The 244,047-nt window shown below is 50.2% G+C and overlaps 2 protein-coding genes and 2 pseudogenes across 3 annotated transcripts in view; 3 read left to right on the top strand and 1 right to left on the bottom strand.

The window, feature by feature from the left end:
- Positions 1-12,245: 12,245 nt before the first annotated feature.
- On the top strand, positions 12,246-188,326 carry LOC142471297 (class I histocompatibility antigen, F10 alpha chain-like). Of its 2 annotated transcripts, none has more exons than XM_075578131.1 (8): positions 12,246-12,371; positions 42,603-42,866; positions 45,266-45,544; positions 101,597-101,869; positions 172,055-172,162; positions 179,003-179,032; positions 179,216-179,300; positions 186,110-188,326. In XM_075578131.1, the coding sequence occupies exons 1-7, from the start codon at positions 12,317-12,319 to the stop codon at positions 179,263-179,265; spliced, it is 1,059 nt and encodes a 352-aa protein (XP_075434246.1). In that variant the 5' UTR covers positions 12,246-12,316; the 3' UTR covers positions 179,266-179,300; positions 186,110-188,326. The 2 variants fall into 2 exon arrangements, with proteins under 2 accessions (XP_075434246.1, XP_075434245.1); XM_075578130.1 differs by having other exon boundaries at positions 179,216-179,304.
- Positions 188,327-199,251: 10,925 nt separating this feature from the next.
- On the top strand, positions 199,252-207,735 carry LOC142471457 (uncharacterized; annotated as a pseudogene).
- Positions 207,736-210,369: 2,634 nt separating this feature from the next.
- On the bottom strand, positions 210,370-240,416 carry LOC142471202 (uncharacterized; annotated as a pseudogene).
- Positions 240,417-243,657: 3,241 nt separating this feature from the next.
- Positions 243,658-244,047, top strand: part of LOC142471288 (uncharacterized) — a 34,942-nt gene continuing 34,552 nt past the window's right edge. Inside the window, exon 1 of the mRNA XM_075578120.1 lies at positions 243,658-243,687. The gene's annotated coding sequence lies outside the window, so the exon portion shown is untranslated. The remainder of the gene's footprint in view (positions 243,688-244,047) is intronic.

Below are 244,047 nucleotides of genomic sequence, written 5' to 3'. Positions count from 1 at the left end.
GTATCGCGCTATTCACTTGACAGGATAACATGCGGTATCGCGCTAATCACTGACAAGGATAACATGGCGTATCGCGCTAATCACTGACAGGGATACATGGCGGTTATCGCGCTAATCACTGACAGGAATACATGGCGGTATCGCGGGCGTACGAGCTAATCACTGACAGGATAACATGGCGGTATCGCGCTAATCACTGACAAGGATAACATGGCGGGTATCGCGCTAATCACTGACAAGGATATCATGGCGGTATCGCGCTAATCACTGACAGGGATAACATGGCGGTATCGCCGCAGTATCGCGCTAATCACTGACAGGGATAACATGGCGGTATCGCGCTAATCACTGACAGGGATAACATGGCGGTATCGCGCTAATCACTGACAGGGATAACATGGCGGTATCGCGCTAATCACTGACAGGATAACATGGCGGTATCGCGCTAATCACTGACAGGGATAACATGGCGGTATCACGCTAATACACTGACAGGGATAACATGGCGGTATCGCGCTAATCACTGACGAGGATAACATGGCGGTATCGCGCTAATCACTGACAGGATAACATGGCAGTATCGCGCTAATCACTGACAAGGATAACATGGCGGTATCGCGCTAATCACTGACAGGGATAACATGGCGGTATCGCGCTAATCACTGACAGGGATAACATGGCGGTATCGCGCTAATCACTGACAGGATAACATGGCGGTATCGCGCTAATCACTGACAGGGATAACATGGCGGTATCGCGCTAATCACTGACAGGGATAACATGGCGGTATCGCGCTAATCACTGACAGGGATAACATGGCGGTATCGCGCTAGATCACTGACAGGGATAACATGGCGGTATCGCGCAGTATCGAGCTAATCACTGACAGGGATAACATGTGTCGGTATCTTCGCTAATCACTGACAGGATAACATGGCGGTATCGCGCTAAGCGCTAATCACTGACAGGGATAACATGGCGGTATCGCGCTAATCACTGACAGGGATATACATGGCGGTACTGCGCAGGTCGCGCTAATCACTGACAGGGATAAGGCGGTATGGCGCAGTATCGCGCTAATCACTGACAGGGATAACATGGCGGTATCACGCTAATCACTGACAGGGATAACATGGCGGTATCGCGCTAATCACTGACAGGGATAACATGGCGGTATCACGCAGTATCGCGCTAATCACTGACAGGGATAACATGGCGGTATCGCGCAGTATCGCGCTAATCACTGACAGGGATAACATGGCGGTATCGCGCTAATCACTGACAGGGATAACAGGGCAGGTATCGCGCTAATACACTAGACAGGGATAACATGGCGGTATCGCGCTAATCACTGACAGGGATAACATGGCGGTATCGCGCAGTAGCGCTAATCACTGACAGGGATAACATGGCGGATATCGCGCTAATCACTGACAGGGATAACATGGCGGTATCGCGCAGTATCGCTCTAATCACTGACAGGGATAACATGGCGGTATCGCGCTAATCACTGACAGGGATAACATCGGCAGGTATCGCGCTAATCACTGACAGGGATAACATGGCGGTATCGCCAGCCTAATCACTGACAGGGATAACATGGCGGTATCGCGCTAATCACTGACAGGATAACATGGCGGTATCGCGCTAATCACTGACAGGGATAACATGGCGGTATCGCGCTAATCACTGACAGGGATAACATGGCGGTATCGCGCAGTATCGCGCTAATCACTGACAGGGATACATGGCGGTATCGCGCAGTATCGCGCTAATCACTGACAGGGATAACATGGCGGTATCGCGCTAATCACTGACAGGGATAACATGGCGGTATCGCGCTAATCACTGACAGGGATAACATGGCGGTATCGCGCAGTATCGCGCTAATCACTGACAGGGATAACATGGCGGTATCGCGCAGTATCGCGCTAATCACTGACAGGGATAACATGGCGGTATCCGCAGGCTAATCACTGACAGGGATAACATGGCGGTATCGCGCTAATCACTGACAGGGATAACATGGCGGTATCGCGCTAATCACTGACAGGGATAACATGGCGGTATCGCGCTAATCACTGACAGGGATAACATGGCGGTATCGCGCTAATCACTGACAGGGATAAACATGCGTATCGCGCTAATCACTGACAGGGATAACATGGCGGTATCGCGCTAATCACTGACAGGGATAACATGGCGGTATCGCGCTAATCACTGACAGGGATAACATGGCGGTATCGCGCTAATCACTGACAGGGATAACATGGCGGTATCGCGCTAATCACTGACAGGGATAACATGGCGGTATCGCGCTAATCACTGACAGGGATAACATGGCGGTATCGCGCTAATCACTGACAGGGATAACATGGCGGTATCGCGCTAATCACTGACAGGGATAACATGGCGGTATCGCGCTAATCACTGACAGGATAACATGGGTCGAGTATCGCGCTAATCACTGACAGGGATAACATGGCGGTATCGCGCTAATCACTGACAGGGATAACATGGCGCCGTATCGCGCTAATCACTGACAGGGATAACATGGCGGTATCGCGCTAATCACTGACAGGGATAACATGGCGGTATCGCGCTAATCACTGACAGGGATAACATGGTCGGGTATCGCGCTAATCACTGACAGGGATAACATGGCGTATCGCGCTAAATCACTGACAGGGATACATGGCGGTATCGCGCTAATCACTGACAGGGATAACATGGCGGTATCGCGCTAATCACTGACAAGGATAACATGGCGGTATCGCGCTAATCACTGACAGGGATAACATGGCGGTATCGCGCTAGATCACTGACAGGGATACATGGCGGTATCGCGCTAATCACTGACAGGATAACATGGCGGTATCGCGCTAATCACTGACAGGGATAACATGGCGGTATCGCGCTAATCACTGACAGGAGTAACATGGCGGTATCGCGCTAATCACTGACAGGGATAACATGGCAGTATCGCGCTAATCACTGACAGGATAACATGGCGGTATCGCGCTAATCACTGACATGGATACATGGCGGTATCGCGCCAATCACTGACAGGGATTAACATGGCGGTATCGCGCTAATCACTGACAGGGATAACATGGCGGTATCGCGCTAATCACTGACAGGGATAACATGGCGGTATCGCGCTAATCACTGACAGGGATAACATGGCGGTATCGCGCTAATCACTGACAGGGATAACATGGCGGTATCGCGCTAATCACTGACAGGGATAACATGGCGGTATCGCGCTAATAACTGACAGGGATAACATGGCGGTATCGCGCTGATCACTGACAGGGATAACATGGCGGTATCGCGCAGTATCGCGCTAATCACTGACAGGGATAACATGGCGGTATCGCGCTAATCACTGACAGGGATAACATGGCGGTATCGCGCAGTATCGCGCTAATCACTGACAGGGATAACATGGCGGTATCGCGCTAATCACTGACAGGGATAACATGGCGGTATCGCGCAGTGTCGCGCTAATCACTGACAGGGATAACATGGCGGTATCACGCAAGTATCGCGCTAATCACTGACAGGGATAACATGGCGGTATCGCGCAGTGTCGCGCTAATCACTGACAGGGATAACATGGCGGTATCGCGCAGTATCGCGCTAATCACTGACAGGGATAACATGGCGGTATCACGCTAATCACTGACAGGGATAACATGGCGGTATCGCGCTAATCACTGACAGGGATAACATGGCGGTATCACGCAGTATCGCGCTAATCACTGACAGGGATAACATGGCGGTATCGCGCTAATCACTGACAGGGATAACATGGCGGTATCGCGCAGTATCGCGCTAATCACTGACAGGGATAACATGGCGGTATCACGCTAATCACTGACAGGGATAACATGGCGGTATCGCGCAGTCTGACAGGGATAACATGGCGGTATCGCGCAGTATTGCGCTAATCACTGACAGGGATAACATGGCGGTATCGCGCTAATCACTGACAGGGATAACATGGCAGTATCGCGCTAATCACTGACAGGGATAACATGGCGGTATCGCGCTAATCACTGACAGGGATAACATGGCGGTATCGCGCTAATCACTGACAGGGATAACATGGCAGTATCGCGCTAATCACTGACAGGGATAACATGGCGGTATCGCGCTAATCACTGACAGGGATAACATGGCGGTATCGCGCTAATCACTGACAGGGATAACATGGCGGTATCACGCAGTATCACGCTAATCACTGACAGGGATAACATGGCGGTATCACGCAGTATCACGCTAATCACTGACAGGGATAACATGGCGGTATCACGCAGTATCACGCTAATCACTGACAGGGATAACATGGCGGTATCGCGCTAATCACTGACAGGGATAACATGGCGATATCGCGCTAATCACTGACAGGGATAACATGGCGGTATCGCGCTAATCACTGACAGGGATAACATGGCGGTATCGCGCTAATCACTGACAGGGATAACATGGCGGTATCGCGCTAATCACTGACAGGGATAACATGGCGATATCGCGCTAATCACTGACAGGGATAACATGGCGGTATCGCGCTAATCACTGACAGGGATAACATGGCGGTATCGCGCTAATCACTGACAGGGATAACATGGCGGTATCGCGCTAATCACTGACAGGGATAACATGGCAGTATCGCACTAATCACTGACAGGGATAACATGGCGGTATCGCGCTAATCACTGACAGGGATAACATGGCGGTATCGCGCTAATCACTGACAGGGATAACATGGCGGTATCGCGCAGTATCGCGCTAATCACTGACAGGGATAACATGGCGGTATCGCGCTAATCACTGACAGGGATAACATGGCGGTATCGCGCTAATCACTGACAGGGATAACATGGCGGTATCGCGCTAATCACTGACAGGGATAACATGGCGGTATCGCGCAGTATCGCGCTAATCACTGACAGGGATAACATGGCGGTATCGCGCAGTATCGCGCTAATCACTGACAGGGATAACATGGCGGTATCGCACTAATCACTGACAGGGATAACATGGCGGTATCGCGCAGTATCGCGCTAATCACTGACAGGGATAACATGGCGGTATCGCGCTAATCACTGACAGGGATAACATGGCGGTATCGCGCTAATCACTGACAGGGATAACATGGCGGTATCGCGCTAATCACTGACAGGGATAACATGGCAGTATCGCGCTAATCACTGACAGGGATAACATGGCGGTATCTCGCTAATCACTGACAGGGATAACATGGCGGTATCTCGCTAATCACTGACAGGGATAACATGGCGGTATCTCGCTAATCACTGACAGGGATAACATGGCGGTATCTCGCTAATCACTGACAGGGATAACATGGCGGTATCGCGCTAATCACTGACAGGGATAACATGGCGGTATCTCGCTAATCACTGACAGGGATAACATGGCGGTATCGCGCAGTATCGCACTAATCACTGACAGGGATAACATGGCGGTATCGCGCTAATCACTGACAGGGATAACATGGCGGTATCGCGCTAATCACTGACAGGGATAACATGGCGGTATCGCACTAATCACTGACAGGGATAACATGGCGGTATCGCGCAGTATCGCACTAATCACTGACAGGGATAACATGGCGGTATCGCGCTAATCACTGACAGGGATAACATGGCGGTATCGCGCTAATCACTGACAGGGATAACATGGCGGTATCGCACTAATCACTGACAGGGATAACATGGCGGTATCGCGCTAATCACTGACAGGGATAACATGGCGGTATCGCGCAGTATCGCGCTAATCACTGACAGGGATAACATGGCGGTATCGCACTAATCACTGACAGGGATAACATGGCGGTATCGCGCTAATCACTGACAGGGATAACATGGCGGTATCGCGCAGTATCGCACTAATCACTGACAGGGATAACATGGCGGTATTGCGCAGTATCGCGCTAATCACTGACAGGGATAACATGGCGGTATCGCGCTAATCACTGACAGGGATAACATGGCGGTATCGCGCTAATCACTGACAGGGATAACATGGCAGTATCGCACTAATCACTGACAGGGATAACATGGCGGTATCGCACTAATCACTGACAGGGATAACATGGCGGTATCGCGCTAATCACTGACAGGGATAACATGGCGGTATCGCGCTAATCACTGGCAGGGATAACATGGCGGTATCGCGCAGTATCGCGCTAATCACTGACAGGGATAACATGGCGGTATCGCGCAGTATCGCGCTAATCACTGACAGGGATAACATGGCGGTATCGCGCAGTATCGCGCTAATCACTGACAGGGATAACATGGCGGTATCGCGCTAATCACTGACAGGGATAACATGGCGGTATCGCGCTAATCACTGACAGGGATAACATGGCGGTATCGCGCTAATCACTGGCAGGGATAACATGGCGGTATCGCGCAGTATCGCGCTAATCACTGACAGGGATAACATGGCGGTATCGCGCAGTATCGCGCTAATCACTGACAGGGATAACATGGCGGTATCGCGCAGTATCGCGCTAATCACTGACAGGGATAACATGGCGGTATCGCGCAGTATCGCGCTAATCACTGACAGGGATAACATGGCGGTATCGCGCTAATCACTGACAGGGATAACATGGCGGTATCGCGCTAATCACTGACAGGGATAACATGGCGGTATCGCGCAGTATCGCGCTAATCACTGACAGGGATAACATGGCGGTATCGCGCAGTATCGCGCTAATCACTGACAGGGATAACATGGCGGTATCGCGCTAATCACTGACAGGGATAACATGGCGGTATCGCACTAATCACTGACAGGGATAACATGGCGGTATCGCGCTAATCACTGACAGGGATAACATGGCGGTATCGCGCAGTACCGCGCTAATCACTGACAGGGATAACATGGCGGTATCACGCTAATCACTGACAGGGATAACATGGCGGTATCGCGCAGTATCGCGCTAATCACTGACAGGGATAACATGGCGGTATCGCGCTAATCACTGACAGGGATAACATGGCGGTATCGCGCAGTATCGCGCTAATCATTGACAGGGATAACATGGCTGTATCGCGCTAATCACTGACAGGGATAACATGGCGGTATCGCGCTAATCATTGACAGGGATAACATGGCGGTATCGCGCTAATCACTGACAGGGATAACATGGCGGTATCGCGCTAATCACTGACAGGGATAACATGGCGGTATCGCGCAGTATCGCGCTAATCACTGACAGGGATAACATGGCGGTATCGCGCAGTATCGCGCTAATCACTGACAGGGATAACATGGCGGTATCGCGCTAATCACTGACAGGGATAACATGGCGGTATCGCGCTAATCACTGACAGGGATAACATGGCGGTATCGCGCTAATCACTGACAGGGATAACATGGCGGTATCGCGCTAATCACTGACAGGGATAACATGGCGGTATCGCGCTAATCACTGACAGGGATAACATGGCGATATCGCGCAGTATCGCGCTAATCACTGACAGGGATAACATGGCGGTATCGCGCTAATCACTGACAGGGATAACATGGCGGTATCGCGCAGTATCACGCTAATCACTGACAGGGATAACATGGCGGTATCGCGCTAATCACTGACAGGGATAACATGGCGGTATCGCACAGTATCGCGCTAATCACTGACAGGGATAACATGGCGGTATCGCGCTAATCACTGACAGGGATAACATGGCGGTATCGCACAGTATCGCGCTAATCACTGACAGGGATAACATGGCGGTATCGCGCTAATCACTGACAGGGATAACATGGCGGTATCGCACAGTATCGCACTAATCACTGACAGGGATAACATGGCGGTATCGCGCTAATCACTGACAGGGATAACATGGCGGTATCGCACAGTATCGCGCTAATCACTGACAGGGATAACATGGCGGTATCGCGCTAATCATTGACAGGGATAACATGGCGGTATCGCGCTAATCACTGACAGGGATAACATGGCGGTATCGCGCTAATCACTGACAGGGATAACATGGCGGTATCGCGCTAATCATTGACAGGGATAACATGGCGGTATCGCGCTAATCACTGACGGATAACATGGCGGTATCGCGCTAATCACTGACAGGGATAACATGGCGGTATCGCGCTAATCATTGACAGGGATAACATGGCGGTATCGCGCTAATCACTGACAGGGATAACATGGCGGTATCGCGCTAATCACTGACAGGGATAACATGGCGGTATCGCGCTAATCACTGACAGGGATAACATGGCGGTATCGCGCTAATCATTGACAGGGATAACATGGCGGTATCGCGCTAATCACTGACAGGGATAACATGGCGGTATCGCGCTAATCACTGACAGGGATAACATGGCGGTATCGCGCTAATCACTGACAGGGATAACCGGCGCAGGAGGAGAACAAGGCGCCGCGTGGGAAGATTATTTAGGAAGTGATACAATTCCTGTATCAGTAGCTGGCTGGGAGATATCCTCCGTGACAGTGAATCTGCTGGAAACAGAGGACAAGCACTAGCAGGGACTGGGGGTAAAGGGACGATCTCCCCAGATTGTGTATCCGAGAGGAACCCCAGAGGGTCCCCGCGTCCTTCCGTCAGCTGCACCGCGCGGAAAGACGCTGCTCGGGGACCATGTGTGGCCGGGTAACACTGGAGACTGTCTCCTGCCTTTCCCCCACCCTGCCACAGACTCGTAGATTTAACGCTGCACACTGCAATGTGTGGGTCTCCAATTCAGGCAGGAGAGTGTCAGTCTCAGCCGCAGGTGTAACAGAATAACCGGCTTCCACTCAATACAACCGGCAGGTGTTAAGGTGTCCCCACTCCTTCCTCCTCACTCCACACTCCTCACACAGGCGGCTATTGGACACAGTGACGTGAACCAACGCGTTTCGTCAGCTGTTTGCACCGACTTCATCAAGGCTCTGTGTCCTATGGAAATGGCCATAAACATGTATAGACCTAATTTAAACCTGATTGGGCATTGTGGAGGGATTGTGATAATAACCATTGCACCTGAAATGGATATTATTAGCACGTGTTCAAAACAGAGATGGAACCATGAAACTTATTTAAAATAAAAATGAAATAACTGAACCATCAATAATAAATTGATATAAAATCCAACATTAAATATAACAAAAACTATATATATATATATATATATATATATATATATATATATATATATATATATATATATCAGTATATATTATTAGTAAATATTTGGACAAATTAAATATATAGCAAATACATAAAAAATATAAATGAACAAATATATATATAAATCCAATATTGTTTGACACCCAGTGGTCTAAATGATAATTTGGACACGAATACCATTTTTTCCTTTAAGGTTTGCCTGTCGGCATCTCTTTTTTGATTGAGATGGGGGGGGGGTGATGAGCTGCAGGAGATTGTGATGGGGGGGGGGGGGTGATGAGCTGCAGGAGATTGTGACGGGGGTGTGGGGGTGTGATGAGCTGCAGGAGATTGTGATGGGGGTGTGGGGGTGTGATGAGCTGCAGGAGATTGTGATGGGGGTGTGGGGGTGTGATGAGCTGCAGGAGATTGTGATGGGGGGGGGGGGGGTGATGAGCTGCAGGAGATTGTGACGGGGGGGGGGGTGATGAGCTGCAGGAGATTGTGATGGGGGTGTGGGGGTGTGATGAGCTGCAGGAGATTGTGATGGGGGTGTGGGGGTGTGATGAGCTGCAGGAGATTGTGATGGGGGGGGGGGGGTGATGAGCTGCAGGAGATTGTGACGGGGGGGGGGGGTGATGAGCTGCAGGAGATTGTGACGGGGGGGGGGTGATGAGCTGCAGGAGATTGTGATGGGGGGGGGGTTGATGAGCTGCAGGAGATTGTGATGGGGGGGGGGGGGGGTGATGAGCTGCAGGAGATTGTGACAGGGGGGGGGGGGTGATGAGCTGCAGGAGATTGTGATGGGGGGGGTGGGGCGTGGTAAGGGTTTTGCAGGGGCGTGGTCATGACCTCACGCGGCTGGTTCGCCCTCATTGGCTGAAACACCAGGGGGCGTGGCCAGCCCCTCCCGTCGCAAGTTGTAAATACAATTTTGTTGTGTTTGCAGAAACTCGGCGTAGAGCGCGGCCGCCGAACGCGCGCCCAGGTACGCAGCGCCCAGCCCCGGCGAGAGGCGGGTCTAGTCTGCGCAGCGCACGCCATAGTGTGCTCTGCAGCGGTTACTGGGGACCCGGCCTAATAACTGTATGTTGTGTGACATCCGGAGGGAATTCTTTCTAGGATTTTCATTGGTTAGATTTTGGAGGAACATGATTGGTGCACTGAACTTCCCTGTGATTGGACGGCTGTGTCGTGTGACGTGACAGTCGCTGCTTGAAAACAAATTTGCCCGTCTCCTGCACGGTCTCCAGCTTTGCAGCAGCGAGGGGGGGGGAGACAGCGGGAGGGGGAGACAGCGGGAGGGGGAGACAGCGGGAGGGGGAGACAGCGGGAGGGGGGGACAGCGGGAGGGGGGGACAGCGGGAGGGGGGGACAGCGGGAGGGGGGGGACAGCGGGAGGGAGACAGCGGGAGGGAGACAGCGGGAGGGAGACAGCGGGAGGGAGACAGCGGGAGGGGGAGGGAGACAGCGGGAGGGAGACAGCGAGCGGGGGGGGAGGGAGACAGCGAGCGGGGGGGGGAGGGAGACAGCGGGAGGGAGACAGCGAGCGGGGGGGGGAGGGAGACAGCGGGAGGGAGACAGCGGGAGGGAGACAGCGAGCGGGGGGGGGGAGGGAGACAGCGGGAGGGAGACAGCGGGAGGGAGACAGCGAGCGGGGGGGGGAGGGAGACAGCGGGGGGGAGACAGCGAGCGGGGGGGGGAGGGAGACAGCGGGAGGGAGACAGCGGGGGGGAGACAGCGGGGGGGAGACAGCGAGCAGGGGGGGAAGAGATGGCAGAGGGGGACAGGTGAATTTGGTATAAGCAGTTTCCATGTCTGTATAAGGCCACGGTCCCCGTGCCTCGGCGTGCGCTGTGCGTACAAGCAGCGCCCCCTTGGGGCGGGGCCCAGTAAGCCCCTCCGCGCGGAAGGTACAGCCGCGCTCTGCTGCAAGTGTTTCTAATACAAAAAAATTGTATTTGCAAAGGAGGCGTGGCCACGCCCTGCCGGTGATTCAGCCAATGAGGGCGAACCAGCCGCGTAAGGTCATGGCCACGCCCCTGAAAACCCCCCACACCAAGCCCCCTCCCGTCGTAATCTTTGCCGCTCTCCAAAGACCGCAGATCGCTGTGTCCGCGCCGCCTCCCGCCGGGCGCGCGTGCTGCAGTGCACTCTGGGACTGCGGCCTAAGGCTTGTATTTTGCGCCGCTTGGTGTCGCTACAGGAGCCACCACAGGGGATTTCTGGTATAGTCACAGCCTTAGGCTGCGGCCACGCTGCCGCTGAGCGCGCTCATGCTGAGAGCGGTGACATCACCAGCATGAGCGCTCGCTGTCCGGCAGGAGCGGGGGGCGTGGCTATGAAGGCGTGGAGGCGTGTCATTGGCTAGATGGGGTCTGTGTGTGTGGGTGTGACAGCAGGGTCTATGGCAGGGGAGAAGTATATGGAGCGATGCTCTGCAGGATTTCTGGCAGGGGAGGGGTTAATGCAGCGACGCACGGCAGGGTTTCTGGCAGGGGAGGGGTTAATGGAGCGATGGTCTGAAAGGTCTCTGGCAGGGGAGGGGTTAATGGAGCGATGGTCTGAAGGGTCTCTGGCAGGGGAGCGGTTAATGGAGCGATGGTCTGAAGGGTCTCTGGCAGGGGAGCGGTTAATGGAGCGATGGTCTGAAGGGTCTCTGGCAGGGGAGGGGTTAATGCAGCAATGCTCTGCAGGGTCTCTAGCAGGGGAGGGATTAATGGAGCGATGCTCTGTAGGTCTCTGGCAGGGGAGGGGTTAATGCAGCGATGCTCTGCAGTTCCCTCGTTGGTCACCAGGTGTCACTGTTACTCAGTTCCCCTCTGCACAGTCGCTGTGAGATAGTCTCTACCCAGCAACCAGTGACGTCACCGCTCTCCCATTTATCTAATAGGCTGTCTGAGCACCACGGTTTCTTCCCACCACGCAGCTTATCGGAAATCGAAACATTTCTACTCTGCCGGGAAAGGGGGGGGGGGGGAGAGAGGGACAGATAATATCTGCCTGGTAACTGCTGACCCAATTGGGGTGGATTTTCTCATTGGATAGAGGGTGCCGCGCCATCCAATCAGCAGAGAGTAATTCTCCCCTATATATAAGGCTCGGGACACCCTGCGTGTCACAGTGCACCATATACCAGCACAATGCTGTGTCCCCTCCTCCTGCTCCTCACCCTGGGGGTGTCCGGGGGCTATTCTGGTGAGTATATACAGGGGTCACTGACCTGTACTGTGTATATAGAGTGTAAGCTCTGCGGGACAGTAACTCTCTCACACTGATTACATTGTTATATATAGAAGTAGTGTGAGTGTATATATAGAGTGTAAGCTCTGCAGGACAGTAACTCTCACACTGATTACATTGTTATATATAGAAGTAGTGTGAGTGTATATATAGAGTGTAAGCTCTGCGGGACAGTAACTCTCACACTGATTACACTGTTATATATAGGAGTAGTGTGAGTGTGTGTATATAGTGTGATATACACAGAGAACACGTCGCTACCCCAGACACACGTACATGGAAAATGAACAGCCTGGTGCAAGGGAGAGAACACAATATAGAACACACAAATAATCAACTAGGATTATATATAGCTCCCTAATATTGCACTCACGGTTGGTGACACAATAGGTACAATGTCACACCGTAGGAGGCCACAAAATAACCTAATCCCAAAATAGGGTAACCGCCAAAGATCACATTCAAAAGAAAATAATAAATGCTTTAATCATATATAGTAAAAACGACGAAACACAATAAAAATGTACCTGAGTGCATGGATAAAATCCCCAAATGTGTGGAGTCACGGAACAGAGACTTGAACAAGTGCTGTTCAGAAAAACCAGCTGTAAATCTGAAAAAGCTGTGTTTAGCTGCAAACAAACATATAAGGCTGTAGACCAGTATGCCAAGATTGGGGTAATGTTGAGTAGGTATGAAAGAACCACAATGTGTTCACATATAACCTTTGGAGCAATCTCCTACAACTAGTACAGCAGCTGTTAGTGCCCCTCGAGTAATCTGGAGCTGGACGTGATGCGTACACGTATATCCTACTTAGCAGTCTCCTGCATCTATTGTAGCCGCAGCCGGAGCCACGTAAGTAGTCTGGAGCCCCCCGCACAATATACACGTCTAAACCGATCAAAAACTCCTGCGTCTAAGTGCAGCAGCAGCTGGAGCTCCGTGAGTGCTCTGGAGCTTGCCTGTGTGCGTATATCATACAACCTGATCCGCAGTCTCCTGCGTCTGAGTATAGCAGCAGCTGGAGCCCCGTGAGGAGTATAGGGCTTGCCGTGTCTCCTTCCACAAGCCGCGTGTACGTCAACGTAATGACGTCACGCGTTCCCCGACGTACGTTTCACGCGTCAACCGCGCGCTTTCTCAAGGGGGAGGAGTGTTTAAGCATCGTACAATCAGACCTTATAAACCTCCCTGGAGGGGAGGGGAGGGGCGGCTGACGTATGTCAGTGAACCATTAAAGGGACATACTAGGGAACAAATAAACCCTAACAGAAACATAAATGAATCAACCGGGGGAGGGTGAGGGAGGGGGGAAAAGGCTATAGACAAAGGTGAGCCAAACCACCATATGATGAAAAAATGACATAGAAGGCATATATGTAGTGAGTCACTTTATACTGTAAAAGGCAGGTAAACAGAAAATGACACACATCAGGTAGCAAAAAAGCCTCAAATGTAAATGGGTGATGTAGGACTGTGCTATGCTGACGAAGCCGCCTAAAAAGTCAAAACGACTCCTAAGCTGGTATTAATAAATCCTATATACCTGGATCCCTCTAGCCCGATCAAAGGAATGAGGAGAAAGGAAACCCCTCATTCAAACCTGCTGGTGCCAGTGTGTTCAAACGGTATATCCAGCGGCATTCGCGTTGGCGCAGTTTTTTATCCCAGTCGCCCTTGCGTGGGCCCCAGGGTACATGGGCTATACCGATGAAACTGAGGTGGGAGGAGTCCCCCTGATGTGTGTCATTTATATTTCTCGCTACTGGTGTATCCAGTTTATTTCTGACCGACCCGAGGTGTTCCAGAATGCGCACCTTAAAGGCTCTATGTGTTTCGCCAACATACTGTATACCACAGGCGCATTGGATCAAATAGATCACCCCTGTGGTGAGACAGTTAATAAAGTCCCTGATGGTAAAGGTATGAAGTGATGTGGAGTCGGCGAAGGTTTTTGTAACTTTAACCGAAGGGCAGGCCTTACAACGACCAGCTGTATACGTACCATTTGGTTTGTTGCCCAGCCATGTACGTAAAGGTTTGTTCTGGAAGTGACTTTTAACCAGGCAGTCGCGCAAATTACGCGCTCTGCGACTAACCATATTAGGTGTGGGTTGCAGAATGTTCGCCAGGTCCGCATCTTGAAGTAAAATATGCCAATATCTGGTCAGGACCTGGCGAATGGACTGCCAGTGGTTGCAATAGGTGCCAATAAAGCGTATAGTCTGGGTCTTATCGTCGTTGTCTCCTAAATTGTCAATTAGAAGACCTGGTCAAGGTGTATTCAGAGATCTGTTGAAAGCCTTTTTAACAGTTGTTTTAGAATATCCTCTATCAAGAAAGCGTTGCGTGAGATCTTTAGCCTGTATCTTAAATTCAGACAAAGTGGTGCCGTTCCGCTTAAGGCGTAAGAACTGCCCTGTACAGTAGGGATATTGTTGTCTTGGGTGGTGGCTGTCCGATACAAGAAGACTGTTGGTTGCCGTCGGTTTACGATATATTGTGGTCTCTAATTTACCATTCTCCTGTTTAGAGATTGTGATATCGAGAAAGTTGACACTTGTATGTTGTACTTCAAAGGTGAGTCTCAGATTATGTACATTATCATTGAGCTTATTTATAAATTCAACCAAAAGTTCCTTAGTGCCATTCCCTAGTAGGAGCACATCATCGATGTACCGTGACCAAAGATCGATGTGGTCAGTGTATAAGGAGAATTCCTCCATGAACACCACGGTTTCTTCCCACCAGCCCAGATAGAGATTGGCATAGGTGGGAGCACACGTGGTGCCCATAGCGGTACCTTGAACTTGATGATAGATCTATATGTATATATAGAGTGTAAGCTCTGTGGGACAGTAACTCTCTCACACTGATTACATTGTTATATATAGAAGTAGTGTGAGTATACAGTATATAGAGTGTAAGCTCTGCGGGACAGTAACTCTGCATGTGGTAAGGATGAGGAGCTTGCCCAGAAAGTATTTGAAGGCGAGCCAGGAAAGGTGAACTTTGCGCCCAGACTCAAGTGATGGACAATCTAGTTCTCTGAGCGTGTCGCAGGGATGTGAGCGCGTTGCAGGGATGCGAGCGCGTCACAGTGATGTGAGTGTGTCGCAGGGATGTGAGCGCGTTGCAGGGATGCGAGCGCGTTGCAGGGATGTGAGTGTGTCGCAGGTATGTGTGCTGTAGTTGCATTGGAGAACAAAGCGACATATTGAATTGTAGAGGGTATCACGTTTGATGAGGTGGGTTTGGGGTGCTGAGCCGTATACTATGTCCCCATAGCCTATAATTGGCATTAGCACCTGCTGTGCGCTGCGCTTTCTGACCAGCAGGCTTAGGGGCTCATTCACTAAACAGTGATAAGCGAATTAATGCGCGATTAATGCCCGCTGTGCTACTCACTAAGCAGGGATAACATGGCGGTATCGCGCTAATCACTAACAGGGATAACATGGCGGTATCGCGCTAATCACTGACAGGGATAACTTCGCAGTATCGCGCTAATCACTGACAGGGATAACATGGCGGTATCGCGCAGTATCGCGCTAATCACTGACAGGGATAACATGGCGGTATCGCGCTAATCACTGACAGGGATAACTTCGCAGTATCGCGCTAATCACTGACAGGGATAACATGGCGGTATCGCGCTAATCACTGACGGATAACATGGCGGTATCGCGCTAATCACTGACGGATAACATGGCGGTATCGCGCTAATCACTGACAGGGATAACATGGCGGTATCGCGCTAATCACTGACAGGGATAACATGGCGGTATCGCACTAATCACTGACAGGGATAACATGGCGGTATCGCGCTAATCACTGACAGGGATAACATGGCGGTATCGCGCTAATCACTGACAGGGATAACATGGCGGTATCGCGCAGTATCGCGCTAATCACTGACAGGGATAACATGGCGGTATCACGCTAATCACTGACAGGGATAACATGGCGGTATCGCGCTAATCACTGACAGGGATAACATGGCGGTATCGCGCTAATCACTGACAGGGATAACATGGCGGTATCGCGCTAATCACTGACAGGGATAACATGGCGGTATCGCGCTAATCACTGACAGGGATAACATGGCGGTATAGCGCTAATCACTGACAGGGATAACATGGCGGTATCGCGCAGTATCCGCTAATCACCGACAGGGATAACATGGCGGTATCGCGCAGTATCGCGCTAATCACTGACAGGGATAACATGGCGGTATCGCGCTAATCACTGACAGGGATAACATGGCGGTATCGCGCAGTATCCGCTAATCACCGACAGGGATAACATGGCGGTATCGCACTAATCACTGACAGGGATAACATGGCGGTATCGCGCAGTATCGCGCTAATCACTGACAGGGATAACATGGCGGTATCGCGCTAATCACTGACAGGGATAACATGGCGGTATCGCGCTAATCACTGACAGGGATAACATGGCGGTATCGCGCTAATCACTGACAGGGATAACATGGCGGTATCGCGCAGTATCGTGCTAATCACTGACAGGGATAACATGGCGGTATCGCGCTAATCACTGACAGGGATAACATGGCGGTATCGCGCAGTATCGCGCTAATCACTGACAGGGATAACATGGCGGTATCGCGCAGTATCACGCTAATCACTGACAGGGATAACATGGCGGTATCGCGCAGTATCACGCTAATCACTGACAGGGATAACATGGCGGTATCGCGCAGTATCACGCTAATCACTGACAGGGATAACATGGCGGTATCGCGCAGTATCGCGCTAATCACTGACAGGGATAACATGGCGGTATCGCGCAGTATCGCGCTAATCACTGACAGGGATAACATGGCGGTATCGCGCAGTATCGCGCTAATCACTGACAGGGATAACATGGCAGTATCGCGCTAATCACTGACAGGGATAACATGGCGGTATCGCGCTAATCACTGACAGGGATAACATGGCGGTATCGCGCAGTATCGCGCTAATCACTGACAGGGATAACATGGCGGTATCGCGCAGTATCGCGCTAATCACTGACAGGGATAACATGGCGGTATCGCGCAGTATCGCGCTAATCACTGACAGGGATAACATGGCGGTATCGCGCTAATCACTGACAGGGATAACATGGCGGTATCGCGCTAATCACTGACAGGGATAACATGGCGGTATCGCGCTAATCACTGACGGGGATAACATGGCGGTATCGCGCAGTATCGCGCTAATCACTGACAGGGATAACATGGCGGTATCGCGCTAATCACTGACAGGGATAACATGGCGGTATCGCGCTAATCACTGACAGGGATAACATGGCGGTATCGCACTAATCACTGACAGGGATAACATGGCGGTATCACGCAGTATCGCGCTAATCACTGACAGGGATAACATGGCGGTATCGCGCTAATCACTGACAGGGATAACATGGCGGTATCACGCAGTATCGCGCTAATCACTGACAGGGATAACATGGCGGTATCGCGCTAATCACTGACAGGGATAACATGGCGGTATCGCGCTAATCACTGACAGGGATAACATGGCGGTATCGCGCTAATCACTGACAGGGATAACATGGCGGTATCACGCAGTATCGCGCTAATCACTGACAGGGATAACATGGCGGTATCGCGCTAATCACTGACAGGGATAACATGGCGGTATCGCGCAGTATCGCGCTAATCACTGACAGGGATAACATGGCGGTATCGCGCAGTATCGCGCTAATCACTGACAGGGATAACATGGCGGTATCGCGCTAATCACTGACAGGGATAACATGGCGGTATCGCGCTAATCACTGACAGGGATAACATGGCGGTATCGCGCAGTATCCGCTAATCACCGACAGGGATAACATGGCGGTATCGCGCAGTATCGCGCTAATCACTGACAGGGATAACATGGCGGTATCGCGCTAATCACTGAAAGGGATAACATGGCGGTATCGCGCTAATCACTGACAGGGATAACATGGCGGTATCGCACTAATCACTGACAGGGATAACATGGCGGTATCGCGCTAATCACTGACAGGGATAACATGGCGGTATCGCGCTAATCACTGACAGGGATAACATGGCGGTATCGCGCAGTATCGCGCTAATCACTGACAGGGATAACATGGCGGTATCGCGCTAATCACTGACAGGGATAACATGGCGGTATCGCACAGTATCGCGCTAATCACTGACAGGGATAACATGGCGGTATCGCGCAGTATCCGCTAATCACCGACAGGGATAACATGGCGGTATCGCGCAGTATCGCGCTAATCACTGACAGGGATAACATGGCGGTATCACGCTAATCACTGACAGGGATAACATGGCGGTATCGCGCAGTATCGCGCTAATCACTGACAGGGATAACATGGCGGTATCGCGCAGTATCGCGCTAATCACTGACAGGGATAACATGGCGGCATCGCGCAGTATCGCGCTAATCACTGACAGGGATAACATAGCGGTATCGCGCTAATCACTGACAGGGATAACATGGCGGCATCGCGCAGTATCGCGCTAATCACTGACAGGGATAACATGGCGGTATCGCGCTAATCACTGACAGGGATAACATGGCGGTATCGCGCAGTATCGCGCTAATCACTGACAGGGATAACATGGCGGTATCGCGCAGTATCGCGCTAATCACTGACAGGGATAACATGGCGGTATCGCGCTAATCACTGACAGGGATAACATGGCGGTATCGCGCTAATCACTGACAGGGATAACATGGCGGTATCGCGCAGTATCGCGCTAATCACTGACAGGGATAACATGGCGGTATCGCGCTAATCACTGACAGGGATAACATGGCGGTATCGCGCAGTATCGCGCTAATGACTGACAGGGATAACATGGCGGTATCGCGCTAATCACTGACAGGGATAACATGGCGGTATCGCGCTAATCACTGACAGGGATAACATGGCGGTATCGCGCAGTATCGCGCTAATCACTGACAGGGATAACATGGCGGTATCGCGCAGTATCGCGCTAATCACTGACAGGGATAACATGGCGGTATCGCGCTAATCACTGACAGGGATAACATGGCGGTATCGCGCTAATCACTGACAGGGATAACATGGCGGTATCGCGCTAATCACTGACAGGGATAACATGGCGGTATCGCGCTAATCACTGACAGGGATAACATGGCGGTATTGCGCAGTATCGCGCTAATCACTGACAGGGATAACATGGCGGTATCACGCTAATCACTGACAGGGATAACATGGCGGTATCGCGCAGTATCGCGCTAATCACTGACAGGGATAACATGGCGGTATCGCGCTAATCACTGACAGGGATAACATGGCGGTATCGCGCAGTATCGCGCTAATCACTGACAGGGATAACATGGCGGTATCGCGCTAATCACTGACAGGGATAACATGGCGGTATCGCGCTAATCACTGACAGGGATAACATGGCGGTATCGCGCTAATCACTGACAGGGATAACATGGCGGTATCGCGCTAATCACTGACAGGGATAACATGGCGGTATCGCGCAGTATCGCGCTAATCACTGACAGGGATAACATGGCGGTATCGCGCTAATCACTGACAGGGATAACATGGCGGTATCGCGCAGTATCGCGCTAATCACTGACAGGGATAACATGGCGGTATCGCGCTAATCACTGACAGGGATAACATGGCGGTATCGCGCTAATCACTGACAGGGATAACATGGCGGTATCGCGCTAATCACTGACAGGGATAACATGGCGGTATCGCGCTAATCACTGACAGGGATAACATGGCGGTATCGCGCTAATCACTGACAGGGATAACATGGCGATATCACGCAGTATCGCGCTAATCACTGACAGGGATAACATGGCGGTATCGCGCAGTATCGCACTAATCACTGACAGGGATAACATGGCGGTATCGCGCTAATCACTGACAGGGATAACATGGCGGTATCGCGCTAATCACTGACAGGGATAACATGGCGGTATCGCGCAGTATCGCGCTAATCACTGACAGGGATAACATGGCGGTATCGCGCTAATCACTGACAGGGATAACATGGCGGTATCGCGCTAATCACTGACAGGGATAACATGGCGGTATCGCGCTAATCACTGACAGGGATAACATGGCGGTATCGCGCTAATCACTGACAGGGATAACATGGCGGTATCGCGCAGTATCGTGCTAATCACTGACAGGGATAACATGGCGGTATCGCGCAGTATCGCGCTAATCACTGACAGGGATAACATGGCGGTATCGCGCAGTATCGCGCTAATCACTGACAGGGATAACATGGCGGTATCGCGCAGTATCGCGCTAATCACTGACAGGGATAACATGGCGGTATCGCGCTAATCACTGACAGGGATAACATGGCGGTATCGCGCAGTATCGCGCTAATCACTGACAAGGATAACATGGCGGTATCGCGCTAATCACTGACAGGGATAACATGGCGGTATCGCGCTAATCACTGACAGGGATAACATGGCGGCATCGCGCAGTATCGCGCTAATCTCTGACAGGGATAACATGGCGGTATCGCGCTAATCACTGACAGGGATAACATGGCGGTATCGCGCAGTATCGCGCTAATCACTGACAGGGATAACATGGCGGTATCGCGCTAATCACTGACCGGGATAACATGGCGGTATCGCGCTAATCACTGACAGGGATAACATGGCGGCATCGCGCAGTATCGCGCTAATCTCTGACAGGGATAACATGGCGGTATCGCGCTAATCACTGACAGGGATAACATGGCGGTATTGCGCAGTATCGCGCTAATCACTGCCAGGGATAACATGGCGGTATCGCGCAGTATCGCGCTAATCACTGACAGGGATAACATGGCGGTATCGCGCTAATCACTGACAGGGATAACATGGCGGTATCGCGCAGTATCGCGCTAATCACTGACAGGGATAACATGGCGGTATCGCGCTAATCACTGACAGGGATAACATGGCGGTATCGCGCAGTATCGCGCTAATCACTGACATGGATAACATGGCGGTATCACGCAGTATCGCGCTAATCACTGACAGGGATAACATGGCGGTATCGCGCTAATCACTGACAGGGATAACATGGCGGTATCGCGCAGTATCGCGCTAATCACTGACAGGGATAACATGGCGGTATCGCACAGTATCGCGCTAATCACTGACAGGGATAACATGGCGGTATCGCGCAGTATCGCGCTAATCACTGACAGGGATAACATGGCGGTATCGCGCTAATCACTGACAGGGATAACATGGCGGTATCGCGCTAATCACTGACAGGGATAACATGGCGGTATCGCGCTAATCACTGACAGGGATAACATGGCGGTATCGCGCTAATCACTGACAGGGATAACATGGCGGTATCGCGCTAATCACTGACAGGGATAACATGGCGGTATCGCGCTAATCACTGACAGGGATAACATGGCGGTATCGCGCAGTATCGCGCTAATCACTGACAGGGATAACATGGCGGTATCGCGCTAATCACTGACAGGGATAACATGGCGGTATTGCGCAGTATCGCGCTAATCACTGACAGGGATAACATGGCGGTATCGCGCAGTATCGCGCTAATCACTGACAGTGATAACATGGCGGTATCGCGCTAATCACTGACAGGGATAACATGGCGGTATCGCGCTAATCACTGACAGGGATAACATGGCGGTATCGCGCTAATCACTGACAGGGATAACATGGCGGTATCGCGCTAATCACTGACAGGGATAACATGGCGGTATCGCGCAGTATCGCGCTAATCACTGACAGGGATAACATGGCGGTATCGCGCAGTATCGCGCTAATCACTGACAGTGATAACATGGCGGTATCGCGCTAATCACTGACAGGGATAACATGGCGGTATCGCGCTAATCACTGACAGGGATAACATGGCGGTATCGCGCAGTATCGCGCTAATCACTGACAGGGATAACATGGCGGTATCGCGCTAATCACTGACAGGGATAACATGGCGGTATCGCGCTAATCACTGACAGGAATAGCATGGCGGTATCGCGCAGTATCGTGCTAATCACTGACAGGGATAACATGGCGGTATCGCACAGTACCGCGCTAATCACTGACAGGGATAACATGGCGGTATCGCGCTAGTCACTGACAGGGATAACATGGCGGTATCGCGCAGTACCGCGCTAATCACTGACAGGGATAACATGGCGGTATCGCGCTAATCACTGACAGGGATAACATGGCGGTATTGCGCAGTATCGCGCTAATCACTGACAGGGATAACATGGCGGTATCGCGCTAATCACTGACAGGGTTAACATGGCGGTATCGCGCAGTATCGCGCTAATCACTGACAGGGATAACATGGCGGTATCGCGCTAATCACTGACACGGATAACATGGCGGTATCGCGCTAATCACTGACAGGGATAACATGGCGGTATCGCGCTAATCACTGACAGGGATAACATGGCGGTATCGCGCTAATCACTGACAGGGATAACATGGCGGTATCGCGCAGTATCGCGCTAATCACTGACAGGGATAACATGGCGGTATCGCGCTAATCACTGACACGGATAACATGGCGGTATCGCGCTAATGACTGACAGGGATAACATGGCGGTATCGCGCTAATCACTGACAGGGATAACATGGCGGTATCGCGCAGTATCGCGCTAATCACTGACAGGGATAACATGGCGGTATCGCGCAGTATCGCGCTAATCACTGACAGGGATAACATGGCGGTATCGCGCAGTATCGCGCTAATCACTGACAGGGATAACATGGCGGTATCGCGCAGTATCGCGCTAATCACTGACAGGGATAACATGGCGGTATCGCGCTAATCACTGACAGGGATAACATGGCGGTATCGCGCAGTATCGCGCTAATCACTGACAGGGATAACATGGCGGTATCGCGCTAATCACTGACAGGGATAACATGGCGGTATCGCGCAGTATCGCGCTAATCACTGACAGGGATAACATGGCGGTATCGCGCTAATCACTGACAGGGATAACATGGCGGTATCGCGCTAATCACTGACAGGGATAACATGGCGGTATCGCGCTAATCACTGACAGGGATAACATGGCGGTATCGCGCTAATCACTGACAGGGATAACATGGCGGTATCGCGCAGTATCGCGCTAATCACTGACAGGGATAACATGGCGGTATCGCGCAGTATCGCGCTAATCACTGACAGGGATAACATGGCGGTATCGCGCAGTATCGCGCTAATCACTGACAGGGATAACATGGCGGTATCGCGCAGTATCGCGCTAATCACTGACAGGGATAACATGGCGGTATCGCGCTAATCACTGACAGGGATAACATGGCGGTATCACGCAGTATCGCGCTAATCACTGACAGGGTAACATGGCGGTATCGCGCAGTATCGCGCTAATCACTGACAGGGACAACATGGCGGTATCGCGCAGTATCGCGCTAATCACTGACAGGGATAACATGGCGGTATCGCGCTAATCACTGACAGGGATAACATGGCAGTATCGCGCTAATCACTGACAGGGATAACATGGCGGTATCGCGCTAATCACTGACAGGGATAACATGGCGGTATCGCGCAGTATCGCGCAGTATCGCGCTAATCACTGACAGGGATAACATGGCGGTATCGCGCTAATCACTGACAGGGATAACATGGCGGTATCGCGCAGTATCGCGCTAATCACTGACAGGGATAACATGGCGGTATCGCGCAGTATCGCGCTAATCACTGACAGGGATAACATGGCGGTATCGCGCTAATCACTGACAGGGATAACATGGCGGTATCGCGCTAATCACTGACAGGGATAACATGGCGGTATCGCGCTAATCACTGACAGGGATAACATGGCGGTATCGCGCAGTATCGCGCTAATCACTGACAGGAATATAATGGCGGTATCGCGCTAATCACTGACAGGGATAACATGGCGGTATCGCGCAGTATCGCGCTAATCACTGACAGGAATATAATGGCGGTATCGCGCTAATCACTGACAGGGATAACATGGCGGTATCGCGCTAATCACTGACAGGGATAACATGGCGGTATCGCGCAGTATCGCGCTAATCACTGACAGGGATAACATGGCGGTATCGCGCTAATCACTGACAGGGATAACATGGCGGTATCGCGCTAATCACTGACAGGGATAACATGGCGGTATCGCGCTAATCACTGACAGGGATAACATGGCGGTATCGCGCAGTATCGCGCTAATCACTGACAGGAATATAATGGCGGTATCGCGCTAATCACTGACAGGGATAACATGGCGGTATCGCGCAGTATCGCGCTAATCACTGACAGGAATATAATGGCGGTATCGCGCTAATCACTGACAGGGATAACATGGCGGTATCGCGCTAATCACTGACAGGGATAACATGGCGGTATCGCGCTAATCACTGACAGGGATAACATGGCGGTATCACGCTAATCACTGACAGGGATAACATGGCGGTATCGCGCAGTATCGCGCTAATCACTGACAGGAATATAATGGCGGTATCGCGCTAATCACTGACAGGGATAACATGGCGGTATCGCGCTAATGACTGACAGGGATAACATGGCGGTATCGCGCTAATCACTGACAGGGATAACATGGCGGTATCGCGCAGTATCGCGCTAATCACTGACAGGAATATAATGGCGGTATCGCGCTAATCACTGACAGGGATAACATGGCGGTATCGCGCTAATGACTGACAGGGATAACATGGCGGTATCGCGCTAATCACTGACAGGGATAACATGGCGGTATCGCGCAGTATCGCGCTAATCACTGACAGGGATAACATGGCGGTATCGCGCTAATCACTGACAGGGATAACATGGCGGTATCGCGCTAATCACTGACAGGGATAACATGGCGGTATCGCGCTAATCACTGACAGGGATAACATGGCGGTATCGCGCAGTATCGCGCTAATCACTGACAGGAATATAATGGCGGTATCGCGCTAATCACTGACAGGGATAACATGGCGGTATCGCGCAGTATCGCGCTAATCACTGACAGGAATATAATGGCGGTATCGCGCTAATCACTGACAGGGATAACATGGCGGTATCGCGCTAATCACTGACAGGGATAACATGGCGGTATCGCGCTAATCACTGACAGGGATAACATGGCGGTATCACGCTAATCACTGACAGGGATAACATGGCGGTATCGCGCAGTATCGCGCTAATCACTGACAGGAATATAATGGCGGTATCGCGCTAATCACTGACAGGGATAACATGGCGGTATCGCGCTAATGACTGACAGGGATAACATGGCGGTATCGCGCTAATCACTGACAGGGATAACATGGCGGTATCGCGCAGTATCGCGCTAATCACTGACAGGAATATAATGGCGGTATCGCGCTAATCACTGACAGGGATAACATGGCGGTATCGCGCTAATGACTGACAGGGATAACATGGCGGTATCGCGCTAATCACTGACAGGGATAACATGGCGGTATCGCGCAGTATCGCGCTAATCACTGACAGGGATAACATGGCAGTATCGCGCTAATCACTGACAGGGATAACATGGCGGTATCGCGCTAATCACTGACAGGGATAACATGGCGGTATCGCGCTAATCACTGACAGGGATAGCATGGCGGTATCGCGCAGTATCGCGCTAATCACTGACAGGGATAACATGGCGGTATCGCGCAGTATCGCGCTAATCACTGACAGGGATAACATGGCGGTATCGCGCAGTATCGCGCTAATGACTGACAGGGATAACATGGCGGTATCGCGCTAATCACTGACAGGGATAACATGGCGGTATCGCGCAGTATCGCGCTAATCACTGACAGGGATAACATGGCGGTATCGCGCAGTATCGCGCTAATCACTGACAGGGATAACATGGCGGTATCGCGCAGTATCGCGCTAATGACTGACAGGGATAACATGGCGGTATCGCGCTAATCACTGACAGGGATAACATGGCGGTATCGCGCAGTATCGCGCTAATCACTGACAGGGATAACATGGCGGTATCGCGCAGTATCGCGCTAATGACTGACAGGGATAACATGGCGGTATCGCGCTAATCACTGACAGGGATAACATGGCGGTATCGCGCAGTATCGCGCTAATCACTGACAGGGATAACATGGCGGTATCGCGCAGTATCGCACTAATCACTGACAGGGATAACATGGCGGTATCGCGCTAATCACTGACAGGGATAACATGGCGGTATCGCGCTAATCACTGACAGGAATAACATGGCGGTATCGCGCTAATCACTGACAGGGATAACATGGCGGTATCACGCTAATCACTGACAGGAATAACATGGCGGTATCGCGCTAATCACTGACAGGGATAACATGGCGGTATCGCGCAGTATCGCGCTAATCACTGACAGGGATAACATGGCGGTATCACGCTAATCACTGACAGGGATAACATGGCGGTATCGCGCTAATCACTGACAGGGATAACATGGCGGTATCGCGCAGTATCGCGCTAATCACTGACAGGGATAACATGGCGGTATCGCGCTAATCACTGACAGGGATAACATGGCGGTATCGCGCTAATCACTGACAGGGATAACATGGCGGTATCGCGCAGTGTCGCGCTAATCACTGACAGGGATAACATGGCGGTATCGCGCAGTATCGTGCTAATCACTGACAGGGATAACATGGCGGTATCGCGCTAATCACTGACAGGGCTAACATGGCGGTATCGCGCAGTATCGCGCTAATCACTGACAGGGATAACATGGCGGTATCGCGCTAATCACTGACAGGGATAACATGGCGGTATCGCGCAGTGTCGCGCTAATCACTGACAGGGATAACATGGCGGTATCGCGCTAATCACTGACAGGGATAACATGGCGGTATCGCGCTAATCACTGACAGGGATAACATGGCGGTATCGCGCAGTGTCGCGCTAATCACTGACAGGGATAACATGGCGGTATCGCGCAGTGTCGCGCTAATCACTGACAGGGATAACATGGCGGTATCGCGCAGTATCGCGCTAATCACTGACAGGGATAACATGGCGGTATCGCGCAGTATCGCGCTAATCACTGACAGGGATAACATGGCGGTATCGCGCAGTATCGCGCTAATCACTGACAGGGATAACATGGCGGTATCGCGCTAATCACTGACAGGGATAACATGGCGGTATCGCGCTAATCACTGACAGGGATAACATGGCGGTATCGCGCTAATCACTGACAGGGATAACATGGCGGTATCGCGCTAATCACTGACAGGGATAACATGGCGGTATCGCGCAGTATCGCGCTAATCACTGACAGGGATAACATGGCGGTATCGCGCTAATCACTGACAGGGATAACATGGCGGTATCGCGCTAATCACTGACAGGGATAACATGGCGGTATCGTGCAGTATCGCGCTAATCACTGACAGGGATAACATGGCGGTATCGTGCAGTATCGCGCTAATCACTGACAGGGATAACATGGCGGTATCGCGCTAATCACTGACAGGGATAACATGGCGGTATCGCGCTAATCACTGACAGGGATAACATGGCGGTATCGCGCAGTATCGCGCTAATCACTGACAGGGATAACATGGCGGTATCGCGCTAATCACTGACAGGGATAACATGGCGGTATCGTGCAGTATCGCGCTAATCACTGACGGGGATAACATGGCGGTATCGCGCTAATCACTGACGGGGATAACATGGCGGTATCGCGCTAATCACTGACAGGGATAACATGGCGGTATCGCGCTAATCACTGACAGGGATAACATGGCGGTATCGCACAGTATCGCGCTAATCACTGACAGGGATAACATGGCGGTATCGCACAGTATCGCGCTAATCACTGACAGGGATAACATGGCGGCATCGCGCAGTATCGCGCTAATCACTGACAGGGATAACATGGCGGTATCGTGCAGTATCGCGCTAATCACTGACGGGGATAACATGGCGGTATCGCGCTAATCACTGACGGGGATAACATGGCGGTATCGCGCTAATCACTGACAGGGATAACATGGCGGTATCGCGCTAATCACTGACAGGGATAACATGGCGGTATCGCACAGTATCGCGCTAATCACTGACAGGGATAACATGGCGGTATCGCACAGTATCGCGCTAATCACTGACAGGGATAACATGGCGGTATCGCGCAGTATCGCGCTAATCACTGACAGGGATAACATGGCGGTATCGCACAGTATCGCGCTAATCACTGACAGGGATAACATGGCGGTATCGCGCAGTATCGCGCTAATCACTGACAGGGATAACATGGCGGTATCGCGCAGTATCGCGCTAATCACTGACAGGGATAACATGGCGGTATCGCGCAGTATCGCGCTAATCACTGACAGGGATAACATGGCAGTATCGCGCTAATCACTGACGGGGATAACATGGCGGTATCGCGCTAATCACTGACGGGGATAACATGGCGGTATCGCGCAGTATCGCGCTAATCACTGACAGTGATAACATGGCGGTATTGCGCAGTATCGCGCTAATCACTGACAGGGATAACATGGCGGTATCGCGCAGTATCGCGCTAATCACTGACAGGGATAACATGGCGGTATCGCGCTAATCACTGACAGTGATAACATGGCGGTATCGCGCTAATCACTGACAGGGATAACATGGCGGTATTGCGCAGTATCGCGCTAATCACTGACAGGGATAACATGGCGGTATTGCGCAGTATCGCGCTAATCACTGACAGGGATAACATGGCGGTATTGCGCAGTATCGCGCTAATCACTGACAGGGATAACATGGCGGTATCGCGCTAATCACTGACGGGGATAACATGGCGGTATCGCGCTAATCACTGACAGGGATAACATGGCAGTATCGCGCTAATCACTGACAGGGATAACATGGCGGTATCGCGCAGTATCGCGCTAATCACTGACAGGGATAACATGGCGGTATCGCGCTAATCACTGACAGGGATAACATGGCAGTATCGCGCTAATCACTGACAGGGATAACATGGCGGTATCGCGCAGTATCGCGCTAATCACTGACAGGGATAACATGGCGGTATCACGCAGTATCGCGCTAATCACTGACAGGGATAACATGGCGGTATCGCGCAGTATCGCGCTAATCACTGACAGGGATAACATGGCGGTATCGCGCTAATCACTGACAGGGATAACATGGCGGTATCGCGCAGTATCGCGCTAATCACTGACAGGGATAACATGGCGGTATCGCGCTAATCACTGACGGATAACATGGCGGTATCGCGCTAATCACTGACAGGGATAACATGGCGGTATCACGCAGTATCGCACTAATCACTGACAGGGATAACATGGCGGTATCGCGCTAATCACTGACAGGGATAACATGGCGGTATCGCGCAGTATCGCGCTAATCACTGACAGGGATAACATGGCGGTATCGCGCAGTATCGCGCTAATCACTGACAGGGATAACATGGCGGTATCGCGCAGTATCGCACTAATCACTGACAGGGATAACATGGCGGTATCGCGCTAATCACTGACAGGGATAACATTGCGGTATCGCGCTAATCACTGACAGGGATAACATGGCGGTATCGCGCTAATCACTGACAGGGATAACATGGCGGTATCGCGCTAATCACTGACAGGGATAACATGGCGGTATCGCGCTAATCACTGACAGGGATAACATGGCGGTATCGCACAGTATCGCGCTAATCACTGACAGGGATAACATGGCGGTATCGCACAGTATCGCGCTAATCACTAACAGGGATAACATGGCGGTATCGCGCTAATCACTGACAGGGATAACATGGCGGTATCGCGCTAATCACTGACAGGGATAACATGGCGGTATCGCGCTAATCACTGACAGGGATATCATGGCGGTATCGCGCTAATCACTGACAGGGATAACATGGCGGTATCGCGCTAATCACTGACAGGGATAACATGGCGGTATCGCGCTAATCACTGACAGGGATAACATGGCGGTATCGCGCTAATCACTGACAGGGATAACATGGCGGTATCGCACAGTATCGCGCTAATCACTGACAGGGATAACATGGCGGTATCGCACAGTATCGCGCTAATCACTGACAGGGATAACATGGCGGTATCGCGCAGTATCGCGCTAATCACTGACAGGGATAACATGGCGGTATCGCGCAGTATCGCGCTAATCACTGACAGGGATAACATGGCGGTATCGCGCATTATCGCGCTAATCACTGACAGGGATAACATGGCGGTATCGCGCTAATCACAGACAGGGATAACATGGCGGTATCGCGCAGTATCGCGCTAATCACTGACAGGGATAACATGGCGGTATCACGCTAATCATTGACAGGGATAACATGGCGGTATCGCGCAGTATCGCGCTAATCACTGACAGGGATAACATGGCGGTATCGCGCTAATCACTGACAGGGATAACATGGCGGTATCGCGCTAATCACTGACAGGAATAACATGGCGGTATCGCGCAGTATCGCGCTAATCACTGACAGGGATAACATGGCGGTATCGCGCAGTATCGCGCTAATCACTGACAAGGATAACATGGCGGTATCGCGCTAATCACTGGCAGGGATAACATGGCGGTATCGCACAGTATCGCGCTAATCACTGACAGGGATAACATGGCGGTATCGCGCTAATCACTGACAGGGATAACATGGCGGTATCGCGCAGTATCGCGCTAATCACTGACAGGGATAACATGGCGGTATCGCGCAGTATCGCGCTAATCACTGACAGGGATAACATGGCGGTATCGCGCTAATCACTGACAGGGATAACATGGCGGTATCGCGCTAATCACTGACAGGGATAACATGGCGGTATCGCGCTAATCACTGACAGGGATAACATGGCGGTATCGCGCTAATCACTGACAGGGATAACATGGCGGTATCGCGCAGTATCGCGCTAATCACTGACAGGGATAACATGGCGGTATCGCGCTAATCACTGACAGGGATCACATGGCGGTATCGCGCAGTATCGCGCTAATCACTGACAGGGATAACATGGCGGTATCGCGCATTATCGCGCTAATCACTGACAGGGATAACATGGCGGTATCGCGCAGTATCGCGCTAATCACTGACAGGGATAACATGGCGGTATCGCGCTAATCACTGACAGGGATAACATGGCGGTATCGCGCAGTATCGCGCTAATCACTGACAGGGATAACATGGCGGTATCGCGCAGTATCGCGCTAATCACTGACAGGGATAACATGGCGGTATCGCGCTAATCACTGACAGGGATAACATGGCGGTATCGCGCAAATCACTGACAGGGATCACATGGCGGTATCGCGCTAATCACTGACAGGGATAACATGGCGGTATCGCGCTAATCACTGACAGGGATAACATGGCGGTATCGCGCTAATCACTGACAGGGATAACATGGCGGTATCGCGCTAATCACTGACAGGGATAACATGGCGGTATCGCGCAGTATCGCGCTAATCACTGACAGGGATAACATGGCGGTATCGCGCTAATCACTGACAGGGATCACATGGCGGTATCGCGCAGTATCGCGCTAATCACTGACAGGGATAACATGGCGGTATCGCGCATTATCGCGCTAATCACTGACAGGGATAACATGGCGGTATCGCGCAGTATCGCGCTAATCACTGACAGGGATAACATGGCGGTATCGCGCTAATCACTGACAGGGATAACATGGCGGTATCGCGCAGTATCGCGCTAATCACTGACAGGGATAACATGGCGGTATCGCGCAGTATCGCGCTAATCACTGACAGGGATAACATGGCGGTATCGCGCATTATCGCGCTAATCACTGACAGGGATAACATGGCGGTATCGCGCAGTATCGCGCTAATCACTGACAGGGATAACATGGCGGTATCGCACTAATCACTGACAGGGATAACATGGCGGTATCGCGCTAATCACTGACAGGGATAACATGGCGGTATCGCGCTAATCACTGACAGGGATAACATGGCGGTATCGCGCTAATCACTGACAGGGATAACATGGCGGTATCGCGCTAATCACTGACAGGGATAACATGGCGGTATCGCGCAGTATCGCGCTAATCACTGACAGGGATAACATGGCGGTATCGCGCAGTATCGCGCTAATCACTGACAGGGATAACATGGCGGTATCGCTCTAATCACTGACAGGGATAACATGGCGGTATCGCGCAGTATCGCGCTAATCACTGACAGGGATAACATGGCGGTATCGCGCTAATCACTGACAGGGATAACATGGCGGTATCGCGCTAATCACTGACAGGGATAACATGGCGGTATCGCGCAGTATCGCGCTAATCACTGACAGGGATAACATGGCGGTATCGCGCAGTATCGCGCTAATCACTGACAGGGATAACATGGCGGTGTCGCGCTAATCACTGACAGGGTAACATGGCGGTACCGCGCAGTATCGCGCTAATCACTGACAGGGATAACATGGCGGTATCGCGCAGTATCGCGCTAATCACTGACAGGGATAACATGGCGGTATCGCGCAGTATCGCGCTAATCACTGACAGGGATAACATGGCGGCATCGCGCTAATCACTGACAGGGATAACATGGCGGCATCGCGCTAATCACTGACAGGGATAACATGGCGGCATCGCGCTAATCACTGACAGGGATAACATGGCGGCATCGCGCTAATCACTGACAGGGATAACATGGCGGTATCGCGCTAATCACTGACAGGGATAACATGGCGGTATCGCGCAGTATCGCGCTAATCACTGACAGGGATAACATGGCGGTATCGCGCTAATCACTGACAGGGATAACATGGCGGTATCGCGCTAATCACTGACAGGGATAACATGGCGGTATCGCGCTAATCACTGACAGGGATAACATGGCGGTATCGCGCAGTATCGCGCTAATCACTGACAGGGATAACATGGCGGTATCGCGCTAATCACTGACAGGGATAACATGGCGGTATCGCGCAGTATCGCGCTAATCACTGACAGGGATAACATGGCGGTATCGCGCTAATCACTGACAGGGATAACATGGCGGTATTGCGCTAATCACTGACGGATAACATGGCGGTATCGCGCTAATCACTGACAGGGATAACATGGCGGTATCGCGCAGTATCGCGCTAATCACTGACAGGGATAACATGGCGGTATCGCGCTAATCACTGACAGGGATAACATGGCGGTATCGCGCAGTATCGCGCTAATCACTGACAGGGATAACATGGCGGTATCGCGCAGTATCGCGCTAATCACTGACAGGGATAACATGGCGGTATCGCGCTAATCACTGACAGGGATAACATGGCGGTATCGCGCTAATCACTGACAGGGATAACATGGCGGTATCGCGCAGTATCGCGCTAATCACTGACAGGGATAACATGGCGGTATCGCGCTAATCACTGACAGGGATAACATGGCGGTGTCGCGCTAATCACTGACAGGGATAACATGGCGGTATCGCGCTAATCACTGACAGGGATAACATGGCGGTATCGCGCTAATCACTGACAGGGATAACATGGCGGTATCGCGCTAATCACTGACAGGGATAACATGGCGGTATCGCGCAGTATCGCGCTAATCACTGACAGGGATAACATGGCGGTATCGCGCTAATCACTGACAGGGATAACATGGCGGTATCGCGCAGTATCGCGCTAATCACTGACAGGGATAACATGGCGGTATCGCGCTAATCACTGACAGGGATAACATGGCGGTATTGCGCAGTATCGCGCTAATCACTGACAGGGATAACATGGCGGTATCGCGCTAATCACTGACAGGGATAACATGGCGGTATCGCGCTAATCACTGACAGGGATAACATGGCGGTATCGCGCTAATCACTGACAGGGATAACATGGCGGTATCGCGCAGTATCGCGCTAATCACTGACAGGGATAACATGGCGGTATTGCGCTAATCACTGACAGGGATAACATGGCGGTATCGCGCTAATCACTGACAGGGATAACATGGCGGTATCGCGCAGTATCGCGCTAATCACTTACAGGGATAACATGGCGGTATCGCGCAGTATCGCACTAATCACTGACAGGGATAACATGGCGGTATCGTGCAGTATCGCGCTAATCACTGACAGGGATAACATGGCGGTATCGTGCAGTATCGCGCTAATCACTGACAGGGATAACATGGCGGTATCGCGCTAATCACTGACAGGGATAACATGGCGGTATCGCGCAGTATCGCGCTAATCACTGACAGGGATAACATGGCGGTATCGCGCAGTATTGCGCTAATCACTGACAGGGATAACATGGCGGTATCGCGCTAATCACTGACAGGGATAACATGGCGGTATCGCGCTAATCACTGACAGGGATAACATGGCGGTATCGCGCTAATCACTGACAGGGATAACATGGCGGTATCGCGCTAATCACTGACAGGGATAACATGGCGGTATCGCGCTAATCACTGACAGGGATAACATGGCGGTATCGCGCTAATCACTGACAGGGATAACATGGCGGTATCGCGCAGTATCGCGCTAATCACTGACAGGGATAACATGGCGGTATCGCGCAGTATCGCGCTAATCACTGACAGGGATAACATGGCGGTATCGCGCAGTATCGCGCTAATCACTGACAGGGATAACATGGCGGTATCGCGCTAATCACTGACAGGGATAACATGGCGGTATCGCGCTAATCACTGACAGGGATAACATGGCGGTATCGCGCTAATCACTGACAGGGATAACATGGCGGTATCGCACAGTATCGCGCTAATCACTGACAGGGATAACATGGCGGTATCGCGCTAATCACTGACAGGGATAACATGGCGGTATCGCGCAGTATTGCGCTAATCACTGACAGGGATAACATGGCGGTATCGCGCTAATCACTGACAGGGATAACATGGCGGTATCGCGCTAATCACTGACAGGGATAACATGGCGGTATCGCGCAGTATCGCGCTAATCACTGACAGGGATAACATGGCGGTATCGCGCAGTGTCGCGCTAATCACTGACAGGGATAACATGGCGGTATCGCGCAGTATCGCGCTAATCACTGACAGGGATAACATGGCGGTATCGCGCAGTATCGCGCTAATCACTGACAGGGATAACATGGCGGTATCGCGCTAATCACTGACAGGGATAACATGGCGGTATCGCGCAGTATCGCGCTAATCACTGACAGGGATAACATGGCGGTATCGCGCTAATCACTGACAGGGATAACATGGCGGTATCGCGCTAATCACTGACAGGGATAACATGGCGGTATCGCGCTAATCACTGACAGGGATAACATGGCGGTATCGCGCTAATCACTGACAGGGATAACATGGCGGTATCGCGCTAATCACTGACAGGGATAACATGGCGGTATCGCGCTAATCACTGACAGGGATAACATGGCGGTATCGCGCTAATCACTGACAGGGATAACATGGCGGTATCGCGCAGTATCGCGCTAATCACTGACAGGGATAACATGGCGGTATCGCGCAGTATCGCGCTAATCACTGACAGGGATAACATGGCGGTATCGCGCTAATCACTGACAGGGATAACATGGCGGTATCGCGCAGTATCGCGCTAATCACTGACAGGGATAACATGGCGGTATCGCGCAGTATCGCGCTAATCACTGACAGGGATAACATGGCGGTATCGCGCTAATCACTGACAGGGATAACATGGCGGTATCGCGCAGTATCGCGCTAATCACTGACAGGGATAACATGGCGGTATCGCGCTAATCACTGACAGGGATAACATGGCGGTATCGCGCAGTATCGCGCTAATCACTGACAGGGATAACATGGCGGTATCGCGCTAATCACTGACAGGGATAACATGGCGGTATCGCGCTAATCACTGACAGGGATAACATGGCGGTATCGCGCTAATCACTGACAGGGATAACATGGCGGTATCGCGCTAATCAGTGACAGGGATAACATGGCGGTATCGCGCTAATCACTGACAGGGATAACATGGCGGTATCGCGCTAATCACTGACAGGGATAACATGGCGGTATTGCGCAGTATCGCGCTAATCACTGACAGGGATAACATGGCGGTATCGCGCTAATCACTGACAGGGATAACATGGCGGTATCGCGCTAATCACTGACAGGGATAACATGGCGGTATCGCGCTAATCACTGACAGGGATAACATGGCGGTATCGCGCTAATCACTGACAGGGATAACATGGCGGTATCACGCTAATCACTGACAGGGATAACATGTCGGTATCGCGCAGTATCGCGCTAATCACTGACAGGAATAACATGGCGGTATCGCGCTAATCACTGACAGGGATAACATGTCGGTATCGCGCTAATCACTGACAGGGATAACATGGCGGTATCGCGCTAATCACTGACAGGGATAACATGGCGGTATCGCGCTAATCACTGACAGGGATAACATGGCGGTATCGCGCAGTATCGCGCTAATCACTGACAGGGATAACATGGCGGTATCGCACAGTATCGCGCTAATCACTGACAGGGATAACATGGCGGTATCGCGCTAATCACTGACAGGGATAACATGGCGGTATCGCGCAGTATCCCGCTAATCACTGACAGGGATAACATGGCGGTATCGCGCTAATCACTGACAGGGATAACATGGCGGTATTGCGCAGTATCGCGCTAATCACTGACAGGGATAACATGGCGGTATCGCGCTAATCACTGACAGGGATAACATGGCGGTATCGCGCTAATCACTGACAGGGATAACATGGCGGTATCGCGCAGTATCGCGCTAATCACTGACAGGGATAACATGGCGGTATCGCGCTAATCACTGACAGGGATAACATGGCGGTATCGCGCAGTATCGCACTAATCACTGACAGGGATAACATGGCGGTATTGCGCAGTATCGCGCTAATCACTGACAGGGATAACATGGCGGTATCGCGCTAATCACTGACAGGGATAACATGGCGGTATCGCGCTAATCACTGACAGGGATAACATGGCGGTATCGCACTAATCACTGACAGGGATAACATGGCGGTATCGCGCTAATCACTGACAGGGATAACATGGCGGTATCGCGCAGTATCGCGCTAATCACTGACAGGGATAACATGGCGGTATCGCGCTAATCACTGACAGGGATAACATGGCGGTATCGCGCAGTATCGCGCTAATCACTGACAGGGATAACATGGCGGTATCGCGCTAATCACTGACAGGGATAACATGGCGGTATCGCGCAGTATCGTGCTAATCACTGACAGGGATAACATGGCGGTATCGCGCAGTATCACGCTAATCACTGACAGGGATAACATGGCGGTATCGCGCAGTATCGCGCTAATCACTGACAGGGATAACATGGCGGTATCGCGCAGTATCGCGCTAATCACTGACAGGGATAACATGGCGGTATCGCGCAGTATCGTGCTAATCACTGACAGGGATAACATAGCGGTATCGCGCTAATCACTGACAGGGATAACATGGCGGTATCGCGCAGTATCGCGCTAATCACTGACAGGGATAACATGGCGGTATCGCGCAGTATCGCGCTAATCACTGACAGGGATAACATGGCGGTATCGCGCTAATCACTGACAGGGATAACATGGCGGTATCACGCTAATCACTGACAGGGATAACATGGCGGTATCGCGCAAATCACTGACAGGGATAACATGGCGGTATCGCGCTAATCACTGACAGGGATAACATGGCGGTATCGCGCTAATCACTGACAGGGATAACATGGCGGTATCGCGCAGTATCGCGCTAATCACTGACAGGGATAACATGGCGGTATCGCACTAATCACTGACAGGGATAACATGGCGGTATCGCGCTAATCACTGACAGGGATAACATGGCGGTATCGCGCTAATCACTGACAGGGATAACATGGCGGTATCGCGCTAATCACTGACAGGGATAACATGGCGGTATCGCGCTAATCACTGACAGGGATAACATGGCGGTATCGTGCTAATCACTGACAGGGATAACATGGCGGTATCGCACTAATCACTGACAGGGATAACATGGCGGTATCGCGCAGTATCGCGCTAATCACTGACAGGGTAACATGGCGGTATCGCGCAGTATCGCGCTAATCACTGACAGGGATAACATGGCGGCATCGCGCAGTATCGCGCTAATCACTGACAGGGATAACATGGCGGTATCGCGCAGTATCGCGCTAATCACTGACAGGGATAACATGGCGGTATCGCGCTAATCACTGACAGGGATAACATGGCAGTATCGCGCTAATCACTGACAGGGATAACATGGCGGTATCGCGCAGTATCGCGCTAATCACTGACAGGGATAACATGGCGGTATCGCGCTAATCACTGACAGGGATAACATGGCTGTATCGCGCTAATCACTGACAGGGATAACATGGCGGTATCGCGCAGTATCGCGCTAATCACTGACAGGGATAACATGGCGGTATCGCGCTAATCACTGACAGGGATAACATGGCGGTATCGCGCAGTATCGCGCTAATCACTGACAGGGATAACATGGCGGTATCGCGCTAATCACTGACAGGGATAACATGGCGGTATCGCGCAGTATCGCGCTAATCACTGAGAGGGATAACATGGCGGTATCGCGCTAATCACTGAGAAGGATAACATGGCGGTATCGCGCTAATCACTGAGAAGGATAACATGGCGGTATCGCGCTAATCACTGACAGGGATAACATGGTGGTATCGCGCAGTATCGCGCTAATCACTGACAGGGATAACATGGCGGTATCGCGCTAATCACTGACAGGGATAACATGGCGGTATCGCGCAGTATCGCACTAATCACTGACAGGGATAACATGGCGGTATCGCGCTAATCACTGACAGGGATAACATGGCGGTATCGCGCAGTATCGCGCTAATCACTGACAGGGATAACATGGCGGTATCGCGCAGTATCGCGCTAATCACTGACAGGGATAACATGGCGGTATCGCACAGTATCGCGCTAATCACTGACAGGGATAACATGGCGGTATCGCGCAGTATCGCGCTAATCACTGACAGGGATAACATGGCGGTATCGCGCTAATCACTGACAGGGATAACATGGCGGTATCGCACTAATCACTGACAGGGATAACATGGCGGTATCGCGCTAATCACTGACAGGGATAACATGGCGGTATCGCGCAGTATCGCGCTAATCACTGACAGGGATAACATGGCGGTATCGCGCAGTATCGCGCTAATCACTGACAGGGATAACATGGCGGTATCGCGCTAATCACTGACAGGGATAACATGGCGGTATCGCGCTAATCACTGACAGGGATAACATGGCGGTATCGCACTAATCACTGACAGGGATAACATGGCGGTATCGCGCTAATCACTGACAGGGATAACATGGCGGTATCGCGCTAATCACTGACAGGGATAACATGGCGGTATCGCGCTAATCACTGACAGGGATAACATGGCGGTATCGCGCAGTATCGCGCTAATCACTGACAGGGATAACATGGCGGTATCGCGCTAATCACTGACAGGAATAACATGGCGGTATCACGCTAATCACTGACAGGGATAACATGGCGGTATCGCGCAGTATCGCGCTAATCACTGACAGGGATAACATGGCGGTATCGCACTAATCACTGACAGGGATAACATGGCGGTATCGCGCTAATCACTGACAGGGATAACATGGCGGTATCGCGCAGTATCGCGCTAATCACTGACAGGGATAACATGGCGGTATCGCGCTAATCACTGACAGGGATAACATGGCGGTATCGCGCAGTATCGCGCTAATCACTGACAGGGATAACATGGCGGTATCGCGCTAATCACTGACAGGGATAACATGGCGGTATCGCGCTAATCACTGACAGGGATAACATGGCGGTATCGCGCTAATCACTGACAGGGATAACATGGCGGTATCGCACTAATCACTGACAGGGATAACATGGCGGTATCGCGCTAATCACTGACAGGGATAACATGGCGGTATCGCGCTAATCACTGACAGGGATAACATGGCGGTATCGCGCTAATCACTGACAGGGATAACATGGCGGTATCGCGCTAATCACTGACAGGGATAACATGGCGGTATCGCGCAGTATCGCGCTAATCACTGTGTGTGTCACTGTGTGTGTGTCACTGTGTGTGTCACTGTGTGTGTCACTGTGTGTGTGTCACTGTGTGTGTGTGTCACTGTGTGTGTGTCACCGTGTGTGTGTGTCACCGTGTGTGTGTGTCACTCTGTGTGTGTGTGTATTTACCTATATCTGTGTCTCTCAGACAGTCACTCCCTGCGGTATTATTACACTGCGGTCTCAGCTCCTGGCTCCGGGCTGTGTGTGTGTGTCACTGTGTGTGTGTGTATTTACCTATATCTGTGTCCCTCAGACAGTCACTCCCTGCGGTATTATTACACTGCGGTCTCAGCTCCTGGCTCCGGGCTGTGTGTGTGTGTCACTGTGTGTGTGTGTGTGTCACTGTGTGTGTGTGTGTATTTACCATTATCTGTGTCCCTCAGACAGTCACTCCCTGCGGTATTATTACACTGCGGTCTCGGCTCCCGGCTCCGGGCTGTGTGTGTGTGTGTCACTGTGTGTGTGTGTCACTGTGTGTGTGTGTCACTGTGTGTGTGTGTGTCACTGTGTGTGTGTGTGTGTATTTACCTATATCTGTGTCTCTCAGACAGTCACTCCCTGCGGTATTATTACACTGCGGTCTCAGCTCCTGGCTCCGGGCTGCCTCTGTTTTCTGTGTGTGTCTCAGTATGTGTCACTGTGTGTGTGTGTGTCACTGTGTGTGTGTGTGTGTGTGTCACTGTGTGTGTGTCACTGTGTGTGTGTCACTGTGTGTGTGTGTGTGTCACTGTGTGTGTGTGTGTCACTGTGTGTGTGTGTATTTACCTATATCTGTGTCTCTCAGACAGTCACTCCCTGCGGTATTATTACACTGCGGTCTCAGCGCCAGGCTCCGAGCTGCCTCTGTTTTCTGTGTGTGTCTCAGTATGTGTCACTGTGTGTGTGTGTGTCACTGTGTGTGTGTGTGTGTGTGTGTCACTGTGTGTGTGTCACTGTGTGTGTGTCACTGTGTGTGTGTGTGTGTCACTGTGTGTGTGTGTGTCACTGTGTGTGTGTGTGTATTTACCTATATCTGTGTCTCTCAGACAGTCACTCCCTGCGGTATTATTACACTGCGGTCTCAGCTCCTGGCTCCGGGCTGCCTCTGTTTTCTGTGTGTGTCTCAGTATGTGTCACTGTGTGTGTGTGTGTCACTGTGTGTGTGTGTGTGTGTGTCACTGTGTGTGTGTCACTGTGTGTGTGTGTGTGTCACTGTGTGTGTGTGTGTCACTGTGTGTGTGTGTATTTACCTATATCTGTGTCTCTCAGACAGTCACTCCCTGCGGTATTATTACACTGCGGTCTCAGCTCCTGGCTCCGAGCTGCCTCTGTTTTCTGTGTGTGTCTCAGTATGTGTCACTGTGTGTGTGTGTGTCACTGTGTGTGTGTGTGTGTGTGTCACTGTGTGTGTGTCACTGTGTGTGTGTCACTGTGTGTGTGTCACTGTGTGTGTGTGTGTGTCACTGTGTGTGTGTGTGTCACTGTGTGTGTGTGTATTTACCTATATCTGTGTCTCTCAGACAGTCACTCCCTGCGGTATTATTACACTGCGGTCTCAGCTCCTGGCTCCGGGCTGCCTCTGTTTTCTGTGTGTGTCTCAGTATGTGTCACTGTGTGTGTGTGTGTGTCACTGTGTGTGTGTGTGTGTGTGTGTGTCACTGTGTGTGTGTCACTGTGTGTGTGTCACTGTGTGTGTGTGTCACTGTGTGTGTGTGTGTCACTGTGTGTGTCACTGTGTGTGTGTGTGTGTGTGTATTTACCTATATCTGTGTCCCTCAGACAGTCACTCCCTGCGGTATTATTACACTGCGGTCTCAGCTCCTGGCTCCGGGCTGCCTCTGTTTTCTGTGTGTGTCTCAGTATGTGTCACTGTGTGTGTGTGTGTCACTGTGTGTGTGTGTGTGTGTGTCACTGTGTGTGTGTCACTGTGTGTGTGTCACTGTGTGTGTGTGTCACTGTGTGTGTGTGTGTCACTGTGTGTGTGTCACTGTGTGTGTCACTGTGTGTGTGTGTGTGTGTATTTACCTATATCTGTGTCCCTCAGACAGTCACTCCCTGCGGTATTATGACACTGCGGTCTCAGCTCCAGGCTCCGGGCTGCCTCTGTTTACCTCCGTCGGGTACGTGGATGACCGGGAGATTTCTAGATATGACAGTGACAGTCGGCGGGAACGTCCCGTGGCTCCGTGGATGCAGAAGATCGAGGATCCGGATTACTGGGAACGTGCGACACAGAACGGCAAAAGCAATGAGGCTTTATTCAAACACAACGTGCAGATAGCGATGCAGAGATTCAACCAGACAGGAGGTGAGACACTCATTATACTCCCATTACATGCGCTGTTATACACAGGTATATACTGTATATATACATGGGACTGGCCCTTTATGCACAGGCCTGTCCTGTTATACCCACGCATAGCGCTGGCAGTAATAAGAGAGACGTGCTGTGTTATACACAGGTATATACTGTGTATACATGGCACTGGCCCTTTATGCACAGGCCTGTCCTGTTATACCCACGCATAGCGCTGGCAGTAATAAGAGAGAGACGTGCTGTGTTATACACAGGTATATACTGTGTATACATGGGACTGGCCCTTTATACACAGGCCTGTCCTGTTATACCCACGCATAGCGCTGGCAGTAATAAGAGAGACGTGCTGTGTTATACACAGGTATATACTGTGTATACATGGGACTGGCCCTTTATACACAGGCCTGTCCTGTTATACCCACGCATAGCGCTGGCAGTAATAAGAGAGACGTGCTGTGTTATACACAGGTATATACTGTGTATACATGGGACTGGCCCTTTATACACAGGCCTGTCCTGTTATATACGTATAGCGCTGGCAGTAATAAGAGAGACGTGCTGTGTTATACACAGGTATATACTGTGTATACATGGGACTGGCCCTTTATACACAGGCCTGTCCTGTTATACCCACGCATAGCGCTGGCAGTAATAAGAGAGACGCGCTGTGTTATACACAGGTATTGTATATACATGGAACTGACCCTCTATACACAGGCCTGTCCTGTTATACCCACGCATAGCGCTGGCAGTAATAAGAGAGAGACGTGCTGTGTTATACACAGGTATATACTGTATATACATGGGACTGACCCTCTATACACAGGCCTGTCCTGTTATACCACGTATAGCGCTGGCAGTAATAAGAGAGACGTGTTGTGTTATACACAGGTACATATACACATGGGACTGACCCTTTATGCACAGGCCTGCCCTGTTATACCCACGCATAGCGCTGGTAGTAATAAGAGAGATGCGCTGTGTTATACACAGGTATATACTGTGTATACATGGGACTGGCCCTTTATACACAGGCCTGTCCTGTTATACCCACGCATAGCGCTGGCAGTAATAAGAGAGACGTGCTGTGTTATACACAGGTACGTATATACATGGAACTGACCCTCTATACACAGGCCTGTCCTGTTATACCCACGCATAGCGCTGGCAGTAATAAGAGAGAGACGCGCTGTGTTATACACAGGTACTGTATATACATGGGACTGACCCTCTATACACAGGCCTGTCCTGTTATATACGTATAGCGCTGGCAGTAATAAGAGAGAGACGCGCTGTGTTATACACAGGTATTGTATATACATGGGACTGACCCTCTATACACAGGCCTGTCCTGTTATACCACGTATAGCGCTGGCAGTAATAAGAGAGACGTGTTGTGTTATACACAGGTACATATACACATGGGACTGACCCTTTATGCACAGGCCTGCCCTGTTATACCCACGCATAGCGCTGGTAGTAATAAGAGAGATGCGCTGTGTTATACACAGGTATATACTGTGTATACATGGGACTGGCCCTTTATACACAGGCCTGTCCTGTTATACCCACGCATAGCGCTGGCAGTAATAAGAGAGAGACGTGCTGTGTTATACACAGGTATATACTGTGTATACATGGGACTGGCCCTTTATACACAGGCCTGTCCTGTTATACCCACGCATAGCGCTGGCAGTAATAAGAGAGAGACGCGCTGTGTTATACACAGGTATTGTATATACATGGGACTGCCCCTTTATGCACAGGCCTGTCCTGTTATACCCACGCATAGCGCTGGTAGTAATAAGAGAGACGTGCTGTGTTATACACAGGTATATACTGTGTATACATGGGACTGGCCCTTTATACACAGGCCTGTCCTGTTATACCCACGCATAGCGTTGGCAGTAATAAGAGAGAGACGTGCTGTGTTATACACAGGTATATACTGTGTATACATGGGACTGGCCCTTTATACACAGGCCTGTCCTGTTATACCCACGCATAGCGCTGGCAGTAATAAGAGAGAGACGTGCTGTGTTATACACAGGTATTGTATATACATGGGACTGAACCTTTATACACAGGCCTGTCCTGTTATACCCACGCATAGCGCTGGCAGTAATAAGCGAGAGACGCGCTGTGTTATACACAGGTATATATATTCATGGGACTGCCCCTTTATACACAGGCCTGTCCTGTTATACCCACGCATAGCGCTGGCAGTAATAAGCGAGAGACGTGCTGTGTTATACACAGGTATTGTATATACATGGGACTGCCCCTTTATACACAGGCCTGTCCTGTTATACCCACGCATAGCGCTGGCAGTAATAAGCGAGAGACGCGCTGTGTTATACACAGGTATATATACATGTCTGTGTGTGCAGGTATACATATATTGCAGCGGATGGTCGGCTGTGAGCTGCGAGATGACGGCAGCGCCCGCGGGTATTGGCAGCTCGGATATGACGGGAAGGAGTTTCTGAGCCTGGACACAGAGAGATGGACGTACGTGAGCACCGCGCCCGAGGCTCAGATCAGCGCGCAGAGGTGGAACAGCGCGGAGGTTAATGACGCTCAGTATGACAGGAATTACCTGGAGAATATCTGTATCGAGTGGCTGCGGAAACACATCGAGAACGGGAAGGAGGAGCTCGGGAGGAGAGGTGAGACCCGAGTGTATACTCTGCACTGTGCTATACTCTGCACTGTGCTATACCTCCCACTCCCTGCACTGTGCTATACTCTGCACTGTGCTATACCTCCCACTCCCTGCACTGTGCTATACTCTGCACTGTGCTATACCTCCCACTCCCTGCACTGTGCTACACTCTGCACTGTGCTACACTCTGCCCTGTGCTATACCTCCCACTCCCTGCACTGTGCTACACTCTGCACTGTGCTACACTCTGCCCTGTGCTACACTCTGCCCTGTGCTACACTCTGCACTGTGCTACACTCTGCACTGTGCTACACTCTGCCCTGTGCTACACTCTGCACTGTGCTACACTCTGCACTGTGCTACACTCTGCCCTGTGCTACACTCTGCCCCGTGCTACACTCTGCCCCGTGCTACACTCTGCCCCGTGCTACACTCTGCCCTGTGCTATACTCTGCCCCGTGCTACACTCTGCCCCGTGCTACACTCTGCCCTGTGCTATACTCTGCCCTGTGCTATACTCTGCCCTGTGCTACACTCTGCCCTGTGCTATACCTCCCACTATCTGCACTGTGCTATACTCTGCACTGTGCTATACCTCCCACTACCTGCACTGTGCTACACTCTGCCCTGTGCTATACTCTGCCCTGTGCTATACTCTGCACTGTGCTATACCTCCCACTACCTGCACTGTGCTACACTCTGCACTGTACTACACTCTGCCCTGTGCTATACTCTGCCCTGTGCTATACTCTGCCCTGTGCTATACTCTGCACTGTGCTATACCTCCCACTACCTGCACTGTGCTACACTCTGCACTGTGCTACACTCTGCACTGTACTATACTCTGCCCCGTGCTATACTCTGCACTGTGCTATACTCTGCACTGTGCTATACCTCCCACTACCTGCCCTGTGCTACACTCTGCCCTGTGCTACACTCTGCCCTGTGCTACACTCTGCCCTGTGCTATACTCTGCCCTGTGCTATACTCTGCCCTGTGCTACACTCTGCCCTGTGCTACACTCTGCACTGTGCTACACTCTGCCCTGTGCTACACTCTGCCCTGTGCTACACTCTGCCCCGTGCTACACTCTGCCCCGTGCTACACTCTGCCCCGTGCTACACTCTGCCCTGTGCTACACTCTGCACTGTGCTACACTCTGCCCCGTGCTACACTGTGCTACACTCTGCCCCGTGCTACACTCTGCACTGTGCTACACTCTGCCCTGTGCTACACTCTGCCCTGTGCTACACTCTGCCCTGTGCTACACTCTGCCCTGTGCTACACTCTGCCCTGTGCTACACTCTGCCCTGTGCTACACTCTGCCCTGTGCTACACTCTGCCCTGTGCTACACTCTGCCCTGTGCTACACTCTGCCCTGTGCTATACTCTGCCCCGTGCTACACTCTGCCCTGTGCTATACTCTGCCCTGTGCTACACTCTGCACTGTGCTATACCTCCCACTACCTGCACTGTGCTATACTCTGCCCTGTGCTATACTCTGCACTGTGCTGTACTCTGCCCTGTGCTATACTCTGCCTGTGCTATACTCTGCCCTGTGCTATACTCTGCACTGTGCTGTACTCTGCACTGTGCTGTACTCTGCACTGTGCTGTACTCTGCACTGTGCTATACTCTGCACTGTGCTGTACTCTGCACTGTGCTATACTCTGCACTGTGCTATACCTCCCACTACCTGCCCTGTGCTATACTCTGCACTATACTATACCTCCCACTACCTGCCCTGTGCTATACTCTGCACTGTGCTATACTCTGCACTATACCTCCCACTACCTGCCCTGTGCTATACTCTGCACTGTGCTATACCTCCCGCTCCCTGCCCTGTGCTATACTCTGCACTGTGCTATACCTCCCGCTCCCTGCACTGTGCTATACTCTGCACTGTGCTATACCTCCCGCTCCCTGCCCTGTGCTATACTCTGCACTGTGCTATACCTCCCGCTCCCTGCCCTGTGCTACACTCTGCCCTGTGCTATACTCTGCACTGTGCTATACCTCCCACTCCCTGCACTGTGCTACACTCTGCACTGTGCTATACCTCCCACTCCCTTTACTGTGCTACACTCTGCCCTGTGCTATACCTCCCGCTCCCTGCCCTGTGCTACACTCTGCCCTGTGCTACACTCTGCACTGTGCTATACCTCCCACTCCCTGCACTGTGCTACACTCTGCACTGTGCTATACCTCCCACTCCCTGCACTGTGCTATACTCTGCCCTGTGCTATACCTCCCACTCCCTGCACTGTGCTATACTCTGCCCTGTGCTATACCTCCCACTCCCTGCACTGTGCTACACTCTGCACTGTGCTATACCTCCCGCTCCCTGCACTGTGCTATACCTCCCACTCCCTTTACTGTGCTACACTCTGCACTGTGCTATACCTCCCACTCCCTGCACTGTGCTATACTCTGCCCTGTGCTATACCTCCCACTCCCTGCACTGTGCTATACTCTGCCCTGTGGTATACCTCCCACTCCCTGCACTGTGCTATACTCTGCCCTGTGCTATACCTCCACTCCTTGCACTGTGCTATACTCTGCCCTGTGCTATACCTCCCACTCCCTGCACTGTGCTACACTCTGCACTGTGCTATATCTCCCACTCCCTGCCCTGTGCTATACTCTGCCCTGTGCTATACTCTGCCCTGTGCTATACCTCCCGCTCCCTGCCCTGTGCTATACTCTGCCCTGTGCTATACTCTGCCCTGTGCTATACTCTGCCCTGTGCTATACTCTGCCCTGTGCTATACTCTGCACTGTGCTATACCTCCCGCTCCCTGCCCTGTGCTATACTCTGCCCTGTGCTACACTCTGCACTGTGCTATACCTCCCGCTCCCTGCCCTGTGCTATACTCTGCCCTGTGCTACACTCTGCACTGTGCTATACCTCCCGCTCCCTGCCCTGTGCTATACTCTGCCCTGTGCTACACTCTACACTGTGCTATACCTCCCGCTCCCTGCCCTGTGCTATACTCTGCCCTGTGCTATACTCTGCCCTGTGCTATACTCTGCCCTGTGCTATACTCTGCCCTGTGCTATACTCTGCCCTGTGCTATACTCTGCCATGTGCTATACCTCCCGCTCCCTGCCCTGTGCCGTACCCCTCACTCCCTGCCCTGTGCCTCTCACTCCCTGCCCTGTGCCGTACCTCTCACTCCCTGCCCTGTGCCGTACCCCTCGCTCCCTGCCCTGTGCCGTACCCCTCGCTCCCTGCCCTGTGCCGTACCCCTCACTCCCTGCCCTGTGCCGTACCCCTCACTCCCTGCCCTGTGCCGTACCCCTCACTCCCTGCCCTGTGCCGTACCCCTCACTCCCTGCCCTGTGCCGTACCCCTCACTCCCTGCCCTGTGCCGTACCCCTCACTCCCTGCCCTGTGCCGTACCCCTCACTCCCTGCCCTGTGCCGTACCCCTCACTCCCTGCCCTGTGCCGTACCTCTCACTCCCTGCCCTGTGCCGTACCCCTCACTCCCTGCCCTGTGCCGTACCCCTCACTCCCTGCCCTGTGCCGTACCTCTCACTCCCTGCCCTGTGCCTCTCACTCCCTGCCCTGTGCCGTACCTCTCGCTCCCTGCCCTGTGCCGTACCCCTCGCTCCCTGCCCTGTGCCGTACCCCTCGCTCCCTGCCCTGTGCCGTACCCCTCACTCCCTGCCCTGTGCCGTACCCCTCGCTCCCTGCCCTGTGCCGTACCCCTCGCTCCCTGCCCTGTGCCGTACCCCTCGCTCCCTGCCCTGTGCCGTACCCCTCGCTCCCTGCCCTGTGCCGTACCCCTCGCTCCCTGCCCTGTGCCGTACCCCTCACTCCCTGCCCTGTGCCGTACCCCTCACTCCCTGCCCTGTGCCGTACCCCTCACTCCCTGCCCTGTGCCGTACCCCTCACTCCCTGCCCTGTGCCGTACCCCTCACTCCCTGCCCTGTGCCGTACCCCTCACTCCCTGCCCTGTGCCGTACCCCTCACTCCCTGCCCTGTGCCTCTCACTCCCTGCCCTGTGCCGTACCCCTCACTCCCTGCCCTGTACCTCTCACTCCCTGCCCTGTGCCGTACCCCTCACTCCCTGCCCTGTGCCGTACCCCTCACTCCCTGCCCTGTGCCGTACCCCTCACTCCCTGCCCTGTGCCGTACCCCTCACTCCCTGCCCTGTGCCGTACCCCTCACTCCCTGCCCTGTGCCGTACCCCTCACTCCCTGCCCTGTGCCGTACCCCTCACTCCCTGCCCTGTGCCGTACCCCTCACTCCCTGCCCTGTGCCTCTCACTCCCTGCCCTGTGCCGTACCCCTCACTCCCTGCCCTGTGCCGTACCCCTCACTCCCTGCCCTGTACCTCTCACTCCCTGCCCTGTGCCGTACCCCTCACTCCCTGCCCTGTGCCGTACCCCTCACTCCCTGCCCTGTGCCGTACCCCTCGCTCCCTGCCCTGTGCCGTACCTCTCGCTCCCTGCCCTGTGCCGTACCTCTCGCTCCCTGCCCTGTGCCGTACCCCTCGCTCCCTGCCCTGTGCCGTACCCCTCACTCCCTGCCCTGTGCCGTACCTCTCACTCCCTGCCCTGTGCCGTACCCCTCACTCCCTGCCCTGTGCCGTACCCCTCACTCCCTGCCCTGTGCCGTACCTCTCACTCCCTGCCCTGTGCCTCTCACTCCCTGCCCTGTGCCGTACCTCTCACTCCCTGCCCTGTGCCGTACCCCTCACTCCCTGCCCTGTGCCATAGCCCTCACTCCCTGCCCTGTGCCCGTAGCCCTCACTCCCTGCCCTGTGCCCGTACCCCTCACTCCCTGCCCTGTGCCGTACCCCTCACTCCCTGCCCTGTGCCCGTACCCCTCACTCCCTGCCCTGTGCCCATACCCCTCACTCCCTGCCCTGTGCCCGTACCCCTCACTCCCTGCCCTGTGCCGTACCCCTCACTCCCTGCCCTGTGCCGTACCCCTCACTCCCTGCCCTGTGCCGTACCCCTCACTCCCTGCCCTGTGCCCGTACCCCTCACTCCCTGCCCTGTGCCGTACCCCTCACTCCCTGCCCTGTGCCGTACCCCTCACTCCCTGCCCTGTGCCGTACCCCTCACTCCCTGCCCTGTGCCGTACCCCTCACTCCCTGCCCTGTGCCGTACCCCTCACTCCCTGCCTGTGCCGTTCCTCTCACTCCCTGCCCTGTGCCTCTCACTCCCTGCCCTGTGCCGTACCCCTCACTCCCTGCCCTGTGCCTCTCACTCCCTGCCCTGTGCCGTACCTCTCACTCCCTGCCCTGTGCCGTACCCCTCACTCCCTGCCCTGTGCCGTACCCCTCACTCCCTGCCCTGTGCCGTACCCCTCACTCCCTGCCCTGTGCCGTACCCCTCACTCCCTGCCCTGTGCCGTACCCCTCACTCCCTGCCCTGTGCCGTACCTCTCACTCCCTGCCCTGTGCCGTACCTCTCACTCCCTGCCCTGTGCCGTACCCCTCACTCCCTGCCCTGTGCCGTACCTCTCACTCCCTGCCCTGTGCCGTACCTCTCACTCCCTGCCCTGTGCCCCCCTCACTCCCTGCTCTGTGCCTCTCACTCCCTGCCCTGTACCGTACCTCTCACTCCCTGCCCTGTACCGTACCTCTCACTCCCTGCCCTGTGCCGTACCCCTCACTCCCTGCCCTGTGCCGTACCTCTCTCTCCCTGCCCTGTGCCGTACCCCTCACTCCCTGCCCTGTGCCGTACCCCTCACTCCCTGCCCTGTGCCGTACCCCTCACTCCCTGCCGTGTGCCGTACCCCTCACTCCCTGCCCTGTGCCGTACCTCTCACTCCCTGCCCTGTGCCGTACCCCTCACTCCCTGCCCTGTGCCGTACCCCTCACTCCCTGCCGTGTGCCGTACCCCTCACTCCCTGCCCTGTGCCGTACCCCTCACTCCCTGCCCTGTGCCGTACCCCTCACTCCCTGCCCTGTGCCGTACCTCTCACTCCCTGCCCTGTGCCGTACCTCTCACTCCCTGCCCTGTGCCGTACCCCCCACTCCCTGCCCTGTGCCGTACCTCTCACTCCCTGCCCTGTGCCGTACCCCTCACTCCCTGCCCTGTGCCGTACCCCTCACTCCCTGCCCTGTGCCGTACCCCTCACTCCCTGCCCTGTGCCGTACCCCTCACTCCCTGCCCTGTGCCGTACCCCTCACTCCCTGCCCTGTGCCGTACCCCTCACTCCCTGCCCTGTGCCGTACCCCTCACTCCCTGCCCTGTGCCGTACCCCTCACTCCCTGCCCTGTACCCCTCACTCCCTGCCCTGTGCCGTACCCCTCACTCCCTGCCCTGTACCCCTCACTCCCTGCCCTGTGCCGTACCCCTCACTCCCTGCCCTGTGCCTCTCACTCCCTGCCCTGTACCCCTCACTCCCTGCCCTGTGCCGTACCCCTCACTCCCTGCCCTGTGCCGTACCCCTCACTCCCTGCCCTGTGCCGTACCTCTCACTCCCTGCCCTGTGCCGTACCCCTCACTCCCTGCCCTGTGTCGTACCCCTCACTCCCTGCCCTGTGCCGTACCCCGCACTCCCTGCCCTGTGCCGTACCCCTCACTCCCTGCCCTGTACCCCTCACTCCCTGCCCTGTGCCGTACCCCTCACTCCCTGCCCTGTGCCTCTCACTCCCTGCCCTGTACCCCTCACTCCCTGCCCTGTGCCGTACCCCTCACTCCCTGCCCTGTGCCGTACCCCTCACTCCCTGCCCTGTGCCGTACCTCTCACTCCCTGCCCTGTGCCGTACCCCTCACTCCCTGCCCTGTGCCGTACCTCTCGCTCCCTGCCCTGTGCCGTACCTCCTGCTCCCTGCCCTGTGCCGTACCCCTCACTCCCTGCCCTGTGCCGTACCTCTCACTCCCTGCCCTGTGCCGTACCTCTCACTCCCTGCCCTGTGCCGTACCTCTCACTCCCTGCCCTGTGCCGTACCTCTCACTCCCTGCCCTGTGCCGTACCCCTCACTCCCTGCCCTGTGCCGTACCCCTCACTCCCTGCCCTGTGCCGTACCTCTCACTCCCTGCCCTGTGCCTCTCACTCCCTGCCCTGTGCCGTACCTCTCACTCCCTGCCCTGTGCCGTACCCCTCACTCCCTGCCCTGTGCCGTACCCCTCACTCCCTGCCCTGTGCCGTACCCCTCACTCCCTGCCCTGTGCCGTACCCCTCACTCCCTGCCCTGTGCCGTACCCCTCACTCCCTGCCCTGTGCCGTACCCCTCACTCCCTGCCCTGTGCCGTACCCCTCACTCCCTGCCCTGTGCCGTACCCCTCACTCCCTGCCCTGTGCCGTACCCCTCACTCCCTGCCCTGTGCCGTACCCCTCACTCCCTGCCCTGTGCCGTACCCCTCACTCCCTGCCCTGTGCCGTACCCCTCACTCCCTGCCCTGTGCCGTACCCCTCACTCCCTGCCCTGTGCCGTACCCCTCACTCCCTGCCCTGTGCCGTACCCCTCACTCCCTGCCCTGTGCCGTACCCCTCACTCCCTGCCCTGTGCCGTACCCCTCACTCCCTGCCCTGTGCCGTACCCCTCACTCCCTGCCCTGTGCCCCTCACTCCCTGCCCTGTGCCCCTCACTCCCTGCCCTGTGCCCCTCACTCCCTGCCCTGTGCCGTACCCCTCACTCCCTGCCCTGTGCCGTACCCCTCACTCCCTGCCCTGTGCCGTACCCCTCACTCCCTGCCCTGTGCCGTACCCCTCACTCCCTGCCCTGTGCCGTACCCCTCACTCCCTGCCCTGTGCCGCACCCCTCACTCCCTGCCCTGTGCCGCACCCCTCACTCCCTGCCCTGTGCCGTACCCCTCACTCCCTGCCCTGTGCCGTACCCCTCACTCCCTGCCCTGTGCCGTACCTCTCACTCCCTGCCCTGTGCCTCTCACTCCCTGCCCTGTGCCGTACCCCTCACTCCCTGCCCTGTGCCGTACCCCTCCCTGCCCTGTGCCGTACCTCTCACTCCCTGCCCTGTGCCGTACCTCTCACTCCCTGCCCTGTGCCTCTCACTCCCTGCCCTGTGCCGTACCCCTCACTCCCTGCCCTGTACCCCTCACTCCCTGCCCTCTGCCGTACCCCTCACTCCCTGCCCTGTACCCCTCACTCCCTGCCCTGTGCCGTACCCCTCACTCCCTGCCCTGTGCCTCTCACTCCCTGCCCTGTACCCCTCACTCCCTGCCCTGTGCCGTACCCCTCACTCCCTGCCCTGTGCCGTACCCCTCACTCCCTGCCCTGTGCCGTACCTCTCACTCCCTGCCCTGTGCCGTACCCCTCACTCCCTGCCCTGTGTCGTACCCCTCACTCCCTGCCCTGTGCCGTACCCCTCACTCCCTGCCCTGTACCCCTCACTCCCTGCCCTGTGCCGTACCCCTCACTCCCTGCCCTGTGCCTCTCACTCCCTGCCCTGTACGCCTCACTCCCTGCCCTGTGCCGTACCCCTCACTCCCTGCCCTGTGCCGTACCCCTCACTCCCTGCCCTGTGCCGTACCTCTCACTCCCTGCCCTGTGCCGTACCCCTCACTCCCTGCCCTGTGCCGTACCCCTCACTCCCTGCCCTGTGCCGTACCCCTCGCTCCCTGCCCTGTGCCGTACCTCTCGCTCCCTGCCCTGTGCCGTACCTCCTGCTCCCTGCCCTGTGCCGTACCTCTCACTCCCTGCCCTGTGCCGTACCCCTCACTCCCTGCCCTGTGCCGTACCTCTCACTCCCTACCCTGTGCCGTACCCCTCACTCCCTGCCCTGTGCCCCTCACTCCCTGCCCTGTGCCGTACCCCTCACTCCCTGCCCTGTGCCGTACCTCTCACTCCCTGCCCTGTGCCGTACCCCTCACTCCCTGCCCTGTGCCCCTCACTCCCTGCCCTGTGCCGTACCTCTCACTCCCTGCCCTGTGCCGTACCTCTCACTCCCTGCCCTGTGCCGTACCCCTCACTCCCTGCCCTGTGCCGTACCCCTCACTCCCTGCCCTGTGCCGCACCCCTCACTCCCTGCCCTGTGCCTCTCACTCCCTGCCCTGTGCCCCTCACTCCCTGCCCTGTGCCGTACCCCTCACTCCCTGCCCTGTGCCGTACCTCTCACTCCCTGCCCTGTGCCGTACCCCTCACTCCCTGCCCTGTGCCGTACCCCTCACTCCCTGCCCTGTGCCGTACCCCTCACTCCCTGCCCTGTGCCGTACCCCTCACTCCCTGCCCTGTGCCGTACCCCTCACTCCCTGCCCTGTGCCGTACCCCTCACTCCCTGCCCTGTGCCGTACCTCTCACTCCCTGCCCTGTGCCGTACCCCTCACTCCCTGCCCTGTGCCGTTCCCCTCACTCCCTGCCCTGTGCCGTACCTCTCACTCCCTGCCCTGTGCCGTACCTCTCACTCCCTGCCCTGTGCCGTACCCCTCACTCCCTGCCCTGTGCCGTACCCCTCACTCCCTGCCCTGTGCCGTACCCCTCACTCCCTGCCCTGTGCCGTACCTCTCACTCCCTGCCCTGTGCCGTACCCCTCACTCCCTGCCCTGTGCCGTACCCCTCACTCCCTGCCCTGTGCCGTTCCTCTCACTCCCTGCCCTGTGCCGTTCCTCTCACTCCCTGCCCTGTGCCGTACCCCTCACTCCCTGCCCTGTGCCGTACCCCTCACTCCCTGCCCTGTGCCGTACCCCTCACTCCCTGCCCTGTGCCGTACCCCACACTCCCTGCCCTGTGCCGTACCTCTCACTCCCTGCCCTGTGCCGTACCTCTCACTCCCTGCCCTGTGCCGTACCCCTCACTCCCTGCCCTGTGCCGTACCCCTCACTCCCTGCCCTGTGCCGTACCTCTCACTCCCTGCCCTGTGCCGTACCCCTCACTCCCTGCCCTGTGCCGTACCTCTCACTCCCTGCTCTGTGCCGTACCTCTCACTCCCTGCCCTGTGCCGTACCTCTCACTCCCTGCCCTGTGCCGTTCCTCTCACTCCCTGCCCCGTACCCCTCACTCCCTGCCCTGTGCCGTACCCCTCACTCCCTGCCCTGTGCCGTACCTCTCACTCCCTGCCCTGTGCCGTACCCCTCACTCCCTGCCCTGTGCCTCTCACTCCCTGCCCTGTGCCGTACCCCTCACTCCCTGCCCTGTGCCGTACCTCTCACTCCCTGCCCTGTACCCCTCACTCCCTGCCCTGTGCCGTACCCCTCACTCCCTGCCCTGTGCCTCTCACTCCCTGCCCTGTGCCATACCCCTCACTCCCTGCCCTGTGCCGTACCTCTCACTCCCTGCCCTGTGCCGTACCTCTCACTCCCTGCCCTGTGCCGTACCCCTCACTCCCTGCCCTGTGCCGTACCCCTCACTCCCTGCCCTGTGCCGTACCCCTCACTCCCTGTGCCGTACCTCTCACTCCCTGCCCTGTGCCGTACCCCTCACTCCCTGTGCCGTACCTCTCACTCCCTGCCCTGTGCCGTACCTCTCACTCCCTGCCCTGTGCCGTACCCCTCACTCCCTGCCCTGTGCCGTACCTCTCACTCCCTGCCCTGTGCCGTACCTCTCACTCCCTGCCCTGTGCCGTACCCCTCACTCCCTGCCTTGTGCCGTACCCCTCACTCCCTGCCCTGTGCCGTACCCCTCACTCCCTGCCCTGTGCCGTACCCCTCACTCCCTGCCCTGTGCCGTACCCCTCACTCCCTGCCCTGTGCCGTACCCCTCACTCCCTGCCCTGTGCCGTACCTCTCACTCCCTGCCCTGTGCCGTACCTCTCACTCCCTGCCCTGTGCCGTACCCCTCACTCCCTGCCCTGTGCCGTACCTCTCACTCCCTGCCCTGTGCCGTACCTCTCACTCCCTGCCCTGTGCCGTACCCCTCACTCCCTGCCCTGTGCCGTACCCCTCACTCCCTGCCCTGTGCCGTACCCCTCACTCCCTGCCCTGTGCCGTACCCCTCACTCCCTGCCCTGTGCCGTACCCCTCACTCCCTGCCCTGTGCCGTACCTCTCACTCCCTGCCCTGTGCCGTTCCCCTCACTCCCTGCCCTGTGCCGTTCCCCTCACTCCCTGCCCTGTGCCGTACCCCTCACTCCCTGCCCTGTGCCGTACCTCTCACTCCCTGCCCTGTGCCTCTCACTCCCTGCCCTGTGCCGTACCCCTCACTCCCTGCCCTGTGCCGTACCCCTCACTCCCTGCCCTGTGCCGTACCCCTCACTCCCTGCCCTGTGCCGTACCTCTCACTCCCTGCCCTGTGCCTCTCACTCCCTGCCCTGTGCCGTACCTCTCACTCCCTGCCCTGTGCCGTACCTCTCACTCCCTGCCCTGTGCCTCTCACTCCCTGCCCTGTGCCTCTCACTCCCTGCCCTGTGCCTCTCACTCCCTGCCCTGTGCCGTACCCCTCACTCCCTGCCCTGTGCCGTACCCCTCACTCCCTGCCCTGTGCCGTACCTCTCACTCCCTGCCCTGTGCCGTTCCCCTCACTCCCTGCCCTGTGCCGTACCCCTCACTCCCTGCCCCGTACCTCTCACTCCCTGCCCTGTGCCGTTCCTCTCACTCCCTGCCCCGTACCCCTCACTCCCTGCCCTGTGCCTCTCCCTGCCCTGTGCCGTACCCCTCACTCCCTGCCCTGTGCCGTACCTCTCACTCCCTGCCCTGTACCCCTCACTCCCTGCCCTGTGCCGTACCCCTCACTCCCTGCCCTGTGCCGTACCCCTCACTCCCTGCCCTGTGCCGTACCCCTCACTCCCTGCCCTGTGCCGTACCTCTCACTCCCTGCCATGTGCCGTACCTCTCACTCCCTGCCCTGTACCCCTCACTCCCTGTGCCGTACCCCTCACTCCCTGCCCTGTGCCGTACCCCTCACTCCCTGCCCTGTGCCGTACCCCTCACTCCCTGCCCTGTGCCGTACCTCTCACTCCCTGCCCTGTGCCGTACCCCTCACTCCCTGCCCTGTGCCTCTCACTCCCTGCCCTGTGCCGTACCTCTCACTCCCTGCCCTGTGCCGTACCCCTCACTCCCTGCCCTGTGCCTCTCACTCCCTGCCCTGTGCCGTACCTCTCACTCCCTGCCCTGTACCCCTCACTCCCTGCCCTGTGCCGTACCCCTCACTCCCTGCCCTGTGCCGTACCCCTCACTCCCTGCCCTGTGCCGTACCCCTCACTCCCTGCCCTGTGCCGTACCCCTCACTCCCTTCCCTGTGCCGTACCTCTCACTCCCTGCCCTGTGCCGTACCTCTCACTCCCTGCCCTGTGCCGTACCTCTCACTCCCTGCCCTGTGCCGTACCTCTCACTCCCTGCCCTGTGCCGTACCCCTCACTCCCTGCGCCGTACCCCTCACTCCCTGCCCTGTGCCGTACCTCTCACTCCCTGCCCTGTGCCGTACCTCTCACTCCCTGCCCTGTGCCGTACCCCTCACTCCCTGCCCTGTGCCGTACCTCTCACTCCCTGCCCTGTGCCGTACCCCTCACTCCCTGCCCTGTGCCGTACCCCTCACTCCCTGCCCTGTACCTCTCACTCCCTGCCCTGTGCCGTACCTCTCACTCCCTGCCCTGTGCCGTACCCCTCACTCCCTGCCCTGTACCTCTCACTCCCTGCCCTGTGCCGTACCCCTCACTCCCTGCCCTGTACCTCTCACTCCCTGCCCTGTGCCGTACCCCTCACTCCCTGCCCTGTGCCGTACCCCTCACTCCCTGCCCTGTGCCGTACCCCTCACTCCCTGCCCTGTGCCGTACCCCTCACTCCCTGCCCTGTGCCGTACCCCTCACTCCCTGCCCTGTGCCGTACCCCTCACTCCCTGCCCTGTGCCGTACCCCTCACTCCCTGCCCTGTGCCGTACCCCTCACTCCCTGCCCTGTGCCGTACCCCTCACTCCCTGCCCTGTGCCGTACCCCTCACTCCCTGCCCTGTGCCGTACCCCTCACTCCCTGCCCTGTGCCGTACCCCTCACTCCCTGCCCTGTGCCGTACCCCTCACTCCCTGCCCTGTGCCGTACCCCTCACTCCCTGCCCTGTGCCGTACCCCTCACTCCCTGCCCTGTGCCGTACCCCTCACTCCCTGCCCTGTGCCGTACCCCTCACTCCCTGCCCTGTGCCGTACCCCTCACTCCCTGCCCTGTGCCGTACCCCTCACTCCCTGCCCTGTGCCGTACCCCTCACTCCCTGCCCTGTGCCGTACCCCTCACTCCCTGCCCTGTGCCGTACCCCTCACTCCCTGCCCTGTGCCGTACCCCTCACTCCCTGCCCTGTGCCGTACCTCTCACTCCCTGCCCTGTGCCTCTCACTCCCTGCCCTGTGCCCCTCACTCCCTGCCCTGTGCCCCTCACTCCCTGCCCTGTGCCGTACCTCTCACTCCCTGCCCTGTGCCTCTCACTCCCTGCCCTGTGCCGTTCCTCTCACTCCCTGCCCTGTGCCGTACCTCTCACTCCCTGCCCTGTGCCGTACCCCTCACTCCCTGCCCTGTGCCGTACCCCTCACTCCCTGCCCTGTGCCGTACCCCTCACTCCCTGCCCTGTGCCGTACCCCTCACTCCCTGCCCTGTGCCGTACCTCTCACTCCCTGCCCTGTGCCGTACCCCTCACTCCCTGCCCTGTGCCGTACCTCCCACTCCCTGCCCTGTCCCTCTCACTCCCTGCCCTGTGCCGTACCCCTCACTCCCTGCCCTGTGCCGTACCTCTCACTCCCTGCCCTGTACCCCTCACTCCCTGCCCTGTGCCGTACCTCTCACTCCCTGCCCTGTACCCCTCACTCCCTGCCCTGTGCCGTACCCCTCACTCCCTGCCCTGTGCCGTACCCCTCACTCCCTGCCCCGTACCCCTCACTCCCTACCCCGTACCCCTCACTCCCTGCCCTGTGCCCCTCACTCCCTGCCCTGTGCCGTACCCCTCACTCCCTGCCCTGTGCCGTACCCCTCACTCCCTGCCCTGTGCCGTACCCCTCACTCCCTGCCCTGTGCCGTACCCCTCACTCCCTGCCCTGTGCCGTACCCCTCACTCCCTGCCCTGTGCCGTACCCCTCACTCCCTGCCCTGTGCCGTACCCCTCACTCCCTGCCCTGTGCCGTACCCCTCACTCCCTGCCCTGTGCCGTACCCCTCACTCCCTGCCCTGTGCCGTACCCCTCACTCCCTGCCCTGTGCCGTACCCCTCACTCCCTGCCCTGTGCCGTACCCCTCACTCCCTGCCCTGTGCCGTACCCCTCACTCCCTGCCCTGTGCCGTACCCCTCACTCCCTGCCCTGTGCCGTACCCCTCACTCCCTGCCCTGTGCCGTACCCCTCACTCCCTGCCCTGTGCCGTACCCCTCACTCCCTGCCCTGTGCCGTACCCCTCACTCCCTGCCCTGTGCCGTACCCCTCACTCCCTGCCCTGTGCCGTACCCCTCACTCCCTGCCCTGTGCCGTACCCCTCACTCCCTGCCCTGTGCCGTACCCCTCACTCCCTGCCCTGTGCCGTACCCCTCACTCCCTGCCCTGTGCCGTACCTCTCACTCCCTGCCCTGTGCCTCTCACTCCCTGCCCTGTGCCCCTCACTCCCTGCCCTGTGCCCCTCACTCCCTGCCCTGTGCCGTACCTCTCACTCCCTGCCCTGTGCCTCTCACTCCCTGCCCTGTGCCGTTCCTCTCACTCCCTGCCCTGTGCCGTACCTCTCACTCCCTGCCCTGTGCCGTACCTCTCACTCCCTGCCCTGTGCCGTACCCCTCACTCCCTGCCCTGTGCCGTACCCCTCACTCCCTGCCCTGTGCCGTACCCCTCACTCCCTGCCCTGTGCCGTACCCCTCACTCCCTGCCCTGTGCCGTACCTCTCACTCCCTGCCCTGTGCCGTACCCCTCACTCCCTGCCCTGTGCCGTACCTCCCACTCCCTGCCCTGTGCCGTACCCCTCACTCCCTGCCCTGTGCCGTACCTCTCACTCCCTGCCCTGTACCCCTCACTCCCTGCCCTGTGCCGTACCTCTCACTCCCTGCCCTGTACCCCTCACTCCCTGCCCTGTGCCGTACCCCTCACTCCCTGCCCTGTGCCGTACCTCTCACTCCCTGCCCTGTGCCGTACCTCTCACTCCCTGCCCTGTGCCGTACCCCTCACTCCCTGCCCTGTGCCGTACCTCTCACTCCCTGCCCTGTGCCTCTCACTCCCTGCCCTGTGCCCCTCACTCCCTGCCCTGTGCCCCTCACTCCCTGCCCTGTGCCGTACCTCTCACTCCCTGCCCTGTGCCTCTCACTCCCTGCCCTGTGCCGTTCCTCTCACTCCCTGCCCTGTGCCGTACCTCTCACTCCCTGCCCTGTGCCGTACCTCTCACTCCCTGCCCTGTGCCGTACCCCTCACTCCCTGCCCTGTGCCGTACCCCTCACTCCCTGCCCTGTGCCGTACCCCTCACTCCCTGCCCTGTGCCGTACCCCTCACTCCCTGCCCTGTGCCGTACCTCTCACTCCCTGCCCTGTGCCGTACCCCTCACTCCCTGCCCTGTGCCGTACCTCCCACTCCCTGCCCTGTCCCTCTCACTCCCTGCCCTGTGCCGTACCCCTCACTCCCTGCCCTGTGCCGTACCTCTCACTCCCTGCCCTGTACCCCTCACTCCCTGCCCTGTGCCGTACCTCTCACTCCCTGCCCTGTACCCCTCACTCCCTGCCCTGTGCCGTACCCCTCACTCTCTGCCCTGTGCCGTACCTCTCACTCCCTGCCCTGTGCCGTACCTCTCACTCCCTGCCCTGTGCCGTACCCCTCACTCCCTGCCCTGTGCCGTACCCCTCACTCCCTGCCCTGTGCCGTACCTCTCACTCCCTGCCCTGTGCCGTACCTCTCACTCCCTGCCCTGTGCCGTACCCCTCACTCCCTGCCCTGTGCCGTACCCCTCACTCCCTGCCCTGTGCCGTACCTCTCACTCCCTGCCCTGTACCTCTCACTCCCTGCCCTGTGCCGTAACCCTCACTCCCTGCCCTGTGCCGTACCCCTCACTCCCTACCCCGTACCCCTCACTCCCTGCCCTGTGCCCCTCACTCCCTGCCCTGTGCCGTACCCCTCACTCCCTGCCCTGTGCCGTACCCCTCACTCCCTGCCCTGTGCCGTACCCCTCACTCCCTGCCCTGTGCCGTACCCCTCACTCCCTGCCCTGTGCCGTACCCCTCACTCCCTGCCCTGTGCCGTACCCCTCACTCCCTGCCCTGTGCCGTACCTCTCACTCCCTGCCCTGTGCCGTACCCCTCACTCCCTGCCCTGTGCCGTACCCCTCACTCCCTGCCCTGTGCCGTACCCCTCACTCCCTGCCCTGTGCCGTACCTCTCACTCCCTGCCCTGTGCCGTACCCCTCACTCCCTGCCCTGTGCCGTACCCCTCACTCCCTGCCCTGTGCCGTACCCCTCACTCCCTGCCCTGTGCCGTACCCCTCACTCCCTGCCCTGTGCCGTACCCCTCACTCCCTGCCCTGTGCCGTACCTCTCACTCCCTGCCCTGTGCCGTACCCCTCACTCCCTGCCCTGTGCCGTACCCCTCACTCCCTGCCCTGTGCCGTACCCCTCACTCCCTGCCCTGTGCCGTACCTCTCACTCCCTGCCCTGTGCCGTACCCCTCACTCCCTGCCCTGTGCCGTACCCCTCACTCCCTGCCCTGTGCCGTACCTCTCACTCCCTGCCCTGTGCCGTACCTCTCACTCCCTGCCCTCTGCCGTACCCCACACTCCCTGCCCTGTGCCGTACCCCTCACTCCCTGCCCTGTGCCGTACCCCTCACTCCCTGCCCTGTGCCGTACCCCTCACTCCCTGCCCTGTGCCGTACCTCTCACTCCCTGCCCTGTACCCCTCACTCCCTGTGCCGTACCCCTCACTCCCTGCCCTGTGCCGTACCTCTCACTCCCTGCCCTGTGCCGTACCTCTCACTCCCTGCCCTGTGCCGTACCTCTCACTCCCTGCCCTGTGCCGTACCCCTCACTCCCTGCGCCGTACCCCTCACTCCCTGCCCTGTGCCGTACCTCTCACTCCCTGCCCTGTGCCGTACCTCTCACTCCCTGCCCTGTGCCGTACCCCTCACTCCCTGCCCTGTGCCGTACCTCTCACTCCCTGCCCTGTGCCGTACCCCTCACTCCCTGCCCTGTGCCGTACCCCTCACTCCCTGCCCTGTACCTCTCACTCCCTGCCCTGTGCCGTACCTCTCACTCCCTGCCCTGTGCCGTACCCCTCACTCCCTGCCCTGTACCTCTCACTCCCTGCCCTGTGCCGTACCCCTCACTCCCTGCCCTGTACCTCTCACTCCCTGCCCTGTGCCGTACCCCTCACTCCCTGCCCTGTGCCGTACCCCTCACTCCCTGCCCTGTGCCGTACCCCTCACTCCCTGCCCTGTGCCGTACCCCTCACTCCCTGCCCTGTGCCGTACCCCTCACTCCCTGCCCTGTGCCGTACCCCTCACTCCCTGCCCTGTGCCGTACCCCTCACTCCCTGCCCTGTGCCGTACCCCTCACTCCCTGCCCTGTGCCGTACCCCTCACTCCCTGCCCTGTGCCGTACCCCTCACTCCCTGCCCTGTGCCGTACCCCTCACTCCCTGCCCTGTGCCGTACCCCTCACTCCCTGCCCTGTGCCGTACCCCTCACTCCCTGCCCTGTGCCGTACCCCTCACTCCCTGCCCTGTGCCGTACCCCTCACTCCCTGCCCTGTGCCGTACCCCTCACTCCCTGCCCTGTGCCGTACCCCTCACTCCCTGCCCTGTGCCGTACCCCTCACTCCCTGCCCTGTGCCGTACCCCTCACTCCCTGCCCTGTGCCGTACCCCTCACTCCCTGCCCTGTGCCGTACCCCTCACTCCCTGCCCTGTGCCGTACCCCTCACTCCCTGCCCTGTGCCGTACCTCTCACTCCCTGCCCTGTGCCGTACCTCTCACTCCCTGCCCTGTGCCTCTCACTCCCTGCCCTGTGCCCCTCACTCCCTGCCCTGTGCCGTACCTCTCACTCCCTGCCCTGTACCCCTCACTCCCTGCCCTGTGCCGTACCTCTCACTCCCTGCCCTGTGCCTCTCACTCCCTGCCCTGTGCCGTACCTCTCACTCCCTGCCCTGTGCCGTACCTCTCACTCCCTGCCCTGTGCCGTACCCCTCACTCCCTGCCCTGTGCCGTACCCCTCACTCCCTGCCCTGTGCCGTACCCCTCACTCCCTGCCCTGTGCCGTACCCCTCACTCCCTGCCCTGTGCCGTACCTCTCACTCCCTGCCCTGTGCCGTACCTCCCACTCCCTGCCCTGTCCCTCTCACTCCCTGCCCTGTGCCGTACCCCTCACTCCCTGCCCTGTGCCGTACCTCTCACTCCCTGCCCTGTACCCCTCACTCCCTGCCCTGTGCCGTACCTCTCACTCCCTGCCCTGTACCCCTCACTCCCTGCCCTGTGCCGTACCCCTCACTCTCTGCCCTGTGCCGTACCTCTCACTCCCTGCCCTGTGCCGTACCTCTCACTCCCTGCCCTGTGCCGTACCCCTCACTCCCTGCCCTGTGCCGTACCCCTCACTCCCTGCCCTGTGCCGTACCTCTCACTCCCTGCCCTGTGCCGTACCTCTCACTCCCTGCCCTGTGCCGTACCCCTCACTCCCTGCCCTGTGCCGTACCCCTCACTCCCTGCCCTGTGCCGTACCTCTCACTCCCTGCCCTGTACCCCTCACTCCCTGCCCTGTGCCGTACCTCTCACTCCCTGCCCTGTGCCGTACCCCTCACTCCCTGCCCTGTGCCGTACCCCTCACTCCCTGCCCTGTGCCGTACCCCTCACTCCCTGCCCTGTGCCGTACCCCTCACTCCCTGCCCTGTGCCGTACCCCTCACTCCCTGCCCTGTGCCGTACCCCTCACTCCCTGCCCTGTGCCGTACCCCTCACTCCCTGCCCTGTGCCGTACCCCTCACTCCCTGCCCTGTGCCGTACCCCTCACTCCCTGCCCTGTGCCGTACCCCTCACTCCCTGCCCTGTGCCGTACCCCTCACTCCCTGCCCTGTGCCGTACCTCTCACTCCCTGCCCTGTGCCGTACCCCTCACTCCCTGCCCTGTGCCGTACCCCTCACTCCCTGCCCTGTGCCGTACCCCTCACTCCCTGCCCTGTGCCGTACCCCTCACTCCCTGCCCTGTGCCGTACCCCTCACTCCCTGCCCTGTGCCGTACCCCTCACTCCCTGCCCTGTGCCGTACCCCTCACTCCCTGCCCTGTGCCGTACCCCTCACTCCCTGCCCTGTGCCGTACCCCTCACTCCCTGCCCTGTGCCGTACCCCTCACTCCCTGCCCTGTGCCGTACCTCTCACTCCCTGCCCTGTGCCGTACCCCTCACTCCCTGCCCTGTGCCGTACCCCTCACTCCCTGCCCTGTGCCGTACCCCTCACTCCCTGCCCTGTGCCGTACCTCTCACTCCCTGCCCTGTGCCGTACCCCTCACTCCCTGCCCTGTGCCGTACCCCTCACTCCCTGCCCTGTGCCGTACCTCTCACTCCCTGCCCTGTGCCGTACCTCTCACTCCCTGCCCTCTGCCGTACCCCACACTCCCTGCCCTGTGCCGTACCCCTCACTCCCTGCCCTGTGCCGTACCTCTCACTCCCTGCCCTGTACCCCTCACTCCCTGTGCCGTACCCCTCACTCCCTGCCCTGTGCCGTACCTCTCACTCCCTGCCCTGTGCCGTACCTCTCACTCCCTGCCCTGTGCCGTACCTCTCACTCCCTGCCCTGTGCCGTACCTCTCACTCCCTGCCCTGTGCCGTACCTCTCACTCCCTGCCCTGTGCCGTACCCCTCACTCCCTGCCCTGTGCCGTACCCCTCACTCCCTGCCCTGTGCCGTACCCCTCACTCCCTGCCCTGTGCCGTACCCCTCACTCCCTGCCCTGTGCCGTACCCCTCACTCCCTGCCCTGTGCCGTACCTCTCACTCCCTGCCCTGTGCCGTACCTCTCACTCCCGGCCCTGTGCCGTACCCCTCACTCCCGGCCCTGTGCCGTACCCCTCACTCCCTGCCCTGTGCCGTACCCCTCACTCCCTGTCCTGTGCCGTACCTCTCACTCCCTGTCCTGTGCCGTACCCCTCACTCCCTGCCCTGTGCCGTACCTCCCACTCCCTGCCCTGTGCCGTACCCCTCACTCCCTGCCCTGTGCCGTACCTCTCACTCCCTGCCCTGTGCCTCTCACTCCCTGCCCTGTGCCGTACCCCTCACTCCCTGCCCTGTGCCGTACCTCTCACTCCCTGCCCTGTGCCCCCCTCACTCCCTGCCCTGTGCCGTACCCCTCACTCCCTGTCCTGTGCCGTACCTCTCACTCCCTGTCCTGTGCCGTACCCCTCACTCCCTGCCCTGTGCCGTACCTCCCACTCCCTGCCCTGTGCCGTACCCCTCACTCCCTGCCCTGTGCCGTACCTCTCACTCCCTGCCCTGTGCCTCTCACTCCCTGCCCTGTGCCGTACCCCTCACTCCCTGCCCTGTGCCGTACCTCTCACTCCCTGCCCTGTGCCCCCCTCACTCCCTGCCCTGTGCCGTACCCCTCACTCCCTGCCCTGTGCCGTACCCCTCACTCCCTGCCCTGTGCCGTACCCCTCACTCCCTGCCCTGTGCCGTACCCCTTACTCCCTGCCCTGTGCCGTACCTCTCACTCCCTGCCCTGTGCCGTACCCCTCACTCCCTGCCCTGTGCCGTACCTCTCACTCCCTGCCCTGTGCCGTACCTCTCACTCCCTGCCCTGTGCCGTACCCCTCACTCCCTGCCCTGTGCCGTACCTCTCACTCCCTGCCCTGTGCCGTACCCCTCACTCCCTGCCCTGTGCCGTACCTCTCACTCCCTGCCCTGTGCCGTACCCCTCACTCCCTGCCCTGTGCCGTACCTCTCACTCCCTGCCCTGTGCCGTACCCCTCACTCCCTGCCCTGTGCCGTACCCCTCACTCCCTGCCCTGTGCCGTACCCCTCACTCCCTGCCCTGTGCCGTACCCTTCACTCCCTGCCCTGTGCCGTACCCCTCACTCCCTGCCCTGTGCCGTACCTCTCACTCCCTGCCCTGTGCCGTACCCCTCACTCCCTGCCCTGTGCCGTACCTCTCACTCCCTGCCCTGTGCCGTACCCCTCACTCCCTGCCCTGTGCCGTACCCCTCACTCCCTGCCCTGTGCCGTACCCCTCACTCCCTGCCCTGTGCCGTACCCTTCACTCCCTGCCCTGTGCCGTACCCCTCACTCCCTGCCCTGTGCCGTACCCCTCACTCCCTGCCCTGTGCCGTACCTCTCACTCCCTGCCCTGTGCCGTACCCCTCACTCCCTGCCCTGTGCCGTACCCCTCACTCCCTGCCCTGTGCCGTACCTCTCACTCCCTGCCCTGTGCCGTACCCCTCACTCCCTGCCCTGTGCCGTACCTCTCACTCCCTGCCCTGTGCCGTACCCCTCACTCCCTGCCCTGTGCCGTACCTCTCACTCCCTGCCCTGTGCCGTACCCCTCACTCCCTGCCCTGTGCCGTACCCCTCACTCCCTGCCCTGTGCCGTACCCCTCACTCCCTGCCCTGTGCCGTACCCTTCACTCCCTGCCCTGTGCCGTACCCCTCACTCCCTGCCCTGTGCCGTACCTCTCACTCCCTGCCCTGTGCCGTACCCCTCACTCCCTGCCCTGTGCCGTACCTCTCACTCCCTGCCCTGTGCCGTACCCCTCACTCCCTGCCCTGTGCCGTACCCCTCACTCCCTGCCCTGCGCCGTACCCCTCACTCCCTGCCCTGTGCCGTACCCCTCACTCCCTGCCCTGTGCCGTACCCCTCACTCCCTGCCCTGTGCCGTGCCCCTCACTCCCTGCCCTGTGCCGTACCTCTCACTCCCTGCCCTGTGCCGTACCTCTCACTCCCTGCCCTGTGCCGTAACCCTCACTCCCTGCCCTGTGCCGTACCCCTCACTCCCTGCCCCGTACCCCTCACTCCCTACCCCGTACCCCTCACTCCCTGCCCTGTGCCCCTCACTCCCTGCCCTGTGCCGTACCCCTCACTCCCTGCCCTGTGCCTCTCACTCCCTGCCCTGTGCCTCTCACTCCCTGCCCTGCCCCGTACCCCTCACTCCCTGCCCTGCCCCGTACCCCTCACTCCCTGCCCTGTGCCGTACCCCTCACTCCCTGCCCTGTACCTCTCACTCCCTGCCCTGTGCCGTACCCCTCACTCCCTGCCCTGTGCCCCCCTCACTCCCTGCCCCGTACCCCTCACTCCCTGCCCTGTGCCCCTCACTCCCTGCCCTGTGCCCCCTCACTCCCTGCCCTGTGCCCCCCTCACTCCCTGCCCTGTGCCGTACCTCTCACTCCCTGCCCTGTGCCGTACCTCTCACTCCCTGCCCTGTGCCGTACCCCTCACTCCCTGCCCTGTGCCGTACCCCTCACTCCCTGCCCTGTGCCGTACCCCTCACTCCCTGCCCTGTGCCTCTCACTCCCTGCCCTGTGCCTCTCACTCCCTGCCCTGTGCCGTACCCCTCACTCCCTGCCCTGTGCCGTACCCCTCACTCCCTGCCCTGTGCCGTACCTCTCACTCCCTGCCCTTGTGCCGTACCCCTCACTCCCTGCCCTGTGCCGTACCCCTCACTCCCTGCCCTGTGCCGTACCTCTCACTCCCTGCCCTGTGCCGTACCTCTCACTCCCTGCCCTGTGCCGTACCTCTCACTCCCTGCCCTGTGCCGTACCCCTCACTCCCTGCCCTGTGCCGTACCCCTCACTCCCTGCCCTGTGCCGTACCCCTCACTCCCTGCCCTGTGCCGTACCCCTCACTCCCTGCCCTGTGCCGTACCCCTCACTCCCTGCCCTGTGCCGTACCCCTCACTCCCTGCCCTGTGCCGTACCCCTCACTCCCTGCCCCCGTACCCCTCACTACCTGCCCTGTGCCGTTCCTCTCACTCCCTGCCCTGTGCCGTACCCCTCACTCCCTGCCCCGTACCCCTCACTCCTGCCCCGTGCCCCTCACTCCCTGCCCTGTGCCGTACCCCTCACTCCCTGCCCTGTGCTCTCACTCCTGCTGCCTCTCACTCGCCCTGCACTCCCTGCCTGCCCCGTACCCCTCACTCCCTGCCCTGCGCCGTACCCCTCACTCCCTGCCCTGTGCCGTACCCCCTCCCTGCCCTGTGCCGTACCCCTCACTCCCTGCCCTGTGCCTCTCACTCCCTGCCCTGTGCCTCTCACTCCCTGCCCTGCCCCGTACCTCTCACTCCCTGCCCTGTGCCGTACCCCTCACTCCCTGCCCTGTGCCGTACCCCTCACTCCCTGCCCTGTGCCTCTCACTCCCTGCCCTGTGCCTCTCACTCCCTGCCCTGTACCTCTCACTCCCTGCCCTGTGCCGTACCCCTCACTCCCTGCCCTGTGCCCCCCTCACTCCCTGCCCCATACCCCTCACTCCTGCCCTGTGCCCCTCACTCCCTGACCTGTGCCCCCCTCACTCCCTGCCCCGTACCCCTCACTCCCTGCCCTGTACCCCTCACTCCCTGCCCTGTGCCGTACCCCTCACTCCCTGCCCTGTGCCGTACCCCTCACTCCCTGCCCTGTGCCGTACCCCTCACTCCCTGCCCTGTGCCTCTCACTCCCTGCCCTGTGCCTCTCACTCCTGCCCTGTGCCTCTCACTCCCTGCCCTGCCCGTACCCCTCACTCCCTGCCCTGCCCCGTACCTCTCACTCCTCGCCCTATGCCGTACCCCTCACTCCCTGCCCTGTGCCGTACCTCTCACTCCCTGCCCTGTGCCGTACCCTCACTCCCTGCCCTGTGCCGTACCCCTCACTCCCTGCCCTGTGCCGTACCCCTCACTCCTGCCCTGTGCCGTACCCCTCACTCCCTGCCCTGTGTCTCTCACTCCCTGCCCTGTGCCGTGCCCTCTCACTCCCTGCCTGTGCCGTACCCCTCACTCCCTGCCTTGTGCCGTACCTCTCACTCCCTGCCTTGTGCCGTACCCCTCACTCCCTGCCCTGTGCCCCTCACTCCCTGCCCTGTGCCGTGCCTCTCACTCCCTGCCCTGTGCCGTACCTCTCACTCCCTGCCCTGTGCCGTACCCCTCACTCCCTGCCCTGTACCCCTCACTCCCTGCCCTGTGCCGTACCCCTCACTCCCTGCCCCGTACCCCTCACTCCCTGCCCTGTGCCGTACCCCCCACTCCCTGCCCTGTGCCGTACCCCTCACTCCCTGCCCTGTGCCGTACCTCTCACTCCCTGCCCTGTGCCGTACCCCTCACTCCCTGCCCTGTGCCGTACCCCTCACTCCCTGCCCTGTGCCGTACCCCTCACTCCTGCCCTGTGCCGTACCCCTCACTCCCTGCCCTGTGCCGTACCCCTCACTCCCTGCCCTGTGCCGTACCCCCTCACTCCCTGCCCCGTACCTCTCACTCCCTGCCCTGTGCCGTACCCCTCACTCCCTGCCCTGTGCCGTACCCCTCACTCCCTGCCCTGTGCCGTACCCCTCACTCCCTGCCCTGTGCCGTACCCCTCACTGCCTGCCCTGTGCCGTACCCCTCACTCCCTGCCCTGTGCCGTACCCCTCACTCCCTGCCCTGTGCCGTACCCCTCACTCCCTGCCCTGTGCCGTACCCCTCACTCCCTGCCCTGTGCCGTACCCCTCACTCCCTGCCCTGTGCCGTACCCCTCACTCCCTGCCCTGTGCCGTACCCCTCACTCCCTGCCCTGTGCCGTACCCCTCACTCCCTGCCCTGTACCTCTCACTCCCTGCCCTGTGCCGTACCTCTCACTCCCTGCCCTGTGCCGTACCTCTCACTCCCTGCCCTGTGCCGTACCCCCCACTCCCTGCCCTGTGCCTTACCCCCCACTCCCTGCCCTGTACCTCTCACTCCCTGCCCTGTGCCGTTCCCCTCACTCCCTGCCCTGTGCCGTACCCCTCACTCCCTGCCCTGTGCCGTACCCCTCAATCCCTGCCCTGTGCCGTACCACTCACTCCCTGCCCTGTGCCGTACCCCTCACTCCCTGCCCTGTGCCGTACCCCTCCCTGCCCTGTGCCTCTCACTCCCTGCCCTGTGCCGTACCTCTCACTCCCTGCCCCGTACCCCTCACTCCCTGCCCTGTGCCGTACCCCTCACTCCCTGCCCTGTGCCGTACCCCTCACTGCCTGCCCTGTGCCGTACCCCTCACTCCCTGCCCTGTGCCGTACCCCTCACTCCCTGCCCTGTGCCGTACCCCTCACTCCCTGCCCTGTGCCGTACCCCTCACTCCCTGCCCTGTGCCGTACCCCTCACTCCCTGCCCTGTGCCGTACCCCTCACTCCCTGCCCTGTGCCGTACCCCTCACTCCCTGCCCTGTACCTCTCACTCCCTGCCCTGTGCCGTACCTCTCACTCCCTGCCCTGTGCCGTACCTCTCACTCCCTGCCCTGTGCCGTACCCCCCACTCCCTGCCCTGTGCCTTACCCCCCACTCCCTGCCCTGTACCTCTCACTCCCTGCCCTGTGCCGTTCCCCTCACTCCCTGCCCTGTGCCGTACCCCTCACTCCCTGCCCTGTGCCGTACCCCTCACTCCCTGCCCTGTGCCGTACCCCTCACTCCCTGCCCTGTGCCGTACCCCTCACTCCCTGCCCTGTGCCGTACCCCTCACTCCCTGCCCTGTACCTCTCACTCCCTGCCCTGTGCCGTACCTCTCACTCCCTGCCCTGTGCCGTACCCCTCACTCCCTGCCCTGTGCCGTACCCCTCACTCCCTGCCCTGTGCCGTACCCCTCACTCCCTGCCCTGTGCCGTACCCCTCACTCCCTGCCCTGTGCCGTACCCCTCACTCCCTGCCCTGTGCCGTACCCCTCACTCCCTGCCCTGTGCCGTACCCCTCACTCCCTGCCCTGTGCCGTACCCCTCACTCCCTGCCCTGTGCCGTACCCCTCACTCCCTGCCCTGTGCCGTACCCCTCACTCCCTGCCCTGTGCCCCTCACTCCCTGCCCTGTGCCGTGCCTCTCACTCCCTGCCCTGTGCCGTACCTCTCACTCCCTGCCCTGTGCCGTACCCCTCACTCCCTGCCCTGTACCCCTCACTCCCTGCCCTGTGCCGTACCCCTCACTCCCTGCCCCGTACCCCTCACTCCCTGCCCTGTGCCGTACCCCCCACTCCCTGCCCTGTGCCGTACCCCTCACTCCCTGCCCTGTGCCGTACCTCTCACTCCCTGCCCTGTGCCGTACCCCTCACTCCCTGCCCTGTGCCGTACCCCTCACTCCCTGCCCTGTGCCGTACCCCCCACTCCCTGCCCTGTGCCGTACCCCTCACTCCCTGCCCTGTGCCGTACCTCTCACTCCCTGCCCTGTGCCGTACCCCCCACTCCCTGCCCTGTGCCGTACCCCTCACTCCCTGCCCTGTGCCGTACCCCTCACTCCCTGCCCTGTGCCGTACCCCTCACTCCCTGCCCTGTGCCGTACCCCTCACTCCCTGCCCTGTGCCGTACCCCTCACTCCCTGCCCTGTGCCGTACCCCTCACTCCCTGCCCTGTGCCGTACCCCTCACTCCCTGCCCTGTGCCGTACCCCTCACTCCCTGCCCTGTGCCGTACCCCTCACTCCCTGCCCTGTGCCGTACCCCTCACTCCCTGCCCTGTGCCGTACCCCTCACTCCCTGCCCTGTGCCGTACCCCTCCCTGCCCTGTGCCTCTCACTCCCTGCCCTGTGCCGTACCTCTCACTCCCTGCCCCGTACCCCTCACTCCCTGCCCTGTGCCGTACCCCTCACTCCCTACCCTGTGCCGTACCCCTCACTCCCTACCCTGTGCCTTACCCCCCACTCCCTGCCCTGTACCTCTCACTCCCTGCCCTGTGCCGTTCCCCTCACTCCCTGCCCTGTACCCCTCACTCCCTGCCCTGTGCCGTACCCCTCACTCCCTGCCCTGTGCCGTACCCCTCCCTGCCCTGTACCTCTCACTCCCTACCCTGTGCCGTATCGCTCACTCCCTGCCCTGTACCCCTCACTCCCTGCCCTGTGCCGTACCTCTCACTCCCTGCCCTGTGCCGTACCCCTCACTCCCTGCCCTGTGCCGTACCCCTCACTCCCTGCCCTGTGCCGTACCCCTCACTCCCTGCCCTGTGCCGTACCCCTCCCTGCCCTGTGCCTCTCACTCCCTGCCCTGTGCCGTACCTCTCACTCCCTGCCCTGTGCCGTACCCCTCACTCCCTGCCCTGTGCCGTTCCCCTCACTCCCTGCCTTGTGCCGTACCGCTCACTCCCTGCCCTGTACCCCTCACTCCCTACCCTGTGCGGTACCCCTCACTCCCTGCCCTGTGCCGTACCCCCCACTCCCTGCCCTGTACCTCTCACTCCCTGCCCTGTGCCGTACCTCTCACTCCCTGCCCTGTGCCGTACCTCTCACTCCCTGCCCTGTGCCGTACCCCTCACTCCCTACCCTGTGCCTTACCCCCCACTCCCTGCCCTGTACCTCTCACTCCCTGCCCTGTGCCGTTCCCCTCACTCCCTGCCCTGTACCCCTCACTCCCTGCCCTGTACCCCTCACTCCCTGCCCTGTGCCGTACCCCTCCCTGCCCTGTACCTCTCACTCCCTGCCCTGTGCCGTACCGCTCACTCCCTGTGCCGTACCTCTCACTCCCTGCCCTGTGCCGTACCCCTCACTCCCTGCCCTGTGCCGTACCCCTCCCTGCCCTGTGCCTCTCACTCCCTGCCCTGTGCCTCTCACTCCCTGCCCTGTGCCGTACCTCTCACTCCCTGCCCTGTGCCGTACCCCTCACTCCCTACCCTGTGCCTTACCCCCCACTCCCTGCCCTGTACCTCTCACTCCCTGCCCTGTGCCGTTCCCCTCACTCCCTGCCCTGTACCCCTCACTCCCTGCCCTGTGCCGTACCCCTCCCTGCCCTGTACCTCACTCCCTGCCCTGTGCCGTACCGCTCACTCCCTGCCCTGTACCCCTCACTCCCTGCCCTGTGCCGTACCCCTCACTCCCTGCCCTGTGCCGTACCCCTCACTCCCTGCCCTGCGCCGTACCCCTCACTCCCTGCCCTGCGCCGTACCCCTCACTCTCTGCCCTGTGCCGTACCCCTCACTCCCTGCCCTGTACCCCTCACTCCCTGCCCTGTGCCGTACCCCTCACTCCCTGCCCTGTGCCGTACCCCTCACTCCCTGCCCTGTACCTTTCACTCCCTGCCCTGTGCCGTACCCCTCCCTGCCCTGTGCCGTACCTCTCACTCCCTGCCCTGTGCCGTACCCCTCACTCCCTGCCCTGTGCCGTACCCCTCACTCCCTGCCCTGTGCCGTACCCCTCACTCCCTGCCCTGTGCCGTACCTCTCACTCCCTGCCCTGTGCCGTACCTCTCACTCCCTGCCCTGTGCCGTACCTCTCACTCCCTGCCCTGTGCCGTACCTCTCACTCCCTGCCCTGTGCCGTACCTCTCACTCCCTGCCCTGTGCCGTACCCCTTACTCCCTGCCCTGTGCCGTACCCCTCACTCCCTGCCCTGTGCCGTACCCCTCACTCCCTGCCCTGTGCCGTACCCCTCACTCCCTGCCCTGTGCCGTACCCCTCACTCCCTGCCCTGTGCCGTACCCCTCACTCCCTGCCCTGTGCCGTACCCCTCACTCCCTGCCCTGTACCCCTCACTCCCTGCCCTGTGCCGTACCTCTCACTCCCTGCCCTGTGCCGTACCTCTCACTCCCTGCCCTGTGCCGTACCCCTCACTCCCTGCCCTGTGACTCTCACTCCCTGCCCTGTGCCGTACCTCTCACTCCCTGCCCTGTGCCGTACCCCTCACTCCCTGCCCTGTGCCGTACCTCTCACTCCCTGCCCTGTGCCGTACCTCTCACTCCCTGCCCTGTACCTCTCACTCCCTGCCCTGTGCCGTACCTCTCACTCCCTGCCCTGTACCTCTCACTCCCTGCCCTGTGCCGTACCCCTCACTCCCTGCCCTGTGCCGTACCCCTCACTCCCTGCCCTGTGCCGTACCCCTCACTCCCTGCCCTTTGCCGTACCTCTCACTCCCTGCCCTGTGCCGTACCCCTCACTCCCTGCCCTGTACCCCTCACTACCTGCCCTGTGCCGTACCTCTCACTCCCTGCCCTGTGCCTCTCACTCCCTGCCCTGTGCCGTACCTCTCACTCCCTGCCCTGTGCCGTACCTCTCACTCCCTGCCCTGTACCCCTCACTCCCTGCCCTGTGCCGTACCTCTCACTCCCTGCCCTGTACCCCTCACTCCCTGCCCTGTGCCGTACCTCTCACTCCCTGCCCTGTGCCTCTCACTCCCTGCCGTACCCCTCACTCCCTGCCTTGTGCCTCTCACTCCCTGCCCTGTGCCGTACCTCTCACTCCCTGCCCTGTGCCGTACCCCTCACTCCCTGCCCTGTGCCGTACCTCTCACTCCCTGCCCTGTGCCGTACCTCTCACTCCCTGCCCTGTACCTCTCACTCCCTGCCCTGTGCCGTACCTCTCACTCCCTGCCCTGTACCTCTCACTCCCTGCCCTGTGCCGTACCCCTCACTCCCTGCCCTGTGCCGTACCCCTCACTCCCTGCCCTGTGCCGTACCTCTCACTCCCTGCCCTGTGCCGTACCCCTCACTCCCTGCCCTGTACCCCTCACTACCTGCCCTGTGCCGTACCTCTCACTCCCTGCCCTGTGCCTCTCACTCTCTGCCCTGTGCCGTACCTCTCACTCCCTGCCCTGTGCCGTACCTCTCACTCCCTGCCCTGTACCCCTCACTCCCTGCCCTGTGCCGTACCTCTCACTCCCTGCCCTGTACCCCTCACTCCCTGCCCTGTGCCGTACCTCTCACTCCCTGCCCTGTGCCGTACCCCTCACTCCCTGCCCTGTGCCGTTCCCCTCACTCCCTGCCTTGTGCCGTACCGCTCACTCCCTGTGCCTCTCACTCCCTGCCCTGTGCCGTACCTCTCACTCCCTGCCCTGTGCCGTACCCCTCACTCCCTGCCCTGTGCCGTTCCCCTCACTCCCTGCCTTGTGCCGTACCGCTCACTCCCTGCCCTGTACCCCTCACTCCCTACCCTGTGCGGTACCCCTCACTCCCTGCCCTGTGCCGTACCCCCCACTCCCTGCCCTGTACCTCTCACTCCCTGCCCTGTGCCGTACCTCTCACTCCCTGCCCTGTGCCGTACCTCTCACTCCCTGCCCTGTGCCGTACCCCTCACTCCCTACCCTGTGCCTTACCCCCCACTCCCTGCCCTGTACCTCTCACTCCCTGCCCTGTGCCGTTCCCCTCACTCCCTGCCCTGTACCCCTCACTCCCTGCCCTGTGCCGTACCCCTCACTCCCTGCCCTGTGCCGTACCCCTCCCTGCCCTGTACCTCTCACTCCCTGCCCTGTGCCGTACCGCTCACTCCCTGTGCCGTACCTCTCACTCCCTGCCCTGTGCCGTACCCCTCACTCCCTGCCCTGTGCCGTACCCCTCCCTGCCCTGTGCCTCTCACTCCCTGCCCTGTGCCTCTCACTCCCTGCCCTGTGCCGTACCTCTCACTCCCTGCCCTGTGCCGTACCCCTCACTCCCTACCCTGTGCCTTACCCCCCACTCCCTGCCCTGTACCTCTCACTCCCTGCCCTGTGCCGTTCCCCTCACTCCCTGCCCTGTACCCCTCACTCCCTGCCCTGTGCCGTACCCCTCCCTGCCCTGTACCTCACTCCCTGCCCTGTGCCGTACCCCTCACTCCCTGCCCTGTGCCGTACCCCTCACTCCCTGCCCTGTGCCGTACCCCTCACTCCCTGCCCTGCGCCGTACCCCTCACTCCCTGCCCTGCGCCGTACCCCTCACTCTCTGCCCTGTGCCGTACCCCTCACTCCCTGCCCTGTACCCCTCACTCCCTGCCCTGTGCCGTACCCCTCACTCCCTGCCCTGTGCCGTACCCCTCACTCCCTGCCCTGTACCCCTCACTCCCTGCCCTGTGCCGTACCCCTCCCTGCCCTGTGCCGTACCTCTCACTCCCTGCCCTGTGCCGTACCCCTCACTCCCTGCCCTGTGCCGTACCCCTCACTCCCTGCCCTGTGCCGTACCCCTCACTCCCTGCCCTGTGCCGTACCTCTCACTCCCTGCCCTGTGCCGTACCTCTCACTCCCTGCCCTGTGCCGTACCTCTCACTCCCTGCCCTGTGCCGTACCTCTCACTCCCTGCCCTGTGCCGTACCCCTCACTCCCTGCCCTGTGCCGTACCCCTCACTCCCTGCCCTGTGCCGTACCCCTCACTCCCTGCCCTGTGCCGTACCCCTCACTCCCTGCCCTGTGCCGTACCCCTCACTCCCTGCCCTGTGCCGTACCCCTCACTCCCTGCCCTGTACCCCTCACTCCCTGCCCTGTGCCGTACCTCTCACTCCCTGCCCTGTGCCGTACCCCTCACTCCCTGCCCTGTGACTCTCACTCCCTGCCCTGTGCCGTACCTCTCACTCCCTGCCCTGTGCCGTACCCCTCACTCCCTGCCCTGTGCCGTACCTCTCACTCCCTGCCCTGTGCCGTACCTCTCACTCCCTGCCCTGTACCTCTCACTCCCTGCCCTGTGCCGTACCTCTCACTCCCTGCCCTGTACCTCTCACTCCCTGCCCTGTGCCGTACCCCTCACTCCCTGCCCTGTGCCGTACCCCTCACTCCCTGCCCTGTGCCGTACCCCTCACTCCCTGCCCTGTGCCGTACCTCTCACTCCCTGCCCTGTGCCGTACCCCTCACTCCCTGCCCTGTACCCCTCACTACCTGCCCTGTGCCGTACCTCTCACTCCCTGCCCTGTGCCTCTCACTCCCTGCCCTGTGCCGTACCTCTCACTCCCTGCCCTGTGCCGTACCTCTCACTCCCTGCCCTGTACCCCTCACTCCCTGCCCTGTGCCGTACCTCTCACTCCCTGCCCTGTACCCCTCACTCCCTGCCCTGTGCCGTACCTCTCACTCCCTGCCCTGTGCCTCTCACTCCCTGCCGTACCCCTCACTCCCTGCCCTGTGCCTCTCACTCCCTGCCCTGTGCCGTACCTCTCACTCCCTGCCCTGTGCCGTACCCCTCACTCCCTGCCCTGTGCCGTACCTCTCACTCCCTGCCCTGTGCCGTACCTCTCACTCCCTGCCCTGTACCTCTCACTCCCTGCCCTGTGCCGTACCTCTCACTCCCTGCCCTGTACCTCTCACTCCCTGCCCTGTGCCGTACCCCTCACTCCCTGCCCTGTGCCGTACCCCTCACTCCCTGCCCTGTGCCGTACCTCTCACTCCCTGCCCTGTGCCGTACCCCTCACTCCCTGCCCTGTACCCCTCACTACCTGCCCTGTGCCGTACCTCTCACTCCCTGCCCTGTGCCTCTCACTCCCTGCCCTGTGCCGTACCTCTCACTCCCTGCCCTGTGCCGTACCTCTCACTCCCTGCCCTGTACCCCTCACTCCCTGCCCTTTGCCGTACCTCTCACTCCCTGCCCTGTACCCCTCACTCCCTGCCCTGTGCCGTACCTCTCACTCCCTGCCCTGTGCCTCTCACTCCCTGCCCTGTGCCGTACCTCTCACTCCCTGCCCTGTGCCGTACCTCTCACTCCCTGCCCTGTGCCGTACCTCTCACTCCCTGCCCTGTGCCGTACCCCTCACTCCCTGCCCTGTGCCGTACCCCTCACTCCCTGCCCTGTGCCGTACCCCTCACTCCCTGCCCTGTGCCGAACCCCTCACTCCCTGCCCTGTGCCGAACCCCTCACTCCCTGCCCTGTGCCGTACCCCTCACTCCCTGCCCTGTGCCGTACACCTCACTCCCTGCCCTGTGCCGTACCCCTCACTCCCTGCCCTGTGCCGTACCCCTCACTCCCTGCCCTTTGCCGTACCTCTCACTCCCTGCCCTGTGCCGTACCTCTCCCTGCCCTGTGCCGTACCCCTCACTCCCTGCCCTGTGCCGTACCTCTCACTCCCTGCCCTGTGCCGTACCTCTCACTCCCTGCCCTGTGCCGTACCTCTCACTCCCTGCCCTGTGCCTCTCACTCCCTGCCATGTGCCGTACCTCTCACTCCCTGCCCTGTGCCGTACCCCTCACTCCCTGCCCTGTGCCGTACCCCTCACTCCCTGCCCTGTGCCGTACCCCTCACTCCCTGCCCTGTGCCTCTCACTCCCTGCCCTGTGCCGTACCCCTCACTCCCTGCCCTGTGCCGTACCCCTCACTCCCTGCCCTGTGCCGTTCCTCTCACTCCCTGCCCTGTGCCGTACCCCTCACTCCCTGCCCTGTGCCGTACCCCTCACTCCCTGCCCTGTGCCGTACCCCTCACTCCCTGCCCTGTGCCGTACCCCACACTCCCTGCCCTGTGCCGTACCTCTCACTCCCTGCCCTGTGCCGTACCTCTCACTCCCTGCCCTGTGCCGTACCCCTCACTCCCTGCCCTGTGCCGTACCCCTCACTCCCTGCCCTGTGCCGTACCTCTCACTCCCTGCCCTGTGCCGTACCCCTCACTCCCTGCCCTGTGCCGTACCTCTCACTCCCTGCTCTGTGCCGTACCTCTCACTCCCTGCCCTGTGCCGTACCTCTCACTCCCTGCCCTGTGCCGTTCCTCTCACTCCCTGCCCCGTACCCCTCACTCCCTGCCCTGTGCCGTACCCCTCACTCCCTGCCCTGTGCCGTACCTCTCACTCCCTGCCCTGTGCCGTACCCCTCACTCCCTGCCCTGTGCCTCTCACTCCCTGCCCTGTGCCGTACCCCTCACTCCCTGCCCTGTGCCGTACCTCTCACTCCCTGCCCTGTACCCCTCACTCCCTGCCCTGTGCCGTACCCCTCACTCCCTGCCCTGTGCCTCTCACTCCCTGCCCTGTGCCATACCCCTCACTCCCTGCCCTGTGCCGTACCTCTCACTCCCTGCCCTGTGCCGTACCTCTCACTCCCTGCCCTGTGCCGTACCCCTCACTCCCTGCCCTGTGCCGTACCCCTCACTCCCTGCCCTGTGCCGTACCCCTCACTCCCTGTGCCGTACCTCTCACTCCCTGCCCTGTGCCGTACCCCTCACTCCCTGTGCCGTACCTCTCACTCCCTGCCCTGTGCCGTACCTCTCACTCCCTGCCCTGTGCCGTACCCCTCACTCCCTGCCCTGTGCCGTACCTCTCACTCCCTGCCCTGTGCCGTACCTCTCACTCCCTGCCCTGTGCCGTACCCCTCACTCCCTGCCCTGTGCCGTACCCCTCACTCCCTGCCCTGTGCCGTACCCCTCACTCCCTGCCCTGTGCCGTACCCCTCACTCCCTGCCCTGTGCCGTACCTCTCACTCCCTGCCCTGTGCCGTACCCCTCACTCCCTGCCCTGTGCCGTACCTCTCACTCCCTGCCCTGTGCCGTACCTCTCACTCCCTGCCCTGTGCCGTACCCCTCACTCCCTGCCCTGTGCCGTACCTCTCACTCCCTGCCCTGTGCCGTACCTCTCACTCCCTGCCCTGTGCCGTACCCCTCACTCCCTGCCCTGTGCCGTACCCCTCACTCCCTGCCCTGTGCCGTACCCCTCACTCCCTGCCCTGTGCCGTACCCCTCACTCCCTGCCCTGTGCCGTACCCCTCACTCCCTGCCCTGTGCCGTACCTCTCACTCCCTGCCCTGTGCCGTTCCCCTCACTCCCTGCCCTGTGCCGTTCCCCTCACTCCCTGCCCTGTGCCGTACCCCTCACTCCCTGCCCTGTGCCGTACCTCTCACTCCCTGCCCTGTGCCTCTCACTCCCTGCCCTGTGCCGTACCCCTCACTCCCTGCCCTGTGCCGTACCCCTCACTCCCTGCCCTGTGCCGTACCCCTCACTCCCTGCCCTGTACCGTACCTCTCACTCCCTGCCCTGTGCCTCTCACTCCCTGCCCTGTGCCGTACCTCTCACTCCCTGCCCTGTGCCGTACCTCTCACTCCCTGCCCTGTGCCTCTCACTCCCTGCCCTGTGCCTCTCACTCCCTGCCCTGTGCCGTACCCCTCACTCCCTGCCCTGTGCCGTACCTCTCACTCCCTGCCCTGTGCCGTACCCCTCACTCCCTGCCCTGTGCCGTACCTCTCACTCCCTGCCCTGTGCCGTTCCCCTCACTCCCTGCCCTGTGCCGTACCCCTCACTCCCTGCCCCGTACCTCTCACTCCCTGCCCTGTGCCGTTCCTCTCACTCCCTGCCCCGTACCCCTCACTCCCTGCCCTGTGCCTCTCCCTGCCCTGTGCCGTACCCCTCACTCCCTGCCCTGTGCCGTACCTCTCACTCCCTGCCCTGTACCCCTCACTCCCTGCCCTGTGCCGTACCCCTCACTCCCTGCCCTGTGCCGTACCCCTCACTCCCTGCCCTGTGCCGTACCCCTCACTCCCTGCCCTGTGCCGTACCTCTCACTCCCTGCCATGTGCCGTACCTCTCACTCCCTGCCCTGTACCCCTCACTCCCTGTGCCGTACCCCTCACTCCCTGCCCTGTGCCGTACCCCTCACTCCCTGCCCTGTGCCGTACCCCTCACTCCCTGCCCTGTGCCGTACCCCTCACTCCCTGCCCTGTGCCGTACCTCTCACTCCCTGCCCTGTGCCGTACCCCTCACTCCCTGCCCTGTGCCTCTCACTCCCTGCCCTGTGCCGTACCTCTCACTCCCTGCCCTGTGCCGTACCCCTCACTCCCTGCCCTGTGCCTCTCACTCCCTGCCCTGTGCCGTACCTCTCACTCCCTGCCCTGTGCCCCTCACTCCCTGCCCTGTGCCGTACCCCTCACTCCCTGCCCTGTGCCGTACCCCTCACTCCCTGCCCTGTGCCGTACCCCTCACTCCCTGCCCTGTGCCGTACCCCTCACTCCCTTCCCTGTGCCGTACCTCTCACTCCCTGCCCTGTGCCGTACCTCTCACTCCCTGCCCTGTGCCGTACCTCTCACTCCCTGCCCTGTGCCGTACCTCTCACTCCCTGCCCTGTGCCGTACCTCTCACTCCCTGCCCTGTGCCGTACCCCTCACTCCCTGCCCTGTGCCGTACCCCTCACTCCCTGCCCTGTGCCGTACCTCTCACTCCCTGCCCTGTGCCGTACCTCTCACTCCCTGCCCTGTGCCGTACCCCTCACTCCCTGCCCTGTGCCGTACCTCTCACTCCCTGCCCTGTGCCGTACCCCTCACTCCCTGCCCTGTGCCGTACCCCTCACTCCCTGCCCTGTACCTCTCACTCCCTGCCCTGTGCCGTACCTCTCACTCCCTGCCCTGTGCCGTACCCCTCACTCCCTGCCCTGTACCTCTCACTCCCTGCCCTGTGCCGTACCCCTCACTCCCTGCCCTGTACCTCTCACTCCCTGCCCTGTGCCGTACCCCTCACTCCCTGCCCTGTGCCGTACCCCTCACTCCCTGCCCTGTGCCGTACCCCTCACTCCCTGCCCTGTGCCGTACCCCTCACTCCCTGCCCTGTGCCGTACCCCTCACTCCCTGCCCTGTGCCGTACCCCTCACTCCCTGCCCTGTGCCGTACCCCTCACTCCCTGCCCTGTGCCGTACCCCTCACTCCCTGCCCTGTGCCGTACCCCTCACTCCCTGCCCTGTGCCGTACCCCTCACTCCCTGCCCTGTGCCGTACCCCTCACTCCCTGCCCTGTGCCGTACCCCTCACTCCCTGCCCTGTGCCGTACCCCTCACTCCCTGCCCTGTGCCGTACCCCTCACTCCCTGCCCTGTGCCGTACCCCTCACTCCCTGCCCTGTGCCGTACCTCTCACTCCCTGCCCTGTGCCGTACCTCTCACTCCCTGCCCTGTGCCTCTCACTCCCTGCCCTGTGCCCCTCACTCCCTGCCCTGTGCCGTACCTCTCACTCCCTGCCCTGTACCCCTCACTCCCTGCCCTGTGCCGTACCTCTCACTCCCTGCCCTGTGCCTCTCACTCCCTGCCCTGTGCCGTTCCTCTCACTCCCTGCCCTGTGCCGTACCTCTCACTCCCTGCCCTGTGCCGTACCTCTCACTCCCTGCCCTGTGCCGTACCCCTCACTCCCTGCCCTGTGCCGTACCCCTCACTCCCTGCCCTGTGCCGTACCCCTCACTCCCTGCCCTGTGCCGTACCCCTCACTCCCTGCCCTGTGCCGTACCCCTCACTCCCTGCCCTGTGCCGTACCTCTCACTCCCTGCCCTGTGCCGTACCCCTCACTCCCTGCCCTGTGCCGTACCTCCCACTCCCTGCCCTGTCCCTCTCACTCCCTGCCCTGTGCCGTACCCCTCACTCCCTGCCCTGTGCCGTACCTCTCACTCCCTGCCCTGTACCCCTCACTCCCTGCCCTGTGCCGTACCTCTCACTCCCTGCCCTGTACCCCTCACTCCCTGCCCTGTGCCGTACCTCTCACTCCCTGCCCTGTGCCGTACCTCTCACTCCCTGCCCTGTGCCGTACCCCTCACTCCCTGCCCTGTGCCGTACCCCTCACTCCCTGCCCTGTGCCGTACCTCTCACTCCCTGCCCTGTGCCGTACCTCTCACTCCCTGCCCTGTGCCGTACCCCTCACTCCCTGCCCTGTGCCGTACCCCTCACTCCCTGCCCTGTGCCGTACCTCTCACTCCCTGCCCTGTACCCCTCACTCCCTGCCCTGTGCCGTACCTCTCACTCCCTGCCCTGTGCCGTACCCCTCACTCCCTGCCCTGTGCCGTACCCCTCACTCCCTGCCCTGTGCCGTACCCCTCACTCCCTGCCCTGTGCCGTACCCCTCACTCCCTGCCCTGTGCCGTACCCCTCACTCCCTGCCCTGTGCCGTACCCCTCACTCCCTGCCCTGTGCCGTACCCCTCACTCCCTGCCCTGTGCCGTACCCCTCACTCCCTGCCCTGTGCCGTACCCCTCACTCCCTGCCCTGTGCCGTACCCCTCACTCCCTGCCCTGTGCCGTACCTCTCACTCCCTGCCCTGTGCCGTACCCCTCACTCCCTGCCCTGTGCCGTACCCCTCACTCCCTGCCCTGTGCCGTACCCCTCACTCCCTGCCCTGTGCCGTACCTCTCACTCCCTGCCCTGTGCCGTACCCCTCACTCCCTGCCCTGTGCCGTACCCCTCACTCCCTGCCCTGTGCCGTACCCCTCACTCCCTGCCCTGTGCCGTACCCCTCACTCCCTGCCCTGTGCCGTACCCCTCACTCCCTGCCCTGTGCCGTACCTCTCACTCCCTGCCCTGTGCCGTACCCCTCACTCCCTGCCCTGTGCCGTACCCCTCACTCCCTGCCCTGTGCCGTACCCCTCACTCCCTGCCCTGTGCCGTACCTCTCACTCCCTGCCCTGTGCCGTACCCCTCACTCCCTGCCCTGTGCCGTACCCCTCACTCCCTGCCCTGTGCCGTACCTCTCACTCCCTGCCCTGTGCCGTACCTCTCACTCCCTGCCCTCTGCCGTACCCCACACTCCCTGCCCTGTGCCGTACCCCTCACTCCCTGCCCTGTGCCGTACCCCTCACTCCCTGCCCTGTGCCGTACCCCTCACTCCCTGCCCTGTGCCGTACCTCTCACTCCCTGCCCTGTACCCCTCACTCCCTGTGCCGTACCCCTCACTCCCTGCCCTGTGCCGTACCTCTCACTCCCTGCCCTGTGCCGTACCTCTCACTCCCTGCCCTGTGCCGTACCTCTCACTCCCTGCCCTGTGCCGTACCCCTCACTCCCTGCCCTGTGCCGTACCCCTCACTCCCTGCCCTGTGCCGTACCCCTCACTCCCTGCCCTGTGCCGTACCCCTCACTCCCTGCCCTGTGCCGTACCCCTCACTCCCTGCCCTGTGCCGTACCCCTCACTCCCTGCCCTGTGCCGTACCTCTCACTCCCTGCCCTGTGCCGTACCTCTCACTCCCGGCCCTGTGCCGTACCCCTCACTCCCTGCCCTGTGCCGTACCCCTCACTCCCTGCCCTGTGCCGTACCCCTCACTCCCTGTCCTGTGCCGTACCTCTCACTCCCTGTCCTGTGCCGTACCCCTCACTCCCTGCCCTGTGCCGTACCTCCCACTCCCTGCCCTGTGCCGTACCCCTCACTCCCTGCCCTGTGCCGTACCTCTCACTCCCTGCCCTGTGCCTCTCACTCCCTGCCCTGTGCCGTACCCCTCACTCCCTGCCCTGTGCCGTACCTCTCACTCCCTGCCCTGTGCCCCCCTCACTCCCTGCCCTGTGCCGTACCCCTCACTCCCTGCCCTGTGCCGTACCCCTCACTCCCTGCCCTGTGCCGTACCCCTCACTCCCTGCCCTGTGCCGTACCCCTCACTCCCTGCCCTGTGCCGTACCCCTCACTCCCTGCCCTGTGCCGTACCCCTCACTCCCTGCCCTGTGCCGTACCCCTCACTCCCTGTCCTGTGCCGTACCTCTCACTCCCTGTCCTGTGCCGTACCCCTCACTCCCTGCCCTGTGCCGTACCTCCCACTCCCTGCCCTGTGCCGTACCCCTCACTCCCTGCCCTGTGCCGTACCTCTCACTCCCTGCCCTGTGCCTCTCACTCCCTGCCCTGTGCCGTACCCCTCACTCCCTGCCCTGTGCCGTACCTCTCACTCCCTGCCCTGTGCCCCCCTCACTCCCTGCCCTGTGCCGTACCCCTCACTCCCTGCCCTGTGCCGTACCCCTCACTCCCTGCCCTGTGCCGTACCCCTCACTCCCTGCCCTGTGCCGTACCCCTTACTCCCTGCCCTGTGCCGTACCTCTCACTCCCTGCCCTGTGCCGTACCCCTCACTCCCTGCCCTGTGCCGTACCTCTCACTCCCTGCCCTGTGCCGTACCCCTCACTCCCTGCCCTGTGCCGTACCCCTCACTCCCTGCCCTGTGCCGTACCCCTCACTCCCTGCCCTGTGCCGTACCTCTCACTCCCTGCCCTGTGCCGTACCCCTCACTCCCTGCCCTGTGCCGTACCTCTCACTCCCTGCCCTGTGCCGTACCCCTCACTCCCTGCCCTGTGCCGTACCTCTCACTCCCTGCCCTGTGCCGTACCCCTCACTCCCTGCCCTGTGCCGTACCCCTCACTCCCTGCCCTGTGCCGTACCCCTCACTCCCTGCCCTGTGCCGTACCCTTCACTCCCTGCCCTGTGCCGTACCCCTCACTCCCTGCCCTGTGCCGTACCTCTCACTCCCTGCCCTGTGCCGTACCCCTCACTCCCTGCCCTGCGCCGTACCTCTCACTCCCTGCCCTGTGCCGTACCCCTCACTCCCTGCCCTGTGCCGTACCCCTCACTCCCTGCCCTGCGCCGTTCCTCTCACTCCCTGCCCTGCCCCGTACCCCTCACTCCCTGCCCTGTGCCGTACCCCTCACTCCCTGCCCTGTGCCGTACCCCTCACTCCCTGCCCTGTGCCGTGCCCTTCACTCCCTGCCCTGTGCCGTACCTCTCACTCCCTGCCCTGTGCCGTACCTCTCACTCCCTGCCCTGTGCCGTAACCCTCACTCCCTGCCCTGTGCCGTACCCCTCACTCCCTGCCCCGTACCCCTCACTCCCTACCCCGTACCCCTCACTCCCTGCCCTGTGCCCCTCACTCCCTGCCCTGTGCCGTACCCCTCACTCCCTGCCCTGTGCCTCTCACTCCCTGCCCTGTGCCTCTCACTCCCTGCCCTGCCCCGTACCCCTCACTCCCTGCCCTGCCCCGTACCCCTCACTCCCTGCCCTGTGCCGTACCCCTCACTCCCTGCCCTGTACCTCTCACTCCCTGCCCTGTGCCGTACCCCTCACTCCCTGCCCTGTGCCCCCCTCACTCCCTGCCCCGTACCCCTCACTCCCTGCCCTGTGCCCCTCACTCCCTGCCCTGTGCCCCCCTCACTCCCTGCCCTGTGCCCCCCTCACTCCCTGCCCTGTGCCGTACCTCTCACTCCCTGCCCTGTGCCGTACCTCTCACTCCCTGCCCTGTGCCGTACCCCTCACTCCCTGCCCTGTGCCGTACCCCTCACTCCCTGCCCTGTGCCGTACCCCTCACTCCCTGCCCTGTGCCTCTCACTCCCTGCCCTGTGCCTCTCACTCCCTGCCCTGTGCCGTACCCCTCACTCCCTGCCCTGTGCCGTACCCCTCACTCCCTGCCTTGTGCTGTACCTCTCACTCCCTGCCTTGTGCCGTACCCCTCACTCCCTGCCCTGTGCCGTACCCCTCACTCCCTGCCCTGTGCCGTACCTCTCACTCCCTGCCCTGTGCCGTACCTCTCACTCCCTGCCCTGTGCCGTACCCCTCACTCCCTGCCCTGTGCCGTACCCCTCACTCCCTGCCCTGTGCCGTACCCCTCACTCCCTGCCCTGTGCCGTACCCCTCACTCCCTGCCCTGTGCCGTACCCCTCACTCCCTGCCCTGTGCCGTACCCCTCACTCCCTGCCCTGTGCCGTACCCCTCACTCCCTGCCCCGTACCCCTCACTACCTGCCCTGTGCCGTTCCTCTCACTCCCTGCCCTGTGCCGTACCCCTCACTCCCTGCCCCGTACCCCTCACTCCCTGCCCTGTGCCCCTCACTCCCTGCCCTGTGCCGTACCCCTCACTCCCTGCCCTGTGCCTCTCACTCCCTGCCCTGTGCCTCTCACTCCCTGCCCTGCCCCGTACCCCTCACTCCCTGCCCTGTGCCGTACCCCTCACTCCCTGCCCTGTGCCGTACCCCTCACTCCCTGCCCTGTGCCTCTCACTCCCTGCCCTGTGCCTCTCACTCCCTGCCCTGCCCCGTACCTCTCACTCCCTGCCCTGTGCCGTACCCCTCACTCCCTGCCCTGTGCCGTACCCCTCACTCCCTGCCCTGTGCCTCTCACTCCCTGCCCTGTGCCTCTCACTCCCTGCCCTGTACCTCTCACTCCCTGCCCTGTGCCGTACCCCTCACTCCCTGCCCTGTGCCCCCCTCACTCCCTGCCCCATACCCCTCACTCCCTGCCCTGTGCCCCTCACTCCCTGACCTGTGCCCCCCTCACTCCCTGCCCCGTACCCCTCACTCCCTGCCCTGTACCCCTCACTCCCTGCCCTGTGCCGTACCTCTCACTCCCTGCCCTGTGCCGTACCCCTCACTCCCTGCCCTGTGCCGTACCCCTCACTCCCTGCCCTGTGCCTCTCACTCCCTGCCCTGTGCCTCTCACTCCCTGCCCTGTGCCTCTCACTCCCTGCCCTGCCCCGTACCCCTCACTCCCTGCCCTGCCCCGTACCTCTCACTCTCGCCCTATGCCGTACCCCTCACTCCCTGCCCTGTGCCGTACCTCTCACTCCCTGCCTTGTGCCGTACCTCTCACTCCCTGCCCTGTGCCGTACCCCTCACTCCCTGCCTTGTGCCGTACCCCTCACTCCCTGCCCTGTGCCGTACCCCTCACTCCCTGCCCTGTGTCTCTCACTCCCTGCCCTGTGCCGTGCCTCTCACTCCCTGCCCTGTGCCGTACCCCTCACTCCCTGCCTTGTGCCGTACCTCTCACTCCCTGCCTTGTGCCGTACCCCTCACTCCCTGCCCTGTGTCTCTCACTCCCTGCCCTGTGCCGTACCTCTCACTCCCTGCCCTGTGCCCCTCACTCCCTGCCCTGTGCCGTGCCTCTCACTCCCTGCCCTGTGCCGTACCTCTCACTCCCTGCCCTGTGCCGTACCCCTCACTCCCTGCCCTGTACCCCTCACTCCCTGCCCTGTGCCGTACCCCTCACTCCCTGCCCCGTACCCCTCACTCCCTGCCCTGTGCCGTACCCCCCACTCCCTGCCCTGTGCCGTACCCCCCACTCCCTGCCCTGTGCCGTACCTCTCACTCCCTGCCCTGTGCCGTACCCCTCACTCCCTGCCCTGTGCCGTACCCCTCACTCCCTGCCCTGTGCCGTACCCCTCACTCCCTGCCCTGTGCCGTACCCCTCACTCCCTGCCCTGTGCCGTACCCCTCACTCCCTGCCCCGTACCTCTCACTCCCTGCCCTGTGCCGTACCCCTCACTCCCTGCCCTGTGCCGTACCCCTCACTCCCTGCCCTGTGCCGTACCCCTCACTCCCTGCCCTGTGCCGTACCCCTCACTGCCTGCCCTGTGCCGTACCCCTCACTGCCTGCCCTGTGCCGTACCCCTCACTGCCTGCCCTGTGCCGTACCCCTCACTCCCTGCCCTGTGCCGTACCCCTCACTCCCTGCCCTGTGCCGTACCCCTCACTCCCTGCCCTGTGCCGTACCCCTCACTCCCTGCCCTGTGCCGTACCCCTCACTCCCTGCCCTGTGCCGTACCCCTCACTCCCTGCCCTGTGCCGTACCCCTCACTCCCTGCCCTGTACCTCTCACTCCCTGCCCTGTGCCGTACCTCTCACTCCCTGCCCTGTGCCGTACCCCCCACTCCCTGCCCTGTGCCGTACCCCCCACTCCCTGCCCTGTGCCTTACCCCCCACTCCCTGCCCTGTACCTCTCACTCCCTGCCCTGTGCCGTTCCCCTCACTCCCTGCCCTGTGCCGTACCCCTCACTCCCTGCCCTGTGCCGTACCCCTCAATCCCTGCCCTGTGCCGTACCACTCACTCCCTGCCCTGTGCCGTACCCCTCACTCCCTGCCCTGTGCCGTACCCCTCCCTGCCCTGTGCCTCTCACTCCCTGCCCTGTGCCGTACCTCTCACTCCCTGCCCCGTACCCCTCACTCCCTGCCCTGTGCCGTACCCCTCACTGCCTGCCCTGTGCCGTACCCCTCACTCCCTGCCCTGTGCCGTACCCCTCACTCCCTGCCCTGTGCCGTACCCCTCACTCCCTGCCCTGTGCCGTACCCCTCACTCCCTGCCCTGTGCCGTACCCCTCACTCCCTGCCCTGTGCCGTACCCCTCACTCCCTGCCCTGTGCCGTACCCCTCACTCCCTGCCCTGTACCTCTCACTCCCTGCCCTGTGCCGTACCTCTCACTCCCTGCCCTGTGCCGTACCTCTCACTCCCTGCCCTGTGCCGTACCTCTCACTCCCTGCCCTGTGCCGTACCTCTCACTCCCTGCCCTGTGCCGTACCCCCCACTCCCTGCCCTGTGCCTTACCCCCCACTCCCTGCCCTGTACCTCTCACTCCCTGCCCTGTGCCGTTCCCCTCACTCCCTGCCCTGTGCCGTACCCCTCACTCCCTGCCCTGTGCCGTACCCCTCACTCCCTGCCCTGTGCCGTACCACTCACTCCCTGCCCTGTGCCGTACCCCTCACTCCCTGCCCTGTGCCGTACCCCTCACTCCCTGCCCTGTACCTCTCACTCCCTGCCCTGTGCCGTACCTCTCACTCCCTGCCCTGTGCCGTACCCCTCACTCCCTGCCCTGTGCCGTACCCCTCACTCCCTGCCCTGTGCCGTACCCCTCACTCCCTGCCCTGTGCCGTACCCCTCACTGCCTGCCCTGTGCCGTACCCCTCACTCCCTGCCCTGTGCCGTACCCCTCACTCCCTGCCCTGTGCCGTACCCCTCACTCCCTGCCCTGTGCCGTACCCCTCACTCCCTGCCCTGTGCCGTACCCCTCACTCCCTGCCCTGTGCCGTACCCCTCACTCCCTGCCCTGTGCCGTACCCCTCACTCCCTGCCCTGTGCCCCTCACTCCCTGCCCTGTGCCGTGCCTCTCACTCCCTGCCCTGTGCCGTACCTCTCACTCCCTGCCCTGTGCCGTACCCCTCACTCCCTGCCCTGTACCCCTCACTCCCTGCCCTGTGCCGTACCCCTCACTCCCTGCCCCGTACCCCTCACTCCCTGCCCTGTGCCGTACCCCCCACTCCCTGCCCTGTGCCGTACCCCTCACTCCCTGCCCTGTGCCGTACCTCTCACTCCCTGCCCTGTGCCGTACCCCTCACTCCCTGCCCTGTGCCGTACCCCTCACTCCCTGCCCTGTGCCGTACCCCCCACTCCCTGCCCTGTGCCGTACCCCTCACTCCCTGCCCTGTGCCGTACCTCTCACTCCCTGCCCTGTGCCGTACCCCCCACTCCCTGCCCTGTGCCGTACCCCTCACTCCCTGCCCTGTGCCGTACCCCTCACTCCCTGCCCTGTGCCGTACCCCTCACTCCCTGCCCTGTGCCGTACCCCTCACTCCCTGCCCCGTACCTCTCACTCCCTGCCCTGTGCCGTACCCCTCACTCCCTGCCCTGTGCCGTACCCCTCACTCCCTGCCCTGTGCCGTACCCCTCACTCCCTGCCCTGTGCCGTACCCCTCACTCCCTGCCCTGTGCCGTACCCCTCACTCCCTGCCCTGTGCCGTACCCCTCCCTGCCCTGTGCCTCTCACTCCCTGCCCTGTGCCGTACCTCTCACTCCCTGCCCCGTACCCCTCACTCCCTGCCCTGTGCCGTACCCCTCACTCCCTACCCTGTGCCTTACCCCCCACTCCCTGCCCTGTACCTCTCACTCCCTGCCCTGTGCCGTTCCCCTCACTCCCTGCCCTGTACCCCTCACTCCCTGCCCTGTGCCGTACCCCTCACTCCCTGCCCTGTGCCGTACCCCTCCCTGCCCTGTACCTCTCACTCCCTACCCTGTGCCGTATCGCTCACTCCCTGCCCTGTACCCCTCACTCCCTGCCCTGTGCCGTACCTCTCACTCCCTGCCCTGTGCCGTACCCCTCACTCCCTGCCCTGTGCCGTACCCCTCCCTGCCCTGTGCCGTACCCCTCCCTGCCCTGTGCCTCTCACTCCCTGCCCTGTGCCGTACCTCTCACTCCCTGCCCTGTGCCGTACCCCTCACTCCCTGCCCTGTGCCGTTCCCCTCACTCCCTGCCTTGTGCCGTACCGCTCACTCCCTGCCCTGTACCCCTCACTCCCTACCCTGTGCGGTACCCCTCACTCCCTGCCCTGTGCCGTACCCCCCACTCCCTGCCCTGTACCTCTCACTCCCTGCCCTGTGCCGTACCTCTCACTCCCTGCCCTGTGCCGTACCTCTCACTCCCTGCCCTGTGCCGTACCCCTCACTCCCTACCCTGTGCCTTACCCCCCACTCCCTGCCCTGTACCTCTCACTCCCTGCCCTGTGCCGTTCCCCTCACTCCCTGCCCTGTACCCCTCACTCCCTGCCCTGTGCCGTACCCCTCACTCCCTGCCCTGTGCCGTACCCCTCCCTGCCCTGTACCTCTCACTCCCTGCCCTGTGCCGTACCGCTCACTCCCTGTGCCGTACCTCTCACTCCCTGCCCTGTGCCGTACCCCTCACTCCCTGCCCTGTGCCGTACCCCTCCCTGCCCTGTGCCTCTCACTCCCTGCCCTGTGCCTCTCACTCCCTGCCCTGTGCCGTACCTCTCACTCCCTGCCCTGTGCCGTACCCCTCACTCCCTACCCTGTGCCTTACCCCCCACTCCCTGCCCTGTACCTCTCACTCCCTGCCCTGTGCCGTTCCCCTCACTCCCTGCCCTGTACCCCTCACTCCCTGCCCTGTGCCGTACCCCTCCCTGCCCTGTACCTCACTCCCTGCCCTGTGCCGTACCGCTCACTCCCTGCCCTGTACCCCTCACTCCCTGCCCTGTGCCGTACCCCTCACTCCCTGCCCTGTGCCGTACCCCTCACTCCCTGCCCTGCGCCGTACCCCTCACTCCCTGCCCTGCGCCGTACCCCTCACTCTCTGCCCTGTGCCGTACCCCTCACTCCCTGCCCTGTACCCCTCACTCCCTGCCCTGTGCCGTACCCCTCACTCCCTGCCCTGTGCCGTACCCCTCACTCCCTGCCCTGTACCTTTCACTCCCTGCCCTGTGCCGTACCCCTCCCTGCCCTGTGCCGTACCTCTCACTCCCTGCCCTGTGCCGTACCCCTCACTCCCTGCCCTGTGCCGTACCCCTCACTCCCTGCCCTGTGCCGTACCCCTCACTCCCTGCCCTGTGCCGTACCTCTCACTCCCTGCCCTGTGCCGTACCTCTCACTCCCTGCCCTGTGCCGTACCTCTCACTCCCTGCCCTGTGCCGTACCTCTCACTCCCTGCCCTGTGCCGTACCTCTCACTCCCTGCCCTGTGCCGTACCCCTTACTCCCTGCCCTGTGCCGTACCCCTCACTCCCTGCCCTGTGCCGTACCCCTCACTCCCTGCCCTGTGCCGTACCCCTCACTCCCTGCCCTGTGCCGTACCCCTCACTCCCTGCCCTGTGCCGTACCCCTCACTCCCTGCCCTGTGCCGTACCCCTCACTCCCTGCCCTGTGCCGTACCCCTCACTCCCTGCCCTGTACCCCTCACTCCCTGCCCTGTGCCGTACCTCTCACTCCCTGCCCTGTGCCGTACCCCTCACTCCCTGCCCTGTGACTCTCACTCCCTGCCCTGTGCCGTACCTCTCACTCCCTGCCCTGTGCCGTACCCCTCACTCCCTGCCCTGTGCCGTACCTCTCACTCCCTGCCCTGTGCCGTACCTCTCACTCCCTGCCCTGTACCTCTCACTCCCTGCCCTGTGCCGTACCTCTCACTCCCTGCCCTGTACCTCTCACTCCCTGCCCTGTGCCGTACCCCTCACTCCCTGCCCTGTGCCGTACCCCTCACTCCCTGCCCTGTGCCGTACCCCTCACTCCCTGCCCTTTGCCGTACCTCTCACTCCCTGCCCTGTGCCGTACCCCTCACTCCCTGCCCTGTACCCCTCACTACCTGCCCTGTGCCGTACCTCTCACTCCCTGCCCTGTGCCTCTCACTCCCTGCCCTGTGCCGTACCTCTCACTCCCTGCCCTGTGCCGTACCTCTCACTCCCTGCCCTGTACCCCTCACTCCCTGCCCTGTGCCGTACCTCTCACTCCCTGCCCTGTACCCCTCACTCCCTGCCCTGTGCCGTACCTCTCACTCCCTGCCCTGTGCCTCTCACTCCCTGCCGTACCCCTCACTCCCTGCCTTGTGCCTCTCACTCCCTGCCCTGTGCCGTACCTCTCACTCCCTGCCCTGTGCCGTACCCCTCACTCCCTGCCCTGTGCCGTACCTCTCACTCCCTGCCCTGTGCCGTACCTCTCACTCCCTGCCCTGTACCTCTCACTCCCTGCCCTGTGCCGTACCTCTCACTCCCTGCCCTGTACCTCTCACTCCCTGCCCTGTGCCGTACCCCTCACTCCCTGCCCTGTGCCGTACCCCTCACTCCCTGCCCTGTGCCGTACCTCTCACTCCCTGCCCTGTGCCGTACCCCTCACTCCCTGCCCTGTACCCCTCACTACCTGCCCTGTGCCGTACCTCTCACTCCCTGCCCTGTGCCTCTCACTCCCTGCCCTGTGCCGTACCTCTCACTCCCTGCCCTGTGCCGTACCTCTCACTCCCTGCCCTGTACCCCTCACTCCCTGCCCTGTGCCGTACCTCTCACTCCCTGCCCTGTACCCCTCACTCCCTGCCCTGTGCCGTACCTCTCACTCCCTGCCCTGTGCCGTACCCCTCACTCCCTGCCCTGTGCCGTTCCCCTCACTCCCTGCCTTGTGACGTACCGCTCACTCCCTGTGCCTCTCACTCCCTGCCCTGTGCCGTACCTCTCACTCCCTGCCCTGTGCCGTACCCCTCACTCCCTGCCCTGTGCCGTTCCCCTCACTCCCTGCCTTGTGCCGTACCGCTCACTCCCTGCCCTGTACCCCTCACTCCCTACCCTGTGCGGTACCCCTCACTCCCTGCCCTGTGCCGTACCCCCCACTCCCTGCCCTGTACCTCTCACTCCCTGCCCTGTGCCGTACCTCTCACTCCCTGCCCTGTGCCGTACCTCTCACTCCCTGCCCTGTGCCGTACCCCTCACTCCCTACCCTGTGCCTTACCCCCCACTCCCTGCCCTGTACCTCTCACTCCCTGCCCTGTGCCGTTCCCCTCACTCCCTGCCCTGTACCCCTCACTCCCTGCCCTGTGCCGTACCCCTCACTCCCTGCCCTGTGCCGTACCCCTCCCTGCCCTGTACCTCTCACTCCCTGCCCTGTGCCGTACCGCTCACTCCCTGTGCCGTACCTCTCACTCCCTGCCCTGTGCCGTACCCCTCACTCCCTGCCCTGTGCCGTACCCCTCCCTGCCCTGTGCCTCTCACTCCCTGCCCTGTGCCTCTCACTCCCTGCCCTGTGCCGTACCTCTCACTCCCTGCCCTGTGCCGTACCCCTCACTCCCTACCCTGTGCCTTACCCCCCACTCCCTGCCCTGTACCTCTCACTCCCTGCCCTGTGCCGTTCCCCTCACTCCCTGCCCTGTACCCCTCACTCCCTGCCCTGTGCCGTACCCCTCCCTGCCCTGTACCTCACTCCCTGCCCTGTGCCGTACCGCTCACTCCCTGCCCTGTACCCCTCACTCCCTGCCCTGTGCCGTACCCCTCACTCCCTGCCCTGTGCCGTACCCCTCACTCCCTGCCCTGCGCCGTACCCCTCACTCCCTGCCCTGCGCCGTACCCCTCACTCTCTGCCCTGTGCCGTACCCCTCACTCCCTGCCCTGTACCCCTCACTCCCTGCCCTGTGCCGTACCCCTCACTCCCTGCCCTGTGCCGTACCCCTCACTCCCTGCCCTGTGCCGTACCCCTCACTCCCTGCCCTGTGCCGAACCCCTCACTCCCTGCCCTGTGCCCCCCTCACTCCCTGCCCTGTGCCGTACCCCTCACTCCCTGCCCTGTGCCGAACCCCTCACTCCCTGCCCTGTGCCCCCCTCACTCCCTGCCCTGTGCCGTACCCCTCACTCCCTGCCCTGTGCCGTACACCTCACTCCCTGCCCTGTGCCGTACCCCTCACTCCCTGCCCTGTGCCGTACCCCTCACTCCCTGCCCTGTGCCGTACCCCTCACTCCCTGCCCTTTGCCGTACCTCTCACTCCCTGCCCTGTGCCGTACCTCTCACTCCCTGCCCTGTGCCGTACCTCTCACTCCCTGCCCTGTGCCGTACCCCTCACTCCCTGCCCTGTGCCGTACCTCTCACTCCCTGCCCTGTGCCGTACCCCTCACTCCCTGCCCTGTGCCGTACCCCTCACTCCCTGCCCTGTGCCCCCCTCACTCCCTGCCCTGTGCTGTACCTCTCACTCCCTGCCCTGTGCCTCTCACTCCCTGCCCTGTGCCCCCCCTCACTCCCTGCCCTGTGCCGTACCTCTCACTCCCTGCCCTGTGCCCCCCTCACTCCCTGCCCTGTGCCGTACCTCTCACTCCCTGCCCTGTGCCGTACCCCTCACTCCCTGCCCTGTACCCCTCACTCCCTGCCCTGTGCCGTACCTCTCACTCCCTGCCCTGTGCCTCTCACTCCCTGCCCTGTGCCGTACCTCTCACTCCCTGCCCTGTGCCGTACCTCTCACTCCCTGCCCTGTACCCCTCACTCCCTGCCCTGTGCCGTACCCCTCACTCCCTGCCCTGTGCCGTACCCCTCACTCCCTGCCCTGTGCCGTACCCCTCACTCCCTGCCCTGTGCCGTACCCCTCACTCCCTGCCCTGTGCCGTACCCCTCACTCCCTGCCCTGTGCCGTACCCCTCACTCCCTGCCCTGTGCCGTACCTCTCACTCCCTGCCCTGTGCCGTACCCCTCACTCCCTGCCCTGTGCCGTACCCCTCACTCCCTGCCCTGTGCTGTACCCCTCACTCCCTGCCCTGTGCCGTACCCCTCACTCCCTGCCCTGTGCCGTACCTCTCACTCCCTGCCCTGTGCCGTACCCCTCACTCCCTGCCCTGTACCCCTCACTCCCTGCCCTGTACCCCTCACTCCCTGCCCTGTGCCGTACCTCTCACTCCCTGCCCTGTGCCTCTCACTCCCTGCCCTGTGCCGTACCTCTCACTCCCTGCCCTGTGCCGTACCTCACTCCCTGCCCTGTGCCGTACCCCTCACTCCCTGCCCTGTGCCGAACCCCTCACTCCCTGCCCTGTGCCCCCCTCACTCCCTGCCCTGTGCCGTACCCCTCACTCCCTGCCCTGTGCCGTACCCCTCACTCCCTGCCCTGTGCCCCCCTCACTCCCTGCCCTGTGCCGTACCCCTCACTCCCTGCCCTGTGCCTTACACCTCACTCCCTGCCCTGTGCCGTACCCCTCACTCCCTGCCCTGTGCCGTACCCCTCACTCCCTGCCCTGTGCCCCCCTCACTCCCTGCCCTGTGCCGTACCTCTCACTCCCTGCCCTGTGCCGTACCTCTCACTCCCTGCCCTGTGCCTCTCACTCCCTGCCCTGTGCCGTACCTCTCACTCCCTGCCCTGTGCCGTACCTCTCACTCCCTGCCCTGTGCCGTACCCCTCACTCCCTGCCCTGTGCCGTACCCCTCACTCCCTGCCCTGTGCCGAACCCCTCACTCCCTGCCCTGTGCCCCCCTCACTCCCTGCCCTGTGCCGTACCCCTCACTCCCTGCCCTGTGCCGAACCCCTCACTCCCTGCCCTGTGCCCCCCTCACTCCCTGCCCTGTGCCGTACCCCTCACTCCCTGCCCTGTGCCGTACACCTCACTCCCTGCCCTGTGCCGTACCCCTCACTCCCTGCCCTGTGCCGTACCCCTCACTCCCTGCCCTGTGCCGTACCCCTCACTCCCTGCCCTTTGCCGTACCTCTCACTCCCTGCCCTGTGCCGTACCTCTCACTCCCTGCCCTGTGCCGTACCTCTCACTCCCTGCCCTGTGCCGTACCCCTCACTCCCTGCCCTGTGCCGTACCTCTCACTCCCTGCCCTGTGCCGTACCCCTCACTCCCTGCCCTGTGCCGTACCCCTCACTCCCTGCCCTGTGCCCCCCTCACTCCCTGCCCTGTGCTGTACCTCTCACTCCCTGCCCTGTGCCTCTCACTCCCTGCCCTGTGCCCCCCTCACTCCCTGCCCTGTGCCGTACCTCTCACTCCCTGCCCTGTGCCCCCCTCACTCCCTGCCCTGTGCCGTACCTCTCACTCCCTGCCCTGTGCCGTACCTCTCACTCCCTGCCCTGTGCCTCTCACTCCCTGCCCTGTGCCGTACCTCTCACTCCCTGCCCTGTGCCTCTCACTCCCTGGCCTGTGCCGTACCTCTCACTCCCTGCCCTGTGCCGTACCCCTCACTCCCTGCCCTGTGCCTCTCACTCCCTGCCCTGTGCCGTACCCCTCACTCCCTGCCCTGTGCCGTACCCCTCACTCCCTGCCCTGTGCCGTACCCCTCACTCCCTGCCCTGTGCCGTACCCCTCACTCCCTGCCCTGTGCCGTACCCCTCACTCCCTGCCCTGTGCCGTACCCCTCACTCCCTGCCCTGTGCCGTACCCCTCACTCCCTGCCCTGTGCCGTACCTCTCACTCCCTGCCCTGTGCCCCCCTCACTCCCTGCCCTGTGCCGTACCTCTCACTCCCTGCCCTGTGCCGTACCTCTCACTCCCTGCCCTGTGCCTCTCACTCCCTGCCCTGTGCCGTACCTCTCACTCCCTGCCCTGTGCCTCTCACTCCCTGGCCTGTGCCGTACCTCTCACTCCCTGCCCTGTGCCGTACCCCTCACTCCCTGCCCTGTGCCTCTCACTCCCTGCCCTGTGCCGTACCCCTCACTCCCTGCCCTGTGCCTCTCACTCCCTGCCCTGTGCCGTACCCCTCACTCCCTGCCCTGTGCCGTACCCCTCACTCCCTGCCCTGTGCCGTACCCCTCACTCCCTGCCCTGTGCCGTACCCCTCACTCCCTGCCCTGTGCCGTACCCCTCACTCCCTGCCCTGTGCCGTACCCCTCACTCCCTGCCCTGTGCCGTACCCCTCACTCCCTGCCCTGTGCCGTACCCCTCACTCCCTGCCCTGTGCCGTACCTCTCACTCCCTGCCCTGTGCCGTACCCCTCACTCCCTGCCCTGTGCCGTACCCCTCACTCCCTGCCCTGTGCCGTACCTCTCACTCCCTGCCCTGTGCCGTACCCCTCACTCCCTGCCCTGTGCCGTACCCCTCACTCCCTGCCCTGTGCCATACCCCTCACTCCCTGCCCTGTGCCGTACCCCTCACTCCCTGCCCTGTGCCGTACCCCTCACTCCCTGCCCTGTGCCATACCCCTCACTCCCTGCCCTGTGCCGTACCTCTCACTCCCTGCCCTGTACCCCTCACTCCCTGCCCTGTACCCCTCACTCCCTGCCCTGTGCCGTACCCCTCACTCCCTGCCCTGTGCCGTACCCCTCACTCCCTGCCCTGTACCCCTCACTCCCTGCCCTGTACCCCTCACTCCCTGCCCTGTACCCCTCACTCCCTGCCCTGTACCCCTCACTCCCTGCCCTGTACCCCTCACTCCCTGCGCCGTACCCCTCACTCCCTGCCCTGTACCCCTCACTCCCTGCCCTGTGCCGTACCCCTCACTCCCTGCCCTGTGCCGTACCCCTCACTCCCTGCCCTGTACCCCTCACTCCCTGCCCTGTGCCGTACCTCTCACTCCCTGCCCTGTACCCCTCACTCCCTGCCCTGTGCCGTACCTCTCACTCCCTGCCCTGTTCCGTACCCCTCACTCCCTGCCCTGTGCCGTACCCCTCACTCCCTGCCCTGTGCCGTACCCCTCACTCCCTGCCCTGTGCCGTACCCCTCACTCCCTGCCCTGTGCCGTACCCCTCACTCCCTGCCCTGTACCCCTCACTCCCTGCCCTGTACCCCTCACTCCCTGCCCTGTACCCCTCACTCCCTGCCCTGTACCCCTCACTCCCTGCCCTGTACCCCTCACTCCCTGCCCTGTACCCCTCACTCCCTGCCCTGTACCCCTCACTCCCTGCCCTGTACCCCTCACTCCCTGCGCCGTACCCCTCACTCCCTGCCCTGTGCCGTACCCCTCACTCCCTGCCCTGTGCCGTACCCCTCACTCCCTGCCCTGTACCCCTCACTCCCTGCCCCCCTCACTCCCTGCCCTGTACCCCTCACTCCCTGCGCCGTACCCCTCACTCCCTGCCCTGTACCCCTCACTCCCTGCCCTGTGCCGTACCCCTCACTCCCTGCCCTGTGCCGTACCCCTCACTCCCTGCCCTGTACCCCTCACTCCCTGCCCTGTGCCGTACCTCTCACTCCCTGCCCTGTACCCCTCACTCCCTGCCCTGTGCCGTACCTCTCACTCCCTGCCCTGTGCCGTACCCCTCACTCCCTGCCCTGTGCCGTACCCCTCACTCCCTGCCCTGTGCCGTACCCCTCACTCCCTGCCCTGTGCCGTACCCCTCACTCCCTGCCCTGTGCCGTACCCCTCACTCCCTGCCCTGTACCCCTCACTCCCTGCCCTGTACCCCTCACTCCCTGCCCTGTACCCCTCACTCCCTGCCCTGTACCCCTCACTCCCTGCCCTGTACCCCTCACTCCCTGCCCTGTGCCGTACCCCTCACTCCCTGCCCTGTGCCGTACCTCTCACTCCCTGCCCTGTGCCGTACCTCTCACTCCCTGCCCTGTGCATATATTGTGTGTCTCCCCCTATCAGTGTGCCCGGAGGTGAAGGTTTCTGTGGTGTGTGTGTGTGTGTGTGTGTGTCAGTACACAGTAGATATTGTGTGTCTCCCCTACCAGTGCGCCCGGAGTTGCAGGTTTCTGTGGTGTGTGTGTGTCAGTACACAGTAGACATTGTGTTTCTCCCCTATCAGTGCGCCCGGAGGTGCAGGTTTCTGTGTGTGTGTGTGTGTGTCAGTGTGTGTGTCAGTACACAGTAGATATTGTGTTTCTCCCCCTATCAGTGCGCCCGGAGGTGAAGGTTTCTGTGGTGTGTGTGTGTGTGTGTGTGTGTGTGTGTGTGTGTGTGTGTCAGTACACAGCAGACATTGTGTTTCTCCCCTATTAGTGCGCCCGGAGGTGCAGGTTTCTGTGTGTGTGTGTGTCAGTATACACAGTAGACATTGTGTTTCTCCCCTATCAGTGCGCTCGGAGGTGCAGGTTTCTGTGTGTGTGTGTGTGTGTGTGTGTGTGTGTGTCAGTGTGTGTGTGTGTCAGTACACAGCAGACATTGTGTTTCTCCCCTATCAGTGCGCCCGGAGGTGCATGTTTCTGTGTGTGTGTGTGTCAGTATACACAGTAGACATTGTGTTTCTCCCCTATCAGTGCGCTCGGAGGTGCAGGTTTCTGTGTGTGTGTGTGTGTGTGTGTCAGTACACAGTAGATATTGTGTTTCTCCCCCTATTAGTGCGCTTGGAGGTGAAGGTTTCTGTGGTGTGTGTGTGTGTGTGTCAGTGTACACAATAGATATTGTGTGTCTCCCCTATCAGTGCGCCCGGAGGTGCAGGTTTCTGTGTCTGTGTGTGTGTGTGTGTGTGTGTGTCAGTACACAGTAGATATTGTGTTTCTCCCCCTACCAGTGCGCCCGGAGGTGCATGTTTCTGTGGTGTTTGTGTCAGTGTGTGTGTGTGTGTGTGTGTGTGTGTCAGTACACAGTAGATATTATGTTTCTCCCCCTATCAGTGCGCCCGGAGGTGCAGGTTTCTGTGTGTGTGTGTGTGTGTGTGTGTGTGTGTGTGTGTGTGTGTGTCAGTACACAGCAGACATTGTGTTTCTCCCCTATCAGTGCGCCCGGAGGTGCAGGTTTCTGTGTGTGTGTGTGTGTGTGTGTCAGTACACAGCAGACATTGTGTTTCTCCCCCTATTAGTGCGCCCGGAGGTGCAGGTTTCTGTGTGTGTGTGTGTGTGTGTGTCAGTACACAGCAGACATTGTGTTTCTCCCCTATTAGTGCGCCCGGAGGTGCAGGTTTCTGTGTGTGTGTGTGTGTGTCAGTACACAGCAGACATTGTGTTTCTCCCCTATCAGTGCGCCCGGAGGTGCAGGTTTCTGTGTGTGTGTGTCAGTGTGTGTGTCAGTACACAGTAGACATTGTGTTTCTCCCCTATCAGTGCGCCCGGAGGTGCAGGTTTCTGTGTGTGTGTGTGTGTCAGTGTGTGTGTCAGTACACAGTAGACATTGTGTTTCTCCCCTATCAGTGCGCCCGGAGGTGAAGGTTTCTGTGGTGTGTGTGTGTGTGTGTGTGTGTGTGTGTGTCAGTACACAGCAGACATTGTGTTTCTCCCCTATTAGTGCGCCCGGAGGTGCAGGTTTCTGTGTGTGTGTGTGTGTCAGTACACAGCAGACATTGTGTTTCTCCCCTATCAGTGCGCCCGGAGGTGCAGGTTTCTGTGTGTGTGTGTGTGTCAGTACACAGCAGACATTGTGTTTCTCCCCTATCAGTGCGCCCGGAGGTGCAGGTTTCTGTGGTGTGTGTGTGTGTGTGTGTGTGTGTGTGTGTGTGTCAGTACACAGCAGACATTGTGTTTCTCCCCTATTAGTGCGCCCGGAGGTGCAGGTTTCTGTGTGTGTGTGTGTGTCAGTGTGTGTGTGTGTCAGTACACAGCAGACATTGTGTTTCTCCCCTATCAGTGCGCCCGGAGGTGCAGGTTTCTGTGTGTGTGTGTGTGTCAGTACACAGCAGACATTGTGTTTCTCCCCTATCAGTGCGCCCGGAGGTGCAGGTTTCTGTGGTGTGTGTGTGTGTGTGTGTGTGTGTGTGTGTGTGTCAGTACACAGCAGACATTGTGTTTCTCCCCTATTAGTGCGCCCGGAGGTGCAGGTTTCTGTGTGTGTGTGTGTGTCAGTGTGTGTGTGTGTCAGTACACAGCAGACATTGTGTTTCCCCCCTATCAGTGCGCCCGGAGGTGCAGGTTTCTGTGTGTGTGTGTGTGTCAGTGTGTCAGTGTGTCAGTGTGTGTGTGTGTCAGTACACAGCAGACATTATGTTTCTCCCCTATCAGTGCGCCCGGAGGTGAGGGTTACGAGCCGGCAGTCAGACAGCACCACGACGCTTCACTGCAGGGTGTACGGGTTCTACCCCCGAGACGTGGATGTGAAGTGGGTGAAGAACGGGAAAGACGATGTTATCTCCTATGAGGCCAAACAGATCCTCCCCCACCCTGACGGCACCTACCAGATCCGTGTCACCGTGGAGGTGGCACCCAAGGAAGGGGACAGTTACTCCTGCCACGTGGATCACCGCAGCCTGGAGGAGCCGCTCCTCGTACTGTGGGGTGAGTGTCACGTGGGCGGGGGGTAATGTCGGGGTTATAAAGCAGGGTCACTCTCTCAGGGGGGGGGGGAATCACAACCCTCCCGGCCGCCCCCCCCAGTGACCCACCGCCGCCGAGCTATGAAGGTGGGGGGGGGGGGGAATCGGGGCTGTGAAGTGGGGGGGAAACCGGACATGTGAACGTGGGGGGGGGGGGGGGGACAGACGCAGTTGTGAAGGGGGGAAAGACCGGAGCAGTAAAGGGGGATGAGCGGAGAGCAAGGGGGAGCGGGAAAATTAAATCCCGGGCAACGCCGGGTATATCAGTTAGTTACTAATATACAGAACCCAAGAACAGCGACACAATCCCCCCGTACATTATTATTACTGTGTCTCTCCGCACCGTCCCTCACCTCTTATATTGTATTTCTTATATACAGACCCCAAGAACAGCGACACAATCCCTCCGTACATTATTATTACTGTGTCTCTCAGCACCGTCCCTCACCTCTTATATTGTATTTCTTATATACAGATCCCAAGAACAGCGACACAATCCCTCCGTACATTATTATTACTGTGTCTCTCAGCACCGTCCCTCACCTCTTATATTGTATTTCTTATATACAAATCCCAAGAACAGCGACACAATCCCCCCGTACATTATTATTACTGTGACTCTCAGCACCGTCCCTCACCCCTTATATTGTATTTCTTATATACAGATCCCAAGAACAGCGACACAATCCCCCCGTACATTATTATTACTGTGTCTCTCAGCACCGTCCCTCACCCCTTATATTGTATTTCTTATATACAGACCCCAAGAACAGCGACACAATCCCCCCGTACATTATTATTACTGTGTCTCTCAGCATCGTCCCTCACCTCTTATATTGTATTTCTTATATACAGATCCCAAGAACAGCGACACAATCCCTCCGTACATTATTATTACTGTGTCTCTCAGCACCGTCCCTCACCTCTTATATTGTATTTCTTATATACAAATCCCAAGAACAGCGACACAATCCCCCCGTACATTATTATTACTGTGACTCTCAGCACCGTCCCTCACCCCTTATATTGTATTTCTTATATACAGATCCCAAGAACAGCGACACAATCCCCCCGTACATTATTATTACTGTGTCTCTCAGCACCGTCCCTCACCCCTTATATTGTATTTCTTATATACAGACCCCAAGAACAGCGACACAATCCCTCCGTACATTATTATTACTGTGACTCTCAGCACCGTCCCTCACCTCTTATATTGTATTTCTTATATACAGACCCCAAGAACAGCGACACAATCCCTCCGTACATTATTATTACTGTGTCTCTCAGCACCGTCCCTCACCTCTTATATTGTATTTCTTATATACAGAACCCAAGAACAGCGACACAATCCCTCCATACATTATTATTACTGTGTCTCTCAGCACCGCCCCTCACCTCTTATATTGTATTTCTTATATACAGACCCCAAGAACAGCGACACAATCCCTCCGTACATTATTATTACTGTGTCTCTCAGCACCGTCCCTCACCTCTTATATTGTATTTCTTATATACAGAACCCAAGAACAGCGACACAATCCCTCCGTACATTATTATTACTGTGTCTCTCAGCACCGTCCCTCACCACTTATATTGTATTTCTTATATACAGAACCCAAGAACGACACAATCCCTCCGTACATTATTATTACTGTGTCTCTCAGCACCGTCCCTCACCCCTTATATTGTATTTCTTATATACAGATCCCAAGAACAGCGACACAATCCCCCGTACATTATTATTACTGTGTCTCTCAGCACCGTCCCTCACCTCTTATATTGTATTTCTTATATACAGATCCCAAGAACAGCGACACAATCCCTCCGTACATTATTATTACTGTGTCTCTCAGCACCGTCCCTCACCTCTTATATTGTATTTCTTATATACAGAACCCAAGAACAGCGACACAATCCCTCCGTACATTATTATTACTGTGTCTCTCAGCACCGTCCCTCACCTCTTATATTGTATTTCTTATATACAGAACCCAAGAACAGCGACACAATCCCTCCGTACATTATTATTACTGTGTCTCTCAGCACCGTCCCTCACCTCTTATATTGTATTTCTTATATACAGAACCCAAGAACAGCGACACATTCCCCCCGTACATTATTATTACTGTGTCTCTCAGCACCGTCCCTCACCTCTTATATTGTATTTCTTATATACAGATCCCAAGAACAGCGACACAATCCCTCCGTACATTATTATTACTGTGACACTCAGCACCGTCCCTCACCTCTTATATTGTATTTCTTATATACAGAACCCAAGAACAGCGACACAATCCCTCCGTACATTATTATTACTGTGTCTCTCAGCACCGTCCCTCACCTCTTATATTGTATTTCTTATATACAGACCCCAAGAACAGCGACACAATCCCTCCGTACATTATTATTACTGTGTCTCTCAGCACCGTCCCTCACCTCTTATATTGTATTTCTTATATACAGAACCCAAGAACAGCGACACAATCCCTCCGTACATTATTATTACTGTGTCTCTCAGCACCGTCCCTCACCACTTATATTGTATTTCTTATATACAGAACCCAAGAACGACACAATCCCTCCGTACATTATTATTACTGTCTCTCAGCACCGTCCCTCACCTCTTATATTGTATTTCTTATATACAGATCCCAAGAACAGCGACACAATCCCCCCATACATTATTATTACTGTGTCTCTCAGCACCGTCCCTCACTCTTATATTGTATTTCTTATATACAGATCCCAAGAACAGCGACACAATCCCCCCATACATTATTATTACTGTGTCTCTCAGCACCGTCCCTCACCTCTTATATTGTATTTCTTATATACAGATCCCAAGAACAGCGACACAATCCCTCCGTACATTATTATTACTGTGTCTCTCAGCACCGCCCCTCACCTCTTATATTGTATTTCTTATATACAGATCCCAAGAACAGCGACACAATCCCCCCATACATTATTATTACTGTGTCTCTCAGCACCGTCCCTCACCTCTTATATTGTATTTCTTATATACAGAACCCAAGAACAGCGACACAATCCCCCCGTACATTATTATTACTGTGTCTCTCAGCACCGTCCCTCACCTCTTATATTGTATTTCTTATATACAGAACCCAAGAACAGCGACACAATCCCTCCGTACATTATTATTACTGTGTCTCTCAGCACCGTCCCTCACCTCTTATATTGTATTTCTTATATACAGATCCCAAGAACAGCGACACAATCCCTCCGTACATTATTATTACTGTGTCTCTCTCAGCACTGTCCCTCACCCCTTATATTGTATTTCTTATATACAGACCCCAAGAACAGCGACACAATCCCTCCGTACATTATTATTACTGTGACTCTCAGCACCGTCCCTCACCTCTTATATTGTATTTCTTATATACAGATCCCAAGAACAGCGACACAATCCCTCCGTACATTATTATTACTGTGTCTCTCAGCACCGTCCCTCACCTCTTATATTGTATTTCTTATATACAGATCCCAAGAACAGCGACACAATCCCCCCGTACATTATTATTACTGTGTCTCTCAGCACCGTCCCTCACCTCTTATATTGTATTTCTTATATACAGATCCCAAGAACAGCGACACAATCCCTCCGTACATTATTATTACTGTGTCTCTCAGCACCGTCCCTCACCTCTTATATTGTATTTCTTATATACAGATCCCAAGAACAGCGACACAATCCCCCCGTACATTATTATTACTGTCTCTCAGCACCGTCCCTCACCTCTTATATTGTATTTCTTATATACAGAACCCAAGAACAGCGACACAATCCCTCCGTACATTATTATTACTGTGACTCTCAGCACCGTCCCTCACCTCTTATATTGTATTTCTTATATACAGACCCCAAGAACAGCGACACAATCCCTCCGTACATTATTATTACTGTGTCTCAGCACCGTCCCTCACCTCTTATATTGTATTTCTTATATACAGACCCCAAGAACAGCGACACAATCCCTCCGTACATTATTATTACTGTGTCTCAGCACCGTCCCTCACCTCTTATATTGTATTTCTTATATACAGATCCCAAGAACAGCGACACAATCCCCCCGTACATTATTATTACTGTCTCTCAGCACCGTCCCTCACCTCTTATATTGTATTTCTTATATACAGACCCCAAGAACAGCGACACAATCCCTCCGTACATTATTATTACTGTGTCTCTCAGCACCGTCCCTCACCTCTTATATTGTATTTCTTATATACAGATCCAAGAACAGCGACACAATCCCTCCGTACATTATTATTACTGTGTCTCTCAGCACCGTCCCTCACCTCTTATATTGTATTTCTTATATACAGACCCCAAGAACAGCGACACAATCCCTCCGTACATTATTATTACTGTGTCTCTCAGCACCGTCCCTCACCTCTTATATTGTATTTCTTATATACAGAACCCAAGAACAGCGACACAATCCCTCCGTACATTATTATTACTGTGTCTCTCAGCACCGTCCCTCACCACTTATATTGTATTTCTTATATACAGAACCCAAGAACGACACAATCCCTCCGTACATTATTATTACTGTGTCTCTCAGCACCGTCCCTCACCCCTTATATTGTATTTCTTATATACAGATCCCAAGAACAGCGACACAATCCCCCGTACATTATTATTACTGTGTCTCTCAGCACCGTCCCTCACCTCTTATATTGTATTTCTTATATACAGAACCCAAGAACAGCGACACAATCCCTCCGTACATTATTATTACTGTGTCTCTCAGCACCGTCCCTCACCTCTTATATTGTATTTCTTATATACAGATCCCAAGAACAGCGACACAATCCCCCCATACATTATTATTACTGTGTCTCTCAGCACCGTCCCTCACCTCTTATATTGTATTTCTTATATACAGAACCCAAGAACAACGACACAATCCCTCCGTACATTATTATTACTGTGTCTCTCAGCACCGTCCCTCACCTCTTATATTGTATTTCTTATATACAGAACCCAAGAACAGTGACACAATCCCTCCGTACATTATTATTACTATGTCTCTCAGCACCGTCCCTCACCTCTTATATTGTATTTCTTATATACAGATCCCAAGAACAGCGACACAATCCCTCCGTACATTATTATTACTGTGTCTCTCAGCACCGTCCCTCACCTCTTATATTGTATTTCTTATATACAGATCCCAAGAACAGCGACACAATCCCTCCGTACATTATTATTACTGTGTCTCTCAGCACCGTCCCTCACCTCTTATATTGTATTTCTTATATACAGAACACAAGAACAACGACACAATCCCTCCGTACATTATTATTACTGTGTCTCTCAGCACCGTCCCTCACCTCTTATATTGTATTTCTTATATACAGAACCCAAGAACAGTGACACAATCCCTCCGTACATTATTATTACTATGTCTCTCAGCACCGTCCCTCACCTCTTATATTGTATTTCTTATATACAGATCCCAAGAACAGCGACACAATCCCTCCGTACATTATTATTACTATGTCTCTCAGCACCGTCCCTCACCTCTTATATTGTATTTCTTATATACAGAACCCAAGAACAGTGACACAATCCCTCCGTACATTATTATTACTGTGTCTCTCAGCACCGTCCCTCACCTCTTATATTGTATTTCTTATATACAGATCCCAAGAACAGCGACACAATCCCTCCGTACATTATTATTACTATGTCTCTCAGCACCGTCCCTCACCTCTTATATTGTATTTCTTATATACAGATCCCAAGAACAGCGACACAATCCCTCCGTACATTATTATTACTGTGACTCTCAGCACCGTCCCTCACCTCTTATATTGTATTTCTTATATACAGAACCCAAGAACAGCGACACAATCCCTCCGTACATTATTATTACTGTGTCTCTCTCAGCACTGTCCCTCACCCCTTATATTGTATTTCTTATATACAGACCCCAAGAACACCGACACAATCCCTCCGTACATTATTATTACTGTGTCTCTCAGCACCGTCCCTCACCTCTTATATTGTATTTCTTATATACAGACCCCAAGAACAGCGACACAATCCCTCCGTACATTATTATTACTGTGTCTCTCAGCACCGTCCCTCACCTCTTATATTGTATTTCTTATATACAGATCCCAAGAACAGCGACACAATCCCTCCGTACATTATTATTACTGTGTCTCTCAGCACCGTCCCTCACCACTTATATTGTATTTCTTATATACAGAACCCAAGAACGACACAATCCCTCCGTACATTATTATTACTGTGTCTCTCAGCATCGTCCCTCACCTCTTATATTGTATTTCTTATATACAGAACCCAAGAACAGCGACACAATCCCTCCGTACATTATTATTACTGTGTCTCTCAGCACCGTCCCTCACCTCTTATATTGTATTTCTTATATACAGAACCCAAGAACGACACAATCCCTCCGTACATTATTATTACTGTGTCTCTCAGCATCGTCCCTCACCTCTTATATTGTATTTCTTATATACAGAACCCAAGAACAGCGACACAATCCCTCCGTACATTATTATTACTGTGTCTCTCAGCACCGTCCCTCACCCCTTATATTGTATTTCTTATATACAGATCCCAAGAACAGCGACACAATCCCTCCGTACATTATTATTACTGTGTCTCTCAGCACCGTCCCTCACCTCTTATATTGTATTTCTTATATACAGATCCCAAGAACAGCGACACAATCCCTCCGTACATTATTATTACTGTGTCTCTCAGCACCGTCCCTCACCTCTTATATTGTATTTCTTATATACAGAACCCAAGAACAACGACACAATCCCTCCGTACATTATTATTACTGTGTCTCTCAGCACCGTCCCTCACCTCTTATATTGTATTTCTTATATACAGATCCCAAGATCAGCGACACAATCCCCCCGTACATTATTATTACTGTGTCTCTCTCAGCACTGTCCCTCACCCCTTATATTGTATTTCTTATATACAGACCCCAAGAACAGCGACACAATCCCTCGGTACATTATTATTACTGTGTCTCTCAGCACCGTCCCTCACCCCTTATATTGTATTTCTTATATACAGAACCCAAGAACAGCGACACAATCCCTCCATACATTATTATTACTGTGTCTCTCAGCACCGTCCCTCACCCCTTATATTGTATTTCTTATATACAGATCCCAAGAACAGCGACACAATCCCCCGTACATTATTATTACTGTGTCTCTCAGCACCGTCCCTCACCTCTTATATTGTATTTCTTATATACAGATCCCAAGAACAGCGACACAATCCCTCCGTACATTATTATTACTGTGTCTCACAGCACCGTCCCTCACCTCTTATATTGTATTTCCTATATACAGATCCCAAGAACAGCGACACAATCCCTCCGTACATTATTATTACTGTGACTCTCAGCACCGTCCCTCACCTCTTATATTGTATTTCTAATATACAGATCCCAAGAACAGCGACACAATCCCTCCGTACATTATTATTACTGTGACTCTCAGCACCGTCCCTCACCTCTTATATTGTATTTCTTATATACAGATCCCAAGAACAGCGACACAATCCCTCCGTACATTATTATTACTGTGACTCTCAGCACCGTCCCTCACCTCTTATATTGTATTTCTTATATACAGATCCCAAGAACAGCGACACAATCCCTCCGTACATTATTATTACTGTGTCTCTCAGCACCGTCCCTCACCTCTTATATTGTATTTCTTATATACAGAACCCAATAACAGAGACACAATCCCTCCGTGCATTATTATTACTGTGTCTCTCAGCACCGTCCCTCACCTCTTATATTGTATTTCTTATATACAGATCCCAAGAACAGCGACACAATCCCTCCGTACATTATTATTACTGTGTCTCTCAGCACCGTCCCTCACCTCTTATATTGTATTTCTTATATACAGAACCCAAGAACAGCGACACAATCCCTCCGTACATTATTATTACTGTGTCTCTCAGCACCGTCCCTCACCCCTTATATTGTATTTCTTATATACAGATCCCAAGAACAGCGTCACAATCCCCCCATACATTATTATTACTGTGTCTCTCAGCACCGTCCCTCACCTCTTATATTGTATTTCTTATATACAGATCCCAAGAACAGCTACACAATCCCTCCGTACATTATTATTACTGTGTCTCACAGCACCGTCCCTCACCTCTTATATTGTATTTCTTATATACAGATCCCAAGAACAGCGACACAATCCCTCCGTACATTATTATTACTGTGACTCTCAGCACCGTCCCTCACCTCTTATATTGTATTTCTAATATACAGATCCCAAGAACAGCGACACAATCCCTCCGTACATTATTATTACTGTGTCTCTCAGCACCGTCCCTCACCTCTTATATTGTATTTCTTATATACAGATCCCAAGAACAGCGACACAATCCCTCCGTACATTATTATTACTGTGTCTCTCAGCACCGTCCCTCACCTCTTATATTGTATTTCTTATATACAGATCCCAAGAACAGAGACACAATCCCTCCGTACATTATTATTACTGTGTATCTCAGCACCGTCCCTCACCTCTTATATTGTATTTCTTATATACAGATCCCAAGAACAGCGACACAATCCCTCCGTACATTATTATTACTGTGTCTCTCAGCACCGTCCCTCACCTCTTATATTGTATTTCTTATATACAGAACCCAAGAACAGCGACACAATCCCTCCGTACATTATTATTACTGTGTCTCTCAGCACCGTCCCTCACCTCTTATATTGTATTTCTTATATACAGATCCCAAGAACAGCGACACAATCCCTCCGTACATTATTATTACTGTGTCTCTCAGCACCGTCCCTCACCTCTTATATTGTATTTCTTATATACAGAACCCAAGAACAGCGACACAATTTGCCTCCGTACATTATTATTACTGTGTCTCTCAGCACCGTCCCTCACCTCTTATATTGTATTTCTTATATACAGATCCCAAGAACAGCGACACAATCCCTCCATACATTATTATTACTGTGTCTCTCAGCACCGCCCCTCACCTCTTATATTGTATTTCTTATATACAGAACCCAAGAACAGCGACACAATCCCTCCGTACATTATTATTACTGTGTCTCTCAGCACCGTCCCTCACCTCTTATATTGTATTTCTTATATACAGAACCCAAGAACAGCGACACAATCCCTCCGTACATTATTATTACTGTGTCTCTCAGCACCGTCCCTCACCTCTTATATTGTATTTCTTATATACAGAACCCAAGAACAGCGACACAATCCCTCCGTACATTATTATTACTGTGTCTCTCAGCACCGTCCCTCACCTCTTATATTGTATTTCTTATATACAGATCCCAAGAACAGCGACACAATCCCTCCGTACATTATTATTACTGTGTCTCTCAGCACCGTCCCTCACCTCTTATATTGTATTTCTTATATACAGATCCCAAGAACAGCGTCACAATCCCTCCATACATTATTATTACTGTGTCTCTCAGCACCGTCCCTCACCCCTTATATTGTATTTCTTATATACAGATCCCAAGAACAGCTACACAATCCCTCCGTACATTATTATTACTGTGACTCTCAGCACCGTCCCTCACCTCTTATATTGTATTTCTTATATACAGAACCCAAGAACAGCGACACAATCCCTCCGTACATTATTATTACTGTGTCTCTCAGCACCGTCCCTCACCTCTTATATTGTATTTCTTATATACAGATCCCAAGAACAGCGACACAATCCCTCCGTACATTATTATTACTGTGTCTCTCAGCACCGTCCCTCACCTCTTATATTGTATTTCTTATATACAGAACCCAAGAACAGCGACACAATCCCTCCGTACATTATTATTACTGTGTCTCTCAGCACCGTCCCTCACCTCTTATATTGTATTTCTTATATACAGAACCCAAGAACAGCGACACAATCCCTCCGTACATTATTATTACTGTGTCTCTCAGCACCGTCCCTCACCTCTTATATTGTATTTCTTATATACAGAACCCAAGAACAACGACACAATCCCTCCGTTCATTATTATTACTGTGTCTCTCAGCACCGTCCCTCACCTCTTATATTGTATTTCTTATATACAGATCCCAAGAACAGCGACACAATCCCCCCGTACATTATTATTACTGTCTCAGCATCGTCCCTCACCTCTTATATTGTATTTCTTATATACAGAACCCAAGAACAGCGACACAATCCCTCCGTACATTATTATTACTGTGTCTCTCAGCACCGTCCCTCACCTCTTATATTGTATTTCTTATATACAGATCCCAAGAACAGCTACACAATCCCTCCGTACATTATTATTACTGTGACTCTCAGCACCGTCCCTCACCTCTTATATTGTATTTCTTATATACAGACCCCAAGAACAGCGACACAATCCCTCCGTACATTATTATTACTGTGACTCTCAGCACCGTCCCTCACCTCTTATATTGTATTTCTTATATACAGACCCCAAGAACAGCGACACAATCCCTCCGTACATTATTATTACTGTGTCTCTCAGCACCGTCCCTCACCTCTTATATTGTATTTCTTATATACAGATCCCAAGAACAGCGACACAATCCCTCCGTACATTATTATTACTGTGACTCTCAGCACCGTCCCTCACCTCTTATATTGTATTTCTTATATACAGATCCCAAGAACAGCGACACAATCCCTCCGTACATTATTATTACTGTGACTCTCTCAGCACCGTCCCTCACCTCTTATATTGTATTTCTTATATACAGACCCCAAGAACAGCGACACAATCCCTCCGTACATTATTATTACTGTGTCTCTCAGCACCGCCCCTCACCTCTTATATTGTATTTCTTATATACAGATCCCAAGAACAGCGACACAATCCCCCCGTACATTATTATTACTGTGACTCTCAGCACCGTCCCTCACCTCTTATATTGTATTTCTTATATACAGAACCCAAGAACAGCGACACAATCCCCCCGTACATTATTATTACTGTGTCTCTCAGCACCGTCCCTCACCCCTTATATTGTATTTCTTATATACAGATCCCAAGAACAGCGACACAATCCCTCCGTACATTATTATTACTGTGACTCTCAGCACCGTCCCTCACCTCTTATATTGTATTTCTTATATACAGATCCCAAGAACAGCGACACAATCCCTCCGTACATTATTATTACTGTGTCTCTCAGCATCGTCCCTCACCTCTTATATTGTATTTCTTATATACAGAACCCAAGAACAGCGACACAATCCCTCCGTACATTATTATTACTGTGTCTCTCAGCACCGTCCCTCACCTCTTATATTGTATTTCTTATATACAGAACCCAAGAACAGCGACACAATCCCTCCGTACATTATTATTACTGTGTCTCTCAGCACCGTCCCTCACCTCTTATATTGTATTTCTTATATACAGAACCCAGGAACAGCGACACAATCCCTCCGTGCATTATTATTACTGTGTCTCTCTCAGCACCGTCCCTCACCTCTTATATTGTATTTCTTATATACAGATCCCAAGAACAGCGACTCAATCCCTCCGTACATTATTATTACTGTGTATCTCAGCACCGTCCCTCACCTCTTATATTGTATTTCTTATATACAGAACCCAAGAACAGCGACACAATCCCCCCGTACATTATTATTACTGTGTCTCTCAGCATCGTCCCTCACCTCTTATATTGTATTTCTTATATACAGATCCCAAGAACAGCGACACAATCCCTCCGTACATTATTATTACTGTGTCTCTCAGCACCGTCTTTCACCTCTTATATTGTATTTCTTATATACAGAACCCAAGAACAGCGACACAATCCCTCCGTACATTATTATTACTGTGTCTCTCAGCACCGTCCCTCACCTCTTATATTGTATTTCTTATATACAGAACCCAAGAACAGCGACACAATCCCCCCGTACATTATTATTACTGTGTCTCTCAGCACCGTCCCTCACCTCTTATATTGTATTTCTTATATACAAATCCCAAGAACAGCGACACAATCCCTCCGTACATTATTATTACTGTGTCTCTCAGCACCGTCCCTCACCTCTTATATTGTATTTCTTATATACAGATCCCAAGAACAGCGACACAATCCCCCCCGTACATTATTATTACTGTGTCGCTCAGCACCGTCCCTCACCTCTTATATTGTATTTCTTATATACAGATCCCAAGAACAGCGACACAATCCCTCCGTACATTATTATTACTGTGACTCTCAGCACCGTCCCTCACCTCTTATATTGTATTTCTTATATACAGATCCCAAGAACAACGACTCCATCCCTCCGTACATTATTATTACTGTGTCTCTCAGCACCGTCCCTCACCCCTTATATTGTATTTCTTATATACAGAATCCAAGAACAGCGACACAATCCCTCCGTACATTATTATTACTGTGTCTCTCAGCACCGTCCCTCACCTCTTATATTGTATTTCTTATATACAGATCCCAAGAACAGCGACACAATCCCTCCGTACATTATTATTACTGTGACTCTCAGCACCGTCCCTTACCTCTTATATTGTATTTCTTATATACAGAATCCAAGAACAGCGACACAATCCCTCCGTACATTATTATTACTGTCTCAGCACCGTCCCTCACCTCTTATATTGTATTTCTTATATACAGATCCCAAGAACAGCGACACAATCCCTCCGTACATTATTATTACTGTGTCTCTCAGCACCGTCCCTCACCTCTTATATTGTATTTCTTATATACAGACCCCAAGAACAGCGACACAATCCCTCCGTACATTATTATTACTGTGACTCTCAGCACCGTCCCTCACCTCTTATATTGTATTTCTTATATACAGAACCCAAGAACAACGACACAATCCCTCCGTACATTATTATTACTGTCTCAGCACCGTCCCTCACCTCTTATATTGTATTTCTTATATACAGATACAAGAACAGCGACACAATCCCTCCGTTCATTATTATTACTGTGTCTCTCAGCACCGTCCCTCACCTCTTATATTGTATTTCTTATATACAGATCCCAAGAACAGCTACACAATCCCTCCGTACATTATTATTACTGTGACTCTCAGCACCGTCCCTCACCTCTTATATTGTATTTCTTATATACAGACCCCAAGAACAGCGACACAATCCCTCCGTTCATTATTATTACTGTGTCTCTCAGCACCGTCCCTCACCTCTTATATTGTATTTCTTATATACAGATCCCAAGAACAGCGACACAATCCCTCCGTACATTATTATTACTGTGTCTCTCAGCACCGTCCCTCACCTCTTATATTGTATTTCTTATATACAGAACCCAAGAACAGCGACACAATCCCTCCGTACATTATTATTATTGTGTCTCTCAGCATCATCCCTCACCTCTTATATTGTATTTCTTATATACAGAACCCAAGAACAGCGACACAATCCCTCCGTACATTATTATTACTGTGTCTCTCAGCACCGTCCCTCACCCCTTATATTGTATTTCTTATATACAGACCCCAAGAACAGCGACACAATCCCTCCGTACATTATTATTACTGTGTCTCTCAGCACCGTCCCTCACCTCTTATATTGTATTTCTTATATACAGATCCCAAGAACAGCGACACAATCCCCCCGTACATTATTATTACTGTGTCTCTCAGCACCGTCCCTCACCTCTTATATTGTATTTCTTATACTGTATACAGACCCCAAGAACAGCGACACAATCCCTCCGTACATTATTATTACTGTGTCTCTCAGCACCGTCCCTCACCTCTTATATTGTATTTCTTATATACAGAACCCAAGAACAGCGACACAATCCCTCCGTACATTATTATTACTGTGACTCTCTCAGCACCGTCCCTCACCTCTTATATTGTATTTCTTATATACAGAACCCAAGAACAGCGACACAATCCCTCCGTACATTATTATTACTGTGTCTCTCAGCATCGTCCCTCACCTCTTATATTGTATTTCTTATATACAGATCCCAAGAACAGCGACACAATCCCTCCGTACATTATTATTACTGTGTCTCTCAGCACCGTCCCTCACTCTTATATTGTATTTCTTATATACAGATCCCAAGAACAGTGACACAATCCCTCCGTACATTATTATTACTGTCTCTCTCAGCACCGTCCCTCACCTCTTATATTGTATTTCTTATATACAGAACCCAAGAACAGAGACACAATCCCTCCGTACATTATTATTACTGTGTCTCTCAGCACCGTCCCTCACCTCTTATATTGTATTTCTTATATACAGATCCCAAGAACAGCGACACATTCCCTCCGTACATTATTATTACTGTGTCTCACAGCACCGTCCCTCACCTCTTATATTGTATTTCTTATATACAGAACCCAAGAACAGCGACACAATCCCTCCGTACATTATTATTACTGTGTCTCTCAGCACCGTCCCTCACCTCTTATATTGTATTTCTTATATACAGATCCCAAGAACAGCGACACAATCCCTCCGTACATTATTATTACTGTGACTCTCAGCACCGTCCCTCACCTCTTATATTGTATTTCTTATATACAGATCCCAAGAACAGCGTCACAATCCCTCCGTACATTATTATTACTGTGTCTCTCAGCACCGTCCCTCACCTCTTATATTGTATTTCTTATATACAGATCCCAAGAACAGCGACACAATCCCTCCGTACATTATTATTACTGTGTCTCTCAGCACCGTCCCTCACCTCTTATATTGTATTTCTTATATACAGAACCCAAGAACAGCGACACAATCCCTCCGTACATTATTATTACTGTGTCTCTCAGCACCGTCCCTCACCTCTTATATTGTATTTCTTATATACAGATCCCAAGAACAGCGACACAATCCCTCCGTACATTATTATTACTGTGTCTCACAGCACCGTCCCTCACCTCTTATATTGTATTTCTTATATACAGATCCCAAGAACAGCGACACAATCCCTCCGTACATTATTATTACTGTGACTCTCAGCACCGTCCCTCACCTCTTATATTGTATTTCTTATATACAGAACCCAAGAACAACGACACAATCCCTCCGTACATTATTATTACTGTGTCTCTCTCAGCACCGCCCCTCACCTCTTATATTGTATTTCTTATATACAGAACCCAAGAACAGCGACACAATCCCCCCGTACATTATTATTACTGTGTCTCTCAGCACCGTCCCTCACCTCTTATATTGTATTTCTTATATACAGAACCCAAGAACAGCGACACAATCCCTCCGTACATTATTATTACTGTGTCTCTCAGCACCGTCCCTCACCTCTTATATTGTATTTCTTATATACAGAACCCAAGAACAGCGACACAATCCCTCCGTACATTATTATTACTGTGTCTCTCAGCACCGTCCCTCACCTCTTATATTGTATTTCTTATATACAGATCCCAAGAACAGCTACACAATCCCTCCGTACATTATTATTACTGTGACTCTCAGCACCGTCCCTCACCTCTTATATTGTATTTCTTATATACAGACCCCAAGAACAGCGACACAATCCCTCCGTACATTATTATTACTGTGACTCTCAGCACCGTCCCTCACCTCTTATATTGTATTTCTTATATACAGACCCCAAGAACAGCGACACAATCCCTCCGTACATTATTATTACTGTGTCTCTCAGCACCGTCCCTCACCTCTTATATTGTATTTCTTATATACAGATCCCAAGAACAGCGACACAATCCCTCCGTACATTATTATTACTGTGACTCTCAGCACCGTCCCTCACCTCTTATATTGTATTTCTTATATACAGACCCCAAGAACAGCGACACAATCCCTCCGTACATTATTATTACTGTGTCTCTCAGCACCGTCCCTCACCTCTTATATTGTATTTCTTATATACAGAACCCAAGAACAGCGACACAATCCCTCCGTACATTATTATTACTGTGACTCTCTCAGCACCGTCCCTCACCCCTTATATTGTATTTCTTATATACAGATCCCAAGAACAGCGACACAATCCCTCCGTACATTATTATTACTGTGACTCTCAGCACCGTCCCTCACCTCTTATATTGTATTTCTTATATACAGATCCCAAGAACAGCGACACAATCCCTCCGTACATTATTATTACTGTGACTCTCTCAGCACCGTCCCTCACCCCTTATATTGTATTTCTTATATACAGATCCCAAGAACAGCGACACAATCCCTCCGTACATTATTATTACTGTGTCTCTCAGCACCGTCCCTCACCTCTTATATTGTATTTCTTATATACAGATCCCAAGAACAGCGACACAATCCCTCCGTACATTATTATTACTGTGACTCTCAGCACCGTCCCTCACCTCTTATATTGTATTTCTTATATACAGACCCCAAGAACAGCGACACAATCCCTCCGTACATTATTATTACTGTGTCTCTCAGCACCGTCCCTCACCTCTTATATTGTATTTCTTATATACAGAACCCAAGAACAACGACTCAATCCCTCCGTACATTATTATTACTGTGTCTCTCAGCACCGTCCCTCACCTCTTATATTGTATTTCTTATATACAGATCCCAAGAACAGCGACACAATCCCTCTGTACATTATTATTACTGTGTCTCTCTCAGCACCGCCCCTCACCTCTTATATTGTATTTCTTATATACAGATCCCAAGAACAGCGACACAATCCCTCCGTACATTATTATTACTGTGTCTCTCAGCACCGTCCCTCACCTCTTATATTGTATTTCTTATATACAGATCCCAAGAACAGCGACACAATCCCTCAGTACATTATTATTACTGTGTCTCTCAGCACCGTCCCTCACCTCTTATATTGTATTTCTTATATACAGAACCCAAGAACAGCGACACAATCCCTCCGTACATTATTATTACTGTGTCTCTCAGCACCGTCCCTCACCTCTTATATTGTATTTCTTATATACAGATCCCAAGAACAGCGACACAATCCCTCCGTACATTATTATTACTGTCTCTCAGCACCGTCCCTCACCTCTTATATTGTATTTCTTATATACAGAACCCAAGAACAGCGACACAATCCCTCCGTACATTATTATTACTGTGTCTCTCAGCACCGTCCCTCACCTCTTATATTGTATTTCTTATATACAGAACCCAAGAACAGCGACACAATCCCCCCGTACATTATTATTACTGTGTCTCTCAGCACCGTCCCTCACCCCTTATATTGTATTTCTTATATACAGATCCCAAGAACAGCGACACAATCCCTCCGTACATTATTATTACTGTGTCTCTCAGCATCGTCCCTCACCTCTTATATTGTATTTCTTATATACAGAACCCAAGAACAGCGACACAATCCCCCCGTACATTATTATTACTGTGTCTCTCAGCACCGTCCCTCACCCCTTATATTGTATTTCTTATATACAGATCCCAAGAACAGCGACACAATCCCTCCGTACATTATTATTACTGTGACTCTCAGCACCGTCCCTCACCTCTTATATTGTATTTCTTATATACAGATCCCAAGAACAGCGACACAATCCCTCCGTACATTATTATTACTGTGTCTCTCAGCATCGTCCCTCACCTCTTATATTGTATTTCTTATATACAGAACCCAGGAACAGCGACACAATCCCTCCGTACATTATTATTACTGTGTCTCTCAGCACCGTCCCTCACCTCTTATATTGTATTTCTTATATACAGAACCCAAGAACAGCGACACAATCCCTCCATACATTATTATTACTGTCTCTCTCAGCACTGTCCCTCACCTCTTATATTGTATTTCTTATATACAGATCCCAAGAACAGCGACACAATCCCTCAGTACATTATTATTACTGTGTCTCTCAGCACCGTCCCTCACCTCTTATATTGTATTTCTTATATACAGAACCCAAGAACAGCGACACAATCCCTCCGTACATTATTATTACTGTGTCTCTCAGCACCGCCCCTCACCTCTTATATTGTATTTCTTATATACAGATCCCAAGAACAGCGACACAATCCCTCCGTACATTATTATTACTGTGTCTCTCAGCACCGCCCCTCACCTCTTATATTGTATTTCTTATATACAGATCCCAAGAACAGCGACACAATCCCTCCGTACATTATTATTACTGTGTCTCTCAGCACCGTCCCTCACCTCTTATATTGTATTTCTTATATACAAATCCCAAGAACAGCGACACAATCCCTCCGTACATTATTATTACTGTGTCTCTCAGCACCGTCCCTCACCTCTTATATTGTATTTCTTATATACAGATCCCAAGAACAGCGACACAATCCCCCCGTACATTATTATTACTGTGTCTCTCAGCACCGTCCCTCACCCCTTATATTGTATTTCTTATATACAGAACCCAAGAACAGCGACACAATCCCTCCGTACATTATTATTACTGTGTCTCTCAGCACCGTCCCTCACCTCTTATATTGTATTTCTTATATACAGATCCCAAGAACAGCGACACAATCCCTCCGTACATTATTATTACTGTGTCTCTCAGCACCGTCCCTCACCTCTTATATTGTATTTCTTATATACAGACCCCAAGAACAGCGACACAATCCCTCCGTACATTATTATTACTGTGTCTCTCAGCACCGTCCCTCACCTCTTATATTGTATTTCTTATATACAGATCCCAAGAACAGCGACACAATCCCCCCGTACATTATTATTACTGTGTCTCTCAGCACCGTCCCTCACCTCTTATATTGTATTTCTTATATACAGACCCCAAGAACAGCGACACAATCCCTCCGTACATTATTATTACTGTGTCTCTCAGCACCGTCCCTCACCTCTTATATTGTATTTCTTATATACAGATCCCAAGAACAGCGACACAATCCCCCCGTACATTATTATTACTGTGTCGCTCAGCACCGTCCCTCACCTCTTATATTGTATTTCTTATATACAGAACCCAAGAACAGCGACACAATCCCTCCATACATTATTATTACTGTGTCTCTCAGCACCGTCCCTCACCTCTAATATTGTATTTCTTATATACAGATCCCAAGAACAGCGACACAATCCCTCCGTACATTATTATTACTGTGTCTCTCAGCACCGTCCCTCACCTCTTATATTGTATTTCTTATATACAGATCCCAAGAACAGCGACACAATCCCTCCGTACATTATTATTACTGTGTCTCTCAGCACCGTCCCTCACCTCTTATATTGTATTTCTTATATACAGATCCCAAGAACAGCGACACAATCCCTCCGTACATTATTATTACTGTGTCTCTCAGCACCGTCCCTCACCTCTAATATTGTATTTCTTATATACAGATCCCAAGAACAGCGACACAATCCCTCCGTACATTATTATTACTGTGTCTCTCAGCACCGTCCCTCACCTCTTATATTGTGTTTCTTATATACAGAACCCAAGAACAGCGACACAATCCCTCCGTACATTATTATTACTGTGTCTCTCAGCACCGTCCCTCACCTCTTATATTGTATTTCTTATATACAGATCCCAAGAACAGCGTCACAATCCCCCCGTACATTATTATTACTGTGTCTCTCAGCACCGTCCCTCACCTCTTATATTGTATTTCTTATATACAGACCCCAAGAACAGCGACACAATCCCTCCGTACATTATTATTACTGTGTCTCTCAGCACCGTCCCTCACCTCTTATATTGTATTTCTTATATACAGATCCCAAGAACAGCGACACAATCCCCCCGTACATTATTATTACTGTGTCTCTCAGCACCGTCCCTCACCTCTTATATTGTATTTCTTATATACAGATCCCAAGAACAGCGTCACAATCCCCCCGTACATTATTATTACTGTGACTCTCTCAGCACCGTCCCTCACCTCTTATATTGTATTTCTTATATACAGATCCCAAGAACAGCGACACAATCCCCCCGTACATTATTATTACTGTGTCTCTCAGCACCGTCCCTCACCTCTTATATTGTATTTCTTATATACAGATCCCAAGAACAATGACTCAATCCCTCCGTACATTATTATTACTGTGTCTCTCAGCATCGTCCCTCACCTCTTATATTGTATTTCTTATATACAGAATCCAAGAACAGCGACACAATCCCTCCGTACATTATTATTACTGTGTCTCTCAGCACCGTCCCTCACCTCTTATATTGTATTTCTTATATACAGAACCCAAGAACAGCGACACAATCCCTCCGTTCATTATTATTACTGTGTCTCTCAGCATCGTCCCTCACCTCTTATATTGTATTTCTTATATACAGATCCCAAGAACAGCGACACAATCCCTCCGTACATTATTATTACTGTGTCTCTCAGCACCGTCCCTCACCTCTTATATTGTATTTCTTATATACAGATCCCAAGAACAGCGACACAATCCCTCCGTACATTATTATTACTGTGACTCTCAGCACCGTCCCTCACCTCTTATATTGTATTTCTTATATACAGAACCCAAGAACAACGACACAATCCCTCCGTACATTATTATTACTGTCTCAGCACCGTCCCTCACCTCTTATATTGTATTTCTTATATACAGAACCCAAGAACAGCGACACAATCCCTCCGTTCATTATTATTACTGTGTCTCTCAGCACCGTCCCTCACCTCTTATATTGTATTTCTTATATACAGATCCCAAGAACAGCGACACAATCCCTCCGTACATTATTATTACTGTGTCTCTCAGCACCGCCCCTCACCTCTTATATTGTATTTCTTATATACAGATCCCAAGAACAGCTACACAATCCCTCCGTACATTATTATTACTGTGACTCTCAGCACCGTCCCTCACCTCTTATATTGTATTTCTTATATACAGACCCCAAGAACAGCGACACAATCCCTCCGTACATTATTATTACTGTGTCTCTCAGCACCGTCCCTCACCTCTTATATTGTATTTCTTATATACAGACCCCAAGAACAGCGACACAATCCCTCCGTACATATTATTACTGTGTCTCTCAGCACCGTCCCTCACCTCTTATATTGTATTTCTTATATACAGAACCCAAGAACAGCGACACAATCCCTCCGTACATTATTATTACTGTGACTCTCTCAGCACCGTCCCTCACCCCTTATATTGTATTTCTTATATACAGATCCCAAGAACAGCGACACAATCCCTCCATACATTATTATTACTGTGACTCTCAGCACCGTCCCTCACCCCTTATATTGTATTTCTTATATACAGATCCCAAGAACAGCGACACAATCCCTCCGTACATTATTATTACTGTGACTCTCAGCACCGTCCCTCACCTCTTATATTGTATTTCTTATATACAGATCCCAAGAACAGCGACACAATCCCTCCGTACATTATTATTACTGTGTCTCTCAGCATCGTCCCTCACCTCTTATATTGTATTTCTTATATACAGAACCCAAGATCAGCGACACAATCCCTCCGTACATTATTATTACTGTGTCTCTCAGCATCGTCCCTCACCTCTTATATTGTATTTCTTATATACAGATCCCAAGAACAGCGACACAATCCCCCCGTACATTATTATTACTGTGTCTCTCAGCACCGTCCCTCACCTCTTATATTGTATTTCTTATATACAGAACCCAGGAACAGCGACACAATCCCTCCGTACATTATTATTACTGTGTCTCTCAGCACCGTCCCTCACCCCTTATATTGTATTTCTTATATACAAATCCCAAGAACAGTGACACAATCCCTCCGTACATTATTATTACTGTGTCTCTCAGCACCGTCCCTCACCTCTTATATTGTATTTCTTATATACAGAACCCAAGAACAGCGACACAATCCCTCCATACATTATTATTACTGTCTCTCTCAGCACTGTCCCTCACCTCTTATATTGTATTTCTTATATACAGATCCCAAGAACAGCGACACAATCCCTCAGTACATTATTATTACTGTGTCTCTCAGCACCGTCCCTCACCTCTTATATTGTATTTCTTATATACAGATCCCAAGAACAGCGACACAATCCCTCCGTACATTATTATTACTGTGTCTCTCAGCACCGTCCCTCACCTCTTATATTGTATTTCTTATATACAGAACCCAAGAACAGCGACACAATCCCTCCGTACATTATTATTACTGTCTCTCTCAGCACTGTCCCTCACCTCTTATATTGTATTTCTTATATACAGATCCCAAGAACAGCGACACAATCCCTCAGTACATTATTATTACTGTGTCTCTCAGCACCGTCCCTCACCTCTTATATTGTATTTCTTATATACAGAACCCAAGAACAGCGACACAATCCCTCCGTACATTATTATTACTGTGACTCTCAGCACCGTCCCTCACCCCTTATATTGTATTTCTTATATACAGAACCCAAGAACAGCGACACAATCCCTCCGTACATTATTATTACTGTGTCTCTCAGCACCGTCCCTCACCTCTTATATTGTATTTCTTATATACAGAACCCAAGAACAGCGACACAATCCCTCCGTACATTATTATTACTGTGTCTCTCAGCACCGTCCCTCACCCCTTATATTGTATTTCTTATATACAGAACCCAAGAACAGAGACACAATCCCCCCGTACATTATTATTACTGTCTCTCTCAGCACTGTCCCTCACCTCTTATATTGTATTTCTTATATACAGAACCCAAGAACAGCGACACAATCCCTCCGTACATTATTATTACTGTGTCTCTCTCAGCACCGTCCCTCACCTCTTATATTGTATTTCTTATATACAGACCCCAAGAACAGCGACACAATCCCTCCGTACATTATTATTACTGTGTCTCTCAGCACCGTCCCTCACCTCTTATATTGTATTTCTTATATACAGAACCCAAGAACAGCGACACAATCCCTCCGTACATTATTATTACTGTGTATCTCAGCACCGTCCCTCACCTCTTATATTGTATTTCTTATATACAGATCCCAAGAACAGTGTCACAATCCCTCCGTACATTATTATTACTGTGTCTCAGCACTGTCCCTCACCTCTTATATTGTATTTCTTATATACAGAACCCAAGAACAGCGACACAATCCCTCCGTACATTATTATTACTGTGACTCTCAGCACCGTCCCTCACCTCTTATATTGTATTTCTTATATACAGATCCCAAGAACAGCGACACAATCCCTCCGTACATTATTATTACTGTGACTCTCAGCACCGTCCCTCACCTCTTATATTGTATTTCTTATATACAGAACCCAAGAACAGCGACACAATCCCTCCGTACATTATTATTACTGTGTCTCTCAGCACCGTCCCTCACCTCTTATATTGTATTTCTTATATACAGATCCCAAGAACAGCGACACAATCCCTCCGTACATTATTATTACTGTCTCAGCACCGTCCCTCACCTCTTATATTGTATTTCTTATATACAGAACCCAAGAACAGCGACACAATCCCTCCATACATTATTATTACTGTCTCTCTCAGCACTGTCCCTCACCTCTTATATTGTATTTCTTATATACAGATCCCAAGAACAGCGACACAATCCCTCAGTACATTATTATTACTGTGTCTCTCAGCACCGTCCCTCACCTCTTATATTGTATTTCTTATATACAGATCCCAAGAACAGCGACACAATCCCTCCGTACATTATTATTACTGTGTTTCTCAGCACCGTCCCTCACCTCTTATATTGTATTTCTTATATACAGAATCCAAGAACAGCGACACAATCCCTCCGTACATTATTATTACTGTGTCTCTCAGCACCGTCCCTCACCTCTTATATTGTATTTCTTATATACAGAACCCAAGAACAGCGACACAATCCCTCCGTACATTATTATTACTGTGACTCTCAGCACCGTCCCTCACCTCTTATATTGTATTTCTTATATACAGAACCCAAGAACAACGACACAATCCCTCCGTACATTATTATTACTGTGTCTCTCAGCACCGTCCCTCACCTCTTATATTGTATTTCTTATATACAGAACCCAAGAACAGCGACACAATCCCTCCGTACATTATTATTACTGTCTCAGCACCGTCCCTCACCTCTTATATTGTATTTCTTATATACAGAACCCAAGAACAGCGACACAATCCCTCCGTTCATTATTATTACTGTGTCTCTCAGCACCGTCCCTCACCTCTTATATTGTATTTCTTATATACAGATCCCAAGAACAGCTACACAATCCCTCCGTACATTATTATTACTGTGACTCTCAGCACCGTCCCTCACCTCTTATATTGTATTTCTTATATACAGACCCCAAGAACAGCGACACAATCCCTCCGTACATTATTATTACTGTGACTCTCAGCACCGTCCCTCACCTCTTATATTGTATTTCTTATATACAGATCCCAAGAACAGCGTCACAATCCCCCCGTACATTATTATTACTATGTCTCTCAGCACCGTCCCTCACCTCTTATATTGTGTTTCTTATATACAGAACCCAAGAACAGCGACACAATCCCTCCGTACATTATTATTACTGTGTCTCTCAGCATCGTCCCTCACCTCTTATATTGTATTTCTTATATACAGAACCCAAGAACAGCGACACAATCCCTCCGTACATTATTATTACTGTGTCTCTCAGCACTGTCCCTCACCTCTTATATTGTATTTCTTATATACAGACCCCAAGAACAGCGACACAATCCCTCCGTACATTATTATTACTGTGTCTCTCAGCACCGTCCCTCACCTCTTATATTGTATTTCTTATATACAGAACCCAAGAACAGCGACACAATCCCTCCGTACATTATTATTACTGTGACTCTCTCAGCACCGTCCCTCACCCCTTATATTGTATTTCTTATATACAGATCCAAAGAACAGCGACACAATCCCTCCGTACATTATTATTACTGTGACTCTCAGCACCGTCCCTCACCTCTTATATTGTATTTCTTATATACAGATCCCAAGAACAGCGACACAATCCCCCCGTACATTATTATTACTGTGACTCTCAGCACCGTCCCTCACCCCTTATATTGTATTTCTTATATACAGATCCCAAGAACAGCGACACAATCCCTCCGTACATTATTATTACTGTGACTCTCAGCACCGTCCCTCACCTCTTATATTGTATTTCTTATATACAGATCCCAAGAACAGCGACACAATCCCTCCGTACATTATTATTACTGTGACTCTCAGCACCGTCCCTCACCTCTTATATTGTATTTCTTATATACAGATCCCAAGAACAGCGACACAATCCCTCCGTACATTATTATTACTGTGTTTCTCAGCATCGTCCCTCACCTCTTATATTGTATTTCTTATATACAGAACCCAGGAACAGCGACACAATCCCTCCGTACATTATTATTACTGTGTCTCTCAGCACCGTCCCTCACCTCTTATATTGTATTTCTTATATACAGATCCCAAGAACAGCGACACAATCCCTCCGTACATTATTATTACTGTGTCTCTCAGCACCGTCCCTCACCTCTTATATTGTATTTCTTATATACAGAACCCAAGAACAGCGACACAATCCCTCCGTACATTATTATTACTGTGTCTCTCAGCACCGTCCCTCACCTCTTATATTGTATTTCTTATATACAGATCCCAAGAACAGCGACACAATCCCTCAGTACATTATTATTACTGTGTCTCTCAGCACCGTCCCTCACCTCTTATATTGTATTTCTTATATACAGAACCCAAGAACAGCGACACAATCCCTCCGTACATTATTATTACTGTGACTCTCAGCACCGTCCCTCACCTCTTATATTGTATTTCTTATATACAGAACCCAAGAACAGCGACACAATCCCTCCGTACATTATTATTACTGTGTCTCTCAGCACCGTCCCTCACCTCTTATATTGTATTTCTTATATACAGATCCAAGAACAGCGACACAATCCCTCCGTACATTATTATTACTGTGTCTCTCTCAGCACCGCCCCTCACCTCTTATATTGTATTTCTTATATACAGAACCCAAGAACAGCGACACAATCCCTCCGTACATTATTATTACTGTGTCTCTCAGCACCGTCCCTCACCTCTTATATTGTATTTCTTATATACAGATCCCAAGAACAGCGACACAATCCCTCCGTACATTATTATTACTGTGACTCTCAGCACCGTCCCTCACCTCTTATATTGTATTTCTTATATACAGAACCCAAGAACAGCGACACAATCCCTCCGTACATTATTATTACTGTGTCTCTCTCAGCACCGTCCCTCACCACTTATATTGTATTTCTTATATACAGAACCCAAGAACAACGACACAATCCCTCCGTTCATTATTATTACTGTGTCTCTCAGCACCGTCCCTCACCTCTTATATTGTATTTCTTATATACAGATCCCAAGAACAGCGACACAATCCCTCCGTACATTATTATTACTGTGACTCTCAGCACCGTCCCTCACCTCTTATATTGTATTTCTTATATACAGATCCCAAGAACAGCGACACAATCCCCCCGTACATTATTATTACTGTGTCTCTCAGCACCGTCCCTCACCTCTTATATTGTATTTCTTATATACAGATCCCAAGAACAGCGACACAATCCCCCCGTACATTATTATTACTGTCTCAGCATCGTCCCTCACCTCTTATATTGTATTTCTTATATACAGAACCCAAGAACAGTGACACAATCCCCCCGTACATTATTATTACTGTGTCTCTCAGCACCGTCCCTCACCTCTTATATTGTATTTCTTATATACAGAACCCAAGAACAGCGACACAATCCCTCCGTACATTATTATTACTGTCTCAGCACCGTCCCTCACCTCTTATATTGTATTTCTTATATACAGAACCCAAGAACAGCGACACAATCCCTCCGTACATTATTATTACTGTGTCTCTCAGCACCGTCCCTCACCTCTTATATTGTATTTCTTATATACAGATCCCAAGAACAGCTACACAATCCCTCCGTACATTATTATTACTGTGACTCTCAGCACCGTCCCTCACCTCTTATATTGTATTTCTTATATACAGACCCCAAGAACAGCGACACAATCCCTCCGTACATTATTATTACTGTGACTCTCAGCACCGTCCCTCACCTCTTATATTGTATTTCTTATATACAGACCCCAAGAACAGCGACACAATCCCTCCGTACATTATTATTACTGTGTCTCTCAGCACCGTCCCTCACCTCTTATATTGTATTTCTTATATACAGAACCCAAGAACAGCGACACAATCCCTCCGTACATTATTATTACTGTGACTCTCTCAGCACCGTCCCTCACCCCTTATATTGTATTTCTTATATACAGATCCCAAGAACAGCGACACAATCCCTCCGTACATTATTATTACTGTGACTCTCAGCACCGTCCCTCACCTCTTATATTGTATTTCTTATATACAGACCCCAAGAACAGCGACACAATCCCTCCGTACATTATTATTACTGTGTCTCAGCACCGTCCCTCACCTCTTATATTGTATTTCTTATATACAGATCCCAAGAACAGCGACACAATCCCCCCGTACATTATTATTACTGTGACTCTCAGCACCGTCCCTCACCCCTTATATTGTATTTCTTATATACAGATCCCAAGAACAGCGACACAATCCCTCCGTACATTATTATTACTGTGTCTCTCAGCACCGTCCCTCACCTCTTATATTGTATTTCTTATATACAGACCCCAAGAACAGCGACACAATCCCTCCGTACATTATTATTACTGTGTCTCTCAGCACCGTCCCTCACCTCTTATATTGTATTTCTTATATACAGATCCCAAGAACAGCGACACAATCCCTCCATACATTATTATTACTGTGACTCTCCGCACCGTCCCTCACCTCTTATATTGTATTTCTTATATACAGATCCCAAGAACAGCGACACAATCCCTCCGTACATTATTATTACTGTGTCTCTCTCAGCATCGTCCCTCACCTCTTATATTGTATTTCTTATATACAGATCCCAAGAACAACGACACAATCCCTCCGTACATTATTATTACTGTGTCTCTCAGCACCGCCCCTCACCTCTTATATTGTATTTCTTATATACAGACCCCAAGAACAGCGACACAATCCCTCCGTACATTATTATTACTGTGTCTCTCAGCACCGTCCCTCACCTCTTATATTGTATTTCTTATATACAGATCCCAAGAACAGCGACACAATCCCTCCATACATTATTATTACTGTGACTCTCCGCACCGTCCCTCACCTCTTATATTGTATTTCTTATATACAGATCCCAAGAACAGCGACACAATCCCTCCGTACATTATTATTACTGTGACTCTCAGCACCGTCCCTCACCTCTTATATTGTATTTCTTATATACAGAACCCAAGAACAACGACACAATCCCTCCGTTCATTATTATTACTGTGTCTCTCAGCACCGTCCCTCACCTCTTATATTGTATTTCTTATATACAGATCCCAAGAACAGCGACACAATCCCCCCGTACATTATTATTACTGTCTCAGCATCGTCCCTCACCTCTTATATTGTATTTCTTATATACAGAACCCAAGAACAGTGACACAATCCCTCCGTACATTATTATTACTGTCTCAGCACCGTCCCTCACCTCTTATATTGTATTTCTTATATACAGAACCCAAGAACAGCGACACAATCCCTCCGTACATTATTATTACTGTGTCTCTCAGCACCGTCCCTCACCTCTTATATTGTATTTCTTATATACAGATCCCAAGAACAGCTACACAATCCCTCCGTACATTATTATTACTGTGACTCTCAGCACCGTCCCTCACCTCTTATATTGTATTTCTTATATACAGACCCCAAGAACAGCGACACAATCCCTCCGTACATTATTATTACTGTGACTCTCAGCACCGTCCCTCACCTCTTATATTGTATTTCTTATATACAGACCCCAAGAACAGCGACACAATCCCTCCGTACATTATTATTACTGTGTCTCTCAGCACCGTCCCTCACCTCTTATATTGTGTTTCTTATATACAGAACCCAAGAACAGCGACACAATCCCTCCGTACATTATTATTACTGTGACTCTCTCAGCACCGTCCCTCACCCCTTATATTGTATTTCTTATATACAGATCCCAAGAACAGCGACACAATCCCTCCGTACATTATTATTACTGTGACTCTCTCAGCACCGTCCCTCACCCCTTATATTGTATTTCTTATATACAGATCCCAAGAACAGCGACACAATCCCTCCGTACATTATTATTACTGTGACTCTCAGCACCGTCCCTCACCTCTTATATTGTATTTCTTATATACAGATCCCAAGAACAGCGACACAATCCCCCCGTACATTATTATTACTGTGACTCTCAGCACCGTCCCTCACCCCTTATATTGTATTTCTTATATACAGATCCCAAGAACAGCGACACAATCCCTCCGTACATTATTATTACTGTGACTCTCAGCACCGTCCCTCACCTCTTATATTGTATTTCTTATATACAGATCCCAAGAACAGCGACACAATCCCTCCGTACATTATTATTACTGTGTCTCTCAGCATCGTCCCTCACCTCTTATATTGTATTTCTTATATACAGAACCCAGGAACAGCGACACAATCCCTCCGTACATTATTATTACTGTGTCTCTCAGCACCGTCCCTCACCTCTTATATTGTATTTCTTATATACAGAACCCAAGAACAGCGACACAATCCCTCCATACATTATTATTACTGTCTCTCTCAGCACTGTCCCTCACCTCTTATATTGTATTTCTTATATACAGAACCCAAGAACAGCGACACAATCCCTCCATACATTATTATTACTGTGTCTCTCAGCATCGTCCCTCACCTCTTATATTGTATTTCTTATATACAGATCCCAAGAACAGCGACACAATCCCTCAGTACATTATTATTACTGTGTCTCTCAGCACCGTCCCTCACCTCTTATATTGTATTTCTTATATACAGATCCCAAGAACAGCGACACAATCCCTCCGTACATTATTATTACTGTGTCTCTCAGCACCGTCCCTCACCTCTTATATTGTATTTCTTATATACAGATCCAAGAACAGCGACACAATCCCTCCGTACATTATTATTACTGTGTCTCTCAGCACCGTCCCTCACCTCTTATATTGTATTTCTTATATACAGATCCCAAGAACAGCGACACAATCCCTCCGTACATTATTATTACTGTGTCGCTCAGCACCGTCCCTCACCTCTTATATTGTATTTCTTATATACAGAACCCAAGAACAGCGACACAATCCCTCCGTTTATTATTATTACTGTGTCTCTCATCACCGTCCCTCACCTCTTATATTGTATTTCTTATATACAGAACCCAAGAACAGCGACACAATCCCTCCGTACATTATTATTATTGTGTCTCTCAGCATCATCCCTCACCTCTTATATTGTATTTCTTATATACAGATCCCAAGAACAGCGACACAATCCCTCAGTACATTATTATTACTGTGTCTCTCAGCACCGTCCCTCACCTCTTATATTGTATTTCTTATATACAGATCCCAAGAACAGCGACACAATCCCTCCGTACATTATTATTACTGTGTCTCTCAGCACCGTCCCTCACCCCTTATATTGTATTTCTTATATACAGATCCCAAGAACAGCGACACAATCCCTCCGTACATTATTATTACTGTGTCTCTCTCAGCACCGTCCCTCACCTCTTATATTGTATTTCTTATATACAGAACCCAAGAACAGCGACACAATCCCTCCGTACATTATTATTACTGTGTCTCTCTCAGCACCGTCCCTCACCTCTTATATTGTATTTCTTATATACAGAACCCAAGAACAGCGACACAATTTGCCTCCGTACATTATTATTTCTGTGTCTCTCAGCATCGTCCCTCACCTCTTATATTGTATTTCTTATATACAGATCCCAAGAACAGCGACACAATCCCTCCGTACATTATTATTACTGTGTCTCTCAGCACCGTCCCTCACCCCTTATATTGTATTTCTTATATACTGTACAGATCCCAAGAACAGCGACACAATCCCTCCGTACATTATTATTACTGTGTTTCTCAGCACCGTCCCTCACCTCTTATATTGTATTTCTTATATACAGAACCCAAGAACAGCGACACAATTTGCCTCCGTACATTATTATTACTGTCTCTCTCAGCACCGTCCCTCACCTCTTATATTGTATTTCTTATATACAGATCCCAAGAACAGCGACACAATCCCTCCGTACATTATTATTACTGTGTCTCTCAGCACCGTCCCTCACCTCTTATATTGTATTTCTTATATACAGATCCCAAGAACAGCGACACAATCCCTCCGTACATTATTATTACTGTGTCTCTCAGCACCGTCCCTCACCTCTTATATTGTATTTCTTATATACAAATCCCAAGAACAGCGACACAATCCCTCCGTACATTATTATTACTGTGACTCTCAGCACCGTCCCTCACCTCTTATATTGTATTTCTTATATACAGATCCCAAGAACAGCGACACAATCCCTCCGTACATTATTATTACTGTGACTCTCAGCACCGTCCCTCACCCCTTATATTGTATTTCTTATATACAGAACCCAAGAACAGCGACACAATCCCTCCGTACATTATTATTACTGTCTCTCTCAGCACCGTCCCTCACCTCTTATATTGTATTTCTTATATACAGATCCCAAGAACAGCGTCACAATCCCTCCATACATTATTATTACTGTGTCTCAGCCCCGTCCCTCACCTCTTATATTGTATTTCTTATATACAGATCCCAAGAACAGCGACACAATCCCTCCGTACATTATTATTACTGTGTCTCTCAGCACCGTCCCTCACCTCTTATATTGTATTTCTTATATACAGATCCCAAGAACAGCGACACAATCCCTCCGTACATTATTATTACTGTGTCTCTCAGCACCGTCCCTCACCTCTTATATTGTATTTCTTATATACAGATCCCAAGAACAGCGACACAATCCCTCCGTACATTATTATTACTGTGACTCTCAGCACCGTCCCTCACCTCTTATATTGTATTTCTTATATACAGACCCCAAGAACAGCGACACAATCCCTCCGTACATTATTATTACTGTGACTCTCAGCACCGTCCCTCACCTCTTATATTGTATTTCTTATATACAGACCCCAAGAACAGCGACACAATCCCTCCGTACATTATTATTACTGTGTCTCTCAGCACCGTCCCTCACCTCTTATATTGTATTTCTTATATACAGAACCCAAGAACAGCGACACAATCCCTCCGTACATTATTATTACTGTGACTCTCTCAGCACCGTCCCTCACCCCTTATATTGTATTTCTTATATACAGATCCCAAGAACAGCGACACAATCCCTCCGTACATTATTATTACTGTGACTCTCAGCACCGTCCCTCACCTCTTATATTGTATTTCTTATATACAGATCCCAAGAACAGCGACACAATCCCCCCGTACATTATTATTACTGTGACTCTCAGCACCGTCCCTCACCCCTTATATTGTATTTCTTATATACAGATCCCAAGAACAGCGACACAATCCCTCCGTACATTATTATTACTGTGTCTCTCAGCACCGTCCCTCACCTCTTATATTGTATTTCTTATATACAGACCCCAAGAACAGCGACACAATCCCTCCGTACATTATTATTACTGTGTCTCTCAGCACCGTCCCTCACCTCTTATATTGTATTTCTTATATACAGATCCCAAGAACAGCGACACAATCCCTCCGTACATTATTATTACTGTGTCTCTCAGCACCGTCCCTCACCTCTTATATTGTATTTCTTATATACAGATCCCAAGAACAGCGACACAATCCCTCCATACATTATTATTACTGTGACTCTCCGCACCGTCCCTCACCTCTTATATTGTATTTCTTATATACAGATCCCAAGAACAGCGACACAATCCCTCCGTACATTATTATTACTGTGTCTCTCTCAGCATCGTCCCTCACCTCTTATATTGTATTTCTTATATACAGATCCCAAGAACAACGACACAATCCCTCCGTACATTATTATTACTGTGTCTCTCAGCACCGCCCCTCACCTCTTATATTGTATTTCTTATATACAGACCCCAAGAACAGCGACACAATCCCTCCGTACATTATTATTACTGTGTCTCTCAGCACCGTCCCTCACCTCTTATATTGTATTTCTTATATACAGATCCCAAGAACAGCGACACAATCCCTCCGTACATTATTATTACTGTGACTCTCAGCACCGTCCCTCACCTCTTATATTGTATTTCTTATATACAGAACCCAAGAACAACGACACAATCCCTCCGTACATTATTATTACTGTGTCTCTCAGCACCGTCCCTCACCTCTTATATTGTATTTCTTATATACAGATCCCAAGAACAGCGACACAATCCCCCCGTACATTATTATTACTGTCTCAGCATCGTCCCTCACCTCTTATATTGTATTTCTTATATACAGAACCCAAGAACAGTGACACAATCCCTCCGTACATTATTATTACTGTCTCAGCACCGTCCCTCACCTCTTATATTGTATTTCTTATATACAGAACCCAAGAACAGCGACACAATCCCTCCGTACATTATTATTACTGTGTCTCTCAGCACCGTCCCTCACCTCTTATATTGTATTTCTTATATACAGATCCCAAGAACAGCTACACAATCCCTCCGTACATTATTATTACTGTGACTCTCAGCACCGTCCCTCACCTCTTATATTGTATTTCTTATATACAGACCCCAAGAACAGCGACACAATCCCTCCGTACATTATTATTACTGTGACTCTCAGCACCGTCCCTCACCTCTTATATTGTATTTCTTATATACAGACCCCAAGAACAGCGACACAATCCCTCCGTACATTATTATTACTGTGTCTCTCAGCACCGTCCCTCACCTCTTATATTGTGTTTCTTATATACAGAACCCAAGAACAGCGACACAATCCCTCCGTACATTATTATTACTGTGACTCTCTCAGCACCGTCCCTCACCCCTTATATTGTATTTCTTATATACAGATCCCAAGAACAGCGACACAATCCCTCCGTACATTATTATTACTGTGACTCTCAGCACCGTCCCTCACCTCTTATATTGTATTTCTTATATACAGATCCCAAGAACAGCGACACAATCCCTCCGTACATTATTATTACTGTGTCTCTCAGCATCGTCCCTCACCTCTTATATTGTATTTCTTATATACAGAACCCAGGAACAGCGACACAATCCCTCCGTACATTATTATTACTGTGACTCTCAGCACCGTCCCTCACCTCTTATATTGTATTTCTTATATACAGATCCCAAGAACAGCGACACAATCCCTCCGTACATTATTATTACTGTGTCTCTCAGCATCGTCCCTCACCTCTTATATTGTATTTCTTATATACAGAACCCAGGAACAGCGACACAATCCCTCCGTACATTATTATTACTGTGTCTCTCAGCACCGTCCCTCACCTCTTATATTGTATTTCTTATATACAGAACCCAAGAACAGCGACACAATCCCTCCGTACATTATTATTACTGTGTCTCTCAGCATCGTCCCTCACCTCTTATATTGTATTTCTTATATACAGAACCCAAGAACAGCGACACAATCCCTCCGTACATTATTATTACTGTGTCTCTCAGCATCGTCCCTCACCTCTTATATTGTATTTCTTATATACAGAACCCAGGAACAGCGACACAATCCCTCCGTACATTATTATTACTGTGTCTCTCAGCACCGTCCCTCACCTCTTATATTGTGTTTCTTATATACAGAACCCAAGAACAGCGACACAATCCCTCCGTACATTATTATTACTGTGACTCTCTCAGCACCGTCCCTCACCCCTTATATTGTATTTCTTATATACAGATCCCAAGAACAGCGACACAATCCCTCCGTACATTATTATTACTGTGACTCTCTCAGCACCGTCCCTCACCCCTTATATTGTATTTCTTATATACAGATCCCAAGAACAGCGACACAATCCCTCCGTACATTATTATTACTGTGACTCTCAGCACCGTCCCTCACCTCTTATATTGTATTTCTTATATACAGATCCCAAGAACAGCGACACAATCCCCCCGTACATTATTATTACTGTGACTCTCAGCACCGTCCCTCACCCCTTATATTGTATTTCTTATATACAGATCCCAAGAACAGCGACACAATCCCTCCGTACATTATTATTACTGTGACTCTCAGCACCGTCCCTCACCTCTTATATTGTATTTCTTATATACAGATCCCAAGAACAGCGACACAATCCCTCCGTACATTATTATTACTGTGTCTCTCAGCATCGTCCCTCACCTCTTATATTGTATTTCTTATATACAGAACCCAGGAACAGCGACACAATCCCTCCGTACATTATTATTACTGTGTCTCTCAGCACCGTCCCTCACCTCTTATATTGTATTTCTTATATACAGAACCCAAGAACAGCGACACAATCCCTCCATACATTATTATTACTGTCTCTCTCAGCACTGTCCCTCACCTCTTATATTGTATTTCTTATATACAGAACCCAAGAACAGCGACACAATCCCTCCATACATTATTATTACTGTGTCTCTCAGCATCGTCCCTCACCTCTTATATTGTATTTCTTATATACAGATCCCAAGAACAGCGACACAATCCCTCAGTACATTATTATTACTGTGTCTCTCAGCACCGTCCCTCACCTCTTATATTGTATTTCTTATATACAGATCCCAAGAACAGCGACACAATCCCTCCGTACATTATTATTACTGTGTCTCTCAGCACCGTCCCTCACCTCTTATATTGTATTTCTTATATACAGATCCAAGAACAGCGACACAATCCCTCCGTACATTATTATTACTGTGTCTCTCAGCACCGTCCCTCACCTCTTATATTGTATTTCTTATATACAGATCCCAAGAACAGCGACACAATCCCTCCGTACATTATTATTACTGTGTCGCTCAGCACCGTCCCTCACCTCTTATATTGTATTTCTTATATACAGAACCCAAGAACAGCGACACAATCCCTCCGTTTATTATTATTACTGTGTCTCTCATCACCGTCCCTCACCTCTTATATTGTATTTCTTATATACAGAACCCAAGAACAGCGACACAATCCCTCCGTACATTATTATTATTGTGTCTCTCAGCATCATCCCTCACCTCTTATATTGTATTTCTTATATACAGATCCCAAGAACAGCGACACAATCCCTCAGTACATTATTATTACTGTGTCTCTCAGCACCGTCCCTCACCTCTTATATTGTATTTCTTATATACAGATCCCAAGAACAGCGACACAATCCCTCCGTACATTATTATTACTGTGTCTCTCAGCACCGTCCCTCACCCCTTATATTGTATTTCTTATATACAGATCCCAAGAACAGCGACACAATCCCTCCGTACATTATTATTACTGTGTCTCTCTCAGCACCGTCCCTCACCTCTTATATTGTATTTCTTATATACAGAACCCAAGAACAGCGACACAATCCCTCCGTACATTATTATTACTGTGTCTCTCTCAGCACCGTCCCTCACCTCTTATATTGTATTTCTTATATACAGAACCCAAGAACAGCGACACAATTTGCCTCCGTACATTATTATTTCTGTGTCTCTCAGCATCGTCCCTCACCTCTTATATTGTATTTCTTATATACAGATCCCAAGAACAGCGACACAATCCCTCCGTACATTATTATTACTGTGTCTCTCAGCACCGTCCCTCACCCCTTATATTGTATTTCTTATATACTGTACAGATCCCAAGAACAGCGACACAATCCCTCCGTACATTATTATTACTGTGTTTCTCAGCACCGTCCCTCACCTCTTATATTGTATTTCTTATATACAGAACCCAAGAACAGCGACACAATTTGCCTCCGTACATTATTATTACTGTCTCTCTCAGCACCGTCCCTCACCTCTTATATTGTATTTCTTATATACAGATCCCAAGAACAGCGACACAATCCCTCCGTACATTATTATTACTGTGTCTCTCAGCACCGTCCCTCACCTCTTATATTGTATTTCTTATATACAGATCCCAAGAACAGCGACACAATCCCTCCGTACATTATTATTACTGTGTCTCTCAGCACCGTCCCTCACCTCTTATATTGTATTTCTTATATACAAATCCCAAGAACAGCGACACAATCCCTCCGTACATTATTATTACTGTGACTCTCAGCACCGTCCCTCACCTCTTATATTGTATTTCTTATATACAGATCCCAAGAACAGCGACACAATCCCTCCGTACATTATTATTAGTGTGACTCTCAGCACCGTCCCTCACCCCTTATATTGTATTTCTTATATACAGAACCCAAGAACAGCGACACAATCCCTCCGTACATTATTATTACTGTCTCTCTCAGCACCGTCCCTCACCTCTTATATTGTATTTCTTATATACAGATCCCAAGAACAGCGTCACAATCCCTCCATACATTATTATTACTGTGTCTCAGCCCCGTCCCTCACCTCTTATATTGTATTTCTTATATACAGATCCCAAGAACAGCGACACAATCCCTCCGTACATTATTATTACTGTGTCTCTCAGCACCGTCCCTCACCTCTTATATTGTATTTCTTATATACAGATCCCAAGAACAGCGACACAATCCCTCCGTACATTATTATTACTGTGTCTCTCAGCACCGTCCCTCACCTCTTATATTGTATTTCTTATATACAGATCCCAAGAACAGCGACACAATCCCTCCGTACATTATTATTACTGTGTCTCTCAGCACCGTCCCTCACCTCTTATATTGTATTTCTTATATACAGATCCCAAGAACAGCGACACAATCCCCCCGTACATTATTATTACTGTCTCAGCATCGTCCCTCACCTCTTATATTGTATTTCTTATATACAGAACCCAAGAACAGTGACACAATCCCTCCGTACATTATTATTACTGTCTCAGCACCGTCCCTCACCTCTTATATTGTATTTCTTATATACAGAACCCAAGAACAGCGACACAATCCCTCCGTACATTATTATTACTGTGTCTCTCAGCACCGTCCCTCACCTCTTATATTGTATTTCTTATATACAGATCCCAAGAACAGCTACACAATCCCTCCGTACATTATTATTACTGTGACTCTCAGCACCGTCCCTCACCTCTTATATTGTATTTCTTATATACAGACCCCAAGAACAGCGACACAATCCCTCCGTACATTATTATTACTGTGACTCTCAGCACCGTCCCTCACCTCTTATATTGTATTTCTTATATACAGACCCCAAGAACAGCGACACAATCCCTCCGTACATTATTACTGTGTCTCTCAGCACCGTCCCTCACCTCTTATATTGTATTTCTTATATACAGAACCCAAGAACAGCGACACAATCCCTCCGTACATTATTATTACTGTGACTCTCTCAGCACCGTCCCTCACCCCTTATATTGTATTTCTTATATACAGATCCCAAGAACAGCGACACAATCCCTCCGTACATTATTATTACTGTGACTCTCAGCACCGTCCCTCACCTCTTATATTGTATTTCTTATATACAGATCCCAAGAACAGCGACACAATCCCCCCGTACATTATTATTACTGTGACTCTCAGCACCGTCCCTCACCCCTTATATTGTATTTCTTATATACAGATCCCAAGAACAGCGACACAATCCCTCCGTACATTATTATTACTGTGTCTCTCAGCACCGTCCCTCACCTCTTATATTGTATTTCTTATATACAGACCCCAAGAACAGCGACACAATCCCTCCGTACATTATTATTACTGTGTCTCTCAGCACCGTCCCTCACCTCTTATATTGTATTTCTTATATACAGATCCCAAGAACAGCGACACAATCCCTCCGTACATTATTATTACTGTGTCTCTCAGCACCGTCCCTCACCTCTTATATTGTATTTCTTATATACAGATCCCAAGAACAGCGACACAATCCCTCCATACATTATTATTACTGTGACTCTCCGCACCGTCCCTCACCTCTTATATTGTATTTCTTATATACAGATCCCAAGAACAGCGACACAATCCCTCCGTACATTATTATTACTGTGTCTCTCTCAGCATCGTCCCTCACCTCTTATATTGTATTTCTTATATACAGATCCCAAGAACAACGACACAATCCCTCCGTACATTATTATTACTGTGTCTCTCAGCACCGCCCCTCACCTCTTATATTGTATTTCTTATATACAGACCCCAAGAACAGCGACACAATCCCTCCGTACATTATTATTACTGTGTCTCTCAGCACCGTCCCTCACCTCTTATATTGTATTTCTTATATACAGATCCCAAGAACAGCGACACAATCCCTCCGTACATTATTATTACTGTGACTCTCAGCACCGTCCCTCACCTCTTATATTGTATTTCTTATATACAGAACCCAAGAACAACGACACAATCCCTCCGTACATTATTATTACTGTGTCTCTCAGCACCGTCCCTCACCTCTTATATTGTATTTCTTATATACAGATCCCAAGAACAGCGACACAATCCCCCCGTACATTATTATTACTGTCTCAGCATCGTCCCTCACCTCTTATATTGTATTTCTTATATACAGAACCCAAGAACAGTGACACAATCCCTCCGTACATTATTATTACTGTCTCAGCACCGTCCCTCACCTCTTATATTGTATTTCTTATATACAGAACCCAAGAACAGCGACACAATCCCTCCGTACATTATTATTACTGTGTCTCTCAGCACCGTCCCTCACCTCTTATATTGTATTTCTTATATACAGATCCCAAGAACAGCTACACAATCCCTCCGTACATTATTATTACTGTGACTCTCAGCACCGTCCCTCACCTCTTATATTGTATTTCTTATATACAGACCCCAAGAACAGCGACACAATCCCTCCGTACATTATTATTACTGTGACTCTCAGCACCGTCCCTCACCTCTTATATTGTATTTCTTATATACAGACCCCAAGAACAGCGACACAATCCCTCCGTACATTATTATTACTGTGTCTCTCAGCACCGTCCCTCACCTCTTATATTGTGTTTCTTATATACAGAACCCAAGAACAGCGACACAATCCCTCCGTACATTATTATTACTGTGACTCTCTCAGCACCGTCCCTCACCCCTTATATTGTATTTCTTATATACAGATCCCAAGAACAGCGACACAATCCCTCCGTACATTATTATTACTGTGACTCTCAGCACCGTCCCTCACCTCTTATATTGTATTTCTTATATACAGATCCCAAGAACAGCGACACAATCCCTCCGTACATTATTATTACTGTGTCTCTCAGCATCGTCCCTCACCTCTTATATTGTATTTCTTATATACAGAACCCAGGAACAGCGACACAATCCCTCCGTACATTATTATTACTGTGACTCTCAGCACCGTCCCTCACCTCTTATATTGTATTTCTTATATACAGATCCCAAGAACAGCGACACAATCCCTCCGTACATTATTATTACTGTGTCTCTCAGCATCGTCCCTCACCTCTTATATTGTATTTCTTATATACAGAACCCAGGAACAGCGACACAATCCCTCCGTACATTATTATTACTGTGTCTCTCAGCACCGTCCCTCACCTCTTATATTGTATTTCTTATATACAGAACCCAAGAACAGCGACACAATCCCTCCGTACATTATTATTACTGTGTCTCTCAGCATCGTCCCTCACCTCTTATATTGTATTTCTTATATACAGAACCCAAGAACAGCGACACAATCCCTCCGTACATTATTATTACTGTGTCTCTCAGCATCGTCCCTCACCTCTTATATTGTATTTCTTATATACAGAACCCAGGAACAGCGACACAATCCCTCCGTACATTATTATTACTGTGTCTCTCAGCACCGTCCCTCACCTCTTATATTGTATTTCTTATATACAGAACCCAAGAACAGCGACACAATCCCTCCATACATTATTATTACTGTCTCTCTCAGCACCGTCCCTCACCTCTTATATTGTATTTCTTATATACAGATCCCAAGAACAGCGACACAATCCCTCAGTACATTATTATTACTGTGTCTCTCAGCACCGTCCCTCACCTCTTATATTGTATTTCTTATATACAGATCCAAGAACAGCGACACAATCCCTCCGTACATTATTATTACTGTGTCTCTCAGCATCATCCCTCACCTCTTATATTGTATTTCTTATATACAGATCCCAAGAACAGCGACACAATCCCTCAGTACATTATTATTACTGTGTCTCTCAGCACCGTCCCTCACCTCTTATATTGTATTTCTTATATACAGATCCCAAGAACAGCGACACAATCCCTCCGTACATTATTATTACTGTGTCTCTCAGCACCGTCCCTCACCCCTTATATTGTATTTCTTATATACAGATCCCAAGAACAGCGACACAATCCCTCCGTACATTATTATTACTGTGTCTCTCTCAGCACCGTCCCTCACCTCTTATATTGTATTTCTTATATACAGAACCCAAGAACAGCGACACAATCCCTCCGTACATTATTATTACTGTGTCTCTCTCAGCACCGTCCCTCACCTCTTATATTGTATTTCTTATATACAGAACCCAAGAACAGCGACACAATTTGCCTCCGTACATTATTATTACTGTGTCTCTCAGCATCGTCCCTCACCTCTTATATTGTATTTCTTATATACAGATCCCAAGAACAGCGACACAATCCCTCCGTACATTATTATTACTGTGTCTCTCAGCACCGTCCCTCACCCCTTATATTGTATTTCTTATATACTGTACAGATCCCAAGAACAGCGACACAATCCCTCCGTACATTATTATTACTGTGTTTCTCAGCACCGTCCCTCACCTCTTATATTGTATTTCTTATATACAGAACCCAAGAACAGCGACACAATCCCTCCGTACATTATTATTACTGTGACTCTCTCAGCACCGTCCCTCACCCCTTATATTGTATTTCTTATATACAGATCCCAAGAACAGCGACACAATCCCTCCGTACATTATTATTACTGTGTCTCTCAGCACCGTCCCTCACCTCTTATATTGTATTTCTTATATACAGATTCCAAGAACAGCGACACAATCCCTCCGTACATTGTTATTACTGTGTCTCTCAGCACCGTCCCTCACCTCTTATATTGTATTTCTTATATACAAATCCCAAGAACAGCGACACAATCCCTCCGTACATTATTATTACTGTGACTCTCAGCACCGTCCCTCACCTCTTATATTGTATTTCTTATATACAGATCCCAAGAACAGCGACACAATCCCTCCGTACATTATTATTACTGTGACTCTCAGCACCGTCCCTCACCCCTTATATTGTATTTCTTATATACAGAACCCAAGAACAGCGACACAATCCCTCCGTACATTATTATTACTGTCTCTCTCAGCACCGTCCCTCACCTCTTATATTGTATTTCTTATATACAGATCCCAAGAACAGCGTCACAATCCCTCCATACATTATTATTACTGTGTCTCAGCCCCGTCCCTCACCTCTTATATTGTATTTCTTATATACAGATCCCAAGAACAGCGACACAATCCCTCCGTACATTATTATTACTGTGTCTCTCAGCACCGTCCCTCACCTCTTATATTGTATTTCTTATATACAGATCCCAAGAACAGCGACACAATCCCTCCGTACATTATTATTACTGTGTCTCTCAGCACCGTCCCTCACCTCTTATATTGTATTTCTTATATACAGATCCCAAGAACAGCGACACAATCCCTCCGTACATTATTATTACTGTGTCTCTCAGCACCGTCCCTCACCTCTTATATTGTATTTCTTATATACAGATCCCAAGAACAGCGACACAATCCCTCCGTACATTATTATTACTGTGTCTCTCAGCACTGTCCCTCACCTCTTATATTGTATTTCTTATATACAGATCCCAAGAACAGCGACACAATCCCTCCGTACATTATTATTACTGTGTCTCTCAGCACCGTCCCTCACCTCTTATATTGTATTTCTTATATACAGATCCCAAGAACAGCGACACAATCCCTCCGTACATTATTATTACTGTGTCTCTCAGCACCGTCCCTCACCTCTTATATTGTATTTCTTATATACAGACCCCAAGAACAACGACACAATCCCTCCGTACATTATTATTACTGTGTCTCTCAGCACCGTCCCTCACCTCTTATATTGTATTTCTTATATACAGATCCCAAGAACAGCGACACAATCCCTCCGTACATTATTATTACTGTGTCTCTCAGCACCGTCCCTCACCTCTTATATTGTATTTCTTATATACAGATCCCAAGAACAGCGACACAATCCCTCGGTACATTATTATTACTGTGTCTCTCAGCATCGTCCCTCACCTCTTATATTGTATTTCTTATATACAGATCCCAAGAACAGCGACACAATCCCTCCGTACATTATTATTACTGTGTCTCTCAGCACCGTCCCTCACCCCTTATATTGTATTTCTTATATACAGAACCCAAGAACAGCGACACAATCCCTCCGTACATTATTATTACTACTGTGTCTCAGCACCGTCCCTCACCTCTTATATTGTATTTCTTATATACAGAACCCAAGAACGGCGACACAATCCCTCCGTACATTATTATTACTGTGTCTCTCAGCACCGTCCCTCACCTCTTATATTGTATTTCTTATATACAGACCCCAAGAACAGCGACACAATCCCTCCGTACATTATTATTACTGTGTCTCTCAGCACCGTCCCTCACCCCTTATATTGTATTTCTTATATACAGAACCCAAGAACAGCGACACAATCCCTCCGTACATTATTATTACTACTGTGTCTCAGCACCGTCCCTCACCTCTTATATTGTATTTCTTATATACAGAACCCAAGAACAGCGACACAATCCCCCGTACATTATTATTACTGTGTCTCTCAGCACCGTCCCTCACCTCTTATATTGTATTTCTTATATACAGAACCCAAGAACAGCGACACAATCCCTCCGTACATTATTATTACTACTGTGTCTCAGCACCGTCCCTCACCTCTTATATTGTATTTCTTATATACAGAACCCAAGAACAGCGACACAATCCCTCCGTACATTATTATTACTACTGTGTCTCAGCACCGTCCCTCACCTCTTATATTGTATTTCTTATATACAGAACCCAAGAACAGCGACACAATCCCTCCGTACATTATTATTACTACTGTGTCTCAGCACCGTCCCTCACCTCTTATATTGTATTTCTTATATACAGAACCCAAGAACAGCGACACAATCCCCCGTACATTATTATTACTGTGTCTCTCAGCACCGCCCCTCACCTCTTATATTGTATTTCTTATATACAGATCCCAAGAACAGCGACACAATCCCTCCGTACATTATTATTACTGTGTCTCTCAGCACCGCCCCTCACCTCTTATATTGTATTTCTTATATACAGAACCCAAGAACAGCGACACAATCCCTCCGTACATTATTATTACTGTGTCTCTCAGCACCGTCCCTCACCTCTTATATTGTATTTCTTATATACAGATCCCAAGAACAGCGACTCAATCCCTCCGTACATTATTATTACTGTGTCTCTCTCAGCACCGTCCCTCACCTCTTATATTGTATTTCTTATATACAGAACCCAAGAACAGCGACACAATCCCCCGTACATTATTATTACTGTGTCTCTCAGCACCGTCCCTCACCTCTTATATTGTATTTCTTATATACAGAACCCAAGAACAGCGACACAATCCCTCCGTACATTATTATTACTGTGTCTCTCAGCACCGTCCCTCACCTCTTATATTGTATTTCTTATATACAGAACCCAAGAACAGAGACACAATCCCCCCGTACATTATTATTACTGTGTCTCTCAGCACCGTCCCTCACCTCTTATATTGTATTTCTTATATACAGAACCCAAGAACAGCGACACAATCCCTCCGTACATTATTATTACTGTGTCTCTCAGCATCGTCCCTCACCTCTTATATTGTATTTCTTATATACAGAACCCAAGAACAGCGACACAATCCCTCCGTACATTATTATTACTGTGACTCTCTCAGCACCGTCCCTCACCTCTTATATTGTATTTCTTATATACAGACCCCAAGAACAGCGACACAATCCCTCCGTACATTATTATTACTGTGTCTCTCAGCACCGTCCCTCACCTCTTATACTGTATTGTATTTCTTATATACAGATCCCAAGAACAGCGACACAATCCCTCCGTACATTATTATTACTGTGTCTCTCAGCACCGTCCCTCACCTCTTATATTGTATTTCTTATATACAGATCCCAAGAACAGCGACACAATCCCTCCGTACATTATTATTACTGTGTCTCTCAGCACCGTCCCTCACCCCTTATATTGTATTTCTTATATACAGAACCCAAGAACAGCGACACAATCCCCCCGTACATTATTACTGTGTCTCTCAGCACCGTCCCTCACCTCTTATATTGTATTTCTTATATACAGAACCCAAGAACAGCGACACAATCCCTCCGTACATTATTATTACTGTGTCTCTCAGCACCGTCCCTCACCTCTTATATTGTATTTCTTATATACAGAACCCAAGAACAGCGACACAATCCCTCCGTACATTATTATTACTGTCTCTCAGCACCGCCCCTCACCTCTTATATTGTATTTCTTATATACAGATCCCAAGAACAGCGACACAATCCCTCCGTACATTATTATTACTGTGTCTCTCAGCACCGTCCCTCACCTCTTATATTGTATTTCTTATATACAGAATCCAAGAACAGCGACACAATCCCTCCGTACATTATTATTACTGTGTCTCTCAGCACCGTCCCTCACCTCTTATATTGTATTTCTTATATACAGATCCCAAGAACAGCGACACAATCCCTCCGTACATTATTATTACTGTGTCTCTCAGCACCGTCCCTCACCTCTTATATTGTATTTCTTATATACAGATCCCAAGAACAGCGACACAATCCCCCCGTACATTATTATTACTGTGTCTCTCAGCACCGCCCCTCACCTCTTATATTGTATTTCTTATATACAGAACCCAAGAACAGCGACACAATCCCTCCGTACATTATTATTACTGTGTCTCTCAGCACCGTCCCTCACCTCTTATATTGTATTTCTTATATACAGATCCCAAGAACAGCGACACAATCCCTCCGTACATTATTATTACTGTGTCTCTCAGCACCGTCCCTCACCTCTTATTTTGTATTTCTTATATACAGAACCCAAGAACAGCGACACAATCCCTCCGTACATTATTATTACTGTGTCTCTCAGCACCGTCCCTCACCTCTTATATTGTATTTCTTATATACAGATCCCAAGAACAGCGACTCAATCCCTCCGTACATTATTATTACTGTGACTCTCAGCACCGTCCCTCACCCCTTATATTGTATTTCTTATATACAGATCCCAAGAACAGCGACACAATCCCTCCGTACATTATTATTACTGTGTCTCTCAGCACCGTCCCTCACCCCTTATATTGTATTTCTTATATACAGATCCCAAGAACAGCGACACAATCCCCCCGTACATTATTATTACTGTGTCTCTCAGCACCGTCCCTCACCTCTTATATTGTATTTCTTATATACAGAACCCAAGAACAGCGACACAATCCCTCCGTACATTATTATTACTGTGACTCTCAGCACCGTCCCTCACCCCTTATATTGTATTTCTTATATACAGATCCCAAGAACAGCGACACAATCCCTCCGTACATTATTATTACTGTCTCTCAGCACCGTCCCTCACCTCTTATATTGTATTTCTTATATACAGATCCCAAGAACAGCGACACAATCCCTCCGTACATTATTATTACTGTGTCTCTCAGCACCGTCCCTCACCTCTTATATTGTATTTCTTATATACAGAACCCAAGAACAGCGACACAATCCCTCCGTACATTATTATTACTGTGTCTCTCAGCACCGTCCCTCACCTCTTATATTGTATTTCTTATATACAGATCCCAAGAACAGCGACACAATCCCTCCGTACATTATTATTACTGTGTCTCTCAGCACCGTCCCTCACCTCTTATATTGTATTTCTTATATACAGAACCCAAGAACAGCGACACAATCCCTCCGTACATTATTATTACTGTGTCTCTCAGCACCGTCCCTCACCTCTTATATTGTATTTCTTATATACAGATCCCAAGAACAGCGACACAATCCCTCCGTACATTATTATTACTGTGTCTCTCAGCACCGTCCCTCACCTCTTATATTGTATTTCTTATATACAGAACCCAAGAACAGCGACACAATCCCTCCGTACATTATTATTACTGTGTCTCTCAGCACCGTCCCTCACCTCTTATATTGTATTTCTTATATACAGATCCCAAGAACAGCGACACAATCCCTCCGTACATTATTATTACTGTGTCTCTCAGCACCGTCCCTCACCTCTTATATTGTATTTCTTATATACAGATCCCAAGAACAGCGACACAATCCCTCCGTACATTATTATTACTGTGTCTCTCAGCACCGTCCCTCACCTCTTATATTGTATTTCTTATATACAGATCCCAAGAACAGCGACACATTCCCTCCGTACATTATTATTACTGTGTCTCTCAGCACCGCCCCTCACCTCTTATATTGTATTTCTTATATACAGATCCCAAGAACAGCGACACAATCCCTCCGTACATTATTATTACTGTGTCTCAGCACCGTCCCTCACCTCTTATATTGTATTTCTTATATACAGAACCCAAGAACAGCGACACAATCCCTCCGTACATTATTATTACTGTGTCTCTCAGCACCGTCCCTCACCTCTTATATTGTATTTCTTATATACAGATCCCAAGAACAGCGACACAATCCCCCCGTACATTATTATTACTGTCTCTCAGCACCGTCCCTCACCTCTTATATTGTATTTCTTATATACAGATCCCAAGAACAGCGACACAATCCCTCCGTACATTATTATTACTGTGTCTCTCAGCACCGTCCCTCACCTCTTATATTGTATTTCTTATATACAGATCCCAAGAACAGCGACACAATCCCTCCGTACATTATTATTACTGTGTCTCTCAGCACCGTCCCTCACCTCTTATATTGTATTTCTTATATACAGATCCCAAGAACAGCGACACAATCCCTCTGTACATTATTATTACTGTGTCTCTCAGCACCGTCCCTCACCCCTTATATTGTATTTCTTATATACAGATCCCAAGAACAGTGACACAATCCCTCGGTACATTATTATTACTGTGTCTCTCAGCACCGTCCCTCACCTCTTATATTGTATTTCTTATATACAGATCCCAAGAACAGCGACACAATCCCTCCGTACATTATTATTACTGTGTCTCTCAGCACCGTCCCTCACCTCTTATATTGTATTTCTTATATACAGAACCCAAGAACAGCGACACAATCCCTCCGTACATTATTATTACTGTGTCTCTCAGCACCGTCCCTCACCTCTTATATTGTATTTCTTATATACAGATACAAGAACAGCGACACAATCCCTCCGTACATTATTATTACTGTGTCTCTCAGCATCGTCCCTCACCTCTTATATTGTATTTCTTATATACAGATCCCAAGAACAGCGACTCAATCCCTCCGTACATTATTATTACTGTCTCTCTCAGCATCGTCCCTCACCTCTTATATTGTATTTCTTATATACAGATCCCAAGAACAGCGACACAATCCCCCGTACATTATTATTACTGTGTCTCTCAGCACCGCCCCTCACCTCTTATATTGTATTTCTTATATACAGAACCCAAGAACAGCGACACAATCCCTCCGTACATTATTATTACTGTGTCTCTCAGCACCGTCCCTCACCTCTTATATTGTATTTCTTATATACAGAACCCAAGAACAGCGACACAATCCCTCCGTACATTATTATTACTGTGTCTCTCAGCACCGTCCCTCACCTCTTATATTGTATTTCTTATATACAGATACAAGAACAGCGACACAATCCCTCCGTACATTATTATTACTGTGTCTCTCAGCATCGTCCCTCACCTCTTATATTGTATTTCTTATATACAGATCCCAAGAACAGCGACTCAATCCCTCCGTACATTATTATTACTGTGTCTCTCAGCATCGTCCCTCACCTCTTATATTGTATTTCTTATATACAGATCCCAAGAACAGCGACTCAATCCCTCCGTACATTATTATTACTATGTCTCTCAGCACCGCCCCTCACCTCTTATATTGTATTTCTTATATACAGATCCCAAGAACAGCGACACAATCCCTCCGTACATTATTATTACTGTGTCTCTCAGCACCGTCCCTCACCTCTTATATTGTATTTCTTATATACAGATCCCAAGGACAGCTACACAATCCCTCCGTACATTATTATTACTGTCTCTCTCAGCACCGCCCCTCACCTCTTATATTGTATTTCTTATATACAGACCCCAAGAACAGCGACACAATCCCTCCGTACATTATTATTACTGTGTCTCTCAGCACCGCCCCTCACCTCTTATATTGTATTTCTTATATACAGATCCCAAGAACAGCGACACGATCCCTCCGTACATTATTATTACTGTGTCTCAGCACCGTCCCTCACCTCTTATATTGTATTTCTTATATACAGATCCCAAGAACAGCGACACAATCCCTCCGTACATTATTATTACTGTGTCTCTCAGCACCGTCCCTCACCTCTTATATTGTATTTCTTATATACAGAACCCAAGAACAGCGACACAATCCCTCCGTACATTATTATTACTGTGTCTCTCAGCACCGTCCCTCACCTCTTATATTGTTTTTCTTATATACAGAACCCAAGAACAGCGACACAATCCCTCCGTACATTATTATTACTGTGTCTCTCAGCACCGTCCCTCACCTCTTATATTGTTTTTCTTATATACAGATCCCAAGAACAGCGACACAATCCCTCCGTACATTATTATTACTGTGTCTCTCAGCACCGTCCCTCACCTCTTATATTGTTTTTCTTATATACAGAACCCAAGAACAGCGACACAATCCCCCGTACATTATTATTACTGTGTCTCAGCACCGTCCCTCACCTCTTATATTGTATTTCTTATATACAGATCCCAAGGACAGCGACACAATCCCTCCGTACATTATTATTACTGTGTCTCTCAGCACCGTCCCTCACCTCTTATATTGTATTTCTTATATACAGACCCCAAGAACAGCGACACAATCCCTCCGTACATTATTATTACTGTGTCTCTCAGCACCGTCCCTCACCTCTTATATTGTATTTCTTATATACAGATCCCAAGAACAGCGACACAATCCCTCCGTACATTATTATTACTGTGTCTCTCTCAGCACCGTCCCTCACCCCTTATATTGTATTTCTTATATACAGATCCCAAGAACAGCGACACAATCCCTCCGTACATTATTATTACTGTGTCTCTCTCAGCACCGTCCCTCACCTCTTATATTGTATTTCTTATATACAGAACCCAAGAACAGCGACACAATCCCTCCGTACATTATTATTACTGTGTCTCTCAGCACCGTCCCTCACCCCTTATATTGTATTTCTTATATACAGATCCCAAGAACAGCGACACAATCCCTCCGTACATTATTATTACTGTGTCTCTCTCAGCACCGTCCCTCACCTCTTATATTGTATTTCTTTTATACAGAACCCAAGAACAGCGACACAATCCCCCCGTACATTATTATTACTGTGTCTCTCAGCACCGTCCCTCACCTCTTATATTGTATTTCTTATATACAGACCCCAAGAACAGCGACACAATCCCCCCGTACATTATTATTACTGTGTCTCTCAGCACCGTCCCTCACCCCTTATATTGTATTTCTTATATACAGATCCCAAGAACAGCGACACAATCCCCCCGTACATTATTATTACTGTGTCTCTCAGCACCGTCCCTCACCTCTTATATTGTATTTCTTATATACAGATCCCAAGAACAGCGACACAATCCCTCCGTACATTATTATTACTGTGTCTCTCAGCACCGTCCCTCACCCCTTATATTGTATTTCTTATATACAGACCCCAAGAACAGCGACACAATCCCTCCGTACATTATTATTACTGTGTCTCTCAGCACCGTCCCTCACCCCTTATATTGTATTTCTTATATACAGACCCCAAGAACAGCGACACAATCCCTCCGTACATTATTATTACTGTGTCTCTCAGCACCGTCCCTCACCTCTTATATTGTATTTCTTATATACAGAACCCAAGAACAGCGACACAATCCCTCCGTACATTATTATTACTGTGTCTCTCAGCACCGTCCCTCACCTCTTATATTGTATTTCTTATATACAGATCCCAAGAACAGCGTCACAATCCCTCCGTACATTATTATTACTGTGTCTCTCAGCACCGTCCCTCACCTCTTATATTGTATTTCTTATATACAGATCCCAAGAACAGCGACACAATCCCTCCGTACATTATTATTACTGTGTCTCTCAGCACCGTCCCTCACCTCTTATATTGTATTTCTTATATACAGATCCCAAGAACAGAGACACAATCCCTCCGTACATTATTATTACTGTGTCTCTCAGCACCGTCCCTCACCTCTTATATTGTATTTCTTATATACAGACCCCAAGAACAGCGACACAATCCCTCCGTACATTATTATTACTGTGTCTCAGCACCGTCCCTCACCTCTTATATTGTATTTCTTATATACAGAACCCAAGAACAGCGACACAATCCCTCCGTACATTATTATTACTGTGTCTCTCAGCATCGTCCCTCACCTCTTATATTGTATTTCTTATATACAGATCCCAAGAACAGCGACACAATCCCTCCGTACATTATTATTACTGTGTCTCTCAGCACCGTCCCTCACCTCTTATATTGTATTTCTTATATACAGAACCCAAGAACAGCGACACAATCCCTCCGTACATTATTATTACTGTGTCTCTCAGCACCGTCCCTCACCTCTTATATTGTATTTCTTATATACAGATCCCAAGAACAGCGACACAATCCCTCCGTACATTATTATTACTGTGACTCTCAGCACCGTCCCTCACCTCTTATATTGTATTTCTTATATACAGAACCCAAGAACAGCGACACAATCCCTCCGTACATTATTATTACTGTGTCTCTCAGCATCGTCCCTCACCTCTTATATTGTATTTCTTATATACAGATCCCAAGAACAGCGACACAATCCCTCCGTACATTATTATTACTGTGTCTCTCAGCATCGTCCCTCACCTCTTATATTGTATTTCTTATATACAGATCCCAAGAACAGCGACACAATCCCTCCGTACATTATTATTACTGTGTCTCTCAGCACCGTCCCTCACCTCTTATATTGTATTTCTTATATACAGAACCCAAGAACAGCGTCACAATCCCTCCGTACATTATTATTACTGTGTCTCTCAGCATCGTCCCTCACCTCTTATATTGTATTTCTTATATACAGATCCCAAGAACAGCGACACAATCCCTCCGTACATTATTATTACTGTGTCTCTCACCACCGTCCCTCACCTCTTATATTGTATTTCTTATATACAGATCCCAAGAACAGCGACACAATCCCTCCGTACATTATTATTACTGTGTCTCTCAGCACCGTCCCTCACCTCTTATATTGTATTTCTTATATACAGAACCCAAGAACAGCGTCACAATCCCTCCGTACATTATTATTACTGTGTCTCTCAGCACCGTCCCTCGCCTCTTATATTGTATTTCTTATATACAGAACCCAAGAACAGCGACACAATCCCTCCGTACATTATTATTACTGTGTCTCTCAGCACCGTCCCTCACCTCTTATATTGTATTTCTTATATACAGATCCCAAGAACAGCGACACAATCCCTCCGTACATTATTATTACTGTGTCTCTCAGCACCGTCCCTCACCTCTTATATTGTATTTCTTATATACAGATCCCAAGAACAGCGACACAATCCCCCCGTACATTATTATTACTGTGTCTCTCAGCACCGTCCCTCACCTCTTATATTGTATTTCTTATATACAGATCCCAAGAACAGCGACACAATCCCTCCGTACATTATTATTACTGTGTCTCTCAGCACCGCCCCTCACCTCTTATATTGTATTTCTTATATACAGAACCCAAGAACAGCGACACAATCCCCCCGTACATTATTATTACTGTGTCTCTCAGCACCGTCCCTCACCTCTTATATTGTATTTCTTATATACAGATCCCAAGAACAGCGACACAATCCCCCCGTACATTATTATTACTGTGTCTCTCAGCACCGTCCCTCACCTCTTATATTGTATTTCTTATATACAGATCCCAAGAACAGTGACACAATCCCTCCGTACATTATTATTACTGTGTCTCTCAGCATCGTCCCTCACCTCTTATATTGTATTTCTTATATACAGACCCCAAGAACAGCGACACAATCCCTCCGTACATTATTATTACTGTGTCTCTCAGCACCGTCCCTCACCTCTTATATTGTATTTCTTATATACAGATCCCAAGAACAGCGACACAATCCCTCCGTACATTATTATTACTGTGTCTCTCAGCACTGTCCCTCACCCCTTATATTGTATTTCTTATATACAGATCCAAGAACAGCGACACAATCCCTCCGTACATTATTATTACTGTGTCTCTCAGCACCGTCCCTCACCTCTTATATTGTATTTCTTATATACAGATCCCAAGAACAGCGACACAATCCCTCCGTACATTATTATTACTGTGTCTCTCAGCACCGTCCCTCACCTCTTATATTGTATTTCTTATATACAGAACCCAAGAACAGCGACACAATCCCTCCGTACATTATTATTACTGTGTCTCTCAGCACCGTCCCTCACCTCTTATATTGTATTTCTTATATACAGAACCCAAGAACAGCGACACAATCCCTCCGTACATTATTATTACTGTGTCTCACAGCACCGTCCCTCACCTCTTATATTGTATTTCTTATATACAGACCCCAACAACAGCGACACAATCCCTCCGTACATTATTATTACTGTGTCTCTCAGCACCGTCCCTCACCTCTTATATTGTATTTCTTATATACAGATCCCAAGAACAGCGACACAATCCCTCCGTACATTATTATTACTGTGTCTCTCAGCACCGTCCCTCACCTCTTATATTATATTTCTTATATACAGATCCCAAGAACAGCGACACAATCCCTCCGTACATTATTATTACTGTGTCTCTCAGCACCGTCCCTCACCTCTTATATTGTATTTCTTATATACAGAACCCAAGAACAGCGACACAATCCCCCCGTACATTATTATTACTGTGTCTCTCAGCACCGTCCCTCACCTCTTATATTGTATTTCTTATATACAGATCCCAAGAACAGCGACACAATCCCTCCGTACATTATTATTACTGTGTCTCTCAGCACCGTCCCTCACCCCTTATATTGTATTTCTTATATACAGAACCCAAGAACAGCGACACAATCCCTCCGTACATTATTATTACTGTGTCTCTCAGCACCGCCCCTCACCTCTTATATTGTATTTCTTATATACAGACCCCAAGAACAGCGACACAATCCCCCCGTACATTATTATTACTATGTCTCTCAGCACCGTCCCTCACCTCTTATATTGTATTTCTTATATACAGATCCCAAGAACAGCGACACAATCCCTCCGTACATTATTATTACTGTGACTCTCAGCACCGTCCCTCACCCCTTATATTGTATTTCTTATATACAGATCCCAAGAACAGCGACACAATCCCTCCGTACATTATTATTACTGTGTCTCTCAGCACCGTCCCTCACCTCTTATATTGTATTTCTTATATACAGATCCCAAGAACAGCGACACAATCCCTCCGTACATTATTATTACTGTGTCTCTCAGCACCGTCCCTCACCTCTTATATTGTATTTCTTATATACAGATCCCAAGAACAGCGACACAATCCCCCTGTACATTATTATTACTGTGTCTCTCAGCACCGTCCCTCACCTCTTATATTGTATTTCTTATATACAGATCCCAAGAACAGCGACACAATCCCCCCGTACATTATTATTACTGTGTCTCTCAGCACCGTCCCTCACCTCTTATATTGTATTTCTTATATACAGATCCCAAGAACAGCGACACAATCCCTCCGTACATTATTATTACTGTGTCTCTCAGCACCGTCCCTCACCTCTTATATTGTATTTCTTATATACAGACCCCAAGAACAGCGACACAATCCCTCCGTACATTATTATTACTGTGTCTCTCAGCACCGTCCCTCACCTCTTATATTGTATTTCTTATATACAGAATCCAAGAACAGCGACACAATCCCTCCGTACATTATTATTACTGTGTCTCTCAGCACCGTCCCTCACCTCTTATATTGTATTTCTTATATACAGATCCCAAGAACAGCGACACAATCCCCCCGTACATTATTATTACTGTGTCTCTCAGCACCGTCCCTCACCTCTTATATTGTATTTCTTATATACAGATCCCAAGAACAGCGACACAATCCCCCCGTACATTATTATTACTGTGTCTCTCAGCACCGTCCCTCACCTCTTATATTGTATTTCTTATATACAGATCCCAAGAACAGCGACACAATCCCTCCGTACATTATTATTACTGTGTCTCTCAGCACCATCCCTCATCTCTTATATTGTATTTCTTATATACAGACCCCAAGAACAGCGACACAATCCCTCCGTACATTATTATTACTGTGTCTCTCAGCACCGTCCCTCACCTCTTATATTGTATTTCTTATATACAGAATCCAAGAACAGCGACACAATCCCTCCGTACATTATTATTACTGTGTCTCTCAGCACCGTCCCTCACCTCTTATATTGTATTTCTTATATACAGAACCCAAGAACAGCGACACAATCCCCCCGTACATTATTATTACTGTGTCTCTCAGCACCGTCCCTCACCTCTTATATTGTATTTCTTATATACAGATCCCAAGAACAGCGACACAATCCCTCCGTACATTATTATTACTGTGTCTCTCAGCACCGTCCCTCACCTCTTATATTGTATTTCTTATATACAGAACACAAGAACAGCGACACAATCCCTCCGTACATTATTATTACTGTGTCTCTCAGCACCGTCCCTCACCTCTTATATTGTATTTCTTATATACAGATCCCAAGAACAGCGACACAATCCCTCCGTACATTATTATTACTGTGTCTCTCAGCACTGTCCCTCACCCCTTATATTGTATTTCTTATATACAGATCCAAGAACAGCGACACAATCCCTCCGTACATTATTATTACTGTGTCTCTCAGCACCGTCCCTCACCTCTTATATTGTATTTCTTATATACAGAACCCAAGAACAGCGACACAATCCCTCCGTACATTATTATTACTGTGTCTCTCAGCACCGTCCCTCACCTCTTATATTGTATTTCTTATATACAGATCCCAAGAACAGCGACACAATCCCTCTGTACATTATTATTACTGTGTCTCAGCACCGTCCCTCACCCCTTATATTGTATTTCTTATATACAGAACCCAAGAACAGCGACACAATCCCCCCGTACATTATTATTACTGTGTCTCAGCACCGTCCCTCACCCCTTATATTGTATTTCTTATATACAGAACCCAAGAACAGCGACACAATCCCTCCGTACATTATTATTACTGTGTCTCTCAGCACCGTCCCTCACCTCTTATATTGTATTTCTTATATACAGACCCCAAGAACAGCGACACAATCCCTCCGTACATTATTATTACTGTGTCTCTCAGCACCGTCCCTCACCTCTTATATTGTATTTCTTATATACAGAACCCAAGAACAGCGACACAATCCCTCCGTACATTATTATTACTGTGTCTCTCAGCACCGTCCCTCACCACTTATATTGTATTTCTTATATACAGAACCCAAGAACGACACAATCCCTCCGTACATTATTATTACTGTGTCTCTCAGCACCGTCCCTCACCCCTTATATTGTATTTCTTATATACAGATCCCAAGAACAGCGACACAATCCCTCCGTACATTATTATTACTGTGTCTCTCAGCACCGTCCCTCACCTCTTATATTGTATTTCTTATATACAGAACCCAAGAACAGCGACACAATCCCCCGTACATTATTATTACTGTGTCTCTCAGCACCGTCCCTCACCTCTTATATTGTATTTCTTATATACAGATCCCAAGAACAGCGTCACAATCCCTCCGTACATTATTATTACTGTGTCTCTCAGCACCGTCCCTCACCTCTTATATTGTATTTCTTATATACAGATCCCAAGAACAGCGACACAATCCCTCTGTACATTATTATTACTGTGTCTCTCAGCACCGTCCCTCACCTCTTATATTGTATTTCTTATATACAGAACCCAAGAACAGCGACACAATCCCTCCGTACATTATTATTACTGTGTCTCTCAGCACCGTCCCTCACCTCTTATATTGTATTTCTTATATACAGATCCCAAGAACAGCGACACAATCCCCCCGTACATTATTATTACTATGTCTCTCAGCACCGCCTCTCACCTCTTATATTGTATTTCTTATATACAGATCCCAAGAACAACGACACAATCCCTCCGTACATTATTATTACTGTGTCTCTCAGCACCGTCCCTCACCTCTTATATTGTATTTCTTATATACAGATCCCAAGAACAGCGACACAATCCCTCCGTACATTATTATTACTGTGTCTCTCAGCACCGTCCCTCACCTCTTATATTGTGTTTCTTATATACAGAACCCAAGAACAGCGACACAATCCCTCCGTACATTATTATTACTGTGTCTCTCAGCACCGTCCCTCACCTCTTATATTGTATTTCTTATATACAGATCCAAAGAACAGCGACACAATCCCTCCGTACATTATTATTACTGTGTCTCTCAGCACCGTCCCTCACCTCTTATATTGTATTTCTTATATACAAATCCCAAGAACAGCGACACAATCCCTCCGTACATTATTATTACTGTGTCTCTCAGCATCGTCCCTCACCTCTTATATTGTATTTCTTATATACAGATCCCAAGAACAGCGACACAATCCCCCCGTACATTATTATTACTATGTCTCTCAGCACCGCCCCTCACCTCTTATATTGTATTTCTTATATACAGATCCCAAGAACAACGACACAATCCCTCCGTACATTATTATTACTGTGTCTCTCAGCACCGTCCCTCACCTCTTATATTGTATTTCTTATATACAGATCCCAAGAACAGCGACACAATCCCTCCGTACATTATTATTACTGTGTCTCTCAGCACCGTCCCTCACCTCTTATATTGTGTTTCTTATATACAGAACCCAAGAACAGCGACACAATCCCTCCGTACATTATTATTACTGTGTCTCTCAGCACCGTCCCTCACCTCTTATATTGTATTTCTTATATACAGATCCCAAGAACAGCGACACAATCCCTCCGTACATTATTATTACTGTGACTCTCAGCACCGTCCCTCACCTCTTATATTGTATTTCTTATATACAGAACCCAAGAACAGCGACACAATCCCCCCGTACATTATTATTACTGTGTCTCTCAGCACCGTCCCTCACCTCTTATATTGTATTTCTTATATACAGAACCCAGGAACAGCGACACAATCCCTCCGTACATTATTATTACTGTCTCAGCACCGTCCCTCACCTCTTATATTGTATTTCTTATATACAGAACCCAAGAACAGCGACACAATCCCTCCGTACATTATTATTACTGTGTCTCTCAGCATCGTCCCTCTCCTCTTATATTGTATTTCTTATATACAGATCCCAAGAACAGCGACACAATCCCTCCGTACATTATTATTACTGTGTCTCTCAGCACCGTCCCTCACCTCTTATATTGTATTTCTTATATACAGAACCCAAGAACAGCGACACAATCCCTCCGTACATTATTATTACTGTGTCTCTCAGCATCGTCCCTCACCTCTTATATTGTATTTCTTATATACAGAACCCAAGAACAGCGACACAATCCCTCCGTACATTATTATTACTGTCTCTCAGCACCGTCCCTCACCTCTTATATTGTATTTCTTATATACAGATCCTAAGAACAGCGACACAATCCCTCCGTACATTATTATTACTGTGTCTCTCAGCACCGTCCCTCACCTCTTATATTGTATTTCTTATATACAGATCCCAAGAACAGCGACACAATCCCCCCGTACATTATTATTACTGTGTCTCTCAGCATCGTCCCTCACCCCTTATATTGTATTTCTTATATACAGATCCCAAGAACAGCGACACAATCCCTCCGTACATTATTATTACTGTGTCTCTCAGCACCGTCCCTCACCCCTTATATTGTATTTCTTATATACAGATCCCAAGAACAGCGACACAATCCCTCCGTACATTATTATTACTGTGTCTCTCAGCACCGTCCCTCACCTCTTATATTGTATTTCTTATATACAGACCCCAAGGACAGCGACACAATCCCTCCGTACATTATTATTACTGTCTCTCTCAGCACCGTCCCTCACCTCTTATATTGTATTTCTTATATACAGACCCCAAGGACAGCGACACAATCCCTCCGTACATTATTATTACTGTGTCTCTCAGCACCGTCCCTCACCTCTTATATTGTATTTCTTATATACAGAACCCAAGAACAGCGTCACAATCCCTCCGTACATTATTATTACTGTGTCTCTCAGCACCGTCCCTCACCCCTTATATTGTATTTCTTATATACAGACCCCAAGGACAGCGACACAATCCCTCCGTACATTATTATTACTGTGTCTCTCAGCACCGTCCCTCACCTCTTATATTGTATTTCTTATGTACAGATCCCAAGAACAGCGACACAATCCCTCCGTACATTATTATTACTGTCTCTCAGCACCGTCCCTCACCTCTTATATTGTATTTCTTATATACAGATCCCAAGAACAGCGACACAATCCCTCCGTACATTATTATTACTGTGTCTCTCAGCACCGTCCCTCACCTCTTATATTGTATTTCTTATATACAGATCCAAGAACAGCGACACATTCCCTCCGTACATTATTATTACTGTGTCTCTCAGCACCGTCCCTCACCTCTTATATTGTATTTCTTATATACAGATCCCAAGAACAGTGACACAATCCCTCCGTACATTATTATTACTGTGTCTCTCAGCACCGTCCCTCACCTCTTATATTGTATTTCTTATATACAGATCCCAAGAACAGCGACACAATCCCTCCGTACATTATTATTACTGTGTCTCTCAGCACCGTCCCTCACCTCTTATATTGTATTTCTTATATACAGATACAAGAACAGCGACACAATCCCTCCGTTCATTATTATTACTGTGTCTCTCAGCACCGCCCCTCACCTCTTATATTGTATTTCTTATATACAGATCCCAAGAACAGCGACACAATCCCTCCGTACATTATTATTACTGTGTCTCTCAGCACCGTCCCTCACCTCTTATATTGTATTTCTTATATACAGATCCCAAGAACAGCGACACAATCCCCCCGTACATTATTATTACTGTGACTCTCAGCACCGTCCCTCACCTCTTATATTGTATTTCTTATATACAGATCCCAAGAACAGCGACACAATCCCTCCGTACATTATTATTACTGTGTCTCTCAGCACCGTCCCTCACCTCTTATATTGTATTTCTTATATACAGAACACAAGAACAGCGACACAATCCCTCCGTACATTATTATTACTGTGTCTCTCAGCACCGTCCCTCACCTCTTATATTGTATTTCTTATATACAGATCCCAAGAACAGCGACACAATCCCTCCGTACATTATTATTACTGTGTCTCTCAGCACTGTCCCTCACCCCTTATATTGTATTTCTTATATACAGATCCAAGAACAGCGACACAATCCCTCCGTACATTATTATTACTGTCTCTCAGCACCGTCCCTCACCTCTTATATTGTATTTCTTATATACAGAACCCAAGAACAGCGACACAATCCCTCCGTACATTATTATTACTGTGTCTCTCAGCACCGTCCCTCACCTCTTATATTGTATTTCTTATATACAGAATCCAAGAACAGCGACACAATCCCTCCGTACATTATTATTACTGTGTCTCTCAGCACCGTCCCTCACCTCTTATATTGTATTTCTTATATACAGAACCCAAGAACAGCGACACAATCCCCCCGTACATTATTATTACTGTGTCTCTCAGCACCGTCCCTCACCTCTTATATTGTATTTCTTATATACAGATCCCAAGAACAGCGACACAATCCCTCCGTACATTATTATTACTGTGTCTCTCAGCACCGTCCCTCACCTCTTATATTGTATTTCTTATATACAGAACACAAGAACAGCGACACAATCCCTCCGTACATTATTATTACTGTGTCTCTCAGCACCGTCCCTCACCTCTTATATTGTATTTCTTATATACAGATCCCAAGAACAGCGACACAATCCCTCCGTACATTATTATTACTGTGTCTCTCAGCACCGTCCCTCACCTCTTATATTGTATTTCTTATATACAGAACCCAAGAACAGCGACACAATCCCTCCGTACATTATTATTACTGTGTCTCTCAGCACCGTCCCTCACCTCTTATATTGTATTTCTTATATACAGACCCCAAGAACAGCGACACAATCCCTCCGTACATTATTATTACTGTGTCTCTCAGCACCGTCCCTCACCTCTTATATTGTATTTCTTATATACAGAACCCAAGAACAGCGACACAATCCCTCCGTACATTATTATTACTGTGTCTCTCAGCACCGTCCCTCACCTCTTATATTGTATTTCTTATATACAGAACCCAAGAACAGCGACACAATCCCTCCATACATTATTATTACTGTGTCTCTCAGCACCGTCCCTCACCCCTTATATTGTATTTCTTATATACAGATCCAAGAACAGCGACACAATCCCTCCGTACATTATTATTACTGTGTCTCTCAGCACCGTCCCTCACCTCTTATATTGTATTTCTTATATACAGAACCCAAGAACAGCGACACAATCCCTCCGTACATTATTATTACTGTGTCTCTCAGCACCGTCCCTCACCTCTTATATTGTATTTCTTATATACAGATCCCAAGAACAGCGACACAATCCCTCTGTACATTATTATTACTGTGTCTCAGCACCGTCCCTCACCCCTTATATTGTATTTCTTATATACAGAACCCAAGAACAGCGACACAATCCCCCCGTACATTATTATTACTGTGTCTCAGCACCGTCCCTCACCCCTTATATTGTATTTCTTATATACAGAACCCAAGAACAGCGACACAATCCCTCCGTACATTATTATTACTGTGTCTCAGCACCGTTCCTCACCTCTTATATTGTATTTCTTATATACAGATCCCAAGAACAGCGACACAATCCCTCCGTACATTATTATTACTGTGTCTCTCAGCACCGTCCCTCACCTCTTATATTGTATTTCTTATATACAAATCCCAAGAACAGCGACACAATCCCTCCGTACATTATTATTACTGTGTCTCTCAGCACCGTCCCTCACCTCTTATATTGTATTTCTTATATACAGAACCCAAGAACAGCGACACAATCCCCCGTACATTATTATTACTGTGTCTCTCAGCACCGTCCCTCACCTCTTATATTGTATTTCTTATATACAGATCCCAAGAACAGCGTCACAATCCCTCCGTACATTATTATTACTGTGTCTCTCAGCACCGTCCCTCACCTCTTATATTGTATTTCTTATATACAGATCCCAAGAACAGCGACACAATCCCTCTGTACATTATTATTACTGTGTCTCTCAGCACCGTCCCTCACCTCTTATATTGTATTTCTTATATACAGAACCCAAGAACAGCGACACAATCCCCCCGTACATTATTATTACTATGTCTCTCAGCACCGCCCCTCACCTCTTATATTGTATTTCTTATATACAGATCCCAAGAACAACGACACAATCCCTCCGTACATTATTATTACTGTGTCTCTCAGCACCGTCCCTCACCTCTTATATTGTATTTCTTATATACAGATCCCAAGAACAGCGACACAATCCCTCCATACATTATTATTACTGTGACTCTCAGCACCGTCCCTCACCTCTTATATTGTATTTCTTATATACAGAACCCAAGAACAGCGACACAATCCCTCCGTACATTATTATTACTGTGACTCTCAGCACCGTCCCTCACCTCTTATATTGTATTTCTTATATACAGATCCCAAGAACAGCGACACAATCCCTCCGTACATTATTATTACTGTGTCTCTCAGCACCGTCCCTCACCTCTTATATTGTATTTCTTATATACAGAACCCAAGAACAGCGACACAATCCCTCCGTACATTATTATTACTGTGTCTCTCAGCACCGTCCCTCACCTCTTACATTGTATTTCTTATATACAGATCCAAAGAACAGCGACACAATCCCTCCGTACATTATTATTACTGTGTCTCTCAGCACCGTCCCTCACCTCTTATATTGTATTTCTTATATACAAATCCCAAGAACAGCGACACAATCCCTCCGTACATTATTATTACTGTGTCTCTCAGCATCGTCCCTCACCTCTTATATTGTATTTCTTATATACAGATCCCAAGAACAGCGACACAATCCCTCCGTACATTATTATTACTGTGACTCTCAGCACCGTCCCTCACCTCTTATATTGTATTTCTTATATACAGAACCCAAGAACAGCGACACAATCCCCCCGTACATTATTATTACTGTGTCTCTCAGCACCGTCCCTCACCTCTTATATTGTATTTCTTATATACAGAACCCAGGAACAGCGACACAATCCCTCCGTACATTATTATTACTGTCTCAGCACCGTCCCTCACCTCTTATATTGTATTTCTTATATACAGAACCCAAGAACAGCGACACAATCCCTCCGTACATTATTATTACTGTGTCTCTCAGCATCGTCCCTCACCTCTTATATTGTATTTCTTATATACAGATCCCAAGAACAGCGACACAATCCCTCCGTACATTATTATTACTGTGTCTCTCAGCACCGTCCCTCACCTCTTATATTGTATTTCTTATATACAGAACCCAAGAACAGCGACACAATCCCTCCGTACATTATTATTACTGTGTCTCTCAGCACCGTCCCTCACCTCTTATATTGTATTTCTTATATACAGATCCCAAGAACAGCGACACAATCCCTCCGTACATTATTATTACTGTGACTCTCTCAGCACCGTCCCTCACCCCTTATATTGTATTTCTTATATACAGACCCCAAGGACAGCGACACAATCCCTCCGTACATTATTATTACTGTGTCTCTCAGCATCGTCCCTCACCTCTTATATTGTATTTCTTATATACAGAACCCAAGAACAGCGACACAATCCCTCCGTACATTATTATTACTGTCTCTCAGCACCGTCCCTCACCTCTTATATTGTATTTCTTATATACAGATCCTAAGAACAGCGACACAATCCCTCCGTACATTATTATTACTGTGTCTCTCAGCACCGTCCCTCACCTCTTATATTGTATTTCTTATATACAGATCCCAAGAACAGCGACACAATCCCCCCGTACATTATTATTACTGTGTCTCTCAGCATCGTCCCTCACCCCTTATATTGTATTTCTTATATACAGATCCCAAGAACAGCGACACAATCCCTCCGTACATTATTATTACTGTGTCTCTCAGCACCGTCCCTCACCCCTTATATTGTATTTCTTATATACAGATCCCAAGAACAGCGACACAATCCCTCCGTACATTATTATTACTGTGTCTCTCAGCACCGTCCCTCACCTCTTATATTGTATTTCTTATATACAGACCCCAAGGACAGCGACACAATCCCTCCGTACATTATTATTACTGTCTCTCTCAGCACCGTCCCTCACCTCTTATATTGTATTTCTTATATACAGACCCCAAGGACAGCGACACAATCCCTCCGTACATTATTATTACTGTGTCTCTCAGCACCGTCCCTCACCTCTTATATTGTATTTCTTATATACAGAACCCAAGAACAGCGTCACAATCCCTCCGTACATTATTATTACTGTGTCTCTCAGCACCGTCCCTCACCCCTTATATTGTATTTCTTATATACAGACCCCAAGGACAGCGACACAATCCCTCCGTACATTATTATTACTGTGTCTCTCAGCACCGTCCCTCACCTCTTATATTGTATTTCTTATATACAGAACCCAAGAACAGCGACACAATCCCTCCGTACATTATTATTACTGTGTCTCTCAGCACCGTCCCTCACCTCTTATATTGTATTTCTTATATACAGATCCCAAGAACAGCGACACAATCCCTCCGTACATTATTATTACTGTGTCTCTCAGCACCGTCCCTCACCTCTTATATTGTATTTCTTATATACAGATCCCAAGAACAGCGTCACAATCCCTCCGTACATTATTATTACTGTGTCTCTCAGCATCGTCCCTCACCTCTTATATTGTATTTCTTATATACAGATACAAGAACAGCGACACAATCCCTCCGTTCATTATTATTACTGTGTCTCTCAGCACCGCCCCTCACCTCTTATATTGTATTTCTTATATACAGAACCCAAGAACAGCGACACAATCCCTCCGTACATTATTATTACTGTGTCTCTCAGCACCGTCCCTCACCTCTTATATTGTATTTCTTATATACAGATCCCAAGAACAGCGACACAATCCCTCCGTACATTATTATTACTGTGTCTCTCAGCACCGTCCCTCACCTCTTATATTGCATTTCTTTTATACAGAACCCAAGAACAGCGACATAATCCCTCCGTACATTATTATTACTGTGTCTCTCAGCACCGTCCCTCACCTCTTATATTGTATTTCTTATATACAGAACCCAAGAACAGCGACACAATCCCTCCGTACATTATTATTACTGTGTCTCTCAGCACCGTCCCTCACCTCTTATATTGTATTTCTTATATACAGAACCCAAGAACAGCGACACAATCCCTCCGTACATTATTATTACTGTGTCTCTCAGCACCGTCCCTCACCTCTTATATTGTATTTCTTATATACAGAACCCAAGAACAGCGACACAATCCCTCCGTACATTATTATTACTGTGTCTCTCAGCACCGTCCCTCACCTCTTATATTGTATTTCTTATATACAGATCCCAAGAACAGCGACACAATCCCTCCGTACATTATTATTACTGTGTCTCTCAGCACCGTCCCTCACCTCTTATATTGTATTTCTTATATACAGATCCCAAGAACAGCGACACAATCCCTCCGTACATTATTATTACTGTGTCTCTCAGCACCGTCCCTCACCTCTTATATTGTATTTCTTATATACAGATCCCAAGAACAGCGACACAATCCCTCCGTACATTATTATTACTGTGACTCTCTCAGCACCGTCCCTTACCTCTTATATTGTATTTCTTATATACAGATCCCAAGAACAGCGACACAATCCCCCCGTACATTATTATTACTGTGTCTCTCAGCACCGTCCCTCACCTCTTATATTGTATTTCTTATATACAGATCCCAAGAACAGCGACACAATCCCTCCGTACATTATTATTACTGTGTCTCTCAGCATCGTCCCTCACCTCTTATATTGTATTTCTTATATACAGATCCCAAGAACAGCGACACAATCCCCCCGTACATTATTATTACTGTGTCTCTCAGCACCGTCCCTCACCTCTTATATTGTATTTCTTATATACAGAACCCAAGAACAGCGACACAATCCCTCCGTACATTATTATTACTGTGACACTCAGCACCGTCCCTCACCTCTTATATTGTATTTCTTATATACAGAACCCAAGAACAGCGACACAATCCCTCCGTACATTATTATTACTGTGTCTCTCAGCATCGTCCCTCACCTCTTATATTGTATTTCTTATATACAGATCCCAAGAACAGCGACACAATCCCTCCGTACATTATTATTACTGTGTCTCTCAGCACCGTCCCTCACCTCTTATATTGTATTTCTTATATACAGATACAAGAACAGCGACACAATCCCTCCGTACATTATTATTACTGTGTCTCTCAGCATCGTCCCTCACCTCTTATATTGTATTTCTTATATACAGATCCCAAGAACAGCGACACAATCCCTCCGTACATTATTATTACTGTGTCTCTCAGCACCGTCCCTCACCTCTTATATTGTATTTCTTATATACAGAACCCAAGAACAGCGACACAATCCCTCCGTACATTATTATTACTGTGACTCTCAGCACCGTCCCTCACCTCTTATATTGTATTTCTTATATACAGATCCCAAGAACAGCGACACAATCCCTCCGTACATTATTATTACTGTGTCTCTCAGCACCGTCCCTCACCCCTTATATTGTATTTCTTATATACAGAACCCAAGAACAGCGACACAATCCCTCCGTACATTATTATTACTGTGACTCTCAGCACCGTCCCTCACCTCTTATATTGTATTTCTTATATACAGAACCCAAGAACAACGACTCAATCCCTCCGTACATTATTATTACTGTGTCTCTCAGCACCGTCCCTCACCTCTTATATTGTATTTCTTATATACAGATCCCAAGAACAGCGACACAATCCCCCCGTACATTATTATTACTGTGTCTCTCAGCACCGTCCCTCACCTCTTATATTGTATTTCTTATATACAGATCCCAAGAACAGCGACACAATCCCTCCGTACATTATTATTACTGTGTCTCTCAGCACCGTCCCTCACCTCTTATATTGTATTTCTTATATACAGATCCCAAGAACAGCGACACAATCCCTCCGTACATTATTATTACTGTGACTCTCAGCACCGTCCCTCACCTCTTATATTGTATTTCTTATATACAGACCCCAAGAACAGCGACACAATCCCTCCGTACATTATTATTACTGTGTCTCACAGCACCGTCCCTCACCTCTTATATTGTATTTCTTATATACAGACCCCAAGAACAGCGACACAATCCCTCCGTACATTATTATTACTGTGTCTCTCAGCACCGTCCCTCACCTCTTATATTGTATTTCTTATATACAGAACCCAATAACAGCGACACAATCCCTCAGTACATTATTATTACTGTGTCTCTCAGCACCGTCCCTCACCTCTTATATTGTATTTCTTATATACAGATCCCAAGAACAGCGACACAATCCCTCCGTACATTATTATTACTGTGTCTCTCAGCACCGTCCCTCACCTCTTATATTGTATTTCTTATATACAGTTCCCAAGAACAGCGACACAATCCCTCCGTACATTATTATTACTGTGTCTCTCAGCACCGTCCCTCACCTCTTATATTGTATTTCTTATATACAGAACCCAAGAACAGCGACACAATCCCTCCGTACATTATTATTACTGTGTCTCTCAGCACCGTCCCTCACCTCTTATATTGTATTTCTTATATACAGATCCCAAGAACAGCGACACAATCTCTCCGTACATTATTATTACTGTGTCTCTCAGCATCGTCCCTCACCTCTTATATTGTATTTCTTATATACAGATCCCAAGAACAGCGACACAATCCCTCCGTACATTATTATTACTGTGTCTCTCAGCACCGTCCCTCACCTCTTATATTGTATTTCTTATATACAGACCCCAAGAACAGCGACACAATCCCTCCGTACATTATTATTACTGTGTCTCTCAGCACCGTCCCTCACCTCTTATATTGTATTTCTTATATACAGAACCCAAGAACAGCGACACAATCCCTCCGTACATTATTATTACTGTGTCTCTCTCAGCACCGTCCCTCACCTCTTATATTGTATTTCTTATATACAAAACCCAAGAACAGCGACACAATCCCTCCGTACATTATTATTACTGTGTCTCTCAGCACCGTCCCTCACCTCTTATATTGTATTTCTTATATACAGAACCCAAGAACAGCGACACAATCCCTCCGTACATTATTATTACTGTCTCAGCATCGTCCCTCACCTCTTATATTGTATTTCTTATATACAGATCCCAAGAACAGCGACACAATCCCCCCGTACATTATTATTACTGTGTCTCTCAGCACCGTCCCTCACCTCTTATATTGTATTTCTTATATACAGAACCCAAGAACAGCGACACAATCCCTCCGTACATTATTATTACTGTGACTCTCAGCACCGTCCCTCACCCCTTATATTGTATTTCTTCTATACAGATCCCAAGAACAGCGACACAATCCCTCCGTACATTATTATTACTGTGTCTCTCAGCACCGTCCCTCACCTCTTATATTGTATTTCTTATATACAAAACCCAAGAACAGCGACACAATCCCTCCGTACATTATTATTACTGTGTCTCTCAGCACCGTCCCTCACCTCTTATATTGTATTTCTTATATACAGAACCCAAGAACAGCGACACAATCCCTCTGTACATTATTATTACTGTCTCAGCATCGTCCCTCACCTCTTATATTGTATTTCTTATATACAGATCCCAAGAACAGCGACACAATCCCCCCGTACATTATTATTACTGTGTCTCTCAGCACCGCCCCTCACCTCTTATATTGTATTTCTTATATTCAGAACCCAAGAACAGCAACACAATCCCTCCGTACATTATTATTACTGTGACTCTCAGCACCGTCCCTCACCTCTTATATTGTATTTCTTATATACAGATCCCAAGAACAGCGACACAATCCCTCCGTACATTATTATTACTGTGTCTCTCAGCACCGTCGCTCACCTCTTATATTGTATTTCTTATATACAGATCCCAAGAACAGCGACACAATCCCTCCGTACATTATTATTACTGTGTCTCTCAGCACCGTCCCTCACCTCTTATATTGTATTTCTTATATACAGATCCCAAGAACAGCGACACAATCCCTCCGTACATTATTATTACTGTGTATCTCAGCACCGTCCCTCACCCCTTATATTGTATTTCTTATATACAGATCCCAAGAACAGCGACTCGATCCTTCTGTTCATTATTATTGCTGTGGTTGGGGTCCTGGGGATTATCGCTGCTGGGGTTGGATTCTATGTGTACAAGAAGCGTTCAGGTCAGTAACAAATTAATGGATATGCAATTATTGTCCACACAGGGAGGCTGTTATATACACACACACAATGAGGTTGTGTTATACACACAGGGAGGTTTTGTTCTATAAACATACACACACAGGTTGTGTTATATACCTAGACACAAACGGGGAGCTTGTGTTATTCTACACGCAAACACAGGGAGTTTGTGTTATGCGGCGCTGTGACCGAATGTAGGTGAGGTCAGATAAACCTATACATGCAGTACTGGTGTTTAACCAATCCCTCCGGGGTTTATTCAGAACAGACGCCGACATAAAATATTAGGTACACTGTCCCTTTAATACAAAAAACACAAAGCATAAAAAGAAAGCCTTGTCACTATGGACTCCAACTTTATCAACACATTTATATTTCTGGGTACTTGATTGAACAGAACAAGTTGCAAAATAAATTGTGATTTCCTTAATAGACAAACACACGACATCTGCAGAATATACTTATGTAGTCATGCTGTAAAATGGCTGCAGTCATCTCTCCTGCTGACAGTAAGGCCTGGTAAGTTATGGGCATGCCAACAGTAATTATGGAGGTTTGCCCTCACACCCTGGTGAGGTGCCCTATGTATGGATGGGAGTGGTCACATGCTCTGAATCCATGGTTAGTGATGTCAGAGTTGTGCCAGCCCCCAGAGGATACATAAGGCACAGCACTGTTCAAAAGTTAGTTGTTGCTGAGTTGATAAAGGAGGAGTAATAAGCTGTTGAGAGGACAGATTAAAGAACTGTGACTAGGGACCTGGTCACAGTGAAGATATCCCTACGGGGACAGGGAATCGACCTTTTTAAGGGAAGAGATACCTTTTAAAGGGAAGTACGGTGAACAAAATGGAAGGCTAAGGATATCCATTGTGACGGGCAGCTGGCCCGCGGGTGCTGTAGGCGGGAAGGAAGGGTATTTTGCAAGCAAGGCAGATGCAAGGAAGCGGCTGGGATTGGCGCCAAAGGACAAACTCCACCCTGTTGGGGATAAGGGCGCGAAAGCTGTGGTCGCGCCCTCTAGGACTGAAAGGTGTGGCCTTAATTAAAGGACATCCTATCCCGTTGTGGGATCCGCCCATAATTGCTACTAGTGGGGGCAGGTTCCAGCTATGTCAGATGAGGGTGGAGCTAGACAAAGGAGTGGCTGCCAACTCAACCCCTGCTGGTCAGTTGCGAGGAGCCAGCTTAGCGAGCAAACCATTGCAGCGAGTGTCTCCCACAAAGAAGATGGATCAACCCCAAGAAGTGATGGGTATGATGACTACTCAGCCATACTCGGTACCAGGAGGCGTGCTGGTAATCCGGGTGGCTGGAACAGTCTGTGAGACTGTGGTGGGCCTCTGCCTACAATGCCGAATACCGGGCGGCACCGTGAATACAGCGGGGCACTGTCCACAGTGTGGTACGCAGTATCTATGGCCCATGCCCACATTTGTGCCGATTCAATCTATTGAACCCGCGGGGAAGACGGCTATGCAGACAGCCGAACTTCCCGGTGCTCTATGGCGGGAGGGCACGGATCCCGGAGAATGGGGATCGGAACGTATCGTCCTGTCTGAGGACAAACATGAGAAATCGGGCGGTCAGTGCATCGACCGGGAGGCCAAACGGCAATCACCACGATTGGTGACCCCGAACAAAGAGCCGGCGGATCCCTCCGATGAGGATCCCAGAGAGTCAACTAGGGCTGTGATCCGGCCCGTGGTGATACCCTGTGAAGGGAACGGAAGGAAGGCACCACTTACCGGGATCAGCGGTGAGAGGAGTCGGGTGTCGCCAGTGGAGCGGAAGGTCGAGAGGCGGAGCCCTTCCCATCCAGGGACCGGCGGGTCCAGCGGCGACGGGCGGTCCACGCCCAACCAGCGGAGTGGTAAGACAAGTCCTAGTGCTTACCTAGCTCCGATAAAGACTGTTGCGGAGGTGAGGCCTTGCCAGGCCCAGGCGGTGCACGTGCAGGCGGCGGAACTTCCGGACTTCGTCGTGGAAGAAGAGATCCCGCATGGGGATCCATCGCAAGATGGCGGCGTATCCGGTTCCGGTGATGACGTCACTTCCGGTGGAGGTAGCGGAGCGACCGGAAGGAGAGCATCTACGCTTCGGCGATCGGGCGGCGGTTCCCGATCACCTGTGAAGGCCAAGAGCTGGCAGGCGGCGAGGAAGGCTGAGAAGGGTGAGACTTCCTCAGCGGATCGGCCGCACAGTGATTCAGGACTATCCGAGGGTAGAGAGCGGGTCGGAACCCCGCGTATACCCATTGCCCGTCCCTATGCCCAACCCCATGCCTTAGCTAACGCCCCTGTCCCAGTCACCTTTTCCTGTGGGTCCACGTCCAGTTTGGGGGTGTCGGAAGGGTCCCAGGGAACTGGTGGGGGACTGGGGAGAGACTGGGCAGCTATGCCTCTGAGGGTGGGTCAAGGGGTGGAGGGCAGTTGGGGAAGGTATCTGAATCTAGATGGGTGCCTAAGGTGGCCATAGTTCAGTTGGAGGAGAGCTCCAAACAGGAGAGGTGGTCTAATCCTCCCCACTCAATAGGAACCTCGGGGATATCTTCTTGGGGGGATACTGAGGAAGGAGATTCGCTAGAGTGGGGATCCGAAGGACTCCAGGAGACTCAATGGTGGGCCCCCTTATTTGAGGGATATGTGGGGTGGATGGACCGCACGCGGTTCCTGCTGCAAAAAGAGGATGTGGTGGACTATTGGTGGGCGGTAGGGGAATTTACACCGGCCCAGAAGAAGAGGGAGATGCAGGAAAGGTGGATCCAGATGTCAGCATAATATAGAACCAATGGGGCCAGAGATATTGTCTGACCCTGTGGATCCAGACGAACCCCTGTCATGGGTGCTGCCAGGGAGGGCAGGGAACGCCGAATTGACTTGGATCAGCCGGGCCGAAAGGGCTATTGCAGCCAAGTATAAAATTTCTCACGGCCTAGAGTACCCCTACGTCCCTGAACCCCTCATGGAGGAAATTAAGGAGAATAGGGATAGGTGGTTAAGGGAGACCATTGAAGAATACATGGTCAACAAAGGGGGTGCCATTACCGGTAGCCGGGCTGAAGAAAGATCACTTAATGAGGGTTTGGAGCATTGGCAGGAATGTGTACAAACACAGGGTAGTGTACTGGCCTGAGAGGGGGTTGCCGCGAAGTTATAGCGTAACTGTCCTGGACATCGGGGGTCGGGAGGTTAAGAAACCTGACCCTCGGCACTATTATTGGGAGGTACAGGATAGCTGTTGCGCGAGTTCGTGGCTGCTGGTCGGGGCGCGCTTGGCGCAAGGGTTTATCATGCAACTGTAATGTTGGAATAATTATGTATGTGTGTTTTTCATTTTACAGTGCTTCCTGAAGAAATGTACTTCAAATTTAGGTCCCAGCCGGGGATGGTGGGATTCACCAGGGGGAGAATGTAGTCATGCTGTAAAATGGCTGCAGTCATCTCTCCTGCTGACAGTAAGGCCTGGTAAGTTATGGGCATGCCAGCAGTAATTATGGAGGTTTGCCCTCACACCCTGGTGAGGTGCCCTATGTATGGATGGGAGTGGTCACATGCTCTGAATCCATGGTTAGTGATGTCAGAGTTGTGCCAGCCCCCAGAGGATACATAAGGCACAGCACTGTTCAAAAGTTAGTTGTTGCTGAGTTGATAAAGGAGGAGTAATAAGCTGTTGAGAGGACAGATTACAGAACTGTGACTAGGGACCTGGTCACAGTGAAGATATCCCTACGGGGACAGGGAATCCACCTTTTAAGGGAAGAGATACCTTTTAAAGGGAAGTACGGTGAACAAAATGGAAGGCTAAGGATATCCATTGTGACGGGCAGCTGGCCCACCGTACATCAATAAAGATGACTCTGTTCAAATATACTCTTGTGTGTAAGTGTGGAGTAATTACACAGAGAGGTGCACCACAGAGGAGTTCCTCACCAGGACCATCCACAAGCGGACGCTGGGATCCTGATGAGGTGGAGGCGCTGCACTGGATATAGGTAGGACTCATGCACACTACCTCAGCTGCCTGTCTGGGTTGGCAATCCCCACACACCATCATGCGGGAGACTCAGGAGTCCTGTTGCCAACAGGTGCACCACCAGACACTACACTGTAATGTGGACTGGTTAGACCACAGGGGCCAATGTGGCATTGGGTGGTTCAGGCTAGGCCAGAAAATCCGTTACACTTAAAATAACACTTACTGGGATAAGGGAACAAAATAAATTGTCCTTTGCTTGCAAGCGCAAGAAATGCAGCCTTGGTTTTAAAAGTCCTGTGGCCAGATCGCAAGTTGCTGATCTGATATCTCAGCCACCTCAAAGTATTTTGTGGAACTTCGTTAGAATACGTTCCAGAGTTACCAGGGCTAACGAATTCCAAAGTTTGGGGCAAATCCTTGGTTACGTTGTTATTAACCCCTTCACTTCTGGACCAGTTGCTGCTGTGCTGGAACAAAGTCTTGCATCTTTACATCATGGATCAAAATTCAGGAATCACACTGAGGATACCTGGGGAGCCACAATTATAGACTGCCCAAAGCTATCTTTAACATGTGGATCCAATCCCCCTTGTGGGAACCATTAACCCACCAATAGCCAGTTTACCCACAGTTCATAAGACCGGTCAAAACGGCTGTCTGGTGGGCAGGGCGCATGGGTCAGGTTGACGCCCATGCCACTTGGCATACCTGGGCTACACCCATAACTTGGTGCCGCTCAGTCTGGTTTCTGACCCAGAGGTGTCACTAGCCTGACAACTGTTGTGCATTAGTATGCCAGTTTTGTATGCATTATGGGCCTCTGGGTCTTTTCATAACTGACACTCTTTTAGACAGGGAGATGCTAAATCAGCGATCCCTTTGAGGCTCCATCATAAAAATACCCCAGCTCGTTCACCCATCTCACAGCTGTATGTCCACGGAATTCCTGCTTGGACTTAAAAAAAATACCTCCTGCCTTACATTTACAATCTGCAGTTTATACACACTTTATTAAAACACCATGTTCTATTCGCGTCATAACTGTAAAAATGATATGTATGTGCATGTAGTGGTTCACTGTATTTGCACCTCAAAAATCAGGTTTCTGGGTGCTTTCGTTCTAGAATTAGTATTTCTCATTGAAATGCCAGCTGCTAGACTGCCATCATGTGTCGGTTAGAGGGTATGGCAAGCAATGCATCTTGTCTTTTAACATGCAGGCAGGGAATGGTCTGCAAATGGGGGATAAAAATGGCTGGGACAGGGCTGCATAGCAAATCCGTTTAACCCCTTGCTCCCCACGTCACAAGCCTACTCCACCCCTGGAGACTTACTAGACAGGACGGGCCCTAGCTTTCTACCTGACTGGCTAGCTAGGCCAGTTACCAGTCTCAAACATTTAAAACAATACCTGGGAACAATATACAAAGTGATTATACAGTATGAATATGCTGGTCCGGTGTCTCCGGTTTCTCCAGTGAAACGGCAGATGCAGGCGTTGCAGTCCTGCTGCTCCCAGCAAGTTTCTTTGCAGGCTTCTCTGTGGTGCAGGGTGTTTAGGTCCCCGCTGTTCCCAGGCAAATCCCTCTGGAAACAAGAAGCCTGGGTGCCTGCAGACGTGGAGCCGGTTACAGTCACTCCTCCTGTGACCCTCCACTCTTGCTGGGACAGGAATACGGACACGCAGTTACTTCCTGCTTTTTGAACCGGGCTCATTACACGCCCAACAAAGCAAGTCTTCAGGTCGTCACCTGGTCTTGTTTTAGCCTGCGTGTCTTATTCGCTGGTCACCGATGGCACGCTTTCAGGGTCCTGCATTCTGGGACCGGGTTGCTGTGGCAGCAGGGTCTTCTACCCGCCCCCTTAAACAAGTTTACATCTCCATTCTGGTCTTTTCAGGCGTATTCCTTACACTGTGAAAGAAAAAAGACACCTGTAGATTATCTCATTCCACATCACTGGCATTTTATCCCATGTGCTATTTTATTGGTTTATTGTTTTATCATTTTCAAATATTTATTTGATACCTTTTGCCTCCCCCCCCCCTTTTGTCTTCACTTTTAGTAGTGTGTGATTATAAGGGAGCGTCCCAGTTTGTCTATATTGCGTATTCTTTACACTGACCACGGGATGCGCCATAAACTTGATAGCTTAGTGTACGTTTAACCTTGTCACACTTTTCTGCATGTACTACTGTAACCGCTGGTAGTTATACGCGACAGGGCAGAAGACTCTCGTCTGTAGCCGTCTCTCCTCCTAGAATGAGTACCTCCCGTGGGTCACTGTCTGTAACAGTCTCTCCCCTCCCAGAATGAGTACCTCTCGTGGGTCACCGTCTGTAGCCGTCTCTCTCCTCCCAAAATGAGTACCTCTCGTGGGTCGCCGTCTGTAACCGTCTCTCTCCTCCCAGAATGAGTACCTCCCATGGGTCACCGTCTGTAACCGTCTCTCTCCCCCCAGAATGAGCACTTCTCGTGGGTCACCGTCTGTAACTTTATCCCCTGCAGTGATCCTTGTCTTTCTGCCTGGATTTCTAGCTCTGTATTCGGTTGTCCGCTGCATGTATTTCACCTGCTGAGCTCCGGAGGCGCTGCATCCCACTTCTGCCACCATATGTTTGCCTGTGTTCTATATAAACCCCCGAGGGCTTGTTTAAACACAAGTACTGTGTGTGTGTGTGTGTGTGTGTGTGTGTGTGTGTGTGTGTGTGTGTGTGTCTCTGACCCACAGGCAGCTCTGTCACAGGCGCACACACTGATCTCTGCTGCATGGAATTAGTGGGACAGAATTACCCAGCGTGTCATTATATTACTCACCTAATTCTGTGTCTTCTGTTCTTTTTAGGAAACAAGGCGCCTGGGGCTCGTTACAACCGTAAGTAACACATTTATCTCTCACCTGTGCTCCTATGGGAGAGTGTAGTGTACCTGTGCTGTGCATACATGTCATGGTGTGTGTGTGTGTGTGTGTGTGTGTGTATATATAGCTGTGTGTAAAGGGGGGGGGGCGCTATCGGTTTTGATATTAAACACAGAAACGTAATTTTCTCTCCCTTAGCGGCTGCAAACAGTGATAACTCACCGGCCTCCCCCACCGCCTGCGCGTGAGGTTCTGAGTCCCGCCTCGTGGCTATAACAAGGCCGTAGGTAAATACTATATATTACGTGACCGATGGCTGACACTGTCACGGCTTTGGGTGGAGGGAGAATGTGGGAAACATCTGGTATAAAGACTGAACAAATCCGGGAATATAATCTGGGAGAGGATTGTGTCATTCTCCCCAATCTGCAGATACCTCCAGGGCCCCAGACTAAAGATGGCTGCCTCCTGCATATAAATAAAGGATATCACACGCGTTTTATTAATGTTAGGAATGTCACACCTGTGAGCGTGTGACTGTGTGTGTGACATGGGTTAAAACTTCCAGCACTCCAGCTGAGTAACTCCCCGCAAGGCCCTCACAATGAGCAATATCTCCCCCAAACAGTCACACTGCGCCCCAATACGCTGCCAGCACCAAGAATAATGTACGGTCTTACTCTCAGGGTCCTGGGTCCTCTGTGTACTGGAAACAGACGTAATCAACACAAAAACCCAATGTAGCAAAATGTGCCTGAAAATGCGGTTATCTCATCACACAGGTACTAGGTCTAATCCGAGCCCAAAACCCGGACTTATTACATTTTACATTTAATATACAGAAAGTGGTATAGTGCTTGGTGAGAGAAAATTAATGTTACAAAGAATACGAATACGCACACGCGTGCGCACACACACACACACGCGCACATACACACACACGCACAATAACAGGAAATAAATCAGCCTGATACATTACTGCCTATTAGACGCCTCACGAGGTTATGAGAATGAAATATGTGAGTTTCCGTGTTATTTGATATAACTCCCCTCTCTGATTAATTCTGCTTGTGATACTGAAATGCATGGTTTAGATGCTCAAAACTTTCCTCCCGAGACAGGTCGGCCAGCCCTTTGTGGGTGTATCTTATCCCCCCCCCCATCAGCCCTTTGTGGGTGTATCTTACCCCCCCATCAGTCCTTTGTGGGTGTATCTTATCCCCCGCATCAACCCTTTGTGGGTGTATCTTATCCCCCTCATCAACCCTTTGTGGGTGTATCTTATCCCCCTCATCAACCCTTTGTGGGTGTATCTTATCCCCCTCATCAGCCTTTGTGGATGTATCTTATCCCCCTCATTATCAGCCCTTTGTGGGTGTATCTTATCCCCCTCATCACCCCTTTGTGGGTGTATCTTATCCCCCTCATCAACCCTTTGTGGGTGTATCTTATCCCCCCTCATCACCCCTTTGTGGGTGTATCTTATCTCCCCCATCAGCCCTTTGTAGGTGTATTTTATCCCCCCCCCCCCATCAGCCCTTTGTGGGTGTATCTTATCCCCCCTCATCAGCCCTTTGTGGATGTATCTTATCCCCCTCATCAACCCTTTGTGGGTGTATCTTATTCCCCTTCCATCAATCTTTTGTGACATGTATAGCTGGGAGAGAGAATGATTTTTACCCCAAATGAATGGGAGTATAAAATACCTTATAACTCTCTCCCTGTAACCCCTAGAACAATGCTCTCCATACCATTGCATTTGTATGATTTTAATGCACGCCGGGATGGGGCTGTTTCTTATCTCTGAGAGGAAAGAAATATCTGACATTTGCCACACAGACACCCTGTCACATTTCATATTGCTCCACCCGCCACAAATCTATATCTTTTCTCCTTGTGGATTGCATCAGATGTGTAATGATCCTACATGTTAAATCTGTCAGGAAATGGCGTATTCCCCCTGTCACTGTCTGCCGGACAGAAAGGTCTCGGGAGTTTGTGAGATTCTCCTTTTGAAGTTAGCGTAGAGATCCGGTCACATCCCTGGTACATCTGGGCCCTGTCACCACTATAATAACCATATCGTGTGGTCATTCTTATCTGCCCATTAATGCACAGACCGTACTGACCCCGGTAACCTCACAGGAGACACAGAAGTATCTGCCCACTAATGCCCAGGCCGTACTGACCCCGGTAACCTCACAGGACACACAGAGGTATCTGCCCATTAATGCACAGACCGTACTGACCCCGGTAACCTCACAGGAGACACAGAGGTATCTGCCCATTAATGCACAGACCGTACTGACCCCGGTAACCTCACAGGAGACACTGGGGTATCTGCCCATTAATGCACAGACCGTACTGACCCCGGTAACCTCACAGGAGACACAGAGATATCTGACCATTGATGCACAGACCGTACTGACCGCGGTAACCTCACAGGAGACACAGAGGTATCTGACCATTGATGCACAGACCGTACTGACCCCGGTAACCTCACAGGAGACACAGAGGTATCTGCCCATTAATGCACAGACCGTACTGACCCCGGTAACCTCACAGGAGACACAGAGGTATCTGCCCATTAATGCACAGGCCGTACTGACCCCGGTAACCTCACAGGAGACACAGGGGTATCTGCCCATTAATGCACAGACCGTACTGACCCCGGTAACCTCACAGGAGACACAGAGGTATCTGCCCATTAATGCACAGACCGTACTGACCCCGGTAACCTCACAGGAGACACAGTGGTATCTGCCCATTAATGCACAGACAGTACTGACCCCGGTAACCTCACAGGACACACAGGGGTATCTGCCCATTAATGCACAGACAGTACTGACCCCGGTAACCTCACAGGAGACACAGGGGTATCTGCCCATTAATGCACAGACCGTACTGACCCCGGTAACCGCACAGGAGACACAGAGGTATCTGCCCATTAATGCACAGACCGTACTGACCCCGGTAACCTCACAGGAGACACAGAGGTATCTGCCCATTAATGCACAGACCGTACTGACCCCGGTAACCTCACAGGAGACACACAGAGGTATCTGCCCATTAATGCACAGACCGTACTGACCCCGGTAACCTCACAGGACACACAGGGGTATCTGCCCATTAATGCACAGACTGTACTGACCCCGGTAACCTCACAGGAGGCACAGAGGTATCTGCCCATTAATGCAAAGACCGTACTGACCCCGGTAACCTCACAGGAGGCACAGAGGTATCTGCCCATTAATGCACAGACCGTACTGACCCCGGTAACCTCACAGGAGACACATAGGTCTCTGCCCATTAATGCACAGACCGTACTGACCCCGATAACCTCACAGGAGACACAGAGGTATCTGCCCATTAATGCACAGACCGTACTGACCCCGGTAACCTCACAGGACACACGGGTATCTGCCCATTAATGCACAGACCGTACTGACCCCGGTAACCTCACAGGACACAGAGGTATCTGCCCATTAATGCAAAGACCGTACTGACCCCGGTAACCTCACAGGAGGCACAGAGGTATCTGCCCATTAATGCACAGACCGTACTGACCCCGGTAACCTCACAGGAGACACAGAGGTCTCTGCCCATTAATGCACAGACCGTACTGACCCCGGTAACCTCACAGGAGACACAGAGGTATTTGCCCATTAATGCACAGACCGTACTGACCCCGGTAACCTCACAGGACACACAGGGGTATCTGCCCATTAATGCACAGACCGTACTGACCCCGGTAACCTCACAGGAGACACACAGAGGTATCTGCCCATTAATGCACAGACCGTACTGACCCCGGTAACCTCACAGGACACAGAGGTATCTGCCCATTAATGCACAGACCGTACTGACCCCGGTAACCTCACAGGAGACACAGAGGTATCTGCCCATTAATGCACAGACCATACTGACCCCTGTAACCTCACAGGAGACACAGAGGTATCTGCCCATTAATGCACAGACCGTACTGACCCCGGTAACCTCACAGGAGATACAGAGGTATCTGCCCATTAATGCACAGACCGTACTGACCCCGGTAACCTCACAGGAGGCACAGAGGTATCTGCCCATTAATGCACAGACCGTACTGACCCCGGTAACCTCACAGGAGACACAGGGGTATCTGCCCATTAATGCACAGACCGTACTGACCCCGGTAACCTCACAGGAGACACAGAGGTATCTGCCCATTAATGCACAGACTGTACTGACCCCGGTAACCTCACAGGACACACAGGGGTATCTGCCCATTAATGCACAGGCCGTACTGACCCCGGTAACCTCACAGGAGACACAGGGGTATCTGCCCATTAATGCACAGACCGTACTGACCCCGGTAACCTCACAGGACACACAGAGGTCTCATCCCATTAATGCACAGACCGTACTGACCCCGGTAACCTCACAGGAGACACAGAGGTATCTGCCCATTAATGCAGAGACCGTACTGACCCCGGTAACCTCACAGGAGACACAGAGGTATCTGCCCATTAATGCACAGACCGTACTGACCCCGGTAACCTCACAGGAGACACAGAGGTATCTGCCCATTAATGCACAGACCGTACTGACCCCGGTAACCTCACAGGAGACACAGAGGTATCTGCCCATTAATGCACAGACCGTACTGACCCCGGTAACCTCACAGGAGACACACAGGGGTATCTGCCCATTAATGCACAGACCGTACTGACCCCGGTAACCTCACAGGACACACAGGTATCTGCCCATTAATGCACAGACCGTACTGACCCCGGTAACCTCACAGGAGACACAGGGGTATCTGCCCATTAATGCACAGACCGTACTGACCCCGGTAACCTCACAGGAGACACAGAGGTATCTGCCCATTAATGCACAGACTGTACTGACCCCGGTAACCTCACAGGAGACACAGAGGTATCTGCCCATTAATGCACAGACCGTACTGACCCCGGTAACCTCACAGGAGACACAGAGGTATCTGCCCATTAATACACAGACCGTACTGACCCCGGTAACCTCACAGGAGACACACAGGGGTATCTGCCCATTAATGCACAGACCGTACTGACCCCGGTAACCTCACAGGACACACAGAGGTATCTGCCCATTAATGCACAGACCGTACTGACCCCGGTAACCTCACAGGAGACACAGGGGTATCTGCCCATTAATGCACAGACCGTACTAACCCCGGTAACCTCACAGGAGACACAGAGGTATCTGCCCATTAATGCACAGACCGTACTGACCCCGGTAACCTCACAGGAGACACAGAGGTATCTGCCCATTAATGCACAGACCGTACTGACCCCGGTAACCTCACAGGAGACAGAGGTATCTGCCCATTAATGCACAGACCGTACTGACCCCGGTAACCTCACAGGAGACACAGGGGTATCTGCCCATTAATGCACAGACCGTACTGACCCCGGTAACCTCACAGGAGACAGAGGAGTATCTGCCCATTAATGCACAGACCGTACTGACCCCGGTAACCTCACAGGAGACACAGAGGTATCTTCCCATTAATGCACAGACCGTACTGACCCCGGTAACCTCACAGGAGACACAGAGGTATCTGCCCATTAATGCACAGACCGTACTGACCCCGGTAACCTCACAGGAGACACAGAGGTATCTGCCCATTAATGCACAGGCCGTACTGACCCCGGTAACCTCACAGGAGACACAGGGGTATCTGCCCATTAATGCACAGACCGTACTGACCCCGGTAACCTCACAGGAGACACAGAGGTATCTGCCCATTAATGCACAGACCGTACTGACCCCGGTAACCTCACAGGACACACAGAGGTATCTGCCCATTAATGCACAGACCGTACTGCCCCCGGTAATCTCACAGGAGACACAGAGGTATCTGCCCATTAATGCACAGACCGTACTGACCCCGGTAACCTCACAGGACACACAGGGGTATCTGCCCATTAATGCACAGACCGTACTGACCCCGGTAACCTCACAGGACACACAGGGGTATCTTCCCATTAATGCACAGACCGTACTGCCCCCGGTAACCTCACAGGACACACAGAGGTATCTGCCCATTAATGCACAGACCGTACTGCCCCCGGTAATCTCACAGGAGACACAGAGGTATCTGCCCATTAATGCACAGACCGTACTGACCCCGGTAACCTCACAGGAGACACAGGGGTATCTGCCCATTAATGCACAGACCGTACTGACCCCGGTAACCTCACAGGAGACACAGGGGTATCTGCCCATTAATGCACAGACCGTACTGACCCCGGTAACCTCACAGGAGACACAGAGGTATCTGCCCATTAATGCACAGACCGTACTGACCCCGGTAACCTCACAGGACACACAGAGGTATCTCTGCCCATTAATGCACAGACCGTACTGACCCCGGTAACCTCACAGGAGACACAGAGGTATCTGCCCATTAATGCACAGACCGTACTGACCCCGGTAACCTCACAGGAGGCACAGGGGTATCTGCCCATTAATGCACAGACAGTACTGACCCCGGTAACCTCACAGGAGACACAGAGGTATCTGCCCATTAATGCACAGACCGTACTGACCCCGGTAACCTCACAGGAGGCACAGAGGTATCTGCCCATTAATGCACAGGCCGTACTGACCCCGGTAACCTCACAGGAGACACACAGGGGTATCTGCCCATTAATGCACAGACCGTACTGACCCCGGTAACCTCACAGGAGACACAGAGGTATCTGCCCATTAATGCACAGACCGTACTGACCCCGGTAACCTCACAGGACACACGGGTATCTGTAAATGAAAGTTCACCCCTTGGTTGCTATAGTATTGTTAACACAAGTGAATAGACTAAAGGCGTTAACGTGACATGTAATATCCTTACATGTAAATCTGTGTATACTGTCAGATACCTGTGAGAAAGTGCAGCTTATATTTCAGATCCCGCAGTCTGAGTAACCCCTAAACACCCGCACCCGGCATATATTTTATCATTCATTTTATACAGTATATACACTGTGTGATAATAATAACGTTTCTAATTGTAGCAGATGGATAAATGAATTAATTATTTATAGAGAAACCTGTTTTTATCTCATGTTCCAGAGAAACAAACAGCGCAGAGATCAGCGCAGATAGAAGCGCAGAGGCGGAGAAATCACGGAGCGCTCAGGAGAGGAAGAAATCACATAAATACATATATACACTCACTACTACTGCACGCTCACACACATACACACACACACACACACACACACACATCACTTCCACTGCGCGCGCACACAAACACGCGCGTACACACATACTCCTACTGCACGCGCACGCACTCACATACACACATACACTCACTTCTACTACGTACACACACACATAAATACACATATACACGCACTTCTACTGCGCTCTTACACACGCTCACACACATCATTTTCACTGCACACACATACATCACTTTCACCACACAATTCCACTGCACGCGCACAGACACACACACACACACACACACACACATCCCTTTCACTTCACAAACGCACACACATACACATATACACAAATACATACCCTTCACTTTCACTGCACACACACACACACACACACACACACACACACACTGTCTAATTGTGTTCTTTTTAATATTAGCCTTTGCATTACATATAAGAATAATGTTTCTGTAATTTCTCGGTGTTACCGCTCTAAGCTTCACAAAGATAAATGTATCACATATGCACAGTAAGTTTAAGCACGATTGCTCATTTAATGCAGAATTCATTCGTTTTATTGCGGTGCTGGGATAAGGAATAAGGTTTATTTAGCATTTTCTTAGTGTCATTTATTCAGCTTTCTGCAAAGTACAAGAATGCCAAAGGGGACAGTTCTAAATTAGTGATTATTAGTCGTTCATGTAGAGAAATGCAAAATAATACTATATACCCCAAGTATGAGAAATGTGTAATCTTACATTTGTAAGTGTCAGCCCTTTTTCCTTCCCTTGTCCTGTCGCTGACACTCTAATAGTTACCGGGAGCTGCAGAGATCGGGGAATTTGCAGCAGTTTTGCCAGTAAAACATTTCCTGTGAGAATATTGTTGGGATAAAAAGATAAGAAAGACAAAGCAGTAATTGTGTCCGAGGACAGATCATTTAACACAGGAATCAGTGGCTGCCCAGAGCTCGTCCTGTGTGCAGGGTTTGTACATATAACCCTTAATATGCAGGTTCCCCTGATAAACAGCCCCTTACTGCACCATCATCTGACCTCCCAGCACTGGGGGTCTCCAGCCTCACGGTCCTGGGGCTCACACTGCCCCGGGGCAATCAGAGAGACCCCTCCATCCATTACCCCCCAGGTAAAGTGGTACAGAACAGGATGTATTGTGTGACGTTTCAGTGTAAAACCCTCTGGCAGTCGACTGCTGTGTGTATTTTGTGATTGTGTGTAATGTGCGACTATTACACTATATTCTGTATTATCAGGCATTTGGGGGCGGGTTTTCTGTCTTTTATATCAGTTTTTACTCATTATTGCGGGTTCTGTAATAAGGTTTCTAATTAGTGACACAGAACAGTGAGTTACACACCTGCTAACTTTCCAAGCACTCGCTCACTTTAATCCTTAGTCTAACGGGCTCCTTATCTGGGCTGCTCACCTGAAACTGAACATGCAGCAATGTAAAGCCATACTGAGTATAACCCCCATCTCCAACCAGCTCAGCTATCTTCTAATTAAAGAACAGGAACCCCTAAAACATTGCTGAGACTCCTACAGATCTGACTGCTGGGCTGAGCTGCCAATTATAACGCCCTGTGACGATTAGTTACCCCTGTGTTTTAATGGGCAGCTGCCACACACACACACGTCAAACAAACACACAACGTGTCACACACAAATGTGACACACAAACATGTCCCACCTCATTTCAGTTGTATCCCTAAGAACAAATAGCTGTGTATGAAAATATTCACAATCCATTTAAACCGGGGTTTTATTGTCAAACATATTGTTTAATAAAACAGCATCACCAGTGTTTTATGTGATAAACAAGTATTGCCCCAGCAGCAGCAGCAGCAGCAGCAGCAGATAATACCCCGGGGTGAGTGAGGATTTGGTGACACCTTGTGGTTGTGCAGGAGAAGTGCAGCTGGAACACAGGGACATTGGGGAAAGTTACAGAATAATAATTATTACAGTGATGAGAACAATGCGGAGATAACTATATTAATAAGCCAGGTCTCTTCTGTGCAGGATTAAATCAGCATGTGACTGTCAGCCTGTGTCTGGTGTAAAGAGTCATTGTTACACAAATAAACTGTCTTCTGTCACTATTTCTGGTTTCTCTGTTTGTGCTTCTGCTGCCTACATATTACAGTGGGGGGGGGGGGGGGGGGAAGTAGGATCGTGGAGTTAGAGAGAGGGGGGGTGGGAGCAGGGGGTTAGAGAGGGGGAGGTTAACTACAACATATCCCTAGATAACCCTTGTCTTGTATATAATGTATACCCTGTTCATTTATGTAACTGAATTTGTAACCATGTACTATTTGTTTTACTCTGTGCCCAGGTCATACTTGAAAACGAGAGGTAACTCTCAATGTATTACTTCCTGGTAAAATATTTTATAAATAAATAAAACCCCAGGGTAGGGTTATTCTAACATGAGGTTGTGAGAGAACCGTAGAGAACATATGGTGAGTTCGTCCTTAGAGGTAACACGGTGCAGATACTGGCTGTGCCTTTGCTTGTGTAGTGTATCCCCGCCTAGAGTATGGGCTCCGTTAGAGTGGGAAACCTCGGATAACGAGGACGATAGACAGGATCCTGGTGAAGGCACATCAGCAACACATCTCCGCCCCCAGGTCTCCCCTTTTTATAGAACAAATAAGAAAAACTGGGGGGCCAGAGGAAAAGGAAGACAAGATTAGGGGAAAGTATGGACCCTGAGAAGCGTCCTCAGTACTAGCACAATAAACTGACTATGCCAAATCCCTTATAGTAAATCTGTCATATTTTACACTAACTGCCGATCACATTGAAGTCTGAAACAGGGGGCTATCCTTCTCACCCTCGTCAGATATTGATACATCTGAGTGGGTAAAAGATACTAACCTCTTTGCCCGCTAGCTTACATTACATAGATTCTTTAAAATGCGGGAGTACAGACTAGCAAACCTACTAGAAATCCCCCCCACCGGACCCCACAGTCCTAGCTGTCCTTGAAAATCTGTCACCCCTATTAGAAGACTCAAATAGAGAGAGTGCCTGGTGCGGGACCTTTCACTTCACCGAGACCAACATTTCTGCCGCACAGCGAACATTTCGCCAATATAGATATTTTTGTGGATTTGGTCACAAGATCTGGAATCATTAACCAAAACAAAATGGTGGACAACCTCACCCATTCAGAGATGGCCTCCAATTCTTTATATATAATATATGTATGTCCCCTCTCTCTCTGTGTGTGTATAATATATGTATGTCCTCTCTCTCTGTGTGTATATAATATATGTATCTCCCCTCTCTGTGTGAATATAATATATGTATCCCCGCTCTGTGTGTGTATATAATATATGTATCTCCCCTCTCTGTGTGTGTATATAATATATGTATCTCCTCTCTCTCTGTGTATATAATATATGTATCTCCCCTCTCTGTGTGTGTGTATATAATATATGGATCTCCCCTCTCTGTGTGTGTATATAATATATGTATCTCCCCTCTCTGTGTGTGTATATAATATATGTATCTCCTCTCTCTCTGTGTATATAATATATGTATCTCCCCTCTCTGTGTGTGTGTATATAATATATGGATCTCCCCTCTCTGTGTGTGTATATAATATATGTATCTCCCCTCTCTGTGTGTATATAATATATGGATCTCCCCTCTCTCTGTGTGTATATAATATATGGATCTCCCCTCTCTCTGTGTGTATATAATATATGGATCTCCCCTCTCTGTGTGTGTATATATAATATATGTATCTCCCCTCTCTCTGTGTGTATATAATATATGTATCTTCTGAGAAAAAGCGTAAATAAAAAACACAGTCTGAGGTTATTTTGAAACGGAATAACACGTGAATTTATTCAAATCAAGTGCACATAGGGGGCTCTTTCAAAGCTGTCTCCTAACAGATAACACGGTATGCCATATATTTATACCCTAAAAACTTTGTGTCCTCCCTCTATGGGGGCTTGCGCGTCACTAATATTACCTAATTTTGTAATACATAACAATACTAAAGCTGATTTCATTTTGTAATACATAATAATACTAGATTAATGTCTGTCAGCTAAAAAACATTATGGGGTTAAATTGGATGTGCCTATTCTGCCACCTGGCATATTGTATGAGAAACAGTTTCACTGTTAAGCTCAGATTCTATCTTAGAGGCTTCTCATAACTTCTGGCCTGTTTACACTTTCATTTTGGAGCTGATTGGATGAGGAAAGATCAATAAAGTCAGCTAGGAGCAAAAACATTCCATTCTCTGTTTCACACGTTTGTTCACACAGAAATAAGACTCACAAAGACAAGACAAGATGGCGGACTAAAATATTCAAACAAACTGGCTTCATCCTAATGCTGTTATGTCGACCCCCTAATGTCTCAACTTCGTCAATGTGTACAGTACTGTGCTACTGTGTCAATTTGCAGGTGTTTAAAAACCAGATAAAAACCAAGTCTACCATTGTGAATCGACGTTGGTCCTTGAAGACGCTGAAGACGTTATCAAATGTAGGCGTTTCATAATCAAAACTTTAAAAACTCAATGCTCTGTGCTTTTTTCTACATTCCTACAGTATACTTTCACAATTGCTGACTGGACTGAACACCATGTGTACACCGTACACGTATAAAAAAAAAACCTGACTGTAGTTATGCATTTTTAATATGTTCTGCAATTAATGCTGCAGCAAATAACATGGCGACTGTAGCAGAAATATATAAATATTTCATTTCAAGCTCTGTTTTTTACAAATTTTCACCTGACGTTCGTGGGTGGAAGCTTTCTATAAGATAAACCTTAAGTAACAATCAGTGTTTTTTTCGCATCGACCATGCACCCGGAGAAAGAGGAGGGTATTGGGATGTGGTCCCAGATTTTTACAGTATGTTTGATCATGGCAAGTGCAAAAGGAGACAGGTCGGGTTTAATCCATATAAGATTCGTCAATCCCAATCCAGCAATGTACCGGCACCAGCACCAGTTTACAATAACGGTCCGACCAGTGAAAACCTGGTGAACGGCAAACCTTGCCGGAATCCCTGCAAAATTTCCAGCCTGAGCCTGATTTCAAATACAGATACCAGTGTTATGGATTACAGGTAGCATACGGTATATATATATAGCATAATTATTATAGGTTACAGGTAGCATAAGGTACATATATAGTATAATTATATGTTTTAGTACAGCTTAGAGCAGCGTTTCCCAAATGGTGGGTCGCGACCCAGCACCGGGCCACGGAACCAGAATTGCCGGGTCGCAGCGAGGCTGGCCGCGCGGTGTGTCCCGTCCCCCCCACTCAAGTTGAAAAAAATGGCGGCGATTCGCCCCGCGGTCCCGAACGCTTGCGCAGGTCAAGCAGGGCCCGCTCCCTTCCTCCCCCCCGCTCCCAACGTGGGACGGAGGAGAAAGTACCAGCTCCTCTACGGCCTGCACGTTACGTGGGACAGAGGGGGAAGTACAAGCTCCTGCGGACCGCTTCCCCCCGCGGCCAGCTTCCCGAGCTCACCTCCCGTGGCACCCCCTCCCGAGCACACCTCCCATGTGTGTGTGTATCAGTGTCTGTGTGTGTGTATCAGTGTCAGTGTGTGTATCAGTGTCTGTGTGTGTATCAGTGTCTGTGTGTGTGTGTGTGTGTGTGTGTGTGTGTGTGTGTGTGTGTGTGTGTGTGTGTGTGTGTGTGTGTGTGTGTGTGGCAGTGTGTGTGTGTGGCAGTGTGTGTGTGTGGCAGTGTGTGTGTGTGGCAGTGTCTGTGTGTGTGGCAGTGTCTGTGTGTGTAGCAGTGTCTGTGTGTGTAGCAGTGTCTGTGTGTGTAGCAGTGTCTGTGTGTGTAGCAGTGTCTGTGTGTGTAGCAGTGTCTCTGTGTGTGTAGCAGTGTCTCTGTGTGTGTAGCAGTGTCTCTGTGTGTGTAGCAGTGTCTCTGTGTGTGTAGATAGTGTCTCTGTGTGTGTAGCAGTGTCTCTGTGTGTGTAGCAGTGTCTCGGTGTGTGTAGCAGTGTCTGTGTGTGTGTAGCAGTGTCTGTGTGTGTAGCAGTGTCTCTGTGTGTGTAGCAGTGTCTCTGTGTGTGTAGCAGTGTGTCTGTGTCTGTAGCAGTGTGTGTGTGTGTGTATCAGTGTCTGTGTGTGTATCAGTGTCTGTGTGTGTGTGTGTGTGTGTGTAGCAGTGTGTGTGTAGCAGTGTGTGTGTGTGTGTGTGTGTAGCAGTGTCTCTGTGTGTGTAGCAGTGTCTCTGTGTGTGTAACAGTGTCTCTGTGTGTGTAGCAGTGTCTCTGTGTGTGTAGCAGTGCCTCTGTGTGTGTAGCAGTGCCTCTGTGTGTGTAGCAGTGCCTCTGTGTGTGTAGCAGTGTCTCTGTGTGTGTAGCAGTGTCTGTGTGTGTATCAGTGTCTGTGTGTGTATCAGTGTCTGTGTGTGTATCAGTGTCTGTGTGTGTGTATCAGTGTGTGTATCAGTGTCTGTGTGTGTGTGTATCAGTGTGTGTGTGTGTGTGTGTGTGTGTGTGTGTGTGTGTGTGTGTGTGTGTGTGGCAGTGTCTGTGTGTGTGGCAGTGTCTCTGTGTGTGTAGCAGTGTCTCTGTGTGTGTAGCAGTGTCTCTGTGTGTGTAGCAGTGTCTCTGTGTGTGTAGCAGTGTCTCTGTGTGTGTAGCAGTGTCTCTGTGTGTGTAGCAGTGTCTCTGTGTGTGTAGCAGTGTCTGTGTGTGTATCAGTGTCTGTGTGTGTGTGTGTGTATCAGTGTCTGTGTGTGTGTAGCAGTGTCTGTGTCTGTGTGTGTGTAGCAGTGTCTGTGTGTGTAACAGTGTCTCTGTGTGTGTATCAGTGTGTATACATCAGTGTGTGTGTGTATCAGTGTCTCTGTGTGGCTGTGTGCGTGTGTCAGTGGCTGCGTGTGTGTATCAGTGTGTGTGTCAGTGGCTGTGTGTGTGTGTGTATCAGTGGCTGTGTGTGTGTGTGTATCAGTGGCTGTATGTGTGTGTATATCAGTGGCTGTGTGTGTGTCTGTGCAGGCCCTATAGGCCAGTATAGGCGATAACATTTTTAGTGGGTCACGAAGGAGAAGTTCAACAATAACTGGGTCACGGAAAAAAAAGTTTGGGAAACCCTGGCTTAGAGTATACTGTCATAATATTAACTACTTTTTCTTGCCTTGGAAATAATATCAGTTACCAGAAGTTTTTCAGATAGAATTTCTTTGATCTACCGAGAAATGGCCAGGATGTATTGTTGTAACATATGTCGTTGAGAGGCAGGTATTTAGCATAAAGGAGAAGTTACTTGAACTGTAAGCACCCTGTGGTTAAACTGTAATGCCAGTAAGACAAGTCAGCAGCCACAGAGAATGATCACGTACCACACGTACGAAATGGATAATAAAAGGTTAGCGTAAGGCCATGTTAGACAGAACCGAGTAGCAAGCCACACTGAGATGAAACTTACTGAGACTGGCGTGACATATAATAATATCTTTGGGTTCGTGAGTATGACAGGCATACTAAGTAAATAATCTCTGCATAGGTAGATATGGATTGTTAGCTTATATTTTGCTATCTTATTGTTAGCTTATTTTCTTTGCTATTTTGCTTATGATGTTTTCTTGTTATTTTGTTGTATTACAATAAACAACAAACCTTATCTTATACAGACTGAGTGACCTTTCTTTATAATAATCTCACAATACCCTGACAGAAAAAGGGCGTGGGACTGTGTTCTGCAGGTGAAACATCGTGATGAGTGCTCCTGTTTAGGGCAGAATATAACTTATGAGGCATTACCTGGGAGAAAAGGGTTTTGCATCGTGCCCAGATTACCAGCAAGCTTGCTTGTACCAAAAATATTTCCAGTTCATCAGCTGTCAACTACAGGTGTAGCAGGCTAGCTGTCACCTGTCAACTATAATGCAGACTACGGGAGTGACAGTGGCTCATCTCCACCCGTTTGGCAAAGGTTATAATGAAGGTAAATATAATCTACAATACAGTAATAAGTTTAAAGATGCAGTTCAAGCTGCCGTGTTTAAAAAAAAGTATTATAAAACAATATGTGCATCAATACAATATGCACACAGAAAAGTGATTAGCTACAGTAAACTGCAAATCGGTCCGTTCTCCTGTAATCAATCGCTTTGCTCAGGGTTATTTCATTAAATTCTTGCACAATTATTGAAAATGTAGTTCTGCAATATGATTGAGCAGTTACTACAGTAGATACAGTACAATAGTAGATACAGTACAATTGATGGACAGCTAGGGAGAGGGCGTTGCTCAAGAGCCAGAGCCTATCAGAAGTTTGTTCTCATTTTACAGACACACATGTAGGATATTGCTTGAACTGCTGCTTTAATTCCCAATGACGCGACTTGACGCATGAGCAATACCGGAAATCATAGCATCATTTTTTCCCCCAGAAAATAAACTTTGACATCAAGCGGCAAAAGGCAAAAGGAAGAATTTTGATGGACCTCTAATACTGCTTTTTTAAAACATTGCTTGCGCATTGTGAATTTTTATTGATTCATATTCAATACTTTTTTATTAACGTTGTATTTGTTTGCATTTTGCAGTATAATTACAGTAGACTTGCATGTGTAATTAACTCTGCTAAGAAACCCCCAAAATAAAAATGTATATCTTTTATTCTATATGTAGTATTCAATACTTTCAACTTTTGCTAAGCTTGCTCTTCTTTTCATACTGTTTTTATTTTATGCGCATGCGTGTATCTCATTGGAACTTTGTTGAAACACATATGCGTGTCATCACATTTAGGCGCATGCGTGTATGTCTTTGAACTACTGTACAGGTACAGGTATAATCCTGCACACCCGGATGAGTGTGATACTGTAAATCCTTCTTGGGGATTTGGCGAGAATGACTGACTCCACATTCAATGTAAATTTCAAGTCAGAAAAAAAGAGAGACATCCCTTTTTTTCCCCTCGACATGGGCTTAAACATTTTTGCCATTCTTACAATCACTAGCTTTTTAATTCTACAGTCATGTACAGTATACTGTACTTTATGAGGTGGGTGGCATACTGTAATTTTTATTTGGGGGTGGGGGTGTTCAAATGATTCTCATGAATTTAAAGAAGGAACAATTTTATTTGTACAGGATAATCAAGGAAAATGAATAATACAAAAATACAGCAGGTCGTCTTTTCTTCAAAATGTACAATCTTGTCTTTATCTTCTTCGTAATGTCAAGCATTGCATTCTGTAGTTCTTTTGTCTTTGAGAGAGAGGGGGATTTGGGCAAATTACTGACTGTTACTCCAGTATTCACACTGTAAAATATGTTTGCACATCCCCCCCCCCCTTCCTGTCGTGCTGCAGCTCTGAAAAGAAAAACAATTTCGCCAGGATTAGTGCATTAAAGGCAGTGAGTATTTCACAATATTGGGCTATAACTACTGTCTAACTATACAGGAAGGCCGCTGAGACCGCGCTGTTTCCCCTCTGGGACCAGAGCTGTGATTGGTTGGAATTTGTGACGCGGTACACGTCACTGTGTTCCGCCTGTCGATGCATGGAGTTCCCCCTCTCTGCTGTGCTGATTGGAGGTTGAGACGCGCAGTACCCAAGAGCTGTAACTGCTGGAGAAAGCGGATCTCGATTGATATTCTTCTACTCCCTCACCAACTCTGGCTATCCCATTCCTTGGAGGAGCAGAGATGTGAGGGTGAACAATTTCGGCATCTGTGGCCATATCGTAGCCTGTGAAGGAAGACGTGGTGCCTTCTGTGGATCCTGTGCAACAGTCGTGGGAGCGCCTTATCCATTACTGGTTTTTCTACTGTGACAAAAGTACCCTTTTGCCATGTACCTTTCATCCAGGGATCACGACTTTCACCACTTCCAGGTAGCGGAGACAGTCTTCTGACACAGAGGTGAAAATAAAGCTTTGGCCTGTTTATTTTGCCATTAAGATGTTACAGCAGATAACATGAATAAATCAAAACAAACAAAAGTCCTTGCTCCACTGAGCACAAAACACCGCTCTCTTAGTACAAGCTTCTCTAAAAACAAATTGGTCAGCTCACAGGCAGGCTTTAACAGCTGCTCATCTTCATTAGCAGTTGCAGCTGTGTGAGACCAGGGAGAGCTAAAAGTCCCGGTCTGGATTCTACCTGGTAAGTCTCCAAAACGTGGAGTGGAGCACTGGTCCACCCTACTCTCCAAGTGCTCTGCCCCAGGGACCCAATAGGAGGTGAAAAAATCCAAAATTACACACTGCATCTCCCTGGGGCTTCATTTTGGCAGAAACCCTGCAATAATTGAGGGGCAACATATACACTTTCCACTACCATCCCATTATATCTGTCACAATACCTACAGTATCGACACAGCTTATTCTAACAAAAGCCACCGGTTGACCGGGGCTTACTCTAGACCGCGCACCGCCGCATCTCCTCCGTGCACCCCCTCCGCTCACATGGCGTTTTGCTCCCCCTTCCCAACCCCCTAGCTACTCCTGCTGTGCGCCTCTGCTTCCCCGCACCCCCGCTTACCTCACTTCAAACCTTCAGGGGTGTCGGGGAAGCCGGGAAAGCTGGGGAATCCGGGCACGCACGTGACAGTGACGTCACAGTGATGCGCAGACAGGCCGCGTCTCCACGCTGCCCGCACGCATCCTGCCGTGCGGCTTTTGTTAGAATAAGCTGTGCCGGGACAGTACATGCCTATATAGTATTTCTATTCTGCACGTGCATATTTTACCTTCCATATACAAATTATATTTTTACATACTACACCATAAGGGTCTTGCGCTTTCTTCTTTTTCTCTTTATCTAGCTGGCGTTTTCTTGACCTCAGCCTTTCCAGTAAACCTGCAGACCCTCTACTTGTAAAGAGATGTTTATTATTATATATACAGGTATATTTGCACTGTGGTGTTATTTGTCTAGGTCACATACACAGTATTTTACTCACTAATATATGTTAAACTTCAGCTGCTTATCTGTGGTTTCATATATTTTTCACATTTTTGCAGTATAGGTCTAGTATGACCATTTAATTATAATTAATTTTTACACATTTTTGATGTGCTTGGACATTTTCTATATACCCAATGTCTCAGCCACAATGGTGCCCTTCTCACTGCCATTGAAAGTGCCATGAGTCTTGCTGATCTGTTCTCAACTTTATGTCTGTGAGAGCACTCGGTATCAATCCTCTCATTGTATCCTTCTTGAGTGTTTCTTCCATGTACTGTAAGCTGCTCCGATGTGCATGGCTCTGGATAGGGATGTTATTGCTACTGTTGGTTTGCATACTGAAAAATACTTTCCTATAACACACTCCATTTTTCAGTCCATAGCGTCTTTGAAGGATACAGCTCCTCGACATGCAACTTCATTTTTCTAGCAATCCTTGTGATTGCAGCGTAAACTTTAGGAGGGCTTCCCAAAAACCTGACCAATTTTTCTCAATAGAAATCATCCCAGCAAATCTTTTAAGAGCAAGCAATTTCTTGTCTGGCTGTGTCCACTCAGCCTCCATCACCCCCTTTATAACCTTGTGCAGGGGAAAATATCTCATCTTCCTTTGTGAGCCCATGAATAATTTCTTACTTCATGCGTTATTCTTCTGTGTCTTGTAACTCCAGTATTTACCTCATTGTCTTAATTAAGGGGTCTACAAGGTCTAAATTAAAATCCAAATCTTCATCTAACCCCACCTGTTTGGATGAACCCCAATATTTGCCCCCGAATGTTGCTGAAATACATCTGACCCCTCTGAAAAAGAGTCTTCTTGTCTAGACTTGTTTGTGACTGTGACCTTTTGGGAGACTGCTTGCTTGCATGCTCAATCGGCACTCTTTTCCTGGTTTTCTAAGTGCCTCCTCATACCACAAGCATAATAGAGGAATTCCGTCACTGTCGCGCCTATGACGTCATCGCACATGCCGCTTGTAGACATGGTGACCACTTCCGATCCTCAGCACTCACGTGGGATGCCATTACCAGCCCTATAAGGCCTACCCTGGCCTTGTGTTTCACTGATTGTGTTCCAGAACACAGACACCGGCAGATGCTTCAGGGGGGAGAGGCTGACGACTCCTGAATTGAACTGCACGATGAGTCCTATTTCAAAATAACAAAACCTACTGCTACGCTGTAGGAAAGAGAAAATACTGTTCTTGCATGTAAGATGAGGGCCTTATATACAGTACTAGTACCTACAGAAGAGTTTTCTGTCCTACAGCGGTTACAGGGGAGGAGCTATCAAATTTGGTACCCACTGCCATGTGTAAAACAGTAAAACACATTAAGTAGAATATGTATTAAATATGAGAAAGTCAATGAAATAAGAAAATGTCATTGGTATTGAATGATTTGAGCAGGTGAAGTTAAAGATGAGATTGTACCAAGTGCTGAGCAAATAGCTCAGGAGATGGAAAGCCTTGAAGGTACCAGCACAGGTGAGTAAAACACGTGTGAAGAAAGGAGATCAGAGCCCATATTTCCCCCATGTGCAGAGAAAAATGATTACAATTCAAATTTTTGTGTAGGATTGTACTCAAGGAAATTATGTCGTGCATCAGTATTAAAAGTAATTAGGAAAAATTCCTTCGGATTCCTTATTTTAACCTTTAGAATACTCTAATAATATATCTGCTACGGCATACCTGTTATGCCATACTTTAGGTCCTCGTGTCATTCCAGGTAAATCCTCCTTAATATGCTAGTTTTCGCTGGGTTTATCAGAGCCCCCTCTGCTTCTGTTTGTCACTCTGGTTGAGATCCCCGGACATGTGATTGCTACCAATGGGGATCGTGACACCGGGAAGTCCTGTGGCCCATCTTTAGGAGAATCACCTTTCCCTTACAGGGTGGTGATATTATTTAGAAGCATGGAGAGGAGCCTTTTTTTTTCTTTTTCTTTTGTTTTCATATTCAAGTTCTGAATTGTCTTTGTAATGATTACACATAGAGAGAGGACACCCAATACATAGTGGCATAGAAAATATAACCAAACTCGAAAGTGTTGCAACCAAAAAGCCAACACCCCTCATTGTCAAATGATGCTCATAGTGAATGAAATGTTAGATTATACTGTTATGATACACTCACTGTGCATTTCCTTCCAACAGATGGATCCACAAGCAGGATCCACACTGCAGCGTGTTCAACAGATAGGACAATGGAAAATATCAATTTCCCCTCAGAGGGGAAGTGTCATAAATGCAATGAATGTGGGAGACACTTTGCTAACAAATCTCATCTTATTGTACATCACAAAACACACACAGGAGAGAAGCCTCATAAATGCAAGGAATGTGGGAAACACTTCACTCGCAAATCTAAACTTGTTGCGCCTCAGAAAACACACACAGGAGAGAAGCCTCACAAATGCAATGAATGTGGGAAACAGTTTACTTTCAAATCTGATCTTATTGTACATCAGAAAACACACAGGAGAGAAGCCTCATAATTGCAATGAATGTGGGAAACCGTTTGCTTACAAATCCAGTCTTCTTGAACATCAGAAAATGCACACAGGAGAGAAGCCTCATAAATGCAAGGAATATGGGAAACACTTCAATCGCAAATCTAATCTTGTTGCGCATCAGAGAATACACACAGGAGAGAAGCCGCATAAATTCAATGAATGTGGGAAACACTTCAATCTCAAATCTAATCTTGTTGCGCATCAGAGAATACACACAGGAGAGAAGCCTCATAAATGCAATGAATGTGGGAAACACTTCACCCGCAAATATCATCTTGTTGAACATCTTAGAGCACACAGAAGAGAAGCCTTATAAATGCAATGAATGTGGGAAACACTTCGCTTTCAAATGTAGTCTTATTGTACATCAGAAAACACACAAGAGAGAGTGTGTAATGACTGTGGCAAATGGTTTACTCACAAATATACAATTGTGTGAAAAAGAAAGTACACCCTCTTTGAATTCTATGGTTTTACATATCAGGACATAATAACAATCATCTGTTCCTTAGCAGGTCTAAAAATTAGGTAAATACAACCTCAGATGACACACATGGCAAATTACACCGTGTCATGATTTATTTAACAAAAATAAAGCCAAAATGGAGAAGCCATGTGTGAAAAACTAAGTACACCTTTACTGCTTCCATAGGAATTAAGATGCTATGTATTGACAAAAACAAACACAAATGCCCAAAGCTACTTCCAATGTGACAAAAATACACAGTGCAATACCTATATATTCCCTTGAAAAAGGGTAATTTAGTTTAACCCTTTGGCCAAAGCATTGTAAGCCTGCGAGCCACATCAAGGCAGACCCTGTTCGCAGGTCCTAACACTCCCTGGGTTAAAATTCTTGTAAACCTGTATAATTACAGTAAGAAAGATCTACATTGGATCTGTCATAACCTGGCAAAATGAAACTGACCTGCCAACTTGGAAAGTGGGGAGGGGCAAGCTTAAACATTGGGGGGAAGGGGCCACCACTCTTCCAAAAGCAGCTGAGACCAGCTGCACATAGTTAATATGCACACAAATACCCAACAAGATCTGAGAAACCCCAACCATTCCACATATTATATATATGTATACAAGTGTCAAAAGGAGTGCTAGCGGGCGTGGCTAAATGTATACAACAAAAACAAACAAAAATGCCCAAGCTACTTCCAATGTGACAACAATACACTGTGCAATACCTATATATTCTCTTGTATACATTTAGCCAGGCCCACTAGCACTCCTTTTGACACACACACACACACACACACACACACACACACACACACACACACACACACACACACACACACACACACACACACACACACACACACACACACACACACACACACACACACACACACACACACACACATATATTTACTAGCTGATATACCCGGCGTTGCCCGGAGGCAGGGAGGGGGGGCGTGAAAGGCAGGGGGGTGTGTGAAAGGCAGGGGGGGGTGTGAAAGGCAGGGGGGGCGTGAAAGGCAGGGGGGGCGTGAAAGGCAGGGGGGGGCGTTAAAGGCAGGGTTGGCATGAAAGGCAGGGGGGGGCGTGAAAGGCAGGGGGGGCGTGAAAGGCAGGGGGGGCGTGAAAGGCAGGGGGGGCGTGAAAGGCAGCAGGGGCGTAAAAGGCAGGGTGGGGGCGTGAAAGGCAGGGGGGGCGTGAAAGGCAGGGGGGGGCATGAAAGGTAGGGGGGGCGTGAAAGGTAGGGGGGGCGTGAAAGGTAGGGGGGGCGTGAAAGGCAAGGGGGGCGTGAAAGGCAAGGGGGGTGTGAAAGGCAGGGGGGGGCGTGAAAGGCAGGGGGGACGTGAAAGGCAGGGGGGGCGTGAAAGGCAGGGGGGGCGTGAAAGGCAGGGGGGGCGTGAAAGGCAGGGGGGGCGTGAAAGGCAGGGGGGGGCGTGAAAGGCAGGGGGGGGCGTGAAAGGCAGGGGGGGGCGTGAAAGGCAGGGGGGGGCGTGAAAGGCAGGGGGGGCGTGAAAGGCAGGGGGGGCGTGAAAGGCAGGGGGGGCGTGAAAGGCAGGGGGGGCGTGAAAGGCGGGGGGGGCGTGAAAGGCAGGGGGGGTGTGAAAGGCAGGGGGGGGCGTGAAAGGCGGGGGGGGCGTGAAAGGCAGGGGGGGCGTGAAAGGCAGGGGGGCGTGAAAGGCAGGGGGGGTGTGAAAGGCAGGGGGGTGTGTGAAAGGCAGGGGGGGCGTGAAAGGCAGGGGGGGCGTGAAAGGCAGGGGGGGGCGTGAAAGGCAGGGGGGGGCGTGAAAGGCAGGGGGGGGCGTTAAAGGCGGGGGGGGCGTTAAAGGCGGGGGGGGGCGTGAAAGGCAGGGGGGGGCGTGAAAGGCAGGGGGGGGCATGAAAGGCAGGGGGGGTGAAAGGCAGGGGGGGGGTGAAAGGCAGGGGGGGGTGAAAGGCAGGGGGGGGTGAAAGGCAGGGGGGGGTGAAAGGCAGGGGGGGTGTGTGAAAGGCAGGGGGGGCATGAAAGGCAGGGGGGGCGTGAAAGGCAGGGGGGGGCGTGAAAGGCAGGGGGGGGCGTGAAAGGCAGGGGGGGCGTGAAAGGCAGGGGGGGTGAAAGGGGGGGGCGTGAAAGGCAGGGGGGGCGTGAAAGGCAGGGGGGGTGAAAGGTGGGGGGGCGGGGGCGTGAAAGGCAGGGGGTGGGGGCGTGAAAGGCAGGGGGTGGTGGGGGCGTGAAAGGCAGGGGGTGGTGGGGGCGTGAAAGGCAGGGGGGGTGAAAGGTGGGGGGGGGTGAAAGGTGGGGGGGGCGGGGCCTGAAAGGCAGGGGGGTGGGGGCGTGAAAGGCAGGGGGTGGTGGGGGCGTGAAAGGCACGGGGGGCGTGAAAGGCAGGGGGGGCGTGAAAGGCAGGGTGGTGCGTGAAAGGCAGGGGGGGCGTGAAAGGCAGGGGGGGCGTGAAAGGCAGGGGGGGGCGTGAAAGGCAGGGGGGGGCGTGAAAGGCAGGGGGGGGCGTGAAAGGCAGGGGGGGTGAAAGGCAGGGGGGGGGGTGAAAGGCAGGGGGGGGTGAAAGGCAAGGGGGGTGTGTGAAAGGCAGGGGGGCATGAAAGGCAGGGGGGGCGTGAAAGGCAGGGGGGGCGTGAAAGGCAGGGGGGGCGTGAAAGGCAGGGGGGGGCGTGAAAGGCAGGGGGGGCGTGAAAGGCAGGGGGCGTGAAAGGCAGGGGGGGTGAAAGGGGGGGGCGTGAAAGGCAGGGGGTGTGTGAAAGGCAGGGGGGGTGAAAGGTGGGGGGGCGGGGGCGTGAAAGGCAGGGGGGTGGGGGCGTGAAAGGCAGGGGGTGGTGGGGGCGTGAAAGGCAGGGGGTGGTGAGGGCGTGAAAGGCAGGGGGGGTGAAAGGTGGGGGGGGGTGAAAGGTGGGGGGGCGGGGCCTGAAAGGCAGGGGGGTGGGGGCGTGAAAGGCAGGGGGTGGTGGGGGCGTGAAAGGCACGGGGGGCGTGAAAGGCAGGGGGGGCGTGAAAGGCAGGGTGGTGCGTGAAAGGCAGGGGGGGCGTGAAAGGCAGGGGGGGCGTGAAAGGCAGGGGAGGCGTGAAAGGCAGGGGGGCGTGAAAGGCAGGGGGGGCGTGAAAGGCAGGGGGGGCGTGAAAGGCAGGGGGGGGTGAAAGGCAGGGGGGGGCGACACACACACACAGTGTCCCCCCCACACACACACACACAGTGTCCCCCCCACACACACACACACAGTGTCCCCCACACACACACACACACAGTGTCCCACACACACACACACAGTCTCCCACACACACACACACAGTGTCACACACACACACACACAGTGTCCCACACACACACAAACAGTGTCACACACACACACACACACACACAGTGACACACACACACACACACACACACACACGTCACCTAGAGCGACACACACGCGACACCTACCATTATTTCCGGGCGCCGCCATCTTCTCACTCGGCGCCGCGAGGGAGGAAGGGGGTCATTCCGGGCGCCGCCATCTTAGGCGCCGCGAGGGAGGAAGGGGTCCTTCCGGGCGCCGCCATCTTAGGCGCCGTGAGGCAGCTGCAGCCTGCCTGGCCACTGCCTGTTCCCCCGCCGGGGAGGGAGAGGTGAGCGGACCACAGGGAGGTAGGGAGAGGTGAGCGGAGCGCCGGGAGGGAGAGGTGAGCGGAGCGCCAGGAGGGAGGGAGAGGGGAGCGGAGAGCCGAGAGGGAGGGAGAGGTGAGCGAAGCGCAGGGAGGGAGGGAGAGGTGAGCGGAGCGCCGGGAGGGAGGGAGAGGTGAGCGGAGCACCGGGAGAGAGGGAGAGGTGAGCGGAGCGCAGGGAGGGAGAGATGAGCGCCGGGGGGGAGAGATGAGCGCCGGGAGGGAGAGATGAGCGCCGGGAGGGAGAGATGAGCGCCGGGAGGGAGAGATGAGCGGAGCGCCGGGAGGGAGAGATGAGCGCCGGGAGGGAGAGATGAGTGCCGGGAGGGAGAGATGAGCGACAGGAGGGAGAGATGAGCGCCGGGAGGGAGAGATGAGTGCCGGGAGGGAGAGATGAGCGCCGGGAGGGAGAGAGAGATGAGCGCCGAGAGGTGTGTGTGTGTGTGTGTGTGTGTGTGTGTGTGTGTGTGTGTGTGTGTGTGTGTGTGTGTGTGTGTGTGTGTGTGTGGCCGAGGGGGAAGAGAGTGGCAGTTGGGTGACGTCAGACCCACCAATCTGATTGGCCAGAGGCTGAGGACCAATCAGATTCACCACAGCTAGTACCAACCATTCGATTTTATATATTAAGATATATATATATATATATATATATATATATATATATATATATATATATATATATATATACACATATATATATACATATATATACAGGATAATAAATAACTTGCCAGTAGGTTATAATAAGCACAGGTAAATGCAATGCAAAAAACAATATCTGGAATGCTGGAGTAAATTTCCCCTTTTAAAACAGCTTTCTGCTCTAGCCTCCTCACCACTCCAAGTTTAAGTCTCTGGACGAAACGCGTAGGAGTGGGAGCGCTAGGCAGGACCCCTGGATGATTCTCTTCATGGAGTACACGTAATTATACTGCAGAACACACTTGTTTTATTTTTGGAAGTATATCACCTAGTAGCATTCCTTCAGTGAGCTGGCTAATGGACTTTGCGCAATATTGAACATCACATGCATCAGGTTGTGCCTCTGATATACACTCTATGAGGCTAGCTGTCTGCCCAGTGATACTATGTATCTAATGCATGCCTGAGAGAATTATTGAGCATCAATCTATTCCACACCTTGGGAGTTGACTTATACTTTGCTCTCATGGGCTTTATTTACTCTTTGAGTATTGTTTTGATAGCATTTTGTGACAGGCAGCAGCTGTTTTTTCTGTGTGCAGAGTTTATCACAAATTTACTCCAGCATTCCGGACATTGGTTTTTGCATTGTATTTACCTGTGCTTATTATGACCTACAGACCAGTTATTTATTGTCCTGTGGATCCAGGTGACTTTGTGCATGTTACTATATAGGATTGGTGACTACGGTGTTAGTTTACCCTCCCACTACATCAGTGTTTTCTGCAGTGCCCGTGTCAGGGGTCCATGCCATATTTTAATTATTCTGCACTCTTTTGTTTTTATGTTCATGTGTCAGCTAATAAATTGTTATTTTCATTGTTGGTACACCCGAGTGCTCTCAACAGGTTTCTTTTTTCTCGTGTTGTTCTATTATCATTGGCCCGTGAGCACCGCCGGACGTAGTAGTCATACTGTTATATACTGGCTTATGGTGACCGCTTAAATTATTAGAGTGGACGCGACATTATTCTTTTCTTTTTGCACACACATATATATATATCATATGTAGTAATGGTTGGGGTTTCTGAGAGCTTGTTGTGTATTTGTGTGTATATTAACTTTGATTAATTGATCATCAGCAAGTGTGACCACCTCTATAAAAGCCAAAGTTTTAACAGTTTGCTGGTCTGGAGCATTCAGGTGTGTGTTAACACAATGCCAAGGAGGAAAGACATCAGCAATGATCTTAGAGAAGCAATTGTTGCTGCCCATCAATCTGGGAAGGGTTATAAGGCCATTTCCAAACAATTTAAAGTCCATCATTCTACAGTGAAACAGATTATTCAAAAGTGGAAAACATTCAAGACAGTTGCCAATGTTCCCCGGAGTGGACGTCCCAGCAAATTCACCCCAAGGTCAGACCGTGCAATGCTCAGAGAAATTGCAAAAAACCTAAGAGTTAAATCTCAGACTCTACAGGCCTCCAGTTAGCATGTTAAAGTTCATGACAGTACAATTAGAAAAAGACTGAGTATGGTTTGTTTGGAAGGGTTGCCAGGAGAAAGCCTCTTCTCTCAAAAAAGAATGTGGCAGCACGGCTTAGGTTTGCAAAGTTGCATCTGAACAAACCACAAGACTTCTGGAACAATGTCCTTTGGACAGACGAGACCAAAGTGGAGATGTTTGGCCATAATGCACAGCGCCACGTTTGGCAAAAACCAAACACAGCATATCAGCACAAACACCTCATACCAGCTGTCAAGCACGGTGGTGGAGGGGTGATGATTTGGGCTTGTTTTGCAGCCACAGGACCTGGGAACCTTGCAGTCATTGAGTCGACCCTGAACTCCTCTGTATACCAAAATATTCTATAGTCAAATGGGAGGCCATCTGTCTGACAGCTAAAGCTTGACTGAAATTGGGTCATGCAACAGGACAATGATCCCAAGCACACCAGCAAATCTACAACAGAATGGTTTAAAAAGATAAGAATTAAGGTGTTGCAATGGCCCAGTCAAAGACCAGACCTCAACTTGATTGAAATGCTGTGGCTGGACCTTAAGAGAGCTGTGCATAAATAAATGCCCACAAACCTCAATGAACTGAAGCAATGTTGTTAAGAAGTGAACAAAACAAAGAAGATAACCCCTCCAAAAGCGCTAACCTACACTAAAAAATAGGTGCTAACAATAATGTGCTAAAACAATGATAAGTGCTCGTGCAACATCAAGGTAAATAACAAAGTGCTGTGGAAAAAGCAGCTAGGTGACAATAATGACAGGTTATTCCAAACCTGATATACACAGTGAACAAACAATAATAAAGTCCACAGCGCTAAAGTCCAAGATACCGTGATCTTTTAGGCAGTCTCTGGTCTTTAAGATGGTAGTTGGGCTCTGGTATAGATGCTCCAGATGGGATGATGTCCTTGATGTAGATGGATACACCGTCTGAAATAACAGATAACAGACACACCTGATTGCGCAGCGTATTTCAGCAATCAGAGCCCTATCTGAGACTGTGAAGAATCCTACTCACATAATAAACGCCAATATGTTCAGTGGAGAGGATCTGTGCTTACTCCCCTTCTACTCCGCTCCTCACACGAACCCCACGTGGAGACATCTTACTGGAGGCAACCTCTATCCTCAATGGCGTCAGGGATGATTTCGTTACGGCACCTCCACCGATATGTGACAGGAATAGGCACAATATAGTGTAGTATGAAGTGACCTTTATTTTCGAAAACACTATAAAAAGTATTAAAATACACTCACATGGTGCAATGATAGATCGTATTGCTCAAATTGCCGTCCGCAGCTTGCAATTCCTAGCGCCACGACGGAGAGGCTCACTGCACACAGACACGCTGTCGACTCGGCGTGTGATGTCAGTGCTACTGGAAACTCTCCCTGCGGCAGGACTACGAATGCTGGGATGGCTCAAAAGACTAAGCTCCTCCTCCCTACGCGTTTCGTGACACGTGGTCACTTCGTCACGAAACACGTAGGGAGGAGGATGGCGATTTTTGGTCGCTGCCGTCGCACCGTCCTTACTACTGTATAAGCGCTTGCGACGGCGACAATGCTTTTGTTTTCAGGCGATGTCGCGTCGCCGTCACTATAAGCGCAGCCTTATCGACATCGGATAATTCATACAAGAGAAAAGCCTTATGCTTGAACTTAGTGTGGGAATTGCTTTACTCACAGGTCAAATCTTCTTCAACACCAGACAACTCATACAGAAGAGAAATAATGTGTGCCATAAATGTGGGAAATACTTTGCTTCCAAATCGAATTTTACAGTATGTTAGAGAATACACAAAGGAGAGAGACTTACGTTCAATATTTTTAGGAAAGCCGCTTTTTATTGCATCAAAATTCACAATGTATTTTTTGCCTAAATGTGGGAAATGCTTTTCTGAAAACTCAAGTCTTACACACCAGACAAACTCATACAACAGAGAAGTGGAACTTCCCATGGCATATTATTTCCCCCTCACCTTGAAAGTCTTGTCACAAACCAGCGAAACACATGGAGTAGAAGCTGTGTGATTGTCCCACGTGGGAAAAACTTTATTGATAAAATATTTCTATGCATCAAAAAAGCCACACAAAATGAAAGACTTGCTGGTAAACCCACACATGGATCACAGAAAACCTGTTCATGATAGGAAACCCTGGAATTAGGTTTCTTTTCTAGAATGTTCAATTTGCACTTATTTTCTGCAAAAAATGTCCTGATTAACAAGAAACAAAGAAAATGTTTGGGAATTGTTTCCCTTTTTTATCTCAAAGTTGTAGATGCTGGGTTAGTCCTAGAGAAATGTAGATATTAGATTGGGGAAGCAATGTAAACTAAAATGTTATAATCTATGTAGAACTGTTATTATAGTTAATTATAGGCTAAAGCAGTAAAATTCAGGGCATTATTGAAAACCCTGCTCTCTGATTGGTTAAAATTCCGGGCATTATCCACAGTAATGCCCTGAATTTCAGCAGCTTGCAAAATGCAGTTTTCAATCTGTTTATTTCCAGCCAATCAGCTTTCAGAACAGCTGAGAAAGGGCAGGGGATTGGTTTGAATTAAGTAAAAGCTCTGAGACATGGCAGGGGATTGGTCAAAAAGTATCAGCCACGGTTTGACTCCTCCCCCTCCCGAGCTGACTGAGATTTTCTGAGCAGATTCAGTTGAATTGGGGGGGGGGAGAGAGACTGCAAAGAAGTGTGTTGTGTATAGAGGTGCAGTGTTGTGTGTGGCGGGTGGGGGGGAGTGTAGAGGTGCTGTGTTGTGCTGTGCTGTGTTGTGTGTAGAGCTGGGGGGGAGAGTGCAAAGTTTAGTAAGTGGCTGCATTTTTTATTGTGGCTGCAGTGTGTGTGTGTGTGTGTGTGTGTGTGTGTGTGTGTGTGTGTGTGTGTGTGTGTGTGTGTGTGTGTGTGTGTGTGTGTGTGTGTTCGCCCTAAACAGGGCTTCCTCAGGCTCGTGACTTTGCACGAGCCTGAGGAAGCCCTGTTTAGGGCGAAACGCGTAGCTCTTCTTCAAACCACAGCCTGCAGCAATCGGAGAGGAACCGGAGGTGTTGTGGAATCTCTTGATCCGGACGCGGAGTACAGAGACTTTTATCCACTAACCACCATTTGTTTCCCCTGGCTGCCAGTTTTTTCCTATCCCCCCAGAAGCAGTAGATGCTCCTCGGTTTTAATTTCATTTTAATCTGTTTTTACACATTAACTTGTTATTAGTGTATGCCAGTTTGTTCCAATAAAACTTAACCACCCCTGTGTTTAGTGTCCTATAGTCCTTTGCTATCTGGATCTAGCCCCTAGGGGTTTTCAACCACTTTTTGGAGTTTCCAAGATACCATTACAAGTGTGTACTCACACTGGCCCGTGTGAGTATTTTGTTTTATCGATATACCTTCCCCATATTTTCCCTTTACCATTGTCCCATACGGGACCTTTGACCTGAAGACCTGTGATCCGTACAGGTGCTTGCAAGATACCATTATAAGTTACCACTCACATTAGGCCGTGTGAGTGAATAATTATTATAATTATTATTATATTCTTGTATACCTGATGACACTGTCTCATTGCCCCCCTTTACATTGAAATCGATTTTGTGTGTATATGCATCTAATTACCTTCTTATCTATGTTTACACCCGTATGAGAGGAGAACCAATGTCAAGATTCGTCTAACGACAAACATCAAGGTTACAGTAAGAAGAAAAGACAGAGAGAGAAGACCATAAAGAAAGAAGGATCATCTAGAAGAAAGACACGACTGCAAAAGAAACCTTGATGGGATACAAGTTACACAAGGCCGTGTAAGTTTTCCTTTTATTGATTTATTTCGCATCCATAGACTTATTTCACCCACATAAGTCTTAACCCTTTTCTAGGGAGTACTAATCTCCCTTTGAGGACACTTTAAGGGTGTCAGAACCCCACTGAACATCATAGAGAGATAATACAATCACACTCCACCATTCCTTACGCTTTCCTAGTTGCAGGGCACGTGCTTCAACAAAACGCTTAACCTGTCCCCTCCACGTCACTGGAGTATGTCTGGAACACGTAACCTTATTCCTCAGAACTGGTCCTCAGCTGGACTAGGCCTCCCTGGCACCTCAATGCCCCTGGGAAACCCAACCAGTGCTTCACTGGACCAGTCCCAAGATTATCTATAAATCTGCAGACAGAGAGAGAATCTGATTGCGACAGCCCCTTTCATAGACCTCTGTGTCCTATGTTTAACATGAACAGGGACTTCTTGCCACTCAGAGCATGGAAACTTTTCCCACCAGCCAACCAGAGCGAGGATCATCTGACTGATTATGTCAGAGGAAAGGGTGTGCCAAGCAGCACCTCCCCCCACCCCCGCGCAATCATAGCCACCTGCCAGGCTTAACAGTGTCTCAGAGAACAAAGAAGGCTTTTGGGCCTGTTCCTCTGCCCCTCCATGCTAAACCAAATGGCCCGACACGTCTGGACATCCTGGTTCTCCTTTGAGCTCAGATGTCTATGCAGACACCCTGGCACCTATGCAAATGCTCAGGCTGACTGCATAGATATTTATACATACAGTATAACACACTATAAACATTAGTTTAATAAAGTATAAATCTTGGGGAACCTTATATATGTGTGGGGAAAATGGTTTGGGATACCTGGGCTTGAAAACCAGGAGTCTGGGGAACTCTGTGCAGCCCCAATGTAATTTACCCTGCGAACCCACAAATAGTGCCTGCACGCCGGGGAGAATCAGGAAACTCGGCCCCCCAAACTCCTGCAAACAAAACGAATACATTTTCACCCAAATATCCCACCTTAAACTTACACTCCAAAAATCTCATGTCTATACGACACAGGGAACCCCAAAAACCTCTAAACAGGTCGGGTTTTTGCTATAATTTACATGGTACTTCCATAGCCCACCCCATCATTGTGTAATGATGGACACCCACAAAGCCTACGCTGTTTCCAGGGAGCCATACCTGTACCTGGGGTAACCCCTAAACCAGGGACCCCCTATTCTAAGTATACTATAACACATCTCACCATGGCTCACTTTCCTTCCTGGGCTGTGCTGAAGCAGGGTAACCTAGTGGTGAGTGTCGGTTTCGTTTTCAAGGGTTAAAGGAGAAAACGATTGATTCACATACATTGTCCTGTGGTAAAGAAAACCTGCCCCATTTCCACAGAGGGAAAAAAGTTCAGAAAACAAAAGCATAAGGAAAACAAATGTTTATTATAGATTGAAAGCAAAACATGGAACACTCAACATTTTTCTTTTTTGATCAATACAATAACTCCCCGAACATTTCATGATATGGAAAATCTCTGGGACTTAAAACAAATAACTGATAGGGTATCACTTTATTTTTATCAGAGTAGAAGTGTCCCTAATTGTTACCGTGTAAAAAAGTAAATGAATGATAATTAACTATGACAGTTCTACATAGATAACATTTTAGATAACATTGCTTTCCCAATCTAATTTCGACATTTCTCTAGGACTAATCCAGCATCTACAACTTTGAGATGAAAACAAAATGGAAAAATTCCCAAACATTTTCTTTATTTCTTGTTAATCAGGAGATTTTTGCAGAAAATAAGTGCAAATTGAACCTTCTAGAAAAAAATAAAATAAACCCAGGGTTTCCTATCGTGAACAGCGTTTCTATGATGCATGTGTGGGTTTACTCGCAAGTCTTTCATTTTATGTGGCTTTTTTGATGCATAGAAATATTTTATCAATAAAGTTTTTCCCACGTGGAACAATCACACAGATTCTACTTCATGTGTTTCGCTGGTGTGTGACAAGACTTTCAAGGTGAGGGAAAAAATAATATGCCATGGGAAGTTCCACTTCTCTCATTTGTCTGGTGTGTAAGACTTGAGTTTTCAGAAAAGCATTTCCCACATTTAGGGAAAAAATACATTGTGATTTTTGATGCAATTAAAAGCGGCTTTCCTAAAAATATTGAACATAAGTCTCTCTCCTTTGTGTATTCTCTGATATACTGTAAAATTAGATTTGGAAGCAAAGTATTTCCCACATTTATGGCACACATTATTTCTGTTCTGTACGAGTTGTCTGGTGTTGAAGAAGATTTGACCAGAGTAAAGCAATTCCCACACAAAGTTCAAGCATAAGGCTTTTCTCTTGTATGAATTATCTGATATTGATTAAGAGTGTACTTACAAAAGTGTTTCGTATGATGTTTCTACCCTGTGTGGTTTATTTGATATATAACAAGATTTTCCAAATTCACTTCATTAATTAGGGCTTCTTCTCTCCTGTGTGTAATCTCTGATGTATAATATGACTATATTTGTGAGTAAACCGTTTCCCACAGTCATTACACTTATGAGGCTTCTCTCCTGTGTGTTTTTTGATGTACAAAAAGACTAGATTTGTAAATAAACTATTTCCGACATTCTTTGCATTTATGAAGCGTCTCTCCTGTGTGTTTTGTGATGCGCAACAAAATTAGATTTGCGAGTGAAGTGTTTCCCACATTCCTTGCATTTATGAAGCTTCTCTCCTGTGTGTATTCTCTGATGTTCAAGAAGACTAGATTTGTAAGCAAACGGTTTCCCACATTCATTGCATTTATGAAGTTTCTCTCCTGTGAGCATACTCTGATGTTCAAGAAGATTAGATTTGTACATAAACTGTTTCTCAGATGCAATGCATTTATGAGGCTTCTCTCCTGTGTGTGTTTTCTGATGATAAACAAGATTAGATTTGAAAGTAAACTGTTTCCCACATTCATTGCATTTATGAGGCTTCTCTCCTGTGTGAGTTCTCTGATGCGCAACAAGATTATATTTGCGGTTGAACGGTTTCCCACATTCATTGCATTTGTGACACTTCTCTCCTGTGTGCATTTTCTGATGTACAATAAGATAAGATTTGAAAGTAAACCGTTTCCCACATTCATTACATTTGTGAGACTTCTCTCCTGTGTGTGTTTTCTGATGCGCAACAAGATGAGATTTGCGGTTGAACTGTTTCCCACATTCATTGCATTTATGAGGCTTCTCTCCTGTGTGCACACTCTGATGTACAATAAGATAAGATTTGAAAGTAAACTGTTTCCCACACTCATTGCATTTAAAAGGCTTCTCTCCTGTGTGTTTTCTGATGATCAACAAGATTAGATTTGTAAGTAAACTGTTTCTCACATTCATTGCATTTATGAGGCTTCTCTCCTGTGTGTATTTTCTGATGTTTAACAAGATTTGGTTTGCGACTGAAGTGTTTCCCACATTCCTTGCATTTATGAGGGTTCTCTCCTGTGTGTGTTTTCTGATGATCAACAAGATGAGATTTGTTAGCAAAGTGTCTCCCACATTCATTGCATTTATGAGGCTTCTCACCCGTGTGTGTTTTTTGATGTTTAACAAGATTTGGTTTGCGACTGAAGTGTTTCCCACATTCCTTACATTTATGAGGGTTCTCTCCTGTGTGTGTTTTCTGATGATTAACAAGATTAGATTTGAAAGTAAACTGTTTACCACATTCATTGCATTTATGAGGCTTCTCTCCTGTGTGTGTTTTCTGATGCACAACAAGATGAGATTTGCGGTTGAACTGTTTCCCACATTCATTGCATTTATGAGGCTTCTCACCTGTGTGTGTTTTTTGATGTTTAACAAGATTTGGTTTGCGACTGAAGTGTTTCCCACATTCCTTGCATTTATGAGGGTTTTCTCCTGTGTGTGTTTTCTGATGATCAACAAGATGAGATATGTTAGCAAAGTGTCTCCCACATTCATTGCATTTATGAGGCTTCTCTCCTGTGTGTGTTTTCTGATGCACAACAAGATGAGATTTGCGGTTGAACTGTTTCCCACATTCATTGCAGTTATGAGGCTTCTCTCCTGTGTGTGTTTTCTGATGATCAACAAGATTAGATTTGTAAGTAAACTGTTTCTCACATTCATTGCATTTATGAGGCTTCTCTCCTGTGTGTATTTTCTGATGTTTAACAAGATTTGATTTGCAACTGAAGTGTTTCCCACATTCCTTGCATTTATGAGGGTTCTCTCCTGTGTGTGTTTTCTGATGTACAATAAGATGAGATTTGTTAGCAAAGTGTCTCCCACATTCATTGCATTTATGACCCTTCCCCTCTGAGGGGAAATTGATATGTTCCATTGTCCTATCTGTTGAACACGCTGCAGTGTGGATCCAGCTCGTGGATCCATCTGTTGGAAGGAAATGCACAGTGAGTGTATCATACAGTATAATCTAACATTTCATTCACTATGAGCATCATTTGACAATGAGGGGTGCTGGCTTTATGGTGGTAACACTTTTGAGTTTGGTTACATGTTCTATGCCACTTTATGTATTTGCTGTCCTCTCTCTATATGTAATCATAACAAAGACAATTCAGAACTTGAATATGGTAACAAAACAAATAGAAAAAAAGACTCCTCTCCATGCTTCTAAATAATATCACCACCCTGGTAAAGGTGATGCTCCTAAAGATGGGCCACAGGACTTCCCGGTGTCACGATCCCCATTGGTAGCAATCACATGTTCGGGGATCTCCCCCAGAGTGACAAACAGAAGCTGAGGGGGCTCTGATCAACCCAGAAAAAACTAGCATTTTAAGGATGATTTACCTGGAATGACACGAGAACCTAAAGTATGGCATAATTGGTCCTGGGCCATAGCAGGTACATTATTAGAGTAATCTAAAGGTTAAAATAACAAAAAGACAAAAATGCCCAATGCTACATCCAATGTGACAAAATACATACAAATATACGTCATTCTCATGAGCAAGGGTCATTTAGTTAAACCCTTTGGCCAAAGCATTATAAGCCTGCAGCCACGTCACGGCATAACCAAATTGCAGGTCCTTACACTACCTGATAAAATTCTCATGTACCTGTGTTGGAGGGAGAATAACCAAATTGGGTCTGTCACAACAGGAACATGAAAGAAACTGCTACTTGGAAAGTGGGGCGGTGTGACTTAAGGGGTTCTAGAGATTTCTGGGATAATGTGTGTTTATTGATTTTAAAGGTTTAAATAAGGAATGTACAAAAAGAAAGAAACGACAACCGCTCAACTATTAATACTCATAAAATAGTATTGGAAAGAGTGGGGTGCATGGGGAATATATTGTATACACACAAAAACTGAACAAGACTTATCAGCAACAAAGAACCCCCTATTGTAGCACTCAACCACAGATGAATGATATATAAAGGATATAATATCCTAAACGAAAATCCTCACAAAATATAATTATATATCACATAGAGAGGGGTAATCACAGTTAAAATAATACAATTGTATTATATATCAACTCTTCTAAGTGCTCAAAAATAATATAAACAGTGAAAGAGTAGTAAATCTAAAATCCCCGATGGAGAGACTGATAATTTCAAGATAGGGGTTAATGGCAATATAAATGCAAGTTGATTATACTATTGTATTTTAAATCCCCTAATGATCTTGACCGGACACAAAACAGTTAAACACTACCTAGAATCCACATTGATCTTAGGTTGTAACAGACCTGCTTAATAGTATAATAGTGTTGAATCAGTGGTTCCTGGAGTATGCCAGCCGTGTGTGTAGTGTAACACAAATGTATCCAGGCTTGTAGTGTTGAGTAGCAGCTGTCACATTGTTACGTATTCACTTAGATACAGTTTGCTGTTAGTAAAAGAATCTCAACGAGTATCTCATTGTACCATAGCAAGCCTAATGTCGTAGCAACACAGGCCATGAGATTATTAAAGTCACACGTGAATCATCATGTGTCAGCAGCTACCCACATACAGTAGCAAGTTTGCCTAAGTCAGAAAACATGCACCTAAACAAGCCACGCTAAACATCTAATGATGTATACAATGATAAAACCGTTTCACAGCAGGCTGGCAGTGTTCACAGCTGGTGTCAGTAGCCGTCTCAACCAGATTACGTCATCATCCCAATATCATCCTACCCAATTCATTCATCTGTGGTTGAGTGCTACAATAGGGGGTTCTTTTTTTGCTGATCAGTTTTGTGTGTATAAAATAAAGAATGATAAGGAATTTTTCCTAATTACTTTTAATACTGATGCACGACATCATTTCCTTGAGTACAATCCTACACATAAATTTGAATTTTAAATCATTTTTCTCTGCACATAGGGGAAATATGGGCCCGGACCTCCTTTCTTCACACCTGTTCTACTCACCTGTGCTGGTACCTTCAAGGCTTTCCATCTCCTGAGCTTCCAGGTGACTCTTCACACTCGGATCCTCTATTTGCTCAGCCCTTGGTACAATTTCATCTTTAACTTCACCTGCTCAAATCATTCAATACCAATTACATTTTCTGATTTCATTGACTTTGTCATATTTAATAGATATTCTACTTAATGTGTTTGACTGTTTTACACATGGCAGTGGGTACCAAATTGGATAGCTCCTCACCTGTAACCGCTGTTGGACAGAAAACTCTTCTGTAGGTACTAGTACTGTATATAAGGCCCTCACCTTACGTGCAAGAACAGTATTTTCTCTTTCCTACAGCGTAGCAGTAGGATTTGTTATTTTGAAATAGGACTCACCGTGCAGTTATATTCAGGAGTCGTCAGCCTCTCCCCCCTGAAGCACCTGCAGGTGTCTGTGTTCTGGAACACAATCAGTGAAACACAAGGCCAGCGTAGGCCTTATAGGGCTGGTAATGGCATCCCACATGAGTGCTGAGGATCGGAAGTGGTCACCATGTCTACAAGCGGCATGTGCAATGACGTAAAAGCGCAACAGTGACGGAATTCCTCTATTATGCTTGTGGTATGCGGATGCACTTAGAAAGTCAGGGAAAGAGTGCAGATTGAGCATGCAAGCAAGCAGTCTCCCAAAAGGTCACGGTCACAAACAAGTCTGGACAAGGAGACTCTTTTTCAGAGGCGTCAGATGTATTTCAGCAACATTCGGGGGCGAATATTGGGATTCATCCAAACAGGTGGGGTTAGATGAAGATTTGGATTTTAATTTAGACCTTGTAGATCCCTTAATTAAGGCAATGAGGTAAATACTGGAGTTACAAGACATAGAAGAATAACGCATGAAGTAAGAAATTATTCATGGGCTCACAAAGGAAGATGAGATATTTCCCCCTGCACAAGGTTATAAAGGGGGTGATGGAGGCTGAGTGGACAAAGCCAGACAAGAAATTGCTTGTTCTTAAAAGATTTGCTGGGATGATTTCTATTGAGAAAAATTGGTCAGGTTTTTGGAAGCCGTCCTAAAGTTTACGCTGCAATCACAAGGATTGCTGGAAAAATGAAGTTGCATGTCGAGGAGCTGTATCCTTCAAAGATGCTATGGACTGAAAAATGGAGTTTGTCATAGGAAAGTATTTTTCAGTATGCAAACCAACAGTAGCAATAACATCCCAATCCAGACCCATGCACATCGGAGCAGCTTACATGGAAGAAACACTCAAGCAGGATACAATGAGAGGATTGATCCTGAGTGCTCTCAGAGAAATTAAGTTGACAACAGATCAGCAAGACCCATGGCACTTTCAATGGCAGTGAGAAGGGCACCATTGTGGCTGAGACATTGGGTATATAGAAAATATGTTCAAGCACATCAAAAATGTGTAAAAATTATAATTAAATGGTCATACTAGACCTATACTGCAAAAATCTGGAAACTATATGAAACCACAGATAACCAGCTGAAGTTTAACATATATTAGTGAGTGAAATACTATGTATGTGACATAGACAGATAACACCACAGTGCAAATATATATAATAATAAACATCTCTTTATAAGGAGAGGGTTTGAAGCTGTACTGGAAAGGCTGAGGTCAAGATAACGTCAGCTAGATAAAGAGAAAAAGAAGAAAGTGCAAGACCCTCATAGTGTAGTATGTAAAAATAGAATTTGTATATGGAAGGTAAAATATGCACGTGCAGAATAGAAATACTATATAGGCATGTAGGTATTGTGACAGATATAAGGGGATGGTAGTGGAAAGTGTATATGTTGCCTCCCAATTATTGCAGGGTTTCTGCCATAATTAAGCCCCAGGGAGATGCAGTGTGCAATTTTGGATTTTTTCGCCTCCTATTGGGTCCCGGGGGTGGAGCACTTGGAGAGTAAGGTGGGCCTGTACTCCACTCCACGTTTTGGAGATTTACCAGGTAGAATCCAGACCGGGACTTCTAGCTCTCCCTGGTCTCACACAGCTGCAACTGCTAATGAAGATGAGCAGCTGTTAAAGCCTGCCTGTGAGCAGACCAATTTATTTTCAGAGAAGCTTGTACTAAGAGAGCGGTGTTTTGTGCTCAGTGGAGCAAGGACTTTTGTTTGTTTTGATTTATTCATGTTATCTGCTGTAACATCTTAATGGCAAAATAAACAGGCCAAAGCTTTATTTTCACCTCTGTGTCAGAAGACTGTCTCCGCTACCTGGAAGTGGTGAAAGTGGTGATCCCTGGATGAAAGGTACATAGCAGAAGGGTACTTTTGTCACAGTAGAAAAAACAGTAATGGATAAGGCGCTCCCACGACTGCTGCAGAAGATCCACAGACGGCACCACGTCTTCCTTCACAGGCTACGATATGGCCACGAATGCCTAAGTTGTTCACCCTCACATCACTGCTCCTCCAAGGAACGGGATAGCCAGAGTTGGTAAGGGAGCAGAAGAATATCAATCGAGATCCGCTTTCTCCAACAGTTACAGCTCTTGGGTACTGCGCGTCTCAACCTCCAATCAGCACAGCAGAGAGAGGGAACCCCATGCATCGACAGGCGGAACCACAGAGTGACGTGTACCGTGTCACAAACTCCAACCAATCACAGCTCCGGTCACAGAGGGGAAACAGCGTCCTGGAATCGTAATCGGAATGCGATCAAACAGCATCTAGCAGAAGCGTCTAATGTTGAAATAAAAGTCCAGAAAAAACTATACTGAGCTTAATAAATCCAATAAACATATTGGATCAAAATAAAAACTCCAACGCATTTCATGACGCAAGGTCACTTCTTCAGGGATGCTGTGATTGGTTGGAGTTTGTGACGCGGTACACGTCACTCTTTGGTTACGCCTGTTGACACGTGGTATTTTCTCTTTCTGTTGTGCTGATTGGAGGTTGAAACGTGCAGTACCCAAGAGCTGTAACTGCTGGAGAAAGCGGATCATAGTTGATATTCTTCTACTCACTCCACCAACTCTGGCTATCCCATTTCTTGGAGGAGGGTGAACAACTTTGGCATTCGTGGCAATATCGTAGCCTGTGAAGGAAGACATGGTGCCTTCTGTGGATCCTGTGCAGCAGTCGTGGGAGCGCATTATCCATTACTAGGTTTTATACCTACAGTACATGCCTATATATAGTATTTCTATTCTGTACGTGCATATTTTACCTTTCATATATAAATTCTATTTTTACATACTACACTATGAGGGATTTGCGCTTTCTGCCTTTTCCCCTGAGACATTGGGTGGCAGGCTCCACCACAAAGAACAATCTCTGTTCTCTGCCTTTGAAAGGAGAATATATCTATCCGCCAAAAACAGGATGCAATATCCAATGTTAGTTGGAACTGTGTTCCTGCCGCAGGAGAGAACAGCGAAGTGTTTTTTTTTTCTATCAATTTTTTTATTGAGAAAATAAACAATACAAACCGGCGCCGATATAGTCCCAAGGTGAATATTAAAGTCCAATGGTATTAAAGTCTCTAATGGTGGATATCTGTTTGTATGACTTTCCAGCTTTTCCTCAGGATGTTACTCCATACATGTAGAAAAGAGACAAAGAAAACACATCATAGTGCAAAAATGCAATAAGGTAACATGCAGGACAAACAAGACAAGACAAACACTACATAGAACAAGCACGGCTGACTAATATTAAAGAGTTGGTTTATTACACACAATAAAAAGCTGTAGCAGATGTGGGATCCGGTGTGTTAAAACCAGAGTCCTACTTACAGAACTGCCACAGATCATAAGCAGAGGTGGGGGTGAATGGTGACCGGCTGCAGCTCCGTCCGAGCACGTGACATCCAGGGGTCTCCTTCGCTCCGCAACCGGAAGTACGTCACTCCAGGCGACTCTGGAGCTTAGTCCTCTGCCTCAGTCTAAGAGTAACGCACAACAAAACGGCCCAACGCGTTTGGGGCGCATGCGCACTTCTTCAGGGGTAATAAATCACTGAGCATGGGATACCTATATACTGACAAAACCAATACTATTGGATGACAAAACCAAAATCAACCTGCGTGATTGGTCTAAATGGCTGTCAGTCATGCCCAATATACAATCAGCCTCACTAACATACTGTATACAATATAATTGCTATGATTTACATACATGGTATTATAACCATCCAAACCTACGTATTGATCATAAAAAGAACGCAAATAGAATCCATATTGCAAAGTGACATGTTTTTGTCCATAAAATGTATATAGATTGTTATTATTATAAAATTATAAATATATATCAAAATGTTAAAAAATATATAGATATATATATAAATTTATTATTTTAAAAATATATTATTTTAAAAAGACTCCCACTTCAAAATCAATATTTAAGCCATTAGGAGAGAGGGTCTTCAGCTCATAGATCCAATAAGCTTCACGCCTACTGATCTGATTGAGCTGATCCCCCCCCCTCCAACTGGCCTGCTCTGTCTCAATAGCCTGACATTTCAATCCAACCGGATTTTGGTTGTGATGAACTAAAAAATGGTGCGAAACACTATGCGTCGTGAGACCTCTCTTAATATTATATATGTGCTCATATACCCTCCTCTGATAGCACCTCTCTGTACGGCCCACATACTGAAGGCCGCAGGGGCACTGAAGCAAATAAATCACATATGAAGTGTGACAATTGATAAAGGATTTTATAGTGTAGATCTTTTAAGTCACATTGGATCTAAACGTTCTAGTGTTACAGCTAATTGAGCAAGCAGTGCATTTGGTACATTTAAAAAAACCTTTACTGGCATTTGTTGACACAGATTTGGAATGATCCAGAGGACAACTGGGTGCCAAACGTGATTTTAAATTGGCTGCTTTTGTAAAAATAATTTTAGGTTTAGCTGGAAGACATTGTGCTAACGTGTTGTCACACAGAAGAATTGGCCAATGTTTATTTAAAATCTGACAAATTTTTGGGGCCATTTTATTATATTGTGTAACGGAGGCCAAACTACCATTAGATTCCTTGAACCTAATACTGAATCGAGTGATAAGGGAAGTCCCTTGTTCTCAAAAAAGAACAGCACTACTCCAGAATATTTCTGGTTAGAAAAGTACATGGAGAATTCGGAGCAGTACTGGATCTCGGGAGATTCAATACTTTCCTCGAACTAGGAAAATTCAAGATGGTATCATTAAACACAATTATTCACAAAGTCAAGCCAAAGAACTGGCTGGTTTCAATAGACCTGAAGGATGCATGTCTGAACATACCCATCACACAGAGCCATCAGAGATTCTTCATAATTCCAGTAAAGGGAAAGCATTATATATACACTGCCATCCCTTTTGGATTAGCACCTTTTCCAAGGTAGTAGTTCCATTGGTGGTTGAGTTGAGATAGAGGGCTATCCAGATATATCAATGACTGGAAGAATAGGAAGAATTATTGTTAACATCTCAAGACAAAAGGTGTTACTGTCAAACACACACATAGTAATCACAATCTGGAATATCATGGGTGATGGGAGAGATTCCATATGAAACCACTGCAGAAAACATTCTTAGATCAATGGAACACAGCTCCAAAATATCTAGAGCAAAATATTTACATATATCCAATAACAGGACTGGATCTACTGTAAGATGGTGGGAAATACCACAAAATCTGAAAAATGCACGATCTCTCGAGGAAGGTGATTAAATAACAATAACGAACAATCAGTTCTGGATTGGGAGTGCAGATGGGAAGATGGTTGGCACAAGGAAGTTGGCCAAGGTCCTACAAAGAGCTTTCAGCAAACATACTAAAAATGCGTGCAGTGAAGAACATGATCAAAGAATGTCACGCTTGTATTAAAGACAATAATATAAGAGTAGAATCTGATAATATTGCCATGGTAAAATACATTGCAAAAGAAGAAGGAACCAGAAGCGGGAGACTCACATCATGTCTTAGGATGACCACACGAACAACATCACAGCGATTCATATTCCCAGATGCAAAAGAAAATGCTGCAGCTGACTTTTTGAGCCGAACAAGAATTCGTCCAGATGAATGGGAATTAGAGGTTGGATATTTTACCAGCTGATGTATCCCCAGGGTCAGCCCCAGAGAAGGCTCCATGAGGTCTATCTCAAAAACAAAAAAAAGTTGACTGCTTCTGCTCAAGGCTTTCATATGATCACTCGAATAAGACAAGAAGAACACCCTTTCCTCTGTTGCTCTACTGCTAAAACAAACCTCTTTAACAAACCATGTGGGTTGCTCCATGGCTGATACTATACTTATTATTCATTGACCTCAACCCCTTGCTGATGCACTTAACAGAACACCCTCTTACTGTCTCTGTAAATTCCCCCTACTTACCACTTAGATTGTAAGCTTTTCAGAGCAGGGACTCCTTTTCCTAATCTTACTTTTATGTCTCAAGAGCTTATTTGTATTATGTATTATATTATGCCACATGTATTACTGCTGTGAAGCACTATGTGCACGGATGGCCCTATATAAATAAAGATATACATACTGTACAGGCTTATTACAAGATTTCTACAAGCAGTCCAACAGCTAAGACCCAAAATAAGAAGCACAGTACTAACATGGGATCTTTCATTTGTCTTACAATTCCTGGTGGGTCACCATTTTCAACAATTGCAGCAAATTCTGTTGACCAGGAAGACAATCACATCAGCGAGAAGACTGGCAGATCTCCAAGCTTTGACGTTTCACCAGGATAAAGCAGTTTTAAGACCAGTTTTCTATTTGTTTCCAAAAATAATTTCCCATTTCATTTAAATTAAGTAACCGCCTTCCTTCATGTTCCTATCCTCTCTATATTATATATATTTTTACATCCATGGGAGAAACCGAAGTCTGTCCTACAGGTAAGGTGAGGGACTTATATAATAGGACCTGCAGAAGAGTTTCCTGTCCTACTACGGCTGAAGGGGAGGAACTATCCCATTTAGTACCCACTGCAGTGAGTGGAGACCCAGAAAAGAAAATAACGGTAAACTGAATACATTTTCTCTTTTTTTCCCTAAAACATTTTTTATTAAAATGAATGGCCTTACTAGAAATTAACATTGGAATATAAATACTAACCATTTTAAAGGGTTTTAAACAGTCAAACATATTCACATGAACTAAACATTTAAGAACTCAGGGAGATTATTTACTAATTCTGACCCATGTTCCATGGAGATAATTATCCTGTATGTTACTCACCTGCACTGGTGTCTGGGTGGATTTGCCCCGGTTGAATGTCCTGTTCCCCTCTCTCTTCCTCTCCCTGCTCTTTAATTGATACAATATCTAGATTTTCATAGTGGAGGCCTGTCAGTTCCAATAGAGGATTACACAGATGTGTATACATTTACACCATACATTGTAGCAGTTTAAAGAAATTGTAAAAATGTATATTCTTTCTTAAGAATCTTTTATGGATTTGTCCCATCTCAAAATTAATAGACCCTATCTTCATAGTATTCACATATACAGTTGTGTGAAAAAGAAAGTACACCCTCTTTGAATTCTATGGTTTTACATATCAAGACATAATAACAATCATCTGTTCCTTAGCAGGTCTAAAAATTAGGTCAATGCAACCTCAGATGAACAACAACACATGACATATTACACCGTGTCATGATTTATTTAACAAAAATAAAGCCAAAATGGAGAAGCTGTGTGTGAAAAACTAAGTACACCCTTACTGCTTCCATAGGAATTAAGATGCTAAGTAGCAGACAGGTGCTGCTAATCAAATGCCCTTGATTAATTGATCATCAGCAAGTGTGACCACCACTATAAAAGCCGAAGTTTTAGCAGTTTGCTGATCTGGAGCATTCAGGTGTGTGTTAACACAATGCCAAGGAGGAAAGACATTCGCAATGATCTTAGAGAAGCAATTGTTGCTGCCCATCTCTGAAGGGTTATAAGGCCATTTCCAAACAATTTAAAGTCCATCATTCTACAGTGAGAAAGATTATTCAATAGTGGAAAACATTCAAGACAGTTGCCAATCTTCCCAGGAGTGGACGTCCCAGCAAATTCACCCCAAGGTCAGGCCGTGCAATGTTTAAAGAGATTGCAAAAAAAACAAGAGTTACATCTCAGACTCTACAGGCCTCAGTTAGCATGTTAAATGTTAAAGTTCATGACAGTACAATTATAAAAAGACTGAACAAGTATGGTTTGTTTGGGAGGGTTGCCAGGAGAAAGCCTCGTCTCTCTAAAAAGAACATGGCAGCACGGCTTAGGTTTGCAAAGTTGCATCTGAACAAACCACAAAACTTCTGAACAATGTCCTTTGGACAGACGAGACCAAAGTGGAGATGTTTGGCCATAATGCACAAAGCCACGTTTGGCGAAAACCAAACACAGCATATCAGCACAAACACCTAATACCAACTGTCAAGCACAGTGGTGGAGGGGTGATGATTTGGGCTTGTTTTTGCAGCCACAGGACCTGGGAACCTTGCAGTCATTGGGTCGACCATGAACTCGTCTGTATACCAAAGTATTCAAAAATCAAATGTGAGGCCATCTGTCCGACAGCTAAAGCTTGGCCGAAATTAGGTCATGCAACAGGACAATGATCCCAAGCACACCAGCAAATCTACAACAGAATGGCTGAAAAAGAAAAGAATTAAGGTGTTGCAATGGCCCAGTCAAAGTCCAGACCTGAACCTGATTGAAATGCTGTGGCTGGACCTTAAGAGAGCTGTGCATAAACAAATGCCCACAAACCTCAATGAACTGAAATAACGTTGTAAAGAAGAGTGGGCCAAAATTCCTCCACAACAATGTGAGAGACTGATAAAGTCATACAGAAAACGATTACTTCAAGTTATTGTTGCTAAAGGTGGTTCTACAAGCTATTGAATCATAAGGTGTACTTAGTTTTTCACACATGGCTTCTCCATTTTGGCTTTATTTTTGTTAAATAAATCATGACGTGGTGTAATATGTCATGTGTTGTTGTTGTTAATCCGAGGTTGTATTTACCTAATGTTAAGACCTGCTAAGGAACAGATGATTGTTATTATGTCCTGATATGCAAAACCATAGAATTCAAAGAGGGTGGTGAATGTATGTAAAACATCTATAAAAACTTTAAGAAAACACAGCTAAATAAAACAACAATTGATAGCTTTTAAGCAATAAATCAGCTGGTGTAGCAACTCAATATCCAGCCTCAGTTGGGGGGTAAGCAAATAAGTCCAAAAAAGTTCATGAGAGCTAATAGTTTCCAGATAGATTTAGTAGTAGCAGTGCAACCATGTGGCTTCCCTGATGAAGCCGAGTACCCCGGCGAAACGCGTAGGATGGAGATAGCCGAGTAAACAGAGGACTTTTCCCAGCCCCCATTGATGTTCCTGCACGATCCCCAAGAATGACTGAGTGCCCATGTGCAACCACACACCGACGGAGCATCTCGGAGACTAGGTTTGAGGATGGAATCCGAACTACACTATAGGGAAGATGTCTTCAGCTCGAGCGACCATAGAGAATATGTGTAGGAAAGTGATCGAGGTGAGAGCTAAAATGAGAGACTCCTAAATGCTTAAAAGAACTTCCCAAACGTGAGTGTAACCATTTGATGTTAGTTAATACACTGATGAACTTTTGGAAACAAATTGCGCTATTGTTTCTTTTGTTCTTGTCCCTTTTTTTTTCATCTCTACCATTTTTGTTACACGTGAGTTTGTCTGTATGTTACTTCTATTGAATCTAGCAGGAAGATATGAACTTTTTTAAAACATAGTTCTACCTGAACTCCTGTTTAAAGGGATTCCCAAAGATTTGAGGGACTTGTAATTCTCCACCATTACGTCCTTGTAAAGCCCCTTGTGTCCTTCTATATAGTCCCACTCCTCCATAGAGAAATAGACAGCAACATCCTCACACCTTATAGGTACCTGAGACAGAGAGAATCCCATTCAGCGTTCACGTAGAGCAATTTATTCTGTAATTACTTATAAAGAGACAGTAAAACAAGAACATGCAGAGAATCACAGAGAGAAGATATAATAATACACACAGGTCCAGACAGAGCTTAGTCAGTAAAGGGTCATTATTCTGTCCCGTTTGTATTTGTCCCTGTTATGTGACTGCTGTCACTCCCCAGTGTTTATTGTTACTAATGTAACTACTTTCCCTCCCTGTCTGCCTGTTGCCTAGCAACTGCTGCACTGGCACTAATTTGGTATGTTCCAAGACCCCTGGCTATTGGTTTCTCCTTGTCATATTTCCTGCTTGAACAGGCAAGCAATATAATTGACCCCTCCCCTATATTTGTTACCTGCCCAGTCTCCACCCCTTTTAGTTACTGTTGTATACTGTTGTAGTGTTGTTCTACAATAGAGATTACAGAAGAAAATAAGGACTCTGTGTGCAGCAACAGGGAGTGAGTTAAGCTGCCTGCCTCTACTCACTTGCCACAGTGAGCTTGGGACAGAACAGTCATGAATCTGGTATAATGTAACATGCACCAGCAGTGCTCACCTCTCCAGTTAGCAGGTGGATGCTGCTATGGGGGGAATTCTTCCTCACAGTTATGTATTCCTACAGAATGAAGGAGAGTTATGTATGAGATGAGAGATGAGGAGAGTGGATACAAGACAAGGAGGGGGGATATGAGATGAGAGGAAATTAAGGCATGATTTATTTAAAAAAAACAAAATTTGGCACATTTTGCTTTTTTTTTTAAATGTTGTATTATGCAAGCATTTTTATGTATTTGTGTTCACATTTATATTGTATATCGATACCCATTTAATAAACTTTTTTCTCAAGTGGATTTGGATTAAATCAGGCAGGGTGGGCCACACTAATATCATAGATTAAAAGGGGGCTCGTGCTTAAAAAGTTTGCTCACCTGTCACGGGAGACCAGGTTAATCAAAACCTTTTTATACCGGGATCATTGATTGAGCAAAGCAAGGAGGTAAAATAAATTGGCATTTATTTCAGGAAAAGACATACACACAATGTAACACAATTTACAGGGTTAACACACTTACTGGGAACGGGGCTAACGAATAAAATAGTCCTTTAAACGAAATTCACAAAAATGACCTCTGTAGGAGCCCTTTCCAATGCCCGGGAGGTACTCACAAACTCCTGGAACTGATTTCGGCATGCAATGTCAGCCGCGACCGCTACGTTCTCAAAAAGTGGGACTTGAAACATTTTCTCACTCAAAATCTTTGATGCCGGCTCGCGTCTATTCAGCACAGAGCACCTTTGAATTTGCCGCTGTTGGTTTGGCGCTTGGAATCTGCCCCTCTGATTGGCTGCAAGGCTCCTTATGGGTTTCAGTGTCCCATTCACAAACCTCTATAGCCTATCAGAGCGTGGGAATTTCCCTGCCAGCCAATCACCGATTTGCCGGTATTGTAAAGCCGGACGGGCACCTTTTTTAATTCTGCAAAGGGGCATGCGCCAACCTTGCACCTCTGCCTCTTTGCTTACTGAGCCCACCTGCTGTTCAGCCTACACAGAGTCAGGGCTCTGGCAAATGGTGGCTGGATAACCATGTGTTAGCCCAGGATGTGGGTACTCAAGCAGAACTGCATTACCCCTCCTGTTCTAACACCTTGGCATCCCTGAGGTTTTCAAGTCCAGACTCCAAACAGACCCATAGGCACCAAGCTTGGTAGCCATCTGGTCTCTCGGAATCCATGACTTGGAAATCCCACAGTTCATTCACAGGTTATCAGTACATATATACCTGTTAAATATAACTCTTTAATAAAATAAACTGTTTCCTGTATTTTTGTGTGATAAAGATGTGTAAGTCCAGTTCTAGTGTCAGGGATGGAGTGAGGGTATATATTGCCTACACTCACTAGCCTCATTCTTGGCACACTCATAGAAATAACTTTTAAACCTTTTACACACAAGAAATCTTTCTCAGCTTTATCCCATAGCTGGAGCATCCCCTGAACCCCTATACCAGGTTCAGGTACCTGGGCATGTATCTGGGCACCCTTCCTCAGTCTTTGAATTTTTGATGTTTTATTGTAGGAACATGAACAGAAATGAGGAAATGGAGCATCTCAGTCCCAGATTTCCACAGACGGCTCAAATCACAAGGCTTGACAAAGCACCTACGCCGTACGAAACATATTAGAGAACTTGCAAGCACAAAGTTTTTGGATTTTTTTTTTTTTACTTACATTTTTATTAATAACGTACATGGTTTACATACATGGCATACAGTTGTAACACAAGAACAACCTCCAATTGGGAAAAATTAACCACATATAGGTACTTACCAAAACAGACATACGGGGCAAACAGACAGACAAACAAACCCCGGGGAAAAAAAGGGGGTGAAGGGGTCCTCCTACCATGGTTCCGCTTATTGCTTTACGCCTGCTGGCTCTCTGCGTCTGAGAAAACCGAGTGCTCTACGTTTTTGGATTTTAATCAATAAACATTGTTCTTGGTCACCACGTCCAGTGCCACCTTTTTTGTCTGTGCACCATCTTTTTCCTGTTTGAATCCTTTCCCCTCCTTACTAAAGCAAATTAACACTCCTATAAGACTATTCGTTAAGTCTGGTCCAGTAATGAGAACATAGTTTAAGGAGACTCCTTGGAATTGAACACTTGAATCAAATACCACCCGGATTTGACCAGGTTTATGGGGGTGGTAAACGCCAAATAATGGTGATACCAGCATTCTTCGCCTTCCTTAGTGGAGGAGTGGGTTCTGCTAACCACTGTTGAATATCTTCTGCCTGAAGTCCATAAAGTGACGCTTTGTTTCTGGCTTCCTTTCTAAGTTGTAACGCACCAAAGCAAGTCTAGAGAGGGACTGTTCTCTGTTGTTCGGGTGACATCCTCTGGGTGAACGAAATGGAAACAGGTCACCAAACTGTTTGATTCGTCTGTAAAGAGGTCTTTATCCATCATCCTCAGTAAATCTGTCTTCCATTTATGGAGCTGGTTTATCATTGTCTTTTGTTGTCTGCAATGCTGTACATCCTAGACCATTTCCACACTTTCTCATGTAAAGATATCTCTGTAACTTTCAGTGATATACCTTTGTTTCTCTTTTTTGCCAATCCCTACTTTTATGTTAAAGTGGTTAGGACATGGTTTGAAGAGAGATGCACGTCCATTATCCAATATTTGTTTATAGGGCATCGACGTTGTTGGTCTGTACACTTTTTCAATGTATACGTCACCCACAATTACCCATCCCGGATTAAGTCTTTGGGCATACGGGGTGTTATGGGATCCATTGCGCTGTTTCTGGACTTTGTATACAATGGAGAAGGAGAAGGAGTGGCTCAGTGAGTAAAGACACTGACTGACACTGAGATTGCTGCAGGGGAGCCTGGTTCAATTCCTGGTGTTGGCTCCTTGTGACCTTAGGCAAGTCACTTTATCTCCCTGTGCCTCAGGCACCAAAAACATAGATTGTAAGCTCTACGGGGCAGGGACCTGTGCCTGCAAAATGTCTCTGTAAAGCGCTGTGTACAATTAGCAGCGCTATACAAGAACATGCTATTATTATTACCCTCAAGATAAACCTGCCAAGCAGTAGTAACACCTGGTTCTCTTGGTCTAACAGTGGGACGTGATCAGCTAGTCTTCTGAGGAGGTGATGACGTGCCATATCTGGTGTGGGAATTTCGCTATTTTCTGGTATCTGACTACAATCTTATAAAGTAGGGAGTGGTATCTTTATTCTACCATCTATGGAACACGTGATGTAGCCATTTGCTCTACTACCTGTTGTCTCCATCAGTCTTGCGCATGTTCTGAGTGTGTAGGGGGAAGCATTGTCTCATATGTTGTACAAGTCAAAGAACTCTGACCTAACTAAAGATCAGATGCTTTGATCATCACTGAAGGTGTACACTCTTATAGCACTTTCAGGTTGTCACTCGGGGTGTACAAGACGACATATTTTAGAGCAGGATCTCGCATCACGTCCTTCTACACAAACTTGGATGTGACTGATGGTGGTGTTATTTTCTCTTCTCCCTCTCCGCCATACTTTGAAACAGGGTTGGGGGCCTTGAGTCAGTTAGGTTTAAATGTCCCTGGATATAAAGCTGCTACATGTTTGTCACTGTCACACTCTGTATATTTGATAGCGTCTTTACAGTCTCTGAAGAGGTGACTTCTGGAAGTGCAGTATTTGAAGCAAACTCCAAGTTAATTGAATAGGCTCCTGGTTTCCTCTATGGTAGTGATGTACCGGGTACCCAGAAATTACCCAGGGGGCTGTGACCCGGTGTCCAGTAATTTCCATTCTGCTCTGCTCCATCGGTCCTCTTCTTGGAGAACGGCAGGAGCAGAGCAGCAGAAAACTTACCTGTAGCCAGCGGTGGAGGGTGATGAGGACCGCTGCGAAGGACAAGGAGCTGGCTGTTCAATATTAATGCTCCTGCTCCGGTAACATTTCCCAGCTCCCACCGGCACCGGCTGTGATAGGATGTGTTCTGCTGCTCCCACTGGCTCAACAATGACGTTCTCTGCTTCCACCGCCACCAACATGTCGCCATTGCTCCCACAAGTTGCAGTGGTCCTTCTCACCCTCTGCTGTCGGCTGCAGGTAATTCAAAGCTGCCTGGTCCAGGTCCTTGGTACCCGGCCTTGCAAAGTTTCTATTTTTCCACCGGTTACCCGTTACCCGGCAATTCTCAGGACCCAGTAAAACACTCCTCTATGGGCTTCATGTCTGTCGTATGAACTGAGATAGGTGTTTTGGTATTATTGTATCTTGTGACTGGTCTTTCATTCTTTAAATAGCTTGTACCTGATACGTTTGGTGTACCTAGGGCTGAAGATGTGGGCTGTTGAAGTAGGGTATGTTGCTCTGTCCGTCATATTGGTTCACAACATTGAACCGTAAGGTGGAGTGGGGTTTATTGGATGCCTTTGGTCTGTGTATTGGTTATGCATTATATGCAATAGTTCTTGCTGAGGGGAACCCTGCAGTTGTCTCTTACGTGCAATGGATGTAAGGTGACTGTGTGCAAGTATGAGAAAGGGTGTTCTCTATGTGAACGTACCTGGATTGCGAGCTTGGTGTAGTGCATCCGTACACGTGTGTGTGGTTCACTGTGGTAGATGTAGCCATCCCATGTAGCGTATGCTTGAAGATGCTGTTCCTCTAATTCACATGGAGTCTCCTTAGCTTCAGCATCTGTAATACCCTCCTCATCGGGAGGTAGAGATGGTGGACTGGCGTTCATACTGGCATGACTTATTAAATAGTCTCAAGGGCTCTCCGCCATCTTGTCTTCCGGCTACTTCAAAGATCTCGGCTTGGGCTTCAGCAGCAACGGCTTCCTTTTCTACATGTAAACCTCAAATTTTGCTTCCAAATTGGTGTTCCAACGTGCAGAGGAAGCAGTGGATGCAGCCGTGTCCCTTTGCTCCTCCTCTTCAATATGTGCTCTCTCAAATTTCATGGCTCTTTTCGACAGTAATTGGCCCTTGCACGTGTGGCCTTGTTTAAAGACCTCGTTAAATGTCTGGATTCGCCGGAGCTCTGTGAGGTCCTTTCTCTGACTTTAAGCTTCCGTGATTGCACTCTACATGCGGCCGTCGCATTCCAGATCGATTGTTTTTTGTAGGTCTCGTCTCTTGCAGGCTTTCCACAATTATTGGTTCTCGTCAAGTAGGTGATATATGTTTCTGACAGTATTTGGTAACGTGGCTGGTCGGTCCTTCATTTCATCTCCGACAAAAAACAATCAATGGGACTATCCGCTCACTAGCAAAATCCACTATTGTGTCCAAAATCATGGTTGATCAACTTTATCTGTTCTCTCCTTTTACCTAGTCATGTCTGTAGACGGACGTTCAAAGAGGTACACAATTGGAGTCTTTTATAAGGTGAAATTATAATAAGGCTTTATTGTGCCTTTTCCTTTTCATCAGGAAATCATCCAAACACAGTGGGGGAACAAAGCTTCTATTCACTTGGGAGCATTTCTAGTGAAACACTATGCAATTAATTCACATCTCCCTTAGTCAAGCATTTCTCCCAGCCCCAAACACATAGCATGAAATAAGCAGATATAAGAAGTCTCTTAAGAATGAAAGTCTTATCTGTTTCTGGGAGGGAAAATCTTCTCAGTTCCTGGTTCAGCTCCCTTCCCTCAGGGTGTGTCAGCTTCAGGTTTAGTAGTTTTCCCTGTGTCTTGAAATCAGCTATCCTGTGTCTTCTGGCAAAGCTTAAGACATGGTCAGCTCCAGAGATCTGTGTTCTCTTGGTCAGTCTCTCCTGGGAGACTCAAGAACCCCTGCTCTGTCTCCAAAGGTCAGCTCACAAGTGAGCTAAGGAGTCACTTCCTGTCTCAACAGACAGGCTTTTGTAAGCACTTAATTGACTACCAGCAGTTAACCACCACACTGCTAGATTAAAGGCACATTACTTGAACTGGGATTACTCCACTGTTACATACCTCCCCTGTTTGTGGGAAGCTCGGGCTTCCACGGCAAAAGCCCATCCTTCCACTCTCATTCTAGATATCTCTGTGACTTGAATGAGAGTGGATGGAGGAAGAGAACCCTCAGTCCTGCTGGGATTGGAGCCCTTTCTCCAGTTTATTCGTGTCTCCTCCTGAAGGTGCTTCAGATCAGCACCCCTCAGTCGCTCGAGGAGGACTTTCTCCAAGTATAGTCTTTTTTCTACGTGCGCGGTCATGAGATTTCCCTCGCGTCGGGTGCTCGTCTTATTGTAGGCATACTGTATGCAGCAGTTGCAGAGCGTTTAAAAACAGCCCTTTGAGTTTTCCGCTCTTGAAGCTGTCTCTCTGCCCTTTTCCCACTCAATGGGGTTGCTAGTTCAGCTCCTTTTAGATTAAGTTGCAATTCCACACCCACTTCCAGAGAATGTCCCATCTTTTCAGCTTCATCAGCTAAGGATTCTTCTGGTTTTAATTCAGCACGTGTACCTTCTTTTGTTGCCTGCTGGGTGGCTGAAGGTTTTGCTAGTGCTTGTTTAGGTGGTTCAAATTTTGCAACCTTGTCTTTCAGATGAGCAGTATTCCCAGCTCTCACTGTACCCTTGTCTTCATGGGTTTTTGAGGCTGTGGGATACTGATGCTTAGTCAGGGTCAATACTTGTCCTTGTAGGACTGTAATCTCATCCGCGAGAGATCCCTGTTTTTTGAGTGCGTCTTGCAAGTCTCTTCTCAGGGAATTTATCTGCATGCTTTGCTTTCTCTGAGCTTGCTTCCACATTTTCACTGCATTGTGAAGCACTATGAACTTCTTAGCTTGGGCCACAGTTACTTGTTTCAGTTTCTGGACCTTCTTGTGCTCCCTTTTGTGCCGCGTCTCCTAGGTTCTAAGCTTGGCTTTTAGCGTTGCTTTGGTGATGCTCAGGGTAGCCTTCAGTTTCTCATGCTGCTTTGCGGGGACATACTGGGTCATCAGACGTTCCTGCAGCACTTGAATTTCTTTAACAGCCTGCAGATTGTCATCCTGCAGAGTTCGCTGCTTCTCCTCTACCTTCTCGAGGTGCGTACGCAGACCTTGCAGTTGGTTCTGCAGTCGGTGCTCTGCTTCAAACTTCTCACCTTCCAAAAGTCTATTTATTTCTTTAAGCTCGTGCAGCTTTTCATTTCTGGGAGGGAAAATCTTCTCAGTTCCTGGTTCAGCTCCTTTCCCTCAGGGTGTGTCAGCTTCAGATTTAGTAGTTTTCCCTGTGTCTTGAAATCAGCTCTGCTGTGTCTTCTGGCAGAGCTTAAGACATGGTCAGCTCCAGAGATCTGTGTTCTCTTGGTCAGTCTCTCCTGGGAGACTCAAGAACCCCTGCTCTGTCTCCAAAGGTCAGCTCACAAGTGAGCTAAGGAGTCACTTCCTGTCTCAACAGACAGGCTTTTGTAAGCAATTAATTGACTACCAGCAGTTAACCACCACACTGCTAGATTAAAGGCACATTACTTGAACAGGGATTACTCCCCTGTTACAATGTCCCTTTATTATCTTGTGCTCTCCCTATGCTATGTTGTCTTGTCTGTCCCAGGCTCTGTCATTGAATAACTGTATCTGTCCGTGGACATCGGTTCTCAAAGTAACACACATACGCACTATGACATTATACAGATGCAGCGGCCGTTATTCGAACAAATCATGGAGCCGTTTTCGTGTGCGTTGCTGTACTCCACGCGGCATTAACGCAGCCAATCGCCACAAGGCACACACGCTTATCGCGGTTGCTATGTTTGTGCATGGATTCTGTTTCTATTTGTGCAATAAAAAGTAATTTGTACAGTATTGTGCTACTGTGTCAATCTCAGTGCTTAACACTAAAATGCCATTTTCAGCACTCGCATCTTAAGGTGGGAAGGGGCGGTACAGTTGGAAGAAATTCCGCGCCATGACATTGGTATTCCGAGGTATACAATGCGTGAAGTGTTCGAATAACGGCCGCTGCATCTGTACAGCAGCTCTCACCTCTCCAGTCAGCAGGTAGATGATCTCCTGGGTGTGATTCAAGATCCTCTCAGTCATCTTCTCATTATTAATTTTGTTCATCATCAGAGAATCAGTCAGATGCTCCAAGAATGGGCTCTGGGACAAAAGATAACATGGGAGATGTCAGAAGTACAGATATAGGGAATAAGGGCATTTTCTGTCTGTGTCACTGTGCATTTTGAAGTACAGAGAAGAACGACTATGGGGCATATCTATCTGTGTCTCTTTGCAGTGGGAGGGACAGATATGAGGGAGTCGTCAGCTCCTTGTACTTTTTCATCATCAGTGAGTTACTTAGAAAGTCCAAGATAAACAATTCTCACAATTTTACTTGGCGTCTGCAGCGGAGAAAAAACGAGGAGTCGGCATCCTCTTCCATAACAGGGTCCCATTCACCCTAGAAACCCTCAGAAGGGATAGTGAGGGCAGATATTTGATCGTGGTTGGGAGGGTACAAGAACAATTGATCACACTCGCCTCAATATATGCCCCCTGTGAACAGAACCATGACTTCTTCCGGGAATTTTTTCGGAAACTAAATCTAGTGGCCAAAGGCCATATCATTCTAGCTGGGGATTTCAATCTAACACTGAACCCGAAGCTAGACAGAACTGGTGTCTCCAGAAATTGTTGGAAGAAAGTCTTGGATGCCTTGAGGATAGGCCTCAAACAAAACCAGCTCACTGATATCTGGAGGGAACTCCATCCCACTGAAAAGAACTATACCTTTTATTCCCACCCCAACAACGCCTATAGCAGAATCGACTACTTCTTCATCTCTAGTAGACTGGTCCCCTGGGTCTCCCATGCAGGGATCCATGATATTTCATGGTCGGACCACGCACTAATAGAGCTGAGGTGCACCCAAATCCGTTCTGATAGGCCCGGTGCGAACTGGAAGCTCAATGAGTCACTGCTTAAAATTCCTGGCATTTCCGACTCAGTGGGTGTAGAGATAGATCAATTTTTCACAACTAATCATGGGTCGGTAAGATCAGACCTTATACTCTGGGAGGCCCATAAGGCAACTATCAGGGGTACAGTAATTGGTATAGCTGCCCGGAGGAAGAGAGAGCGGAATAACAAGATCTTGGTGCTCCAAACCAAATTACATGCCCTTTCATCAAGGCACAAACATAAGGCAGATCCTCAGGTCTTGTTGGAGATTAAAAATACTAAGATTGAAATCAATCTGTTGCTGGTCTCCCAGGCGGACAAATCCCTGGGTTGGTCGCGGAGGAAATTCTATGAAAAGGCGAACAGGCCAGATACCATGCTAGCGCGCAAATTACACACCAGACAGGCCAACTATAATATACAGGCGATCCGATTAAGGAACGGAGACACCACATCAAACCCAAAAAGCATAGTAGAGGAGTTCAAATTATTTTACGAAAATTTATATAATGGGGAGAAAGTGGCACATAATCCGAAAACCTCAAGAGCTGCGGAAGATTTTCTGACAGGCTCCAATCTAACGGGTTTGGACGAGCAGGACAGAGAGGCCCTAGAGGCAGATTTCACATCAGAGGAACTTACCCAGGTCATTAAGGACCTCAAGCCATCAAGGCCCCAGGCCCAGATGGTTTCTCAGGGCAGTATTACAAGAAGTTCAGTAAGAACTTGGCCCCATGGTTGCTCCGTATGTACAATGCCGTATTGGCAGGAGCCCTGTTCCCGGCGCAGATGCTACAGGCGTCTACATCACCGATTTATAAACCTGGTAAAGACCCGCAGGATTGCAAAAGCTATCGGCCAATTTCCCTAATCAACACTGATGTTAAAATCTACGCCAAATTACTGGCCAATAGATTAAGTCATATCTTGCCCAGACTTATACATCCAGATCAAGTCGGCTTTATTAAGGACAGACAAGCTGCCGGATAACACCTGACGAATCATTGATCTGATAGAGGTAGCCAATAATAAGAAACTACAAGTTATGATGTTGAGTCTGGACGAGAAAAAGCATTTGACAGGATTGACTGGCCATACTTGAGACAGATGCTTGGGGCTTTCGGCTTTGGGGAACGGGTGAGTGCAGCGATATTATCACTATACTCAGGCCCCGCTGCTAGGGTCATACACCAGGGGTTCCCCTATAATATATTCCAAATTCAAAGCGGCACACGGCAGGGATGCCCGTTTTCTCCCCTTCTATTCGCCCTGTGCATGGAACACCTAGCTGCGCAGATCCGCAACAACACGGATATCTCAGGGATTACTATCTATTCACAATCCCACAAGGTTGCCTTATATGCCGATGATATTTTTTTAATGATCTCTAAGCCCCTTACCTCTCTGCCAAACTTATTCAACCTGCTGGAAAAATTTAATAGAATCTCAGGATTTAAAATAAACCAAACTAAATCCGAGGCCCTAAATATAAGCCTCCCAAAAGAAACCGAAAAACTACTGAGTCTGAACTTCAATTTTAATTGGCAACCAAAACACATTAAATATCTGGGAGTTCACATCACTAAAGAATATAAGGGCATCTACGAAGCCAATTACCCCAAACTAATTAGAACATTGAAGGACGACTTGAGAAAGTGGATGCCTCATAAGATCTCCTGGATAGGTAGGATACATAGTGTTAAGATGAATATCCTGCCCCGTATCCTAGACCTGTTTCAGACTCTCCCAGTGCCACTGAGACTGAAGGACTTACTCTCACTTCAGTCTGAAATCTCCAATTTTGTCTGGGGAGGGAAAAAACCGAGAGTAAACAAAACAATTATGAAAAAAACAATTCGAACAAGGGGGCTGGCGGTACCTTGCCTGTTATCTTATTATAAGGCGGCTCAATTGTGTCAACTCACACAATGGCAGATCAACCCAGCATTGAAAAGATGGGTGGACCTGGAGACGATAGCCTGCTCCCCATTGGAGTTAAACAATTTGTTGTGGCTACCTAAAACAGCTATGAAATGGGCTGAATGGCCGCTTTCCTCTGTGGCTAACTCGTTGTCAATCTGGGAGTCCGCTAAATTTAAACACGCCCTGACCTCCAAACACTCACTGATGTCCCCGCTGTGGGGTAACCCAGACTTCGCACCGGGCCTCGCAGAAAACGCGACAGGCAATTGGAAAAAATATAAATACCTTAGATTAAGGGATCTGGAGGGTATACCAAATAAAATTAAATCGTTCGAACAAATCAGATCCGAAAAAAATATCCCCCACTCTGAATTTTTCCGCTACCTCCAGATCAGAGCATACTTTAACAAAAAATCCCCCTACCCACCTTTAACCACATTTGAAAAGCTCTGTCTAACAGCAACAGACACACGGGGACTAACATTGCAGATGTATGGAGAAGTGGTCAGTTCGGGGAGCGCACAGCAGCAACAAAAATTAGCCTATAGGGTCCAATGGGAAACAGACCTAGGAGAGGAACTGGAGGAGGAAAAAAAAGTATTGATGAGATGGTACCTTACCCCGCTTAAATTATCAAGGTTTGTCCCTGGATACTCCCCGCTGTGTCCAAAACAGTGTGGAGAATCGGCTGACCTTTTACACATGCTGTGGTCTTGCCCTCGAATCTCATCTGGGAGGAAATTAGACATTGGATCCAGAAGATTTTTGACCTCACAATTCCCCTGGACCCGTGGCTATTTCTTCTGAACAGACCATGGCCGGGCCTCTCCAAAACTGGAAACAAACTAGTTGCACATTTCGCAACAGCAACAAGGTGCGAGATCGCAGCTACACTGGCGACACACTTTATTCGAGCTCGGCTAGTCCCACGAATTCGGGTATACCCGGGTGTATTGAGGTTTGTGACTGTTTTCTGCCCGAGTATATTGGGTTATTTTCCAAGCAGGGATTGAAGCATTTTATTCCCGCTGGCTGCAATACTGCACAGTATATATATATATATACTGCATTACAATTCATGAATTTATGCCATCTGGTAGACACGCGAAGCATTGCAGCCTATTAAATCCTAATCATTATCATTTAACAGATCAGCCGCCCGTCAGCCAGGCATGAACCCAGGCTGGGAAGGCAAACGCAACGGGGCTTGTCAGAGGTGAGGAGCGGCGCATTCCAGGTATCTGCCAGGTACATACTGGGTATTTGCTCGAATAAAGTGTGTCGGTGCAGTATGTGGAAACAACCAGAGATCCCAAACATCCCCAAGATTCGGAACAGATTATGGTATATATGTCAGATGGAAAAATTAACAAGTTTAGTTAATGACACTGGCACCAAATATCTAAAAGTCTGGACGCCTTGGCTGGCACAGACAGATATCCCAGGGGTGGAGGTAACCACAATTTGGCAATGATAATCATAGATGCATTCTCCTCCAAAGTACGCACCTGCGGCCTGACAAGACAAGACATCGGACTCCAGACCCTACATTTCAACACAGATTAGACCATAAAGAGATAGGCCACAGCAATTCCGGTCCTGACCACAACATGGAAGTTTAGGGAGCCCGCGTCCACCCCCACCCTCCCCCTCTGCCCTTTCTTACCCTCATTTTTGTTTTCACCCCCAAGTTTAAATGACCTACTGGGCCTCTCGGCTGAAAGAGAGCCCCCTTGTTTTTTAGCCATTCCCTGACCCAAGCCCCCAGGAGAGAAAATATGTATCGTACCTGAATGTAATACTGTGATTGTATATATTTTCCTGTATTCATGATACAACATGTAATGAAAAACTCAATAAACTTGAAGTTATAAAAAAAAAAAAGTCCTAGAATGAGCTCTGGTCCTTGTGGGAGTGCTTCTCCACTTGGGGATCTCTGCAGTTAGGAATAGTGACTGTACTTGTCCTATCACATCAATAATAGGAGAGAGACCAACCTGAAATACTATGAGGAAAGTTACCACATTTCAGGAAGCCTCAAACAGAACACTATCCTGCACTAAAATGTAATCTGTGCTACTTTATTTAGAAGATAATACTGTTGTGGTTCACAGTTATTGCGGATATGTTTGTGCTTTTCAACAAACATGGGGATTCAGTGGGAGGTACAGATGTAATCTCAAAGAAACACACAGACACTGCAGGGCCCTTATATACATAAGGAGATGCGAGGGGTGCCATTATGACCTTCTGTTGAAGCCCTCACCTCTCCAGTCAGTAGGTAGATGATGTCTAGGGTGTGATTCAAGATTCCCTCAGCTATCTGCTTCTTGTCCATCATCATCGAGTTAGTCAGATGCTCCATGGTGGGCACTGGAACCAAACTGAATGGGTAAGATCTACAGATCTCAAGCAATAAGGGCTTTTTCTGTCTGTGTCACTGTGAGGTACAGAAGAGAAAGACTATGGGTCCTCTCGATCTGTGACACTTTACAGTGTGAGAGACAGATGTGAGGAAGTGATCTGCTTCTTGTCATTGTTCATCACCAATGAGTTATTCAGATTCTCTAACAATGCTTCTGGTTCCTGTGGAAGCGTTTCAGCACATGGTGGTGACCTCTGCAGTTAGGGATATGACTTTACTTGTCCTTCACAGCAATATCATGAAATGAGAGAGAGGCAGAGACAGAGACCAACTTAGGAGACAATGGAAAAAGCTAGAAATCTCAAACAAGACAGGATCATGCACTAGCACAGGGGAGCGCAAACCTTTCTCCTGCTTCCCCTCTCCATTAAACTCCAGCATCAAATGACACTACAGGTCATTTGATGCCTTGTTGCCGTAGCGATGTGTCGCTGGAATGCAAGATAAGTGAAGTTACAGCGGCCTCACGCGATCCCCGGCATTTAATTTAAATGACTTCGGGGAAGCGTGAGGCCATTGCAACTGCCACCCCTTCCCCCAGAAATGATTGTGCACCCCTGCACCAACATGTAATACAGTTGTGTGAAAATAAAGTACACCCTCTTTGAATTCTATGTTTTTACATATCAGGACATAATAACAATCGTCTGTTCCTTAGCAGGTCTTAAAATTAGGTAAATACAACCTCAGGGTGAACAACAACACATGACATATTACACCGTGTCATGATTTATTTAACCAAAATAAAGCCAAAATGGAGAAGCCGTGTGTGAAAAACTAAGTACACCCTTACTGCTTCCATAGGAATTAAGATGCTAAGTAGCAGACAGGTGCTGCTAATCAAATGTCCTTGATTAATTGATCATCAGCAAGTGTGACCACCTGTATAAAAGCCGACGTTTTAGCAGTTTGCTGGTCTGGAGCATTCAGGTGTGTGTTAACACAATGCCAAGGAGGAAAGACATCAGCAATGATCTTAGAGAAGAAATTGTTGCTGCCCATCAATCTGGGAAGGGTTATAAGGCCATTTCCAAACAATTTTAAGTCCATCATTCTACAGTGAGAAAGATTATTCAATAGTGGGAAACATTCAAGACAGTTGCCAAGTGGAGATGTTTGGCCATAATGCACAGCGCTACGTTTGGCAAACTAAATACAGCCTATCAGCACAAACACCTCATACCAACTGTCAAGCACGGGGGTGGAGGGGTGATGATTTGACCTTTTTTTGCAGTCACAGGACCTGGGAACCTTGCAGGCATTGAGTCGACCATGAACTCCTCTGTATACCAAAGTATTCTAGAGTCAAATGTGAGGCCATCTGTCCGACAGCAAAAAGCTTGGTCGAAATTGGGTCATGCAACAGGACAATGATCCCAAGCATACCAGCAAATCTACAACAGAATGGCTGAAAAAGAAAAGAATCAAGGTGTTGCAATGGCCCAGTCAAAGTCCAGACCTCAACCCGATTGAAATGCTGTGGCTGGACCTTAAGAGAGCTGTGCATAAACAAATGTCCACAAACCTCAATGAACTGAAGCAACGTTGTAAAGAAGAGTGGGCCAAAAATCCTCCACAACGATGTGAGAGACTGATAAAGTCATACAGAAAATGATTACTTCAAGTTATTGCTGCTCTGGTGGTTCTACAAGCTATTGAATCATAATTAGACTGCAAGCTCCTTGGGGCAGGGACTCCTCTTCCTTAATGTTACTTTTATGTCTAAAGCACTTATTCCCATGATCTGTTATTTATATTATCTGTTATTTATTTGATTAACATGTATTACTACTGTGAAGCGCTATGTACATTAATGGCGCTATATAAAGACATACAATACAATACAATAAGGTATACTTAGTTTTTCACACATGGATTCTCCATTTTGGCTTTATTTTTATTAAATAAATCATGACACGGTGTAATATGTCATGTGTTGTTCATCTGAGGTTGTATTTACCTAATTTTAAGACCTGCTAAGGAACAGACGATTGTTATTATGTCCTGATATGTAAAACCATAGAATTCAAAGAGGGTGAACTTTCTTTTTCACACAACTGTAAGTGCTACATTATATAAGAATGAGTGATGGGAGGGGGTGTGAAAAAACTAGTAGAGCCGACCGGGCGTGTCTGCGAGTGCATGTGTCAGAGCTGAGCGCGTCTAGGGGGGGGGGGGGGGAGTGGTTGTGTGTTGGAGAGAGGGGGTTAAAGAAATGGTGAGTGCGGGGAAAGGTGTGGCTAAGAGTGAGGGGGAGTGTGTGGGGGTGCAGTCTGCGTGAGGGGGGGCAGTCTGTGTGAGGGGGGGCAGTCTGTGTGAGGGGGGGGCAGTCTGTGTGAGGGGGGGGCAGTCTATGTGAGGGGGGAGGCAGTCTGTGTGAGGGGGGAGGCAGTCTGTGTGAGGGGGGGGCAGTCTGCGTGAGGGGGGGGCAGTCTGCGTGAGGGGGGGCAGTCTGCGTGAGGGGGGTGCAGTCTGCATGAGGGGGGGGCAGTCTGCGTGAGGGGGGAGGCAGTCTGCGTGAGGGGGGAGGCAGTCTGTGTGAGGGGGGAGGCAGTCTGTGTGAGGGGGGGGCAGTCTGCGTGAGGGGGGGCAGTCTGCGTGAGTGAGGGGGGGCAGTCTGTGTGAGGGGGGGGCAGTCTGCGTGAGGGGGGGCAGTCTGCATGAGGGGGGGGGCAGTCTGCATGAGGGGGGGCAGTCTGCGTGAGGGGGGGCAGTCTGTGTGAGGGGGGGGCAGTCTGTGTGAGGGGGGGGCAGTCTGTGTGAGGGGGGGGCAGTCTGTGTGAGGGGGGTGCAGTCTCCGTGTGAGGGGGGGCAGTCTGTGTGAGGGGGGGCAGTCTGCGTGAGGGGGGGCAGTCTGCGTGAGGGGGGGGGCAGTCTGTGTGAGGGGGGGGGGCAGTCTGTGTGAGGGGGGGGGCAGTCTGTGTGAGGGGGGGGGCAGTCTGTGTGAGGGGGTGCAGTCTGCATGAGGGGGGGGGCAGTCTGTGTGAGGGGGGGGGCAGTCTGTGTGAGGGGGGGCAGTCTTGTGGTGAGGGGGGGGGCAGTCTGTGTGAGGGGGGGGCAGTCTGTGTAAGGGCCAACATCCATTACAATCAGATATCACAACTCTGTATATAATATTCTCTGTTTCTGTATTTCTTATAAACCTTTAAATCCTTGTAACATGTCCCCTGTGTATTGGTGCAATAACAGGTCTCATACCCCTTTCCATGTATGTTACACACACAGCTTCCCCCCTTCTCTGCCCCTCACCCAGTGAGAATATTTAGCAGCAGCCATTCCCATGTGAGGTGGGTGCATGAAGCCCCCATGTAATAGTCAGGTCTCTGCACACAGTGTAACAGGAGATTAATGTAATCAGAGCCTCTGTGTAACTATATTACATACACATAAGAAACAACACATCACCTCCTACCTGGGGGCAGCTGCAGCATGTGGGGGAGGGGCTCTGTGCTCTGATTGGCTGAGCTCTGAGGGATGTCATGAGCTCCCAAGGGATTCTGGGATTTGTGGTCCTGCTGCCTTCAGATTTACAACATAGGATCAGTAGCAGGACTACAACTCCCAGAAGCCCCTGCTGAGAAGGAAAGGAATCAAAAGCCAGATAGCAGCCAATTCGTGCAGATGCTCAGGGTGTCAGCATTCATTGGCTGCTGTGTGCCATGTGATCTCTTTCCTTGTCCCCATTGGCTTCTGTGAGGTGTATTCCTGAAGCAATTGGGCTATACCTCACAGAAGCCAATTGGGGACAAGGAAAGAGATCACATGGCACACAGCAGCCAATGGATGCTGACATGACATCACTCAGAGCGCAGCCAATCAGAGCACAGAGCCCCTCCCCCACATGCTGCAGCTGCCCCCAGGTAGGAGGTGATGTGTTTCTTATGTGTATGTAATATAGTTACACAGAGGCTCTGATTACATTAATCTCCTGTTACACTGTGTGCAGAGACCTGACTATTACATGGGGGCTTCATGCACCCACCTCACATGGGAATGGCTGCTGCTAAATATTCTTACTGGGTGAGGGGCAGAGAAGGGGGGAAGCTGTGTGTGTAACATACATGGAAGGGGGTATGAGACCTGTTATTGCACCAATACACAGGGGACATGTTACAAGGTTTTATTGGTTTATAAGAAATACAGAAACAGAGAATATTATACACAGAGTTGTGATATCTGATTGCAATGGATGTTGGCCCTCACACAGACTGCCCCCCCCT

The sequence above is a fragment of the Ascaphus truei genome, chromosome 20 (genome assembly GCF_040206685.1).
Source record: "Ascaphus truei isolate aAscTru1 chromosome 20, aAscTru1.hap1, whole genome shotgun sequence".
Taxonomy (NCBI): Eukaryota; Metazoa; Chordata; class Amphibia; order Anura; family Ascaphidae; genus Ascaphus; species Ascaphus truei.
The sequence above is the reverse complement of the archived record's forward strand: the minus strand, read 5'-3'. Positions and strand labels throughout refer to the sequence as shown.

Excerpts from the sequence above, each read along its gene's own strand:
- LOC142471297 (XM_075578131.1), top strand. The coding sequence starts at position 12,317 with ATGCTGTGTCCCCTCCTCCTGCTCCTCACCCTGGGGGTGTCCGGGGGC. Across the intron at positions 12,372-42,602 it reads GGTGTCCGGGGGCTATTCTG|ACAGTCACTCCCTGCGGTAT; the intron begins GTGAGTATATAC and ends TGTGTCCCTCAG. Across the intron at positions 172,163-179,002 it reads TGTGTACAAGAAGCGTTCAG|GAAACAAGGCGCCTGGGGCT; the intron begins GTCAGTAACAAA and ends TGTTCTTTTTAG.